General features: G+C 41.4%; 2 protein-coding genes, 1 long non-coding RNA gene, 1 other non-coding gene and 1 pseudogene across 9 annotated transcripts; 3 read left to right on the forward strand and 2 right to left on the reverse strand.

Moving 5' to 3' along the window:
- Positions 1-3247: 3247 nt before the first annotated feature.
- On the forward strand, positions 3248-16198 carry LOC129526913 (uncharacterized). 2 transcript variants are annotated; one of them, XR_010131059.1, is made up of 8 exons: positions 3248-3382; positions 6382-7295; positions 8089-8189; positions 8676-8928; positions 10196-11150; positions 12145-13392; positions 13560-13660; positions 14086-16198. It is a non-coding gene; the product is annotated as an uncharacterized lncRNA (long non-coding RNA). The 2 variants fall into 2 exon arrangements; XR_010131058.1 differs by lacking the exons at positions 3248-3382; positions 6382-7295; positions 8089-8189; positions 8676-8928 and having other exon boundaries at positions 10713-12251; positions 13290-13392; positions 14086-14317.
- A 28555-nt stretch (positions 16199-44753) lies between these two features.
- EFL1 (elongation factor like GTPase 1) lies at positions 44754-174387 on the reverse strand. Of its 3 annotated transcripts, none has more exons than XM_031002416.3 (20): positions 174202-174387; positions 173304-173413; positions 170700-170767; positions 165360-165444; positions 153958-154091; positions 153106-153243; positions 150999-151213; positions 143523-143646; positions 141705-141781; positions 140857-140993; positions 140116-140238; positions 137831-137930; positions 132738-132889; positions 132308-132474; positions 127373-127511; positions 76543-76674; positions 70401-70548; positions 64134-65092; positions 53164-53348; positions 44754-45082 (listed from the first exon to the last, which is right to left on the reverse strand). In XM_031002416.3, exons 2-20 carry the CDS (start codon positions 173392-173394, stop codon positions 44894-44896), a joined length of 3363 nt encoding a protein of 1120 aa, XP_030858276.2. In that variant the 5' UTR covers positions 173395-173413; positions 174202-174387; the 3' UTR covers positions 44754-44893. The 3 variants fall into 3 exon arrangements, with proteins under 3 accessions (XP_030858276.2, XP_063554844.1, XP_055218774.1); XM_063698774.1 differs by lacking the exon at positions 174202-174387 and adding an exon at positions 173574-174057; XM_055362799.2 differs by lacking the exon at positions 44754-45082 and having other exon boundaries at positions 64120-65092.
- LOC115930907 (U1 spliceosomal RNA) lies at positions 86605-86766 on the reverse strand. Its single transcript, XR_004067497.2, has one exon. It is a non-coding gene; the product is annotated as a U1 spliceosomal RNA (small nuclear RNA).
- Positions 174388-174389: 2 nt separating the features above from the next.
- SAXO2 (stabilizer of axonemal microtubules 2) lies at positions 174390-196499 on the forward strand. 3 transcript variants are annotated; one of them, XM_031002070.3, is made up of 4 exons: positions 174390-174519; positions 177146-177325; positions 183177-183376; positions 193703-196499. In XM_031002070.3, the coding sequence occupies exons 1-4, from the start codon at positions 174467-174469 to the stop codon at positions 194644-194646; spliced, it is 1377 nt and encodes a 458-aa protein (XP_030857930.2). In that variant the 5' UTR covers positions 174390-174466; the 3' UTR covers positions 194647-196499. The 3 variants fall into 3 exon arrangements, with proteins under 3 accessions (XP_030857930.2, XP_063554846.1, XP_063554845.1); XM_063698775.1 differs by lacking the exon at positions 174390-174519 and adding an exon at positions 174586-174775; XM_063698776.1 differs by lacking the exons at positions 177146-177325; positions 183177-183376 and having other exon boundaries at positions 174405-174775.
- A 9951-nt stretch (positions 196500-206450) lies between these two features.
- On the forward strand, positions 206451-221550 carry LOC115930793 (A disintegrin and metalloproteinase with thrombospondin motifs 7-like; annotated as a pseudogene).
- Positions 221551-232883: the final 11333 nt, after the last annotated feature.

Consider the following 232883-nt stretch of genomic DNA (forward strand, 5'->3'; position numbering starts at 1 on the left):
TAAAGATCATTTTGTTCAGCCAAGCACCTCCATAGATTCAGATATGCCTGGAGCCAAATTTGGAAGAGAACAGGAGAGATTGGAAGAGAAGAGAGAGGAAAAATCTTGCAAAGTGGCAGAAGGCTGGGAGCTCCACAGATCAAGGGCAGTGAGAAGCCCTCCTGGGACACTGGCTGAAAGGGCTTCTGCAACAGGACTCAAAGTGGTGGCTTTAAGTCGTCTGCGCTCAGTTCCATCACGTGAACTTACTTGGTGGCCCACAACTCATCAGTATACGTTCTGCTGACACGACAGCCCAGGGCATCCCCATTTGCTGGGTTGGGAAGGGAAACAAGGCAAAGAGTTTATTTTGGTGCCTACTGGGGTAGAGATAAAGAAGCAACTGCAGGACACAGAGCAGGAAACAATAATTCAGTAGGTGAATTCACAGAAACTGGCTATTTGGTGAACGGAGATCCCCTGGGGGCCCTCTGGCACATCTTCGGAGAGAGTTGAGCCTTCCGTGTATCCTTCCTGGGAGGGTTTGCGTCGATCGAATAGAGAGCAGAGGCCAGGAGATACCAGCTGATCTGGGCTGGAGGACTCCAACTCAGTGCAAGGGGGACTGGGTCCATGTGGTCAGCATGGCTGGGTATTCTATGTTCATATGGGCCTGTGGCTTCTCTGGAGGAGATAGGAGGCTGGAACTTGCAAATACACAGCTCTCAGAACAGGCCAGGTGTGTTGGCTCACACCTGCAATCCCAGCAGTCTGGGAGGCCGAGGCAGGCAGATCACCTGAGATCAGGAGTTCAAGACCAGCCTGGCAAACATGGTGAAACCATATCTCTACAAAAAATTAGCCACATGTGGTGGCGTGCACCTATAATCCCAGCTACTCTGGAGGCTGAGGTGGGAGAATCGCTTGAACCTGGGAGGCAGAGGTTGCAGTGAGCCAAGATCCCTCTACTGCACTCCGGGCTGGCCGACAGAGTGAGACTCAGTCTCAAAAAAAAAAAAAAAAAATGAAAAGAACAGGCCCTGCACCTAGTAGGTCTTCAGCACACCCTAGTTCCTCTCCCACCATAACTCTGCCTAAAGAATGCACCAGCCTGGGTGGGCCCAGAGAACACGGTGCTGTGCTGTTCCTGTATCTGGGTGCCTGTTTGCTGTTGCTGACAATCAGCTCTCGTGGGTAACAACTGAACACACTATTCACTAATTAACACCCCCCAGAAAACGTCTGTTTTTCTTCTTTCTGGCTGATTTTTGAAAATGGAAATCACTAAGTAGCTAAACTGATCATGTGTGTTGTGTGTGTGTTGTGTGTGTGGTGGCGGGGTGGGGAGTAGGAGAGCAGGGAGGTACCCAAGAACGACTCAATTTAAAATCCCCACCACCACCTGCACCACACTGATAATGGGCACATGATAATGGGCATAGGTTAGGCTTTCAGTAACTGGTGGCTATTGTTGCTGTTGTTAGGAGCCACTGGAGGGTTGGGATGGGAGACGGCAGGGGACAAACGCCAATGCTTCCATGTCGAAAGGTTTATCAGATGGGCAGCAAGAAGGACGGCAGAGAGCTCTGGGAAAGAAGGGGCCCTAGAGAATCAACAGTGGTTCAGAGGGGGTGGCGACAAGTCGAGGGGGTGGCGACAAGTCAAGGAGGTGGAGGAGGATCCAGGGCAGATAGGAGTGAAGATGAGATGGAAATGAGAGAGAGCCATGATTAGCAGACAGGGTCTCCAGGCAGCTGAGAAAGGGAGCATTTGTGCTGTTTGGTGCCAACCACAAAGCACAGGTGTGGTCTTACCAGCTCCCAAAACAGCCCCTCGGGTCAGCACTTGGGTCACACTTCCTGAGGTTCAAAGCCCTTTTCATAGACTCTTCCCCTCCATGTACCTCTCTTTGCCTAATGACTTTTTACACATGTGGCTGCTAAGCCAGCCCCTGTCCTGGCCTGGATGCGGTTGTCAGCATCATGGCAGCGCTCAGGCCCACCAAGGTATTTTCTAGATCCTAGCTCTGTCTTTCTGTATCTCATCCATCCAGCCCTCAGGGAATCTGTGAACTCTGTCCACTGACAGTCAAAGAGCACCTCGTTCTCTGCAATGAGTTATTTTAAAAGTTCCCCCAACTTTCAACTCCCAAGCAAAGAGGAGCCTGCCCTCCCAGGCTCATGTTGCTACTGTTCCCGAGACTGTGTGTTGCTGGGGTCAACTGCTGATACCTGTCAGCTTGGTCCCCCTGCTCTGGGCCCACCTCATTCAATAAAGCTGGCTCCGGCAATCTTTTCCAATAGGGGCTGCAGCTGAGTGCTCTCCACCAACCCAGCAATCAACATCCTCACGACTCTTTCCAGGCCTTTCTTCCCTTTTCCATCCCAAAAATGAAAAGCCCTAATGGATCTTCTGGAAATTTTTTGGCTAGAGAGCTCTGCTTCCCACTTGTCCCCTGCAGAAAAAAAAAAAAAAAAAAAGCAACCCCATTAACCTTTGGGGTCAAATTGTCAGTAAGGAAAGCTCAGGCATTAAAAATACAGTGCTAGTCTCCTCCTGGCTGCAATATGTGATATCTAATATGTATCACGTAGGCCAGGCACGGTGACCATACCTGTAATCCCAGCACTTTGGGAGGCTGAGGCGGGAGGATCACTTGAGGTCAGGAGTTCAAGATCAGCCCAGGCAAAATGGTGAAACCCTGTCTTACTAAAAATACAAAAAAATTAGCCGGGTGTGGTGGCAGGTGCCTGTAATCCCAGCTAATGGGGAGGCTGACACAGGAGAATCGCTTGAACCTGGGAGGTGGAGGCTGCAGTGCACCGAGATGGCACCACTGCACTCCAGCCCAGGCTACAGAGCAAGACTCTGTCTCAGAAAAAAAAAAAAAAACAAAAACAAAAAACTATATATATATATATATATATATGTGTGTGTGTGTGTGTGTGTGTGTGTTTGTGTGTGTGTGTGTGATGGATATGTAGTAATATCAGATATAATATGTAGCATATAATGTATAATACGTAACATATAATATGTAACTGTGTGTGTGTGTGTGCATCCGAGGAACTGGCATATACTAGGTTCTCAACAAATGTAACAAGAGTTATTTTTTAATTCAATCAAATATACTATACCACTTTTCTTTACAATAAAATTTTTCTACAACAAGAGAAATTCCAGCTCCCTGTCAGATCTATTATTATGCACTTTACTCATTGTGAGGAGTTCTTAAGTTCTAATGAGGTAAGGAAGTTCTACTTTAGTGAAAGAATGAAACTTCCTTACTGTTCACTAACCTACATCTCAATTACCTCCCAACATGTTTGCAGCAAGTACCCTGTCGATGGTAGGCAAGAGGAAGGTGTGACCCACAAAGATCAAGGAATCTAAGCCGGCCAAGGTTTGCTTTTTTATAGCTCAACCTTCCCAACATTTAAAAGGAAGGCAAGTGGGGTCTAACCCATAGCCCACGCTGTTGGTCCTGCTCTTTGTTAGAGAATCAGTCTCACGTCCTCAATACCCTCTGTACTTTTCCAAAACCACCACCACCTGAATATATTCTTTTAGAACTTTTCTAACATTGAGCAATGGGGACACTGGGTATTGTCAGTTTTCTTAGATTTCAAAGGAAACTTTCAAGACATTCTCACAAGCGAAAAAGGGGAGGACGTGGAGGAGGTCAATGTGATTTCAATTCCATGGTTAGAAAAATTACGAAAGAGATAAGAACATAAAGGATACAGTTCTGACCATGGAGTGTCCTTCAGTCCTAATGATGGTGATGGAGGGTGGCATGGGAGTGGAATTGTCCATGGAAACACAGAGATTCTCAAGAGCATGGAGTAAGGGGCGGTGCCGGGACATCCAATCCAAGTTGCAATCTATAAACCCGAAGCCTCGAGTCCCCTTTCCTTCAGTACCCAGATGTTCACAGGGATGTAATAGGAATGATTCCATAATCCATGCTGGGAATACTAGGGGAACATGCCCCAACTTCTTTGAAAACCCAAGGAGTGTCAGTCAGCAAGAACGGGTGCCAAAGAGTTGAAGAGAAAGATCCCCTACCCACCTGCCATTCTTCACTTGGGAAGGCCGATCCTGCCAGGAAGGAAGGGAAAGGACCCAGCCGAGTCCTTCTCCTGATCTTGACTCAAAAAATAAATGGAGGTTGGGCACGGAGGCTCACGCCTGTAATCCCAGCACTTTGGGAGGCTGAGGCAGGCAGATCACCTGAGGTCAGGAATTCGAGACCAGCCTGGCTGTCTCTACTAAAAATACAAAAATTAGCTGGGTGTGGTGGTACAAGTCAAAGAAAAAAAGAAATGGGATCTTGGAATCCTGAGTGGGGAGCAAATCTTAAGCTCATGTTGCCTCCAAATTGGTGCTTTGTAATCTGCTTTTGTAGCACGCATCATTGAGAACATCTCCCTATGTCCATAAATGTACGTCTACAACATGATTTTTAATTGTATGAATGTGCCATATTTTATTTAATCATTCTGCTAATACCAGACACAGATTTCCTCCTAATTTTTCACTCTAATATATAGTGCTGCCAAAAGTCTGACAAAAATATCTTTGCCCATTTGTCTGATTAATTCCTTAAAAAAAACTACAAATGGAATTACTAGATAGGCACATTGATAAGACTACATTTAAAAGACCGTATTGCTAAATTTCCCTCCAGAAAAGGCGTAGCGTCTTACAATTGCATCAGTGACATAGGAGAATGCCTGTTCTCCTCACATTCACTGAATGGGACTTGCCATTTAAGATAAAAATGCTTGCCCAAGTTTTTCAAAGTGTATATGCATATGTCCTTTGATATACGAACTGCTCTTTTAGGAAAGTACCCTAAGGAAACATTCATATGAGTTTACAAAGATATATGAACAAAGGCATGTAATGCAACAGTGTGGTGAATAACTAGCCAGTTTCTGCTATAGAGTCCCTTTGGCTACTGGCTAAGAGATATCCCATCTAAATCCTGTTACCTTGTCTTTATCAAGGATAGCACTAGTTTTCCCACTTCTTCATATTAGTATCGTTAGTGTCATTATTATTAGTATGTAGATCTTAATTCTTTTCCTCACCCTCCATATTCAGATACCAAATAGCAATGTTTTCATTGAAATACCACTGGTATGCTTTGCACAGCCCTGCATTCCTGGGGCGGCCACCCTCACAGCCTTTGACCCCAGGCTCCCTTATTCAATCAATCAGACATATCACTGGCAAATCAATCTTTCTTTTTTTTTTTTTTTTTTTTTTTCAGACGGAGTCTCGCTCTTTCGCCCAGGCTGGACTGCAGTGACGCTATCTCGGCTCACTGCAAGCTCCGCCTCCCGGGTTCACGCCATTCTCCTGCCTCAGCCTCCCAAGTAGCTGGGACTACAGGTGCCCGCCACTGCGCCCGGCTAATTTTTTTTTTTTTTTTTTTTGTATTTTTAGTAGAGACGGAGTTTCACTGTGTTAGCCAGGATGGTCTCGATCTCCTGACCTCGTGATCTGCCTGCCTCGGCCTCCCAAAGTGCTGGGATTACAGGCGTGAGCTACCGCACCCGGCTGCAAATCAATCTTTCTTAAAAGCAGCTTGTAACACATCACATCTTGGCTCAAAAACTTTTAGAGATTCCCTATTTTTCACCATATGAAGTCACTGTCCTGGTTCTCCATTAACATTACTCGGCTCTCTCTCCCTAACCCTTCCCCAGCCCTCCTTCCTCAGGCCCCAAGATTAGCATCTAAGAAGCCAGCATCCAATCTGTTAGCAAACAAACCACACCTGTGAACAACCTTGGCTCTCCCTCTCTCCCCGTCTCGTTTCCTCCCACCTCCACTCCTGGCCCTAGCCATTCTGGAAAGACCTGGAATACTTAGAGCATCTGAAGATCTGAAACGCAGGAAGGGAAGGCACTATGAAAAGCAGACATCCAATTCTGGGTGAGGCTTGACCTCCCTATCCTTGGTGCCCAAAGTTATCTTCATCCACTCAGCTTAGTTTCAGATTTCATTTCCTCACTCTGATAGTCCACCCAATTAGAAATTCATGTAGATGGGTCACAAATGTTCTTTTACATGTAAATACTTTCCAGAGGGTTAAGGTATGAAGAACTGAGAATGAAGCTCTTAGCTCAATCAGAGCTGACTTCAAACTCTAAGCAGCTATCCTGTGGACTTGGGGACTGGTGAGGGTACGCTGGGGTGCATGGTGGGCGAAGAGTAAGGTTGCCTTTGCATAGCATGGAAGACCTAAGGGATATGATAGGCTGGGGGAGAGGAAGGGGCCCCCCAAAAGGGGTGGGGGAGGGGAAGGAGCCCCCCAAAAGAAAGAGCATAGAAAGCAAAGCAAAAGGATGCCAAAACTTATTTTGCTTACATCAAAATTTCACTTTACAGGTTAAGCATGAATCGAGGAAAGGAAACAGAAATCCTCTTCCTAGTCCTCTTTCCTCTGTTTTCTCCCCCTGGGTACCAGAATTGCGACAGAGTGGGACGGCTCAGGCAACTGCAGGTCTTGGCCAGTGCTCTTCCTCACCCAGGCCATGCAGCATCAACACAGTCACCGTAGAACTCCTCTTAAGACAAGCAAAGGAACTTTCCAACCCAGTTGAGTGCACTTTTCCCAAGTGTGTGGTAAAAAGTTAAATGACACTTTGTGAAAGGGATCCTTAAGCTACAAAAACTTTTTCCCTCATCACACTAAGCACGTGGTTTTGTCCTTGTAGGTGCAAAAGGGGCTGGAGTCATTTGATGAATTCTGAATGTTGTAAGGCTGCTTTTCTGGAAGGGTAAACAGGGAACCCTTTAGATGCCAAGACCTTTTAGAATAACGACCCCATGAGCAATCTCAGTTTATTTCAGAAGAGGAAACTGAGGTGCAAAGGATTGAAGTAACCTTCCAGAAGGTACACAGCTGGTGAGACAAAGCCTGGGCTGGGTCCCAAGCCTGCCTGACTCCGGACTCCCACACCCCACAGTGATACCAGAATCACCCTGAAAATGGGAAACACGCTGCAGCTGCTGTCCTGATTCCAGCCTCTGACCAGGAGAGCTGGATTGACCAGGAAGCCAATGAAGCTAAGTTTCAGGGCCCCCTGTCTGCCTAAGGCCTCTCCCAAGGCCCTGCACCAAAGTTTCTATTTGTGACTTTGTTTTCTTAGAAAAAACTCCTCAATTATGTGAACCTCAGGCTTCACAAAAACCTGGTGACAAGTAACTCCTTAGAGGACTTGAGTTTTAGAAGGACAAGCTCCAAAAGCATCTCTAGATAGCCTCCAGAACCCTGCTGGTGTGACTCTTTTTGGAACTAGGTACAGAAAACCCCAGGCAGATGGACTGGCCTTTGGGGATTAAGGGAGATGTTCCAGACCAGCTCAAATGATCTCTGGTGCCTGACTTTTGAACATCCAGTTTATAAACACATCCAAAGTGGTTTCTTTCCTGTCTTCATTTGGGACCTTCTGTAGACTCCAAATCCCATTTGCATGACCCAGGCCCATCGATAACCTCCTCCCATTCAGTCCATTCTCTTGTGGGACTAGAAGCCTAAGGGGCATCTCCAGGTCAAGGAAAGGGGGCCGGGGAATGTGTAGAGGGAGGGACAGCAGGAGGAGAGAAAGAAGTGTCTAAAGATCTGGAGTCAGAGATCATCATGTGTTGTGGACATTGGAACAAATTTGGTGTGAAGGAAGCTGAGACTGAGACTGGAGGGGCTGTCTTAGCCCATTTGGGCTGCAATAGCAAAAATGCCATAAACTGGATGGTTAATAAGCAACAGAGATTTCTTTTTTTTTTTTTTTTTGAGACGGAGTATCGCTCTGTTGCCCAGGCTGGAGTGCAGTGGCACCATCTCGGCTCACTTCAAGCTCCGCCTCCCAGGCTCAAGCCATTCTCCTGCCTCAGCCTCCCGAGTAGCTGGGACTACAGGTGCCCATCACCACGCCCAGCTAATATTTTTGTATTTCTAGTAGAGACGGGGTTTCACTGTGTGAGCCAGGATGGTCTCGATCTCCTGACCTCGTGACCCGCCCAGCTCGGCCTCCCAAAGTACTGGGATTGCAGGCACAAGCCACCATGCCCAGCCCAGAAATTTATTTCTTACAGTTCTAAAGGCTGGAAAGTCCAAGACCAAGACACCAGCAGATCCAGTGTCTGGTGAGAGCCCACTCTCTGATTCACAGAAGGCTTCTTACTGTGTTGAAAAGGTAAGTGAGCTTTCTTGGGCCTCTTTGATAAGGGCACTAATCCTATTTGTGAGGGTGGAGTCCTCATGACCTAATTATTTCCCAAAGGCCCTACCTCTTAATACCATCACGTTGGGGTTTAGGATGTCAGCATATGAAATTTTGGGATGTGGGGCGCGGGGGTGGGGGGTCCCAGACAGCAGTCTGGCAGAGGGTAGAATATGAAGGGACTTTTACACCACGTTCAGGGGGGTGTCAACTTTATCCCCCAAAATGAGGAGCAGCTTAAGCAAGGGAATGATATAAAGTAGTCCTCCCTTATCTGTGGTTTCAGTTACCCATGGTTCGCTGAGGTCCAACAATATTCAGTGAAAAATTCCATAAATAAACAACTTATACATTTTGAATTGCATGCCGTTCTTAGTAGTGTGATGAAATCTCACGCCACCCAGCTCCATCCTGCCCGGGATGTGAATCATCCTTTTGTCCATCGTATTCCTGCTGTAGACATGACTCAACCCACCCATCACTTAGCAGCCGTCTGGGTTATCAGATTGACTGTCATAGCGGCACAGTGCTTGTGTTCAAGTAACCCTTATTTTACTTCCTGATGGCCCCAAAGTGCCAAGAGTAGCGATGCTGGTGATTCCGACATGCCAGAAAGAGGCTGCAAAGTGCTTCCTGTAAGCGAAAAGCTGAAAGTTCTCAATGTAATAAGGAAAGAAAAAGAAATCATATGCTGAGGTTGCTAAGATCTATGGTAAGAATGAATCTTCTGTTTGTGAAATCGTGGACAGTGTATTGTTACTTGTTCTGTTTTGGTGTTAGTTGTTGTTGTTACTCTCTTATTGTGCCTAATTTATAAATTAAACTTTATCCTAGGTAGGTTTGTATGTATAGGAAAAAACATGGTGTACGTAGGGTTCAGGACATCCACTGGGGGGTCTTGGAATGTATCCTCTGTGGATAAGGGAAGACTATTGTACTATTTTATTTCTCATTTGAGAAGATCACTCTGGCTACAGAATGGAGACTGTGGTTCAGTAAAGAACGTGGCCATGCCCTGCACCATGATAATGCTGGCCTACATCCAGGCAGAGGCAAGGTGATGGGAAAAGTGGATGGATTGGAGCACACTCTCACCACCGTGACCCCTGGAGTTTTTTGTGTTGAGAGGGATTCCAGGAACCAGTGTGTGGCTGGAGGGTGGCCAGTGGGGGAAGTTCCACCTGTCATCTCTGCCTTCCCCTTCTCCCTTTAACCTGGGTGGCTCTACTTTGATATGTTCTGTGTGTTAGGGTACCACACAAGTTTCTGTTTGAGAAGGAAAAGCCTATTTCTAAAAATAAGTTTGGAAAAACTATTGGTCTGGGGGAATATTCAGGAGATAGATTAGAAAGGACTTGGTGATTGTGGATGAGCAAGGGAGGGGAGGTGGGAAGAATGACAGGGGAGGAAGGGGTGCCACTCATTGAGTGGGGAAATGCTACAGGAGGATCCAGAATGGTGGGGTCGGGAGGGTGATGTGGAGTCAGTTCCAGACTTTTGCCCTGTGGGACCTCCAGTCCTCCAGTAAGTGTTGGAGTACACTGCCTGCTGGGCAAGGGGACCAGAGTCGGGAGAGGCCGTGGGGGGGTGCTGGGGCAGGAGGATCTTGCGTGCCAGGGGGATGTGTAGTGGTAAGCTCCCTCCAGGGCCTCCTGAAGAACTCACATTTGGCCCCCAGGAGGAGTGGCCCTTGGACTCTGGCTACCAGAGGCATCCCAGCCAACTGGGAAACTTCAACAGCTTCAGATGGGTGAGAGAATGTAGTCTCCTTTCCTCTACTACCTCTACCCTCTGTCCTGACCTTGACCACTCAGAGGCAGAGGTGAGCAGAGGAGGAGGGTAAAAGCAGAACATGCCATCTCCTTCCCCTCCCACCTCCTTCCAGCCTAGGCCAGGCAAAGACCAGGGCAAGGAGATGAGCTCTCCGTTAGATTGGAAATAAACACTGAAATCTAGACCAGATATTTTCATACTAACAGGTACTCAGGGAGTTTTGAGATCTTCCAAGATGCCATCGAGGAACTGAAAAGTGCTGTCCAGCTGCAGTGAGGGCTTTTTAAAGGCAGTTCCATGTCTACACCCCACTGAGTTCAGACTGTCCAATGAACCACTGACATTGTTACACATGCGTGTTGTGGACAACTTGAGAAAACACTTGTCTGCAGGAAGATGAAATTAAAATCAAGTGTGATCCTACCACCGAAAGATAAGTGTTACTGATATTTTTTGTTAATAACATTCCAGTTTTTTATGTAGTTTTGGGGTAGCTTATTATTTTCATGTGATTTCAAACTTGGAGAAAGTTTCCAAGATGAGTCCAAGGAGCTCTCATATGTTCCTCACCCAGATCCACCAACTGGCCACATTTTGTCCCATTTGCTTTATTATTCCTTCTACCTCTCTCTCTCTAAAGTATTATTATATGTTAAATATATCTTAATATAATTATAGTTATGTTAAATATATCTTAATATAGTTACAAATAATTATGTTAAATATATCTTAATATAATTATGTTAAATGATGTTATGAATATTAAAAATTATAATTTAAATAATATTCTAATACAGGCAGACATTTAGTTTCTGAACCATTTGGGACCAAGCTGAAAACATCATTTTCCTTTACACCATTTTCCTTCAGTGCCAGAGGGGACCAGAGCAGTGAGAGGTTGTGGGGGGATCCTGGGCCAGGAGCATCCCCATTTCCTGGAATAAGATAGTTCTCTTAAATAACTACAGTACCAACATAGAAATCAGGAAATTTAGCATTGACACTATTAACTAATGCACAGCCCATAAACAAATCATATCAATTGTTCCAATAATTTGTGTTTGTTTGTTTGTTTTGTTTTTTTAGACGGAGTTTCACTCTTGCTGCCCAGGCTGGAGTGCAATGACTCAATCTCAGCTCACTGCAACTTCCACCTCCCAGGTTCAAGTGATTCTCCTGCCTCAGCCTCCCGAGTGGCTGGGATTACAGGCATATGCCACCACGCCTGGCTAATTTTGTATTTTTAGTAGAAACAGGGTTTCTCCATGTTGGTCAGGCTGGTCTCAACCTCCTGACCTCAGGTGATCTGCCCTCCTCGGCCTCCCAAAGTGCTGGGATTACAAGCGTGAGCCACAGCGCCAGGCCCCAATAATGTTCTTTATAGCAATTTTATTTCCTGGCTGAGCATCCAGGCCAGCATCCCCCATTGCATTGACTTTTCAGGCCTCTTTAGTCTCCCTTAATCTGGAATTGTTCCTCAGTCTTTATCTTCCATGACCTCAGCATTTTTAGAGAATATAGTCCAGTGATTTTACAAGATGCCCCTCAACTGGGGGTTGTCTGACATTTCCTCATTATTAGATCCAGGTGTTGCATTTCGGGAATACAAAATCCCCAGAAGTGATGTTGTTTTCTCAGCATGTCATAGCAGGATGCAGATGAAGCGGGCCTGCCCCACCATGGGTGGTGTTAATGTTCACCACTTGGTTAAGGACAGAAATTTTTTTTTTTTTTTTTAGACAGGGTCTCGTTCTGTCGCCCAGGCTGGAGTGAAGTGGTGCAATCATGGCTCACTGCAGCCTCAAACTCCTGGGCTCAAGCAATCCTCCTGCCTCAGCCTCTTGAGTAGCTGGGACCACAGGCACCACACCTGGCTAATTTTGTGTGTGTGTGTAAAGACGGGGTTTCCCTGTATTGCCCAGGCTGGTCTTGAACTCCTGGGCTCAAGTGATCCTCCCACCTAAGCCTCTCGAAGTGCTGGGATTACCAGCATAAGCCACTGTACTCGGCTGAAGGACAGATATTTTTTAAGAAAATTCAGATCACACTGAATATGCTGTTTTATTAACTCCTTTTTCACTTACACTATTATAAAAATTTGGCAGGTTCTAAGTATTCTTATAAAGCGTCATTTTTTTCTTCTTTTTTGAGACAGAGTGTCTCCCAGGCTAGAGTGAAGATTTCAGCTCACTGCAGCCTGGACCTCCTGGGCTCAAGCGAAACTTCTGGCCTCAGGCCCCCTGAGTAGCTGGGACTACAGACGTATGCCACCATGCCCTGCTAATTTTTTGTATAGACAGGGTTTCACCATGTTACTCAGGCTGTAGCATCATTTTAATAGCTGCATAATTTCCATGATGCACACTGTGTTTACTAATTATAACTCCTATTGTTTTGTCAAATTTCAACATTTTGTCAAGTTTTGCTACCATTAACAATGTCGCACAGAACATTTTTATAGATAATTCTTTATGTCCATCAGAGATTATTTCCTAAGGGTAAATTCCTAGAACTGGAATTGGTAGTTAAAGGTTACGCTTTTTTTTTTTTTTTTTTGAGATGAGTCTCGCCCTGTTGCCCAGGCTGGAGTGCAGTGGCACGATCTCAGCTTACTGCAGCCTCCACCTCATGGGTTCAAGCAATTCTTCTGCCTCAGCGTCCCGAGTAGCTGGGACTACAGGTGCCTGCCACCATGCCCAGTTAATTTTTGTATTTTTAGTAGAGATGGGGTTTCACCATATTGGCCAGGTTGGTCTCAAACTCCTGACTTCATGATCCACCCACCTGGGACTCCCAAAGTGCTGGGATTACAGGCGTGAGCCACAGCACCTGGCCCTGGTTATGCATATTTTTAAGGCTAAAAAGTGCCATTAGTAGGGCCCTGCCTCAAAAGCATTTTTCAAATTTCCGCTCCCCATCTTAGTGTGTGCAAGGGCCCATTTTGCCATCTGCCTCCCTCCAACATAGGGTTTGGTCATTTTCCAAAATCTTTTGTTGCTTTAATTTGTGTTTCTTTAATTAGAAAATTTGACTTTTTTTCCATATATTTTGAGCCATTTATGTAACTCCTTTTCTTGAGTTTCCTATTTATATCCTTCGCTTGTCTTCCTGTTGAGTTTTCCTCTTTTGTTAAAACATATGTAGATTTTATGGTTACTACTGTATGAAAACTTTGTAAATTCAGCTGTGAGTTCTTTGCTGACTGAAGAGTTCTGTGCTTTTTGTTTTATTTTGTTTTAATTTCCAAATAGCATTTCCTTTACTGGATTTGTAATTAATTTTTCAAGTTATGTCTTCTAGAAAAAGAGCAGGACCTGGAAGCAGGAGAGTTGAAAGGTCAAGAGCACACGCTTTGGGGTCAGGCAGACCTGCTGCTGAGTCCTGGCTTTGCCGGCAGACTTTGGTAGGGGCGGGGGGCCCACATCACTGGGTCTCCGTTTTCTCATCTGTAAAGTAGGAGATAATAGTAGGGTCCTGGTGAAGACTAAATGAGACACTGTGTGCAAAGGGCCTGCTGCACGGCCCTTAGTCAGCGTTGCTTGCGATGGTTGTTTCATTATTGTCACTCAGTCGCCTGAGGGGACCATTCAGAGAGACTTATCGGCAGGACGTGTACAAAGAGGACAGAAGAGCAGATGCAGCCTCCAAGAATGAGCTGCTGAGGACGACAGGTGGGTTTCTCAGGGAAGCTTGAGGGTGGGTCAGGTCCGTGGCTTGTTGTGCAGTGTCTAACGTTGGCATGCTGCAACGATCCTTCTAGACGATTAGTCACAGGACTGACACTGCTCTCAACCCTGCTAGGCTTGAAGTTAGGGTGTCTGAGTGGATACACAGTTGTCATTTTGATGGGTTCACTTTCTACGCTGCACAGATGACATTGTCCTTTGGCGACATTCAACAGCTTCTTGAGGTTCCTAGACGTAGATCTGCAGCTGTGGACTTGGAGTTTTAACCTAAGTCAATGAGCACTTATGGGCCTCTAAGTGGGGAATGAACTGGGAAAACACTGAACCTAGTGTGCAGCACATAGTAGGTGCTCATCTGCAAGCTACCTCCCTTTCTCCCTCCCTCTCTCCCTCCTCGCCCTCTTCCTCAGGGACGCAGCCAATGACCTGAAAGAGCGTGAGCCAACGTCTGTCCAAGCTCTGGTCCTGCTTCGTGCCTGCCCTGTGATACTGGGCAAGTTGCTCATCCCTGGACTTCTCCTTTCTCCTCCATAAAACACGGCTTTGGGAGCAACTTGCTCTCCAAGGGCCATTCCAACTCTAACATTATAATTTTATCATGTGGGATTTGGCATAATTGGTTATCTCTGAACGCTTACACTTTTTTTTTTTTTTTTTTTTGAGATGGATTCTCGCTCTGTTGCCCAGGCTGGAGTGCAGTGGCGCAATCTCAGCTCACTGCAAGCCCCACCTCCCGGGTTCACGCCATTCTCCTGCCTCAGCTTCCCGAGTAGCTGGGACTACAGGCGCCCTCCACCAGGCCCAGCTAATTTTTTTTTTGTATTTTTAGTAGAGACAGGGTTTCACCATGTTAGCCAGGATGGTCTTGATCTCCTGACCTCGTGATCCGCCCACCTCGGCCTCCCAGAGTGCTGGAACACTTACACTTTTAAGGTATTTGTACACATACACGAAGCAAAACAAGAGGCAGGAGGTGCAAACAGCCCCACGAACAAATGCTCCAGGGCGTTTAGGAGAAACCCCGCACCTTGAACCTCTCTTCTCACCCAACCTGCTTTCCAGACCTTCCTTCCCTCCTGGCTAAACGCCCTGTAGAAGCACTAATGTGTCCATGTGCCTCTGGAAGCCAGGCTTTCCCTGGAAGCACAGCTGTAGTAGCTGACTACTCAGAAGACCCTAACTATGCTGATGTTGATGGAAAGGGCTGAATTCTTTGAAGCCTCATGGTGGAAATTTAAAGAAAATAATGTGAGAGCGTCACAGACAATTGCACGTTCACCACCACAAATGGTGCCATCCCAGAGACAAATATGTAATAGTTCAGAACTTGGGAAAATGGCCCAGGATCGAGCCATGCTAAGAATGGGAGCAATTTGGCTGATACATAGCTGCCCTGTGCTCCAGCAGGGGGAAAAAAAAGGTTCTAATTACCCAGCCGCAATCCTGTATTTAGATGTAAAAGGGAGGAAATAGCTGAGCTCTGTTCTAGTCACAGACATGCCAAACGGGTCAAGAGAAAAGCCTTCTGCCCAGACCACTGCTGAGCCCACGGCTGGCCTGGGCCCAGGCTGCCCAGCCGATGAGCCTCATATGGACCTCCAGAAGGCCACAGCGGCCCCACTTTATCCTCTGCCTATTTTGCCAGGACATCGGCCTCAGACAATTTCCTCCTCAAAGTTTCTTCACTCTCTTTGGTGTTCTGTTTCATGCAAATCTGTTGGGGATGGGAGGAATTAAGGACAGGGAGATCAAATGACAACCCCTGCCTCCTCAGTGATTAAAAAAAATCAGAGCTCATCCGTATGGCAGCGGCATTTCTGACCTGGTCCAGCATTCCTCCCTCACCCTGTGCTTTCTGAAACTCTCATGCATCTTCCGAATGTCACCTGCTGCCATGAGGTCAGCATGGACGAGGGTCAGCGTGGATCTCCGGTTCTACTAGGCTGCCAAAGCAGCAGAGACAAGCTTCAATCCGAAGATATTTACGACCTGACAAATACCCCATCTCAAGAACTTACAGAAACCTCAGCATGGACAGCCTGGAGTGAAAGGATGCTTACTTCCTAGGAAGGGCATTTCTGCTTGGGAGATGCTCAGCTGTGCCTCAGTTTCCCTTAGTCTTCCTCTGAGCTGCAGGTAATTGAGACTGAGAGGCTTTCCACACTTCCCAGAAGGGGCAGACTTGATGGTGCTTCCTATCTCCACGCAAGAGCAACTATTGCAGATCCTCACCTCCGACAGTGCTGATGGAAACACCCACACCTGCTCGCAGCGGGTCTGGGCTTTCCTAGTCAATCATTTTACTTTCAGGGTGTAGAGGTAGGAGAATGAAACAGATTGCACAGCACTGGTGAAAAGAAAAGGAGAAATTCAGGGAGGAGGAATGAGGGATCCTCTTTCTTGTGTGTGGGTGTTAGCTTGCCTCCCAACCACACTGACACTTGCTGTGCCATTGATTTGACTTTTCTCCTATCTTAACAATAACAAATCATTAAAAAATCCGTTTATCAAAATATAAAATGGAAATACATGTGCTTGTGGTATTTTCCCCTTCCCACAGCCTAGCAGAGCAAATCCCATCTCTGGTCACTGTCCCCCTGCCCTTCCTTCCTTGGGAGCTCCTGGGTCTGCCATCTTGGTTCCTGAGCTTCTTCTCTTCTGACAAAACATGATTCTGCTCGGGTTCATGTTATTCTCCTGCCTCAGCCTCCCGAGTAGCTGGGACTACAGGCGCCCGCCACCAGGCCTGGCTAATTTTTGTATTTTTAGTAGAGACGGGATTTCACCGTCTTAGCCAGGATGGTCTGGATCTCCTGACCTCGTGATCCGCCCACCTTGGCCTCCCAAAGTGCTGAGATTACAGGCATGAGCCACCACGCCCGGCCAAGCTGATTTATTAAATACTTAATTGCATTTAGAAAGGAGCAGGAAAATTGTTTATAGGGGAAAAAGAAGAGATTGAGAGTGGGAGTGGGAAGAGAAGGGAGGGAGTGACAGGCCAACCGGAGTTGGGTTCGGAGAGAGTTTCTCTTTTGTGCTGAGGTGAGAAATTGAGAACGAAAGAGAGGCACTGTTTTTTTTTTTTAGATGGAGTCTCGCCCTGTCACCCAGGCTGGAGGAAAGAGAGGCACTTTAAGGTGGCTTTGGGATGTGAGAGTCGTGAAGAGCCACCGTAGTAGGAAAACAGGATGTATGGGTTGTGAACCTCTCCTTCAACAGTCTGTGAGGGTTCTCAGTAAAGATGTGGAAAGAAAACTCAACCCCTGACCAATAACGCTCATCAAAAGCCACCTCCAGAAAAATCTTTAAAATGATCTCCTGGCAACCTCCCATGTCTCTGAATTCCCAGTAGGTTAAGTCCCATCTCAGTCCCTAGAGTATAATAATCTCTTCAAAAGTCACCCACGGCCTTGTGGCATTGGGCTGGGGCTGGGTTGAGTAGGAGGCCTGCTGCCTGCATGCTCCACCAGTTCCTCATGGCCTGGGTAACACATCCAGGAGAGCTGAGCCTCCAGAAAGTGTGTCCTCAGTGAGCTTTGGAACCACTGTTAGGCAGATCAGGAATAAGAGCAACAACAGTAATAATAAAGGGCGCTTATGATGTGCTAGGCATTGGGCTAAAGGCTTTACTCTCAGATCTCAGTCCTTACAAAAGCCTGGAGGCAGGGATATTATCTCCTCTTACAGTGAGGAAATTAGGGCTCAGAGATGTTGAGTGGCTTGTCCAAGTTCACCCAGCTTGTAGATGGTGACGTCAGGATTCAGACATTGAACTCTCTGACTCTAGTTTCCAATTCCTTATTCATTTTGACACAGGAGCACACCCATCCCATATCTGTTTCTTGGTGTGACAGATGAGGAGGCCCAGGCACACGGAGATTAAATCACAGTCCCACGGTTACACAATCAATGATTGGTGGAGATTGGACTAGAACCCCTGCTTCTTGGCAGTTGCAGGAATAGCCTGCGGTCTGAGGGCCCTGAGCACCCGAAGAGAGTGGCCTCCTTTGTAATCCCAGCACTTTGGGAGGCCAAGGAGGGCAGATCACGAGGTCAAGAGATTGAGACCATCCTGGCCAACATGGTGAAACCCTGTCTCTACTAAAAATACAAGAATTAGCTGGGCGCAGTGGCATGCTCCTGTAGTCCCAGCTGCTTGGGAGGCTGAGGCAGGAGAATTGTTTGAACCTGGGAGGTCGAGGTTGCAGTGAGCCGAGCTCACACCACTGCCCTCCAGCCTGGTGACAGAGGGAGACTCTGTCTCAAAAAAAAAAAAAAAAAAGTGACCTCCCTGAGGGGAGAGGAGGCAGGGGCCATTCTCCAAAAGGCGCATCTGTTCTATGACTGCTCTTTATGACCAAGTGGAGATTGTTAGGAGAGCACAGAAAAGAGGCTAGAGGAAGTGAGGAACTCAGAGACAGTAGAGAAAGCAGGCAGAGGATGGAAGCTGTCCTAAGTGATCAGATCCCAACCCAGCCACGCCTGGCCCCTGACTGTTTCAGGACCTGCTGTGAGAGCTCCTGAAGCTGCTGTCCTCAGGAAGTGTCACCTGAACAAATTGGCCACCAGGGAACATTACTGAAAGAGCTTGCCCAAACAGATCAATACTTAATTTCTAATGAGCAATTTTCAATTAGATCCTTGATTTGACTGATGTCTGATCATTCGCCTGTAACCACTGTAGGCCTTTTGCTCCCCTCGGTGGCCAAAATGCAGCCGATGATACAGCCATGATAACCTGAGTGTTCTATCCCATAGTCTCAGCCAAATCGAAAGGCTTAGGGCAGTGGTTCTAAACGCGGGTGAGTTTGCCCTCAAGGGGATGTTCCACAGTGTCTGGGGATATTTTTGTTTGGCACAGCCAAGGGGTGTTACTGGCACACAGCGAGTAGAGTTCAGGGATGCCACCAAACATCCTACAATGCACAGGACAGCCCCACAACAAAGAATTATCACCCCGAAATGTCCACAGTGCTGAGGTTGAGAGGCACTGCCTTAGGGCCTCCTCTGTTTGTCAATCACAGTTACCTCGGTGATCCTCTCCCTGATCGTCTCCAACCGCACGCACTCTTAGAAGCATCCCCGCTCAGGCCACACCCACACTCACATGCTCACATGCACACACACCCCTTCACAGCATTCATCACCTACAATAATGCAGTCTGAACCCTGCAACTGCTTTTGTTTTGTTTTGTTTGTTTTTGAGACGGAGTCTCGCTCTGTCTGTCGCCCAGGCTGGAGTGCAGTGGCGTGATCTCGGCTCCCTGCAAGCTCCGCCTTTCCGATTGACGCCATTCTCCTGCCTCAGCCTCCCGAGTAGCTGGGACTACAGGTGCCCACCACCACGCCCAAGCTAATTATTAGCCCAGGCTAAAAAAATTAACCAGGGTAATTTTTTGTATTTTTAGTAAAGACGGGGTTTCACCGTGTTAGCGAAGACGGTCTCTATCTCCTGACCTCGTGATCCACTCACCTCGGCCTCCCAAAGTGCTGGGATTACAGGCATGAGCCACGGTGTCCAGCCAAACCCTGCAGCTGTTTAAGGCCCTGCAACCCCTGGGCCCACATGCTTTCCAACATTTCCCCCCATTTCACTCCACTCTCTGAACTGCTGTCCCTACCCCGGTGACTCTCAAACTGGAGCATGCAACAGAACCACCAGGAGGATTTGTGAAAAATGCAGGTTGCTGGGCTCCGTCCCCAGAGTTTTTTGATTCGGCGCAATTTGCATTTCTTCAGACGATGCTGAGGCCACTGGTCTGGGGACCAGACTTTCAGAATGGCCATCCCACAATAACTTGCCCTCTTCACCTCTGATCTTGGCCCCCAGCTGCTGCTCCTGCCTAGAGTACCTTTGTGCTCACATCTGAGTTCCATCTTTGGGGTCTGATTCTAGTGCCACCTGCTCCACCAGGTTGTCTCTGATGCCCAAGTGGAAGAAATGTCTCAGCCGCTGCCCTCTCTCAGCACTGCTCACCCCTCTGTAGCCATTCTTTTCTTCTTTCATTGACAATGTATTATTATTATTATTATTATTATTATTATTATTATTTAGAGACAGAGTCTCACTCTGTTTCCCAGGCTGGAGTGCAATGACGCAAGCTCGTCTCACTGCAACCTCTGCCTCCCAGGCTCAAGCCATTCTCCCACCTCAGCCTCCCAAGGAGTTGGGATTACGGGCACGTGCCACCGTGCCTGGCTAATTTTTGTATTTTTAGTAGAGACAGGGTTTTACCATGTTGGCCAGGCTGATCTTGAACTCCTGACCTCAAGTGATCCGCCCGCCTTGGCCTCCCAAAGTGCTGGGATTACAGGCATGAGCCACAGCCCTCAGCCTCACTGACAATTATTTTAAATCATGCTTTACCAATCAGGCACACACACGAGGAGGATCTGGAGAGGGTTTAATGACAGGGACTATTTACAAAGGTGTGGGCAGAATTAAGGGACATTAACCAGGATGACGAAGCACCCCAGAGCTGTTAGAAGTCAAAGCTACCCTGAGGGCTAGGGACAAGAAGGAGCAGGCACTAGAACCAGGAGAGGGTCACCTGACTGGAGCTGTGGCCTTGGGAAAAGAAACACAGAGGTTGCCAGGTGACAGCCTTGCAGGTAGGGAGCTGGGGGAATAACCACCCTGGCCTCGCTCTCCTCCTGCCCTCTGATGTACTGTGGGTGCCTCCCACTGGCTGAGCCCAAGAAAACAGAGGGTAGAGAAACCTCATGATGCTGCCCACACAGGCCAGCCTCCTGGGGCTCAGAGCAGGTAGAGAAGGGCACAGAGAGATCTTGTGGGGCAAACAAGGTGTCTCCAGCGCCCCACCTTCCTCCCTACTACCCAATCCTAGAGCACAGAACCTATGTCAGAATTGCCCCCGAATCCATGACAAGCCCAGGACCTTGTATCATATAACAGATTATTAATAAATATTTGAGGAATGAATCATTTATCATTAGCTGGTGTGCATGTCTGCTGATGAATTTTCAGACATTTTGTGGAATTCGGTCACTCAGAATATTCTAAGAATGTTCCCAGCACCACAGGAAAACCTGCCAGCCAAGGCCCCATGACATGGCTGGGAAAACCAGCTTGTCATATTTCCCAACTCCAAACACCAATTTCTCACTTATCTATCACTTTGTCATTCAAAACAAACAATAGAAAGTAAGGAACAGTGATTTTCTCAGCTTTCAAGTAATCAAAGAAAACACCAAGTAAAGGAATCAACAACAGGGGTATCAATTTTTTATAAGTGAAATATAACCAAACTGAAATGAAAGGGGGAACAGTGACTGCAAAACGTATTTGCAGAAATGATCATGGGTTTACATCCACACAGTTCTTATAAACATGTAAGGAAACAGCTAGAGCTTAGGAGAGAAGTGATCTACTCTGGCACTACTGGCTACCATTTATTGAGCATTTACTAGATGCTGGGAACTGTCTAAGTGCTTTATGTATTTTATCTCAAATCTCACAGCTAGTGTTTGGACTATAAACCATTATCATTTCCACTTTACAGATGTTGAAACTGAAGTACTGGGAAGTTAAGCAAATTGCGCAGGTTCTTCTATCCAGAATTTAAATCCAGATCTGCTTAGGCAAATCCAATTCTCACTAGAAAATAGATAGTTAAGAGTCAAAACACGAATCACCGTAAAAACTCAGATTCAATGACTGTACAAGTGCCATTTTAACCTACAAAATGAGCAAAGCACTTTTTAATAAGTATTATGAGGAACTTCCACTGCTGAGGAGGCACTGGTGAAAGGTGTACTCCCATAGCTGGCGCCATGAAGGATGCTTTCGTATACATGACTCAGAAGCACCTAGGAGTGGCTTCCTCCAAAGGATTGGAGTGAGGGTGGGGTACAGCATCCATCAGCTGACTGGGTTTATCAGAGACAGGATACAGTTCTGTTGAAGACTTGGGACTGTGTGCCTCAGGGTCTAGAGCCCAGACAGAGGGCACTGCCGCATTCAGAGCTGTTTCCTTTCCCAGAAGGCTCGCTTCATCTGCTCCCAAGCCAGGCTTTCACTGACCTGGCCATGGCTGGTCCCAGGGGTGACAGACATTGAGCAGGTGGAGTGAGGTAGCAGGGGTGGAGGAGCCACCTTGAGAGCATTACACCCCACCACAGGCTGGAGAAGTTCCCTGCCAGGAATGCCAGGCACTGCAAGGGGCCTCTAACCTTCCCCAACTGGACTTCTGGAAGCAACACAGGGGCTGAGTACATTCACTCCCTCTCTGTTATCTCCCTGCTTGATGCTGCCTCTTTTTCTTTCTTTCTTTCTTTCTTTCTTTCTTTCTTTCTTTCTTTCTTTCTTTCTTTCTTTCTTTCTTTCTCTTTCTTTCTTTCTTTTTCTTTCTTTTTCTTTCTTTCTCTTTCTTTCTTTCTCTCTCTTTCCTTCCTTCCTTCCTTCCTTTCCTTCCTTCCTTTCCTCCCTCCCTCCCTCCCTCCCTCCCTCTCTCCCTTCCTTCCTTCGTTCCTTCCTTCCTTCCTTTCCTTCTTGCTTTCTTGCTTTTTTGAGATGGAGTCTTGCTCGGTCACCCAGGCTGGAGTGCAGTGGCGCGATCTCAGTTCACTGCAACTTCCCCCTCCCAGGTTCAAGCAATTCTCGTGCCTCAGCCTCCCCAGCAGCTGAGACCATAGGCACGCACCATCACACCTAGCTAATTTTTGTATTTTTTAGTACAGAAGGGGTTTCACCATGTTGGCCAGGCTGGTCTCGAACTCCTGACCTCAAATGATCTGCCCGCCTCAGCCTCCCAAAGTGCTGGAATTACAGGCGTGAGCTACCATGCCAGGCCTGTGTCACCCCTTTATTCAGCAGACTACAGTCCTGTGTTTCAATCCCACCTCTGCCACTTTCACTCTATTTGGTCTCAGGCAGGTCACTTAAACTCTCATCTCCCTCCTCTGCAAACATGAGTACCTGCCTCACAGTTCTTTTTTTTTTTTTTTGAGGTGGAGTCTCGCTATGTCGCCCAGGCTGGAGTGCATGGTACGATCTCAGCTAACTACAACATCCCTCTCCCGGGTTTAACTGATTCTCCTCCTTCAGCCTCCCCAGTAGCTGGGACTACAGGCATGTGCCACCATGCCTGGCTAATTTTTGTATTTTTAGGAGAGACGGGGTTTCACCATGTTGGCCAGGCTGGTCTCAAACTCCTGACCTCAGGTGATCCACCCGCCTTGGCCTCCCAAAGTGCTGGGATTACAGGTGTGAGCCACCGCACCTGGCCCTGCCTCACAGTTCTATCATGAAACAACATACATGAAGTGTATAGCAAGGGCCTAACACATTACAGGGACTTCATAAGTGTGAGTTTCCTCTCCCACCCCGTCCTTATTTTTATCCTGTCAACAAATTAGGGCGAAAGCACCTCAGTAGGTCTTCATTTTATGTGATAAGGCCCACCTTTTTGGGTCTTTAACTTCCCTCACATTTTTCTGATAGGGCCAAGTGGCTGTTGCTGGCAGCTGCTTCCAGCTCATGAAGTCAGCCAGGGACCAGGCAGGGCAGTACGGCAGGGCTCCACCAGAGGGTAGCAGAGAGTTGGGGCTGGGGCTGGGGCTGCGCAGGTGAACCTCAGCGGCAGAAAGGAGGCAGATGTGGCACATGGGCTGGGGGAGATCTCCGGGCTCTATCATTAGAGGCTGAAGGTTTGGGGGTGTGGACTGGTGTCACTCAACTGAGGACCCCAGAGGCAAAGTCTTACATGAGGGCGAGTCTTGAGTTAAACAGGAAGTATTCCAGAGAGTCTAGGAGAAACCTTCTTTAGACAAGGGAATGATCACAATAGCTGCTATTGATTGAACATGTTGCTCTAGTAAGGATATGATCTTGGGGGATCTTAAGTCAGTATATTTTTATCCAGGGTGATGGCTAGTGCCAAGCCTAGTAGACCCCAGCCCTAAAGTTCTTCCAGAATGTAGAGAAGATACCCTAGCAGTCAAGGGGATTGCAGCCTAGGGAAGGGAAGGGAAGGGCATTGAGTAAGAGGAGATTCTTCCAGACGGGAAGGGGAAGTAGAAATCCTGCTATTTCCCTTTGATGGACCATGGAAGGGAGAGGGACAGAGGAGGAGAAGCAATGGCTGAGACACAGGCATCGTGGCTTCCTCAGCCAAAGTCCCAGGATGTGGTGGGGTGGGGTGAGGATGTCTTTTTTTTTTTTTTTTAAAGATGGAGTCTCGCTCTGTCGCCCAGGCTGGAGTGCAGTGGTGCAATCTCCGATCATTGCAAGCTCCGCCTCCTGGGCTCACGCCATTCTCCTGCCTCAGCCTCCCGAGTAGCTGGGTCTACAGGTGCCCGCCACCAAGCCCGGCTAATTTTTTCGTCTTTTTAGTAGAGACAGGGTTTCACCATGTTAGCCAGGATGGTCTCGATCTCCTGACCTTGTGATCCGCCCGCCTCGGCCTCCCAAAGGGTTACGATTACAGGCGTGAGCCACCGCGCCCGGCCTAGGATGTCTTGAGGTGACGTCACCAGTGGAGGGGCTTGTGCATGTCATCTGGGCTGGGACTCTGGGTACAGACCCCCTTGTATGGAGCTGCCATGTTTACACGGAGCAGCCAGAATCAAATGGAGACCCGACCCAGTGGGGTGGAGAGGTCTCGGTTAGAGCTCCACAGCTTTCCCTTGGCATGGAAAGGGCCAGAAGAGCCAGTGGAAGGGACCTGCCATGCTAAGGGGCGAGGTGACCCCATGATGAAGGCCACAGAGTGTTTAACTTAGTAAGGGTCAGGTGGAGGGTGCATCTGAAGCTCAGAAGGCCGAGCAGAGCAGTGAGGAGCTGGGATGGGGCAAGTCGGCAAGGGAAGAAGACAAATTTCAGGTTCATCTCCATACTCCGGGAGAGAAAAGCCAGAAGTAGCCCATGGACCAGGCATCTCTGCCTCTACCTCCTGCACCTTCTCCAGTTCCAGCCACTCCCGTTCCCCCTTCACTGCAGCCACACCAGACTCCAGCCCTCAGTGCTGCCTTGCTGTCTTTGGCCACAGGCCTCTGCACCTCCCTTCTCTCCTCCTGTCACACTCAGCTTCCTAGATCTTCTTGGCTTGGTCGTTTTCCTCTCTCTCATACTCTCTTTTATAATGCTACTCATTTTCTTTGGTTGTAACTTCTGCATTTATCTTTGCAGTTCTTTAACACCTGCTTCCTCGACAAGATTTTAAGCTCCACAGGGGCAGGGGCTGTGCCTGTTTTCTCTTATCATTGTGTGCCCAGCCCCCAGCACAGACACTGGCAAGCTGTAGATCCTCAATCAGTATTTGTTGAATGACTGGATAAATAAGTAGTGGAATAAATGAATGGATGAATGATCTGTGACAGTTTCTTTGCAGGGCAACGAATTCTCCATTCATTTTCAGATATGCGCCTAGCACCGAAGGTTGGGGAGGCCGGAACAGTAATGGTGCAGGCTCCAGCCCTCACAGAAGAGAGCTGGTCTTTTCCCACGTCATGCTTGTTCTGCCTTTACCTCAAAGTTAGGGCAGCATTTACTTTTTCAGATAAAGAAACTGAGGATTTCCAGGGTCTTTGAGTTTTGTTTTTACTTTTCATTATGAACATTTTCAGCATACAGGAAAAGTAAGGAGAACCGTATAATATCCTTTGGAGAGGATGTATTTTAAAATAAATTATCGGCTTGGTGAGGTGGCTTCCGCCTGTAATCCCATCACTTTAGAGGCTGAGGTGGGTAGATTACTTGAGGTCAGAAGTTCGAGACCAGCTTGGCCAACATGGTGAAGTCCCGTCTCTACAAAATTACAAAAAAATTAGCCGGGCTTGCTGGTGCACACCTGTAATCCCAGCTACTTGGGAGGCTGAGGCAGGAGAATTGCTTGCACCTGGGAGGCAGAAGCTGCAGTGAGCCAAGATCACGCCACCGCACTCCAGCCTGGGCAACAGAGTAGGACTCCAACTCAAAATAAATAAATAAAGTAAATTATCATTATTATGACAATTTACCCCCAAATACTTCAATTTGCACCTCTAAAAAATAAGCATACTTCCCTGTTCCACTAAAATACTGTTATCACTCCTAACACAATTAACTGCAATTTTTTTTTTTTTTTTTTTTTTTTTTTTTGGTGACAGAGTCTCACTCTGTCACCCAGGCTGAAGTGCAGTGGTGCGATCTCGTCTCACTGCAACCTCTGCCTCCTGGGTTCAAGCAATTCTTCTGTCTCAGCCTCCTGAGAAGCCAGGACTACAGGCGCGTGCCACCACGTCCAGCTAATTTTTTTTATTTTTAGTAGAGACGGGGTTTCTACTAAACCGTTGTTCCAGGCTGGTCTGGAACTTCTGACCTCAGGTGACCCGCCTGCCTCAGCCTCCCAAAGTGCTGGGGTTACAGGCGTGAGCCACCGCACCCGGTCAATTTTCTTAATATCATCTATCTTGGTTTGTTTGTGCTGCTATAACAAATACCTGAGACTAGGTAATTTATGAAGAACAAACATTTATTTTCTCATAGCTCTGGAGGCTGGGAAGTCCAAGATCAAGGTGCCAGCAGGTTTGTGTCTGGTGAGGGCTGCTGTCTGCTTCCAAGTCCTCCGGAGTGGTGGAACGCTGCATCCTAACACAGCAGAAGGCTGAAGGGCAAAAGGGATAAACTCTCTCCATCAGACTCCTTTATAGGGGCACCTACTCCCATTCATGACTCAACCATCTCCTAAAGGCCACATCTCTTACTACTGTTGCATTGGGGATTATGTTTCAACATCAATTTTAGGGGAGACAAAAACATTCAAACCATAGTATCATCTAATACTCAGGCCCTATTCACATTTCCCCAGTGGTGTCTAAAATGTCTTCTCCAGTTGGTTTCCTGGATGCAGGATCCAATCAACATTCTCACCCAGAGCAGTGCATTTTAAAAACCATCTCAAATGTCTTAATTCAGACCATATGTTTCCCAATGTAGAACACAGAGAGAACCAGACGTCTCCCATTTACACTTCAGCAACCTCAGTCCTTTTTCAAAACTGCCTTGTGCGGTGCGGTGAGTAGGTCCAGGAATGAACGGCCACAAAGCCTAGATATGCAGTGACGCACAGCTCTGCAGACCCTCCAGGCGCCCAAGGCAGCCACACAGAGCAGGCAACATGCAGCCACACTGCAGAGGAGCAGAGAGATGAGCCACAAAGAAAGTATTTTCTCCTTCTACATTTCCGTCTGGGAGACCTCACCACTATTCTAGATGGCGCTGCCCCCAGGCAGGGCCCAAGAGGTAACAGTGTGAGTCCAACCCTTGGAAAGCCATCCACTTGAGGGATAAAGTCCCTTCTCCAATCAGCTTTTAGTCTTCAGGCAGCTCTGCAGGCTCAGCCCTGCCCGGCCTTCTTGCTGGAGGCCTGGGGCCAGGCAGAGAGGGCTGCAGACACAGGCAGGTGCCACCACAATGTTCTGGTGTCGGGGTTGGAGCTGTTCATGACTAGCTGTGCCAGGAAAGTTTTTTGTTTTTTAACTTGATGGAAATGTTGTGGTTTTCACATTGTCTTGGGACAAACAGGAGCTTGGTTTACAGTCCCGAAGTATGTATCTGCTGAATTGTCCTTTAGGTGATTCTCTCGGGTTTCCAAGTTATGCCTTTTCCCCTTGGGCAGCCGAGGGAGCACAGCTTCTCCACTCAGCCCCTCTTTGGTTCGCTTGCCTCCACTGTCAGGAAATTCCACCTTAAGTACCCTAACCCTCTCCCTGTGATGATGGGGTTTGGACAGACTGATGGGCATAGGACTCTTCCCAGTCGCTCTCTGTGCTCCAGAAAAGCTGAAGGCAGCCTGGAAACATATTAAATACCTGCAGGAGCCCCACTCACCAGGTGAGCACAGAGGCGGCCATTCACAAGGCCACGATTCCACTTCTGCCTTGGGCTGTGGTTACCATTAGGCACAGCTCCCCAGCACCTCCATGCCCTTCAGGACAGAGCACCAGGAAGCCTGTGGGAATCAAACAGGATGGGAAAGCCTCTCTGCCCCCTCCTCCTACCCCATTTAGATCCAGATACTTCCTCGTCCCAGGGGGCCTGTCCTGTGCATTGCAGGATGTTTAGTAGCTCCTCAGACTGTACCCACTGGATGCCAGTGTATTTCCAGACATTGCCAAATGTCCCTGGGGGACAAAATCATCACCAGCTGAGTGCTCCTGTTCTGAGTCTTAAACAAAGGACCCATTTGTAAAGCCAGGAAAGTTCCAGGACCACTCACACCAGCTGAGTGGAGCAGTGTGGGGAGAACCTCAAGCCAGGCATTCTCAGTGTCTTGTTCTGTGGAAGGGAAATGCAGAGCAGCTGCCAGGCCAGGTCTGTCTTTAGCCCTCTGCTTCCCTCTATTCACATAGGGGAAGCTGTACCAGAGCCCTGGCTTATGATCTGAAGGAAACAATACTGTCACTGAGATAGGATTGATGGGGCATTTTCCTCCTGCAAGTGCTGATCCATGAATCATTTCCAAGCAAACCACCCATGGCATCCCCATTCCCTCTACTCTCTCCTCCTCCCTTCTTTCTTATATCCTACCACCCCCAGCTGACATCTAGCCTAGGCCTCTAACTCTGTCCACCCCTGGGCTTCACCCCACACTGGACAGCTTCTCTGGCCACAGCTAGAATAGCCATGAGTTGCACCTGCGGGCCCTCCCACCACACTTACTGCTCTGTCACCTCCTTCTCATTTCCCCAGAGGGGCTGCAGTGGGGTGAGAGCCCCGCGTTAGAAAGCCAAAGGGCCTGGGTCTGAATCTGAACTTTACCAATCACCGGGCAGGAAATTCAAGTCATGCATGTAAACCCCTTAGCACAGTGCGCGGCACACAGAGCAGTTCTTACGTGTCAGAATGGGTTTCTCTCCCTCCTCCTTCCCTCTTCATCTATCTGGGATAGTGAGGCAGCCCCTTCCTTAAGGGGCACAGGAAGTACCTGCAGGATTGTGAACCTGGTTATGTCTGCAAATGCCACCCCAAGGCCACTTTCCTCCTCTCCCCAACCATTGCAGGATCCACAGTAGGCTGCATTAGGGCTTCCAGATGCAGCCAAGGATGGAGAGCCTACTCAGGAGGAAGAAGGAGTGAGAATAAAAGGACGTGGGTCTGAGGGGACCAGGGAAAAGACACAGAAGTCAAGAGAAGCGGTTCTTCTGATAAACCCGCTGGAGGAGAAGGGAGATGGTGCTGGTGGCCTTGAGAATCAAGGGCTGAGAACCCAGGCTTGGTAAGTGTGAGCCCCTGAGGAGGAGAAGCCCCTGGAATAGGGGGAGGGGCCACAACACTCCAAGCCTCCCCCATTCACTCCATATCAGGGGTTAGACTGGATGACTCAAAATGGACCATTTTATACACTCTTCCCATCTTCTGTGGGTACAAGAACGGCCTTGGAGGAAGCACTGTTGGGGCTTAGACCATATTCCCTATCCCTTCCAGCATGATGCTGGTGGGTAATACCCTGGGTATCAGAAATGGGGAGCAGTTGATTATTATTCTCACTGAGGTGAAAGTGCAGGATCTCCCAGAGGAGGTCAACATTCTCCAAAGATTAGCCCTCCTTTTGTGCCTTCTTCTTGCCTCTCCCAGTCCCTCCTGCCACCAAACCTGCTTTCCACCTCACTGAGAACATCCCGCCTTCTTGGTTCTCTGGCCTCTCCGGCCCCTCATGGCCTTATGCCTTCCTTGCTACCTGGGCCTCACCAAGCAGCCTAGACTCACTTGCCGCCTCCCGCCCCACACCCTGGCTTCCATGACCACCCTGTCATCTCTGGCCTCACCCTCAGCTCCACCTGCCAAGTGCAACTTATTTAACCTCTCTGTATCTAGTTTCCTCAAATGTAAGGTGAGCACCCACGTCAGACAATTGTCAAGAGGCATTCGAATGATTGGCATATAGTAAATTATTAATTATTTTGGAGTATTGTTAAATGCTTGGTAGAGTGCCTAACGCCTAAGGGCTCAATGCATGGCAGCTGCTATTATTGTGTGAGTTCTCTCATTTGCCAAGAGCTAGAGCAGCCAGGGCTTTTGGAGCCAGCCTTCTGTGTGGACACACAACCCATGGGGAAGACTCTCCTAAGATGACCCGAGAGAATTACAAACTTCTTGTGTTACAGCAAGTAATGCGTTTTCTGGTGTCTTCAACCCCTTCACCTGGCTGCCTCGACCATGGGTGCAGCCAAAATCTTAGAGAACCAAATTAAAAACAGAGTGAATTAAAGGAGGAATAATTACTTTCTACCCCAATTTAAGAAGTTCAACTTTATAGATAAAGATAAGGAGAGAAAAACCAATAGTCAAATAATCAATAATGCTTGCCCCTCTGTGTCTGTGTGTTTTCCAGGTGAGAACAATAATTTGTAATTATAGAAAGATTTGATCAAACATTTTCCTATTTGGTGAAAGATGGCAGCCCCAACATCATAACCTATGGGGAGGCAAAGTCTGAGGCCAAGCTGCATATGGGTGAGGCCTCACCTGGACCACTCTGGATTCCAGCATCCATGCCACCTGCCATGGTTTATGACATCCATTCCTTGGAACATTGGGGAGTAGATTCCAGTTGACCAGTGTTAGGATTGGGCAACTGAGAGGCTCACAATAGCCCTCTTTGATACGAGAACATAAATGATGAGACATCCCAGGTCTCTCTGATGCTAGCTGTGTGAGCAAGTTTATAAACCAATCTGTGCTTTGGTTTTCCCATCTGTCAGAAGAGGTTATCTGGGAGTTAAGGTGACATTTAACAGAGGCAAGCCATGTAAAAAATAAAGTGCTTAGAATGGTATAAGGGCATAGGGTAGGAGCTCAAAAATAATATTTATTATCAGTATTACTAGTCTTATCATAAAAGAGCTGAATTGTAATGTGGCAGAGTAAATACACTTTGTGTGAGACAGGCACATATCTCAGAAAGACTCTATAATATTAGGTAACATCAGCGTGCTCTTTTCATCTCTATCCCCACCAAAACTGTGTGAGGGTATCGGCTCTCTAAGATCTATATTTCTTGTACATGAGTAATGTTAAAATCCAGAGGGAAGGTAACCAAGGGTCACTACGTTTTATTTTTATTTTTTAGATTTTTTTTGAGACGGAGTTTAACTCTTATTGCCCAGGCCCAAGTGCAATGGTGCAATCTCAGCTCACTGCAACCTCTGCCTCCTGGGTTCAAGCGATTCTCCTGCCTCAGCCTCCCGAGTAGCTGGGATTACAGGCACCCACCACTACGCTCGGCTAATTTTCTATTTCCGAGATGGGGTTTTACCATGTTGGCCAGGCTGGTCTCGAACTCCTGACCTCAAGTGATCTGCCTGCCTCTGCCTCCCAAAGTGTTGGGATTACAGGCGTGAGCCACCGTGCCTGGCTGGGTCTCTACATTTAATAAGTGTGTGTGTGTGTGTGTGTGTGTGTGTGTGTATACATATTTTCCCAAAAGTGGTAAGATTTGGAAAGTGTACCATTTGTGTAAGTTGAATTTTGCCAGGCCACACTGTCATGGGGAAACAGAAGGAATCCCATCCCGCTGCCTCCTACCCATCTGCTATTGCATGACCTTTAGTTCTTGGAAAGGGGGCCATGATTTTTGCTCAGTTCTCTCACAGTATCTTAGAGGTGAGTCCCTCAAGGTATAAAAATGGAGCTGTGTTCTCTAGAGCACACGGTGTGTTGAGACCAAGCTGTGCTCTGGGCAGGCATGGAAGAGGTGGCCTCTACTCTCTCTTGGGCTGCCCTTTGTATTAGAGGAAGGAAACTTCACTGTCTCATCTCCCAGGGGCTCAGAGATTTCATAAGACAGCTTTTCAGTGTGTGCTTGCAGCCTGCAACGAGTTCATGGAAGGTTGGGCCAGGAGACAGATCTGAAAGGCAAATCCCAGGTGAGCTCATGAGAATCAGCAAGAGAGATGGCCGGCCTGTCCCATTTCTGACTTGTTAGGTCTGAGGTGGAGCTGAGACTATGCCTTTCTGACCAACTGTCAGGTTATGCTGAGGCTGCTGATCAGGAGACTCCAGCATCTTTGGAGAACCCCTGGCCTAGGACTTTATTATTGCATCAAAGTGTCTGCCTAAGTTCTCTTTCTAGAGAAGACCTTGGGATCTGGGGCACATGCATGCAAGTCACCTTAATTACCCTCATTCTTGCAGATGCAGAGAGCTTGGTGAGGAGTCAGCAGCCAACTAAACTGGCTGCTTGAATCCTACAGCTGGTGACAGTGGAACTGGATATGGTGTGCATGTACGTGATTCTCGGAAACCAGCAAAGGAGATGGTGCGTTCCAGGGAGACGCTGAGGGTGTCACCCAATAGGGATCTACAGCTGTTGATTTTCAGATGTGCTCCACAGACCCCCTAGGGGTTCCATGGACACCACCAGGAGCAGTCGACTACTTTTGGGCCCAGGTTTGAGGGTCGTGAAACAGGGCAATTCCACTTTGACAACTTTTACACTGGAACATCCATGTTAGGTTTCTTCTGGAGAAAGCACTTTGGCTAAGTCAATCAGAATGGCCCGGAACTAGGTAGCCTCCATGTGTGCCTATTTCAGGAAAGAGCAGACATCACTCAGCTTTCCATATGGAAGGGGGTCGAGATGGCTTAAGCCGGCACAGGGGAACGAGGAGGACAGGATCTTGTCTGTGCAGCCAGGCCTCCCGGGAACCTAGGGGAAGAAGAGTCACCAGGCGCCAGTGTTGGGAGTGCAGCATGGCCAAGTTGCTGGGAGGCGAAAGTGAAACGTGTTTAGGGTTAAAGGAGGCCAGAGGACTCAGCAGCAGGAGCTGAGCACACGGCTTCAGTCTAGTGACTTCACAACTCTCTCCACCTCCGCCTCTCCCGGGGGTGCTTCTCTTTTCTCCCCCTTTCTCTCTTCCAACTGGCTAATTATCACTAGACTTCCCCATTCAAATTCCTGGGAAACATGGCCAGGGCCTGTCATCAGCTTTCCTTGGTCTTTTTACTTGTGGCACAATCCTGTGGCTCAGAATTCAACCACTCCCGTGCCAGGAGAACCCTGGGGCTCCCAACCCCAGCAGAGGCTGTAGAGGTGCCACAGATTCCCTTGGAAGGGCAGCAGGTGATATAAGCAACTGGGATGTCCTGTCTGTGAGGCTTCCCAGGCATCGTGACTGACCTGCCTGAAGGCCTGGCTGGCATTGTGCTGGCCTACCTAGGACATTCAACTGTTTGCTTGCCAGGCTCTCAAGGCCTTCTTCCTCTTGATGCAGTTCCAACAATGTCCCTACCTACCACAGCCTATTTCACATGCAGATGCTGGTGCACACACACCCTCAGCCGCTGGTTGGTAGGATCCATAAGTGATGGTGCGGGACTACATTATTATTTTATCTTATATAGTCATGCACCCCATAATGACATTTTGGTCAACAATGAAGTGTACACACAATGGTAGTCCCATGAGATCATAATGGAGCTAAAAAATCCCTATCATCTAGTGATGCCATAGCCATTATAACATCGCAGTCCAACACATTACCTTGTCTATGTTTGGATTCACAAATACTTGCCTTTGTGTTATAATTGCCTACAGTATTCAGTACAGTAACATGTTGTACAGGTTTGTGTCTAGGAGCAATGGGCCTATATAGCAATGGGGCCATATAGCCTAGGGGTACAGCAGGCTATACCATCAAGGTTTGTCTAAGTACGTGCTATGATGTTTGTACAATGATGAAATTGCCTAAGGACGCATTTCTCGGAATGTATCCCCATTATTTAATTTAATTTAATTTAATTTAATTTAATTTAATTTAATTTTAGAGATGGAGTCTCACTCTGTTGCCCAGGCTGGAGTGCAGTGGCGCGATCTCAGCTCACTGCAAGCTCCGCCTCCCGGGTTCGAGCCATTCTCCTGCCTCAGCCTCCTGAGTAGCTGGGACTACAGGCGCCCGCCACAATGCCCGGCTAATTTTTTGTATTTTTAGTAGAGACGGGGTTTCACTGTATTAGCCAGGATGGTCTCGATCTCCTGACCTCGTGATCCACCCTCCTCAGCCTCCCAAAGTGCTGGGATAACAGGCGTGAGCCACCGTGCCTGGCCGTATCCCCATTGTTAAGTGATGCATGACTATATGATTCTGATTACCAAAGTAATATATGTTGGATGTGCAAAAGTAAAACTGTATAGAAAAAAATTATGTAGAAAGAAAAAGTGCTCCTTAATTAAACCCATAGTTGATAAATTCAACAGGTTTGTGAATGTATCTTCAGAGTTTTTCTAGACATTTACTTACTTATTATTTTTCAGAGGTGGGGTCTCACTATGTTGCCCAGGCTAGAGTGCTGTGGCTATTCACAGGTGTGATCATAGGCACACAACCAGCCTCGAACTCCAGGCCTCAGGTGATCCTCCTACCGCAGTCTCCTGAGTAGCTGGGACTGTAGGCATGCACCACTGCACCCAGCTTCTAAGCATTTAACAATGTGTGCATATATTATAAATACATAATAAAAATGAATTCAAACAAAATATAGTTTGTAACTTGGCTTTTTACATTTCAATATATCTTTAAATTCTGTATCATTAAGTAGAGATCTTCCATCTTTCTAATGGCTATTAGTGATCCACTGTTCAAATGTATCATAGTTTAAGCAATTCTCCACTGAGAGAATTCTTCCATTTGGGAGCTATCATACAAAGCCTGGTTTGGATATATCTGTGTTGTGTACATGGTTTTGTAGGAGAGATTGCTAAAAAGATGGCTAGGTTAAAGCGTATGACTATCTTACATTTTAACACATATTACTGAATTGGGCAGGGCCTCTTCCCAACGCTGCTTGTCAGAGTCAGAGAATACAGTTGCCCACAATGTCCAGCTCCTCTCTAGCTCCCTTGATATCATGTCCAGCTGTTAATCCTCACCCTGCTGCTACCTATGGATGGACTCGATGGACATCCATGTAGCCAATGCTACCACCGTATTATAAAAAATAATGACAGTTGGGGGGGGTCTCCTTAGAAGGAGCTACGGATATAGCAAGGAGCCAAATTAAGCTGTTCAGAACTGATGCCAAAACTCCTATCTTATATTTGCTTTGGAAATTGAGATTCCTTTTAATGGTTAAAGTTGCAGGTCTGAAAATATTTTGATCATTAAAAGTGAATCAGACTAAACTTTTCAGGGCACTGCATAGAGCAAATATGAAACCAAGAGCATGATCCCAAATACACTTTCTACAAGCTATTTTAAAATGTTAATTTGTCTCACTAAATCCTAGTAACTGATTTTGAAGAGCCTGGACAGAGTCAGATCTGAGTTAGCAACTGGGCTCAGTGGGGCAAAGACTGCTGGTTAGCTAATAACCATGCTGCCCTTCTCCCCACTAATGAACTCTAAAATGGACATGTTTCCCAACTTACCTTGCCCACCCTAACCTGGGCAGCTAATGGAATGTCAATTAAAGTTGTTGGTGGGGCTTCTGGAAGACTTTACAGAGGGTTGTCTCAGCTGAAGACAACCTTTTTGCCCTTCCTACCCAAAATATGGAAGTAAAGTTGAGGGCTCCAGTCACCACCACAAATCATGAGCAAACTTGAGGATGGACGCCGTCTGTAGGGCAGTGCATCAGAAAGACAGAAAGAACCTGGGTCCCTGATGACTGTGTAGTCAGTCACCCTACCAGTTTTGAACAGCCTCGCCAGATTTCTCTTATGTGAGAGGAACAAACATCTTGCTGAAGACTCGTACTTGGGTTTTTGTCCCATGCAGTCGAACAGAGTTCTAAGTGATATATTTCTCTACTTACTAGGCTGTGTGACCCTAGGAAAGGTAACTCCATCTCTTTGGGCTTCAATTTCTGGAGACTGGGTAATAAACAGCGGCCACTTAGTAGGATGGCTGTGATAAATGAGAGGACATGTACTTAGGGCAGTGGTTCTCCAAGTTGGTCCCACATTAGAGTCACCTGTGGAGCTCTTAATCTCTTGATGCCCAGGCCATACCCAAAAACTCATTAAATCAGAAATTCTGGCAGTAAAATCCAGGCATCAGTGATTTTTAAAGCTCCACAGGTCATTCAAATCTGCAGCCAAATTTGAGCCACACGGGTTTAGGAGACCTCAGGTTGTTTATTGCCGAGGTGCAGGCTTGCTTGGGCTTGCCTGATGGATGGTGGGACAGGACCTAAAAGAGTCTATTTGTTGGGGATTCTGAGGGACCTTCTGGGAGAAACAGATACAATGAGAAGGTGGCAAACAATTGGCTGAGTAACAGAAGGGAGCAATAATTTTGAGTATAGCTGATACTATTTGAATCTGTCCCAAGTTGGGCTGTAAGGACACCTCTCTGGATTCTAATAGAGAGCAAGTACCAAGATGCCAATTCACTCAAAACTCCATAAATCCTTGCAACACAGAGCCCACTGCTTTGAGACTTCACCAATACAATGCAAAGGGGAAAAGACAAAAAAAAAAAAAAAGTCCATTTCCACAGCTCTGGCAGCAGCATGGGATAGCAAAAGCTGGTAGGGACTGGGGTGCAGGTGAGAAATAGTGAAGAAGCCACAGGTTGGGGAGGGGTAGGAGCAGTGGTGCCCCTTTAGAACAGTGCCCAGAGAAAGCAGATTTGATCATGAGCCTATGTGAGACACCCTCGGGAGCCCCCTGAAATATTTGGGAGTGGGAGGAAGGGGCTGGAGGTCCTACATTAACAGGGCCATTAGGCCAGTGATCTTGTCAGACTGGCAAATTCAGGTTACATTTGAGTAGGGCTCCTTGCACATTACTTAGGAAATCTTAACCTTTTCAGAGGAGGAAATTAGCTCTCAAAGAGACAAGCCCAGAGACCAGGAGGTCTCAGACTTGACAGTACTTCTGCCTTCTTCAGAGAAAGAGTTGACCAGTGATCACCACTTTTTCTGTATCAAACTCCATTCCAAATGCTAAATCCTATTAATTTGGAACAACTGGGGGTGGGGTTGGCAGTTAAAAAAATACTTCAAAGCCTCTGAAAACAGCCAAATGAATTCACCTGTAATTGACATTCGCAAAAGTGAAGTTATTTGAATAAAAGAAAATGCCTTTGAAAGAAAAAGTATATGAAATGAAAAGTGTGTATTTTCAATGATCTCACATGAAACACATGACAGAAAAACTCCCCAGCACTGATTTTTCTAGATATTTCCTTAAAAAAAAAAAAAGATAAAAGAAGGGAGGGGGGTATAAAAACTCACAACTAGACAGCTCATAAGGTCACTTTTTTTTTTGAATTAGGGCGAATAAAAAAGGAAACATCTAAATCTGATGTTCAAACAACCTTTTCTGTTTGATTCAATCCTTTCTCCTTAAAAGTACTTTTATAAGTGCCCCAGATCTCCGAGCTGGTAAAGACACTCCGTTCCTCCCTTTCTGGTCCCTACTGGGTTTGAAAGGCAAACAGCTCCTTCCTCTGTCCATCAACATTCTGCCCAGAATGAACACTATATGGAAGCTCTTTAAAAAATTAAATAGACTTTTTTTTTGTGAGTTCTCTCACCTTTAGTTTGAGAATCCCAATCCTAAAATAACCGTGTATAGATTCAGAAAGACTTAAGAATTTCTGTATCTACTTGAAGTGGAAGAAAATTAATTACCCAAATGATGCCTTGCAAATTTTACTTAACATGAGACTCAAGATGAATAGTGTGCATTTTTATCCATAAATCACGAAGTAGTTAAACATTTCAAAAAGGAAATATATTATGTAAATGTCAACTGAAATCTCAGCACTGGTTCTCAGACTGGAGCATGTGTCAGAGTTACTTGGAGGGCTTGTTAAAACACAGCTTGCTGGGCCCACACCCAGAATTTGATTTGGGAGGTCTGAGGTGAAGGCTGAGAATCTGCATGACTCACAGGCTCCCAGATGATGCCGATGTTGCTGGTCAGGGGATCGCACTTTGAGAACCCTGCTTTATAACTTGTCCAGACTACTCAGAATTTTCCCTCAGTAAGCGTGACATACTGGGAGAAGCACTGGAATGGGAGCCAGGAGACCTGTGTTTTTGATGTACTTTTACCTGACTACATGTATATTCGTAGCCTAGTCACTACACGTCTACTAGGATTTGCTGAGCAAGGCACAGAATGGTAGGAAAATCTTTACACTCAAGGGGCTTTCAAATAAGTAGATGGGGTAAGAACCATACACAAATCACTACTACACTTATCAGAACATGTTGGATACCATAAAATAGATAAAAATAATATGGGCTTCAGATAAAGATAAGCTCAAGTTTGGTTAGCCACAGGGAAGGTGACATCCTAATGAGAATGGCACTAGAGACAGATTTTGAAAGATGAAGAGGAGACAGGACAAGGGTGTGGGGACAATGGGGAACCACCAAACATTTTTGGGCAGGCGGGTGGCATGATCAAAGGTGTTATATTGGTCAAGAATCTTCATTACTTGTGATGGACACTCATCTCAAATTGATTAAACAAACAAAAGGGGAACTTATTGTCTCACGAAACTAAAAGTTCAGGGTGGTAAGGTACAGAATTCAGATGCTCAAAACAATGCTATCAGAAATTGGTCCCTCCTCATCTCTCAGCTCTACTTTCCTATGCTAGCTTCCTTCTCTAGTAGGATCATGTCATGTGACAAAGATGGCTGCCAGCAGCCCAGGTGTTTTTACTGACATAGCAGTTTTAATAAAAAACTGTGGTATGGCCAGGTGCAGTGGCTCATGCCTGTAATCCCAGCACTTTGGGAGGCCTAGGCGGGGAGTTCATCTGAGGTCAGGAGTTTGAGACCACCCTGGCCAACATGGTGAAACCCCCTCTTTACTAAAAATACAAAAATGAGCTGGGTGTGGTGGTGGGCGCCTGTAGTCCCAGCTGCTTGGGAGGCTGAGGCAGAAGAATCACTTGAACCCAGGAGGCGGAGTTTGCAATGAGCTGAGATTGCACCATTGCACTCCAGCCTGGATGACAGAGTGAGACTCCTTCTCAAACAAAACAAAAACAAAACAAAAACAAAAAACCAAAACTGTGGTGCTTCTTTCCCACAAGCCCTGAGGCTGACTCTCACTGGACCATCTTGGGTCACATGTCCATTCCATTGATGCCAAGGGACTTGAGTGACTGTCCAAGCCTGGATCACATGCAGGTGTGGTACTGTCAAACCCACGCAAACCTCATGGACTGAGTAGAGATGATAAGACTTCCCGAAAGCAAAGCAGGGTGCTGTTTCCAAAGGGTCTCCCCTCCTGCCTACTGCAAAGGAGAAAACTTAGAGTTACTGTAGATATGAATAACTCAAACCTAGGATCCAACAGGTATCGAGGGGCCCCAATTTAACAAAATGTCCCTCCCACCTCTCAAGTCCTTTGCCAATGGACTTTGTACAACTTGGCATCGGTCCCTTGGAGTCTGGTCTAGGGCAGCTCCCTGGCCCTTGTCCCCCTCTTACAGCCTCTCTTCTCTATAGCAGCAGACGTCCTGCAGGGGGAACTGTTCAGCTTGGGGGTGGGGTGGGCATGTGCGGAGGTGAGCTCCTCTAGACTAGGCTTTGAAAGCCATTACTGATATATCGGTTGCCTCCAAATGTCCAATCAGGCCAGGGCAGGGGCTGTTCATCCACTGTACAGATTTACCCCCTCAGCCTTGAAGCCCACTGTCACCTTCCTAGAAGGCTCTGGTCCTTTCCTGTCCCTGTGGGTGCTGCTCATCAGGTTCCTCCTGCTGGGCTCAATTCACTGGGCACCATGCTGCCTGTGCTGCCCCACGTGGTGGGTGCCCTGGGGGCTGTTCCTGAGTGACTACAGCACCCACACATACTACCTTTCTATGAACTGTTTCCTCTATGGCTTCCTGGCCCTCCTGCTCTTTGAAAGGAGGGAGGGGCCACGGTGGCAGAGGTACTGAAGAGGTGGCAGGGGACTGAAAGTAAACTTTGGCTCTGGCAATGAAGGCAACAGGTGCCTCCAAGAAAGTCAGTGTGGGGAGATGGCTGTGTTGAGTGGCGTGGCTGGATGGGGAAGATGAAGATCAGTGTGTTGGTGAGCCTTTGGACAGACTGGTACTGGGGTCCAGGCTGAATGAAGAGCAAAGAAAATGAAGCCAAAAGGGGATAAAAAGGTGAGAGAAATGGTGGGCTGGCAGTTGTGGGAAGACAGGTGAGAATGGAGCACAGCGGAGTTTAAAGTTTCTAGGTCTGAGGCAAGGTAGCCGTGGGTACCTTGAGTACCAGAGTAGCTTTGGGTGCTGCTGCCGAAGCAGAGGGGAGAGAGGGAGTTGGGGGCAGGGTTGTTTCAGGAACTGGGAATGCCAGGGAGGGCCATGCAGACAAGAAATTGTTTCTTGTTCAACACTTGCTAGGTCAAGCCCACATGGTGCTGCTAAGCACTTCCCAGTAGCTCCTCTTTCAGCTGTCACCAGTAACTGTTGGGGATTCACAAGGAATGAATGAATGAAGGGCAGCCGGCAGCCCTGTGCGTATGTGGACTGGCATGGGGTGGGCGGGCTTATTTGCTTTGTTTTGAGTAGCAGGGCCACTGTCCAAAAGTCAACTGCCTTGGGGTCCTCAGGTAGCCAGTCCCACTTGCTATGCCTTGGGGACAGACAGCTCCTAATCTGACAAGGGCATTGACTACAGTGTAAAATCTGACCTCTGGGAAACGCAATGGAATAGAGTGTAGGCCATCCTCCTTCCCAGACCTAGACTGTTCAAGACCAGCTGGACAGGAAGGCATAAAGAAAAATAGAGTAAATATGCGGTTTGAATTTTTGCCACACTAGATTAACTGATTCTTTAATTGGTCTGAATTCATATACCTTCTTAGTGCATTTGCACTGCCTAATAATTGTAATAAACACAGCAACAACAATTAAATATATTGGGCACCATATACCAGGTACTGTGTCCTAACACAGATTATTTCAGTTACTCCTCCCCACAACCCCTTACATATGGGGAATTATCCCCCACCTTACATATGAGGTTATGTCAGGTTTAAAGAGATTGAGTTGCCCCGTGTTGGCTAGAAGTGACAGAACCCAGGACTCCCTGGCTTCTCAACTCTTGCTTCCTTGTACCTGATCCCATCGCTATACAGTACAACATCAGGGCTTTGTGGCTCAACTGGAATGTTTTCCTCAAAAAGACAACAGAAATAATTCTTTGGAAAAAATTCTACAATTTGAAAATAGTGGAATTTGTAAATTAATAAATAAAAATTCAAGATCATTGATTCTGCAAAAATGTAGAAGCTGCAGCTGAGGTAAAAAGGCATTTAAAACTGCACATTAAAGGTTGATTCTTTCAATGAGATCACAGTGAAATCTGGGACAGGAGAATTAGGGCTGTTACGCCTTTTTGCCATGAACTTGAATCATACAAAATAATCTTAGGCATAGGCAGATCCAAAGACCTGGCAGAGATGTGTAAAACCCACAGGCTAAACGTAATTCCCCAAGCCAAACAATCCCAGCCCTTGAGGGTGGTGAGGGTGAGGTAGACCAAGGGAGGACCTGTGGGGCTGAATCCAATGGCTTGGCTCTCTGGAATTTCCTCAGTAAGGCCAGAAGGCCCAGAGGACCTGTGGCTGGTAAGAAATCCTATCCCCATTATTCACGATCAAGTCTCTGCGCCTCACCTCTGGCCCAGGGATGTCCAAGTTGGTAGGGCCAGGCCCTTTCTAGTGTTTCTGGGGAACCTATATTTCTGTTCCTCCCCCTCACTCCTTCTCGCCCCTCTTCTCTGGTAGGAGCTACCTTGGCTCCCTAAAGGCTACTGCAAATGGCTCTGCTTGTGACCTGAAAGACAGATGTGCTGCAGAGTGGAAAACCTTCCCACTGTTTATTCCTAAAACTAGAAGATGCCCTCTGGGTTGCAGGTTCTGTATACATAAAACAGGATCAAAAGAAGGTCTTAGTGCTTCCATGGTCTGTTTCATGCGTTCAGGCTGACATTCATAACCTTGTTTTTAGAATCTGATCTAAATTATTGTCTTTGGCCAGGTGTGGTGGCTCATGCCCGTAATCTAAGCACTTTGGGAAGCTGAGGTGGGCGGATCACTTGAGCTCAGGCATTTGAGACCAGCCTGGGAAACATGGCAAAACCCTGTCTCTGCAAGTAATATAAAAGTTAGCCGGGCATGGTGGCATACGCCTGTAGTCCCAGCTACTAGGGAGGCTGAGATGAGAGGATCACTTGAGCCTGGGAGGTCGAGGCTGCAGTAAGCTGTGATGGCACCACTGCCCAGACAGAGTGAGACCTTGTCTCAATAAACAAACAAACAAACAAATTCTTGTCTTTATTTAAATGAATTTTTTTTCTAGCTCAGCAAGTGTATAATGTTCTTTGCCTTAATAAGCCTGGGCAACAGAGACCTTGTCTCAATAAATAAATAAATTCTTGTTTTTATTTTAATGAATTTTTTTCTAGCTCAGAAAGTGTATAACGTTCTTTACCTTAATAAGAAAGGAAGAGTTTGACTACTTGACAACAGAAGACCTTCTAATTCCCAGATTTGATCATCTGTTCACCTGAAGGGCTTTGACTCCTGGGACAAGCTCACCATAGCTCTGAGCCTTATTTGGCTGTTCTAAGGTAGAATAAAAGAGATCTTTTACATCCAGGTCCCTATTCTCAGCTCCAAGTACAAAGGTTAACCTAATTTCTGAATTCCATTATTTTTCTAAACTTACTGGTCAATAAAACTGAGTCAGTCCAGATAATGATTTTGTACCCTGGACACTGGTAGCTTTACCTAAGTTCAAGGCACAGAATAGAAATAAAGATGCCCCCAAGTCCTCCTCTACCATAGTGAATATTCAGCATCTACTGATAACTTCTCTGATCCTAGCATGCATCAGGCAATAATCATGGGAATCCTTGTGTGATGCACTACAGCAGAGCTTGCCAAGAGGTATGACGGAATGAAAAATGGGACCGTGGGCTATAAACTTAACTTTCGCCAGGCTCTAATGAATTTCCTTGCCCATTTCATACAACAAGTGTGAGGATCAAATACATATAAAAAGTCCCTTACCTGGAGTTCGAGACCAGCCTGGACAGCATGGTAAAACCCCGTCTCTACTAAAAATACAAAAAATTAGCTGGGCATGGTGGCACGCACCTATAATCCCAGCTACTCAGGAGGCTGAGGCAGAAGAATTGCCCTCTCCGGTGCCAGGCATTCTTCACAAAAGTCCCAATAGAAGGGAATTTCCCTTCCAGTCTGTGGAAAATCTGATACAGGAAAACAGGCTCTTCACAGCCTCCCAATCAGAGGGCAATGGTGATGGTCTCCATGCTGCTTGCAGCTCATCCTCCAGTGGGGGCTGGAGCCCAGGCCCTTCCCAGCCTCTCCTCCCCTCACCCACCGACTCCAGGGATGTCTGGGAAAAGGCATTATGTTGGTGTTGCCTATGCCTGTCCCCTGAGCAGAAGGATAGCTGCCTCTGGACCTCAATACAAATAACTCTCCAGGAGTGAGAGCCGTGGTTTTGTGGCTTCCTCAACCTAGCCTTCCTCACTGTCTCTGAAGCCTATCTATAAATGAGTGTACAAAGCCAGCCCCTCTGTAAGAACAGGAACACTCTCACTTCTACTTGTGGACTGACAACATTTTGCTTGGCTTCTACTGAATTCAACAAACAGAGGCTAGGGTTTGGACATGGCATTGGGCACAGTACAAATGTAGTCTTACTATGCTGTCACGGAAGGGGACAGGGTTTCAATGACTGAGGTCTCGTCATGAATTACACAATAAGGTAGATTACTTAGATGGGAGATTGGCTCTATCCCTTGGTCTGCCTCTTTGTGGCCACTTTCCTGCTCATTATTATCTCCCTCAAACATGGAGAAGGAAGACAGACAATCTATCAACTCGACATGTCACTTCCCCCACACTGGCACATCTGTCAGGGCCCAACAGACTGCAGAAAGAGCAACTTTTTCTCCAACTTTTTCTGGGTTATGCCTCTTTTCTCTATTAAATGCAAAATGTGCTGATCTAAGTATACATTTTATAGCACATCTGGCAGTTTGAATGATGTTATTTACAAATGCTATAAATCGAAGTGCTAGTTTTTCCTATGTTATCAAAGTTTTCAAATAAACCAATAGATGATATAACTCTCCTAAACTAACTCATATATTATTATCTGTTGAAATTAAACAGACAGTGAATTATCCAGTCACATTTTCCCCAAAGTCTAGGCCAATGAGATTTGACCAGCTATGCCAGGGCCCTGAAGATTTAGAGATAAAATGTCTACAACTAGTATTAAAAATGACCTAGTTTATTAAGAAAACCCATTAAAGTATTTCAAAAACAAAGTCTGGTCTGATAATTTTATGCTATGAGAAGGAATCCTTCTTTTAAGTGGCTATAAAAATTATTATGCAACATCAAAAATATAAAATCTATTTTTGTCTGAACTGCATTTGCTCCTTAAATGAAGATCATCCTGAAGGAGGCAACTGAGATTCAGAAAAAATATTTACAATAAAGCCATAACCTCATGCACATTAGCTAAGTAAGGCTAAAAGGAAATAGCAAATAAAATTATAGAAATTTACCTTTTTTTAAAAAAAAAGAAAAAGGTATAGGGATGACTCCCATTAACACTGATTTAAATAGGAATGATAAAATTTATGAGTGGGTGTAAAAGCAGAAGATTTACAGGCTAACTATTGAACATAATACTGTTTTGCTAGACAACACCATAAGATGGATGAGCTGTAACAGTGACTTGGTTTAACTAAAAAGCAGCTGCTCTCTCAAGTATGTGGTCTCTCCAAACAATGTTAAATGCTCTGATTCACTGATTAAATATGAAATGTTTCCACTCCGAAATTCACACATGATGTTTATGTGGAGGATGTACTCAGAATTATGACATTGTGATGACAGGCAGAGACAGTGTGAGCCCCGGAGTGGCCGCTCAGTGCAGAGGAGACTGCCCACTGTGGGTCTGCACATCACCTCCCCACCACCAAGAGGGTAGCCCTGACCACACGTCTTACTGCTGGGGGTTATACACAGGGCAGTCATAAATCATCACTGCAATATTTATAACTTCTTGCCTTGAACCAGAACCAATTAAAAACACACTTGGAAAACATGTTCTCTAACATCCTCTTTAAAATATTTATATGGATCAACTTTATTGAAAGTGAATAAACAGAGATAATGTGGCAAAAAGAAATTTTCCCAATATTAAACCCTTGATGATACTTTTAAATTCACTATAAGGAAAAGAATCCACCAGTAGTAGGTAGCTACTTATTTTTGCTCAGTGTCCTCTGCTTTTCTGCATGCTCCACAATCTTTTCTTCCACATAAAGCCCCTTGCGCTTTCGTACCGCGTTCATGTACTTCCGGGCTTGGTTCTCAGAGTCAGCCTTCTCCCCAAAGTGCAAGTATTCCTCCTCAGTAGTTGGGACCCAGAAGGGGTCACTGGGAATGATCTTGTAAAAGAAGATGACAGAATGTGCAAGGTTAGGCATTTTTAATTTCAAACCTTATTCACTGAGCTCCCCAGTTTATATAGTCTTAGCTAATGAAAAAAAGTTAGGCAATGAACAGCTAAGCTTGCTAGGAATGGTAATAAGTATGAAGAATCAGCAGGGTGTGGTGGCTCACGCCTGTAGTCCTATCACTTTGGGAGCCAAGGCAGGTGGATTGCCTGAGCTCAGAAGTTCGAGACCAGCCTGGACAACATGGTGAAACCCCGTCTCTACTAAAATACAACAACAACAACAACAACAAAAATTAGCTGGGTGGGGCGGCATGTGCCTGTAGTCCCTGCTACTAGGGAGGCTGAGGCAGAAGAATCACTTGAACCCGGGAGGCAGAGGTTGCAGTGAGCTGAGATCATGCCACTGCACTCCAGCCTGGGCGACAGAGTGAGGCTCCAACTTAAAAAGAAAAAAAAAAAGTATGAAGAATCATGGGAGGTGTGAACAAATGGAAGTAGATTCAACAAAACTTGTAACATACATTATTATTCTTTGCTCATAGCGCCAGTTCATAACACTAAGGAAGAAAGAAAACTATTAATTTTTCATAATATAATTTTAAAAAGCTTTCATTTTTGCTAGGATATATCTGAATGTTAATGTCTTTGCCATCAATATTTTGCCTTTGTCCTCAACCTCAACAAAGATCAACATATGTAACTACACTCTTATTATTATTACATATATTTTTTTATTTAAGAGACAGAGTTCTGCTCTGTTGCCCAGGCTGGAGGGCAGTGGTGCAATCATACTCACTGTAGCCTCAATCTCCTGGGCTCAAGTGATCCTCCTCCCTTGACCTCCCAAGCAGCTAGGATTACAGTGCATGCCACCATGCCCAGCTAATTTTTAATTTTTTTTCTGGAGGTGGTGGGTGCATGACATTGTGAATGGGAAAAATGAAGCAAAATGTTTATTTAAAATGTTCAAGTTTGGGGGAGGCCGAGGCAGGTGGATCATCTGAGGTCAGGAGTTTGAGACCAGCCTGACCAACATGGAGAAACCCTGTCTCTACTAAAAATACAAAAAATTAGCCAGGCTTGATGGCGCATGCCTGTAATCCCAGCTACTTGGGAGGCTGAGGCAGGAGAATTTCTTGAACCCAGGAGGTGGAGGTTGTGGTGAGCCGAGATCACACCATTGCACTCCAGCCTGGGCAACAAGAGTGAAACTCTGTCTCAAAAGAAAAAAAAAAGTTCAATTTTATGTTGTATGAATTTCACCTCAGTACATTATTTTTAAAAAGACAGACTTAAAGACATTTCCCTGAATACAGAATACGGCACAGAGAGATGGAGATTAAAAAAAAAGTCTCAAAGGAAAGTCAAGAGCCATCAAGTATGTACAGGGTATATCTAACAGGAGTTCTAAAACCAAAAAACAGAGAACAGGATGAGAGTCTTCAGATGGAAAAACCTCACTGAGTCTGGACCAAGATAATAAAATAATCCACCCCTTGTGACAGTGTTGAAATGCTGGAAATCTGTGGGCACCTGCATCTCCTGAGGCTCGATTCTGACCCACTAGACACTATAGAATGGGAGGTGTGAGCCACAACTGTGCTTCTTGCTCTTGAACAAAGGTTGGAAACAAAGCAGCTGCCTGTGTCCTGGTGCTAAGGCAGGTACAGAGAAAATCAGAGAGAAAAGCCAGATCTAGAGAAGAACATGAATCAGACCAACGAGACGCTTCGCATCAGCAACAGCAGTTGCCGGGACACAATGAAGTCCTTCAGAGTGCTAAGGAGCCTCAGTGTGAGCCTACACGTCTTTATCTAGTTAAATAAACCATTATCGGCGAACCAAAAAAAGCCTCTGTTGGACAGACTTTAAAACATATTACCTCTCATGGACACTCAACAAAAGAACTAGAAATATCCTTTCAAAAAAGAGTCCCCGGAAGGAAAGGGCAGACATAGAAGTGAGAGCAGCCAGGGGGGCACAGAGGCATTATCAGCACTAGAGTAATAATTCTGGTGGGTGACAGCAAGTCTAACGAGTGTCTTGAAGTGGGAGCCCAGTTAAGAGGTTGGGCAACAAGGGGCAGAAAAGGAGACAAGGTCCAGGAATTGGGTGGGGGGGTGGGGTGGTGGGCAGGCAGAGTGGCAGACAAGGGCGAATGGATGGAATTTAGACGAGAAACTGCAGTAAGAAGGAGGAGTGGGGAGGAAGCTCAGTCCTGTGGACTTGGCCATCTGAGGGGGTTCTTCTGGGTCAGAGGGTTTGTGCTATAATTTTGTGGGCACAACAGTCCCAGAGACTCAATTCTGATTCACTAGCCACTGGGCCTAGGATAGCAAGGCTCATTCCAGATCATTCACCAGCAAACAATGTCAACACGATACCAGCAGGGCTGAGTCAGTATGGGCTCAGGGCCTGGGCAGGAGGAAGGGAGGGAAGGTGGCTGCCACTCAAAACAGCCTGACTGGTCAAAAGCCACCCACCCAGGGTGAGGGTAGGTGTAGCTATGTAGGGGGAGCATGAGGGAGCCTGTGGTGATGGAACAATTCTGTATCTTGATTACATAAAGCTACATATATAATACATTTTTATAGCACTACAGACACACAAACTCCTATGAATACACAGAGCAGAAGAAAGGGAGCCTGCATCTTTGATGGTGTCCCTGAGCCATGGTACCAGCCCTACTTGCTTAAACAATTACTATTCGGGCATTATGGTTCTTGCGGCTGAAAACACTCATAATCTATCAACTGATACAGGGTCGTTGTGAAGACTGAAGAAGATATTATATGAAAGTCATATGGTAAAGCACCTGGCATATCCTAGATTTGTCTGGCTCCAAAGCCTGCCCTTTGCCATGTTTGCAGACTGCCATGAAGACTGAGTTTATCCAAACATAAATTGCACAATGGTACTAGCTAAGTCAAGTGCATATATTATAACTGGTGAAACCTGAACAAGTGCTATGGGTGTATCAATGTCAATGTACTGTAAGAGATGTTAACATTGGGGAAGGAGGGGTGAATGGCACATAGGACCTCCTTGTACGTATTTTTTGGTAACTTCCTATGGAAAAAAACTATTGTAATTTTTTTAACAAATTCTTTTTAAGACACCCGGCCACAAGTTATAATTCTCTTTTGTCTGGAGGTAAAATTCTTAACATTCATAAGAAACACAAACTGTTTTCAGAATTGGTTATTCTGCTTTGCTAGTGGGAGGACAGGGTGAGAGGGGTGGTGTCTGTTTCCTCATATGCGAGGAAACAGGCAGAGAGACTGCAATGAGCGAGAAGAACCAAGTGAGTCTGTGTGGAATCAAACCCAGAGAGTGAGGAGTCGGGGGTTGGCACTTCACTGAATCAGGAGCAGGCACTGAGGCCAGAGTGAACGTGGTGTGAGGGTTAACTGCACTGGCTCTGGAGCCAGGCAGTCTCCCTTCAATGCCAGTTCCCTACTCGCTTAGCTGTGCGATCTTGGGCAACTTATTTCGAACCATTTATACCTGGGTTCTTCTATTTGTAAGGATGGAATGTTAAAAGTCCCAATATCATATGACTGTATGAAGACATCTTCACTACTCCTGCCTCTGTGTGGACAGCCTGAAGCCACTTGCCTCAACATACCCAACAAACTCTGAGAACAGGGGAGATGGAGTAACACTCGAGTGCTCGAGGCTGGTTTTGAATTTCCTTAGTGGAGCAAAGACAAGGCTACCCTTTTATGGTTGTCCAGCTTGTGCTCTACAGAAATGCCCCTCCAGGCCACAGAGAGGGGCTTGATATCAAACTGAAGAAAAAGGTGCTTTTTTTTTTTTCCTCACTGCCTCACCCAGAATTCATCGGCCTAGAGTGAGAATGCATTTTTGCAATTCAACAGCCTGAAGGGGATGCCATTTTCTAATCATAAGAAGGCACCCAAGTGCAAACTGTTGCCCTAGGCACTAAGGGAAAAGAAAGCCTAGAAGGAAAAAGCTCTGGGTGCTCCACTTCAATTTTTTGCCCAGTTTTCACGATGATTACTGCTGGCAGGTGGAAAATACCATGTCCAAAATAAGCTTGTTTGGTGCTATTGTAATCACTTCACCCGGTATGAACTTTAGCCCACCCCTCAGGGTAATCTCAGTAATAAGCGATGAATCTTGAGGTTATGCTGACATACATGTACAACAGCACTGGTTGGTAATATTTTTTCTTTCTGTGTCTGTTATTAGCTCCTTTTCTTCCTTTTTCATAGAAGGGTAAAACATAGAAAGAGAAATTATGAGATTGCTGACTTCAAAGGTTTCCTCATGGAAAAATGCCTGTAATTTTATTTTCTCTATTTTTTGAAGCACTTTCTCTCAAAAGCTCTTGATTGTAAATTATATGGTGTGGTAGAATACAAATGAAAAGAAGTGCCTTGGAGTGAGAAGCCATATCTCAACAACTGTGTTATTTCTAAACCTAACTATGGGGGAAAAACCAAGACAGCCAAAATATATCAGATCAATGACATTTAATTATAATGTAGTTTTTAAGATTTCAAAGATTTGAAGCTTTTGGGAACAGGACCATGACAGGTGGCAAGGACATGGCAGAAGGATGGTACAAAACTGGGGCAAAACTTTTCTTGAGAATATTTTTCTCTCAAGTTATTTATTTAAGAGACTTATTTTTAATAACGAGATGTAGCTAAGCCAGAAAGTAATATTTTTTTAAAAAAGTATTACATGTATAAGATCAATTTTAAGATTCTTTTTTTTTAATTTCTAAAGGATAAAGGAGACGGACAACCATCAAGGCTTTCAGGTAACAAAAACTGCCTATTTGGTAAAATCTTGCTGTTTTTATACTAGTTGTCCCTAAATATCCGTTCTCTACCTTTCTTTGGTAATAGATATTTCAGGTAGGCATATAGCCACCTAGAGCCCGAAGGTGGGGGCATACTTTTCCTATAAAGAGCCAGACAGTAAATATCTTAGACTTTGCAGGCCATATATTATTTCTATCATAGCTACTTTACTCTGCTTAAAAGCAGCCATAGAAAATACGTACATGATTGGGTACAGCTGTATTCCAACAAATTTTATTTATCAAAACAGACAATAGGCCATAGACCTAAAGACTACATTTCCTAGCCTCCTTCTTAGGTGGGGCCTTGTTAGATGTGGTCAGATGACTGGTTTTGGGCATTGGCATGAGGGTGAAGTGATGTGTGCAAGATTCAGTTTGTGTCCTTAAAGGGAAGGAGTATATCTTACTCTTCCTCATCCCTATTCTTATTGGTCGGAATGCAGATGTGATGCGGGAGGTAGAACAGCCACTTTGGACAATCAGTGGGAGCTAAGTGTTGAGAAAGGCAGCAAGCTAGAGAGGGCCTGGGCTCCTACCACAGTGAGTCACGTGTCGGCCCTAGTCTGCCTCCTTAGACTCAAAAGAGAAATAATCTCTGCCTTATTTGAGCCACTATATTTTGGGATCCCTTTATTAGAGCAGTCTTACTTGCTTCCTAACTAATATATCTGACAACTAAGAAATGAAGGGAACTTTATACATTTTTCTAAAAAAAAAAAAGCTTTATAAAAATCACTTTTGAGGATAAGACTGTCAAATGATGAGATTTTAAAACAAAAAATTGAATATACAAATTCAAATGAATCATTCTTCCAATAATGATGCCATTACAACAGCTCTGAATGCCTATTTGGGATCTGCATTTACAGACAATCCCAGTGATTACTTAACCTACATCCTCTTTGTTCTGATCAAACATACTATAACCCAGTTTTATGCACAAGTGTTAATCAAGGCCATCTTCATGAGATGGACGACTTCTCATCTCTAAGATATTCAGAAGCATGACTTGTGAATTCTGAAGGCAGTTTGCAGCAACAGTAACGCCAATGAAGAAAGCATTCTTCGTCTCAAGGTCATTAGGTTGAAGTGGACTGAATCTCTCTGGTTCTAAATATCATTTAGCTGTATTGCTCTGTAATCACACATCTGGTCACTAAAACCTGTGGTAGAGGATGCTGTAATGATTTTTTCATTAGAACCATCAGTAATACATTTGCACTACAGACATAGTTCTATTTTTCAGGCACTGCCTTTTAAAACCCATCCCTTATATTTCTTACTTGGTTTGTGTTCGTATGTAAAAGTTGAATGCCAAAAACCAAAACCAAAACTAAAAAGCTAGAATTTTGGATAAATGAGAAATTACTACCCACAAGCACAGGAATTAAAAAATAAATGTTTGGGGGGTACTGTTTTCTACATAATGAAATTCAGCAATATCTCATCAGATATAAGCCAGCAAAGCCATCAAAACACCATTAAGTTTTCAGAGAAATATGCAAAAGTCAAGAAAAGATTCATAGTAAATTACTGTTAAAACCTAGAGTTTGTACTGACCAAAAAAACGTAACCTAAATCATAGCATTAACCTTGGTTCTGTCAAGCATTAAGAACGTGATTTTTTTTTTTTTAAAGGAAAAGCAGACACAGTGGAGTGCTCTGGGCTAGCAACTTCACTTGCATCAATTTAGATGATATGAACTTGCTGAATTAAAATCAAATTTGCCCTGTCCAAGTCAATTTTTCTAAAGTGCCACCCTTCTTTACTTCACTGATTCACTTGATTATAAATTTCATTTTAAAAAGAAAATTCTCCCTCAATTATTCTCATTTTCCATTCTCTTCTAAATTTAAACTCTTCTTAAAGTGTTCTGGAAAAATGGACCCATTAGGCTAAAGAAAGTGAGAAAGATAACAGCTTAGCATTGAAGCTAAATCATGAGTTTTGCTGAAATAGAGTTTAAGAAAAAAAACCCATGGATTATCTGTGTGAAGCCCTGTGCAATGAATGCCACACCGCTGAGAGCAAGCCAAAATGAATGTGGTGTAGACTCAGAGAACGAACCACAAGGAAACAATCTTCGCATCAGCAAGGGCTGGTCAGCCACAATGTCAGGCACTAGGTTAGATATTTGACCTAGAGGTGAAGAAAACTCAGGGAGGGTCCATGATTTGTCCAAATAAATAGAAGAATATTTGAAACCAGGACTCTCTGACTCCAAAGTCAATGGTTCTTCCATTACCTTACAAGCCTCCATGGTAAAAGGGAATAATGTGAAGTTATTTCAATTCCCTGTAAACAATAACAACAAAAACTGCTTTCTTAAGACAATCTTTCTACTTATATCCTTGAGTTTACAATTTGATTCCTGACCTTAGGCTTTTTCTTGAAAAGTAAATTGTTTTTTGCTCATGCCCTGCAGTTTGCTTTTACCAGCCTTTTCTCATGCGGCACCTTCTGATTGAGTGTCCTTCTTCTTAGCTGGTTAACGTCTACTTTTCCTTTACAGATATGTTCAGGATGGCTGGTCTGACCTTACTTTGCCGCTTGTTATTCTTTTTTCTCTAACTTAACAATGTGTTCACAATCTTTCCTTCTCTCCTCAGCAATGTGGATCTGTTAAGTTTTCCTTTCTGATTACAGATAAGGTTTGCCTTTTCACCTACCTTTACCTACACTGACAATGAAGGGTTCTGAGTAGCCATTTCGTTCCATTCTCATTCCACAACACCTGAATGCCACAGAAACCTTGAATCTCCATAATGGGGACTGAAGAATATACAATACATAATAATTTAAAGCTACCCCTTGCAAGAAGTGTAACTGTTCCCCTCTAAATACTGGAGATATTTTTTTTTCCCCTGGAAGAAAATATTCTTAAAATTTCACATTCAAAAGGTCTGTGATTTTCTTTTAAAAATCTAAAACATATATTTGGATGAAAAAAGGATTAAATTTTCAGCATCTTAAATTGTATATCGAATAAAAAGGACAAATGAGAGAGAGGGAGAGTGTGTGGGTGTGTGTGTGTTTATTATAAACCACAGATGATCTCAGGCTCATTCAATCTGGATGAAAAAGCCATTTGCTTTCTCCTGTCCATTTGACTGAGTTGAACCATAGGAAGGCCAAATGGCATGATCTGTGTTGTTTGCTACTCTTGGCCTCCTCTGTAGGGAGTGTATCCATAGATGAGAAGGAAGGAATGAATGGGAACTTGGATTTTTACCTCCCAATGGCTGAATACTAGTTGCGGGCTGGCCAGGCCACTTGTCCTCTTCCTGATTTCATCAGCAAAACCAAAGCTTTCAGCAACAGGCAGCACAGCCTTGATGATGAACATGTCTGTCCCTTCTTTCATTTCTTCTTGAAGTACCCGACCTTCTCTCTTTGACAAGACAGCATAGACTCGACCTGTAAAACCATAAATCTTTTAAAATCATGGATCAGTCATATGGCTTGAGCCACACCAAGACATGATTACCCATATACTCTGTAACAATCCACAAATGATTAAATTTGTTCTCAATAATGTTGATTTACAAAAGCAAGGAACACTTTTTAAGTGTTTATTTAAAAAGCATGAGATTTATAGAAAAATTGGAAACAAAAAAGAACAAAAAGTTAAATCACCCCAAACTACACTGCTCATAGACAAACTCCACAAAACAGCATGAGAAGAAGATTTGTAAAAGGACCTTTCAACGCAGTTTCACCTATAAGCTATCTTTGGGTCTGAAACCCAATGAGATGAGTGACTCGGCTTCATAAATATTAAAATATTTTAATAATTTTGAGACCTTATTGACATGGCAATGATAATTAAGATGGCATAGGCTATTTAGGCTTAGTAGGCAAGCAACTGGCATTTTTATACCAAAAATTAAAACCACACACATAAATATTTGTTCATAGTTTTCTTAAACTGGTAATATTTAAGTGGTATGAGTATTAAGTGTTTTATTCCCCTGAAAACTGATAGGTTTGGAATCTTTAAGGTCTGGTAACAATTTCTAGTGCCACAGCACAAGAATTCCACTAGCAAATTCTCTTGGATGACTCTTTCAATTCGTCTTTAGGCACAATTCTGCCTCACACTCAGGAGGGAAACATCTTCCCCTCTGACTGGTGTTCTGCATGAGTGTCTCTGGGTATGCAATGTATCCTTTCAACTAGTAAGGAGAACAGACCCTGCAAAGAATAGAGATACATTGAAAATCACAGACAATCATGAAGGACTTGCTGTAACCAGCAGATACTCTCTTTAAAGCCTTCTCTTTCACCTGCTGCCTAAAAAATAATTTTAGTTACATAAGTGATCTATTGCATATATTATCCTTAAACATTTACAACACTGCTGCTAAGCAGGGCTAAAGTATCCTTTGACCACCATTGAGTCCTGGACCCTTCTCTCCTAACTGCCAAGGTGATGAGTCTGGAGTGTCTGCTACCCACTTACCTTTATTTATTTATTTTTTAAACTAGAAACTGAGGACACAAAGCCAAAATGTCTGACTTCCAAACTTTTCTCTCTGATTCAGATTTCCCCCTAGTGGCGGTTATTAGGAAGAGAAATAGGGAACAAATGGCAGAAAATCTATTGTGTCACAACGCCTCAAGGAAAAAACCTAAACTAAAATCTCTGATGAGCCTTCACCATGTTTAGGTTTAGCTTAAAAACAAATTAACACTCCATTCGTAATGAAAGGCACCCCCTTTCCTCTTGTCTACTTCCCCAGCTAGCTACTACATTCTCTCCTTCCTTGCTTCCTCACATCTCTTAAACAGGTAGCTTCTCATTTCTTCACTATGTGCTCTTTCTTTAACATCCAGCTCTCCTGGTTGCTTAAGGAAACTGCTTCCTTGAAATTTCACAATAATTTTCATATTCCTAACCTAAATGCTTTTTTTCCCCAATTTTCATTCTCTGTGATTTCTCTGTGGTATTTGAAGCTACTGATTAATGTCTACTCTGCCGACTGTCTCCGATCTTAGTATTATTCTCCTTACACTCCTGGCCTTCTGACCGTCATTCTCTTTATTTCAGTATCTCCTGAACTTCTTCTTATGAGTATTCTTTGAGGCTTCATACTCTTTGAACAAACTCTCCACTCAGCGAGACAACTAATTTATAATTTGTGTGGTTTAAATTAACTAATTTTATGCTTGGGACTCCTAAGGCCATCTCTAAGCCAGGCCTCTCCTTGGATCTCCAATACCACTTTACAATGGATGCCAGGGCATCTCTGCTGTGGAAGCCAACTTCCTTTCAAATTTAACATGTCTAAGAATATACTGTCTACTTCAAAAGGCAACTCCATTCTCCCCATTCCAACTATTTCCCCCTGTCATTCATACCAGAAACCTCATAGTTACAGAATCACACAACAGTGGGGTAAAAGGAAACTTGAGGGTCAAGAAGTTCTACTAAAGTAGCTGTTTAAGCTCTCCTTGTATACTCTAAAACTCATTTTCTCCCAGGGTAGCCCATTCCATCTTTGGATAACTGTAACAGCTGACAATTCTTGAGTCCCAAATATGTGCCCCTGAAGTTTCTGACCATCAGTCCTAGTTTTTATCACATGGGACAAGTTTAATCCCTCTCCCACAAATTACCCTGTAAGCTACTCAAAGACAGCTATCTCATGTTCACTTTTCCAGGCCAATCTTGCTGTGACTAGACCTGTATTTCCTGTTTTATCGTGGCCACTCTCCTACTTGAACTACTATGATTTATTTACATCCCTCTTGGTATTTGGTACCCGGAAATGAAAACAATACTTCAAGTATAGTCTGAAAAGTTCCCAAAACAGCAGAATGATTATTATTTTCATTAGTGATCCCTTTGAGTTATATATTATTTGTCTGAGATATATAGAAATCTTACCATAACACCTAACATGTGTGAACTAGTAATCTTTACTCCCCTATCTCATTCGAAGAAATGTTTTAAGGGCCAGGAGAGCGGTGGCTCATGCCTATAATCCCAGCACTCTGAGAGGCCAAGGCAGGTGGATCACTTGAGGTCAAGAGTTCGAGACCAGCCTGGCCAATATGGTCTCCACATCGCCACTAACACTACAAAAATTAGTTGGGCATAGTGCTGCGTGCCTATAATCCCAGCTACTCCAGAGGCTGAGGCAGGAGAATCGCTTGGAGGAGAACTTGGGAGGTGGCGATTGCAGTGAGCTGAGATGGTGCCAATGCACTCCAACCTGGGCAATAGAGTGAGACTCGGTCTCCAAAACCAAAACAAAACAAAACAAAAAAGAAACGTTTGAAGGTAGTTTATGGAAGTAAATGCAAAACAATAAAACAATAGGGGTAAAAAAGAATGAGGAAAGTGGGGCAAACAGACCACGAATAAGGGGCCAGTGGGGACAAGCTGCCTGACTGCTGCTGCATGGGTCATGCCAGCAGGCTTAGATCAATAATTGTAACTGAAACTGAATATAGTTAACATGTAATTTTGATCCATTCAATTTTAATTCCATGAAAACTATATGTTGATACTGGGGCATAGTTATGGATCACCAAGCATAGGAAAATACTATTATAAAACCTTCCAAACACACTTGGTTCTCATGATAGGTGTGTTCAATGCTTGGATGCATTCAAAGACCCTAAATGTGCCATTGTCATCACTGAGAAATTAACACAGCCATATCAATAAGAATTTCTGATCATGTGGCTCTTGACTGCAAATACTTTCATACCCTTTCCACTGGATATCTGTTCCATCATGATCACTCGTTTGTTCAGTCACTTAAATAAAGATCAGAGTTGGTTGAGTACAGCGGCTCATCACTGTAATACTAGCACTTTGGGAGGCAGAGGTGGGAGGAACGCTTGAGACCAGCCTAGGTAACAAAACAAGACCCTGTCTCTAAAAAAATTTAAAAATTAGCCAGGTGTAGTGGTGTGCAACTGCAGTCCTAGCTACTTGGGGGACTAAGGCAGGAGGATCATCTGAGCTCAGGAGTTGGAGGCTGCAGTGGACTATGATTGTGCCACTGTACTCCAGCCTGGGTGACTGGGCAGGACCCTGTGGGAGGGAGGGATGGAGGCAGGAAGGAAGTGAAAGAAGGGGGTACCAGAGTACCCTACTATATGAAAGGAACCAGGGAAGAGGAATTCATCAAGGAAAAAACCAGCAACAAAAAGGTTAATCAATTAAAACAGTTTTGATCAGTGCTCAACTGTTAATGACTACACTATAAATATCTCAGCCTGTATTCAAGGCAGTAACCCACCCCTTCAGCTTCTCTAACTGCCAGACTCTGGAGTACACAGGGCACAGCCTCTCCAAGCCAAGGTATATCACTCACTGTCCACAGGCAAAACCATTTGAGGTTTTGCCAACTCTAAGCTCAGTTTCTTCAACCTAGAATACTCTTAGTCCAACCCTATATTCAAATCCTTTTCATCATTCAAGGCCCATTCAAAAATTACTTGTTCCATGAAGTCTTCTCTAATACCCAAGCTCAAAAAAGTCTCTACCATTTGGGTGAACATTATCTGTTCTTTTATGGCCCTATGGATTCTCATATATACATTTTCTTCTTCCATAATATTAAGATTAACCTGTACATTCTACAGTCTTGAAAGCTAGAAGTTTGGTGATTAAAGGTATGTTGTTTTTTTCAGAATTTAGGAAAGGGAGTAGTTGTCCACAGCAATGTTTTCTTTAACAGTAAACAATCAGGAAACAATGCAAATTTCCAATTTCAGAATAATAAGTAAACTGTATCATATCCTATTGATAAGTTTACACGCAGAGGTTAAAATGAAAATTATGAATTCTAAGTAGCCAAATGAAAGCATGCCTATAAAATAAATAATAAACCTAAAAAGCAAAATATTACATTATTTCTATCATAAGGTTACAGTTATGCAAAATGTACTATTATGGACAAGGGTTGTAAAAGAAAATGGGAAATAAAGTTGGATTCCAAGGAGAAAGAGCGTTCTTTCACCTTGTGATTTGTTATTGTTGGTAACACTCATGCACTAACTTTAATTAAAAACACACACACAAATAAATTGGTAGGTACTTATTCTTATACACCAGGTCACACTAACCTCTTCCTTTTGTCACAGAGCTATAAGACTGCTGAATCAGGCCAATGTGGTTGACAGGATACAGATGGGCTTCAGTCAAATAGGAGATAAAGCATGCTGCAGACACAGTGGGGAACGTAGGCTGGTTGCTACTATATAGATAGATCAGCTACAAGTTTATAGATAATTGATGTTAACAGGTCAAACCCACTGTGGAAAGTTGTCCTTAGTGAGTCTGCTAGCACCTCTTACTATTATAATCAGTGACTTAAAAAAGAAGGCACAATGATCAAATCCAAAGTTGACATGAAGTTGGCTGGAAACAAATACTGTGACACAGTCAAGATAACTGGGCAAGGACCCCAATTTTTTTTATTTTTTAGATAGAGGGTCTTGTTATGTTCCCACAGCTAGATTTGAATTCCTGGGCTCAAGCGATCTCCTGCCTCAGCCATGCAGCTGGGACTATAGGCATACGCTCGCACGCCTGGCTAGGACTTGAAATGCAAATTGTGTTAAACCAACCAAGTGTCCAGGATTTGAGAGGTCAAGCTGTTGGAGACCAGCCTGGGCAACATGGTGAGACTCCGTCTCCACAAACATTAAAAAGTTAGCAGGGCATGGTGGCATGCCTGTGCTTCCTGGAGGCTGAGGTGGGAGGAGCGCTTTGAGCCTAGGAGGTTGAGGCTGTGGCAGTGAGTCATGTTTGCGCCACTGTACTCCAGCCTGGGTGACAGAGTGAGACCCTGTCTCCAAAACAAAAAAAAAAAAGGAAGGTCATGCTGAACAGCAGTTCCTATAAAACCAACTAGAAATGAGTTTACTTTAGGCTTAATAGTAGTCTTCAATGTGCTATGGTACAAAGAAAGCCAACTTAATACTAAGTTGCTGAATACAAAATTATTCCATCAATCAAAGCCCATTTCAAAGTACCATGACTTTCAAGAGACCTACTGTTTCAAATTTTGCTAATCCCAATTTCTCATAAAGCTTCCCTAGAAAACCATGTTTGTGCACTAAATAATATTGTATTTTACTTTCTAATTATTTTATATAATTAAGCTTTGTCACCTTAAGTTATGTCTCAAAGCAGGAATCATGTTTAACACAGTGTTGGCACATGCAGCTCATTAAATCTTTGTTGAATTGAATTACAAAATGCTGAGGAAATGTAAAAAGAACCCTAAGTATAGAATAAGAAAAGGTTTAAAGGCCAGGCGGGTGGCTCACGCCTGTAATCACAGCACTTTGGGAGGCCGAGGAGGGAGGATCATGAGGTCAGGAGATGGAGACCATCCTGGCCAACAGGGTGAAACCCTGTCTCTGCTAAAAATACAAAAATTAGCTGAGCGTGGTGGTGCGCACCTGTAGTCCCAGCTACTCTGGAAGTTAAGGCGGGAGAACTGCTTGAACCCGGGAAGCAGAGGTTGCAGTGAGCCAGGATCGTGTCACTGTACTCCAGCTGGGCGACAGAGCAAGACTCCATCTCAAAAAAGAAAAAAAAAAAGGAAACAGCGAGGCTGGGCACGGTGGCTCACACCTGTAATACCAGCACTTTGGGAGGCCGAGGCGGGTTGATAACTTGAGGTCGGGAGTTTGAAACCAGCCTGACCAACACGGAGAAACCCCATCTCTACTAAAAATATAAAAATTAGCCGGGCGTGGTGGCACATGCCTCTAATCCCAGCTACTAGGAAGTGTGAGGCAGGAGAATAGCTTGAACCGGGAAGGTGGAGGTTGTGGTGAGCTGAGATTGCACCGTTGCACTCCAGCCTGGGCAACAAGAGTGAAACTCTGTCTCAAAAAAAAAACAAAGTAAACAGTGACACTTATTAAGAATGTTTCTGATACGTTAAAGTACATGTGTTCCAACAATATTGGCATTTATTCCTATGTGTAAAAATAAAAGATTAAAACTATCTCATATACTCCATAAATATACCTACTACATACCTATAAAAATTAAAATTATTTTAAAATAAAAATTTAATAAATAAAAGGGAGAACTACAACAATCACAGCTGTAATTAAAACTCTTAACGAGGCTGGGCACGGTGGCTCATGCCTGTAATCCCAGCACTTTGGGAGGCCGAGCTGGGTGGATTACCTGAGGTCAGGAGTTCAAGACCAGCCTGGCCAACAAGGTGAAACCCCCATCTCTACTAAAAATACAAAAAAACAGCCGGGCGTGGTGGTGGGTGCCTGTAATCCCAGCTACTTGGGAGGCTGAGTCAGGAGAATTGCTTGAACCCCGGGGGGGCGGAGGTTGCAGTGAGCCAAGATCGTGCCATTGCTCTCCAGCCTGGGCAACAAGAGCGAAACTCCATCTCAAAAAACCAAAAAAAAAAAAAAAAAAACCCCAAAAAACTCTTAACTAGTACTGTCTAACAAAAAGAAATATTTTTAAAATGTGAGGTTATTACCAAAGATTTTTTAAAAATGAAGAGCAAAAAAAAAAAGATTAACAGATTAGAAGGAAAAAATACAAAAAGAATTCAATGACAAGCAGGTAAAACCTCAGCAATAATCAAGCTCATTACAGGGAAATTTCATGAGTAAAAAATGATAATAAACCACATCTTTAGAAAAGTGGATTTTAAAAGTATAGAAGGACATTTTCCTGAAATTATTTCCCCAGATAAAATGATTTTGAGATTATTTTCCTACAAAATTTCCCATTTTGACCATATGCAAGTCTATCCATTTATAGGATTTCTTGTTTTAATAATCTATGTAGAAAAAACTAACTTTTAAAAAAAGACTAAGGAAATTCATTTTGCTAAATAAAAAAGACCTGAAATCAACTTGTGCCGATCCTTGGAGAATCAAAACAACAGTCAGCAAAGTCTGAAGTCTTCTCAGAAGATCTCTAAATATCCAGACAGGAAGCAAAAGGCCTTAGGAACACAGAAGTTCTTTTCATTTCTTTCCAATTGAAGGTGTTGATTTAGAAAGAAAAAGGAAAACACAAGTGAACAGCTGACTGCATTGATAGACCCTGGACACTAGAAATTGGTTATCAATATAAAAGAGTCCCTCAAAAGCAAAGAGAAAACAGGCTTCAGAGGACATTCTCCAGTCTAAGCAAGAGGACTTCAAATCAATTCGAGAAAAAAAAAAAAAAAAAAAAGCCAGACTGACTCTAAATGTAACTTCTTTTAAGGCAGTGGATGTGGTAGTTGGTTGGTCTCAGGGGCAAAGTATTAAGAAAGTTGACCAGTGACAATGGTAGAGACTGCATACCAACCCACATACACACAGTTGCCGCACACAGGGTAAATAAATGGGGCTTCATAGAGGGCAGTGAGGCCCAATACAGTGACATTTGTACCTGGGTGAGGAAAGTCAAAATGACCCTTTGCTCCAGAGAGAGAAGGTGACAAAGAACCCTGAGGGTTAAAATATATATTTCTTCCTGGAAAGTGGCAGAACTGACTGATGGCCAAGTGGGGAGTGCCAGGATAAAAATATAAGGATAGGATGACAAATGATATTTTGAGGTATTATCCTAGGGTGGCCTGCTCACATGCCGTGTCCAGGTGGTGATTTTCTAATAGAAATGAGAAAATGAACACAGAGGGGTGACTCAACAGGGGTGACTCAACACTATGCTAGGAATTCAGTCTGATAAACACCAACAGCTGATTCTGGCTTCACGTGTTGTGCTGAAAATTCATCTTCCCAGAAAACAAAGGACAAATGCCACTCCAAATGAATAATGTAGAAGAGATGGCAATCTGGGGAGAAAACAGGTGCTCCCATTATTTTGGGAGGAAATACATGTTCCCATTATCTTGAGAGCACGGATAGGCACAGACCTATGCGGGCCCTGGACTTCAGAAAGGATCATTTTGGCCAGATGTGGTGACTCACGCCTGTAATCCCAGCATTTTGGGAGGCCGAGGCGGGTGGATCACTTGAGGCCAGGAGTTTGAGAGCAGCCTGGCTAAAACAGCAAAACCCCATCTTTACTAAAAATAACAACAACAACAACAAAATTAGCTGGGCGTGGTGGTGCACGCGTGTAATCCCAGCTACTTGGGAGGCTGAGTCAGGAGAATTGCTTGAACCTGGGAGAAGAAGGCTGCAGTGAGCTGAGATTGTGCCACTGCAGTCCAGCTGGGGCAATAGGGGAAAAAAAAAAAAAAAAAAAAGGAAAGATATCGTTTCAAACACATAGAGGGACAGGAAAAAAAATATAACTAACACACACCATAGGTTCTAGGATAACAGACCCTAAAATAAAATTCCTTTGCAGAGTAATGAGAGTCTAAAAGAAATCAATCATGAATGATCTCAATGACAGAAGAAGGAAGAAAGCCCCTCCTCAACCCCTATTTTAAGAGGACATGCACAGTAGAAGGAAGAAGAGGATACCAACTCAGGTGGATCAGTAGCATGTCCAAGATGCTCAAAATCAAAACAAGCTGAGTGTATGTACCAAAGTGAAAGAGTTAAAGACAGTGCAAAGAGCTTTTTCCAATACTGGTTGAATATCTCTTCTCCAAAATGAGTGGGACCAGAAGTGTTTTACATTTTTTATTTTTTTAGATTTTGGCATATTTGTATTATATACTGTTTGAGCATCCCAAATTAAAAAATAAAGGCTGGGCAGGGTGGGATTATGCCTGTAATCCCAGCACTTTGGGAGGCTGAGGCGGGTGGATCACGAGGTCAGGAGTTCGAGACCAACCTGGCCAACATAGTGAAATGCCGTCTCTACTAAAAATATAAAAATTAGCCAGGTGTGGTGGCATGCGCCTGTAGTCCCAGCTATTCGGAAGGCTGAGGTGGGAGAATTGCTTGAACCCAGGAGGTGGAGGTTGCAGTGAGCTGAGACCATGCCATTGCACTCCAGCCTAGGTGACAGAGTGAGAATCCATCTCAAAAAAAAAAAGTTTCAAATTTTAGATGATTTGGGATTTTGGATTTTCAGATTTGGGATACTCAACCTATACTTTCAAAATAAGGAGACCTTCCTAAAAGGAATGTAATTAACCACATATTGACTCAAAGGGCCTCAGGGTTAGAGGAAACTTAATAATTTGTCCGATTCTCTCATCCAGGGCTCAATCCTCCTTTATATTCTCTTCACTACTGAAACAGTTCCATGATCTCGAGAGAATAAGAGAACTACTGTGTGCCAGGTGCTGTTCTGGGCACTGTATTTAAAAAAATTGTGTTATTTTAATCTTCACAATCTGTATGAATTATTATCCCCTTTCTTTACCTGTGTAAACAAACTAAGTCTCAGTGAACTAATACCAGTGAAAAGTCCAAAGAGCTACTAAGTGCCAGGGCTTCATGTCTCCTGGGATCTTAAAGGTTGCTTCTCCCAAAGAGAGAAAAATCAGGAATAGGATTTGATATAATGGTTAGCAGTGAATAAAGCCCCAAATAACTTTCTTTCTCAGAAAGAACCCAGAATTCACAAAAGCCCTTTTGTGTTGTGAGTACAAGAATGTTGCCTTATTCTTTGATCATTTTCAGAACAACTTTGGTTACCCAAACTGATATGCTTATTTGCTTGAGATCAAATATGGCACAGGTTTGGATGGTAACACATATGAGCAGTTTAAACCTCATTCAGCAGACCTCTCATTACAGAAAGGATTCTATTTGTTGCAAAAGAAAAGATCTTTAGTAGTCATGTTTTTCCCCTCTCAAGATTTTAATACTTAAGATATCTGGCTTTCAAAGATCTTAGTTTGTTAGTAAATCAGAAGATGGTACAGCTTCTGCAAAACATACTAAACGAGTTTAAGATTTTTGGGTCTGCCAGGTGCAGTGGCTAACGCCTGTAATCCCAGAACTTTGGGAGGCCAAAGTGGGTGGATCACTTGAACTCAGGAGTTCGAGACCAACCTGGGCAACGTTGCGAAACTCAGTCTCTACAAAAAACACAAAAAAACTTAGCTGCACATGGTGGTGTGTGCCTGTAGTCACAACTACTTGAGAGGCTGAGGTGAGAGGATCGCTTGAGCCTGGTAGGCAGAGGTTGCAGTGAGCCGAGATTGTGCCACTGCACTCCAGCTGGGGCGACAGAATGAGACCCTGTCTCAAAAACAAGATTTTGAGTCTAGGAGACTTCACTGTTATTCAGGGCATTTCTCACTATCTTTACCTTTTCTTCCTTACCGAGAACATCACCAGTGGCCATGATGTCACATGTGTACATAGCTGCCATCAGGCGCTGAGGTTTCACTTGCAGTGCATAGCGACATGCTTCTTTCATGGTAGCAATTAGCTGTCCTGAGAAAGGTCCATAGCAGTCAGTGAGTGGAGATTCTCCTTTCTGTGATGTCCTCTTCTCAAAGGCCTCAGAGCAGCCATCTTGTAGCTCTTGGTTTTCATTTCCACCAGAACAGGTTTCATTTTCCTCCTGTCCCTCTTTTGCCAGATCACTTGCTCCTTGTTCCTCAAATTTACTTAGGTCCCATTTTTCCAGAACAAAACAGACACCCATGAGAGGCTCCTCACACATGGGGCCAGAGAGGGTTGCTAGTTGGAAGCCACTCACAATGCTATTGCCCAAATCTCGGTATCTACTGGCTTCTTTTGAAGCTTTGTCAGCTGGACCTGTCCATACTGAGTTCTGAAAATCTTCACTTTTATTGACTAGTATGTTGGGCCCACATTTTCTTGGGCCAAATGACCAGATTTGGTCAACAATGTTCCTCCATCTTCTCCCTGTTAGGTGTTGCTCCAGTTTTCCTTTGAATTCCCAAATTTTCTCTTGGGTCTTCTGATGAATCATGTGAGTATTTTCGCCCTCATTCAAAGAGGATGTCAACTGCTCCATAGAACGAATCAAATCACTATTTTCTTCCAGAACCTGGGTGACTTCTTCTGGAAGGGGCATGGCTCGAACACTGAGCGTGGCAAGTTTATTGGGAGTTGTTATGGTGATTAGCCCGTCAGAGTCAACTTGGATTCCTTCAGGGATTTTGCTTTGATCTTCTTTCATTTGGTGTATGACTGCAACTTTTTGCTGTTTGCCTATTTCTTCATTGACCATGTCAACTTTTGGGGGTTTTGTGATTGTTTCTCTGAATGGAATAATAGGTTCAGATACACTGATATGAATCTTTGCAAACCTACAGACAAATTCAAGAGAAATAACAGAAGGTTAAAATCAAAATAGCATCAAAGCTCCTGTGTAGAAATTACTACACAGTGGAGATTCTGTAAAAACACAGGAACATAAAAATTATCTTACTATGAAAGATCTGCAATTTACATTATATCACAATTCAAAAACTGCTTTCTTTCTGATTGAAAAGACTACTTCTAATGGGAATATACCTCCAGGGAAATCCTTGCATGTACTGGAATTTCACTCTTTTTTTTTTTTCATTTTCAAGATATATAAACCAGCCATTTAGATAAGAATGTTTTGAGCAGAAAATAAATGTTTTAATATATGAAATATGAATGCTTTAAAACAGTATTTGCCCATCTAAGAGTGTGGAGAAGAAAAGCTCAATGATTAAAACCTAAATAGACATAGAATCACAGAACCTCAGGATAGCTAGTCAAATCTTCACAATGTATTTGGCTTTGATAATGAGGCTTATAGCAAGGCTAGCATGATCCATGAGTTTGTCTAGAGCAGCACTTTCCAAAAGAACTTTCTGCAATGGTGGAAATGTTCTATATGTTTATTGTGATTGCTGAGGCCTTGAAATGTGGCTAGTACAGCTGAATAAATTTTTAATTTTATTTAAATTTAAATAGACACATATAGCTACTAAGCATTTGAAATGCGGCTAGTATGACTGAGGAACTAAATTTTTAATTGTATTTGATTTTAAACAGCTGCATGTGGGTAGAAGCTACTCTTCTGGACATCATAGGTCTTGAGCCCCAGTCTGCCACCAAGTTCAGAAAGCCCCTTTTCCCACATAATATCAAGTTTGATATTGTTGTATATTGTATATTTACAATCTTTTTGTATATTCACAGGATATACAACAAGATGGACCCGACATTGTATGTTTTTAAAGCTACTTTGATATTCAAACCTGACAAAGACAGTATACATACACAAAACTGTAGTTCAATCTTACCTAAGAATTCAGATATAAAATCTAAGATAAAATAACAAAAACTACAGATATGCAGGTGTGTGCATTAAAAAAAAAACTTATTATGTATGAGGCACTGTGTTAAGTGTTTTACATGCAGTATTTCTTTAGTAGGCACTAGTACTATCTAATTTTGTAGAAGAGAAAACCAGATAAGAAAGATTAAGTAACTTCTCCAAATAGTCTGTAAGTGAAGAAGCTAGGATTCAAATTTAGGTCTGACTTCAGAATTCATACTCTCAGTCATTATGCTACACTGAAAAATGAAGTTACTCAGTACATTAAAGGAATAATTTACTACAACACTACGAAGTTTGTATTATAGGTTATATGAAAATTAATTTGTATTAGATCTGTTAAAATAATACCACATTAAAAATGTCAAATAATCTATGTAGCCACTTTTAAATATGCTAAATTGGCATTCAATAAGATTCAATACCTATTCTTGATTTTAAGAAAAAAGCCACTTAAAAATCTTAGGAATACGAAAATATTTCTAAAATTATCATTACATAGAGAAAAATATGCTCATATACTTAGAACACTCAAGAAAATCAACGGCAAAGCTTCTGAAACTACGAGAGAGAACACATCTACAACACTGCCCTCTTATTCCTGTAACATAGTCAAAAGAGCTATGAGCCACTTTAGTCTTTCTAATTCCTGAGGCTCCCAAGAAGTCTCCTGTAGTAATCATTTATATGATTAATTAAAACCACTCCAAGCTGTGGAAGGAAGTGTGTGATGGTTGCCACACTCACAAAGCACCTCAGGACCAAAGGTTCTTTAAGTCCTAGCAATGCAGAGCCTGTGATGACTCTAAAAAAAGTGCGGTAGGCTCAGGCTACATCATGGCAATTTCCTGTGGCTTCCTGCTCTGATTATTACTACCTTGAGATCTGGATGCTAAGAATTCTGACAGTTTCTCTGGCCTGGAGACAATAGATAGTCTCCTTGTCTCCCATTCCTGGACATAATCCATTCCTGAAGATGTGTGTAGAAGTTGAAAAAGATTATATACTACCAAAAGGTAGGCTCTGTCCTATGAGAACTAAACAAATTCTATAACATTATATACATTCTTAATGTAAGCATAATTGCGAAATGTAATAGTCATACAGAACAGTGCACAAAACAAAAATCTACTGATCTATGATAACTTACCTCAAAGTGAACACCCATGTAAACTACATGGTATAGTCAAGAAACAGAACAGTCTTAGCCCTCAGAGGGCCCCAATGCCATTAAGTATGAAGGTAACTGCTATCCTGATTTTTATTGTAATAGCCTCCATATTTTTTAAATCACCTAACCATGTAACCCCTTATACTCCACAGTTCAGTTTGGACTGCACTTCTTTTTGTTCTTTTTTAAAAACAGGGTCTTGCTCTGTCACCCAGGCTGAAGTGCAGTGGTGTGATTATAGTTCACTGCAGCCTCGAGCTCCTGGGCTCAAGCAACCCTCTTGCCTCAGCTTCCTGAGTATCTGGTATTACAGGCATGCACCACCTGCCCGACTAATTTATTTTTATTTTTTTAGAGATGAGGTCTTGCTATGTTACCCAACCTGGTGCACTATGTTTTGAACTTCATATAAATACAAACAAACACTTTTTGGGGGAAGTGAAGTGGCTTCTTCTGCTCAACATTATATTGTGAGATTCACCTATGTTTTACATAGCTGTAGTTTTGTTCACTGAGATCATTCTGTAGAATTCCATTGTATGAATACGCCATTATTTATTTATTTAACCATTTAAATGTTTGAGTTGTTTCCAACTTTTGGCTACTAAAATTTTGTTGCCATGAGGCCAGGTATGGTGGCTCACGTCTGTAATCCTAGCACTTTGGGAGGCCGAGGAGGTTGGATCACTTGAGGTCAAGAGTTTGAGAACAGCCTGGCCAAGATGGTGAAACACCGTCTCTATTAAAAATATAAAAGTTAGCTGGGCGTGGTGGCGTGCACCTGTAGTCCCAGCTACTCAGGAGGCCGAGGCAGGAGAATTGCCTGAGCCCAGGAAGCAGAGGTTTTAGTAAGCTGAGAGGGCACCACTGCATTCCAGCCTGAGCAATGGGAGTGCCTTTTCTCAAAAAAATAAAAATAAATAAATAAATAAACTGTTGCTATGCGTATTCTTGATGCACATTTGCCTAGCTTTGTGTTGTGTATATACAGAGTACAAATGGGAGTAGATTTGCCAAGCCACAGGAAGTGCCTATCTCCCATCTTAGCAGATCATACCAAATCATATTCCAAAATAGTTGTACCAATTGATATCCCCACTAGTTGTGTGGGTGAATTCTTGTTGTTCCACATCTTTGCCACCACTTGATAATATCACTTAAAAATATTTAACCACTCTAGTGGGTATGCAGAAGTATCTCACTTTGATTTTAATTTGCATTCCATCAATTAGTAATAAGTTGAATAGTCTTTCATGTTTATTGGCCTTTGGAAGCCTCTTTTATGAAGTACCTCTTCAAGTCTTTGTACAGTTTTTCTATTGGATTGCTGCTCTTCTCATTTATTTGTAGGAATTCCTTCTATATTGGGGATATAAGTCTGTTGTCTGTTACAAGTGGTATAAAGGTCTTCTCTAACCCTGCGGTCAGCCTCCTTATTATCTTAATAGTGTCTTTTGATGATCAAGCTTTTCCTTTGTCATTAGTGCTCTTAACATGCTATTAAGAAGCTTTTTGCCACCCTGAGGTCTTGAAGATATTCTCTTATACTATCTTCTAAACACTTCATGGTTTTGCCTTTTACATTTTAACCAACAACTCACCTGAAATAAATTTCTGAATACATTATGAGGTAGCGGTCTAGTTTCTGGAATCTGGTAGAAGCTTCTACAAAATCCCACATAAATGCAGCGGCAGTTATTCTATTTTTTTTTGAGACAGAGTCTTGCTCTGTCGCCAGGCTACAGTGCAGTGGTGCGATCTCAGCTCACCACAGTCTCTGCCTCCTGGGTCAAGCAATTCTCCTGCCTCAGCCTCCTGAGTAGCTGCATTACAGGTGCACGCCACCACATCCAGCTAATTTTTGTATTTTTAGTAGAGAGGGAGTTTCACCATGTTGGCCAGGATGGTCTCGATCTCCTGACCTCGTGAACCGCCCGCCCTGGCCTCCCAAAGTGCTGGGATTAGAGGCGTGAGCCACCGTGCCTGGCCAGCAGCAGTTATTCTTATTCTATTATTAGTACCAGGTGTTGTTGTATAGTTACTACTACCACCAATTTTACTGTGGTATAAAGATTAAGTGAGATAAATAGTGCTTAACACAGTGACTGTTATATAATATTTAATATATGATTATATCAATCATTTATAATTATTATTTTACTTATGATTATGATTATAGTCCCAGAAATTTTAAAAACAAAAAGAAGGAAGGCCATTACAGGGCAGTTTATAATTTTTTCTACTAGTAAGCACAGAAATGTATATTAACCATGAATATCTTTCATTTGTCTTCAAGATTGGTGAAATTTTTAGAAAATGATAAACTATGCAAAGTTGGCAAAAGTTTGAGAAGAGGCAAGTTCAAATATTTATTGCTAGTTATAATGTAAATTAGAACAGTCTTTCTTGAGAAAAATATGGATCATAATCCTTAAAAATATGCATACTTTTTGAGCTAGCTATAATACTTCCAGAAGTTTATCTTAACCAAATAATCAGAACTGTGTACATAGATATTTGTGTATATTTGAATATGCATAGAACAGTGCAGATTTATGAATCTGAATGTAATGGTGGTTATTTCTGCATGATAACTGAATGATTCTTTTTCTTCTTCTGCATTTTCCTAATTTCTGCAATAAACATACATTATCTTTGGAACAAAGAAGAAAAATGCCCGTTATAAAAATTTGGGATGCCCATTTTATAATACATATCATCTTTATAGAAAAACATAAAGATTTCCAGAAGGTTTACATTGTAAAGACCACATCAATAAGAGAAGAAGTCTATCCTAATTACATAGCCAACATTTACAAAATAATATTTTGTTTTGTTGTCCTGGTATTTCGTGTGTTTTGTGTACATTCTTAAAGTAAAATACATATACAGAAAAACATTTTATGACTTAAGCTAAAAATGCAAAATTATTCAAGTGTAGGCAGTGAATGCCATTTTTCAGTTATTAAAAAATAAGTCTACGATCAAATAACTGTTCATGTCTGAATTGAGGGCATTTCATTTTTCTCCAAAAATAAGCCACAGTCTAAGTTCAACTGGTTTAGGAAACACTAAAACATCCCATTGATTGAGAGCTATCATTTCTCCATCGCTATCATTTTCACCTAACCTTTCTTTTAAGTCATCCAGGCATCGCTGAAGGTGGACTTCTCCTGCTGTGACTAAAACGTGCTCTCCCGTTTCCTGAATTAAAATCTGGACACAGGGATCAGCCTGGTTTAACAGTTTCATTCCTTTTACGAGCTGAGGCATTTCACCTAGGTTAACAAAACGAAATAGATTAAATATGATATAAGAACTAACACAATTCAAAGACAATGGCTCTGGCTACTGAAGGGAAAATTACATTGAAATAAACTCTTAAAACAACAATTTATTTTTCTTCCAGATAGTGTAGTGATGTGAAGAAAACTACCTTCTAGTAATTTTTTTGTACAGATAGCAAACATGACACATCCGCAAGCTTATCATCAAGACTCCCAAAGCTGATCTATATTACTTCTTCAAATACTCTGCAGATACAAGCTACCATCTTTCTACTTGTGAATTCACCTAAATCTTATAACGAATGTATACATTATATACCTAGAAATGAAACAGAGCATTTCCTCAAACATCACCTATAGAATCAACAAATAAGCAAAAGAAACATTTAATATGATATTCAAGAAACTGTACCAGAGCCTCATATTAAAAATAATTATTTGTGAAACTGCTTGATAGAACTTGGGTTTTAGAATACCCTAACTAGCTACTTTATCTGGTGAGCTAAAGGCATCTTCTGCATTGTGTTCTGCATGTGTTTTTCATATATAATTGCTTTTTCCCTACAGTTCCTGGGAGTTGAGAGTAGGGATGGGGACTGTGACCTACATCTTGGGTTTAGCTGCTTTTTCACCCCGTTTCCACATACTCAACTGCTACTGCTCCCTCAAGGCAGGTCCAAGGAAGTCTCTTGCAGCTGCCTTAGCAGAAACCTTGGTCTTGAAGACGTTTTTATGCAGTCTTGTTTCAATTCTACATTTGAAGAAAAGACTTAGCAATTCCTCAATGCTTGGTTTTCAGCATGTCAAACAAACAAAATCACAGGAACTTTCTGCAATGCAATGATTTTCAACATGCCTTATAAAAGTTGATTAACTGGGAGCAGGAATATTAGAACTTCTATACCTATTTATTTTTGAAATAAAGTTCTAATAATAACTCACATTTCATAGCACTAACAATGTGCCAGACAAGCACTTTACATATATGAGCTCATTAACGATGAGGAGGTATGATTATTGTTCTCATTTTATAGATGAGGAAACAGGTATAGAGAAACTAATAAACTTGTGTTCAAGATCCCAGACTAACTAAGTGGCAGAACCTGGTTTAGAAGCTGGGCAGCCAGCCAGACAGCCCATGCTCTGCGGATGGATGTCAGCACCCTTGTAGGTCAGGTGATCAAAAGCCACATATGGAATGCAAAGAATCCCAAGGGAAGACGGGAAGTAGGATTTCACTGTGTCCAGGGTTGACAGAGGCACCTTCATTTGTTCCTTTTTGGCATACTGTAATTTTTTTTTGTCTAATTAAGTGGATTTACAGATATTATCTAGTGTTAACTAAGCCTTCACAGAATTTTAAACCTGGCTTAAAAGGTTTCCTGCAAAGATATCACTGATAATACTATAATACTAATAACATAAGCACATGGGAATAATAAAAAAAGAAATGGCAAAGCTTTTTGTCAGCTCTCCATCAAACAAATTATAAAGTAAAAACAATGGTTATCACCAAGATGAGATCCCAATAAACATTTCTGAAAAAATATATACACACTTAAATCTGTCTCTTCAAGGTAAAATAAAGGTAACAGTTTAACAATAAGAAAAGTTTGTTTTTTTTTTTTTTTAAAAGAAATTTGAAACATGGAGACATTTTGAAATTAGGTGTTTGAAAATGTTGCCGCTGACAGCTATTTGGTTGCCAAAGATAACATACTTCATGTATAATGTATAAAAACCTCTTACAATTTGGAAGGTGATTTTCTTAACCTGTTCTTAAAATCACCAAATGGATAGTTCAATAAAGATATAAGAATTAACAAACCTTCTAATTAGTGTAAGAAAAATGGACTGCCATCAGGAAAACTAGATGTTCACTATATACATTTTACCAAAACCTTTTAATAATTGGGAAAATGGGATTCTAAAATGGATACCGTGATTTAGTAAAGGAAGCCAACGAATCATTCTTCCCTTTGGACTATGCAACTTTGTGAGGTGCCTTTTCCAGTGATAATGGTCATTAAAATCAAGTGTTTTAACAAATGGAACCTAGAAGCCGACCTTGGAATGGCTATATCACAAAGTGTTCAGGCAAGACCTTCAAAAAGAAGGAAGCATTATTGTGGTAGCCAGCCTCCAAGATGACTCCAATCATCCTTGCCTCCTGATATTCACATTCCTGTGCAGCTCTCTCCAACAGTGAGTCATGGCGGGCCTGTGTGACCAAAAGAACACTGTGGAAAGGATGATGTGTGATTCCCAAGGCTAGTTCACAAAAAGCATTATAGCTTCTGCCTTAGTGTTTTGGAATGCTGGCTGCAGCCAATCACCATGCAGGACACTCAAACAGTCATGTAGAGAGGAACTGAGACTCCCCAGCCAGCACCAACTTGTAAGCCCATGTTTGGAAGTACAGTTAAACCTTCAGATGGCTACCGCCCAAGGTGATGTATGACTACCACTACTTAAGAGACACGATGCTGAACCCTTCCAAATTCCAGACCAAGGGAACTATGAAAAATAAGTGTTGTTTCAAGCCACTACATTCTGAAGCAATATGTTACATAGTATTAGATAACTAAAATAATTATAAGCCACAATCACAAATCAATATTATATATACTTATATGTGCATACTGTAAGTATCTTCATCAAATACAAATAAAATTAGGTATTTGATTTTCATCTTAATTTTTAAATAATTTCTATTTTGTGCTTCATAATGTATATAAAACAGCACAAAAATTCATATATCTATATAAGCATAGGTATCAAAAAAATTTTTTTAACTAATATGGATAAAGGATAAAACAATTCTAGAAACAAATTACTCTGCTCAGATAAACAGGATTTCTTGGATTCCCACAAGTGAAGATCCAGCATTGTCTCTGAGGCAGAGATCTGAATTCTGACCTCACTGCTTCCTAACTGTATGGCCTTGGGCAAATTAATTAACTTCTCTAAGCTTCACTTTCCCTCATGTGAAGATGAGAATAAAAAGAGTATCCTAATAAACAGGGCTTTTGGGAGGATTAAATGAGATAATCAATGTAAAATCCTTAGTACAGTGTGTGGCATACAGCAAGGATCAATTATAATGAAGAAAATAGTGATTGCTTTGGAACATTTGTAGTTCTCTGTGTTGAGTTCGTAGTTGACCTGTGGGCATGAAGTAGAGGGTGGCTGCCATGACATTTTGACCCCCACTTGGGAAATCAGAGAAAGAAAAGTGGAAGAACAAATGCTCACGATTTGCTTCTCCCTGAAAGAAAAGAAGCAAACTGTTGTCTTCTGGATTAATCTAGTTGTCACAATAAAAAAAAAAGAGAGGACATGGGGATACGTGGTCCATTCAAGAAAAACGGTGAATGTGTCCAGTGCCTCTCAGAGGCAGTATTACTGCAAAGTTTTTGAAGAGAGTGAAATATCCCAATAGTCGTCACACATGTAATCTATGAATAAGGGGGTCACTGCCCAAAATAAGGATGAGCATAAGTTACTAGGGCAAAGAGTAAACAGACAATAAATATCCTCTGAAAGCTCATAGGAACAAGGAAGGGAAGTTTCCCCAGATATTCTGAATGTAAAATAACATGCGGACAATGTAAAAACACCAAGAAGGCAAAACAAAGAGTACAAAATTCAGACACTGAAAAATCAAATGGGGTGCTTCAGTAACACAGTCAATAAATGCAAGGTAAATCCAGTAAAAACAATATACTTAAAGGGAAGAAAATAGCAATACTCCTTTTAAAATTATGAAGAAAATTATGTGCCCCTTCTAACCATTTTAGTTTATTTTTTACAAAGTTCAGATAAATTTAATGTAAACACATGAGGAAGTACACTTTGGCCTACAAATTGATAATTCTGAATAATTCTATTTATTAGACTATCTCATTTATGGAAAGGAAAGGAACTTAATCTTACTGTGAATCAGCTATAGGACAGGAAATACACTAGGTACTAGAATCCTTCATCTCATGTAGCCAGTCCTTCAAAGAAGCTGGTTCTTTAGGGTTGGGCTTTTACTTAGCTTCCATAACAGAGACCACAGACTAGCACATAACCATAACAGAGCCTTTTAAAAATTATAAATTTCTATTACTAAAATATCACATCTTAGGCCAGGCACAGTGGCTCACACCTGTAATCCCAGCACTCTAAGAGGCTGAGGTGAGAGGACTGCTTAAGCTCAGGAGTTTAGGACCAGTCTGGGCGACATGGGGAGAACCCATCTACAAATAATAAAAAAAATTAGCTGGGTATGGTGACATATGTCTGTGGTCCCAGCTACTTGGGAGGCTGAGGCAGGAGGATCTCGTGAGCCCAGGAGGTCAAGGCTGCAGTGAATCATGATTGTGACTGAGCCACTGCACTCCAGCCTGGGTGACAGTGAGATCTTATCTCAAAATAAATAAATAAACAAGTAAAATTATGGCTTAAATTATTTTTTCCTATTTTTAAAATGTATGTGCAAATGCAATAGAGAGAAACTAAGTAAGAAAGAGGATACAAATAAATAGTAGAAACATCTAAGAATAAGCTATGGTTGCCAGACTCAAATATCACAACTTAAATAAAACTGAGCTTTCTTGTATGTATTTCTTAGGATTGAACACGGTAGACAGGGGTTAGAGCCAGCCTAGTGAGTAGAATAAAAGAACAAAATCACGAAAGGCCAGGATCTGAACAAGCCTAAAAGAGGAAGCATGTTTTACACAGAATGGGATAAATCCGTGTAGCAACCAAGGCACTGTGTCAGTCCACAGTGACAGCCCACAAAAAATTCCTATCTCGAGGCTGAAGGCAGATGGCTATTTACTAGGGCTGGCCCCAAAGGTCAGAGGTCCAGTCCTCCAAGTATCTGCTCTGGGGATCCAGGGATCCTTAATGGCTAGGGGTATGTCTTAGAACTTGAGACAGCAATGAGTTCAGAAGGCTTAGCTCCAGGGAGAGGAGGGATACATATGTTCAGGAGCAATGAGGCCATTATACACCTCAACAGAAAACTACCATTTTACCATTTGTCCTTTGGTTTCCTTAAGGTATGGTCTGGAGATTCTTCACTGACAATCACTAGCACTGGAATAGCAAAGTCACAGTGATTCAGGATTAGCAATAGTCATGGGACGTGAAATACAAAAGTAAAAAAGGATTGACTAGGCAAATACTATAAGCCAAAGACTAAGGAGTTGTTATTATATGGTCAGGTGTATGTGAATGTCAGGTGGCCAGCAGGAAAGGTGCAGAAAGTGGTTTCTAAACAGACGGGAAATTCTCAGTGTGCAGATAATCTGTCAAACCTAGAGGGAAGAGGCAAATGATGGATTCTGAACTAAGGAGCTTGAGATAAGATTCCAACTAAGAAGAAGTCACATAAAACATGAACTTTGGCCGGGCACGGTAGCTCACGCCTGTAATCCTAGCAGTTTGGGGGCCCGAGGCAGGCAGATGACCTGCGGTCAGGAGTTCAAGACCAGCCTGGCCAACTGGCGAAACCCCGTCTCTACTAAAAATACAAAAATTAGCCAGGTGTGGTGGTGGATGCCGGTAATCCCAGCTATTCAGGAGGCTGAGGCAGGAGAACCCAGGCAGCAGAGGTTGAGTCAAGATCACGCCAGTGCACTCCAGCCTGCGCAACAGAGTGAGACTCCGCCTCAAAAAAATAAATAAATAGATAAATAAACATGAGCTTTGCTAAGCTACAATCCTATGCCAGGGTTATGGGGGATGTAGTGATGACCTTGTCTTTGCCATCAAGAAGATGCAGTCTCCCTGGACAGCAAAGGTACCTGTAACCATGGCATGTTCCTAAGACAGAGGTTAGATGTCCTTTGAAGAGTTGCTTCTACTATAGGCCTCAATGAAAATTCATTATATACTGCTGAAACAAGTCATGAGGAATCAAATACTAAATACATGCATACGCTTTAAAAGTATAATAAACATATGCTTTTAAAAATAAGGTCATCTTACTTGGATGTTTCGGTTCAACAGCAACTCTCACAATAGGAGTGGCTTCGAAGTTGAGTGGTATAAATGGTGGGCAGGATGGCAGGCTACACAGTGTTGCAGATTTCAGCACAAAATCTTGAAGGCCTCCTATTCCTGTAGGAAGAAAAGATCCATACGGTCAATAAGGGATGATAAATTCTGAATTTATGTCAGAAAAACAGCAGCATCAACCCAGTATATGTGTCACAGAGCCAAATGCTTCCAAAATGTTGCAAGAAATGAGGCAGACTTGCACTGTTTTTTTTTTTTTTTTGTACACCTGGATACCATTTGATTGCTGTCAAAATACAGAAATTCTGCCTTTTGTTTCCCACATGTACGAATCCTATTATATCAGATTGGGCTAATGCATAGCTACTTCGACCACAGAAATGATCACTTCCAGATATATTTGTCTGAAAACACTGATTATTTCTAACACTTAGTTGGTTTTTAAAAATATATTAATTTGATGAAGATGGGTCTCTACTGAAATAATCGTCTGCCAAATCCATCTGCATATGAGTAAAGGGAATTTAGAAACTTAAAATGTGATGTTGCTATGTAGTATGTTACCCTAAGCCACCCTCCATACTCCCCCTATTTTAGAAGAGAATCCTAGTCAACCCCTTCCCCCTGCCATACACTCACTTCAGACTTTCGGCTGATGATTGCATGAGACTCTGAAGGTTGCATATTTGTCTTTGAGCAGATGGAAGCAAAAAGAATGTCTTAGAAAGAGTGATAAGGGGCCAGGTGCAGTGGCTCACGCCTGCAATCTCAGCACTTTGGGAGGCCGAGGCCAGTGGATCACGAGGTCAGGAGATTGAGACTATCCTGGCTAACACGGTGAAACCCCGTCTCTACTAAAAATACAAAAAATTAGCCGGGAGTGGTGGCGGGCGCCTGTAGTCCCAGCTACTTGGGAGGCTGAGGCAGGTGAATTGCTTGAACCTGGGAGGCGGGGGATGCAGTGAGCCAAGATCATGCCACTGCACTCCAGTGTGGGCGACAGAGCGAGATTCCACCTCAAAAAAAAAAGAGTGATAAAGAGGCATATTGAATCTCACATCCAGACTATGAGTAGACAACATTTTAGAACAAATTAAGAAACACATACAAAGGGCCAGTGCAGTGGCTCATGCCTGTAATCCCAGCACTTTGGGAAGTCAAGGAGGATCACTTGAGGTCAGGAGTTCAAGACCAGCCTGGGTAACATAGTGAGACTTCTTGCTACAAAAAATTCAGCCAGGCATGGTGGTGCACACCTATCTATAGCCCCAGCTACTTGAGAGGTTGAGGTGGGAGGATCCCTTAAGCACAGGAGTTCAAGACTGGGTGACAGACTGAGACCCCGTCAAAAAGGACTGGAAAGGATAGGACAGGAGAGAGAAAAAGAGAGAGAGTGAGAGAGAGAGAGCGAGAGAAACACACACACACGGGCCATTTTTGTGCTTTTGGGTTGAAGAAAGGAAACAAAGAAAATCACTTTGCTGTCCTTAGTTGACCAATTGATGTAAAGGTACAGGGCGATGGGAGGCCACCGAATCACACATCCAGACTGGCGGAGGGGAACTGAAGCAGAGGCTTCAGGTACACAAACTTGGAGGATAATTTAGAGGTTTCTTGTTGTCTGACTACACAGTATGGAAACCTCCCTCTAACATCCACCTGAACATCTACCCTCTGACATCCACTAGAATTTACCACCTCACTACATTAACAGATAGCTCCAACTTTAAGAAAATCTTCCTTGCAGTATTCTAAAATCTGTCTTTCCCCATCTCCACACATCGTTCTTAGTGTGTGGAACCTCCAAAGGTTCACAGAAAATGTGCTTCTTTCACTTTCACCAACTACCTTTCGGATTTTGAAAGCATTTGTCAGATCCTTTTAACTCTGTTCTGCCTCACATTAAGTATCATTAGCTCCTTTAACTAATCAGCACAGGACATGATTTATAGACCTTTTGTGTGCATGGGATCCTCTTCAGACTAAAGATTCCAGGATGTTAAATTCCTCCTGTGCCTCCAGTGTACTTCTTTGGTCAAAGTCTAAATTTCTTATTATTCTACCTCTTAGCTCAGCACACACAGTAATACCTGGCTATAGCTTCTTGTTTACATCTCCCATTGGTACTATGATGTAACAGATCTGGGTCTAAGTTTCCACTAAGTCTACTAGAAATAACATCTCCCTAGAGGCTAAGGGTTTAGGAAAACCCCATAGTAAATATTCCCTTTCAAACCTCATCCATCCTGCTTCTGACCTCTGACCGGAATGCATTTCCTTCCTGCACACACAGCACATGGTTTCAATGAAAAGATAAATGCTGGTCTTTCCTCTGTATTACCAGGGATGCAGACTGCAGATGGTCAGTATATTTTAAACACTGTCTCTTTGAACTTCTGGTTTACATTTTGCTGTTCCAATTACCGAATCTACTCTTGCTATTTAGATATGCCCAGATTTGCTAACATGATTATAATTCTCCCAGAAACAAAAAGTCAAGACCACAATGTTCATAGCTAAGATTAGAATTTATGGAAAAAGCAATGCTCCAAAGATAGTAAAAACTTCACTACCTGTACTACATGTCAACATTTTTACTTATTTTTAAATACAATTTTAAAATCTAGGAAAGGGAGGACCATTAAGATGATCTAGATGAATCACTATAAAGTGACTTTAAAATTCCTTTTGAGAATTTCTTGATTTGCTATCAATTATTAAATGCACAACTTGTTCTTTACACAAAATACAGTCTGAAGCAACTTTTTGTTTTTAAAAATAACATCAGCAAGTACAATCTTGAAAAAGGACATTATACCCACAATCCCATCATTCTAATATTGCCACTATTTTCATTTTTATATTTCTTTTTCTTCTCTATTGTCACACATAATTTACACTGTTGTAATAACCATAAACTTCTTGTCCTTCTTTTTTCTAATGAAATCATGTGATTTTCATTTCAGTCACTTTAGTGAAAATTATAACAATTAGGGACAAAGAATTTCTTCACAGAAAGCACATTTGCTAAAGCATTTTTCAACTGGAATTGGGGGATGAGAAGTATGTTCCCTCCAGGTAATCATTTCAGAATTCCCAGGGTAGGAAGAGTGATAGCATGGGGGAATAAAATTCAAAATTAGCGTGCCATTGATTTGATTTTAGTCACTATATTTATTTTCACATTTCATGAATTATAGAGGGCACCAGTATTTTTTTATGTTTATCAAAAAAGTACATGTGATTTACAAGAAATAAAAGAGAAAGCAGGTTGAGGAACATGGAGCTAAAGCAATTTACTAGATGCCAAGAATTCTAGTTTTTATAGAAACACCAGTACTTTTGTCTGATTGAAGATAAGTGATCAAACCCAAGCCCTTTATGATCCTGATTTTTCTCTATACAACAAATAAAATTAAATAAATTGGCATGTGAACTCTATGTTCACACAGACTGGAATGACAACTGGGTACATAGGTCCTTGCTAGACTGTATACTATACCCTTCAAATTCCTCATAATCAAAAACCAGTATTTTGTAAAGACTGTTGAGCCAAATTTTTTTTTCTAGGCTGTCCCAAATGTTTCCCTTTAAAAAGAATTTCAGAAACAAATATTAAGGAGAGTATCTTTTATGATATGAGACTGAAAAAAATTGTGTGAGGCTTGAGAGATGAATTCACCTTCTGTTGAAAACTTTTTTACTATTCTTAACAACTCCCTGTTGCACAGGTTTAATCAATCTAGGATGAGGTTACACTGGCAAGCAGGAAGATGGTAAAACCATTAGTGAATACTAACACTGCTTTCTGGGGGCGAGCCTGTTAGCTGTCTGGATAGGGAACAGAATTACCATCTTCAGGCAAATTTGGATTTGTAAAGTGCTCTTTCATTGTACTGTTACAATTTAATTCTAATATTATTAGAATTTTAAAAATTTGTGGGAAAAAACGTTAGAATATGGTCTCTTAATCACCAAAGTTTTATTTCAAACTGACTTTAACATTCTTCACCCAAGAACCATCAACCTGTTCCTGTTAACCTGTTTAAGCTGAATTAATGGATCTCTTTAAACCTTTGCAGTAAATGCAAGTCATATGTCATGAACATCCATACAGCCTCATGCCTGTGAGAGAACATCACTTTGGAAGAGAGATGAGGATTTTTTTTAAGTACAAGCTCCCCAGGTAGTGGGAATCTAGAGAACCCTTAGTTTTGAAAGACCATCTTCTGCTTTAGGCCCCCTTGCATTTGGATACCAAAGCAGCCCATATCCTCTGTTTCCAATTTTATGCCTTGGTTTTGTATCTTTCATCAAAACTCAAGATTCTGCGCTCTTTGACTCAACTACAAAGAATAACAGGGAATCCACACGCTTTATAACTCTTGTCACCCTTTTCCAAGCCTGCTTGGCCAGCATCTCCAAAGCGGATCACTATTGCTTAGCTAAGGTTTTCAGAAGATGGGTCAAGTCTGTCCATCATGCTAAACAAGTCCATTAAATCAACTGCCCTTTAACTTCTTGGTGTTATAGTAGGCCTTAGGGAAAAATCTTGCAACAATGACATCACTATGTCATAAATTTTTTTCTTCTCATAGGAACAGATTGAGCTAATAACAGTTTTTTGTCTGTTTGTTTTTGAGACGGAGTCTCGCCCTGTCGCCCAGACTGGAGTGTTTGTGGCGCAAGGTCAGCTCACTGCAACCTCCGGCTCCTGGGGTTCCAGCAATTCTCCCACCTCAGCCTCCCAAGTAGTTGGGATTACAGGCACTTGCCACCACGCCTGGCTAATTTTTTGGATTTTTAGTAGAGATGGGGTTTCACCATGTTGGCCAGACTGGTCTTGAACTCTTGACTTCAAGTGATCCGCCCTCCTTGGCCTCCCAAAGTGCTGGGATTACAGATGTAATAATAGTTCTTACACATATTACTTCAAGATCTGTGGGCCCTTTTCTCAGAAGAGAAACTACCCAGTAAAATGAGAAGAAAAAGTAACACCTAAAGAATGAAAACACTTTTTTTCCTGGAGATATGCTGGCTTACTATCTTTGTATTTGAGAAGAGGTAGAAACTTGTCCCTCAGTGTCCTGAACAAGTTAAGAGTTTTATAATGTGTCACTGTAAGGTCCCAATTTATGCCCCAAGAAAGGATCCTGAGACAGCCAGACTACCATCATTCAATTAGGAACAGACTGACCCAATGGAGCTTGGTTCTCATCAAGGGAATAACGCGGTTCTCAGTGTGGGGGTCTAGGATTAAAATAGTGAAAGAAATTCCATCTGGGGCTTGGAAACAGAGTAGAATGCCTGAGTGGGGCCTAGTATTTTATCATCTCTTGGTGTGTCCTAACAGGACAAAAAGAATCTACAGAGGATCTACCCAAAAAGGATCTACCCACACTCACAACTGTATCATTTTCTTGGTGAGAATGAAGCTCCATTTGGGTCAGTCTGTTCCTAATAGAATGGTGGTGGTCTGGCTTTCTTATGATCCTTTCTTTGAGCATAAATTGGGATCTTACAGAGGAATTAGAGAGAACTGAGGTAGAGCTGCCAAGTCTTGGTGGTTTTTTAGGAGCTGGGAAGAAGGGACAAGAAGGAAACAAGAATAAAATCCAGATTCCTGGCATGGACAACTAGGCAGATAAATTACTAGTTCAAAGCAGTTGTCTATTCTTCTTTTAGGTTTATAACTTTTATCATTTGTATTAGTTCTTTATGTAATAAACATTTGAACTCTTTCACATTTTTTTTTCTCCAGACTATAGTTTCTCTTTTCATTTTGCTTCTATTTTTTTCTCTACAGTTAACTTTTTGAGCTTTTTCCATTTGGCATCTAAGTTTCAAAGCTCAGGAAGCTGTGCTTTCAAATAATTGATAAACAGTTATTCAACTTTCTGTTAGTCTTTCAATGAGTTCAGTTTTAATGGCAAGGACCAAAATAGGCACTTCATAGATTCCTCAATGAATGAGTGCACATGAGCACAGTTGCGGTCTTCACAGAGTTTAAAATCTGGTGAGGGACAAAGGCAAATACACAGTTAATTACGATACAATGCGACACATCTTATAATAGAAAAAGTATACTTTTTGTTCATGTGAAGACAGAAACCGAAAAGGTTATGGGCCTCCTGGAGAAAATGGCATTCAGGAGTATGGAAATAACCACACAGAGGACATGGGAAGGAGTGATGAGGTGTGGAAATGGCACCACTGGATGTCCAAGTGAGAAATCAAGGTCATTATTGACAGCTGCAGGGTGGAGCACAAGGCACAAGTGAAAAGACTTTTCCATCCCATTCATTTTCTTTTCTTTAGTCAACATGCATTCTTGTTATGTTCAATTTGGAATCCAAGGAACTTGAATGTTATAAAGTTCTAACCTTATGCAATAAATGGAAGTAGTGGCAGTGGTGGTTCTAACAGTCACAGCAGCAGTGGTTTTATTCATAGATTTGTTAATCAAATTTAAGAGCTATTTTGGAGTATGACATAAATTGCATATTTAATTTTTTTTGTATATATTGTTAACTACAAGGAAAGCTGTAATAACTTCTTTATGAGGCATAAATTCATACTCAGGATCAGATCCATTTATGAGTTTTGTATCCTGTCCCATTTACCTAAATTTATATTTTATATAGTAACACATGGTTTTAAGTGATACTTCTTTAACATGTGCTGCATTCCAATTCAAATGACTTAAATAAATGGGGGAAACACACAAGATTCAGTAAGTCAGAAGCACAAAATGCTTAGTATAGTTGAAAACAATGCTGGAAATTTGTTTTAAGACAAAAAGAAAGGGGAAGAGATACGGCTTTACACAACCAGGAAATCATAACTGAATTCCTTCTACCTTTAAAACCTAAATATTTCCAATTAAAATCAGGAAACAGAGTCACTTCTGGATGAAATGGCAACTTCAGCACAGGTATACAAATGGTCCTGATTGAAATGATCAAAGAAACAGAAAACTAAAGAAAAGCTGAATGAGTAGGTGAAACTAGAGGAGGGCACCTTGAACTGTGAGCTATTTCTGTTAGTCGTGGATCAGATTAAAGGAAAATATTAAGGGTCAGTTCATAACTCTCTTCTTGAGCAAGTGGCACAACCTCAGGGGATAAAAATAAATAGGCAGTGTAGTGACAGCAGTCTGTTAGACAACAGATCAATGGGAAAAAATGAAGAGCCCAGAAAAAGACCAACACGTGTGGGAATGTGGAAATGACGAAGGGGCAACAGTGGCAGACAGGTAGGCCTATTCAGTAAACAGCATTGAAACAATTAGCCAATGAAATGAGAAAAATGATATAATTGCATCTGCGTCATACACCATCTAGAAAAAGAAATTTCATGTAGATCAAAGGCCTAAATGTGAAACATAAAACCTGAAAGCACAAATCATATGATACTATAAGACTGAAGATTTGTAAGACTCACTACATTATTTTAAAAACTTCAAAACAAAAGATACCAAACAAATATAGGAACAACAGACGCTGTGGACTACTAGAGAGTGGGGAGGGAGGGTGGATAAAAAACTACCTATCAGGTACTATGCTTACTACCAAAGTGATAGAATCCATACTCCAAACCTCAGCATCATGCAATACTCTCATGTAACAAATCTGCACACATACCTCCTGTATCGAAAATAAAAGTTAAAATTTATACACACACACACACACACACACACCCTGCAAAGATAAAAGCTACAAAGAGATGCTTTCAATGCCGAAAGGGGACAAAAAATTCTAAGTATATGTAAACAACTAGTACGGATCAATGAAAAAAGGCAACCCAATAGGAATCTAGACAAAGAATATAAATAGTCCAAAAAAAGACATTAAAAGAAAAGAAAGCCTCAGTCAAAAAACATTAAAAAAAAAAAGAATCTCATTGATAATAAGGTAAATGCAAATTAAAACCAGATACTATTTCACACCAATACAACTGGTATAAGTCTGAAGAAACCATGTGCTGGCAATTATGTGCAGAAAAAGTAGGTCTTGTGTACTGTAGACAAGAACAAAAATTGTTACAACTATGAGGGAGAATAAGCTGCAATATTCATTAAAGTATGACTAGACTGCGCAACTCACCAATGTGATTTCTAGTTGTATATCCCAGAGCAGTGTTGAGAACAGGCACAATTGTGTACCAACAGCACATCACCCACAGCCATACAACCCCTCTCTAGGTGATTTAGTGAGTGACTGGTGGGAGCGTTTCTGATTGGGGCCTACTACTGGCAGTTAGTGAGCAGGGGCCAGTGCTTTGCATGTGTGAAAATATCTTCCCGTACAAGAATTACCCTCTTTGTACAGCTTTTGAATATTCTGCTGGACAAACCTGTTCATAATAATCTGAGTTTAAATCTAATTCCATTTTAATGACAAAGACTTTTTTGTAGTTTAATATACACCGAATTTTCAGAAATGGAATTACCACGTAAATCAAAGGAAGAATGAACTTGTTCTGAAAACAAGCTGTTCAACATTTTATCGACAGTCACTCATGGCATATGAGTCATCAATACCATATATCTGTATCAAGCTACATCTGTGACTGTCACAGAAACATGGTGACTACAAATATCTGACTTAACTCATGTAGTCAAACTGGAACATTTATATACTAAAATGCATGTTATTTTATTGTAAATCACTTCACTTTTATTTATCCCTTACATTAAAGTATTATACTGATATTTTTGAAATTATGCAGGCAGGCAGATTATTTTATCTTTGAATTTCATTCCTGGGTAGTAAAAGTGATGTCAGAATATTTGTTATGAAAAGAAGGTAGAGTTTGACAGGGTTAAGAAGTACCCCCTAGAAAAACTCATCTATGTGCACAAGGAAAAAAATGTTCAAAGGTATTCATGGTAATGTGTTTGTCACAGCAAAAAATCGAAAGCACCCTTCAATATCCACCAACAGAAGATTGAAAAAATAAATTATAATGAATTCATACAATGGAATCAACATAGGAAAAAAATCTGTAAAACATAAAACAGTACAATAATAGCATGTTACAGAAGGTCATGAACAATATGATACTATTATGCAAAGTTTAAAAATTAAAAAAAAATATATTGCTGACACCTACTGAAATTACAAACAAGTTTTAAAGCATTGGAAGACAAAATTACACAGCAAGTTTCAAGAAGTGGTACTGCTGAGGAATATGGGAGTTATTGATGGAATAAGGGACTTAGATAGCTAACATTTCACCAGGTATAAAGAAAGTTGTACAATTAAAGAAAAACATGAAAATCAGTTGAGTCTGGATGGCAGGTACATGAATGTTCATTATATTATCTATTGTCTGAAATACTTTAAAGTCTTAAAAAGTGAATCATTGTTACAGTCAGCTCCTGGTTTTTATCTTTTTCTTTATTTCTGTAATTTGCAAATATTCTATAATTAACTTGTTTGTAAAAAAGTATATCTTTCCTCTCTTAAAATGTGTGTACTTTAAAATTACAACTTTAAATGCATAAATAAAATATATAAGAAAACATATATATATGCACAGAAAAAAAGAGCTGGAGGATATATTCCAAAATGTCAATAGTGGCTACGTCTGGATAGTGGGGTTAAAGGTCATTTTCATTTTATTTTTTCTATATTTAAACAAATGGTCTCACCAAATGTACTATTTTTATGATGATAAAACAATTTTTTTTTCTTTTTAAAAAATACATTTGGGCCAGGCGCAGTGGCTCACACCTGTAATCCCAGCACTTTGGGAGGCCGAAGCAGGCGTATCACGAGGTCAGGAGATGGAGACCATCCTGGCTAACATGGTGAAACCCTGCCTCTACTAAAAATACAAAAAATTAGCCAGAGGTGGTGGCGGGTGCCTGTAGTCCCAGCTACTTGGGAGGCTGAAGCAGGAGAATGGCGTGAACCCGGGAGGCGGAGTTTGCAGTGAGCCGAGTTGGTGCCACTGCACTCCAGTCTGGGTGACAGAGCGAGACTCCTCTCAAAAAAGGAAAAAAAAAAACCATTTATGTCAGGGGAGAAGGGGAGAGCACGAACACAGTTCTCTCTACCACAAAGTATGCAGTCGAGCTTCCCACATTTGGGGAAATCGCAGGGGTCAGCACACCTGGAGTGTACTGAATAAGCCTCGCCCTGGGAAACCAACTTTGTGATCTTGGTATCTCCCCTACCAAGTAAGTATCTATGATGATTAAAAAAAAATGTTTAAAAATAACCAGAAGTTAAAAAAAGCCTTTTTGTTATTTCTGTGCCTTGAATGCTCACATTGTTTGAATTACCACAGGGCAATGAACCTGGGATTATACTGTAAATGGATTACATTTGCATTAATCAATTTAGACCCTAGAAACTGAAACTGTGGTCTCATCTCTGGATTGCCAGACTTGGATTTCATGGTGCCTGGTGTCCACAGAGGGAGTCTTGGATTCCTATCTGATAGGGAACTGGAATGTTTCTTGAGGTTAACCAAGGTCCTGAGAGTGAGGAGTCTTAGCCTTCAGTTTAAGAAGGCTGTGTTGAACCTTAGTCCCACTGTCAAACCCTAATCTCCAGATCTACTCACAGGCCACCGTGGAATTATATGTGGGCCTGCATCACCCGATGCCACTCCTGTGTCCTTTACCATTTGCAATGATCACTTTTCCAAAGGTTAATATTTTCTACAAAGTCAATTCAGGAATTATGGAATTTGGAGGGTCCTGTAGAATCTTACACTCTAGTACACTATGATTTCCTTGAGCGCAGGCTCTGAACAGTTGCTGAAAGAATATGTCATATGTCTTCTGTGCTTTTTAGATTTATTTCATTAAGTGTCTAGTAATGAGTAATATTTATAAACTCATGCTGTGCACCACAGGGGAGACAGAGATGAAGACAGAAATCCCACATTCTATTTTCTCACATTTTCTTATTGTAAGTGCTCCTGAAGCATTTTTACAGTGCAGTCACATTATTACTGAGTATTTATTCCAATCCCAAGCTTCAAAAGCTTGGGATTTTTGAGACTATTGCCCTACGTCTGCATCTTGATGTGGCACAGGTACTGACTGTGACACTGATACAGCTTACTTGAAGTAACAATATTAGGTAAAAGTAAAAATATCAGAATGTTAACTAATTTTTAAGCAAATACAGATCATTTCAAGTCAAGCCAGTTATCTTTTCCAGGGCACGCATTACTTCCTGGTGAGAAGCAGCACAAGAACAGAAGCAGTTCTGTTATTGTGGACTGAAAAAATACAACCTTCCCATTTTCTTTCTTACTTAGTAGATCAATGAAATAACCAGAGCTACAGGTTGAATTTTTGGTATTAATACCATTTTCAATATGAATGGGGTTTTATACTACAGTAGTTATGGGTTTTAATTTTATGTTATAAAAACACAGTATTGGCCGGGTGCAGTGGCTCACGCATGTAATCCCAGCACTTTGGGAGTCATGAGTTAAAAGACCAGCCTGGCCAACACGGCAAAACCCCATCTCTACTAAAAATACAAAAATTAGCCGGCAAGGTGGCAGGCACCTGTAATCCCAGCTACTCGGAAGGCTGAGGTGGGAGAATTGCTTGAACCCAGGAGGTTCAAGACCTGGGCAACAGAGCAAGACTACATCTTAAAAACTGAATTTTGAAGATTACTTAGAAATAAAGTAGAACATGTAATTCAATATAAATAGGATGATATAAAAATAGAATAATAATAACTAAAATACAAACTGTAGGAATGCTAGTATTGAGATTACAAGTAATCTTTTAAAACTAAAAAATTATAATTTTTACTAGGAAAAGTTATTAGACACAAGCTACTATAATTTTTGAATTAAAGAGCTGCCATTATTGAAGATGTAAACTACACAAACTGATATATGGCAATGGTGACACTGCAGTACAGTGGGGATGTGATAATGGTTTTAAGTCAACCAGATACCTGATTGAAAAAAATAATTGACATTGACCCCCACCTGACATCTGTTACAAAAACCAATGTCAGACGGATTGCAGATCTAAATACAATAAGTAAAACAAAAAAAAAGCTTATGGAATAACAACATAGAATATCACCATGACTTTGGAATAAGCAGATTTCTTAAAGAAGACACAAAAAGCATTAGTCGTAAAAGAAAAAATTGAAAAATATTAGATGATATTAAAACTAAGAACTTCCGTTTATCAAGAGACATCATTAGATGGCAGAAAGATAACTCACAAAGGAGAAAATATTTGCAATTCATATACCCATCCAGGGACTTTTATGCAGAATATATAAAGAATGCCTATAAATCAATACAAAAAAGGCAGAGAATCTATAAGTGAGTAAAGACTTAACAGGCATCCCACAAATCAGTAAACAACAATGGTCAATATATAAATGAAAAGGACCTTTCACTTCTCCAGTCACCAGCAAAATCTACGTAATATACTACCCCATACACACAAAAATGAATCGAATGAAAGCAAAAACAAGTATGGACAAAGATATAGAGCAACTGGAACTTTCAGATACCCCTGGTGGAAACATAAAGTGGTACATTGACTAAGCTTGAGCATATGCCTACTCTATGACCCAGCAATTTCTCTTCCATCAGAAAGCAGACATATTAACCAAAAGACATGTATAAGAATATTCAAAGTGACAATATTCATAATAGTCAAATACTGGAAATTACTTAAATATCCACCAACAGAAGAGTGGATAAATAAACTGGTAGTCACACAACACAGTAACATGAATGAGCAAATCACAACCATGTGCCATGACATGGATGAACCTCATAAAGAGAATGCTAAATGAAAAATGCCCAACGCAAGGGCACATTCTATATATAAAGCTTAAAATCAGGTAAATCTAATAGGGTGAAGGGGTGCGGTAGCAGTAATTCGATAGGAGCTTGGCTTCTGGGATGTTTGTAAGGTTCTGTTTCTGGGTCTGGGTACTAGTTACACTGGCATATGTTCAGTTTATGAAAATTCATCAAGCTGTGCATTTAAGATTTGCATACTTTTCTATGTGCATCTTATGCATCAATAAGTTTACTTAAAATGTTATTTGACACAAATAACATGGGTATTTTAAGTGTTTCTGAGTCTTTTAGAGATGCCAATAACTGCAACTAATAAAAATAAACCATTTCAGAACCTTTAAAGAAGAACTGGCAGCAAAGGGGAGAGCACATGGTTCGTCTCCTTGTATCTTTTTTCTCCACATCCTCTAATGACTAATAAAATGTGGCTTTCATTGCGAAGTCTTTACAATGATTCTCCTGGCCAGGTCTGTCCTCAACCAAATCACTTCCTTATTCAAGTGTATGTAAACAGCCTCCTCCTGGCTGCATACTTCTGTCTACCCTCTGGCTCCTGACATTGTGGTTCACATGAAGTTTGGTCTTTTAAATACTCACTGGAAGATGCTCAAAAAGGCTCAGAAAACTGTTCCTCGATTTTGGTCTGCTTCATTTTTTGGGAAAGCAAAACAATTCCCAGCACCACATGCTTCTCTACTGCTGCCTTTATTTATTTATTAAAAAACATCCAACACACTACCCAAAGAATTTTCAAGTGTCTCCTTCCACTTTTACCATCTACCACTGCCAAAATCTAACCACTAGCAGAGTAAAATAATCTCAGCTCACATCATGGGAAATATTTCTTTGGCTCTGAGAAAACCAGAGAGAAAGTGCTGCAAAATGTAGGTTAGGAAAATAATGTGAAAGTTATTTCAAGTTGATGATTTCCACAGTATGGAATGTGATGGTCTTGCATATGTGACTCTCTGAATGAAGACCCCAAAAATATTGTGAGGTAAGATTATCATTTTTAATTGGCCCCAAATAGAAGAGTCATAAGGGATTTTCAGGGGAAGCCCCTTTACTCTATCAGGGGTACTCAGGTGTGTTTTCTCAATAAGCGTTCTTTAGATTTATCAGCAACAAACTAAAGAGTTCCACTGTAATACAAAGCTAACATGCTGATAGAGCATCTCTGAAGAAGCTTTCACAAGACAGACTAATGTAAACAATTTTTTCAAGGCTTCCCAGCCTATGACTACCAGTGAAGTCTGATTAATAATAACCACCAAATCACACTGGCTCTCTGTCCCCACCAGTTCATACGGGGCCTTATTTGGAATGTGTCTATCAACTAATCTGGGCATCCTAGTGGAAATTCCTCATGGGCCCAAGACCTCACACTTGCCATAGATACATGAACACTAGGGTTGTCAGGGTGCCCAAACTCTGCAGTAGTTTCTGGAGTAGTGGAAATGCTCCTTCCTTGTGCTTCACTCTCTTAGAGGGAAAAAGGCATTGTGGTGACCCAACGTCTTACAGAGATCAGTTCTTCAGGTTTTACTCTTGCCTTCCAAAGGTCTCAATCAGGGTAGCAATAGGGCTAGGCCAAAAGGCAAATCAAGTGACAGGCAGCACATCATTCCTCCCTCTTGAGACTAAGGCTTGACTACTGGATTACCCTGTCATGCCTGGTTTCTTCTCCCTTAGAAGGAATTTCATTCCAGGAGGTACCCCAATCACTTTCAAGAGCTCATTCTACCAATTCTCTGGACATGCCCCTCCTCTCAACCCTAGAAAATAACACAGTCTATACTGAAGCTAATCCTTGGTACTTAACTATTTGCATTACTATTCTCCATAAAGAAAATGGGCTTAGCATGGTGGCTCACACCTGTAATCCCAGAACTTTGGGAGGCTGAGGAAGGAGGCCCAGGAGTTCAAGACCAGCCTGGGAAACATAGCAAGACTCTGTCTCAAAACAAATAAAAAATAAAAAAATAAAAATTAGCCAGGCATGGTGGCACGCGCCTGTAGTCCCAGCTACTTAGGAGGCTGAGGCAGGAGGATTACTTGAGCCCAGAAGTTCGAGGTTACAGTAAACTATGATCGTGCCACTGCAATCTAGCCAGGGCAACAGAGTGAGACCCTCTCTCTAAATAAACAAATTAAATAAATAAAAAAAAGAATGGCTCATTGGATTTGGCTTAGGTAGCAGAAGAGGTGGCAATACTTCCTAGTATACTCAGGTAATGAGAAAAGCCTTCAGGGAGATATGGAAGCAGTCAGGTCTCCAGACCCAGTACCTCATCAGGTAAACAAAATCATCTCTAAAATGGTCCGTTTTAGTTAACATGAATTTTTTTTTAAAGCTTTGCAAGCAAGTTTTATAGTTTGCTTGTAAAATAGCACTGTCTCTGATTGATTTTAAAGACAGAATGACAAAAATGTAAACCCCAACTTAGATTGCACCTACTTTACTAATGAGGAATCTGAGGGTAGCATGGGGAAAGGCTCATCCCAGACAATCCCTGGCAGTTCTGGAGAGAGCCCAGTTTTCCTGACTTCTAGACCACAGCTTTTTTTCCTCTGTGCCATGTTTCCTCAGTATCTCCCAGATAAGAAGGCTATATTTTCTAAGGCTAAGTCATAATATATCCTCTCCTTTCCACAATCATTGAAATCTCCTTCACAGTGGCCCTCCCTCCCTCCACTGAAAGAAAAGTAAAAATGCCAAATGTGGCTGGTAGAGAAGGAAAAGGGAGTTGGACTAACTGGTGGGGACAAAGAGGCAGGGGTCCACCCTCACTTCTATATGGCTGGGTATGCACAGAAATGGGGCGGGGGCGGGGACATCAAGGTGGAGAGGGTGAAACGATAATTCCAAAGAGACCAGTATCTAAACCCTGAATCGGATTTACAGAAGAGCAAAAGTGCTGGGCAAATAAATACTAGGTCCCTGGTCTACAAATATCTCCCTACAGGTAAAACTGGCTTAAAATTAACATTGACTGGAACCCTGAAAGGAAAAGTGAGGGACTAAGTACCTTGACAATCTAAATAGAATCAGGCAAGGAAACTGTGAGACAGTACTAACTCTATTCTATCCCAGCTTCCACACCTCTACTGATCACACTTAGGAAGACCTCAGGTGTTGCTTCAGCACCTCCAGCTATGCTATCTTCTTTTCTCTAATCTCTTAACTCTTTCCCATCCCCACTCCCCAACTCCTACTCACTATGGCCTTACTGTCTCTCTACTCAGATACTCACCAGAATTGCTATGCTTGGCATCTAGCAGATCCTCCACAGATATTTGTTGAATGAGTGAACCCAATTTGTGTTACATATTGGTTAAAATGAAGCAGTAACTGAGATTAAACTGGCAAAAAAACAAAAAACAAAAAAAAACAAAAAAAAAAAACCAGCCAACCACCACCACAACAAAATATAGTGATTATCACTGAAACACTGCCTCAAACAGGAAAAACAATGACCATGGCAATAGGCTAATTATCCATTAAAAGGGACTAGTTTTAGAAAAACATAAAATTTATTCAGCCATGAGAAATCATATGGTCAATCTGAATGTGACAACAAATTCTATGATCCAGTAGCAAAAAATACTAAGATATATTTTGATTTTTATAAAAAGTAAAGTAGAATAAAATAACATTAATCATATAAGATCCTTCCCTCTCCCCTTTTAACATAAAAAGCTATACTTCTTGATATACTTGGTAAGAAGATATACATGGTATACGGGTAATTTTTCTTTCTTTTTTTTTTTTAAGACAGGCTGGAGTACAGTGGTGCAATCATGGCTTACTGCAGCCCCTACCTTCCCAGGCTCAGGGGGGCCCTCTCACCTCAGCCTCCTCAGTAGCTGGCACTACAAGCTCAGGCTACTATGCCTGGTTAATTTTTGTATTTTTTGTAAAGAAGGGATTTCACCATGTTATCCAGGCTGGTCTCGAACTTCTGGGCTCAAGCAATCCGTCTGCCTCGGCCTCCTGAAGTGCTGGGATTACAGGTGTGAGCCACCGCTCCTGGCCTAAATTTTTTTTTAATTGACCAATTATCAAGAATATCAGCTAGATTCTTAAAAAGTCTTTCATAAAAAATATAGAATGGATAAAATGGTATCCCAAGTTACTTTAAGCTCTAAATACCTAGGGTCTTATGAGTCTATTAGCAAATTTCCCTTTCATTTATATATGGCACCTTCTGTAACTCAATATATGGTTTTTCCTAAATATAACTGACTGTGACAAAATGCTCTCCAGATGACCAATAAGATTGAAGTTAATTTATATTTCTGCATTTTGCATATCCAGGAAAATAATTTTTAAAGCTTCTGAAAATCATTTCAAACTTTGTGACTATACATGACATGGGATGGACAGAAAAATATCTGTTACCTGATATACATTCACTATCCTCAGTAACAACAGAGAAAAACACAACCATGTAAACACAGAGCTCTAGAAGTGGAAGGAGCTTGACAGTTTACTTGCTTTAAAACAACTTGCCTGCAATGTGGAATCTCTTTCATAATATCCCCAAGAGAAGATGGTCACTCTTCATTGGGAAAGTATGACAGCATACTTCCCTGATGAAAAGCATGAATTCTAATTTATGTGTGTGCATGTGTGTGTGTGTGTGTGTATATATATATGTATATGAATTCACTTATTCATCATGAACATCTCCTGCATAACAAGCTCTCTGGTAGGCCAATGAACGTGACACTGCGCCTCTATCCCTCAGGCTCTTCCCGGTTTTCCTGTGTTACATTCAAATCACATTCCTTATTATAACACCACTGCTTCTAGTTTTACTTTCTGGAATAACACAAGCCTTTAAATTCTTGAAAGCTGGCTATCACATCTTCCCAAATACTTCTTTTTTCATAACCTCCCGCCCTCTAAAAAAGTTCCCTCCATGCTCCATGTACAAAATTAATGAAGCATTGCATTTAGTTCAAAAAATCAGCCGTGGCTGGGCGCCGTGGCTCACGCCTGTAATCCCAGCACTTACGGAGGCTGAGGCAGGCAGATCATGAGGTCAGGAGTTTGAGGCCAGCCTGGTCAACATAGCAAAAACCCATTTTTACTAAAAATACAAAAATTAGCCAGCTGTGGTGGCACACACCTGCAGTCCCAGCTGTCAGGAGGCTGAGGCACAAGAATCACTTGAACCCAGGAGGCAGAGGTTGTAGCGAGCTGAGATCATGCCACTGCACTCTCCAGCCTAGGCGAAAGAGCAAGATTCTGTCTCAAAGAATAAACAAACAAACAACCAATTGCACAAACAGATATATTTCTAGGCAGCTATTTGTATGGGAAAAGGTCTTCAGTTTGTGATTGACAATAGGTTTGGTGTGAGCTAATAGTCTGAAGTAGCTGCTAACTCAATCTTAGGTTTTCTTTCATGAAGCACAGGGACAGTTTATAAAGTAACAGGTTCCTTTAATGGTCACCTATATCTGAAGTATTATTCCGTTAGGAAGGACAGGCTGGGCCAAAGAGGATGGCAAGATGCCTGTAAATCATATCTTATAGGCCGGGCACGGTGGCTCACGCCTGTAATCCCAGCACTTTGGGAGGCCGAGGCGGGTGGATCACAAGGTCAGGAGATCGAGACCATCCTGGCTAACATGGTGAAACCCCGTCTCTACTAAAAAATACAAAAAAATTACCCGGGCGTGGTGGTGGGCGCCTGTAGTCCCAGCTACTCGGGAGGCTGAGGCAGGAGAATGGCATGAACCTGGGAGGCAGAGCTTGCAGTGAGCCGAGATCACGCCACTGTACTCCAGCCTGGGCGACAGAGCCAGACTCCATCTCAAAAAAAAAAAAAAAATCATATTTTACAGGTATGAAGGACATGGAGCCAAAATGTGGTATGAAGTCAGAACAGTCAGCCAGTGAAGGCACCAGCGTACAAACAATCAGGAGGAAAATTAGGCATCCAACCTTATGCCAGCGTTGGAGCTGCTCTGGTACTGGGGCATTTTTAGAGGGTCTGAGGTGGAAAGACAACAAGGAAGTCTGCAGGTGAAAAAGCCCAGCAAGGAGGAAGGGGAACTGGGAGGTGACAGCCCACCTGATACCGAGGTTTGCTGAGAAGGAGATGGCAAAACCAGGGATTTGTCCAGAGAATTTTACCACAGAAGCCCTCTGGCTATATACGCAGTGGCAAAAAGTACCAATGTCTCAAATGTAGGGAGAAAGAAAAGTTGATAATCATATAATAATTTTGTCCTTAAAGTAAACTTTGTGTTCTTGAGTAACTCAAACAAAGCATTGCATATTTCAGGGTACATCTGCTTAATCTTCAAACACATGAGATAAAAATAAACTTGGCAGCAAAGTTTGTTTTTTAGCAGGCAGCTTTCTCACTCCCTCCTTTGGGATGTTAATCTCCTTATTTTGGGGGGAAATCCTTGCCTCCTCCAGATCTGGTTTCACGACACCACTTAGGGGCATCTTTCAGAATTAATAATCACTGGCCCAATTGTCCTTGCTCCGCTGAATATGTCACACTACTGCTCCACAGACAGCAACAGGGGCCAGCTGAGAACAGGTTTGGTGATAACTTGCACCACCCTCCCTAAATCTGATGGAAGGAGCTGGGAGAAATGTAATAATAAAGGTTCTAAAGATGGTCTAGCAAAATGTATTCTGTAGCTCTGAGGCACTGAATATTTAGCCATTTTGAATATTATCACTGGATTTACAATAGGCCCTTGTGTTCTCTGTTTGTGAATAGGGTCAGTTGGCAGCTAGTTAAGTTTCTTAGGAAGTTATTGAAGCCAGCATTAAAATAAAACCAAGCACAGGATTCCCTAAAAACTGCAAAGCACTGGGAAGTCTGCCTAGAACAATATCAGGTCATCTTACAAGACCAAGAGCAGAATACTTGAGCAGTATGTATTAGTAATAGAGGGCTCACCTTTCAACAGTGGCTAGAACTGGTCATGCCTTCAGGCCTGTGTCCATGGTTTTGGTTTACTTTCTACGGGGCTTCAGAACTCTGGGACCTCAGAGGTGGGTAAAGATGTGAATCAGGCTAGATAGTGGCTAAGAAAAGTGACCTAGTCTTACTAGCTGTCACTATAATCAGTGGTTAATAATTATTTTTAGCCAAAATATTTCATCATCTTTGAATCTGTTAGAAAAGTCATTATAAATGTCTATCTTTGAAAGGTCCAACTGCTATATTACTGTGCAAAAGATCTGTAGTTGAGATACATAAGATTCTGGACAGTAAACAATAGTCCTGGTAGCCAAAGGAAAACTGCAGAAGCATGAGGTAAGTAATAAAGCAAGTTCAAACCATGACCGGCAGCACACATTTACAGCAACCTCAGAGAGTGATTTAGAAGCATTAATTACCTCCAGGAAAGGTATTATAACAATGGAAAAGACAAAATCCTGCAATCAGGTTGACCTGTGAACCATAAGCTCAGTTGCCTGGTGGAAGTAGCGTTAATTACCACAGTGAGTCCTCTCCCTGAGGAGGAGAAGGAACCTGTTCCTTCTACTACCGCATAAGTCACATTTCACATTAAAGCAGCACCCACCTGTCACATTTCACATTAAAGCAGCACCCACCTGTACCTTCCCAGCAGGACCAACCACAAAAGTAAACTAAAAGCATAGTCTAAAATGAGATGAAGAGCAAACTGCCCAAGTTAGCATAGATATTTGCCCTACTAAATGGTTTTCTCTGGCATTTCATGTTCATGTTATTTTGGGAATTTTCCCCCCACATTTGGAAAAGAAGTGGAAGCTAAGTAAACTGTAAGGAAGAAGATGAAACTTTCAACTCCCAAATTCCTCACAGTTTGACAGATAAGGGATTATTGGATGAAACAGAGTGAAACAATCTACTATACGGTGAAAACAAGTGCAATCATAAAAACAAAGAAATGTGGAGTTTCATTATTTGAGGATTTAGAGACAAGAACAACTTAGAGTAGTGTGAATAGTAAGTCCATTGTTTAGCTAATAAATAGGAGACCTTCATTTCCCCAGACTGTGCTAACACGAAGCAAATGTTTTAGTGAAGGAAAAGGAAAGAAATCTATTTTTATATCCCCTGCTACAATGGATTTTGTCTGTTAGAGACAAAGTTAAGTTCTGACTATTTACAAATGAACTCACACATACATATTACCCCAACTCAGAAGACATGCAAATCCTTAAGAATGTTTCATGTGTGGCTGTGTGTGTGTGTGTGTGTGTGTGTGTGTGTGTTCCTCAATTCACAGAGTTAAAACACTGGGTCACCTACTTTCAAAACTAACAAATTAAAGTTAAAATTGTATCTCTACTCCATACCATAAACAAGATAAAAATCTAGATGGATTAAAAAGTGACACATATGTATAACTATTAAATAAAATTAAAATGCATATCTTTATAAATGAAAAAGTAAAAAAGAAAAAAGCCAAAAACCCAAAAACAAAAAATCCAACTTGTAAATACTTTAAAGACATTCAGAAAAAAATTTTAAAAAATTAGAACTTTTCCCATAAATTTGTACTTTTAAGGCAAAAAATCAAATAAACGAAGTTAAAAAGCAAGTCAAAAATGGAAGAGAATTATCAGAACAAAGATGAATAGCTTCCTATAAAAAGCTTTTACCAATAAATCAGAAAATGAATACCACAATTTAAAAACACAGCCAAAGAATACAGACAATTAAAAAAAATACAAGTGGCCAACTTACATATAAGGTAGTGTTCAACCTCTTTAATAGTAAAAGCAAATTTAAACTAAAACTCGATACCTTTAGTTACTGACATATTCAGGACTCTACTGTTGAAAGAGTTTTGTAACATTTTTTCCCTAGAAAATCAAGGGGCATATTTGCATATGGAAATTAATTAGCCTTGAAAAGTATACAGTATTTTCTTACAATTTAAAATCTCTACGTTTATTACTTCATTCCCACTCATTCCTAACTTGCTTGCTTTCCCCTTTCCTCAGTGAGACATTTAACTATTGTACTCATCTTTTTAAATACATCTGCTATTTACTTATCAATTCTAGGGAATTTTGTTGTATAAAATTTAATTTTTGCTTTTTTCTTTACTAGTATCTTCTTTTTTTTGTAAGGGGGGACTTGTCATTCTTTTTCTGATTACCTCAGTGGAATGAATAGTTGCTTGTTTTTTTCTTACTAAATAATAAAAGCAAAGGCTAGCTTTTTATACTCAGAGTTTTGGAATCACATCTAAAGGCTTTGATATGTTGAATTCTGACTTTTGTCAATGTTTAAATCCACATAGGCATGCTCCTTTCCATCTTTAATTAATATCTATAAAATGCAAGGGGTAAGGTCAAAAAGCAATAGGGGGGAAAGGTCATTAACATAACACAAAAATCTTCTAGCCTAAAGTACTATATTGTCTGGCTCTTTAGCAAAGCCCAACCTAAAAAGCACATCTCTTAACCATATAAAACGGCAAAAGAATGGATGCTCTGGCAGTTAAACAATCTCTCACAAACTGAATCGTTTCCAAATACCAGGTGTTCCAGTTTCACTGTGTTTTGATATTGTCAGAAAGGCTAGCCACTTTTTTTTTGCTCCATTTAAGCATTCATTGCCTTTATTTTTAATATAATTAACTCGATTATAAATTTATGTGATTTAATCTTTAATAATGGCCAAGTTTAACAATTGGTTAACAAATTTCCTGAAAATTTAGCAATCTGCTCTTATGAGCCGACAGTTTTCCTTTTCCATTTCCAGACCTGAGTGTTCTATTCCACCCTTTTGGAGGTTCTAGTCCCACATGACTCAGTGTTGGTCTTGTTCCTGTATCTGTTTCTAGTCTAGAACCTTCATAGTACTTGAGTCCTCTTTGATGATCGAGGCTTGTTTTGCTCTAAATTGCAGGTCCCCTGGAACTGACATCTCAGCACCTCAATAATTCAGGCGCTTGTTAGGTAGCCTTTTGAGCACTCCCTCACTGGAACCTCAGCCTGTAGTGATTTTAGACTAATTTCTAGAGGTATGTTGTTTGTCATTTCCTTGAACTCTGAGTAGACATTACCATGCCCTTTGGATATTTTGTTATACCTTCTTACGGAAGCTATTTTTATCCATTTTTAAGAGTAATTGCAAAAATGTTCTTTATTATACATCATCTTACAAAGGAAGTTTGCAGGGGATGATAAGCACTAGTGCTACTGTAGTGCTTTCCTACAGAGGCGGCACTTGTCAATGAGCAAAGAGGCCAACATTGTGACATATACCTGGAGCTTCAGTTTCACTTCTTTCTAATAGCGAAAACAAATATTGTAAAATAGGCGTAATTTATCCTTAAGCTGTTTGGTTAAAGTGAAATGCAAATGTTTTAAACCAAAGGATTGCTCTACTCTGTAACTGCAAATTTAATTTCTACTTTGCTCTAAGAGTGACTTAGGAGATTGTATTTTAATATCTAGCTGGTTAGAATTATTTTGAACAATTTTTTATCTTTAAGTTTGAGTTTTAGTTTATTTTGGTCAGAAAATAATAGCTTGTGCAGATTATATTTTGGAGATTTTATTAAAACTTTTCTTGTGACCTAGTAAATTCAATTTTTAAATTTAATTTCTACTTAGAGTACAAAATTTTATATCTACCTGTTAAACGAAGCTTATTGTTTGTATTATTTAAATATTCTATTTCCATATTTATCCTCTACCTAATTTACATGTCAAATTCTGGAAGGCATGTCCAAGTCTTCTAATACAATTTCTATTCTGTAAATTCTAATTTTTATTTTAATGTTTTGCTTTATATGCACAGTATCTAAAATGTCTAGAGGAGGGAATATTTGTTAAATTTTTATATTTTACTCTTTTTTACCTACTTAATCTACTTTGACTTAATCTCAGTCATATTATTCTATCATTATTCTTTGGAGCAATATACACTGAGATTTTGTCCTGTATTTCACGGTAATAACTATAATAGTGAAAAAAACAGCCCTGTGTTTCCAGACTTTTAGGATACTCTGTATTTCAGTGCTACCTTACTTGGGACATAAAGACTTATGACCATTATAATTTTAGTTCCAACTGAATTTTTCTTTAATAAAATATAACTCTTTGTCCTGTTGCATGCTTTTCCTCTTGAAATTTCCTCTACCTAACACTAAATTTGTATCTTTATCTTTACAAAATTGTTTACTTTAAACAATTGTTGTCTTTATCTTTTATTTTCAAACTTTGAACTGCTTTATTTCACATGGTTCCTGCAAACAGCATGATTCTCTTGAGTTTCTTGGAGTGCCCAATATAAGCATCATTGTCTTTTAATTAAGTTGTTAAGTTCCTTCACATTTACTGTGGTAATATATTTGGTCTTGGGTCTAGCCTACTTCCATTTTCTTATCTTTTTTCCTCTTAGTTTTTTGTTATGTTTTGTTTTACCAAATGAAGTTTTCTTCATTCCTTTCTAGAAATCTTCACTTAATTGGAAATTACATATCTTATTTCTCTCTCTGACTAGTGAGTGCCTTAAAGAAAATCTAAATCTATCTGTCTCTACCTGTATCAAGAACAATGCTATACCTGCTGCTTCCTCGTGGGGAAAAGTTAAAAATTCAATGTGTTTTAAGTTAACTTTTCTTTTACCTTACAACCCTACTCTATCTACTTTCCAGGTCTTGTTAAAACAAAGATTCTACATTCAGATTTTTTAAAACAATGTGCCTCTTCCCTTTCAACAATTATTTTTAAAAAGACCTAAGCTTGAGAAACTATATAAACACTTAGTTGGCTTAACCTGTTCACATTAATAGTTTTGTTGTTCTCTATTCTTTCCTCTATGTTGTTTCACATTATAATTCATTCCTTGGTTAGCTGCAGTACTATTTTAAGCAGTTCTTTGTTAAAAGGAAAGGTATATCAATGGTAAAGTTTGTGAGATTTTGCAATGTTAGAGAACGTGTTTATGCTTTTTTTTTTTTTTTGCTCATGCATCCAATCATTCTACAAATACAGTCATGCATCGCTTAACAACAGGAACACATTCTGAGAAATGCATCCTTAAGCAATTTAATCACTCTGTGAACACAGAGTATACTTACACACAAATTTAGATGGTACAGCCTACTACACACCTAGGCCAACATGGTGCGTAATGCTCCTAGGCTACAAACCTATACGCCGTGTTACTGTACTGAGTACTACACACAACTGTAAGACAATGGTAAGTATTTCTGTATCTAAACACAGAAAAGGTTCAGTAAAAATAGGGTATGATAATCTTATGGGACCACCATCATATACGTAATCCTTCACTGAATGAAACACTGTTATGCAATGCATGACTGTATTTACTGAGTAAGTATCATATGCTAAATGTTTTTCTAGATACAAGAGGTACAGTAGGGAACAGCAGATAAAAATCCCTACCCATATGGAGCTTACATTCTAAGAGCCTAGAAGATTAGACAATTCATGAATCACGTTTTTTCCTCTCAAATTCTGCAGCCAAGAAGAGATGCTTGATGTTGACTTCATTTTCTTTTCTTTAACTATTATTTTTTAAACTGGGCATCCTGCTTCAAACCATCTGGATGTTCTAGAATATTTTCTTTAGTCTTCAAATTCATATTTTTCTCTGGATTATTTCAAGGTCTAGGTTAAGGGTCTTCTTTCTCCCAATGTCTCCCCTGTACTCCAACTATGCCTGTTAGTAAGGGTGTTCTTTCAATGAGAGCCCAAGTCCTTAAAAATTCTCTCTTATTATTCTTCCTAGTATAAACACACACACACACATATACATTAGTATATACATTTATTTATATTGAATTATCTGTATCTATTTTTCATGTTTCCAGTCTTTTCACTTAAAATTTTCACTGGGCTGAGCACAGTGGCTCACGCCTGTAATCCCAGCACTTTGGTAGGCTGAGGTGGGCAGATCACCTGTGGTCGGGAGTTTGAGACCAGCCTGGCCAACATGGTGAAACCCCGTCTCTACTAAAAATACAAACATTAGGCGGAGGGGGATGGTGTGTGCCTGTAGTCCCAGCTACTTGGGAGGCTGAGGTATGAGAACCACTTGAACCCTGGAGGCGGAGGTTGCAGTGAGCCAAGATCACGCACTCCAGCCTGGGCAACAGAGTGAGACTCTGCCTTTAAAAAAAAAAAAAAAAATTCATGTTACTTTCCTTTGAGTTCTATCAGAATTTCTTTAGATTTCTTCTCACTCACTAATTCAGGTTTCTTCAGTATTGAATCTGTTCCTCACTGCTTTGTTTTAAAATTCTGTAACCATGTTTTTAATTTCCACTAACTTTTTCTGTTCTCAGTTCATTTGTTTTTCTTATCTGCTCTGATTTTAATCAATGCAATGCCCTCTTAATTTTACTTTGAGTAATAACTCATTTTTCTCAGTTTTCTCCTATTTTGTACAAGAAGTCTGTTTCAGACAGGAATATCACTTTTGTTGGTCAAATTGGTCTTTACTTTTGAATGCTACATCTTTCTATATATCCATGGATTCTTCTATGTTCATTCCAAGAGAGGGAAGTATCCATGTTTGTTTTGTGAGTCATAAAGAGTTGTGCCAGATAGTGTGTAAGTGTTCAAATCGGTGGTCTCCATAAAAAAAGGAGGATAGATTTTAGTTTTATTATAAATTTATTTGCCATGTTAGTGATCCAATAATTTGCATAAAATAGTAAGGGGCTGGCAAGTAGAATCACAATAAGGGATTTTACTTCTGTTCCAAATATATATTCCAGGTCTTGAGTAAACTAAGTGATAATACTGATTAATAGGAGCATCTATTATACATGTGTTATGTATGTGTATTATCCATAGATATATAATACATGTATATCTGGATTTATTATATGTGTATATATACAGATACATACGTATGTATGCAAATTAACTTTAATATCTACAAAACACTTAAAAATGGATATTAGATCACAAGTACAACCTCAACAATGCCACCAAAATATATATACTGCGCAGGTATTATTTTATTCTCCAACTTTCCTTGATTTTGGTTTTTCCATCTTATTGGCATCCCTACTGTAATAAAAAAAGGGGGGGGAGTTTATTTTGTCAAGTAATTGCTTAAAATTCCTTTCCATCTCCTCAGATATTTAAAGAAAACTCACAGTTTTCTTTTTTTTTTTTTTTTGAGACGGAGTCTCGCTCTGTCGCCCAGGCTGGAGTGCAGTGGCGCGATCTCGGCTCACTGCAAGCTCCGCCTCCCGGGTTCACGCTATTCTCCTGCCTCAGCCTCCCGCGTAGCTGAAACTCACAGTTTTCTTTGTCCCATATTTTCTCCTTGGCTACTTCCCTACTTTTCCCTACAAATACGATGCATTATTCATATTGCAGTAAGTTACACCCATTCACTGTAAAAAAGAAGAATACAACACACCCTGAAATCTTTGGGGCTACTAATTTCTAAAAAGGTTACTTCAAGCAGTAAAGTTTTCTTTTATAAAAAAGAAAGTTTAAAGTTTCATCACTCAAATGTAGCTTATCTAAAACACCTGGAAATGATTTCAAAGTTTCAAAGTCACTATTCTGATAGGTATTACTTCCAACCTAACCATTACTGGCCTTTGAAATATAGAAGCTAAAAGCAGACTGCACAGATCAAATACTATAGATAAAAGCATTTTGAAAAGCATACGGTACTATGAAAACATAAGGTGGTAGTATTAAAAATGGATTTGGACATGAAATCCCAAACTCATTCATTTCAGTGATGCCTTAGTGCTTGGATGAGGGCAGAAAATAGTGAGACTTTCATCCAGATCCAGTTCAGCATCTTACTGGGATCATTTCAGGCCAGTCAGCTTTAATCAAATTACATTCCATCCATACATGATTAGAAACAAACTGAGGTTTTGGTCAAGTGCCACAGTTTTTCACTCAGGGCCATCATGCTCACTTTCTTGGAAGACACTTGGAAATTATGTGATCAAATCTGAAAGTAACTTTTCAAGAGGTGTGTGTGGTCTTTCTGACAAAGAAGAGCTTTATATTTGCGACTGAGTTAAAATCTCTGGCTGTAACTAATTAGTTAGTGATAAAATAACAACAATGAACATGGAATACAAGCTAGAAGAAATCTTAGACTCTAAAACACATGTTAACAGAGTGAAATTTATAATATCTGCTATTATATCTCGTCTATCTAATATAGCCAAGAATATGGAAGAAAAAAATTGTTAAAGATAACACCTAGTAGGAATTTTTAAAAAACATTTGCTGAGACAAAGAAGGCTGGGCATACTATATGTAAAAGTAAAATTACAGGCCAGGCGCGGTGGCTCATGCCTGTAATCCCAGCACTTTGGAGGCCGAGGTGGGCAGATCATTTGAGGTCAGGAGTTCAAGACAAGCCTGCCAACATGGCAAAACCTCATCTCTACTAAAAATACAAGAATTAGCCAGATGTGGTGATGGGTGCTTGTAATCCCAGCTACTCGGGAGGCTGAGGCAAGAGAATTGCTTGAACCCGGGAGGCAGAGGTTGCAGTGAGCCGAGATCGCCCCACTTGCACTCCAGCCTGGGTGACAAGAGTGAAATTCCGTCTCAAAAAAAAAAAAAAAAAGAGTAAAAATACAGTAAGTAAAATGAGGTGTTTTGAAAACGTATGGAACCTACCGAAATAATTAAAATATAAGCAGAGGGAGCAGATTTAGCAGTGACAAAAATTAGAATTATTCATGGATAACCAATTCTTAGTAATTATTCAGTCATAGCTCACTGCTTTATGCTTAACCAAGTGCTTTAATAAACATTACATTATTTGGGTTTCACAACACCATGAGGTGGAAAGCCCTTGTGAACTTATAAAGAGAATAGCAACAGTAATGAATTTGAAATACAACAAAAGAGAATGTGAGAAATTGCCCAGGGACAGAGATTATACACACTCATAGCACAGTGGCTCTTGACACCACGTAAGCAAGAGCTCAATACATATCTGTTGAACTGCACCAAACTGATAATACATTCAATACCACTTTTACTAAAAAAATAAAGAAAGAAAGAAAGAGGTAGGAAAAAAAGTACAAAAGCACCTGTGAGAGGGGAGCACTACAGGAAAAACTATGGAAGGCTATAAGGTGATTTGTGATCAACGGTTATGTCAGAGAAGTGGTGGCAAAGATGAGGAGACTGTTATTTTGACACTTCTTTATTGTCTGGATTTTCACAATAAGCATATATAACTTTTGAAATTCAAATGAGTGAAACCAAAATAAAAATGTGCCAGCTAAATTTGTTAACAAAGAATAGGTATTGCTTTTAAAACAAAAAAATTCAAATTTTGTTTTTTTTAAAAATGAAAGCTAAAACACCCTAGGATTTTGCTATAGTTTGTGACTACTGGATCCTGAAAATGGAACGGTTAACTTAATGATCAAATATACTTGACAGAGATCTTGGTGGAGAAAGAAATTTGGATTCCATTAATACATATTGAGCACCACCATCAGGTATTAGACACTGTATTAAGCAGCTATGCAGTAACTTAGGACTTAGAAAGTACCTGAACTCAATTCATGCACATCCTTCCTTATCTATAACCAATTATATCCCCTTCCAGCTTTACAGATAAGAAACCCCTATACTTTGAACACAAAGTCAAAGATAACTATTTTCTAGTTATCGAAGGCTTCTATTCATGAGAGTCCATGGCATTATTACATTTAAGAAGAGTTAACTTGTCTTTATTTTGCCTAAGCTTGGAGGCACTTAGCTAGAGTAAAATTTGGCAAAACAAAAAGATGACTCATTTTGTCAGGCACTGTAAACTGCCTATCAGAGGACAAGGTGTATTTTGCAACAAATTCTGAAAAAGGTCATTCTTCCCTCCTCTGGCTCGTAAGTGATTGACTGTTAGGGACTACACCTAGCTTTCTATTATATGTCTCCTTTAAATTAAGAGGACAAATCTATTATTTGGAAATGCACATGGCTCAATCAATTGAATGTGCTTACAAAAATCTTCAACCTCTTTCAAGAACTCTTTACATGCCGTGCAAACTATTGTTGCATTTGGGCTCTCCCACCCAACTCGCCGCCTTCACTCTCCCCATTCTGGAAAACAGTGCTGTCGCTAACACGGTGAGCAGCCACAGTGGCTGAACCAGGCTACTCTCTGTCTGTCTTTGCTTGGCACTGGAAAATTCCTTTGTCTTTATACTTAGCAGTAGTGTAATCTTAGAGAAAGAACTTTAATTGAAGAAGACTTTACTGAAAACCCACTTGGGAGTCCCTAGGTGAGTTTAAAACAGATCATTGAAATCTTTTCCACAGTTGGGTTTGGTCAGTAGTGCCATTGGGCGGACTGGATCTTCAGCCCAAGCACAATCCGAGTTCCTTTATCGGGAGGTATCTATACCATTCTAGACTAGACCAAATTTCGCTCTTCATTTTGATAAAACCAAACTGCTTCCTAAGATTCATTCCATAAATATTTCTTGAGTATTTTGTTCAAAGCAGATTACTAAATACTGCCAGAGACACAAAAATGAATCCGGCGCCATCCTCAAAGAACTTATAATGTCTAAGTCTTAAATTGGTAGGACACAAAGGAGAACATTTCAGTACTGACTTACATTTAAAGAATGATCTGAAAAACACAAAAAGCAGCTACTAATAGAAATAAAATAGGATATACCTTCCAAAACATGAGAATCTAAAAATGCAGAAAAGTATAGTCAAAAATGCACTTACAGAATTATTAAAATCAAAGCATAAAATAATCAAGGACAGAATATATCAGTGATAATAAGGGTGACCACATAGAACTCATCATCCGAGCTACGATTTTAAACAGTGAAAGGCGACACTATTAATAACTTCTCCAAGATGACAGGCATAAACAGGATGTCCTCAGCAACCCATGTTGTGAGGCCTCCCTAGTTATGAAAATAAATAGCTTGCTTTACTCAAAAAGAGAGATGAAGTTAGTGGGTTCAAATGCTCAGCTTCTTCTCTACTTTTCCACAAAATCTAGTAGTCAATGTTTTCGGAATCTTGTAATCAATGAGGCAAAGAAAACAAAATAGGATACACAAAAAGATTCTATGATGAATACAAAGAACAAAACTATGGATCTGCTATATTTTAAAATAAATTTAAACTTGGTAATGATTTGTGACCTTGGGAAATAATGTATTTTTATATCACGTAGCGTTCAATATCAATACATTCAAATTATTGTTATAATTTTACTAATAAACTGTCACTTTCTACCTGTTTGGGCTTTTCTTAAAGACAATTTTATATTTTAGCACAGGTTTAACAAACTTTGTTTCAGTTATAAATTTGTCTAATCTCATAAGGGGAAAATTTTCAAATGTATTATACAAAAAACTCTGGATGTATCTCAATTATGTAGAAATCAGACTTTAATGAGCCAAACTCAAATCCAGAAAACACTCAAAGTTACTCTGAGGAGTGAAGATATTTAGAAAGACCTAAGTTAAGACTAATGTTCTATTACCCACAAACTCTTAGAGCTGTGTTTTCAGGCTGTGAACGGTGCTAGTGTATCTCATGTCTGGGCAGATTAATATATCTACTAATGAAAAACACACACCCAACCTCGTTGCCTACTCCAAGTTCTACGCCTCTAAACTGATGTAGGCCCTTGGAAGAAATTAATTATTGGGGAACACAGTGAACATGAGAATCAACGAAGATGTACACAAGCTGGTGGCCACATCCTAGAAACTCAAGTTTCCTAATAAGCTGGACCTCCAGTCTCTCTTTGTGATTTGCTGTCCCTCAAGTTTCCCATATGTAACCTAGAAGCTAAACACCAACAAACTAATGAGTAACTGTAAGAATATCTCCTAGAACTTCCACAGACTCCATTTTCCTCCTGCTCAAACTTCTATTCCATTTCTGTGCTCAGAAGCAGCACCTGGGAGGGGAGCACACAGTCATTCATTTATTCATTCCCACCCACACTTGAACATGCATCCTAGTAAAGTGCACCCAGGCTCAACGTCAGAGATATGCCCGAAGAATGAGGACCCTTGCCCCAGGAGCTCCGAGACACTAACTGAAAACACAAACAATGTAAAGAAATCAATGTTCTAAGGGAGATCTATTAAAAGAAGTATAGGAACTCAAAGGAAGGAAAGAGCCAGATGTATCTGTCTGACGCAGTTGGGGAAGGCTTCCGAGAGGCGGTGACATTCAGCTGGCAATGAAGGGAGAAAGAACACTTGAGGAGAAGAGACAGCGTGTACCGAGACACAGAGGCATGAAAATCGTGGTATATTCAGGAGTGCTGAGAACTAAAGCATAGGGAGGTCAGAAGAAGCAGACAGTGAAGGGTCTCTTTCCAAGCTGAGCAGAACTGACGAATCCTCACTGTCAGCTTCTCTCTTCCTTTTGAGGAGCCCAGCTATTTCTCTGCCTGTCCTTTCCAGTGGTTTTGCCCCTAACAAAGGGAAAGACCCGGGTTCTAGATCAACTCTCAAACTATCACCTGCCCAAGCTTGGAGGAGACCTAGCCTCTCTGTGAGTCTCAGATTATTTATAGGAGAAAGGGCCTACAGAACCTATGAAACTCAAGGGTTCTATATGCAGAGTATCAAAAATCATTAGAGCATATTTTCATTTTTAATAATCATAGTAAGTGAGAAGAATCAGTAACAGTGTTTCAAATAATCTCAGCTATACAACTACACAGAAAATAAAATTATAGCTAATAAGTAATGGCTGGGATAGTGTAATTTGCTGAGCAAGTCAAAATCCTTTCAGTTTTTTAATATGCAAAATGAAGAGAAATTTACCACTAAAGTTTGTTTCAAGGCTTAAGTAAGAAAACAAACAAAACTGACTCAGTGAACACCTGGCATGCAGTTGGTACTAAATAAACGTTGGTTAAATCTAATTTGATATATCTTTCAAGTGTATTAATAATTGTGGCTTCGGCCAGGAGCGGTGGCTCACGCCTGTAATCCCAGCACTTTGGGAGGCCAAGCCGGGCGGATCACGAGGTCAGGAGTTCGAGACCAGCCTGGCCAACATAGTGAAACCCTGTCTCTACTAAAAATACAAAAATTAGCCGGGCATGGTGGTGGGTGCCTATAATCCCAGCTACTCAGAAGGCTGAGGCAGGAGAATCGTTTCAACCCAGGAGTCAGAGATTGCAGTGAGCTGAGATTGCACCATTGCACTCCAGCTTGGGCGACAGAGCGAAACTCCAACTTAAAAAAAAAAAAAAAAAATTGTGGCATCACTGTTAGTATCAGTTAACAAAATATATGCAAATACAGTGAAACTGATTATGTAAACTGTTTAGAAAGTGAAAATTTACTATTGTCATTTTAGAAAATTGAAGGCTTGTGGTTTTGAAGAAAAACAACTATTATACAATAAATCTACTAATTGCTCATTTTGTTTAGAGCTAAAAAAAAATGTTCCTCTTTCCCTTCCACCCCTATTCCCAGGGGACAGAAAATTTACCTTTGATTTCCAAGCACATCTGATTTCTTCCAGTCATTATAGAGTCAAATAATAAGACAAATTCAGATACAACAGTGAAGGAATAACAACTTTTACTTCAATTCTACACTTGAATCAATAGACTCAAATCCTTAGAAATATGATCATCAATGCAATTATGTGCTGAACTGCTAAATTAACAGTCATCTGGGAAACATAAAACAAAACTAGTGACAATGTGCTTCTAATTGCATGGGGGTTCAGGATATTAGTGATATTTTATATTCTGCTTCATTGTTCACTAAACAGCATATATTTTCATAATAACGCTTTTTTCCAACTAGAAACAACCAAAGGTGTCATAACTCAATTTCCAAGATGAAGAGAAAACAAAAATAGAGAAAATAAATACAGTTGAAACAATGCCTTTAGTAGTTGGAAGAGGGGTAGGAGGGGCAAGAGAATGAAAAAAAGGGCCAAAATAAATTTAAATGACTGCTTTGAAGTCATTCTTCAGGTTGAAACAGCAGGCTAAATCAATTTCAACTCCTCTATATTAATGATTCAGTCATCTCTAAGCCTCCAATAATAAAAAGTGCCTGCCTGCCTGCCTGCCTGCCTACCTGCTGCCTGCCCTCCCTGCCAACCTGCCTGCCTGCCATGTGTAAGACTCTGGGCTAGGCAGGGGGACATAGTCTATAACCTACACTGAGGAGGCCTGGGTTGTGTTAACGCAACTGTAGCACAGTAAAGCACAAAATCTACTCAGCATTCATATGCTGTCAACCCTAAGGCCCTTTATAAACAGTTACAGGCTACACGTTTTACACATGGGCACTGGTGTGGACAGAGCACAGGCTCATGCACGCGCTGACATTGAAATTGCACTCTGTTTCTCTGTGATTTGATGAAAATCTGTGGGAAAGGCTGCCCCCTTGTGTTCATCTCAGTGCAGTTGTGACCCTGCTAGAGCTGGAACATTGCAGATGCCTTTTACCATCATCCCATGATGGCTTCAGAGAGGGGACTTCAGCCTGCTCAATCTCTACCCAAAATCAAGGCCAGTGTAAACGAGAAAGTGCCAATGCTTCTGAGCTCGTTCAAGTCCAAGAAAGCCATTCTGGACCTCTCCCGAGGCACAGCCAAGTGAGCTAGTCCTCATGGATCCAATCAGGATAACTATTTTGTTTTGTTTAAAAAACAAAAAACTCCTGCTTATGAGAAGAGATCTTTGGAAGGATGGAATTCCTCTATGTCAAATGGCCTCTGGACCTCTGGCTGTCTGAATGTCACTTAAAGCAATCCACAGATAGAGAAGAGGGCACAGAGGGTACTGAAAACAGCAACATAACTAAGAAATACAGGAAAACCCCAGACATGGACAGTGGAAAAGGTGAGGAAGGGTCCTGGAAAACCAACTAGGAGAGAAAGGAAGGCCATAGAGATTCATCTACTTCAACTTTCTTCTATGCAGATTCATTTTCAGGTCTGGAAATTCCCACAAAGTGGCCAACTTGCCAGAGGTCCCACTGGTAAAATCCAGTGCTGCTGCTCCTACCAGAGGATGCCTTATTTACCAGTTTGCGATCAAAACTGTGAAGCACCTACAAACAATTTGGAAGACTAAGCACCCAGTATGAGAAACCTAACCTAGTGATCAATATAGAACCAAACATATAGTAAGCACAAAATAAATGTGAGTAAATGATTAGGATATAAAATTAAGCCAATAAAGATTTCACTTTTCAGAGGAAAAAATAGTTCACTGCATTAAAAAAAAACAAAACCTGCTTTTTTTCTTTTTAAAAATCTTTGGATCCTGAGAAAGGAAGGCTTATGAAAGACACCTTATATTCCTTCCTCCCTCTCTCACATCCTTCCACCTCCAAATCCCAAGTCCAAAAACAGGTAAAATTAGGGAGAGGCTATGTCAATGCAGGAAAAGGTCTTATCCAGAAGCCAAAAACTTTGAAAAATGGAACTAGATTAAAGGCCACCCAGGTATATTAGAATTAATTTATGACACTAAGATAGCAGTTGGTTGCTCCAGAAGTTGAGAAAGAGAGAGAGATCCTGGGCTTCACAAATATCCGAGAGTAAGAAGGCCAAGGGCATAAGTCTTTGTCTCAGGGAAGACCCTCAGGCAAAAGTAGTTCTGGCTGCTGCCTTCTGGCTCAATTGGAGACAGCTAGGACTGTGGCCCGCAAAATAAGACCTTGTATGAAAATGGAAAAGGCTGCTCCCTCAAAAGAGACTAGTGCTGGGATAATTTTAACTGTTTCAAATCATTTATTTGGTAATAATAAAGAAACCAGAACAACATAATGCTGGGTTTAAGCTGCAGTCCCAGCTTTAGCTCCCTAGTGAACTTATTTAAATTCACACACATGAATTTACTTCTTACTATGTATGCATGTATTATGCATAGACAGAAGTCCGGGGGAATACACCGATAACACCTGTAGGAATCAGCCCTAGGAAGGCAACTTGCTTAGCTTTTTCTATATAATTACCTTTACAGTAAAAGAGTGGTCATAATTTACTTCTGTAAATAAGATGTCTTAACATAGACATTTAATGTATTGCAGGAGATAAAATCATTTCAAGTTTATATAGAATAAATGTTTAAAAATAGCCCCCAATTATTAAAGCTAAAAGTGACAGAACCAGATTCAAAAATGAATTATTGATACCCTCAAAATCAAACAATACAGGCTGGCAAATACATCAGAATAGAAAACAGCATCCAGAAACAAACTACAGTTGTATGGGAAACGTGGTAGTGAAACAGCGGGGAAGGAAGCAGGGGCAGGGGCAAGTTTATTTGATATACTGTCCTGGCACAACACCTATGCATCGGGAAAAAAATAAACCTGAATACCCAGCTTATGCGTTACCTGGGTCATGCCCTAGAAAGGCTTAGCCAGGCACATGAGAGTTATAGAACGTAAAACATTCAAAGAAAAACGCAAGGAAGAGTACAAATGCCAAAATAAATGGTAGAAAATAAGAGAATTTTTTTAAAAAAGAGGGAAAGCAGTAGTGGAGCTTAAGTCTATACAGCACACCTATGAGAATACTATACAAAATAACAACTTTAGGCAGAGGCAATTGAGTCTTGCCTTCCCTTGGGAGCAACCTTAGCTCAGGAGACTGGAAACCGGCTCCAAGCAGCTTCTGGGGGATAATATTGGCTTTACAAAAGCCTGGGACAATGTTCTCCCCTCCTGTTGACTGGACCATGGCACAGAGAAAAGAACAGAAAGATACTCAGAATATTTCTGCTTCTCTTAACATCAAACGGCCTCGCCTTTTTCAGTCCAGGACATACCTGGGAGCCTCCCAGAACACAGTGAGGGCAGGAAGAACCAGTTAGTTTCAGTGTACTATCCGAGCTAAACAAAAAATCCCCAGTGATAACATCATCTTGGCTCTGGGAGTTGAATAATCTTAACACATTAAAACATCACTACCCTGATATTCTTTAATAAGAAATGTTCAGACCAAGAAAGTATTTTGCTTTCACCTAAAATTCCAGTAGATTTATACTGAAAAGCCAATGTGTTCACTTCTAAAGAAATATTTCTATACTTTCTATCTCCCTTATGTACTTGAGATTTTTTTTTTTAAGACAGTGTTCCACTCTGTCACCCAGGCCAGGGTGCAGTGGCACGATCACAGCTCACTGTAGCTCCAACCTCTTGGGCTCAAGCAGTCTTCCACCTGGGTAGCTGAGACTACATGCAAGTGCCACCATGCCTGTTTTTTTATTTTTCTATTGTTTGTAGAAACGGGGTCTCACTATGTTGCCAAGGCTGCCTGAGAATATTTTAAACTTTGAAGAAAATAAATGATGAACACTAAATAGCTTCTGGCTGCTCATGTATTCCCTCGCCTAAGCGTATTAAGTGATTAATTGATTCATGCATTCAATCAATATACATTGAACACTCAAGAGATCTTCACCAGGAATAATTAAGTGTGAAGACTTGGGAGGCCCAGTCCTTAGGGAATTTGCAGTTAGTCCTCTCCAAATCAGGAGGTCTGGGTGTTAGGAAGGTAAAAGCTCTGTGCTCATCTACAAAGGAGAGGGGGACTTTCTTCCCCAAGCAAAGATAACTAACTCTCCTCACTCCATGTATAAAACCAGAAAAAGGCCAAGTGTTTTTTAAAAGACCATAATATATTGTGTTCCAGGGAAGAATCTACGTGCTTTCAACCCCTACTGCTCTTAACATAATTCTGGAGGTTCAATTGAGGATTTTCCTTGTAAACGATATCTTAAAAGAATAAATATATCCTTTTATTTTAATAAAACAAATTATACTGCAATTGTGTGGGCTGCTTTGTATTTGTGAACCATTATTTTGTCAGAATATCATTTTAGAAGAACATATGCCCATTTTTATAGTTAATAAATTCTTGCAAAAAAAAAAAAAAGAACTCAAACTTTCACTCTGAATCTACGCCACACAGCTAATGGCTTTGTTGATCAGGCATATGGCTTGTCAGAGAAGAATCTGGGACAATATGGTTACTACTGTTTCCTTCTCCACTTTGTCTGTAAGCTTGTATTAATACATATGCTTCTCAGTAGAAAACTCTCTCCCTCCTCCTACTTTAAGCCACAGGTTCTGCATCAGCCACTCCTCCTTCTTCAAAATGTCTACTTGCGGAGTCACACTCCAGCCCGAATCTGGAGTGGGGCTCCAACATCAATGTTGACAATTCAGGAGTTTTAAGGATTCACTCCTTTTGCCTTGGTTCTCAGAAAAACTAATTCCCTCTATCACCTCTGCTATTTCAAACTTCCTCTTAAAAGCTATCAAAAAGTTTTGAATCTTTGCAACACTGAATAAGAATGGAGAGGGAAATTCAGAGTTTCAGCAACAGACAGTGAATCTGATTTCTTTTCTACATATATTGCTGGACGACATCTTTCAGATCAACTTCACTAGAACAAAAGAGTACTTTTCCCCCAGAAAAGTACTCTTTTCCTATTTTTTTTAGTAGCCTACTTGAATTCTTTGGATTAAAAAAAATTGCATTTAAATAAATGACATTTTTTAAAAGGGGAAAGCATTCTTTAATCTTCATAATTAAGTGCTTCACTTATCATTTTCTTTCTTTATGTGTGACTTTGGAGGTCTATTTGTTAATTATAATATTTCCCAAGGAAATCAGTGATAACAATGATGTTGCTTAATTGACATTTTGCTTTTTGATATTTTTTTGAAATGAAATAATGTGCATCATCCCACAGGATCTTCAGAGCTGCCTTCCATGATCCTCAGCTCACAAATAAGAAACCAAGGATCGGTGAGGCAGAAGAGAGGATCAGACAGGTTGAAGAGAGGATCAGAGAGGTTGAAGAGAAGATCAGAGAGATTGAAGAGAGGATCAGAGAGGCCTGTTGCCCAGGGCTACAAGGCTAAAAAGTTAGCTGAACTAGAATTTTAACCCAAAATATTCTATTTCCAAATTAAACACTTTTTACCTCTCTACTCAATTATATGGGATAAATTCTACAAGACACCACCAACAAACTCAAGGAAAGATATTAATAGTGTTCCCTAATTTTTTTTTTTTTTTTTGAGACGGAGTCTTGCTCTGTCGTCCAGGCTGAAGTACAATGGTGCGATCTCAGTTCACTGTAACCTCCGCCTCCCGGTTTCAAGCGATTCTCCCGCCTCAGCCTCCCGAGTAGCTGGGGTTACAGGCATGTTCCACCACACCTGGCTAATTTTTGCATTTTTAGTAGAAATGAGGTTTCACCATGTTGGCCAGGCTGGTCTCTTAACTCCTGACCTTGTGATCCACCCACCTCAGTCTCCCATAATGCTGGGATTACAGGTGTGACCCACCACGCCCAGACTGTTCCCTAATTTTTTGAAGAAAAAACTCGTTAATATTTAAGATATAAAAACAGGTAAAAGAAAACTAAAACAGACAATATAGGTCCACTACTCATCTTAAGAAACAGACCTTAACTAATACTTGTGTATTTCTCCTCAGTCATGTCCTCTCTCAAGATAACCATTAACTTGTACTTACTGTTTATTTCTCTGTGCATTTATTTATTTTTTATTACATATATATCTGTTCTTAAACAATATATGGCATGTACATGTTTTGTTTTTTGGGTTTTTTTTGAGACGGAGTCTCGCTCTGTTGCCCAGGCTGGAGTGCAGTGGCGTGTGGCACGATCTTGGCTCACTGCAACCTCTGCCTTCCGGGTTCAAGCAATTCTCTGCCTCAGCCTCCGGAGTAGGTGGGATTATAGGTGCCCACCACCACGCCCGGCAAATTTTTGTATTTTTAGTAGAGACAGGGTTTCATCATGTTGGCCAGGCTGGTCTTGAACTCCCAACCTCGTGATCCACTCACTCCCCCTTGGCCTCCCAAAGCGCTGGGATTAGAGGCGTGAGCCACTGTGCCTGGCCACGTTTTTAACCTTTATATAAGTGGTCTGCAACTTGCTTGTTTTTAAAATTAATTCTATTTGTGAGACTGACTGAAGTTGATACATATAATGTACTTCATTCATTTTCACGAATGTATAATATTCCATTGTGCACCATAATCTACTTATCTATTCTTCTGCCAATGGATATTTAGGGTGCGTCCCTTTTTCTGCTTTCATAAACAGTGCTACTATAAATATCCTTGTACTTGTCTCTTTAAGAGTGTACTTAAAGCTCCTCTAAGATACACACCTAGAAGTGGGATTGCTACACCCTGTTGTCAAGTATTTTTTAAAGTGGTTGTATCAATTTACAACAACAGTTTACAAATGTTTGAACTGCTCCATATCTGTAACACAGAACACTGTCAGATTTTAACATTTTTGTCATTTTAATGGTTATGAAAGGACATCTCACCGAGATTTTAAAATGGATTTCCTTGATTACTTCACATCTAATGTCTGCCACATGTCATGTTTCAGGTCATACTAGAAACATGTTTCTCTATCCAGTATCACCTTTCTCCTAATCATATACTTTACATTTTCTGGAAAGACCGAAAGACCTGCCAAGTCTTTATAATAACTGCCACTACTCAAAATTCATACTTACTGTTATAACTGAAAATCACCTTTCCCCCAAGCTATCTTCATAGTCTTTAAAAAATACCTTTCCTTTTGGAAATTTAAAAATAAAATCTACTTAACCAATTTACCCCTGTCTTACAACTTGCACTCCAATCAGACTGTATAAATTTATGGACGTAAGAGAGTATATTTCCACCTTCTTCAAAGCCCTTTTGACAATCACTTGCTGTTCTGTTGGAAAAAATCAAATCTGAACTTATCAACCAAAAGACTATTGTGTGAACCATCAAGGATATCTTCCTAACCTGCATGAAACCATATAAATGTCAAATTATTTCTCCATTCTGTCATGTGCCAAAAATACTAAGAATAGAGGTCAAATGTCTCACTATCTGTTCCTTGAGCATGACCTTTGCTTGGCCCATTACCACCCACCTACTCTTTCCTGCTTCCTATATCTGACATTTGACCTGCTAGTGTCTTATTAGTTTAGCTAAATTCCAGGCTCTGGCCTCTCTGGCCTGCCCAGTGTTGGCATGACAACTATGCTGATAAATACTCAACTCACGAAGTATGTTTCCAGCATATCTTTGGAAGAGAATATGATCTGCAGTCTATTCATTATTATGTGCAAGTTCTAAATACAATTGTTCACTTTTTCAACTACTGTACCTGAAATAGGATCAATAGGGCCAAAACCACAGATGGAAATGAAGAAATTGCAACAAGCCTATCAGCTGAGTTTGCAGGAGGTGGCTCTATGGCAGGGGAGACTGTCCCCTCTTTCCCAACAAGAAGCAAGAGGACCTAATGCTTGAGAGAAGATGGTCTCACGAGCATTTCCTCCAAGCTTGTAACTAGGGAAGCCCCAAATCATGAATAGCCTATAGTTCCTCTGGCACTTTACTCAAGACAGTCTTATATTTCAATGTCTGTGTAATGCTCCCTGGACTCCCCATCTCCACTTCTTCCCAGAACCTCATTACCGTCCAATTTAGTCAAGGTATAATCTAATGATTTGCTAGCAAATGCTCGTTGTGGCTTTTCCATGCATCTACCAGTTTTCAGAATCTTATTCTGTCCAAAACCTTCCTTCTTAACAGATGGCTATGTTTTCTACATTGTTGAGTTGGAAGAGACTATAAACCTTGTATTATTGATCATTTAAGTTTTTCATTGCATCTTTTATCTTTCCTCTTTTCCTACCTATTTTCCACTGATACAAGTATAATCAAACTCCAGTAAATACACACACACACACTCCTTTGACTCAACTATTCCTTCAAACTGTTAACCCATTTTGCTCCTTTCTTTAACTGACAAATTTCAACAAAAACTGTTCCAATTATCTCTTATTTCATCTTCCCTAATTATCTGGCCTCTACATTGTTAAATGTCATTTAAGAGTAAAAGAGGAATATACTCTTTGAAGATGGAGGGGAAGAAAATTCCCATCAAATAATCCTTTGTTCTTATACAATATCTATGGCAGCAATGGGCTTATTAGTAGATAAACAGTTATTAGATTATGAAGCTGTATTAATCTATGTATTCAAAAGAACTTATATAGTCATTGCCAGTTACTTCAGACAGTGAAAATGAGAATTAACAGACACATCTTAAGTTGTAAAATAAGCATTTTATCAACCTGTATGCTAACAATCTGATCTGGGTGATAGACAAGGGGACTCCCACCTTCCCACAGCGTGCTCAGCAGCTTCAAGAGCTAAAGAAACCAGTGGCTTGTCACATCTGTAAAAGGCAACTGTAATCCACTAGTTGCAAAGCATTGAATTAGAGTACACATAAAAATATGATAAAGAGAATATAGCATATCAAATAAAAGAAATTCATTCCAAATTATACTAAGATTCAGACCATAAATGATTTCCTTTGAGAAAAAAACAAACCAAATCTAAATTAGAAAATTAAAATATAAAGTCATCTATGATAAGCAGGAACCAAGACTTAAAGATGATACATAATATATTAGAAGAATTGTAGTATATAAAGAATGGGTTATTTAAGGGCAGAAGGAAAGATACAATGTAACAAGTCATCAATAAGACATCAAGAGAAAAGAAAAAAACTCAAGTAATATGGAAACAAAGAGATTAAATAACTACAGATACAGAAGTAAATATCCCATCTTCATAAATATTATTATGGGATCAAGGAAAGCTACTTAATCTTTGTGTCAATTTTCCCATCTGTGAAATGTATGTATCTCATTTGGCAGGGAATAAAGAAGATAATCACTTCCAAATATTTAGTATAATTTCTAGCACATAGTAAGCTCTAACTGATGTTAATTATTGTCATGAATATAATCAGTATTAATACTGGTCTCCATTACAAATAAACTGGATAGTCAATCTGATTATCTATGAGCATAAAGTACCAAAACTGACATAAGAAACAGTAAAAAGAACCTGAAAGGGACAATAACAATTAACAACTAACCAAATACAGCTGACTTCATGGGTGCTAATATCCAAAATTTTAGGGACCAGAAAATTGCTATGCTATTTAAACAGACTAGAGAACAATAAAAACCATCCCCTAATTTGTGATTTGTTTCATGCACCTAATATAATGCTGATATCAAAACTCCACAAATACAAATATACACAAAAAACTACAGACCAAACTTACAAATATAAACGTTTTACTAAACTACTGACAAACTGAATTCACTGCTCAATAATATACTTGAAATACACTCATCTAATACTGTATTCCAGAAATAAAAACTGGTTTAATATTAGGAAATGTGTTAATATGATTCATGGCATAAGAGGATCCAAAATAAAACCCTCGTATGTGTCACCTGAAAAATGTAGAAAAGACCATTTGATAAATCTCATTATCTACCCACATTTTAAAAATTAACCTAGTAAACAGAAAAAGGAGGATACTTCCTTTTCATTATAAAAACTAACCCTAATCTCAAGGTAACATATATATATATTTATGTGTGTGTGTGTGTGTGTGTGTGTGTATGTGTGTATATATATATATATACACACACACACACACATATATAACATATATAGATAACATGTATATATAAATTCCTCTAACTTAACAAATGAAACAAAGATTCTTATTGCACCACTATTTAACACTGTTCTGAAAGTTGCAGCAAATGCATTTAAACGAAGGCAGGGAAAGCTATATTCAAAGAAGGGATTGTCTCCAAGAGAAAAATATACAGGTTAAAAAACAGTATAGGAAGTATGATTTTTAAATTAAAAAATTCTACTGAACTGTGTACTTTTTAAAATAGTTCAGATGGTAAATTTTATGTTGTGTTTTCTTACCACAATTTTAAAAAATATGCACATATATGGACAGAAAAAGACTGATGGTTACCCCTATAGTAAGCAATAACTCTTATTTAGCTTATCTGCATTTTCAAAGTTGAGAATAATTGATTGATTGATTTTTTTTTTTTTTTTTTTGGAGAAGGAGTTTCGCTCTTGTCGCCCAGGCTGGAGTGCAATGGTGCGGGCTCGGCTCACTGCAACCTCTGCCTCCCCCGGGTTCAAGGGATTCTCCTGCCTCAGCCTCCTGAGGAGCTGGGATTACAGGCACCCGCCACACACCCAGCTAATTTTCTATTTCCAGTAGAGATGGGGTTTCACCATGTTGGCCAGGCTGGTTTTGAACTCCTGACCTCAGGTGATCTGCCTGCCTCTGCCTCCCAAAGTGCTGGGATTACAGGCGTGAGCCATGGCACACAGCCTTATCTGCATTTTCAAACGGACCAATATGATGGTTTACACTATACTGAAAGTCATCTTTTAAAAAGAACTTTAAAACATTAACTATATATAAAACTATATTAAAATAAAAAGACAAATTTTATAATAAAGAAATCGAACAAGAAAACACAAATATACAGAACTGAAAATGAGAAAGATAAAGTTTACCAGATAGAATCAAGTATTTTATGCACCAAGCCCAGTTAGTTTTACAAGTGAACTATTTCAAAACTTTTGAAGAAAAGGTAATTCTTACATCATATACACATTTCTCAAGAGCAGCACTATACAATACAGCAACCGCTAGCCATACATAGTTATTAAGCACTTGAAATATGGCTAGCGCAACTGATGGGTAAACTTTTAATGTTATTTGAATTCAATCTATTTAAATTTAAGTAAGTGAATGTACCTAGTGGCTACCAAATGGAGAGTGCAGCTGTAGAGGGTAAAAAAACGAAAGCTTCCCATTTTAGTATTATGATACCAAGAAAATAATGGCCATTTTAACTTATAATGCAAGAAAAGTCCGGATAAAATGCTAGTACGTTGAACCTAATAGGGGTTGAAAAGAATACGCAATGATCGAGTGTTGTTTTTTTTACGTAGGAATTCAAAGACGCCTTAATAATCAGGAAATTAAATATAATTCATGACATCAATTACAGCAAGGAGAAAAACTCTATAACTTTGTCTTCAGATGCTAAGAATGCATCAATAAAATTCAATATCCATTCCCGATTATTAAAAAAAAAATACTTTCCCAGCACGATAAATAAGAGACACCATGAATCAACAGGCATCAGCAAACCTGAAACTAAAACACCAGAAGCATTCCCATTAAAGTCTGGAAGGAACTAGACAAAATAGCAACTGTAATTATTATTATGTACCATATCCTTATAAGCAATATGAAAATAAAAAGAAACATGACACATAACTATTAGGAAAAAAGAGAATAAAATCATTACTATCTGTAAAAGAAAAGCCATTAAAATCAGTTGAAACTCTTAAAACTAAGAAATGACTATTAGGTTTTCACTCATTAAAATAGATCATCTTCAAATGGAAATGCTGATAATAAAGTACATTTAAAAGAAATTCACTAGTAAGTGAATTTAAAACATTATAAAAGTATCACAAAGTCTTAAGAACCAAATTCTACTGAGCTTTCCCTTGAAATAAATTAAATCAAATTTGCTAGTAAAACCCTTCAAAGGTTTCTGACGCCTAGGTTACCCCACATGACTAAGGATTCACACACAGACACACACACACACACACATACAATTATCAACACTGACTTCCTATTGACCCAGCAACCAACCATGGCAGAACTAAAACCAGTTCAGAAAAAGGCTAATTAATATTTATTTTCCTCATGTTGTGAAAAGAAGAACATCATGTTTCCTCTCAGAATATGTCCTTGAACTTTTAAAGATTTAACCATATGGAAGAGATCTAAAGGAGTATATGAAAAGGCTAAAGATTTGGAATCCTAATTCAATTTCCCCTCACATTTTAATAGGAGCCTGCAGCAAATATTTATTTTTAGAGATATTCTCAGTAGGGAAAAGAACAAAAGGCTATTGTGTGCTAAACATGGTGAGGTCTCTCTGGTCCCATCTATACCAACTTTATAAACATCAGGTTAGAATTAAATAACTTTAAACTTTAAATCAACTATTTCCAGACCACAAAATCTATTCTACACTTATCGGCACACATAAGTTCTCTAAGTGACTTATAGCTGAGTTCAAATGTGAAATCTGCATTTTTCAAGTGCCAATAGAAGAACTTTCCTTTGGACTTTGACTGAATAATGCTGAATTGTCCAAGAATGCCATGTAATGTTTTCATTTCCTTTTCCAACAAAAATTTTCATCTGCACTTGATAAATTTACTGACTCCGTATCATTTATGATGAAAAGCATATGGGTACCAATCATATTGGTCTCCACTATTTTCTTATTAAATAGGAATTACAACTTTTTCTCAAAGTTTAACAGAAGTAAAAAAAGATGAAGTTTACAGGTGTGCCCTGATCACTATGAACATCTCTTTATATGTGTCCTGTCATGAGTCTGTTAAAACGCAAAAGGAAACAAGAAATTATCTACAATTAGCAATGTGGTCATTTTAAAACATATCCACAAATACTTTGACATGCCTCCCATCAAAAGGCAGAGTCAGTTCCCTCCCTTTGAACATGGGCCAGCTGCAGTGACTCACTTCTAATAAACAGAATGTGGCAGAAGTGGGGCTGAAGGCTTTGAAGGCTAGGTCATAAAAGGTGATATACCTTCCTCCTGGCTCTCCCTGTTGGGTCGCTTACCCATAAAACTTAGCCACCATGCTGTAAGGAAGCCAAGCAGCCATATGGAAAGGCCTTAGTTCTACTCCCAAACAAGGTTCCTTCCAGACAACAACTGGCATCAGCCTCCAGACACGTGCTTGAAATAGCCTCCATATGACTTTAGCCCCCAGGCTTTGGGCCATCTCAATAGACACCACGTGGGGCCAGGTGCAGTGGCTCATGCCTGTAATCCCAGCACTTTGAGGGGCAGAAGCGGGCAAATCACCTGAGGTCAGGAGTTCAAGAGCAGCCTGGCCAACATGGTGAAACCCCATCTCTACTAAAAATACAAAAATTAGCCTGGCTTGGTGGTGGTTGCCTGTAATCCCAGCTACTCGTGAGGCTGAACCTGGAGAATCGTTTGAACCCAGGAGACAGAGGTTTCAGTGAGCTAAGATTGCACCATTGCACTCCAGCCTGGGCGACAAGAGGGAAACTCCATTCCAAAAAAAAATAGACACCACGTGGAAGAGACAAGCTATTCCCACCAAACCATGCCAGAATGGCAGATGCTTGAAAAAATAAGAACCATCTTTATTTTAAGCCACTAGGCTTTGAGTGTTAATTATTATGCAACAACAGGTAATTGGAACATATAGATTATTTCAGCCCAATGCAGCCATCTTATTCTTTCCATTTCAAAACTACCTGAGAAGACAAATCTGTTTCAAAGAAGAAAAAAAAAAATGTTGACATTCCTGGTCTCAGTCAACTCACCCTAGAAAGCCAAAAGCTGGAATCCCAGCATTTATTACCTGTAGCTGCCAGCTAGCCTTCTCTTGGGCAGTTTTCTTCTCACTCCTTAATATACCAGACTCTCGGCTGGGCGCGGTGGCTCATGTCTGTAATCCCAGCACGTTGGGAGGCCGAGGCAGGCAGATCACGAGGTCAGGAGTTCAAGACCAGCCTGGCCAACCTGGTGAAACCCCATCTCTACTAAAAATACAAAAAATTAGGTGGGCATGGTGGCGCATGCCTGTAGTCTCAGCTACTCAGGAGGCTTAGGCAGAAGAATCACTTGAACCTGGGAGGCGGAGGTTACAGTGAGCCGAGATTGTGCCAATGTACTCCAGCCAGGGTGACAGAGTGAGACTCTGTCTCAAAAAAAAAGAAAAAAAAAAAAAATCTATATATATACACACACACACACACACACACACACAGACACACACACACAGACACACACACAGACACACACACACACAGACACACACACAGACACACACACACACACACACACACACACACACACACACACACACACACACACACACACTAGACTCTCTGGCCTCTTCTGTCCTGTCTTAAACTTATTCCTAGCTTTGAAAAGTTGCTTTTATTAAACACCCTGGCTTATGAGACTGCTGCTACTGCTAACATACGCTACACATTTTTAATCAAGGAACAAGTAAAATTTGCCTAAAAAGGTAATTCCATGACTTTGAGGCAGGTAACCAGTTCAAGATGTTTTAATGAAGCCATTAAAATGGGTTATCAATCAACCCGAATAATCATATCAAAACATTTACTCTTCCTCCTAATAAACACTAGGGAGAGAAATATCCTAATTATTCAAATAAGGTTTTTCTTTAAGAAACACAGCCTAAATGTTAAAAGCTAGAAGCAATCTTGAAGATAATCTAGTTTAGAACTTTTTTTAAGCCACTGGGAAACTGACAAAATCCAGGGAAGATCTTCATGACTTAAGTAAAAAATGTCTACCTCACTCCATCTCCACCTAGGATGTCAACCTGCCATCATATAATGACAATTTGAAACTTCAATTCTGTTTGTATTTTACCAAAAAAATTACAAATACAATTTTGTTAGTATTTTATAGCTACAGCAATAAAATGTACTCCATGCAATGTTATTTAATGTTTTATCTTTAAAGTTTAGGATTATGACAAATCCCAGTTAGGATAAACAAAAGTATCCCTGGGAATCCATAGTCTTCTTATAAAAAATTAAAAGTGGCTGTTCTATTTCTATCATAAGAAGTATTAGTAATCATTGCCCTAGTCCAAATCATTTGGGAAAACAAGCCCAGCAAGGTTACATAACTGGCCTGAGGCCATAAAACTAATTAGTGGCAATACTATGGCCAGAATTTTGGTATACTCATGCTTTCTAGTCATGCAGGGGACTCAATCAGATTTCAATTAATAAAAGAAAAACAATTACTATATGTTTCAATTCAAACAGCCCCATCAAAGTGGCTGGCTGCATTTCAGTTCCTTCAATGTTACACTCAAAATCCTTCTGGTAGACTATCTTTCTCTTTAATATAAAGAAAACAGAACCTTAATGGAGGCACCTCAGGCATCACCAGGTGAATGGAAGGCGAATGCAGCCAAGAGTGTGGACTGGCTATTCAAAAGCCATTCACAACCCCAATATCTTTTGCCTTAACTACAGAGGCTGGAAGAGTAAAACACTCAATCCCAGGCCTCCCTGGCAGCTAGAGAGGATATATGACAAAATTACAAAAATGAGAATATATACAGAAGTCACTAGAGAGGCATTTCTTTCCAAATAAAAGCATTAATCCTGTTAGAAGGTCTTGACCCTTGTGCTCTCTTCCTGCGAGGAATGTGGGTATGATTCTCAGAGATATAAGGCCATCTTGCTTCTACGGGGACAAAAGCCACATGCTGAGCCACTGGCTCCCTGATGACACAGAAGAGTCATGACACCAGCCCTGGACTGTCCACCCTTGGGCTTTCTACTGAGTGAAGTTTAAGACTATGCAGTTGGTTTTCTGGTTACTTGCAGCTAAATACAATCTTAACTCTTACAGGAAATAAATCTGGCTTTTCCTCTTCAATCCATTTTTTCCCGAAGTGGTTGGTTGTCCATCAGGCTTAGTCTTATATAAGTAAATTTGGTAAACAAAGATTTAGTCACCTTCATCCTTACCCCATGTTGTGCTACCATCTCACTTTTTTAAAAGGTCAATAAAAGACATCAAGGTATATCTCTTCTCCAAGAATAAATGAAAAATTTTAGCTTATAGTAGGTTTGTCTCCCCGTACCATATGGCAGAGCCAACGCTGCCTTGGAAAGCAGAAGAGAGAGAAATGGTATCTCTCCTTATACACCACTTAACCTCAGTCCTGGAAAGCATCTAGAAATTCAGCAACAGAAAGAAAACCAGAAACGAATGCATGCCACAGTCTCATCCTCTACTAGGGAAAGAACACAAACACCAGGCCTTAATTAGAGAAGATCGTATAAAAACCATTCGCTCAGCAGAATACCTTTTCTTTCCCTTGAGCATCATGCTGGAGATCTTATACCTCATGTTCCATTTAATCTGAGCAATACAGTAATCTCAAGGAAGGCTTATGAACAAAAGTAGGGTGTTTTCCATTCTTCCAATGTCCTTTCTGATAAAGCTGGCTGTGGCAGCTTAATAAGATGTATCAATTGTTAAGGTTAAATGGCATTTTCCAAAGGGATGGAAGAAAACAGGTAACACTGATGAGAAGCTAAGCATTCTACAAATTTCATGCCAGAAAATTAAATAAAGAAAAGAATATATCTCTGTAGGTGAATAGCAACATGCTTTGGCAAATTTTTGGGATTCAAGTTTATAAAATCCAGACAAACCATTAGCTATTCTGGACCAACAGACTAGGCCTTTTTTAAAAAAGTTAAACCTTTTTCTAAAAAGCGGAGAATTCCCAAACCAAGCAATCACTCAATAAATAGCTCTATAGCTGACAATGACCCTAAGGGTTCAGAATCTAACAGTACAATGGGATACAGTATTCTACAATACACTCTGGATCCAAGAGAAATTTCTTAATCTGAGTCTTTAGGGTTGCACTAGGAAACTCAAAAAGTGAATTCTGCACATGGGGGACAGAAGTCAAACAAGTGATAACATTAAGGAGATGAAGAGTAATATTTACAGATATAAACTACAATCAACTAATCTTAGCAAAGCAATATTCAAAGGATAAAAGCACGGGAAAAAAGCAATGAGTTTAAATAGACCTTTACATCAGAATAGTTTCTGACAATTTAGAACCTAATCTGTAGAACCAGAAATGCCTTAGTCATCTAGATTGACTTTATGTGAACAGGAATTTCCCCTCTCACTCTGAAATAAATGGAACTCCAGCTTAGGCTAGAGCATTTACAAATTACTTAAGCAATACATTTTTAAAACAGAGCTACTATAATTTACAGCAAGAAACTGATCTCCATGTTAGTTACTCCAATGTACTAAGTTAAAGATACCAGAAAAAAAAATTATCAAACTAAAGAATAAAGTCATTCCCTTCAAAAATTTCACTAAATTTTCAGTGACATGTTAGATAATCTCCTAGAATGGAGTAAGGATAAAATAAACAGCATCACCCTACCTAGCACATTTCCTGGAGGTACCTCCTCTAGATATTCCAGTTCCCTTCCCATCAGAAGATACAGGTTTTCCAGAGCACAGTATGCCATGTGGGGGACTTGGGGGAGGCCATCTGGTGAAGCTGAGAAGCCTAATGGTACCTGGGCAAAGAAAAATGATTGAAGACAAGTTAGGAGGCATTTGGAAGCATTAATTGGTATTTGTAAAGTTATTTTTATTCATCAGTAAGATATGTTATAGCAACATTTCATGTAAACCTGAAATATGAACATTTGAAATGGTGTGATAAAATATGCCTCACTTTATGAATAAAATTTGAAATACTGAAACTTCTCAAATACTAAAAAATTGTCTATATTCCCATTTAATCATAAGCTCTATGGCTAAGTAACATAAATTCTGTTGTGACCTGGTATTGTCACTTTAGCTGATCCTCATAGTCCCTTGTTATTTATGTGAACCACGTCATACACCAGTTCTGGTGACTACTGTGCTATTATTTGAACACTCATTATTACTATTATCCTTTCAAGTTGTTTTACTCTTATTTATAATGTTCTTCAAGTAGTCAACAAGGGCTGGTGCTAGTGCCAAGTAACATATAAAAATAACTTTGGAAGGGTAGTTAGATGTGATAAAAATCCCAAAAAAAAAAAGGCCTAACTGCTATTATATGCTATATTGTTCATATGGAAGAGCATGCTGTGATATATTAGGAACACTAATACATTTACAGCAAAAATATACAAGTACAAGTACATTAGATTTATTAGCTTCCCGTATATCATATTTATTCTTATGGAACTATTGTCTCAAATGATTCAAATTTTGCATTGTGTGAAGTCTTCAGAAATATATCCACCATATAAATGCAAGTATCCAGAAGGCATTTCAATTAACCAACCAACCAATCTTTGGTGCTCATAGGCCTGGGGTGCTGCCCTAATGCTATGAAGAGAAAAAATGGCTGAGATACAACATAAACAAAGATGATTAACATCAAAAGCATAGGGTGACCAACAAAAAGGTAGTATAGGCAAGTAAATTCATAAAGGTTCAGAGGAAGGAGAGGCCCCTGTGCTAGGGTAGACTCTAGAAATTTCATGAAAATGATGACCTTTCAGGCACATGTTACATCTAAATGTATGTGTTCTGATAAAATGACAACTCTCAAAGTAGCTCTAAAGATGGGCTGGAGAGATAGAAAAATTATAAGAACTGAATAGAAAGAAATGGAATTATCTACACAATATGACCGTCCACTTAAAACAAGCTACGGATAAATTATAATTAGTGAGACAGCTTAGCAAGGTGGCAAAAATGCAAGATCAATATACAAAAGTTAATTATACTTCTATAATTAGGAATAGAAAATGCATAAATAGAATAAATAGCAATAAATAGAAAATATGTGTATTTAAAATGATTTTCAGAATAGCAACAAAATCTAACAAGTGATCAAAACTCTTTATAAATAAAACTATAAAACTTCATGAAAAACATTTAAAATGACCTAAATAAATAGATAAATAAACCTAATACATTAATGGATGGAAAGATGCTGTATTATAAAATGCTGATTCATGCCAAATAGGTGTATGGACATAAAGTAATTCCAATCGAAGCCTCAACAGGGCTTTTCATAGAAGCTGACAAGCTGACCATAAACTTGATATATAGGAGCAAATAGGAACAAACAAGACACTAACAAACAAAAACACGGTAAAGGGATTTGGTCTTTTTGATGTCAAAACATTTAAAAATGAAGATAGCACTGAATAGAGATAGTTAGACACAACCAGAAAAAAATAAAATTAGTCCAGAAACAGACCTATGTACATAGGTAATAATCTGATTTCTGACAGAGTGGACAAAGCTAATCAGTGGATAAAGATGGACTATTCAATAATGTTGGAACAGCTGGACATTTAAATGAGGAAAAAATGAACCTGGATGCCTTCTTTGCAAACAATGAATTAAATATTTAAACATGAAAGGTAAAATATTAAAATTTAGAAGAAAACATAAGAGAGTTTTGTGACTTCAATATAGACTTAATTTCAATTTTCTTAAGATACAAAAAGCAAAACCCATAAAATAATGATAATTCGAGTACATTTACATTAATAACTTCTGCCTATTAAAAGGTACCAAATGGAAAGTAAAAACAAGTTCTACACTGGAGAAGAAATTTGCAAAATTCAAAACTGACAAGGAATTAGTATCCAGAATATACAAAGGACATCTGAAAAGCAGTATTTAAAACAATAAAGTACCATAATAGAAAAACAGGGAAATGACTCCAAGAACTATTAATATCTTCACGAGAACACAAGATTGACCAATAAACACATTAAAAGAGTTATAAGGAAAATGTAAACTAAAACTGCAAAATACCGTAATATACCCATCAGACTGGCACAAATCAAAAGCCTAACAAAACCAAATTTTGGTGAGCATGTGGAACAACTGTAACTGTTAAACACTCCTATTGGGAGTGTAAATCAGAACTACTTTGGACAATAAATTGGAATTATCTTGTTAAGCAAGAGATTACCAAGGCAACTCCACTATAGGTATATTCCCTAGAATTTCTTGTAAAAGTGCATAAGGAGATGTATACAAAAATAATCAAGGTACCATTGATTAGATTTGAAAAAAAAAAAAAACACTAAAACAGCAAATATATAGTGACCAAAACACTGTATAAATAAAATGTACATTTAAGTAAACGAATCCTATGCCACACTGAACAATAAACGAGCTACGGGAATAGGCATTAACATAGATTAATCTCACAAAGTTAAAAAAAAAAAAAGGCAGGTTGTAGAATAACTACAATGAAATTCCATTTATACAAAGTTTCAAAAGCATGCAAATGTGACAATATTCTTTAGAAATACGTACACAGGTGGTAAAACTATAAAGAAAAGCAAGAGAAGGATGTGGCAGACAGACTAAAGGTGCCCCTCCCATGATGCCTGCTTCCCAGTGTTCACACCTTTGTTTAGAAACCTCCTTCCCGAGTGTGAGTGGGACCTGTGACTTGCTTCTTCTAACAAACGGAATATGGCAAAAGTGATGAGATGTCACACTGTGATTCTATACCATCATACAGGACTCTGTCTTGCTAGGAGATTCCTTCTACTCTCTTATATGGCTTGATGAAGAGGGCCTCCAAGTTGGGAAGGTCCATATGACAAGAAACTGTAGGTGGCCTCTAGGAGCTGAGGGCAGCCAAAGGCCAGAAAAAATCTGGGACTCTTAGTACTGCAGGTGCAAATATATGAATTCTATCAACAACCTTTAGTGAGCTTGGAAGCAGGTTCTTCATCAGTCAGTCCTCCAGATGAGAATGCACCCTGGCCAACATTCTGATTGTGGCTTTGTGAGACCCTAAGGAGAAGATGCGGCTAAGCCATGTCTGGTTTTCCAACCCACAGAAACTGTGGATGACAAAATGTGTAATGTTTCAAGCTGCTACATTTGTTGTAATCTGTAATATGCAGTAGCAGAAAACTAACACAAAGGATGAACACAAATTCTGGGTAGGGGTTACTTTGAAGGTAGGTCTGAAATATTTCAGGTTTTTTTTTTAAGCAGTTGGAATTAGGTTTTATGGCGCTCTGGTTACTGAAATAAGAAGCCATTTGAGCTGTCAATTTATTGTATCATTCCTGCTTAAGACATGAGACACATAAGCAACTGATTTCAACCTGTAGTAAAGACACATTATGCAGAGATAAAGTGGATTGTTCATGGAATTTGTAATGCCAAATAAATCAATGTTTCACTAAATAACAATTTCTTGCTCACTTACCTTCACAAAAAAGGAAAAAATTAACTGATACTTGACCCTTACTGATAAACAGCAAACTATCAAGCCAAGATAATCACAGATTACGTAGATGTATAAAAAAATCATAGATGAGTTTTTATACATATTGTATCACTTTCAGACTCCCATAAAACATAACCCTATACACACCAAGTGCTGCGATCTTTCTTGCTAAATTAGAACATGCCATAGCTCAACAAGGACTGCTTCACTGCCACGCAGCACTGCACTCTCCAAGGATTAAACTGCTAAAACTCATGGAATAAGCATTCAAGGCAAAGAAAAACTGATGGCAGAGACTTACTTCAACTGCTACCTCCTTCTCTCTCACTTGTAGCCAAGTACCACAGCTTCCCTGGTTTATCTACACACAGGCTGCTTCCTGCACAGAGAGGAGCATGTGTTTTTGTGCTCATGATGCTCCACGGTGCCAGCTGACAATTTCCTAGCTTACTGCTTTGTGCTGATCCAGACTGGCTACTTGGACCTCTGGCACTGTCTTCATCCTATGACCTCTATTATTTAATTATGATATAATTACATTGTATATATCTTGCTTACTTCCAAAAATGTTCTGAGACATCTCTAGCCTGTGATCTCTGTTTTGCCCCTTGGCTCAGGCATTTTTAGATGCTACCTGTTCACCTACTTACAGACCCTCCTGTCCAGACTCAGGGTCTGTGTGTCATGCAACTCCTGCCTATCCCCTGCTCACTGCCCACACCTTTGGCCTAAGCCAGCTAGTTTTTGGATCTTCCTATTTCTCAAAGATTGGCCATTGCCCTGGCTCCAGCATGACATCTGCTCTTATCAGTTCTTTTCTCTAACCACAAGGTGACTCTTGCCTAGAAGAGAAAAGCCTTATAATTAAATAAGGCCTGAAAATTTGGTCCACATATTGGTTTCCTAAATGCTACTAATTGAGACATATATGACAAATGTTATCAAAGCAACACAAAAGGATACACAGTCACTCAAGTGTGCCTTTCCAGAGACAAACTAAATCTACCAACAAGATAATCACCAGTCCCAACAAAATGTGAAAAGATATCAGACCCTCGAGAAATAATATATAAATATTTTACTTTCAATTCTTACCCTTCGTAAAAACTCAAGAGGACTGTATTTGGGCCCCAAGACAAAAATTTTCTTTCCTCTTCGAGCCACACCACTGAACACCCGAGCAAATGCAATAAAAGACTCTTGGTTGTTTTCTTCCTGGAGCACAGGTTTAGGGGTCATACTTTCCACTTGTTGCTCGTCACCTGACAGAAACAAAAAGATAATTAGTGCCAAGAATGCCCTCTTAATTCAAGAACTGTCTGAAATATAGAAGGAGGAGTGAATATGACATCTTTGGTCAAGTTTCAGAAAAAAAAAAGAAAACAAAACAAAACACCAAGAATGGAAAGAATATTGATAAAAACTACAATTAAAGCTTAAAAAGCTCAAGAACTAAAGGATGAGTGTCCCAAGTTAAGCAAAAAGGCAAATACTTTGCAACAGAGCCTACTTAGGAAAGCTATACCTCTTGGCTCGTCTCCTTTTGGACATGTTTCAATGGCACTCCCATCTTGGGTGGGCTCCAAGGGTGCCTGTCCCTGTGCTGCTGCAAGCTTCTCTGCATGCCTTTGTCTTGCACGCTCATGTCTCTGAGCAATTTCTTCTTGAGTGAGAGGCCTACAGGATATCACAAATATGTTGTCATCTCTCAGTTCATCCAAGTAGGCAAACAGCAAGCATTGACATGGCTGGGTAAGATGAAGATTGAATGTCCCAGCTCCATTCCAGGCAGTTTTGTCCAAGTCCTCTCCCTGTCTGTAGCAATAAGAGAGGGCCTATCAGCCTCTCTCTAATAATGCTGTGTCCCAACTATTCTGAGCTTATGAACTGACATGCAAGAGCCCAAGTCCCCATCTGGAGCAATGTACAATAGTATGGAACCTTTCTCAGATACCTATATTCCTTCTGGAAAAGGCAAAGAACAGGAAGAAGGAAGGGAAACAGTGACAGATACTAGGGTTTGGAACAACTCTGGCAGGGAAACAAGCATAAGGCCTCAATAACTGGGGTTCAAGAGGAAGGGTTCAAGGTCAGGATGAGTACTGGCAATTCATCAGGACTAGAAGGTCAAACTGAAATATCAGCCACTGTGTTAGACCTAAGAAGTACCATCACAGAAAAGGCAGTGTGTGGGTGTGTATGTGTGGTTTTCCATGGGGGTGAGAATGAGGAGGGGTGGGGGAGGTAATTAAGCTCTTTTTCCTAAAGAACTACCCTCATGTCTGTCAGGACACAGAGAAGGTATTTAGAGTTTTAATACTAAAAAGGTGTTGACAAAACGGGAATACTAAGTTGAATACAAATTCTGTTTGGGAGTTTGGGTTTGGAAGGTAGAAACCAGGCAGGTAGACTGTTTCCTAGGACTTGGCTCCCTTCCCACGTAGAGGTCCTTATGAACCTACCTGCATGCTCAACCCCAACACATGAACAAGACCAAACCCTGTCCTAAGGCTGATAGAATAACAGCATCTTCTGCCCTATACTCTGGGAAATGAACATCAAAGCACTCAGGCTAGTTCTCTGGTCCTAACTTTATGCTCCAGCTCTGGAAGCTGGACAACTCTTCATGGTCCCAACACTTTGTGCCTCTCTCCCGTGTTGTCCATCACCTTTGATATTATGATTCCTGCTTTATTTGCCAATCTCAGACTTCACACCTAACTGATAACCTTCATCCCCACTTTGCCATGCCATATTCCCCTCCTCTCTCTGTAAGCACTGGAAGCCATGCAGGTAGCCATTCTGCCTACTTGTCTTCCAAATGGCCACAGACCCTTAGGGCTCCTGATGCAAAGTGGCCTAACTCCTTCTACCTTTCTATTTCATGTAAGCTAACCTGGAAGGTGACTGCTTAAATCATTGACTGTCCACTGCTATACTCTTCAGATATCTGCCTGCTGGACAAGACTTCTCTAGTCCTAGTATCCAGGACTAGACACTACTTCTGCCTTCCTTAGCACCTGTCCCTCAAAATCAATGAGTTTAGTTCCAAGAGTAGGCCCTTCCACTCACACCCACTCTGCTGCAGGTCACTGGGCTGTGCAATAGAATACAAAAATATGAGAAACAATCCTTGAGCCTGGCTTGGTCAGGTGTCTCGTTAGGCAATCAAAACTGCTGGCACTAGGGGGCCACACTACCACTGCAAGAGACAAGCTCCTCATTATAGGAAGCTCTAAATGTCAGAACTTTCAAATACAGAATGAACTCTGCTTCCTCACAATTTCTAGCCATGGCCGCAGTTCTCTCCTCTGGAGCAACATCTAACAAATCTACTTCCCTCTCCTTTCCTTTGAATCACCAGCATTCATGCCTTCCCTGCCTCCCTTCTTTTCCCCAGGCTGAGCATTCTAGCTGTTCCTTCAACCAATCCTTTGACAACTTTCCTTGTTTCTAGACTTTTGCTAAAAACTCATAAGAATATCTGAAAAGTGTGAATTAAAATATAAATACAGAACACATTTTTATTATTAGAGTAGGAAGGAAAAAATACCAGAGGTACCTGCTAGCATCTAAAGAGAAATGGTCTCTTCCAACAGGTTTATCACTATGATCCAGAGACTGTTAATCACTTTACATATATTATAGCACATAATTTATCACAACAATTAAATGAAGTAGATATCATATTCCTATTCTACATATAAGAAAAGGGAGACTGAAAACTTAAGTAACTCGACCCAAAGTCACACAGATATTAAATGGAGGAGCCATAATTCAAATCCAGATCTGTATGGCTCTAAAGTCTATGCTCATTATCACCAGGTTATGTCTTTCCTTCAAGAGGAATTAAAGATAAAATTGTCATCTTATGTAAATGTGATTTCACTTTAGTTTTAGTGAAAAAAGAAGTGTATTTGTTCACCTTGCAGATTAAATCCTCATCTGCCTAAGTTCATGAAGTGATCTGGAATAATCAGCATGTACAGTCATTAAGTAAGCATCAACTGTATAGATGCCTGCTGTCTATCTATGTATCTATCCATCCATCCAGTTAACAACTACTGTGTGCCACGCATTGCTGTGGGCACTGGGAATGATGGTAGAGGGGAACAAAGCAGATAGTAATTAGCAAGGATGTGTAAAAAGTACCCACTGTGTATCCAGCATTTGTTGAGAACAAAGAAATTTAATTACAAGAAAATGGGGCCCCACTAGTGAGGAAACAGCTGTGAGTGTTAAGTTATTTAGGCTATAGTTAAACTAACCATGGATGTTACTTCCTGAAGGGGCAATAGTTACTAATACTGAGATGAAGGAGACCAGAGGTGAGAATGTTGGTCGAAGATTCAAATGTCAGGTTGGAAGGTGAATTTGAAGAAGCAAAGAAAAGAGGCAAGAACACAAGAACAGAGGAGAAAGTCCTGTAACAGTCCCACACTTCATTTACAACCACAGCGGCACTGTTGAGCAGTGAGTAAAGGTCAGTGTCTTCACTAAGTTAGGGAAAAATTATTTTAGGCTTTGTGGGCGCCGAATCCTGTTTCCTGCCTTACTTTTCTCCCTGGCACATATCACTAATACATTGTACTCTATACTAAAGGAAAATAATACTCTGCTATTCCTGGCTTGTATGTCTAATACAATGGAGATGAAAATGCTATCAAACCAACTTCCAATGGTACATTTTCCCAAATTTAAAAAATAAAACTTAAATGAAAAAAAAAATCAGCTAGAAGATGGAAAAGAACAAAGTAATGGTGATGACCTTGCCCAGGTATACCTGAAAACACTATATTATTATGTAACAATTATTGAACCTGATATACTGGTTAAAAAACAATGACAAAAATAAAATCAGTAAAAAAAACTTCATGGAATAGAATGGATTGCACTATCAGAAATATACTAAAATCAGAAAAGCATATGATGAATTATTAAGAAAAATGCTTAAAGAAAATGTAATTAATAGTAGAGGCATAGTAATACTATTATTCATCAGCAAGAAACGGAGGATGGGTAGAGCTAGGAATTTTAAATGATATAAATACATGTATTTCAAATCTTAACAGCAAGTTTTCCAATTATCTGATATTCCCTATGATTCTACCAGAATCTCTCAGATACTCCCAATGGCCAAAAAACATCCAATATCCTAAACTTGTTACTACAAGAAATTGTTACTACATGTAGCACTGAAATATTATCTGGGAGTAGCCTAGATACATAATTAGACATTCATTCATTCCATTATTCACTCACTTACTTACTCAGTTAGCCACTCATTCACCCATTCACTGACCTGTTATTCCCCCATTTGGATACTCACTCATTCATTCTTCATTTACTCACCCATCTATTCCTTTACTTATCCCCACGGCAAAAATTATTGAATACACTTAATGTCCAAATCACTAGGGAAGTACTAAAAAACAAAGTATAACCTTTCCCCTGAAGGACAAACAGAATTTTATCAGAGGAACAGAAGCCTTCTCAGATGGAGGAACAGCACAAGTACAGATAGGACATTTGTTCAGACACTAGTATATTAGAGAAACAGAAATAAAAATCTAGTCGAAACATGGTTTGGGGTCAGGTCACGGTGGGTCGGAAATGCCACTAAGACAGGTCAAGTTTATTTCACGGGCTGATGATCTGACCTTCAGTCACTCACATATCATTTTCATGATTTCTGCTATATCTGCATATTATTATTTAATACTTATTTAAATGCACAAACATTTTTAACTCAATAAAACTTTAAAATCTCATCATGGTAAAGGCTTTATCACTTGACATACACAGGCAATACACACAAATACACATTAAAATAAATATGACAACTAACTAAATTAAAACTTGTTTCCCTAAGTACCACTGAAATCATCGCCAACACTTTACACTTGAATCAAAACTGCTCAAGACAGTGAGAATCATTAAGGGTTTTTGAGCAAGAGACATATCTTCATAGCTGAGTCTTATAAAGATCACTCTAAAGAAAGAATGGCAAGTGGATCAGTGGAACTAAAGATGGGGCAGGAGAACCAGCTAGGAGGTTGCTGCAACAATATCCACAAGAGATGATCAGAATCTAAACTAGCGGGGGAAGCAGCAGAGACAGAAGGAGGGGAACACACATAAAAAACAGGAAATGTAGAAGAGACAGATTCCCCAAGACTCTGGAACTTGAGGAATATCCCTCTCCTACACCCATCACATCTGTGCACACATAATACACACAAGGAAGCAGAGATCCTCATACATTCATAATCTCTACTGAGGTAGACAGAATTAGATGAGACAAGGCAGGCTTAGATTAGAACTTGCCTGACATGTTTAATAAAAGTTAATTGTTGCTACTACTGCTAACATACTCTTCAAACTTATATCACTTCAATTCAATATCCCAGAGCTGATTTCAACAGCTTTCTCCTACAGAGGTATCACAAAAGGATACACTACTGTATAAATTGTATGTTACCCTGGGGGTTGGCTTGATATGAATTCTGGGTTGAGGAGGAAAAGCATTATCCATGCCCCCCCTACCCACAGCCCAACTGCATCCCACCAAACATACACCATATTCCTAGCCCAGCCCAACTTTCCCCTTTCCCTTACCTTGGCTTATTCTGAGGCATGGCCTTAGCATCAACTGCAAACATTTTGGAAACAAATATAATAACTGGAGCAGTGTCCTCACTTCCACATTTCATAAAAGCTAAACAAATAGGAAGTAAAAATGTCACTATTTTTCCCATTATTAAAAAAAAAACAGATTTTTCTGGAAAACAATTAAAATGTTTAGAACATGGATGGCATCATCGAAATACACCAGAAGTCCATAACTTTTTCCAACTATGATAAAAATTTTAATTAGAAAAGGGTAAGATTGCTAGGAAAGAATAGCAGAGCAAGAGCAAACAGTTGGCAGAAATAAGAAAAGAAAAGCAAGTAAATTTGACAGGGTGAGGGATCTCATATGAAAGCTAAAGCTATGCAATGAGGTTAACCACCTACCATAAGCACTAATACATTTTTCACTGTATCAAGTATAGAAAATAGAACTGAGGAATGTTACCAAAGGCCAACAATCAACAAGGTAGCTTGTTAATAAGATACATAAAAATCAATAGCTTTCCCAATCCCCCACAATAACAAGTTAGAAAATAAAATGGACAAAAATACTGTATTATGATATTAACAAATTCTTAGAAATAAATTAAGATTCAATACTATTAAGATACCAATTCTCCCTAAATACACAAATTTTAATGCAATTTCATATTAACATATGAACATTTTCCTTAACCTATACTGGAGGTAAAAAAACATTGATTAATGAATTTTTTAAAACAATTCCATCACCTCACATTAAAATAATTTGTATACAAAGAATTCAACAGTAAAATATAAACAAGAAAAAAGAAAACTACAGGAAGTAAGAATCAAACATGTATCAGAAGTCTTGCCAGTGGAAGCTTTGAATGAGGAACAGAATGACATGCCCTGATTTATATCTTAAGAGGATCACTCTGTTTTGTCTGCAATAGTTGAGAAAACACTAACAGGAATCAAGAGCAGAAGCAGGGATACTAGTTGTTTCGTTGTTGTTGTTGTTGTTTGTTTGTTTGTTTTTTCAGATGGAGTCTTGTTCCGTCACCCAGGCTGGAGTGCAGTGGCATTATCTCGGCTCACTGCAACCTCCGCCTCCCAGGTTCAAGCGATCCCCTGCCTCAGCCTCCCGAGTAGCAGGGACTACAAGCGTGTATCACCACGCCCAGTTAATTTTTGTATTTTTAGTAGAGACGGAGTTTCACCATGTTGGCCAGGAAGTGAAAACACTGGGAAATAGTTGAATTCTGTATTTCAAAGGAAGAATAAACAGGATTTGCTGATGGACTGGATGTTGGAGTGTGAGATAAATATAAGGGCCATAGATGACTCCAAGGTTTTTGGACTGAGTAAATGAAAAGACTGAGGTCCCCCTAACTGAGATGGGAATGACTAGGTGAGCAGGCTTGGGGATAAGATAAAAAGTCCAGTTGGGGATATGTTCAGTTGAGATGCTTCTTCGACAACACAGTGTAGAGGGAGTTCTAGATATCAGTCCAGAGTCCAGAAAACAGACATGCTCTGAAGACACATAATTGTGGGAATTATGAGTATGTAGCTGTCATTTAAAGTCTTGAGATTGGGTACAATTATCAAAAGAGGGACTACAGGTAAAATAGATGAGGATCAAAGACTTGAACCTTGCTTGAGGCACCCCAAAGTTAAAAAGCCAGGGAGATGAGGAGGAATCACAAAAAGAGATTATTAAGGATAAGCAGCCAGGGAGACACGAAGAAAAGCAGAAGCAAGGGAACGGAAGCAATGGAAGCCTAGAAGTCAAGGCAAGAAAGTGTTTCAAGGAGGAGTGATCAACTGCGTCAAATGCTAGTGACAGATCTAGTCCTATGAAGACTGAAAACTGGCCATTAGATTTAATGAACCAAAAGTCAACAGGGATGCCAAGAATAACAGTGTAGTGGTTTGGGGGCAGGGTTACAAAACCAATAGAACTGGAGGAAAAGAATTAGAGATAAGAAAATACATGGAGACAAATTTCATGGAACCTACGAAGCCCACAATGGGAGCTTCTTTTCTCATGAGGAGTATGTGTACAAGAAGTCACTGGTCTCACCCTACTGGCTGAGCAAAATGGCTGTAACAAGAAAATCTTTGGGGTGAGGGTGGGAGGCAAAACTGGTGAAATGGTCATTTGTGAAACTGTTCATCTGTGGAAGTGGACATTTGGCAAATTGGCCATTTAGCAAACTAGCATTCAGCAAACTGGTCTACAGCAGCCTGGATGGAGGACAGTCAATGACATGGTATATTCCAACAGGTCCATCTTTCCTCACCTGCTTTCAGTGCTTGAGTTTCTGGTGGAAGAGAGTCAAAAGTTTGTGATCCTGTGCACATCAGTCTCTCCACTCTCTCGGCTGTAATATCAAGGGGACTAGGAAGTTTCTGACACACCATAGCTGAAGTCTGTTGTTAAGGACTCAAAACCTTGAGCCAGTGCCTCCCACCAAGGCGAAGATTCACTGTATGCACTAAATATTGAGGTAACAAAGTCTGTCCATACAGAAAATGCCTGTGCTATAAGGCAACCCTGCTTTATGCATCACATCTCAAAACATGTATACAATTTCAGGGAGTTCACAAACTCCTTAAAGCTCAGAAAGGATCCTCATGACAGATACTTTAACACTGAGGCCCACGGAACAAATGAGAACAGAGCTTAGCAGGTTGGCTACAGGTGACCTTGAAATGAAACAGTTATCTAACACAAACATCTAAATCATCTACTTATATTTGAATCTTAGTGTAAACATTTTTATTTTTATAGATTACTAAACAAACACAAAACGAATAGTCTTCCTAAAGAAGTTCACTATTAGTAATGTTAACACAAATTAGTATTAGTGTATTAATTATCAAAGTATTTGATACAGTTTCATGGTAGAACACTAAATAAGCAGAGAAGACTTATTTTGGATTGAATGTTATTTCCAGACAATTTCTTGGTTGCCATAATGCATTGCTTTTTCTAGCTTTATCAAAACTATTTCATTAAAAACCATTAGAATAAAGGATACCAAGAACAGCATGGGATATGGGTAGCCACTGACTGCAAATGGCGTTGATCTGAACTTTAGGGTCTGAATGTCGTGCCTCCCGGGCTCCAATTTTTAATCCTAAAGAAGTCACTATTTTATCAATTTTGTCTTTGTCCCTGTGGTAAACACAAGATTGGAGAGGGGAAATGTCATATGCAGATATAAGCAGGCAGTGGAACCCAATATTATTTGGCATATTTTTACCCTAATGTGTTACTTTTTCAAAAAAAGCTAAAAATGATTGAAGGGAATCCTGCTGCCACACAAGGGTCCTCCCCAACCTCTACTCTTACACTTTCAAGTGAATCCTTCTTTAAGATTTCCCAGGAAGTACTTCTCCACAATCTCCTCAAGCAAGCTATATCAAGTGGTAAAGCAGTCTTACAAATAAGTGCTAACAAGTCATTACTCCATCTCAGGAATAACTTAGAAAGCAAATTTACTAAAGCAAACTTATACCAGAAAAGTTATTTCTCAACTTCCCCATTAATGATCCTAGCTATCAAGCACCTTTTCTACTTTAATAACTATTTTTTAAACGTGGATTTGCATAAACAAAGACCCAATGTTTCTTTCTATCCTTTCATCTCTTCTCCTCAGCACTCTATAAAATATTGCTATCCTGTCCCTCCAACATCACCCTTTAGCTGGGTTACATAGACTTCTTTAAATTGCTTCCAAGCCCTGTAATCAACTCATCTGTAGAAGCTCTGTTCATTTTCTCAGAAAATCTCAGCTTTCTGAAATATGACTCATCAAACTGGAAAGTGAGACAAATTATACTGCCTAAAGATGCCTAAAGGTAAACAATGTTATAAGAGTCTTACTTTTTCAAAACAGCATCATACAAACTCCATATATTTTCCAGGATCAACTGTACAAATAAAGGTTTCTTTCCTTTGGCCTGTACAAAAGAACATATGGGCTTAAGTTCCTGAACATTTAATAGGCATTTATATATTCCTTCTTGACATGCTTTTATTATCAATATGTTTCATTTCTACTTGAAAATATTTATTCAAAAATAAGGTAGATGAAAGTAGTTATAAGAATGCACTAAACAGCCAATAATCCACAATCAATAATAATCCACTGTTCTTTCCTCTGGGAACCATAGACTTTACAAGTGATATGACCATTCGTGGGTCATATTACCATGGCTGCCATCAAACAAATACACACAGCACACAAGTCAAGAGCTAAAACTTCACTCTGCACATGCGGGCTCTTTCCATGGACTTCAGTCTAAAATTATGTTAGAAGAAACATAAAGCATTCTTAAACATATTTCTAAAGGTTCACAAGGATAGGAAAATTTTGAAAACCCAAAAAACCCCATCATTACTCTTAACAAACTATGCAAAAAGTTAATAGCAAGAGCACATTGAGGGGTATACTCTCCCATATACATGAGATGGGATATATTAATAAATTGATACCTCCTTTCTGAAGAACTACTGGCAACAGTATTAAGAAATTAAAAGTCATTGGCTTAGAATGCTCAGTTTAAAAAAAAAGCATCATGAAGACATAAAACTTATGCACAAAGATGTCTATCATAACTCTACAATATCAAAACATTTGAAAAAAACTATGTCCAATCTTAAGAGAATGATTCATAAATGATAGTGCTCTCACAAAATAAAATAACAGGTGCTTACTGAATTATTTCATAGAATCATCATAACTATCCTATGAGATAAGTGCTATTATCTCAATTTTACAGATGAAATAACTGAGATAAAAGTCATAGAGCCAATAAGTGGTGGAGCCAAAATTCAAACACAGAGTCAACTCTCAAGGCATGCTCTTTCCCACTTAGCTATATTCACTCCCTTTAAAATATATTGTTTATAAAAAAGCTTTTAATGGCAAGGGAAGATGTTCATGATATGACAAAAGCAAAAGGGCAGCTACGTTGTATAAACAGCATATCTCAACTGAGGGATGTATATATCTATGTAAAAAGAATGAAAGAAATTACCAACATCTAGCAGTGCTGGCTTCGATTTCTTTGTTTACTGTGGCTTTATACTTGTGAATATTTTCTCAAAGCAATGTATATGATTTTCAATGAGAATAAATTTATGAAATCATGGTTTTTACATTAAAAACATAAAGCTCCAAGAAAAGTATCCTTTGAGGGTATACGACAGCATTCCTACACCACCTCTATCTATAGAAGAAGGGGTTTCAGGGAGCACCCACCTCTCCCAATCTACACTGCACGATGACCAGCATGCCGTGAGATAAGGCCTCAGCTGAGACTAGAAGGACAGTGTGAACCATACAGGGATGTCTAGAAGAGACATCTCTTTATGGTGACAGAGACAAACAAATGCACAGCACAAAATGTGTGTCTTCAGGTGCCCAAGATCTAAGATTTTTGGTCTTCTGAAAAAAAAGAAAAGAAAGAAAAGAAAAGGCAGTTCTTTGCTCACTATACTTAAAAGGACTAAGAATTCTGTATGAATAACACCTGTATATGGACTTGTAAGCCTTTCCCAATTATATACAGTAAAAAATCCCTCATGAACTCACCTGCATAAATTAAGGCTGAATTACATTTATTAAAGATATTACAGTATAGGTTTTCATAGGGCAAGAATATGACCAACAATCAAAAGGGACATATAACACATTACCTGATCACCCTTCATGATCTTTTTAGCCTTCATATTTATATAGTAATCTCCCCACAAGGTTTTCACAAGAACTTCCTTTTTGATGCCAATTTTTTGACTGTAGATTCTGGCGAAGTGCTCAATTCTGAAAGAAGACCAAATGTTCATGTTATTAATAACAACGATTATTGATTTCTGTGACAGGTACTGTTCAAATTTCTTTACACGTGTATTACTAAACTTAATCCAGTATCCTACAAAATTTCCTCATTTTACAGAAAAGGGTAATGAAGCAGAGATATCACACAGGGAACAAGTGAGGTGGGGATTTAAATCCAAGCGGTCTGGCTCCAAAGCCCATGTTCAGGTCTATACTAATATGAATTGTACTACATGCTATAGCTTTCTTTCTTAATTTTGCAGGTGTAAAACAAGATAAAATTAGGAACAAGAAAATGCAAGCTCCAGCTGCCTGTCGCAACTATGCCAACAATAAAATTTTATTTCAGCTACTCACTGCTGTTAAGTGACAGTTGCTCACAAATGAAAGAAATTCTTGAGCCACAACCTGCCAAAACAAGATTTTTATTATCCTAGATTAATGGTAAACATACACACACTGACTTAACTTGCATCAGCCCACAGAGAAAAACCACTTACCACCGTGGTCTCCAGTCACAGGAAGACAGTCAATCAACAACTAAGGGTCCTATATATAGCATCTGCATTGTCTGGATAAAGGACCTAAAAAATACCTTTTCTTTAGAGAACAATCTAGTTTAAGGTTTGAGATTAGAATTTTCAAAGTACCAGCATCTTAAAAGATGCCTGCTCAGGAAAAAAAAAAAAGGATATCCCCAGTTTTTTTCCACACCATACTGAAAGCCCAACCTAATGCAATCGCACAAGAAAAGGAAATAAAGGGTATACTGATTAGAAAAGAAGAAATAAAACTATCTTTGTTCGCACGTGACTCTTTAATCACTCTTCCACAAATGAAGACAAGGTGAAAAGCTGAAATCCACTGGTAGAGTTCCTATGCCTCAGAAAGAAAGCAGGCTCTGCCTTGCTGCCTCCTCTGTGGATCCCTAAAAAGAGTCAGGCCTCCTCCTGGCTTCCTGTGTTTCAGCACACCCAGAACGGCACACAGAGCCTTACTTCCAGATGTTAAGTCAGGATACCCTTATCTCTGTGGCTTTTCATTTATCAATACCCAGTTTTGCTAGGCAGGCTGCAACCTGCCATGCAGATTTGCAAATCCAATTCAGGACCTACAGGCAGGTCCAAGGTCTACACATGGAAGGAAACAATAGGAGGCAACCACTGTGGACTGACTTCCCAGGCATTCTCCAACCTAACCTTAGAAGGGAGCCCTATTCGTTAGTAGTGATGCTCCCTGGGGCTTCAATAATACAGCTGAAGCTTTGCTCTCCATATTGGCGACTTGGGTCTATTCTTAGATGGTTAAAACCAGAGATAATGACTGAGCGATGAATACATGAAACCTGTGACATTTTCTTTCTTTTAAATTTGAATTATTTTTTCACCTGATATAGGACCAATTTTTGTATATCCTTCACTGACACTTAAATTTTGACTTTAATTATTCTATTCATATGGTTCATGTTCCTGTCTACTAACCTGTGAAAATCGCCCCCAAACCATGTGCCTACAGAGTTCTACTTATAGTTCTATTTTTGTCTCATGCACTTTGTTGTTATGATAATTGATAGTTAATCTCTTCACTAGTAAATGTGTCAATTATCTATATGAAAATGATCCTTATGCCATAATTCATTTACCATAAATCCTATTTTATTGTTAATATTGCCAAACCTCTCTTTTCATTCACAATTGGTTGACATAATCTGAGCTAAAGCTTTGGTATTTAGCCTCTGTCCATTATGCTTTATGTTTATCTCTTTTATGTAGCAAACTTATGGATTTATTTTTTTAATAAAATTTCCTTTCTAAAAAATATCTCCTTAGTAGGGGATTTCATACATTTATTGGCATAGTCACTTATTGGTACAACTGTTTTGATCAGTTAGATTTCTGATGTGGTTTCTATTCTTCCAGGATTTTTTTTTAAATGTTGATTTGTGTTACCCAGACTGTACTATACATTATTTTATCTTTTATAATGACATGTCAGATAAATATCCTGCTGTTAATTCTGAAAGTGGTAAACTTAAAGATTTTTATAAATAAACACTCTAAAACCTCTATCAAAATCATAAATTATAGTAAGACATTTGCCCATTTGCTTAGGCTAGGGTCTTCTAGTCCACCATATCAAATATTCACACGTGTACACATACGGGTACACAAATCTTTCAAAAATCTTGTTGCTTATCCTTTTCATTCTTTTTTATCCCGTAGTTACCACAAAATTTGCTTAACATCAACCCATTCCACATTACTGCTAATGCTTTTATTTATTTTTGTCATTAATTAGTTACAATTTTTAAACACTGACAATTTCTAGCACTTCTCCATTCTTGAATTCTATTTTAATTCATTTCCTCTACAGAGTAACTGCAAACAAGATTCTAAGAGACCTGCAGAAAGATTTATATTCCAAGACTACTTATCTATTCGTTGCCTATCTTCCTGAATGACAACTCAGTCAAGTATGAAATTACTGAGCCACACACCCTTTTGCCCTCCAAGCTACCCAGTGGATTAATGTTAACTACAGAATTCTAATACTCGGTTACACAAAGACAAGTAAATCTATTACAAAGGGCTTTTCATTTATCTTCTCTCCTGTCCCTCTTCTATAAGGTTGAGGACTCAGTTCTATGTATCTAAAACAAGAACTTAGATTCTTGATGCTACCCATCCAAGTCAATGTGCTTCTGCTTTTCAGAGCAGACTCTCCCAGATTAACATCAATTAACAGGACAGATTTAGGGAGAAGACCTAGGTTCAGCCTCTAGTCACACTTCTTAATCCTTTCCCACTGCAGAGTTTATAGAACCATCTTGCAAATTCTGGAATGTGCTCATTTTCCACCTTTTGTGACACATGCAGCTGTCAACTTGGCCTATTCACTGACATTTTAGAGGAAAATGGGAAGGAAAAAGTCTCTGGTGCTTTCATTTCCACCACTACTTTCCCATAAATTCACATATCAACTTGTTGAGAACAGACAATAGCCAATCTCTAAATCTGACCTTGTCTAATACAGGGGAACATTCATTTATTGGCTGATAGTATCTAAAAATGTCAAAAGTAAGGGCTATGTAAATTACCCTTATTCTATCCATTCACCTTTCTCCCTATTCCCTGTCCTTCCACAATAAACTTCCCCCAATTTGTGTGATTTAGACTAAAATTAGCATAAAACATTGAATTACTTATGAGAATCACTGTAAGAAAGGGACAAGCCTCCCATCTTGTGGCTTATTAGCAGAATGCTCACAAATCAGGAAATCAACAAGTATGACCCTATTATACGACTGAATGAATCACTGTGAATGAATCTGAAGAAAGTCTTGAAATCATCTTCGCCCAATATTCTTGTTTTTTCAGATAAGTAAACTGTGGCCTAGAAAGGTGATAATGACAACCCATCAACCATATATGAAAAGTACAAATTCTCAGCAGGTTCACAATTTCTATTTTCATCATATATGCATTACTTCAATTTATTTAGCTCTAGTATCATCTTTCGGGCATCAAATGGACTAAGATATCTACAATTTATTACAAACAGAAAATTATGATATTATATTACACTGCTCTGCCTAAGACAAAATCTGGTCAAAGGGAAATTGGAGAACAAGTTCCTGTAAAAAGGAAAATACATTTTAAAAAATGGAGCCAGAGATTTGTTAGGCTACTCCCAAGCCTTGCATTCTAGTCAGCTCCTGATCCTTTCTTTCCAATTCTAAGTCATACTGATATAAATTTCATGAAGAGACTCTGTTTTCTCCTAGTGCATCATTTCTAGTTCTATGATCCCTGCAAATTACATGCAATATCAAGCCCACAACTAAAGTTAACTACAGTTATGGTCCCACTATTATTTATCCAAACCACAGACATTTTTCTCAAAGTAATAATCTTTTAACTACATTTGGATTTTTTGATTCCACAAGTCAGAAACTGTTGTAGTTTAAAAAATGTGATCAATTACCTACTCCATTCTGAAATCCAATGTCACTGTTAACATGGCCTCAGCATGTGCAAATTCGGGAGAGGCAATAAGAAGAAATAAGGATCCTTATACCGCATAGGGAAGACCCCAGAGAAGAAACATGTCAAGAAAACACAGGCTTCAGACTCAGGCAGACTTTAATCTTAATATCAACTCTGCCTATTAGCAGCTGAGTGATGTTGAACAAAAGTTACTTAATGTTCTTGAGACTTAGATAATAAATAGTAATATCTGTTTCAAAGGAGTGTTGTCAGAATTTGGTGAAATAATTTAAATAAAGTGACTAACTCAATATTTAGCATATGTACATCCTCAATAAAGCTAGACTAACTTTTGCTACTGTTGGTATCAAAGTTGATATACATATATTTGTTCATCTATGTATAAATAACTTTAAGAAGATAAACAAAAAACTGACACGAAATAAACTGAGCTAAGGAATAAGGTGGGATCCTTTTGTGGTATACATTTGAATTTACTCAAGAATAAAGTTAAAGTTAAAAATCAATTGTATATAAAATCTATAAAGAAATGCAAGACTGGCTCAATATTCAAAAACATCAATCAATGTAATATACCATATTAACAAGCTAAAGAAGAAAAATCATACAAATATATTAATTAATACAGAAAAGGTATGTGACAAAAGTTGACACATTCATAATAATGACATTCAGAAAAATAAGAATATTAGCGGACTTCCTCAACTTGATAAAGGACATCTAAAAACAGCCTGCAGCCCTAACATTATTTCTAATGGTGAAAGGCTTAATGCTTTCCTCCTAAGACCGAGAACAAGGCAAGGATGCCCACTCTCATCAATGTCAGTCATACAGTGCTGGAAATTCTAGCCGGTGCAATCAGCAAAACAGAAAACAGCATGCAGATAGAAAAGGAAAAAAATACAACAACCCCTATTTGCAGACATGATTGTCTTGTAGCAAATTCCAAAATATCTACAAAGAACTGCAAGTGAGTTCAGCGAGGTGACAATATACAAGATCAACATACAAAAATTAATTGTATTTCTATATACTAGATGAATGTGTCAACACCAAAATTAAAAATATCATTTATAATCATTCAGAAAAATGAAAAATTAAGTGTAAATCTAACTCAACATGTACAGCACTTGTATGCTGAAAACTACAAAATGCTCATAAAAGAATTTTTAAAAATTTTAAATAAAAGGAGAGGCATAGTGTTCACGGAATAGAAAAAATTCAACATAGCAAAGATGTCAAAATTCTCCCCAAATTAACAGGTTTACCAAGCAATTTCCATCAAAATCCTAGCAAAATGTTTTTGCAGATATAGGTAAGATTACTATAAAATTTACATGGAAAGGCAAAGGCCTTGAACAGCAAAAGTAATTTTGAAAAATAAAAATAATGTGGACAGAAATAATCTACCTGATTTCAAGACTTATTATGCAGCTACACTAATCAAAATTATGTGGTACTGTTGGAAAGACAGACACATAGATTAAAGGAACAGAACAAAACACTCAGAAACAGACCCACACAAGTATGTCCAAGTGATTTTGAAAAAGGCACAAAAGCAATTCTATGGAGAAGAGATAACCTTTTCAACAAAGGGTTCTAGAGTAAATGGAAATCCAAAGGCCCTCTCCTCCCACCAAAAGAAAACCTCAACCCAAGCCTCACACTTTATACAAAAATTAACTCAAAATGGGTCACGGATTAAATGTAAAAAGTAAAACTAAAACTTATAGAAAAAAATGAGAGACAATCTTTAGGATCTAGAGCTAGGCAAAGAGTTCTTCAACTTGACTCTAAAATCAAGATCCATAAAAAGAAAAAATGATAAACGAAACTTCAGCCAAATTAAAAACTTTGTGGACTTTGATGGCTGGGAAGAGTGGCTCGTGCCTGTAATCCCAGCACTTTGGGAGGCCAAGGCGGATCACTTGAGGTCAGGAGTTTGAGACCAGCCTGGACAACATGGTGAAACCTGGTCTCTACTAAAAGAAACACAAAAATTAGCTGCGAGTGGTGGTGCACACCTGTAGTCCCAGCTACTCAGGAGGCTGAGGCAGGAGAATCGCTTGAACCTGGGAGGCGGAGGTTGCAGTGAGCCAAGATTGCGTCACTGCACTCCAGCCTGGGCAACAGGGAAAGACTCTGTCTCAAAAAACAAAACAAAACAAAACAAACAAACAAAACAAAAAACAAAAAATAAACTTTGCTCACTTTGAAAGACACTGTTACAGGATATGAAGTCAAACTATATAGACTGGGAGAAAATATTTGCAAAGCACATATGAGACAAAGGACTACTGTTTAGAATAGAAAAAACTCTCAAAATTCAGGAGTACGAAGAAAACACATTAAGAAAATGGGAAAGGATGTGAAAAGACTTTTCACCCAAGAGGACCTACAGATGACAAATCAGCACATGAAAAGATGTTCAAGGTAAACCAGCTGTTAGGAAAACGCAAATTAAAACCACAATATCATATTAGTACACACCCAACAGAACTGCTAAAATGAAAACGGTGACAACACCAAACGTGAACATTTGGAGAAACTGGATCACTCACGCATGCATTGCTGGTGAGAATATAAAATGGTACAGTCCGTCTGGAAACAGTTTGGTAGTTTCTTTAAAAACTAAACATACACTATCATATGACCCAGCAACTGCACTCCCAGGCATTTATTCCAGAGAAATGAAACTTATGTTCACACAAAAACCTACACACGAATGTTTATAGCAGCTTTACTGATAATGGCCCAAAAAGGAAAAAAAAAAAAAAAAACACCAGATGTCCTTTAATGGGTGAATAGTTAAACTGGGGTACATCCACACCATGGAATACTACTGAGCAACAGAAAGGAACCAACTACAGTATTAATGCATGCAATAACTTGGATAAGTCTCTAGAGAATCATGCTAAGTGAAAAAAGTCAATCTAAAAAATATTACATATTTTTTGGTTCCATTTCTATAACACCCTTACAATGAGAAATTTGGAGATAAATGGTTGTCAAGGGTTAAAAAGCATTTGAGGGTGGGAAGGAAGTAGCTGTGGCAATATAAGGGCAACGTGAGGGAGCCTTGTGGTGATAGAAATGTTTTGTATATGGATGGCAAATGGCAAAGTCCTGCTTGGTTATTGTACTACAGTCCTACAAGATGTTATCATGGATAGGAGGCAGTTACTGGGTAAAGGGCACCAGAGAACTCTCTGTATTATCTCTTACAACTATAGGTGAATCTATAATTATATCAAAATAAAAGTTTCACTAAAAAAAATCAACCGCATATAAAACCTGCAAAGAGATTTAATCAGATGCAAACAGACTTACCCAAAGCCCCACCCATCTATTGCACTGGTAAACACCACATTTCCCTGTTCTGGAGAGAAGTAAAGGTGAGAATCATCTGTGTCCTCCAAGCCAGTGCTCCAGTCATATACTTGCTCTCCTTGTTCAGAATTTGGATTCACTTGGGATTCAGTCTCCCTCTCTGCTCTTTCTTCTAGGACTTTAGAAGTAAAAAGAGTTCCTGTAAGCGCATTAATCTAGGAGAGATGGTGAAATGGAAGAGCGTCATTCAGCTGCTTAGCATGCTCACGGCAGGAGAAACACTGTTTAACCTGTGTTAGGGCTAGAATCATCAGTCAGTTTGGGCTCATTAAGCACACACGAATGGAGGTGACATTCACAATCAGTGAATAACTTAGATGTATCCATCCTTCCTAACTCAGCATAACTAAATTATAAGGTTTTCAGAAGGTTATTTTGTGATTATTATTATTAGTTTAATGTAAATGTTAATGTGTCATATCCTTAATTTGTTTTTCAGTACTGAAGCCTAGTATCACAAAGTACTCATGATTTCCAACCCCACAATCCTAGTTTGTAACCTTAGTCCACTGCCTTGCCCATCTCTCACATCGGTTGTCTGAAATGTGCACTACTCTCTTCAGGCCCTCTTCCCAACTCCTAATCCTCAACTACTTTCACTCCCAAATAGGCAGTAATCTTATGTCCTACCTCAGAAAGAAAATGGAACCTATTACTCAGATTTCCTTCAAGTGCCCCACATCCCAATCTACAAGCTCACTTACGTCTGCAAATACCACTGACCTTCCTCCTGCCAATGCAGGGCAGGAGTTATTTTACCTGTTCCTAATGTTTTTCTTTTTTTTGAGGCAGTCTCGCTCTGTCGCCCAGGCTGGAGTGCAGTGGCATGATCGTGGCTCACCACACGCTCTGCCTCCCGGGTTCACATCATTCTCCTGCCTTAGCCTCCCCAGTAGCTGGGACTACAGGGGCCTGCTACCACACCCGGCTAATTTTTTTTTTTTTTTTGTAGAGACAGGGTTTCACCTTGCTCGACAGGATGGTCTCAATCTCCTGACCTCGTGATCCACCCGCCTCAGCCTCCCAAAGTGCTGGGATTACAGGTGTAAGCCAGCACGCCCGGCCTACCTCTTCCTATTTCTACAACGAATGATATCCATCCATCATTCTTTTTCACTATTCTACTTTTATTGTTTCCTGCCTTTAGCAAATAAATATACTCAAGTTGCCCTCATCAACAGCTTTCCACTGTGTTGAGGAAGACATTTCAAACTCTCATGCATGGCATATCAGGTTCACTGACATCTAAATCCTATATCCTTTTTCCCATCTCTTGTAACTGTTGAAAATGATCTAATTCTTCAGCTAAAAAACAATTTGCAGTTCCTTAAATGAAACACTGTACTGTGCTTTTTCTTGCCTTTATGACTTTGCCCATCTTATTCCTTCTCTTTTGAATGTCCTTTTCCTGTCTACCTGGAAAACACCTACTTTACTTCCATCTCAAGGCTTCCATTTTAAGACTTCTAACTCATTCTTCCCTCTTGACCCAGACTGGGTTAGATGGCCCTTATCTATGTTGTTATATCAAACCCAGGACTTATCTCATTGTTCTCCAAATATCTCTTTGTCTCTCCTACTATACTGTGAGCTCCTTGAAAATAGGGATTCTGACCTGTCCATCTTATATTCACAATCCCTAGTGCACAATGGACATTTGATAATTCATTTATTCAACATATATCTATGAAATATTTGCTGAATAAATAAATGAATGAATGCTTGGGTAAAATTTCCTGTAACGACAGGTAATAAAATACTACAGACAGGTAATAAAATCCTAATATGGCTTCACTTTGGAACCAAGATACAGTTTTAAACAAGAGAGCCTATTGTCCAAGCTTTATATGATGGGTGATTCCAAGAGATGGAAGAGACTACTGAGAACATGCTTTTTCTATTGCCTCTCTTGTAGAATAACAGCAACATGTATGAATCTGAAGTGGAAAAGTTCACTTTTCTGTAGCAATGGCTCATACCCAGCTCAGTAACTTCCTTACAACTCTTCTTCGTGGCTAAATTTTTTAAATACCAAAAATTAAAATACCTGTTCTAAAATATTCTTGAGGTGAGAATAGGCCTCTTGTGGGGTGAATTTCAGTTCCACTATCAAGCGATCAATCTTATTAATCACTAAAACCGGACGGATGTTTTCAAGCCAAGCTTGTCGCAGAACTGCCTGTGTCTGATAAAAACAGAAAGAAAAATGTAAAACTCATGATTTGAAATAATTAGAGCACATTAGAAAATCCTGATTAATAACCACTCTAGACTATGCCAGTCAGACAAAGGTATTCACTAGGCATTCACAAACTATGTATACAGCGGACTAGCAAAGAGCTACACGTAAGAAATCATTGTTGCCTTTATGCAACTGACAGTTAAGAAGGATAAATAAGGCCGGGCATGGTGGGTCACACCTGTATCTCAGCACTCTGGGAGGCTGATGCAGGTGGATCGCTTGAGGCCAGGAGTTCAAGACTAGCCTGGCCAACATGGCGAAATCCCGTCTGTACTAAAAGTACAGAAATTAGCCAGGCATGGTGGCACATGCCTGTAATCCCAGTTACTCTGGAGGTTGAGGCATGAAAATCACTTGAACCCAGGAGGCGGAGGTTGCAGTAAGCCAAGATCACGCCACTGCACTAAAGCCTGGGTGACAGAGCAAGACTCTGTCTCAAAACAAACAAAAACAAAAACAAAGTATGTTAAATTAAAGTCATCATCTCCAAGATCCCTTCAGAACTCTGGCGATTTAACTCCTTCACAGACTGGAACGTTACCAAATGTGAAATATAAAACCAATGTTGTGATTGTCAGTGAAATGCCTAAAGTCAGTCAGTTCCCCCTCTTTCCTCACCCTTAACCATTTAAGTATTTTCTCATCACAATCCATTACCTGTGGACAGACTCCTTCCACAGCATCTACCACGATGATGCATCCATCACAAATGCGAACAGCGGTTGATACTTCTGAGGAAAAGTCCACGTGTCCTGGAGAGTCTATCAGATTAATCAGGTACTCCTCATTACCTAAAATACAATTTGTAAACACACATTTTCAGTTGTCCAGGTACACAATGTTCTTCCTCAGGCGTTCTAGAATAAGAAAGCTGAAAGCTTCTACGAAAAAACTGAACAAAGCTAAAGGAGTTGAAAGCTCAATCCAGAGCTACCATTCCAACTTTTCCCACTGATGGGACTACTGATTCCAAATAGCATCTATATAAAATGTTAAAGGACTTTATTATTCTAATAGTTACCACTTAAGAGCTTAGTGGGAGCCAGCCACTATGATACTCACTTTTAATGTGCTAATCACATATTATTGAATCCTTACAATATCCCTATGAGATACATATTACTATTCTCCTTTTACAGGTTAGGAAATTGAAACTGAAAGAAATCAATGCCTAAGGGCCTGACAGTAAGAGCTGTTCAAAGGGCCAACAAAGCAGTTGGCCAAGTTCTTCCCTACAATTTGTCAAAGAGCAGTGTATGAATCTGCTCAATCAAGATTTAGACTCAATTCTTCAAAAACTTAAGGAGCAGTTACTATGTGCCAAGCAGTGTGCTATGTGCTCTCCCATTAATATCTCCTTCAATAGTCTCAACAGACAAATGTATTAAACTTATAGTAGGGTGATGGCACATCCTGAGTTGTCTGGTTTTAGCACTGAAATTCCTACATCCTATCAAAGCCCTTAGTCCCAGGCAAACATGAAAAAAAAAGATCATCTTAGGTTATAGAGAGTTATCATTAAACATAACTTAGTATACCACGCAGAAAATTAGTTAATACTTTAGAATTCTGTACTCATTCCCCATTATTGATAAATTTGATATAATTCTCTTTTAAAGGCAGAATAACTATTAGAATGCTCATATACTTTACTTTTGCTCCTCCCCTTAACTCAGTGTTTATCAACTTGAATGTGCTCAAGAATGACTACAGGGTTGAGTATCCTTTATCTGAAATCCAAAATGCTCCAATGAGCATTTTCTTTATGTGCCATGTTGGTATTTGAAGAGTTTTGAATTTTGGAGCATTTCAGATTTTGGATTTTCAGATTTGGGATGCTCAACCTGCAATTTATGGGCCATTTAAAGGATTTTCTCCCAATATAATTTTAATGACTTTGCTTGTGCCCTAGGTGATACTGATGATAAACACCACCACAACAATAACCACAACCAGCGCTTAACATCTGTGGACTGCCTATTCATGGCTGGCATTGTTCTAAGCATAATACATAAAGCATAATTATCTAATGTTTACTTACAACAATCCCCTATAGTAGTTACAACTATTAGCCCAATTTTATATAGCAGGTAACTAAGGCACAGAAAAGTTAAGTATTTTTCTCAAGGACATCCAGCTAGAATCCAATTCTGAGGTTGACTAAGATCACACAATTCAAAATGATAGAGCATAAGTTCAAATCCACTTAACTCCAAAGACCATACCTCTAACCACTACACTCAGAAGGCAGTAACTCTCACCTCACATGCCAAGATTCCACTGCTAATGAATTCCTAAAACACTGGGTGAAGCATTCCCAAGTGTACTGAGGCTCAGTGGGAAAGACTGCCATCAGTTAGCAACAGACTGCCTTCTTCAGTACCACTCCTCCCCGCTGCCTCCTGGTCTTTTCATGCAAACTGCTTTATGAGGAACCATTGCTCTGCTGAAACCACCAGAGAAGGCTCCAACCAGAGAAGACCACGGAGATCTCCAGTGAAAATCCAAGAAGTCAAATAACCAGAGCCCTGGAGCAATGGCCCACTGGACCTCAATCGAGCCTTTCACTGGCAGATCTCACACCAGTTCTCCTAGTCAACATTTTCGGTAAGTATCATGATCTCAACCAAGTACACCAGAGAAAAAGGAGCATGTCTAGTAGTGGTCTAGGGTCCTATCACACAAAATTAAAGCTGTGAGATTCTTAGAATCACTCAGCATTTTCTCAGCCTAAGCCTTTATTCCATAGAAAAACATGCTAACGCCCTCAAAAGGTAAGAGACTGACCCAAGGTCCCAAAAGAAGCAAGCCAGAAATACACCCAGGGCTATCTAACCCTCTTAGTCACTTCTCGGGTCTTAGATTCCTTCATACTTTGCAACTGGGGAAACAATCCTTGCCTGTTCATTTGGCTAAACTCCAGACTTTAGAGTGGGAGAACTTCAAGTGCTTTCCCATCCTTTGTGATATGACTGGGACCTGATACTGAAGTTTCAGAGACTGGGTCTCCAGTCAAGTTCTTTACAGAGTCTAAAAATGCACTCGTACAGACATTTCAGGCTTCCTATACAACAGTGCTCTTACCTTTTATTGGAGTTAGACCTTTTAGGGAATACTCAGAAAAACGAATACCGATCTACCTATCTATGCTCCCTTAATTACGCATCCATTTCCAGATTCTTTGAAATTCATTCAGGAAGGGCAGGTTCAGATCTAGAGAGGAACTGAAAGCTAGAGATACACCAAGTGTTTCCACCTGAAAATCTACATCCTAAAAAATAAGTGTCTGATCAAATAATATAGCTGAGAAATAAACAGCCAGCCTTGGAGCTCACATCACACTTACATATTAAAGGTTCAGAGAAGCCCTGTAAGAGAAGTTTGTCCAATTCTGTTTAACCTGGAGTTTCTCAAATGTATTTAATGGTGAGAAGGAGGAAATGCCATGGTCAGTTACACAGCTGACAAAGGCTTGGCTCAGCTCTGAGCCAGGCCTCTCAATTCCTCTTTCAATGCCTTTTTCATCTTAACCCTTTCCAAACAACGTTAACCTAAATTTCAAAGGTTGGGGAAAGAAGTCCCATACCCATTAGAGAAAAAAAGTCCCCAAGCACAGCTCTTCTGCTGTGACTTCAGCCACATTATGGCTCTTTAAAAAATGCCATTTACCACTTTTGTGTGTGTGTGATCAAAGTAAAAAATACATAAAAGCAGTTATAGGGGTTTACCATGCTAGATATTATTGTTATTGCCAGTATTAATTATTTAAAAAGTAGAGAATGCATAACACTTTTCAGGAGACAAAATTTTTTAAGCATGCTAAATGATCTTTCCGATTTGTAACAAAGTCCTGAAGCTATGTGTTGAATTAATCCCTGCAATAGCATTCAGGGTCAGAAACTTTTGCTGCTTTACTTCCCAGGCATTCCAAACTAAACGGCTTCATTTCAAGGCACAGATCTAATCAGTCAAGCAACAATCCAATCTTTTCATGTTCCAGGGGGCTGAAAAAAAAGTTGGAAGACCTGAAGTTAATTATGGGAGATATCTTCCAGACAATTTCTGCTGCTAATAGGGAGTTATGGGAAAAGAATTGCTCTCTTGCCCATGGTTTTAAAGTGCCATGGATAATTGTCTCACAGAAGGTGCACATTTGTCACTAGGACCTGCCAAAACATCTCTGTATTCAGTAAAACTTCATGTAAGGAGTTTAGTGTCCAACTTCCAAAACACTGGAAATGCTCACTAAAGCATACATAGAAAGCTGATGAGAGAAAACTTTCCATAAAATAAAAAAGAAAAACTGAAGTTATGGAAGAAGATCTGAACCTCCTGAAAGTGTCCTTTATGTGTCAGTGTATGGTAGACTATTTTGCCTGACAACAAAAATAACAGAAATATAGGCAGAACCTCAGTTATCTGAAGACATGTTCCTAAATTCCTTATGTATGAACTTATAACAATTATATACATAAATTGTACCCCAACTATATATAAAGTAACCACAAGTCTCCCTCCACAGGAAATACCACTTTTTTTTGTTTTTTGTTTTTTTTAGAGACAGGGTCTCACTGAAACATTCAGGCTGGATGCAGTGGCACAATCATAGCTCACTGCAGCCTCAAATTCCTGGGCTCAAGCGATCCTCCTGCCTCAGCCTCCCAAGTAGCAGGGACTGCAGGCACACAAGGGTAATTTTTATTTTTTGTAGAGATGGGGTTTCACTGTGTTGCCGTGGCAGGTCTCAAACTCCTGTCCCTAAGTGATCCTTCTGCCTCAGTCTCCCAAAGTGCTGGGATTACAGATGTGAGCCACCGCACCTGGTTTCCTTTTATATCTTAAATCACTATTATCCTTTTATATTTTAAATCAATGTATAACATTATAAGTTATAAATCAACTAATACGGCTTATTATTTGACAGAACTGTAAAGCACAATTGTAAAGCTGACACAGGTAACAGGGTAACTATCTTTATGAGAAGCCTGCCACAAGGAGAGGTGAAGGGTGGTTGACTCTGATGGTATGTGTCAAAACTGAGATGGGGTCAGGTACAGTGGCTCATACCTATAATCCAAATGCTTTGGAAGGCCAAAACAGGAGGATCACTTGAGCCAAGACCAGCCTGGACAACATGGTGAGACCATCATCTCTACAAAAAAATTTAAAAAATTAGCCAGGCATGGTGGCACATGCCTGTAGTATTAGCTACTCGGGAGGCTGAGGCAGGAGGACTGCTTGAGCCTAGGAGTTCTGGGCTGCAGTGAGCTATGATCACCACTGCACTCCAGCCTGGGTGATAGAACAAGACTCCTACCTTTAGAAAAAAAAAGTGACACGGGTTAGAAAAGAAAGAGGGAAAAATGATCTAGAAACAACTATGAATAGCAAACTGATTAAGTTTTCTTTTGCTGCACAAACCCGACCTGAAGACCTCTCCAGACCTTCCTCCAACATGAAACTAGACCACGTACAGACCACTTCTGATTACATTTGGCCTCACCCGCTTTTGGTTTTTCTCAGTATGATGCCAGTCCACATCTGCCACCCAGTACTGTGGCCACACCCTGAACTCTGACATCACTGAGAATTTCTCCACCTTTGAAGGCCTGCTGCGTAGATAGTAAATCTAATAATTACACATCCACATTGTCTTGATTCCTTTGATCATTGGCAGTTTTGCTTGGAAGGGTGTAAGAACCAGAATAAGAAACGCTGGAGTAAAAAAAAGGTTGATGTTTACTTCTTATAATCTCTCTATGCTTAGCATCACCCTGGAGAGAAGGTCATAGATCAAGGACCAATTTCACACTGCTAATGCATGTCATTACTGTAAGGTGCTAGTCTCATTATCAGAGTAATTGAGAGAGTAATTGTAGGATAACTTTGACTAAGAAGGGGGAAGAGGGAAAATGCAGAGGAATGTGGGGCTGAAAGAAGGTTTTATGTATTTTTTAAGACAAGAAAGACAAGAAAGACTTGAGCATGCTTAAAAGCTGATGGATACAAGCCAGTACAGAGGGAGAGGTGGAAGATACTGAAGAAAAGATAATTAAGTCCAGAGCACAGGTTTTTGCCAGTGACAGGAGGCAAGCAAAAAATGCCCATACCATTACGTTTTGAGATACAGTGGCAAGCAGGTGAGAATTCTTCTCTTTTCTGTGAAATAGAAGGTAAGAATGTCTGCTGAGATTGTGGAGGAGGGGATGACAGGTAGGCTGAAAGAGACCAGAAGGTTTAAAATAGGTATTGGGAAGAATGAGCAAGACCTAACAGTGAGAGATGGGAAATCTGCCAGCAGTCTGGAGGACCACTTGAGAACCTAGCCCAAATGCAAGGATGAAGACGTGTAGAGAATTAGCTTTATCAAAGGTTAAAGTTTTGCTGGGAAAAATATGACAGAAGGTCAAGAACCAAAGAGACTGAAGACGCTGGCAAGACTGTCAGTGAAATGACAAATCTGGGCTGTATGAGGCAGGAAGTGAATGAAGAAAGAGGCTGTTGGGAGTCAAAAAAAACTAGAGAACATTATGAAGTCAAAGAATGGGTACCTCATTAGTCAGGTGAAAGAAAGAGCTGGGAGAATCAAAGATTGTAGAGAAGGAAGTATTTCAGTTTGAAAGGTCGAAGATGGATAGCTCAAGGTGATGCTAAAATCCAGAAAGTATTCATGACAACAGGTAGGTGAAACGCAGAATCAATGTTGTTGAGAGGATAAGCTGTTGAAGAAGCCATTCTCAGGGATGGTGAAAAGCCACCTAGAAGATTCAGGTAAAAAGAACAATTATGAGTCCGGGTGCCAAATTCACTAATGAACAGGAACCATCACCAGGAGCTGACAATGACTGGAAAGGTGAATAATTGGATGGTCTGAGTCTTGAAAGAAGAAGTTTGAAAACAAGGGTAGAAGAATTAACTTTTGTAATCAGATCTGGGAACAAAAAGAATGGCAATCCCATATCCTAACCCAGAGACACGTGGAACATGAATGAAAGAGTAGCATTCACTTGGAAAAGGTACAAGGCAGGCAATGTCATCAGAAGACAGCCAGGCAGAAGGGGGAAACGTCAATAAAAAGACATTGAGGATGTAGCGATGTTTGTTTCCCTTGGAATGTTTTCACAGTAAGTTTTGGTAAGGAGGGGAATAATGGGAGATTGAAAGAGGGTGTCAGAATCACAGAGAAACATGGGGAAGAGACTATAAGAGAGGCCAGATCATGTGGCTTGCATCGTGGGCAGTGACTGAAGACCACAGGGATGTAGGCAGTGTTGGCCACAAGACGTCCACAGCAATCCCTAGTGGAAAGGAGATACTCAAGCCTCAGGAGGAATTAGTTGTGGCCTGACTTCCAAGAGACTAATGGTCCAAGTGAATAGGCTGGAAATGTGGGTTCTAGGACTACTACCACATGATAGAAATTACTCTGTCCTTGGGAAAGTGTCTTCACCTCTCTGAACTCCATTTTTGCATATGTGTAAAATCAGAGTAATACCCATCACAGAGTTGCTGTGAAGATTAAACAAAATCAGGCATACGGGACACCTAGCTCAGAAGTGAACTATCGTGTACCTAGTTTCTTAGGCCTGGCATCAACTGAATACTTCACAAAGTAAAGCATTCATTGTCTGACAAGAACAAAATCTACCCTTCAGTCAAATGAGGGGTAATGGAACTCTTCCCTCCCAGCCTCATTCTGGAAAGAATAAGGCAAGTCAGGACCATGGGTAAATGTTCACACAGCCAGAAGGAAAGGGAAGCTACTGCCTCTGAATAAGAGATGACTTTCTGCTACATGCTGGCCTTGTCTGTAATTAGATGGCATGAGTCAGTGTCTCCATGGCCTAGTCTTTGGAGTATAAAACCAGAGAGCCACAGAGCTGAAATCAACACATGCGTAAATCCTCCTTCTGCCCACAACCACTAACCCTAACAGAGGTATTTACAAAGTGATCAACTTGCATATGGACCTCTTTGCAGAAGGCTGCTATATCCTTGGTCTCCCTGTTTGGAGGACATCCTCACTGCATATGGCTGACTCTTGGGTGAATCCCAAGTGTACCACTGAACCAGGCTATTAGCTAGACTATATGCCTAAGGTTACTAACTAAAAGCTCATAAGCTAAAGCCCACTGCAGTGTTTTCCATATGGTGTTTTACAATTTTTAAATAAGTTGGCAGCATTTTGATACTTGGAAGATTTTACCGAAAATCCTGATGCCAACTTTTCTTGAAAAAAAAAAAAATCACTCAAACTGCCTCACTTATGCAGAGGTGTCAACACCATGTCAGGAACTAATAATATTGTACTTAATAATCACATCTGACAGGTGTTAGAATAAGTAAGCTATTTGGGGGGAGAAATAAAGTTAGATAGTTACCTCACAGTGTGTGCATACACATACAACTTGCATTAAATATAAAAATTGAAAATATAAAATAACTGGTGGTGAACTGAGAGTGATTTTTATTTCATTTTTGTGTTTTACTGTATATTCTATAACACACACTAAATTTTCTATACTAAATATAACCTTGGGCCAGGTGTGGTGGCTCACAACTGTAATACCAAAACTTCAGGAAATAGGTAGAAGGTTTGAATCCAGGAGGTTGAGACCAGTCTGGGCAACATAGCAAGATCCCATCTCTACAAAACATTTGAAATATATATATAAATAAATATATAAATTGAAATATACATACATATATACTATATATGCAATATACATAATATATATATTGCATATAAACTTGTAAATTTATTTAAAATATTTTAGAAGATGAATTAGATAAAAACTTCAAAAGTTCAGCAACAGCAATATTTGCTCAGATATAAAAAATGGCTATACAGTAGAAACGACTGCAGTATTCCTTTTGATGAATTTCAAATTATTTAACCCATGTGAATCTATTTCTCTCTTCTGTATCTGGATTCTAGGCTAAAGGATTCAAAGGCATTACATCCCCTTAGGATATTTTACAGAACGTATATTGTTAGGAATACTTCCTAACTCTTGAGATGACAAGATAAATGTATGGTATCCTTGTAGGTGGGACACAAAGAGAGGTAAGAAACAGGCAAATAACAAGATTTAATAATATGATCCCAATATTTGTAGCAAATTTTGGTCACAAACGTCAAGATAATAGAGGTTCCATTTTCTCAAAGAAAAATTAGGTTCCTGGAAAATGCTGAGATAGTGTATGACCTTGATGGTTTTCAACACCACTTCTATAATGTGCAGGATTTATCTGTTTACTTTAAACTAGAATAAGACCCTATATTTCAACCCAAATAAATATTTGAAAATACTCTTGAAAGCTCGGTAAATTAAGAGTCAGAACCACAGAAAGGGCTTAACTTGCATTTAGTACACAGATTCTCAAATAAGAGGGCATTCGAAGTGGGTGAGAAGGAGGGGAAGGCATGGTATAAATAAAAGTCACCTGTGGAGTTTCTTCAATCATCAGGTTTCCCTCTTTTTCTCCCATCTAGGTTCCCCTTCAGACGTCCCACCTTCAGAACAGGAAATACCCCATTCTGGAGAATCAGTACTAAGATACAGATAAAAACATATCTCATCTCTCAGGTGCTCTGAGAGGATATGTCCCAGTCAACATTCCTAACTTCTATCCCCATAAGGCTCTGCACTGTCAAGTGTGCTGACTGCTCAGCCCCAATTCCCTTCTAGGCAGTAATCCCATGCTCACAAGAAACACGTTTGACACTTTGTGACTCCACTCCAATCACCACTGATTGGATTAGGAGGTGACTAACCAACCCAAGCGCAGCCAATCCATAGGTGCAACCTCTGTGATGGGCTGGCATGAAAAGATAAGCAGAGCCGCATCCTGCTCTTGAGCCTGTGTGCCCAGAAACACAAGACATTGAAGCAGTAGGCAACAGAAATAAGGTGAAAACAGACAGGATAACAGGGTAAGAAGTCAGGGCAAGGTGAATGTACAAAGATGAAGACATGACAGTAGGCAAAAGCTATGAGACAGAGAAAAGACATACAGGATAATAGTGGAGATACAGACACCCAAATCCAAGGACAACAGTGGAGTTCCAGAGGAAGGATCCATAAACTTTTACTGCTGTGGTCTCTAGAGCTATCTTGGATCCAGAATGAAAATCTGGCTCCAATTTTTATGAGACATCACTCCAATAAGACTCCTGTTTTTCCGTTTTCATGAATATTATTTCTAATATCATTTCACACATATGCTTTCAATAATCTATCCCACCCCAACCTAAGCTAGCTTAAGTCTCTGGTCTATGCAATCAACAAAGCATACCTGGCTGGGCGCGGTGGCTCCCGACTGTAATCCCAGCACTTTGGGACGCCGAGGCGGGCGGATCACCTGAGGTCAGGAGTTCAAGACCAGCCTGGCCAACATGGTGAAACCCCGCCTCTACTAAAAATACAAAAATTAGCCGGGCACAGTGGCATGCATCTGCAATCCCAACTTCCCAGGAGGCTGAGGCAGGAGAATCTCTGGAATCCGGGAGGCAGAGGCTGCAGTGAGCTGAGATCATGCCACTGCACTCCAGCCTGGGTGACAGAGCAAGACTCCGTCTCAAAAAATAAAAAAGAAAGCGTACCTAAAACAATCTGATCTGTGAGCAACCAAGGTCAAGGTCACAGAGCTCGATAAAATAGAGTTCAGACCATTCAATTCCCAGGGTCCTATAGCAAATTCTCCTACAATACTACACCAGAAAGACAAATGTGAATTGGAACAGGTGAATTTTATGGTATATAAATTAAACCTTAATAAAGTGGTTAAAGGACTCAGGGGAGGGGGACTAGAGACAAAGTATAGAGCAGAACAACTACAACTGACACCAGAGGAATCTTCAAATAAAAACAGACTAATAATCTGAGTAAGGAAGAAGGCAGCCTTCAAATCTCTTGAAGTCTATAAAACGAGATAAGAAATCAATAGACCCTTAACCTCATTCTCTGGATCACAGGATGAGAATATAACCTTTAAAATGTGAGAAGTGGTTTAAAAAAAAATGAAGCGTTAAACATTAAACATCGAGAATTCATGTGCCTAAGAGCTTCAAAACTGGTTTGGTACAACAGCCATGCCCCACACAGTACATCTTTTGGTGGCAGTGCCAAAGATATGACACTTGTGAAGGATGAACCACATGTAAGTCCATTAGGGAAATAAAATTTATCTTTATTATTTTCTTCTAATTACAAAAATATACACTTTGTGTAAAATTTTCACATACTACAAAAATAAATATTTTGAAAAGTGCAAGTTTTCCATAATCATAGCCCCTGCAGAGAGCTACTGTTAAGGGTTTGGTAAGTATCCTTCCAGACACCTTTATTTGCATACATAATATATTTTTATTACCTAAACACATTCATATCTTACAAAAATACTCTGCAATTTGTTTTCTGTCTCTTAACATACCATTCTTCCCTATACAATGACATACATATTAAACATTTGTTTTAACAGCTGCACAGTATTTCACTGCTTGGATGTATCAGTTTATTGAACCATTCTATTGACATTCAGGTTGTTGGTATTTTTTTCACGAATACAAACTTTTTAGTGAATATCAGTGACATGCATCTCATATACTTACATGAATATTTCTGTCAGATAAATTCCTAGAAGTGTTACTATCAAAGTAGCATCCTCATTTGAGGACAGTAAGCTGGTACTGATCACGGCAGTCTACCTTTAATCTACTCCAAATCTAACATGCAGGCCAGGCCATGAGGCAGAATAGTAAGGCTGAACCAGCTAAAGTCCTAGGGCTCCTGACTTTCCTTGTGAAGGAATCCATATAATCACCTGGTGGAGGGGGCAGGTGTGAATTGCCAGTTCTTCCGCCCTCAAACCAGTCAGAGGTTTCCATCTGCATCCAAGCCTGGACAGCCTGACTCTGACAACAGGTCATGTGGAGAGGCCAGAATAAAATATGTGGAATATAAGCAAAGAAACTGAGGCATGCAATTAATTCAGAAAGACAGAGGAGGACATGAAAGATGCAAAGCTGTGTTTCTTTAAAACACAGACTGATTTACCTGCTGCATAATGTAGGGAAATGGCACTGGATTTCATAGTGATCCCTCGGATCTGTTCATCTTCTCTGCTGTCCATGTACCTTAACTGGAAAAATGCAACATACGCATCTTCACTTCCCAAAGAATTAAAATGTAACATTAAAATTTGCTAATTTAGATTTTTGTTTTAAATACTTATATTTTATTTTTTATTTTTATTTATTTTTGTAGAGACAGTCTTACTATGTTGCCCACACTAGTCTTGAACTTCTAGCCTCAAGTGATCCTCCCACCTTGGCCTCCCAAAGTGCTGAGATTACAGGTGTGAACCACCATGCCCAGCCAATACTTAAATTTTAACCTATATAGAGCCTTTTTTTTTTTTTTTTTTTTTTGAGACAGAGTCTTATTCTGTTGCCCGGGCTGGAATGCAGTGGCACAATCTCGGCTCACTGCAAACTCTACTTCCCAGGTTCAAGTGATTCTCTTGCCTCAGGCCTCCCAAATAGCTGAGATTACAGGCATGTGCTAACACGCCTGGCTAATTTTTGTATTTTTAGTAGAGACAGGGTTTCGCCATGTTGGCCAGGCTGGTCTTGAGCTCCTGACCTCAGGTGATCCACCCACCTCAGTCTCCCAAAGTGCTGGCATTACGGGCATGAGCTACCACGCCTAGCCCTCTCTTTTTTTTTTTAAGATGATGGGTGTCTGGAGAAGTGAAGTTGATTGAGGGGAAGGGAACATGACAAATTGAAAAACATAACCACCAGGAACCATAAATGTATTCAAATACTGCATACCCTCCCCAGAGTGTTGCTCATCCAAATATCAGCCATGAATGATGGGGCAGGTCAAGAACAACTTACAGACAGTAGCATTTGAGGGAATTCTTTCTAAACATCAATAACATAGCCATTCTTTTCCTATTTATAAGCTGTTTGACAAATTCTGAGCAGAGACTGAAACAGAGGTCTCTAGAAGCAAGAGAAGTCTTTATTCCTTTCCCAAATTAATAGATTTTGAATACATCTTTTTAAAAAAAAGAATACAGTAGAAAATATTTGTAATATGACCATTTAGTTGATGACTTTCATAACACTGTAATACCCACCAATGAGTGTCTACATCTCATTTTCTAGGCCTTGCAGTGCATCAGTACTGACAGTGGTTGTGTTTAAATAAAGATCCCATCCCTTTCCAACTCCTTAGCCCTAAGCACCAGACTAACCTCCTCCTCCTTTCTCCAGAATGATTTTCCCTTACCCTTCCTCCATTCTCTCCACTGTCAAACTTTTGAAAAATTCTTAACCTTTCTATTTACTCCTTTCTTTCATTCAAAAGCACCAAGAATTATCTGTTGATATGAACTGCCATATTTATTCATCCATATTAATTCTGAAATTTTCAGAAAAGCTTCCATTTCCACAGCTCTGGCAAAATCAAAGTCCTAAAAGCTATCAATGACCTCTGGCGAAACGCAATAATCATTCTCAATCCTCATTTTTCTTGATTCCAGTGCAGCATGACAGTTACCCTTTGTGTGCATGTGTGTTACATGCATATGTGAAATTCTTCCAAGAGTCTGAAACCTCTTAATTTACCTCCATCTCTCCTTAGATCCCATTGCTGGTTTCCCTTCACCTCTCCAACCTCTCAGTCAGTCCTTCCTTCAGAAAGTCTCAGTCCCTTGTCAGTCTTCTATAATGTATGTTTTTAAGCACTGAATTGGTATGAAACATGTGTAATACATAAATAACAACACAATGAACCCCTGTGTATGCACCATCCCATTTCAAAAGGAAAAAAAAATGTTTGTTACTTTTGAAGTACCCTGTGCCCCTGGCTTACAGGTAACCACTATCTTGAATTTGATCTTGATCATTTCCTTATTTTCTTTATAATTTTTAAAAATGAGTGTGTCACTAAGCAATATATCATGCAGAGTGGCAAGTTTTAAGCCTTCTATAAGAATCATACTTAATATATTATACTGTCACTTTTTCTCTGCTCAATATTGTTTTCCTGAGATTCAGCCATATTGACGTAATTTATTCATTTTTATTACTGTAGGACTCCACCTCACAAATCTACCAGACCCATTCGTCCATTGTAGAGAATGAAGGAAGGGTAAGGGAAAATCATTCTGGAGAAAGGAGGAGGAGGTTAGTCTGGTGCTTAGGGCTAAGGATTTGGAAAAGGATGGGATCTTTATTTAAATGAAACCACTGTCAGTACTGATGCACTTCAAGGTCTAGAGAATGAGATGTAGACCCTCACTGGTGGGTACTGATGGACATGGAGACTGATTCCAGTTTTTTGTAACTATTACTGAGTTGATATGAACAGTTGTGGGTCTCTTGTACACTCCCTACCAGTAGAATTTCTGAGTTATTAAATCTGCACATCCTCAACCTAACTATCCACCAGGCCGGAGTGCAGTTGCTGTCACAGCTCTTTGCAGCCTCAAACTCCTGGGTTTATGCAACTGTCCTGCCTAGCTTCCCAAGTAGCTGGGATTACAGGCATGAGCCACCATGCCCGGCACAGGTACATTTATTATGCTATTTAAATGGTTTACGTTTTTAAATTACTGTATATTACCTATTTATTGCTCACGTATACTTCTTTTCAACAGTTTTCGTATCCTGAAACCTGCCAAATTGTTACTAATATCCTAGCAATTTATCTACATTTTTGTTTTATTCCTTTCCAAAATTCATACTTTTTATTTTTCTTTCCAGCTTTATCACTGCAACTGGAACCTCCAGTACAATCTAAAGTAGAAGCTATAACACAATGAGCAGAAGGGTGTGATAGCCATTCTTGCCTTATTCCTGGCTATGAATAGAGAAGTTTTAACACTTCATCATTAAGTTCAATCTTCATTGTAGGTTTTTTATAAATATCCCACATCAGATTACAGAGGTTCTCTTCTGTAACTACATTGCAAAGAGGTTTTATCACAATAGATGTTGAATTTTACTACATGTCTTTATATCTGTTGACATGATCATGATTTTCTTCCTTTAATCCATTAATATAGTGAAATTACATGTTAAACCAATCTTGAATTCCTTGGGATAAACTCGATTTGGATATGAATAATCATCTTTTTATACTATGCTGAATTCTGTTTGTTAATGAGGATGATAATTTTTGCATCCATAATCATAAGGTTGGTATATAATTCTCCTGTACTGTACTATCCTTAACAGACTTTTGGTATCAAAGTTATGCTATCTTCATATGATTTGGAGAATACTGCCGATTGTTGGGTTTTTCTCTGCTATATTTTGAAATGGTTTAAGTAGGACTGAAATTATTCTTTGAATGTTTGGCAGAACTAGAGAGTTAAACCATCTGGGTCTTTACTTTATGGAAAGATTTTTGTCAGCCAATTCAATTTCTTAAATGACTATAGAATAATTCAAGTTTCCTATTTCTTCTTGACTCCATTTTAGTAAGTTATGTTTTCCAGACATTTTTCCATTTTAGCACTTTTAAGTTTTAAGTTTACTGGCACAGAGTTGTTCATTATATCCTATTATTACCTTATTAACTTCTGCAGCATTTTTCTTTCTGGGTATCACTTATTTCTGCCTCCTCTCTTTTCTTCTTGATCATCTTGCTGGTGTTTTGTCAGTTGTGTTACTCTTCTTTAAAGTCATTCATTCAAAAATATTTATTTATATATACTATGCTTTGTATATGTCCAAAGTACAGTGAGCCACATTGGGAACATTAGCAGGTCAAAAGTGTCAAATGTTCCTCAACAATGTCAATGAAAAACAAAAAAGTTTCCTAGTCAAGATAATCAAAAATTGTCTATATTGCTAGTAATTGTTTAAATTAATAACTTTATATTTTTAGAGCACCTTTAAGTTTACAGAAAAATTGACTGAAGGTTCCCACATACTCTCTCCTCCCACCCACACAGTTTCCCATATTATATCTATCTTGTATTAGCATATGGTGTGATACCTTTGTTACAACTGATGAACCAATATTGATGCATTATGATTAATTAAAGTCCATAGTTTACATTAGGGTTCACTGTTTGTATTTGTTAGCTGGGTTAATCTTTTCCAAAAACAAACTTCTGGCTTCACTGATCCTTTCTATAAAATGTCTGTTTACTACTTCATTAATTTATGCTTTACTATTTCCTTTCATCTACTTACTTCAGTTTCGTACTTTCTCTAAATTCTCAAGTGGGGAAAATATAAGCATTTCATTATTTCACTCAACCTAGTTTTCTTCAGCCTCCTCTAGATAGTATCTTGGGCCAGCTTCCCTCCCAACCCACACATCAATTCCCAAATCGATCTTCAAGTCTATTCGGTCTACCCTGTGGATTCAATTTTGCTTCTCCATCTCCTCTTCTCTCTATTCTCTGTCACCTCATAAACCCTATTGATCATATCCTAAATTCATTATGGAAACGAATATATCTTTATTTTTCTACTGCCAAGTAAATTATTCCAAGCCCTTTCAACTCATAGCTACAAATAAAGACCTCTTTAATTTTATTTCCTCAAATGCTATTTTCAGGCTAGGTGTGGTGACTCACACCTGTAATTCCAGCACTTTGGGAAGTCAAGGCGGGAGGATTGCTTGAGCCCAGGAGTTCAAGATCAGCCTAGGGAACATGGCAAAACCCTGTCTCTACAAAAAATTAGCCAGGTGTGGTGGTGTGCACCTGTAGTCCCAGGTACCCAGGAGGCTGAGGTGGGAGGATCACCTGAGCCCAACAGGGCGAGGTTGCAGTGAGCCGTGCATGATCACACCACTGCACTCTAGCCTGGGCAACAGAGTGAGATCCTGTCTCAAAAACAAAAACCAAAAAACCCACTATTTTCATCACAATCCTCAGGCACAAGCAGCTTTCCTTTGATACTTAGGTTAACTTTTAAGGTCTTCTATAATCTTATTCTCCCTGCCAGTGTGTTTTCTCTGTCACTAGTCTCTAGGCAAACGCTCCACTCAAATAAAGCACAACACACAAATTAGCCTTTATCCGTCTTATTTCCCACTACCTGGTAGCTTTTCTGTCTTCTCCTCAAACCACTCAACTCATTCACCTACAAAGAATCTCCTTCGCTGTGAAATCTTCCACAATGGTGTATCATTTGCTTGCTGCAAAAACTCACTTTTACACTTAGGATAAAGCAATACAAAGCAATACAGAAGTAACTATTTTTCTCCTCAGCAATCTTATCTTGCAAAATGGATTGGCAGCTTTTAGACGCAAGAACTATATTTTATACCCTTTTGGATCGCTAAAGAACACAGAAAATGGTTCATCACATTGTTGATAGCTAATACTGAAATGCAACAAGTATTTATAAAATAATAACATACCTTGCCTGCTAGGCGGCTGGAGATGATTCCATTGCTAGATATAAGACAGTCAGCCAGAGTAGTTTTTCCTGTTAAAATAAAATAGCAACATCAATTCAAATCTATATCTTTTTTAAAAGGGGTCATGGATCATACCTATAGATTTAAAATCTGGTCATAAGAATTGGTTTAGCAAAGATTTTCTATTTACCTATGCTAGGTGACAAAAGAGATTTATTAGGCTTTTGAACAGAATATCATCTGGAAGGACACAGATGCTAGCACTCTATAATGCTGTAATCTTATCTCCAACCCTGTGGATCTAATCAACCTCATCTGAAAAGTTGTCAAGTAACTTTAGAGAACATACTCTTTTGCCATATTTCCCCATGCATGGCCTCAGCTGGAATTTGCTAAACTGTCTTAAGAAAATACTTACTTATCAAAGAAATTCAGGAACTTTATCCATATCTCTTACTGTTTGTAATACAGCATGTGGAGGGCATAAACTATACTGTAACAACCAATGAAACCTAGTATCCAAATCTAAACCTAGGAATCTACTTTAAAGCAAAAGAATCTTCGAATATATTTATAGTTACTTTTATTAAACAGACTACATACAACTAAAGTCTATGAAATTTTATGTGATATAAACAGGTGATTCTGTGTAAAGAATGTCAGGGGTATGCATAATTACTACAACTGGGTTGGAGTAAGCAAAGGAGGGTTTTTTTCCTTCAAGACAAGTCTTTATTGCACTTTAGGAACTTCAGCAAAGCTATGGAATCTCTGTATCGTTCAAACCAGAGACCACTGAGTAGGAGAACTGAAGATATTTAACACTGCTATCTGTCTGCAATGTAAATATGTATTAGCATATAATCCTAGAGCATCACTTTCCTGCTACCCAATAAAGCTGAATTTATTCTAAGTACACCAAGTATATACCTCCCTAGAAAATAATTATCAAGCAAGCAGGAACTTTGCTTTATTCACAGCGGTATCCCTAGGACCAGAACAACGCTTGTCATATAGAAGACCTTCAGAAAATACTTGTTGAATGGATGAATCCCAGGTTTTTTAGGAGAGTAGCAGCTTAACATAATTTTAAACAATACATTAAAGCAATTTGTTACACCCCACTAACTTTCCACTTGATTAAATTCATAAAGAAAAAAAAACCCTTTTATCAGCCTTCACATTCTCAAAATGTGAGCAGTAAAATTATAAAAACTCATGGAGGCAGGGGTTACTCACTGGATTTGTACTAAAACTCATTCTCAGCTGGCTTCACTTGTAAAGTGATCCACTATCTGTCTTTCTGTCAGTTTCCATACTCACATCACTTCAGCTCTTCTATCAATGACAACAGCCACCTAACCTCTGACTTTGGATCCATCCTAAGCATGTCTACCAGTCTAATCTTTCTCATGTTTTATTTGATTACATCATTCCTGCTCCATGTTTTCCCCCAAAGGCTCCCTACTGCCTAATAGTAGACATTAATGATCGTTTTCATGGTGAAGCGTTTACCTTCCCTCTCATTATTATCACATTTAATCCTATAGCCTATAAAGCAGGTATAGTTTTCATCCTGTTTTACAGATGCTGTATATTGAAGCTCAAAAAGGCAAGGTATGTAACTTGAAAATGGAGATCTGAACTTAGGTTGTCTAACTCCAGAGCTGGAGCACTCAACTCTTATCCCAGTTCCTAGCTGGCATGAGCAGCTCTATGAGATATGACTCAGCCTGCTTCTTCACCTCGCCAACTAGTCCTTCATCTTCAGGATGGTAAATATGTTTTATTTCATATGCCCATCCCAATCACTTTGCTGTGGTTACCTAAACTACCAAGAGGTTTGAAATCAAGAGGAGGCTTAGCATGAAGGAGAGCTATGGGGTTACAGCAGTAACTGTCAGAAGAACATACCATGGGTTAGCTATCTCTGCCTTTCCCATATACTGGGCTTTGACCACATATATTTCCCTCTCCCCTTGATGACACATTCCCACCTGTAATGATTATCTCCATTGTCATCTTGAGCCCCCTTCAAGTGTCATCTCTAATATTAATTATGTTGTGAGGTCTTTTCCTAACCCCTCACTTCCTAATCCTCTAGTTCTCCCAACCTTAGAGTCTACTTTTTTCTCTTGTTTGTCTCATTTTGCTCTGCTCCCCCTTAAAACCTCCCCTGGGCTAGTGCCCTACTCATAAATCTCCACCTTCAGACATACTAAGCAAAATATCTTGAACTTAACAGACGTTTGATAAATATCTGATGAATTAAATAGGATCACATACCACAGACTCTAAGCACATTATGTCAAGACTACAGACATTTTATATGTAAAGCCATTTCAAAAACAAAAAATTCAAGTTCTGCTTTAAAAAACAACATGACATAATATATAGAAGAATGCTACTCACTAGGTAACCGTGTTCATTTCAAATGCTTTATAGCAAAGCAGGCTTCCCTAACATCACAGAAAACTTTTAAAGAAAGAAGACTTGCTTCTTAGCAAACACCACTCTCAGCTGCCCACAGCTTCACTCCACTGAGACATACAGAGACACACCTCCCTTATTTATCAAAATAAGCCATTTAAAAAGTATTCTTACCATGGTCAACATGAGCCAAAACACAAATATTCCTGATGTTGGCAGTGTTTTTCTGGAGTTGAATCATCTTATCCAAACTGTTGAGCACCATGATTACTTATTTCCTGTGACTAAAAATTAAATATGTATTACAAATGGCCCAGAGGCTAAAGGTCGGGGCAAAAGAAAAAAATAATAATAAACGCTGGGAGGTGGCAAGGTTTCTCAAACCCCTATGAGATAGACCACCAAGGCCTAAGTCCAGTTCGAGCACTAAAGTCAGTATCCTACCACGATTACACTTAAGGAGTTTGCTCATCCTTCCGGATCCAAAGGCTGCGATGAATCACGCAGCTCGAGGGGACTGAGTGCACAGTGACACCAGTAACCCTGCCGGTGGAGGAGTACTCGAGTAAACATCTTCAGGCCAATGACCACGTACAGGAAGGGTAGCATCCAGGAGGGAGAGAAAATGCTGAAGAAGATGCTCCCTTTCTCTCTTCAGTCTTCCCTCAAGTCCCTCATTCTGACATTCTCGCTCGTCCTCGCGCGAGGTCAAATACCTAGCTTTATTCCTGCCCATGGAGTCCCAACAAAGTTTTGGGTCACGTGCTTATTATCCAAGCAGGTGCACTGCCGGTCTTTCATTCCTTTCTAAATAAAAAGGAAAAACCTCTACACTACATGCCCTTCATTTCTGCAGGGTCCCAGATTCGTTCTCTTTGAGGATCCTGGGTCCACACAGACAGGCGACCGCCCCGGCCCCAGACGGGAAGCGACACTCCGGGGACCGAAGCTCCCAGCCCGCGCTCGGCCCCAGCCCCTGTTCCCGCCTCAGAGCCGCAGCGAGCGGGTTCCTCCGGCACCGCCCAGAGGCTGGCCGAGGAGGTTCCAGCCCCCAGCGCCAGCCCACACTCACCGGCTGCAGCAGCCCCACCAGCCCCGCTCCTTCTCTCGGGTCGCAAACCACCGAGAGCTTCCGAAAGTCCGAGAGCTCTGCGGGTCCGACACGCCCGCGCGCCAGGGGGCGGGGCCGGTGGACGCTCGACCTTTCACCCGCACGTCTCTGACGCCGCCGGAAGCCGGCGCCGAGTCTGTCACCGGGCATCCCTCTGTTGCCTTGACTACGGCGGGCGCTGTGGGAGTGGAGAAGCTGCAAGTGCTGAGGCGCGGTGGAGGAAAGCATGGGAGCCAAGAGTATGAGGAGCTGGTGTCTGTGTCAGATTTGTAGCTGCGGGTAAGAAACGGCTGGTGTAGCGGCGGGCCCGGGCTTGGGAGCCGACCTAGGGCCTAGGTGCACGGAGCCGGCTCCTCGGGAACCCTGAGAGTGGCCGTCCCCCGGAGATGAAGGGACGAGGGCGCAGCGACATCCCCACTTATCCCGCTCCGCGAATACTCGCTCCTCACCCGCCTGCTACCCGGGGGTAAAACGTTTGTTCGTAGCCCCTGAGACTCCCAATCAAGGATGCAAAGTAAAATGCCACCCGGGCCAGGTAAGTAATATATGTGAAGCCGCGACGGGATATAAGACTGGTGAGTAGTGGGATGTGATCCGACTGGGAGAGTGCATTTCCACCCCATCATCCCCCACCACGAAGATGAGAAAGAACAGTGCTCAAGGCCCTGAGTCTGCAACCCATATCACATTTTCTTTCATCTGCACCTTTCTATCCTCCCAGCCAGACCATATTCCGATTCCCGTCCAGGCAGCAGTTCTTTGGGATCCGCCTGACTGAAAAGTCAGTAAGTAGTCCCTACCCTGAAATATAGAATCCAACTGTGAGTCCTGCCTAACAACCTTCCATCACCTGTAAACACAGTCCTCTCCTTCCTCAGCTTCACTATTGACCCAGGGATTAGATCATTATTTGCTAAGTAAATATGAACGTTGTCAATCCCTGGTGTATTTGTAATCCTCTTCAAAGAAAACACCTACATGTTGATGGAAAGCAGTTTTTTTAATAGTCTCATAATAAACACCGTTCATAATTATATATAGATTAAAATATCAACAAATTAACTTTGGGTGTATGAATCCTCAGACTGGTGTGCAGGAGAAAATTTTTACTTTTCTCCTAATTTATATTCAACGCAAGTTCCTTTCTCATTCAACTGTAAGGAAATTCAGTCTTCATTATGTTGAGGGCCACCATTGGAATGGTGTGATTTTACTTCTTGTTTGTTTTTGGCTGTGGTTGTTAGTTTTGTCTTTTTAAGGGTTTATTTTTATTTTTTGACAATGCAATAAATACACAAGAGGTATCATAAAAGTCTAAGCAAAAATATCTATAATATTGTAAAACGCCTTCATAATTCTATCTTCCACAGATAACAAATGTTCTTTAAGACTTGTTTTACATATGCATTGATTTTTTTTGTTGTTGTTTTTTTTGAGACAGAGTCTGGCTCTCTTGCCAGGCTGGAGTGCAGTGGCGCAATCTCGGCTCACTGCAATCTCCGCCTCCCGGGTTCAAGCAATTCTGCCTCAGCCTCTCGAGTAGCTGGGATTACAGGCTCGCGCGACCACACCCAGCTAATTTTTGTATTTTTAATAGAGACGGGGTTTCACCATGTTGGCCTCCATCTCCTGACCTCATGATCTGCCTGCCTCGGCTTCCCAAAGTGCTGGGATTATAGGCGTGAGCCACTGCGCCTGGCCTGCATTGATTTTTTTTTTTTTAACAAAAAAACAGAATATTCTGAGCATACTATTCTACAGTCCGGTTTTTTACTATTTACAGTCTCACCAACTTCCAATGATCATGCATAAAGACCACTCTCATTCTCTTAAATAACTGTATACTATTAGCTTATATGATATATTGGTCAAGGTTCTTAGTTGTGGATAACGTAATCTCCTCTGGTTAGTCTAGGCAAAAAGGAATTTATTAAGGAGTATATATATAGTTCACTTGGAAGAACTTAAGAAATCATTTTCAAAATAAGCTTCCACAAAGATACCACAGACCAGGACTGACAAGGGAGCCACTGCCTCTGCCATAATCAGAAAATTGCAACAGAGCTGTAGAGTCCAGAATCACTCGTCTCTTCCAAGGTCAAGAAGCTGCCAAGTTAGGAAACCAGCTTGCAAATCAAGATGCTGCCTAACAACTTCTAGCTCCAATCTCTTGTTGCCTCTATTATGTTCTATGCAAGCAAAATAAATGTTGTGCCTTGACTCTCTCCTTATGTAGCTCTCTTCTGAATCAAAGTATCATGTGAATACACGTAGTAGGTGAAACCTAAATTGTATGTGTAACCTTTCTGCAAGAGCATGGGAAATTCCCTATTAGCTTTTCAGCTTCTATAGTGTAAGAAGACACTAAATTGTTATGAGACACTTAATTGCTGTGCTTCCACCACATAGGGATAGACCATTATTTATTGATTGTTTTTGTAAACACCATTACAGAGGAAACAGTTTTGGGGGTTTTTTTTGTTTTTATTTTTTTGAGACAGAGCCTTGTTCTGTCACCCAGGCTGGAGTGCAGTGGCAGGATCTTGGCTCACTGCAAGCTCCGCCTCCCAGGTTCACGCCATTTCCCTGCCTCAGCCTCCTGAGTAGCTGGGACTACAGGGTACCCGCCACCACGCCTGGCTAATTTTTTTGTATTTTTAGTAGAGACGGGGTTTCACCGTGTTAGTCAGGATGGTCTCGATCTCCTGACTTTGGGATCCGCCTGCCTTGGCCTCCTAAAGTGCTGAGATTACAGGCGTGAGCCACTGCGCCCGGCCCAGTTTTTGGTTTTTTTAGTAAAGCTCTAGAATTTAGAAATTGTGAGTTTATTAGAGGTCTCTGATTAAAATGCAGTTATAACACAAAATTTTTTTAAGGTTAATCTTTCAGTTTATTTTTTGCACAGGCGACATCATTGTCCACGTGGAACCACAAGGATTTATGAAAATTCTGGGGTGTTTTGCCCTACAACTGAATATTTGGAAAAATATGCTATGTATGACAATGTTCTTCCACCTCAGAGTCTTAAACCCAAGCAAGAAATTCGAGCATGCCATGGTAAAATGGAAGGAGTAACTACATTTAAGTAAATATTTAGTAACTATTTGCTTTACTTATTTTTCTCTCAACTCTTCTGGTGTCAATAAAGTTTTCTAGCTATTTAAATTGAACTGTTCAGTTGATTCAAGTTGAACCAATCTAATAGTCAAGAGACTAGTTAAGTCACAACTTGAAAAAAAAAACAGAAAAATGAGAATTAAGTTAGGTTGACAAAGTGTGAGAAGAAAAAAGGGATATAAAAAGTTCTATTTTTTTTAACTTCTTAAAATATCTCATATTTATCTACTTTTCACTGTCACCACCACCTAGAGTAGGGTGTCTAATCTTTTGGCTTCCCTGGGCCACATTGGAAGAAGAATTGTCTTGGGCCACACATAAAATACAATAACACCAACCATAGCTGATGAGCTAAACAAAAAAAAAAAAAAATCACAAAAAAATCTCATAATGTTTTAAGAAAGTTTACAAATTTGTATTGGGCCTCATTCGAAGCTGTCCTGGGCCGCATGCAGCCCATAGGCCGCAGGTTGGACAAGCCTGACCTAGAGGAATGCAGTCGCTTTCTAAGTATAATATCTGAATCTACTCTAGTTTTTGCAGTTTGATCTGTTTTCAATACTTCAGCCTGCCCAAATAATTTTAAAATGCAAACCAAACCCTATCACTTCTCTGCTTAAGATACTCTTAAACTTTCCCATTATCTTTAATATAAACCAGAATCCTTACCAAAATCATGTAGAAGCATGGTTTGCTCACTATTTACTTCTCTAATTCATTTTCACTGTAGCGTCCTTTTCACTCTTTTATGCTCCATTCCATGGGCCATTTTTCATTTCCTTGAAAGTGCCAGGTTTCCCTTGTCTCAGAGTCTTCCAAGATACTGTTTTCCCTACCTGTAGTTTTCCTTCCCTCTCCTAGCTAATGCTCATTCAATCTGTAGATCTCAACTAAATTATCACTTGAAAAAGCCTTCTCTGAGACTTTTCAGATTAGGTAAAATTCTTCTATGTAAGCTCCCAAAGCACCTTCCTGTTATTTATCATTAGATTAGTTTCAGTGTTTCATGAAAGCAGGAACTAAGTCTATTGTTATCTCAGCATTCTATTTTTAGAAAACGAATACAATGCCTACTAGCACATACTAGGTACCCAATATTTGTTCAGTGAGTGATGAACAAAAATCCTCTTAAGTCTATACTTTTCATTTGGACTTACCTTTTTTGATCTCTGTATTTTTGTCAGTTAGGTGGATTAAGTATTATATTTACTCATTATTTTATTTAAACTGTTAATGTATGTACTATATTCAAGGTACAATCTTAGTGTTAAGTATAAAAATGTCAAGTTTGTGAACCCCAAATATCTGAGATAGGTCTCAGTTAATTTAGAAAGTTTATTTTGCCAAGGTTGAGGGTGCATGCCGGTGACACAGCCTCAGGAGGTCCCAATAATATGTACCCAAGGTGGTCAGAGCACAGTTTGGTTTTATACATTTTAGGGACACACACATCAGTCAACATATATGTAAGATGAATATTGGTTCTTCCGGAAAGGCGGGACAACTGGAAGCAGGGAGGGAGCTTGCAGGTCATATGTAGATAAGAGACAAATAGTTGCATTCTTTTGAGTTTCTGATGAGCCTCTCCAAAGGAAGCAATCAGATATGCATTTATCTCAGTGAGCAGAGTGGTGACTTTGAATAGAATGGGAGACAGGTTTGCCCTAAGCATTTCCCAGCTTCACTTTTCCCCTTAGCTTAGTGATTTTGGGACCCCAAGATTTATCTTCCTTTCACAAGTTGAAGTTCCTGCTTTCAGGGAACTCAGACATCATATTTCTATAATTTAGGGTTTTAAAAATGCTCTGTAATAGCTTTAGATTTTGGTGTTAGTTATTTTCATTTCAGATGCAGCTCATTCTTATATAGCAAAGGTGGAGACTTTCCAACTTTTAGTCTAATATTTATATTTTTAACATTTCAGGCATTCCTTGCAGTAATAATATTTTGGTGACTCTAGTTACTAGTGTAGGGGTATGGCTCTTCCATAGATGGAAGATTTTACTTAGTCCTCAGATTTTGGTATGCAGTAGTGCCATCTAGAAGTGTTAAAATTGCAGACTCCAGAGTTCTATCTAAAAGAGCCAGTAGATAATAGAGTGGGTCTCAGGAAACTGCATTTTTAACGAGCATTGGTGGTGATTCTGTTGCCACTGATTCAGTGCAGCAGGTCAGGCACTGGACTGCTTAATGAGGATGACATGGAACATAAAACAGAGAAGGTCTTTGCTTTACTGTTGTTTATAGTCTGTGGGAAAGTCCAGAAATAAAAATATCAGCTAAATAACTAAGATAATTATGGATTATGATAAATGAGATGAAGAAATTGAATAACTGGTTGAGATTGATTAAATGGGAATGGTTGTTCTTTTTTCTTCACTTTAATTAATATTTTTTTCTTGATGCCTTAATGGTTCATATTAAAGATTCGAAATAAATTTTACAATATTTGTGTTTATTGAACAAAGATTTTGTTTTTAACCAGTTCTAAATGTAGAAATTGAGAAAATTTAACCTGCCATATCTTTCTTTTAAAAGGCTTTCCAATTCTGGATTTCCCCTGTTGACTTATTCAAGTAAGCCTTAATAATTTAAAAAAAAAAACAAAACAAGAAATGTCCCAAAGGTCCATATATGCCAGTAAAACTAAAATATTCGTTTATTAAAGTGTCATCTCTTCACTTAGTAAGACATTGGATCTTTTCTTTATATTTTCACTGGGAAACTAGCAGTATTTCTAAGAGTCATAATCTAGGAGCTTGAAACTCTTGCTTGACTCTCTCACGTTGGCTGTGTTGACTAGGCAGTAGAAAGTGGATTTATCTGTACAAACAAAGAAGCATTCTGTACCTTTGTATAGTACAGGAAGTGACTGTGTAAAGAGGTGTCTGAACTTGTACAAGATTTTGGATCCTTTATAGCAGTACAGTTGTAGCTCACTTAGATGACTGCCAGAGTTGGCAGGAAGCCTGCCCTGAACGAGTAGGATTCTAGACACATCAAATGTTTCAGGATATATCAGATGAATAAGACTGCATTCACCCTCTACTACTACTCCATAGAAAGCTGCTTTGGGTTTGGAGGCATACTTTCTGACACTTAAATAGTCTAACCAGAGAAACTGGGACTTCTGAGCTTACTCTTTGCTTTTCCGTTCCTGATTCTCTCACTTCCTGACTGCATTTTAGCCTATTCCCCTCTAGTTCGTATTTGGGAAGAGCAAAGAACAACTCAGATGTCTTGACAAGCAGAGGTATGTGATTTCTACTACTGTTCATCCATTAAATAAAAAATTATTAAGCATTTATTAAGCATCAAGCACTATACTAGTCACCTGATATACAGTGGTGAACAAAAGCAGTCATGATCTCTGTGCTGACGGATATTACAATCTATTAGAAATGGCAATCAAAACATTACTCAAAATAACTCTAAAACTGCAACAGTGATAAAATCTGTGAAGGACAGGCACAGGTACCTTGACAACCAGACCAACAGTTTGACTTTATCAGGGGAATGAGAAAAATGAGTCAAAACCTGAAGGATGTTAAATTAACTGGATTAAGAGGGGGAAGGAAATGCATTCCAAGTAGAGAGAGAGAGTAGCTTGTAGCAGGAAGGAGCATGGGAAGGAGAAAATTATCAAAGAAAGCCAGCTGGAGCAGAGAAAGCAAGAGGAAGCACAGTGAGAGTTGAGGCTAGTGAGGAAGGCCAGGCAGAGCCTTTAAACCATGTTCCATGTTGTCTATGTCCTACAGTAATAAGAAGCCATGAAGGTTTTTCTGTTTTGTTTTTTTGGTGGAGGGTGGAGGGTGGACTTAGGGAGGAAGAAAGGTAAGGAAGAGGCTAGGGAGATGAGGGCAAGAATGACTTGATCAGATTTACATGAGAAAGAATTACTTCAGGTGCCATGTGGAGAAAAGACTGGAGGGAGAACTAGAGTGGATGTGGGTAAATGAGTTTCGAAAGTTATTAAAGTGATTCAAATGAGCTGTTGCAAAAACTTTGTATATTATGGTGGTGGCAGATGTGGAGAAAAATGGTTAGATTTGAGAGATATTTATGAGGCAAAATTGACAGTAGTTGATGATGGACTAGATAGGGGAGAGAATTGAGGTATAAAGGGTGAGTCCTAGATTTCTGACTATGCGTCTGAAAGGATGGTGATAGTGTTCACTTAAATAGAGAAAAAGCAAAAAGGACCACATTTATTGAGGGGAAATAGCGAGTTGATTTGGGACATATTAAGTGTTGAGTTGCCATCGAATCCAATGGCATTGAATCCAAGAGACCATCGTAGATACTGGTATGAAGCTCACAGAAGAGGTCTAAGCTGAGATGTAAATTTGAGGGTTATTTCGATCTAGGTAGTAATCTAAGTTGTGGGAGTAGAAGAGTTATCCTCAGGAGTGAACAGTGGATGAGAAGAAGAATGTGTAGGTAGGTCCAAGTCTTGAGGAACGCTAACATGTATTTAATGACTGAGTAGAGGTAGATGAAGCTGCATAGGAGACTGGAAAGAAATAATCAGGAAGTCGGGAAGAGAAAGTTTCCTAGAAACAGACAGTGTGGACAATAATGTCAATTACTGTTGGAGAGGTCAGGTAAGATGAGGACTAAAAATGTTCGATGAATTTAATCACATGGAAGACATTGTGAACTTTAGAGCTGTATTAGGGAAGTGGCAGTGCTGGAAACCAGACTGAAATGGATTGAAGCGGGTGAGAAAACAGTTAGTTAGTCTAAGAAGTTATGTTGTGAATAGAAGAATTCAGTGAGGGTTTTGGGTTTCTTTGGGGAACTTACAGACATACGCAGCAAGTATTGGTTAATACAAGATAGTTTAATCACAAAATGAGTCACGTGTCAATAGAGTCCAGAAGAAAAAAGCAATCCCTGAAGTCTTGGGGTAGTAATAGTGGTGGCTACCATATTGATCTTACTATGTACGAAGCAGTCTTCAAAGCATGTGTGTATATCCTTAAAACAACTCTGTGAGATAGAAGATATTATTGTTTCATTTTATATATAAAGAAACTGGGGCATAAACAGGTTAATGAAGTTATCCAAGGTCCTGCAGCTAGTAAATGACAGAACCAGGATTTGGACCTAGGTGGCCTGATCAGTCTAAGTTTGTGGTCTTCTCCATTCCTCAGTTTTTACCTCAGTGTCTGCAGTACTACCTCTGTCACATAATGTTACATAGTGCCCAGGTTGGCTGCATTACCATCTGGCATCCATCCATGACAAGGACTTCTGGGAGATCCAAAGATTAGGAACACTCACATCTATAATCTGAATGTGATTTATGTCTAAAGACCAGAGTTACTAATCATTTAACAATAAGCAAGAAAACAGCATGAATTCAAAAAGAAGAAAGTATGCCAAAATAGTTTGCCAGAGACTGTAAGTAAGATGAATAAGGACTTTGACAAAGTGGACTCAGGGGTAATATATTTTTTAAACTTTTCAGGTTTAGTAAATTTTACCTGAAATTTCCTTCCAGGTTAGAAAAAAAATCAATTACTTGAGCATATTATTTACTGAAGATCCAATTAACTGAGATCTATTGTAATGATGTTTTAAAAACTAGGATTTTTGATATATTTACTTTTCTCAAGATATTTAGTCACTGGATAGGACCTTATAAGAAATTCAGTTACTTCTTTCAAGTAGTTTATCAACTATTACCATTTTAATATCTTCTCAGACTTTTCCAGTAAAAAAAAAAAAAAAAGCCTTGACATTTTCCATACTTCATTGAAATAATTAGAAATAAAAGAACTTGTGAGGCTATGTTTCAAATTTATATATTTCAGGTCGGATTATTGTCCTTATGAAATAGTTAAACAGCCTCGCCATGTGCCAGAAGAATATAAACCAAAACAAGGGAAGATTGATCTTGGTACTACCTACAAACGGGATTTTAATTCGTATAAAGTGCAGCCTGTGGCAATAGTCCGGCCTTTGGAGAGACAAGTTAAAAAAGGAAAATTGGACACTGTCCCAACCTATAGAGGTAACTTGCTGTTTCATACATGAAGGAGCCAAAAAACTAAAACTCACTTCCAGCTTTAACATCTAATATCAAATTATAACTTTGGTGTGCTGCCAAACTTAGCCTCCATGGCTTAGGAAAGAACATTTCTCTCTTTGGCAAAATAGTATTGTATAGTAACAAAAGAAAATAGGCCATTTGTCTGATTGAGTGGTAAAAGACCCACATTCCCATCCAAATTCATCTACTTTGTTAGTTTTCTGTCTCAAAACATGAAAAACAAAGGATGCCATTAAACAAGCATTATGTCACATTTGTCACTTCATGTCACATTTAGTTGGCATTGTTCTTTTCTTCCCATCCTAGAAAAAGTTGAAACTCTACCGAGACTATTGGGATCTTTGAGGTCAAATAAATAGCAATGCTTTTCTCCATTCAAGTCCTGAACCAACTCATAAAGCAGAAGAGTTGCCAGATGGAGAAGCAAAATACTGCTTTTACACTGATAAAAGACAAAGTAGAGAATGAACTTTTCATCTGTAAGCAGACGCTTCCTGATACTGAACCTCAGAATTAGATAGGCTTATCTACCCCATGATAGACAGTGTTAGACTACCACATAGGGGTCCTGCTCCTCTAAGAATTCCGGGATGGTGGAAGGGTGAGAATACTTTCTCTTTGCAGGCAACTGACTTAGAGGAGTACAAGTTGGGCCATGTATGCTTTTCTTTCCAAAAACCTGTTTTTTTTTTGTTGTTGTTTTTGGTTTTTTTTTGTGACAGAGTCTCGTTCTGTTACCCAGGCTGGAGTGCAGTGGCACGATCTTGGCCCACTGCAACCTCCACCTCCTGGGTTAAAGCAATTCTCCCACCTCAGCCTCCAAAGTAGCTGGGATTACAGGTGCACACCACCACGCCCAGCTAATTTTTTTATTTTTAGTAGAGATGGGGTTTCACCATGTTGGCCAGGCTGGTCACGAACTCCTGACCTCAAGTGATCCACACACCTCAGCCTCCCAAAGTGCTAAGATCAAAGGCGTGAGCCACCACGCGTGGCCCAAAAACCTGATTTTAAGATACTCTAGTACTTTTGAGGAATGGGGTCTTTGTTTTTTAAACACAGGCTGTTTTTTTTTTTTCAAGATGGAGTCCCACTCTGTTGCCCAGGCTGGAGTATAGTGGCGCAATCTTGGCTCACTGCAACCTCTGTCTCCTGGGTTCAAGCAAGTCTCCTGCCTCAGCCTCCTGAGTAGCTGGGATTACAGGCACCCGCCACCATGCCTGGCTAATTTTTGTACTTTTAGTAGAGATGGGGTTTCACCATGTTGGCCAGGCTGGTCTCAAACTCCTGACCTCAAGTGATGCACCCACCTCAGCCTCCCAAACTGCTGGGATTACAGATGTGAGCCCCTGCGCCTGGCCTAAAAATAGGCTATTTTAGGCCTATTTTGATTTTGATTTATGATAGTAGATATTACTTTTATATCTTTTTATTAATAATGTAATTACATATATAGGATTACATTTTTCCATTGGTTATGTAAAATAGCTGAATGGATATGTCCTAATATAAAACACTTGTAAGAGTGATACCATCAATAATCAAAGTAATGATTCATACTTTATTTAGGTAATAGTTAAATGCCTATTTTATCTTTAAATTTCACGCCTACCCAGTCAACGAGTAAGTAAAGTGCAGGATATCAATATACTTTCATCTATCAGCCTACCTATTAGGGAGGTCAAGAAAATGTTTTTTCTGTTTTTTAAATCTTTGAGCACATAACATACTACACAAAGAACAAATTGTGAAGACTATGTGAATGGTGAAGAAGTATATTATAATTAAATGTAGCATAGAGTAATTGCTGATAAATAGATTGATATGCGTAGGAGAAAATGTACTGTGCCAAATTTGGCATAAATAATAATTGATGAAAATGAATTTGTTCTTTTTTTGTTTGTTTTTTGAGATTGAGTCTTGCTCTGTCACCCAGGCTAGAGTGTAGTGGCATGATCTCAGCTCAGTGCAACCTCCGCCTCCCGGGTTCAAGTAATTCTCCTGCCTCAGCCTCCTGAGTAGCTAGGATTACAGGTGTGAGCCACCACGCCTGGCTAATTTTTGTATTTTTAGTAGAGACAGAGTTTCACCATGTTGGTCAGGCTGATCTCGAACTCCTGACCTTGTGATTCGCCCGCCTTGGCCTCCCAAAGTGCTGGGATTACAGGCATGAGCCACTATATTTGGTCTCTTATACAATCACAGTAAGATTTTCTTTTTTTCTACAAGATCCATAAGAAAAATACCAGTAATACTGTTGTCCCCGACGCTGGGAACATGTACACACAATACACGCACACACTTATACCAACACTACTAGCTTTCCATGAGCTGGGTTTCCTGTAGATTCTGATACTTCCACTCCTATGGTTATAGTTCAAGGATAAGGAATTTTGAGTTCCTCTGGCATTCTCACTACTGAACTTTCTTAGTCAACAAAGGTGATATTTTGTATTTCAGATTTTCAGGCATGAGACAACAAAAACACTAAGAGCCAAGGTTGTACTTCCACACTCTGTATGAATGTGCTGCAGGTTTTGTAGATAACCTATTTAAAAACAATTCTACAGCTGAAGAGAAGCCACAATGGGAAGATACTCTCACTGTCCTCCTTTGGGAGGCCAAGGCGGGTGAATCACAAGGTCAGGAGTTTGAGACCAGCCTGGCCAACATGGCGAAACCCCATCTCTACTAAAAATACAAAACATTAGCTAGGCATGATGATGGGTGCCTGTAATCCCAGCTACTGAGGAGGCTGAGGCAGGAGAATATCTTGAACCTGGGAGGTGGAGTTGCAGTGAGCCAAGATTGCACCACTGCACTCCAGTCTGGGCAACAGTGCGTGACTCTGTCTCAAAAAAAAAAAAAAGTATTTGAAATAAATAAAAATAGAGACACAACATACCAAAACTTCTGGGATGTGGCAAAAGCAGGGTTAAGAGGAAAGTTTATAATGCTAAATGCCTACATCAAAAAGATAGAAATATCTCAAATTAACAACCTAACATTGCAACCAAAAGTACTAGCAAAATAAGAACAAACTAAACCCAAAGCTAGCAGAAGAAATAATTAAAATCAGAGCAGAACTGAATGAAACTGAGACCCTCAAAACCATGCAAAGGATCAATGAAGCAAAAAGTTCATTTTTTGAAAAGATAAGATTGATAGACCACTAGCTAGATTAACAAAAAAAGACATCCAAATAAGCACTATCAAAAATCACAAAAGTGACATCACAATTGATCCCACAGAAATACAGAAGATCCTCAGAGAATATTATGAACTTCTCTATGTACAGAAATTAGAAAGTCTAGAGGAAATGGATAAATTCGGAAACACAAATTCCCAAGATGGAACTAGGAAGAAACAGAAATCCTGAACAGATCAATAATGAGTAAGGAAATTGAATCAGTAGTAAGAAACCAATCAACCAAAAAAAAAAAAAAAAAAATGCCCCAGACCAAATGGGTTCACAGCTGAATTCTACCAGACATAGAAAGAACAGCTGGTACCAATCCTAGTGAAAGTATTCCAAAAATTGAGGAAGAAGGACTCCTCCCTGACTCATTCTGTGAAACTAGTATGATCCTGATAACCAAAATCTGACAAAAACACAAAAAGAAAAAGAAAACTACAGACCATGGTCCCTGAACACAGATGCAAAAATCCTCAAAAAATACTAGCACACTAAATCCAGCAGCACATCAAAAAGTTAATTCACCACAGTCAAGTGGGTTTTATTCCTGGTATGCAAGGATGGTCCAACATATGCAAATCAATAAATGTGATTCACCACATAAACAGAGTTAAAAACAAAAATCATATGATCATCTCAGTAGATGCAGAAAAAGCATTTAATAAAATCCAACATCACTTCATGATAAAAACTCTCAACAAACTAGGCATTGAAGGAACATAACTCAAAATAGTAAGAGCCATCTATGACAAACCCACAGCCAACATCATACTGAATGGACAAAAAACCGGAAGCATTCCCTTTGAGAACTGGAACAAGACAAGGATGCCCACTCTTATCACTCATATTTAACATAGTATTGGAAGTGCTAGCCAGAGCAATCAAGCAAGAGAAAGAAAAGGCATCCAAATAGGAAAAAAGGAAGTCGAATTATGTCTCTTCGCTGACAATGTAATTTATACATGGGAAACCCTAAAGATTCTGCCAAAAGACTCCTGGACCTAATAAATGACTTCAGCAAAGTCTCAGCATACAAAATCAATGCACAAAAATCAGTAGCACTTCTATACACCAATAATCTTCAAGCTGAGAATCAAATCAAGAACACAATCCCATTTATAATAGCCATACACACTCACAGTACCTGGGCGTACATCTAATGAAGGAGGTGAAAGATCTCTACATGGAGAAGGAAACCATAGACTACACAAATGGAAAAGCATTCTATGATCATGGATAGGAAGATTCAATATCATTAAAATGTCATACTACACAAAGCAATCTGCACATTACCAATATCATTTTTTTGCAGAATTAGAGAAAAACTATTCTAAAATTTATATGGAACCCAAAAAGAGCCTGAATAGCCAAGGCAATCCTAAACAAAAAGAATAAAACCAGAGGCATTACATCTCCTGACTTCAAACTATACTACAAAGTTACAGTAAACAAAACAGCATGGTACTGGTACAAAAATAGACACATAGACCAATGGAACAGAATGGAGACCCCTGAAATTAAGCCAGACACCTAGAACCACCTGATTGTCCACAAAATTGGCAAAAATAAACAGTGGGGAAATTGTTTATCCCTATTCCATAAAGGAGGCTGGAAAAACTGGCTAACCATACACAGAAGGATGAAACCATATGCAGAAGGTGCAAGAAGGATCTAGAATTTTAAAGCCAGCAAATCTGAAAACTGTATATCTAGTAAAAATAGCCTTTAAAAATTAAAGCAAATTAACAATGTTTTCAGACAAAAAAAGAAAAAGCTGAGATACTTTCTACAAAAAGCATTAAAGGAAATTCTTCAGTTAAAAGGAAACTTATTCCAGATAGAAGCATGAAATGCAGGAAGGGATGAAGCACACAGAAAGGGTACATATGTGGGTAAATATAAAAGAATATTGACAAAGTCAAAATTACTATATTATGTTTTTACACAAATATAAAAGTAAATTATGTTAGAACAGTAGTACAAAGGCTAGAGGATTTAAATAGAATTAAATTGCTTACAGGTTCTTCCATGCTAGAAGTGGTAAAAATATCCATTTAAATTGGAGCCAGAAAAATCTCATAATAAGTCAAAAATTCATTTTTATTTTTAAAATATAGAAAGTTAAAATAGTAAAGTGGGATAATACAAATGCCATTTATTAATACAAAAGAAGGCAAGAAATAAGGGGTATGGGAACAAAGAAGGGAAAAATCAAAAGCAAATAGCAATACAATCAACTTAAGCCCAGCTAGATCATTATATTAAGTGTAAATGAACAAAATATTGTGATTAAAATTCAAAGATTGATTTTTCACACATTAAAAAGATATTATTTTTAAAAATATGCCAATAATTTACAACTTACATAAAATGGATAAATTTTTTGAAAAATACAATTTACCAAAAGTAACCCAAGAAGAAATAAAAAAGTCAAAATAGCCCTATATCTATAAAGGAAATTGAATTTGTAGAATTGAAGGTGTAATTTTAAACCTCACCATAAAGAAATCCAGAATATTCAGATTCTGTGTAGGATGCAGAAGGCTAGAAAGATTATGTTGCCAACATAACAATAAGAAAAAGCCAGATAATCTACAAAATCATAAATGTTTATGAATCCTTTAGAAAGCTGAGATCACAGGTTAACCAATTAGCCTGACATCTGAGGAGAAACAACTTCCACCCAGTTGAGACAGGAGGCAAGCACTGTTTCACCCAAAGCAGGGCATGGAATGAAGACTAGCTGTTACACAAGTGAATAAAATAATTCATTACATCTTTAATTGCTAAAGACTTGAGTATGAGCTACTGCGAGAGTATAGAAGCTCTGAGAACTTCAGACACTAAAGGGAGAGTTCAAAACCACTCACAGACTCTTCCCTATGGATGTTCACTGTGTGATCATGAGAAAGATTGGGAGAAAGGCTGGAGACCACAGAAAGTTTCCTTCATAGTGCGGGCATGGAGAGAAAAATGGTTGTTTTTGCAAAAGAAAAAAAAAAGCAGGAAGCTCCATTTGAATGCCTCTAACCTACAGAGCAAAAGCATTAATCCACTGCAGGAAAGGCACCACTCTGACAACCCCAAGGAATAGGTGAAGATGTATTGCAACTTGATGAAAGACAAAGGAAAAACAAGAAGAAGAAGCAAAATAAAACCAAACCTTGAACATGAAGAAAGAACAGGAAACTGTCTTGGGACCAACAATTAGAGACCTACTACATCAAGTGAAGGGGCAGGTGCTCTGAGAGAGCCCTGCTTCTGAGACCCAGGGGCACAGGGCCTGCCTAAGATTGAAGCTGGACTGGGACAACAGAGGAACCACCACACACCCGCTTTCCATTTCTCAAACACAAGATCCTAAACTTCAAATATACAAAGCAGCAAGAATTTATAGTACTAACATAAGAAATGTGAAAATATGCATTTGTAGTTGGAGACTTCAACACTGTCTCTAAGTAATCTATAGAACGTAGACAGGAAATGAATAAGGATATAAAGACCTGAACGACACTATCAACAATGTTGTCCAAATTGACATTTGTAAAGCACTTCTGTCAACAATAACAGAATATACATTCTTTTCAAGTGCACATGAAAGCTTCATCCAGATAAACTATATTCAGAGTCATAAAAAAACCGTAACAAATATAAAAGACTTGCAGTCGTGCAATGTGTGTTTTTGATCATAACAGAATTAAATTAGACATCAATAATAGAAAAAAATGTGGAAAATCTCCAAATATTTGGAAATTAAACAGCAAAATCCTAAATAACTAATGGCTTTAAGCAAAAGTAACAAAAGAAATTAGAAAATATTTTGAATTTAATGAAAATGAAAATATAGTACATCAAAATCTGAGAGATGCATCTAAAGCAATGCTTTGCAGAAAACTTATAGCATTTAAGGTTCATATTAGAAAAGAAAGTCTTAAATCAATAGTCTAAACCTTCATTGCATGAAACTAGAAGAATAAGAGCAAATTAAATCCAAAGCAAAGCAGAAGGAAATAAATGAGGATAACAGCAGCAATCAATAAATTTGAAAACAGAAAAATAATAGAAAAAATGAAACCAAAAATTGGTTCTATTAAAAGATAATGAAGTTAATAAACGAAAAGAGAGAAGACACCAATTACAAATATCAAGAATGAAAGAGAATAGACCTTATAGACGTTTATTTTACATTGTGGCCTCTTCTTTTTTCTTTTTCTTATTTTTGACAATTGTATCAGGTTACCATTCATTCCATATTTGCTTCAAGAAGGAAGACATTAATATTTAGAAAGTAATATCAACAGTATTTGAAAACCACTTGAAAAGGAGAGAAGGAAATGATGGAGAGAAAGTCAATTAAACAAAACCTTAGCCTGAGATGCCAAATTCATAATAGAAACTTCGTTGATATGTTATTTTCTGGGAAATGTGAGTCTGAGTGAGATAATTAATTGGGGCATGCTAAGTTTTCATTTATCTGAGGGACATCCAAATAAAGATGTCTAGTAGGTGGATAAATATGTGAGTTGGTGTTTGAAGGGAGGTCTGAAGTAGGGGTTCAAGTTTGGGAGTCACCACCTTACAGGTAGTATTAAAACCATGGGAGTAGATTGGTGATATGTAGATTGAAAAAGCTGAGGCCGAGGATGATGTCCCCTTACTTTCTAAAAGTAGTTTCCAATTCCTCGGTACCACAAGACACCACAGGGAGCAGTCCCAAGTACCAGGAAAAAGAACTAGCATAAGCAACTCAAGACTTTTGTCCTCAAAGAAGAACCTAGAACAGCTCACTATATTAAAATGGGGTTGGAGCTGTGTATACAAATAGTGGGCAAGTGCATGCAGGCACTTCTTGGACTTAAACCTGTTCAGAAGAGAATAAACTTTCTAACCAGATTTTAGTGGCTAGACATAAAAAGTGAGCTGAGGAAACATCTAACAAGGGCGATAGCGGAGCTGCCACATAACCAAACTGTATTGTTAGACATGGACAGCATTGTTTTCTTGTTTTTCCATAAGTATCATAAAACACTAAAAACAGATGATAAAGATTATGATGTTTTAAAGATGCTGCTAGAATGTTATCAAATATTCCATAACAGATAATAAATATTCCAGGCATATGAGCATAGGCATATTTATAGGGAGAAAATCAATTTTCTGCAATTATGTAGAATTTACATTCATACTATTGTATGCTATCACATCCGTCTCTCAGTGTCCAAATTCTTGCTTCCATTTTGAAAACCAAAGCTGGTTTGGTGAGGGAGAAATATTCTCTTCTGTTTACTCTCTTATAATGAAAATCTTTTTTCTCTTGTGTGGTAGCAAGAATTCTCCCTATATGATTGTGTGGAACTATAAACCTTCAATAACATCTATGATTCCTTTTAGCTAGTGAAAAATAGTGTTATACTTTTATACTGTAGTTTGCAAAGAAGAGAGATTCCCTCATGGTACCTCAAGAAAAAAAAAAAGACTCTGGTAAAGCTTCATGTGAACTGAAAATGGAAAGCTATCAGGTGCCCAGGGAGCTTGAAGGAAGAGCTTTTCCCTTCATCTCTGCAATAAGCTACATGATTTCTCTCTCAGCATCTTCACTTCCCTTCACTCATCTGCTCTGATTGCCACTTTACTAACTGGCCACCTCTGCCTAGTTATCATTTCTGTTTCTTTACAGGTCTGTTTTGAATGTAACTTCAGCTTTCCATAGCTCTTAGCTCGACCTCCTGGCATCCTTTTCAATTCTCCCATTTCTATCTCACTGATTATTTTCAATTTTAGGTTTACAAGAATAACAATGCTTGATCTAGCTCATCTTTTCTGTCAGTTTGTCTTAAAGGTCTCTGCTGGCCTAAAGGTCACCTATTCTTGAGTCAGGTACACTCTGTCATCCAGACATCAGTAACTTAATCATTTAGTCCAATACTTGGCCATTTTGGCAGAAATGGATACGCATTTTTTCTCTTCAAAGAAGATATCCACATAATAAGTTTTCAAAGAAGTTTGACCTTTCCTGTAAATATTGCATAGACTTTAGTCCAGATTTTAGTACATTATCCTGTGTAATAAATTTCTATATTTTATAAATTAACTTTTGGTATTTAGAAATACATATTTTGGGGTGAAGTCAATTCTATGGTATTTCCTAGCTTACTATCTTCCTCATGGAGAAATAGAAAACACAAATAATCCTTAGTTGAAATATAAACATTTCAGTTTTAGTGAAGTGTACCATTACCAACTTGTAATGGTGTTACAAGTCATTATTCTGTATACACCAGAGTGACCCAAAATGCTCCACAGTCTAGGTAAACTGCAGGAAGTAAGCTTAAGGTTATTTAACTTCCAAACCCCAGATCTCTGCTCTGATGGTCACTTGAAATTCTACAATTTCAAACACCTCTGAAGACATTCAGTTAAGGCCTCTGGCCTCTAGATGGCCCTCTATCTTTTGGGAATGCCTTAAAGTCCATTTCATGAGGGAAAGTTGAAGCCAGTGATCTTTCTGGGATAGCACAAGTTACCCTGTATCTTTGCTCAAGGAATTCTTTCTGTAGGCTTCCTAGAGTATACCAGAATTAAAATTTTCTCCCCTTTGATGAGTCTCTCCAAAGCAAGGAGTAATACCTGTATTACTTTTGCCCACACATGAAGGGCACTTGATTTTATTTCAAGCCCTGGATTTTAGACGTACCTTAGCATTTTGTGAGTTGTAATTAAAATCCCAACCTCTTCCTAGGAATACAACCATAATCTCCTAAACTCTGTCCTCACCTACAACACAGTCCTTTTGGCTTTCAAGAACTATCCACAATCAGGCTCAGATGTGCTTTTCCTTTGTTATGTAATCAGATGAATGTGAAAGTGGAAAGTTACATGTATTAAAGTGAGGAGATGGGTAGAGGAAGGTGGAAATGAAGAAAAAGAACGAATCTGAAAGGAATCAGAGAAACTGTATTCTGATACTATTGTTTAGATTTCTAAAGGAAATGGAAAGATGTTTGGCAATGAGAGAAGTCAGTTATGATTTTTAGAAGATGGTTGTTTTCTAAAGCATTTAAAAATGTTTTTGCTTTGTTTTAATTTTCAAGACGATTATAGAGCTTGGGACCTTCATAAAAGTGAACTTTATAAGCCAGAACAAACTTACCACCCCCCTACTGTGAAATTTGGAAATTCAACTACATTTCAGGATGACTTTGTTCCTCAGGACATAAAGCCTAGGCAAAGCTTTAAACCCTCCTCTGTGGTCAAACGTTCTACAGCCCCTTTTAATGGTATTACAAGTCATCGCCTTGATTATATACCTCATCAGCTTGAACTCAAGTTTGAAAGGCCAAAAGAAGTTTACAAACCAACTGACCAACGCTTTGAGGATCTCACAACTCACCGGTGTGACTTTCAGGGTCTCATTGGTGAAACTGCAAAACTCTGCAGACCTGTACACACCAGAGTGACCCCGAATGCTCGGTTTGAAGGAAGCACTGAATTCCGTGAAAGTTTTCAACCATGGGAAATCCCACCACCTGAGGTCAAGAAAGTACCAGAGTATGTGCCTCCTACAGGTAGCATGCTGTTAAACAGCACAAGCCATCTTGACTATGTTCCATATCAGGCCAACTGTGTTGTTCCCATCAGGCCAATTTCTCAAAAAAGAAGTAAAAATTTTCCTTTCCAAGGAAAAAGCATCATGAAAGAAGATTTTCCAGCATGGGAAAGTTGTCGTCAAGGACTTATTAAGAAGCAGCAGCAGATTCCCAACCCATCTGGAAAATTTGGTGGTTTGAGCACTTTCAGATCTCACTATGTGCCACATGAATTGATCCCAACAGAGAGTTGCAAACCTTTAAATATTGCTTTAAAGAGTTCCGTTCCATTTGATGATGTAACCATGTACTCTGTAGAGTACACACCGAAAAGACAGGAAACTTGCCCAGCTAGCTATCCCTCTCCTCCAGGTTATATTTTTGACAATACAAATTCCCAAGGTCATAAATTCTTCCGCAAGATTATTCCCACAGTGAAGGCCTTCTAATAACCAAAATGTGCTTAAAAGGAAGGTACTAGCAAGTTGTTGTTTTTCCAAGAGAAAACTCAATTTTTATAGTTAAAAAATTTATGATATAATAAATCATTTTTTATATTTTTAAATAAGAAAATTGGAAAATATATTATAAGAAATCAGAATCTTAAAACCATTTTTTATTGATATTTTAATCAAGATTGTTCTTTAATGTGCATTTCAGAAGGCTGAATAATATACATTCCCATGTGAACTATTTTAGTATTCAACATACTGCTTAGTAGCTTGTCCCCAGTCTATTATCATTTGTAATTCTGTTTATAATTATGGCAATTGTATGGTTATTCACATACCAGTTGTCATTTATCAAGCACATCAGGATTATCTAGAACAACATTGAAAATGATACATGGATTCCTCTTCCAAGGCAACAGGATTCATTTTACTTAGACTTCACGGCATCTACATAGCATCCACTGAATCAAGTTTTGGTTGGTGGTATACAGACTGCTGCACTGCTCCTCACCATGTTCAAGTTAGCAAGAGGCACTGTGGTGTGGCAAGGAAAGGCTCTCTGTGCTGGGAATCGAAGGACTTGAGTTCAAGTTCTGACTAATAATTATTATTATTTTTAGAGACAGGGTCTCACTGTCACCCGTGCTGGAGTCCAGTGGCATAATCACAGCTTACTGCAGCCTCAGCCTCCTGAGCTCAAGTGATCCTCCTGCCTCAGCCTCCCAAATAGCTGGGACTACAAGGGTGTGCCACCACACCTGGCTATTTTTTTTAAACATACTTTGTAGAGACAGGTTCTTGCTGTATTGGTCAGGCTGTTCAATCTATTGGCCAGGCTGCTATTGAATCCCGCCTTGGCTTCCCAAAGCACTGGGATTACAGGCATGAGCCACTATACCCAACCTGAATTTAAGTTCTAATAATATAGATTTCTATTTGTACTACCTTAGGCAGTGACTCATATCTCTGAGCCTCAGTGTCTTTATTTGTAAAATGATATCTGTTCTCAAAAAGAGTTTGTTTTGAGCATCAGACTGTATGGTACATTTTAATCCTTAAAGTACTAATGTAGAGGATTTTTTTAAAAAATTGCTCAATCTCTTTTTGTACTTGTCTTCTCCTTTTCAAATTAGGATAATTACTTACTCAATGCTCATTTTCTGGCCTGTAGCAAGGATTGTAAAATAACCTAATTTGCTTTGAGCTTATGAGTAGTATGTACTTCTGAGAGGAGTCTTGTCCTTTAAAACTTCATGAGCACCTGAGAAATTCTTAACAGAGAATGGAAAGCTTGGAATGGGGTAAATGCAGTGGTTTGAATAACAGTATTTGCAGAAAGGAAAAAGTATTATTTGCTAGGGTAGTTTTAGGAAGACTGACAGCTCTGAAGAAATCTTTAGGGTAAATGTAGGTAATTTTGCACCTAATTGCCAGGCCAAGTCACTGTTTAGAGGAAGAACCAGCCCCAGCAGGGGGCATAATCACCTGGTTCACCTCTTCCGGTGTGAAGATAAGTGCTAAGGAAAAGAATGATGCCAGTAAGTATAGTAGAAACACTCTATTGCATTTATAAATGCTAAAAATTTCCGAATGAATTAAACTCTTATTGGGTGGTTTCTTTTTTTAAAAAAATTAAATAATTGCATTATGGGAGAATATGATTTATTTTAGCATAAAGTGAATTTTAGTCTTTTATGGCTTCAGAATTATTTCAAAATATACTTTATTGAAAATCAATATTTGGTTATTTTAATTGTTCAAAAGTAATTTGTTCTTATTTACATTTATTAGTAAAAGTATGGTGTGTGAAACTATATTTCCATGCAACATAATAAAATCAATAAAAGGAATGGATTTTCAAGAAATCATTTCTTTACCTAATTTTTTTTAAGAGAGCATTTTAATAAAGTCCTGTCTAGGTTAACCTATACATAAGTAGATGTTCTTACTTTTTAAATACAAAACAATGTAATCAGAATTAAAAAGAAGGGAATGCTACAGCACTCTGTCATCCCATCCCATATTCCAATGCTGGATATTCAAATCACTCTGTAATTTAATAGGGGTGGTCTCCTCCCTGGACAAAGGTCACCCTTAATAAGACATCTACTAGAGTTTCCAGAGGCAATTTGCCATGGGATAAGGATTGAAGATGAATAATGGCGTTTCCCCATAACCTAACACTCAGTATAACAGGTGTGAAAATAGAGATTGAAACAGAGAACAATGTAAGACATTCAGCCTAGGAGTTCAGGAAAGTTTGCTTTAGGGAGAGGATAGACAGGTGAGCTGAGTCTTGGAAGATAAGTAGCAAATTGCCAGATCAAGAAAAATGGGAAGGTGGGAACAACATAAAAATAGGTACAGAGGGACCCTCTATCTCTGTGAAAGAGTTAAAGGGACTTCCAAGCTATGTTGGTGGAAAGCTAGCAATCCCTGAGTCATTCTCCTGTTAGGCCTCCTTGAAATACTATGTGGAAACACACACAAAAAACATTTTAACAGGGCTGGAAACTAGTAATATTACTTAGCAATCTGCCAGATTCTAGAAGGAATTTCCACTATGCTAAACTTGGATAAATCTAATGAAGAAAGGAGGAAAAATTTAGAGAGAAAAGTCAGTAGGTTTCTACTCCAGTCCCATCCCATTTCCACCCTATCTCTCTGGAAACCCTTGTTGTGTAAAATAAGACCACGGACTGAAATTAGAAATAAAGGCTTTATGATTTATAAAAACTGCACAGACAATGTAAGGAGTGAACCCTAACCTACACTATGGACTTTGAGTGATAATGTGTCCATGTAAGTTCCTCAACTATAACAAATGTACCACTCTGGCTGGGTGTGTTGATAGTGAGGGAGGCTGTGCATGTGTGTGGGAGGAGGGGCGTATGGGAACTCTATATTTTCCACTCAGTTTTGCTGTGAACCTAAAACTGCTCTAAAAAAATAAAGTCTAGGCCGGGTGCAGTGGCTCACACCTGTAATCCCAGCACTTTGGGAGGCCGAGGCGGGCGGATCATGAGGTCAGGAGATCGAGGCCATCCTGGCCAACATGGCAAAACCCCATCCTCTACTAAAAATACAAAAAAAATTAGCCGAGTGTGGTGGCAGGCACCTGTAGTCCCAGCTACTCGGGAGGCTGAGGCAGAATGGCATGAACCCGGGAGGCAGAGCTTGCAGTGAGCCGAGATCGCACCACTGCACTCCAGCCTGGGCAACAGAGCGAGACTCCGTCTCAAGAAAAATAAAAATAAAATAAAATAAAGTCTATTTTGAAAGTTTTCTTAAAAGCCCTTCAAGGCAGGAGGGAGGTGTTCACTCAGAGGCTGGGAAACCCACATCCCAGCTTCTGAATATCTCACGTTTGCAGGCTTGCCTTTATACAAAACTATAATCTAAGGCCTTCTCTGAGAATCGCTGTGTGAGAAGATCCTCATAATAGGAAGCAGAGGGGAGACCTCTGAAAGTTCAACAGAGTTGAGGAAGTGAACCTTGCAATCATGAATGAGTAACTTCAAAAACGCTGTTTAAAAACATGCTGATAACATGCTTTTGAAAGGGTTGTGGTGTCCAGTGAAACATCAGGACTCTTTCATTTTGTTAAGGCTTTCGCTTTTTTTCCCTGTCATTCAATGCTCTTTTGCATGCAAGTGCAGATTTTCACCCTGTATCACAGACACAGGACTTTCATCAATACTATCCCTCCCCAGCCTTCTCATAAACACAGCACACAGCTTGATAGATGCTCTCTAGGGTGGCCAGGGGTACTTCCCCATCCCATCCAATATCTGTGTTAAGACTTCTTTTTCTTTTCTTTTTTTTTTTGTTTCTTTGTTTTTTTTGTTTGAGACGGAGTCTTGCTGTGTCACCCAGGCTGGAGTGCAGTGGTGCGATCTCAGCTCACTGCGACCTCTGCCTCTCAGGTTCAAGCAATTCTCCTGCCTCAGCCCCCCAAGTCCCTGGGACTACAAGTGCATGCCACCACGCCTCACTAATTTTTGTACTGTTAGTAGAGATGGGGTTTTGCCATGTTGGCCAGGCTGGTCTAGAACTCCTGGCCTCAAGCAGTCCACCTGCCTCGGCCTCCCAAAGTGCTGGGATTACAGGCGCGAGCCACCACACCTGGCCAAGACTTCTTTAATTGTAGCCATCATGGAACTATAATGACTAAGAAGGAAATGTGGCTGGGAGGTGCTTACAGACAGTAAGCAAGCAATAGGAAAACCAAACCAAACCACAAAAACATAGGTAAAAGTTCTAAACAGATACTTCACCAAAAAAGATATACAGATAGTGCATTAATTTGCTAAGACTACTATGAAAAGTACACAAACAGGGTGGCTTAAACAATAGAAATGTATTTATCTGTCAGTTCCAGAGACCATAGATCCCAAGATCAAGGTGTTGGCAGGGCTGGTTGTTCTTTGGCTTGTAGAGCTCTGCCTTTATCTTCACACAGCGTCCTCCCTGTGTGCATGCAAATTCCCCTTTTCAAATTTCCCCTTTTTATAAGGACATCAGTCACATTGTATGAAGGCCCATGCAGATAACCTCACCTTAACTTGATCTTTTGCAACGACTCCATTTTCCAATAAGATTCTAGTCATAGACACAATTCAACCCAGAAAAGATGGCGAAGAAGCACATGAAAAGATGCTTAACATCAAGCTATTATGGAAGTTCAAATTAAAAACTGAACTAAGATACCACTACATACCTACTAAAAAGGCTTAAAAAAAAATACCACCACACACATAAACCTGATAATACCACGTATTAGCAAGGGTCTGGGACAACTGGAACACTCACACATTGTTCATTAGAATGCAAAACGGTATGGCTACTTTGGAAATCAGTTTGACAGTTTCTTATAAACATGCATATATCATATAACCCAGCAAACTCACCTCTAGGTGTTCATCAAAGAGAAGTAAAAATGTAGGTTTATGCAAAAATGTGTATATGAATGTTTATAGAACTTTATCTATAGTCATCCCAAACAGGAAACAACCCAGATGTCTTTCAACTGGTAAATGAGTGAACATCTATCCATATATAAAGCCAGTTCAAGGAACAAACAACATTTTGTTGTTTCAACATTTGTTGATTCACCCAACAGCATGCATAAAACTTAAATGTATTTTAGTAAGTGAAAAAAGCTAGACCCAAAAGACTACATGTTATATGATTCAAGTTATATAAATTTCTGGAAAAGGCAAAACTATAGGGACAGAAAATAGTAAATGATTGCTAGGGGTGGGGGTAGGAGCAATTGACTACAAAGAAGCAGGACAAAAGAATGTGGGGTGGAGTGGAACTAAGATATTGGTAGTTGAATGGAATACTATGCAGCCATAAAAAATGATGAGTTCATGTCCTTTGTAGGGACATGGAAGAAGCTGGAAACCATCATTCTCACCAAACTATTGCAAGGACAAAAAAACAAACAACCAAATACCGCATGTTCTCACTCACAGGTGGGAATTGAACAATGAGAACACATGGACACAGGAAGGGGAACATCACACACCGGGGCCTGTTGTGGGGTGGGGGGAGGGGGAAGGGATAGCATTAGGAGATATACCTAATGTTAAATGACGAGTTAATGGGTGCAGCACACCAACATGGCACATGTATACATATGTAACAAACCTGCATGTTGTGCACATGTACCCTAAAACTTAAAGTATAATAATAAAAAAGTAAATAAATAAATAAAGTAACAAAAAAAAGAAATTGGTGGTTGATACACAACTCTGTATTTGTCAAAACCATTAGAATCCAATGAGTTAATTTCACAGCATGTAAATTATAAAAACTGTCTCCCAGGATGTGGCATTGAGAAGAAAGGAGATTACCTAAGTAACTTCGGACAAGTGTTCAGATTGGATACTATAAAGCTAAAGACAAAAATGATTGTATATAAACACTGTACTCCAGTTTGTAATTTTTTCTCTGACAGACTTATGTGTTATCAATTCTAAACTATGAGTATAATAAGGTTGAACTGAAAAAATATAGTGTAAATAATGACAGCCAGGCTTCTATCAGAGAAATAAGTTACAAATAAGAAAAAGATGCAGATAGCACTATTCACAATAGCAAAGATATGGAATCAACCCAAATGCCCATCGATGATAGACTGGATAAAGAAAATGTCATACATATATACCAAGGAATACTACACAGCCATAAAAAGGAATGAGATCATGTTCTTTTCAGGGACATGGATGGAGCTGGAAGCCATTATCCTCAGTAAACTAATGCAGGAACATAAACTAAATACTACATGTTCTTACTCATAAGTGGGAGCTGAAAGATGAAAACACATGGACACAGGGAGGGGAACAACACTTACTGGGGCCTGTCAGGGGAGGGTGGCGGGGGAGAGGATTAGGGAAAAGAGCTAATGCATGCTGGGCTTAATAATTAGGTGATGAGTCGATAGGTGCAGCAAACCACCATGGCACACGTTTACTTATGTAACAAACCTGCACATTCTGCATATGTACCCTGGAACTTAAAATAAAAAGTTGCAGATTATAATGAACTCTGTGGTGCTGAAATAGTGTCCAGGGTTTCAGTATGAATTCATAGATACACAAAAAAATAGATGTGTGTGTGTGTGCATTCACAGGTTAGTATATATGCTCTGTATATATGGGCAGTTTAATCGGAGATGGAAATTGTAAGAAAGAACCAAAAAGAAATGCTATAGATTAAAAACACTGTAACAAAAATGAAGAATGCCTTCAACAGGCTTATTAGTAAACTGGATTCTGCTGAGGAAAGACATCTCTGAGCTTGAGAATATCTCATGGAAATCACCAAAACTGAAAAGCAGAAAAAGATGGAAAAAAATACAGAGTATGCAAGAACTGTGAGACAACTGCAAAAGATGTAACATACATGTGATGGGAATTCCAGAAGCAGAAGAGAAAGAAACAGGAGAAATATTTGAAACAATAATGACTGAGAATTTCTCTCAATGTGAGACATCAAACCACAGATCCAGGAAGCTCAGAAAACATCAAGCAGGATAAATGCCCACAGAAAAACTGCATCTAGCCACCTAAGTTACAAACTATGAAAAAAAAAATCAAAAGATGAAGAGAAAATTCTGGAGGAACCCAGAGGGAAAAAAAAACACACCTTACCTACAGAGAAGTCAAGATAAGAATTACATCCAACTTCTCAGAAATCATATAAGCAAGAGGAGACTGGAGTGAAATATTTAAAGTGTTGAGAGAGGGGGAAAAAAACTCCACCACCAACCTAGAATTCTATATTCTGTGAAATTACTCTTCATAAGTGAAGGAGAAATAAACACTTTCTCATACAAAAATTGAGGGAATTAGTTGCCAGTAAACATGCCTTGAAAGAAATGTTAAAGAAAAGTTCCTTGGGAAGAAGGAAAATGATACACGTCAGTAACTTGGATGTATATCAAGAAAGGAAGAACACTGGAATAAGTTACTATAAAATGAAAATTTTATTCTTCTTAATTTATCTAATAGATCAATTCAGATCAAACTGATCAATAGATCAAACATCATTTGTTCAAAATAATAATTAGCAATAATATATTTGATTATGTATATATTTTTTGTATATAAATGATGTGTATGTTTGTATATAAGTGAAATGAATGATAATGATACAAGGGACAGGAGGGAAGAATTAGGACAATTTTGTTATTATAAGATACACTACCTGTGAAGCAGTAGAGTGTTATTTAAAAGTGCACTTAAACTAGTTGTAAACGTATTGCAAATCCTAGGGAAAACAGTACAAAAAGAAGTATAACTGATGGATATGCTAAGAAGGGAAAGAAAATGGAATCATGAAATGCTCAATTAAAGCCACAAAAGATGGAAACAGAGTGGAAGTCAAAAATAGAAACAAAAACAAGGACAACAGATAGAACACAGTAACAAATATGGTAGATATTAATCTTACTATATTGATATAATAATCACTGAATGTCAATGGTCAATCACCAATTAAAAGAGAGAAATTGTCAGAGTGGATCAAAAACAAAACCCAACTATACACTATATGTTGCCTACAATAAACTCACTTTAAATATAAAGATACATATAGATTAAAAGTAAATAAACAGAGGAAAAACATACCATGCTAACACTAATCAAAAGAAAGCAGGAATAGCTATATGAATTTCAGACAGAGCAGCTTCAAAGCAAGGAAATTTAGCAAGGATAAAGAAGGGCATTACAGAATGACAAGGGGAATCCATTCTCCAAGAAGACATAACAATCATTAATGTGTATGTGCTAACAACAGAGAATCAAACACCCTGAGGTAAAAACTGATAGAAGTGTAGGAAACATAGATGGATCCACTATCATAGCAGGAGACTTCAACACGTCTCTATCAGAAATGGACAGATTCAGCAGGCAGAACATCAACAAGGACTTAACAAGGCCATGAATTAACTGGATATAATTGATGTCTATAGACAACTTCATCCCACAATAGCAGATTACAATTCTTCTCAAGCTTACATGGAACATTCATCAAGATAGACCACATTCTGGGCCATAAAACACACTTTAACACATTTAAAATCATAGAAATCATACAATGTCTGCTTTTATGCCACAGTGGAATTAAATTATAAATCAATAACAGAAAGGTAACAGGAAAATCCCAAAATATGTGGAAATTAAACAACTTTCTTTCTTTCTCTTTCTTTCTTTCCTTCCTTCCTTCATCCCTTCTTTCCTTCCTTTCCCTTCCCCTTCCCCTTCCTTCCTTCCTTCTTCCATCCTTCCTTCTCTCTCTCTCTTTCTCTCTCTCTTTCTTTCTCTCTCTTTCTTGTGGGATACAGTAAAAACAGTGCTATGGGGAAATGTAAGGCATTGAATACATATATTAGAAAAGAAGACAGATCTTAAATCAGGATTCTAAGTTTACACCTGAAGAAAATAGAAAAGAAGGGCAAATTAAATCCGAAGTAGGTCAGGTGCTGTGGCTCACACTTGTAATCCCAGCACTTTGGGAGGCCGAGGTAGGTGGATCACGTGAGGTCAGGAGTTCAAGAGAAGCCTGGCCAACATGGGGAAACCCAGTCTCTACTAAAAATACAAAAATTAGTTGGGCGTGGTGGCTCGCACCTGTAATCCCAGCTACTTGGGAGGCTGAGGCAGAATTGCTTGAACCCAGCAGCCAGAGGTTGCAGTGAGCCAAGATCGCGCCATTGCATTCCAGCCTGGGTGACAAGAATGAAACTCTCTCTCAAAACAAAAACAAAAACAAACAAACAAAAACAAAAACAAACAAACAAAAACAAAAACAAGTCTTGGAGTTGTAGCTTCCGTGAACTGTGATCCTTGAGAAAGTTAGGAAATACCCCACTGGGAGTGAACCTAGGAAGTAGTTCTTCCCTATCTCTGTTATTTTCATCTCCTTGACCTGGGCTCCCCTCCTTATGTTTTCTGGCCTGGATTCTCCAAGCAGATGAGGAAACTGAAACTCACAAATATGCAGTGACTCAGATTATACAACTATTAAATGGCCCACTTGGGCCTGCCCTGGGTCTTGTTACTTTCAAAGCCCACGCTCTTGACAGTGCATTATTTTGTCCATCCATTGTCTCCCATTTTACAAAACACATGCCTGGGCCAAGATTAAACTTCTTGTTGCCCATTCTTACTTCTGGCTTTTCCCCACTTCTCTGAGGGTTTACCACACAGTGCCCCTACCACCAAGAGGCCCTCCTTGTCTTCACTGTTGAATTAACATATGTTAAGGGACATCTCAAATGCATCCTCCTTGATGAAACTTTTCTTCATTCCAATGCATTCATAAGGTGCCATCCCTTCCCCTTGCTTGGACCTTGTCAGCACTGTGCCAGAGTGGGGGTCTTGGGTCTACCACACCCATTTTTCTGCTTTGTTTTCTGTTTTTTTGTGGGGGTCAGAGTCTCGCTCTGTCATCCAGGCTGGAGTACAATGGCACAGTCTCTGCTCACTGCAACCTCCACCTCCTAGGCTCCAGTGATCCTCCAACTTCAGCCTCCAGAGTAGCTGAAACTACAGGCATACACCACCGCGCCTGGCTAATTTTTGTATTTTTTGTAGAGATGGGATTTCACCATGTTGCACAGGCTGGTCTGGAACTCCTGAGCTCAAGCAATCTGCCCTCCTCGGTCTTCCAAAGTGCTGCGATTACAGGTGTGAGCCACTACGTCCAGCCATTTCTCCATTTGAAGGCAAGGATGGTGTCTTATCCACTGTCCTGGACTTTGGAGCACCTAGTGCCCCCTCACAGTTAGTAGCCAAGGGTCACATACCGAATGCCATGGACTAGGCAGGTAACATAAATGAGCAAACGAGGTGGGTAGGGAGACAGATTTTTCCTGAAACATGGGGCTTCTTGGCCCATCTCTTGTTTTCCCACTTTTGTTAGAGACTCAGTTCTTTACTGAGTGAAAGGAAACACAAGCATGATGGGAAAGGGAGCCTACTTGCAGCCACAGTGCTGGGAATGAATAGGGAGTGGTGGGGACTGAGGACCGGGGAGCATAGGCCCTTCCTAAAGGGAACTCACTGCTCCACCCCAGCCGCTTCTGCCAGGGAGCAATTTAAGCCTGACATGGATGGATGATAAGACTTTTCAAGAAAAGCTGAAAATTGAGATTTTTGTACAAGATCATGTGATTCTTAAACATTGGCAATTGACTAAAACATTTTTCAATATTTGTGTCAGCCAAAACAAACCAAAAAATCAATAACTGATCAACACAAGCAAATCTGCACGCTGTGGTTGAGGAGTTGTAGTCCCATATGCCCTTATTAGGATGTCAGAGCAAGAAGTCACCTTAAATCATCCAGTCCGGTGGTTTCTGAATGCCAGCCTCTGAACTGGCTAGATCAGAATCCCTGGGAAGGTCTAGAAAAACACAGAAAATACACATTCTAGAGCCCCCAGAGCCCTGGATCTGTGGAGCTAGAATCTCTGGGCTGGGTCCTGGGCATCTGCAGTTTTTCAGAGCTCTCCACATACTGCTGATGACCAGCCAGGTTCACTCCCAGTGGGGGATTTCCTAACTTTCCTGAGGATCACAGTTCCCGGAGGTTCTTGGTAAAAACAGCTTCCTAGTCCCTAGTCCTAGTTTCCTGGAAATGCTGGTATAGTGAGTCTGGGATGGGGCCTGGGAATTTGTTTTTAAGAAACTCATCTGTGAGATCTGGAAAATCCTTGCACTGGTGGCCCGTTGAGGCTCAATGATGAGGAAGACTTGCTCAGAGCCACACAGCACGTTGCCCTAGCCCATCCAACCTCCTGACTCTCAGAGAAAGCTCTTTGAGGCCGGCACTGCTGGGGCGGTTGTGAGCAGTGGGAGATGCTCTCAGCAGGGGCACAGCACTGACGTGTGCAGGGCACTCTACATGCAGTTTGGCAGAGGACAGACTGGAGGGCGGGTTTGGTTTCCGCAGCCTGCTGGGATGGAGCTTTGGGCTGGGCAGCAGCAGAAGGAATCCTGGTGGGATGTCAGCAGGGCACTCAGGCATTCATGTGAGCCCGTGGAGTCTATTGTCGTGAACAGCCAGGATCCTGGGAGCTGGGTATAAACCCAATCGAGAAACTCCAGATTGCCAAGTTCCCTAACTGTGCTCTTTAGAGCCTGGGAACTGCAGAGAGGGAAAAGGGTGGGAAAAGCATGGATGCCGGGGCTTCCCCAACCCCCGGCACATGAGATTTCTCTTGAGACTAGACCTGGTGGCCAAAGAGATTTGAGAAACGTGATCTAATTCAACTCTTTCACATTAACGATGGGGAAACTGAGGCCCAGTAAGGGATGGACTGTTCAGAATATAGAGCAATGTTACTGAAGAGACTGAAACCATTTGGGGGACTTGAGTCCCAGTCTCAGCACTGCCACTCTCACTGTCACTGTGTGGCTCTAGGCCAATCTCTCCACCTCTCTGAGCCTCCCTTTGCTCTCTCACCTAGGAAGCAGTCTGGACACCCTACTGCAGGTGTCCTAACCTGGGGTCCACAGCCTAAGGGACCATGAACTCAGGGGATCCATGAGCTTGAATGGGAAAATATTACATATTTACTTTTTGTAACCTCTCAATGAAATTTAGTATTTCCCTCAATTATGAATATTATTAGCAAATCCCAACAGCACCTGTGATTTTGTTACCAATAGAACAAACCAAATATTTTTCTATCTCATTACAGTTGTTGCATGTATCTTGAAATAAGGTTTACGTTCATCACTACTTCAAAATTTCCGTAGTTGCTGGGCATAGTGGCTCACGCCTATAACCCCAGCACTTTTGGAGGCTGAGGTGAGTGGATCACTTGAGGCCTGGAGTTCAAGACCAGCCTTTCCAACATGGCAACACCCCATCTCTACTAAAAATACAAAAACTTGCTGGGTGTGGTGGTACGTGCCTGTAATCCCAGCTACTTGCGAGGCTAAGGGACAAGAATTGCTTGAACCTGGGAGGCAGGGGTTGCGGTGAGCCAAGATTGAGCTACTGTACTCCAGCCTGGGTGACAGAGAGAGACTCTGTCTCAAAAAAAAACACAAAAAACCATAGTTGTTTAATTTGCCAGAAAATCTTGTTTAAAGTATAATTCCACACCCTACTTTTTAAATTATTTTTGTTTTGTTATGTTTTGTTTTTGAGATAATGTCTCACTCTATCACCTAGGCTGGAGTGCAGTGGCATCATCATGGCTCACTGCAGCCTCGACCTCCTGGGCTCAAGAGAGCCTCCCACCTCAACATTCCAAGTAGCTGGGACTACAGGTGTGCATCATCATGCCTGGCTAATTTTGTATGTGTGTGTGTGTGTGTGTGTGTGTGTCTGTGTAGCGACAAGGTCCCATTATGTTGCCCAGTTGGTCTTGAACTCCTAGGCTCAAGTGATCCTCCCCCCTTGTTCTCCCAAAGTTCTGGGATTACAAGTATGAACAACCATGCCTGGTCTTAAATTATTTTGATAACTGTATTTCAATATAATCAATTTCCTTGGTACTCCTGTGCATTTATTTTATTTATTTTATTTATTTTTTATGGCAGGGTCTCACTCTGTCACCCAGGCTGGAGTGCAGTGATGCGATCTCGGCTCACTACAACCTCCACCTCCCAGGTTCAAGCGATTCTCCTGCCTCGGTCTCCTGAGTAGCTGGGATTACAGGCGTGTGCCACCACGCCTGGCTAATTTTTGTGTTTTTAGTAGAGACGGGGTTTCACCATGTTGGCCAAGCTGGTCTCAAACTCCTGACCTCAAGTGATTCGCCTGCCTCGGCCTCCCAAAGTGCTAAGATTACAGGCGTGAGCCACCGTGCCCAACCACTCTTACATATTTTATTTTATGCATTTCAAAATATTGTTCTGAGAAGGAGTTTGTGGCAAAAAAAGGATAAGAATCCAGGCCTTATTGGGAAATCCAAGAGGACAGAGCAACAGAGAGGGGTTTTTAAACTGCAAGGGCCTGAGCAGAGGTCTGCCAATTTTTTCCATCCCTGGAACCTTTCTTTAAATGAATTCTTCCATGTAAAAGAAAGAAACCAGAGCCACTCTGTTGAAGTGGCAGTTAGGGGCCAGGCAGCCCCACTGGGGTGGTCTTTCTGTGTCTCCCCATTCCAGGAGGCCTGGAGACACTTGCAGAATGCTCACGCACCTGAGAGCACATTTTTAAATCCATCAGGCTAATAATAATCATAACAATCATAATTGCCATCATATTCAACCAGTGGCTCAGGCACTGCTAAATGTGGAGTAGCTCACCTGGTTTAATCCTCACAACAGCATCAAGAGTGTAAGTGCTGTGGTTATCCACATTCTACAGAGTCATTCAACAAATACCAAAAAAGGACTAAGTTCTGGGCACTTCCTCTGACACTTAAATCTTCAACAAAGAATATAAAGGGCCAAGTGTCGTGGCTCACACCTGTAATCCCAGCACTTTAGGAGGCTGAGGTGGGAGGATTGCTTGAGGCCAGGAGTTCAAGACCAGCCTGGGCAACATAGCAAGACTCCCATCTCCACAAAAAAAAAAAAAAAAAAAAATTATCCAGGACCAGCTGCAGTGGCTCACACCTGTAATCCCAGCACTTTGGGAGGCCGAGGTAGAAGGATCACTTGAGCCCAGGAGTTTGTTTGAGACCAGCCTGGGCAACATAGTGAGACCCCATCTCTATTTTAAAAAAACTAAAAATAAAAACATATTAGCCAAGTGTGGTGGCACCCACCTGTAGTCCCAGTCCCTCCCTACTTGGGAGGCTGAGATGGGAGGATGGCTCGAGCTCAGGAGTTGGAGGCTGCAGAGACCTATGATTGCACACCTGCACTCCTGTCTGGGCGACAGACCAAGACCCCGTTTCCAAAAAAGCTGGGGGCAAAGAATATAAAGATTTTTGCCTTCCTAGACTACATTGGGAGGGGAGGGAGAAAACAAATAAATAGAAAAAATAATGAAAATGCTAAGTGATATGGTATGTCAGAAGTGCTATGGGGAAAAATAAAGCAAGGAAGAGAGATACAGAGAGCCAGGGAGTTGCAATTTTAAAATAAAGTCATTATAGGAGGCCTCATTGAGAAGGAGACATTTGAGCAAGAACTCAAAAGTGAGTGGTTTAGCCACGTGGAAAACAGAGAGAAGAGTGTTGCAGGTGTAGGGAACAGCAATGCAAAATCCTGAAGCAGGAGCATGTCTGGCCTGTGGAGGAACTGCAAGGAGGCCAGTGGGCGGAGTGGAGGGAACTAAGAAGGTGTAGCTGGAAATGAGATTGGACAGGTCACCTTGCCTAGCGTCTCATACAGGCCAGAACTTTGTCTTTTGCTCCAGTGAGATGGGCGCCATTGCAGGATTTTGAGCAGAGAAGGACCATGATCAGGCTGGTTTTGAATGACTCTGGCTGCTATATTGAAAACATGAGGGGAGGGGCACCTGGGGTAGGCAATAGTGGAAACAGGGAGACCTGTTAAGAAGTTACCGCAGCAATCCAGGCTGGGCGCAGTGGCTCACGCCTGTAATTCCAGCACTTTGGGAGGCCGAGGCCAGCATATCCCCTGAGCTCAGGAATCTGAGACCAGCCTGGCTAACATGGTGAAATCCTGTGTCCACTAAAAATACAAAAATTAGCTGGGCGTGGTGGTGCGTGCTTCTAGTCCCAGCTACTCCTGAGGTGGGAGAATCGCTCAAACCCAGGAGGCGGAGGTTCCAGTGGGCCGAGATCGCGCCACGCACTCTAGCCTGGGCGACAGAGCGAGACTATCTCAAAACAACCAACCAAAAAACCCAAAATACAAACAACAACAACAAAAGGAGTTACTGCAACAATCCAGATGGAGAAACTGAGGCACGGAAAGATGAAATAGCAGAGTTAGTAGATAGCCCTGCGAGGATTTGAATCCAGATACTCTGACTCCAGCAGCCCCCTCTTGGCCGCTCCCCTCTGGTCCCTGGCCACCAGCAAGGACCCGGGTCTGCCCCGGGCCTAAGGCCTTTGTGGTTCCCTCCCTGCAGGACGTGTAACCGAGGGCCGGGCGGCACCGGATATCGTGCACCAGGTTCGCGTGGACGCTGGGGGGTCCTTCCTGTCCTGTGAGCTGCGGCCCCGCGCACTGCGCAAGCGGGATGTGTCTGCGCCCCGAACGTCCCCGCCTTCTACCAGCTGCAATACCGCAGGCGCGAGCTGCGCTTCAACCTGACCGCCAATCAGCACCTGCTGGCGCCCGGCTTTGTGAGCGAGATGCCGCGGCGCGGCGGCCTGGGTCGCGCGCACATCCGGGCCCACACCCCCGCCTGCCACCTGCTTGGCGAGGTGCAGGACTCCGAGCTCGAGGGTGGCCTGGCGGCCATCAGCGCCTGCGACGGCCTGGTGAGTGTGCTGGGACATGTATACTTGGGGCAGTCTCGGGTGGTGGGATGTGGAGATTGGCTCTAGCCTTGCCACGCACTTGTCTGGTGGCTTTGCCCAGTGCACTTTTTCTCTGCCAGCCTCTGTATTCACGCCTGTAAAGTGGGAGTGACAACGCAGGCCTCGTTCATCTCTAGGACAACAGTTCTCAAAGTTTAATGTGAAAGCCGGGTGGTGGTGCACCTGTAGTCCCAGCTATTTGGGAGGCTGAGGCTAAAGGATCACTTGAGCCCAGGAGTTAAAGGATGTAGGACGTAGGGTGTGATCATGGCGCTTAGCTGGAGACACAGCCAGACCCCAGGCACTAAAAAAAAAAAAAGAAAGAAAGAGAAAAGAAAAGAAAAGTTTAATATGAGCTCAAATCACCTGCAGGCCCTGTTTAAACAGAATTTTTGCAGGGTAGGTCTGGAATGGCGCCCAAACACTTGGATTTCTGAAAACGTCTCAGGTAATATTGAAGATGCAGGTCCAGAGATCCCATTTTGAGAACCTCTGTCTGACTGGACTAAGTAACTGAAAAAGCAGTTGACTTCTCTTCCTTGGGGCATCAGTTATGACTGTTCCTTCACAGGTCCCTTTAGGCTGCTTTTCTCCAGGAAAGCCACCCCTCACCCTGTAGCCATTCTGCAGGGTGTGATGAGGAACCCCTTTCAGCCCCTCTGCTCGGATCAGAGCTCCGGGAAAAGCAGGCCTCAGCTTCCTGGTTTCGACTGGCTGAAGGGTGGTGCTGGCTACTGCAGCCCTAATTGCTCCCTGATTGGGTGCTGATTAGAGCAGCTTCCACTCCAGGCAGAGTAGGGCGCCTTTCTGTTCGTGTTCAGGTGACCAGCCCCACTCTCCTAGCTCTGGAGGGTGGGGGTTTGGGAGGAGTAGGGGATGTGTGCACACTCTCAGCGTCCACTGTTCCCAGGAGGCCCTCAGCTTAGATTGCTCAGGCAAAAACCATGGGCTGTGGCCGCACAGGGCCTAATGACAGGGCAGCCCACAATGCAAGCTGCACAACGTCTGGACCTTTGAAGGCCCATCTGCCCTGCACAGTATTCCCATTTATGGAGCCTGTGCCTGTCCCTTAATGTACAATTGATCTTGTTGAGCCTGTGCCACAGCTGTGCACATGGGGCATCATTCCCATTTCACAGATGAGGAAACGGGCCCAGAGGGGAGCTTGCCCAGGGTCACCTAGTCATTCAATGAGTGGTGGGCGGGAGGGGGGGACTTCGCATTCATACCCAGGTCTCCAGACCCAAGAGCTGATGCACTCTCCAGCCCTCCCTCCAGGCCCCCTGGTCCTGTGTGACCCAAGGGGCAGAATTGGTGCCTATGAGGGGAAGTCCGAGGGACGTAAAACCTTCTTTCCTGTTGGAGCCCTGAGCTTCCTCAGGAGGTAGTGGGCATCAAAGATGCTTCCCGGGGCCCCTCCCCTCCCTGGACTCTGAATGTTGGTGGACATGTCCAAGACACTCCTGCCAGCTTCCCTTCTCTGGTTAGCCCTGGGCCCAGAGAACAGGGTGTCCTAGTGGCCGTGGGCATCTTCGCCACTCGGGTGTGGGTGTGGATGCTTTTGGAGTGATTCATTGCCTTAGGAAGATAGAGGGAAGGTCAGAAGCCCTGGCCAGCTGGGAGGGAGCACAGTGCTGGAAATGGCTGGCCTGCAGAGAAGACGCAGAATAGCTTGTAGGCCTGGGCACAAGCTGCCCTGCTCAGGACGGCTGTCTGGGACTTTGGAAGACACCATTTTGTCAGATTTGGATGCAGACCCGTTTTCCTCTCCTAATGGGGTGGGTGTGTGGGGCAGCATCCCCAGGGGCGGAGGCTTCTGAGCTCCACTTTGAAGGTTTGGCTGTGTGTGAAATGGCAGAGAAGGGCTTTCCAGATGGAGGCTACAGAGTGAGCGAAGGCCCAGCAGGCGGAAAGTGCAGGGTGTCTGTGGGCAGTCACAGATGATGTGGGCAGTGGGGGCTCAGCTGAGCAGGATGGGCCTCTGGGACGTGCAGGAAGAGCAGCTGAGGGCCAGCCCTCCCTGTGTGACCCTGGTGCTTCTTCCCTAGAAAGGTGTGTTCCTGCTCTCCAACAAGGACTACTTCATTCAGCCCCTGGACGGTGCCCCAGCCTGGCCCAGCCATGCCCAGCCCCATGTGGTGTACAAGCATCCGGCCCCGGAGAGGCTGGCACAGCGGGGTGATTCCAGTGCTCCAAGTACCTGTGGGGTGCAAGGTATGCTCTTCTGCTCCCAGTTCTCAGGCAGGTGCTAGGCCTGGGGACATGAAGGGGCCTTTCTAGAAGCCCCTCGTAACATGCCCATGCTCGGTGTCCCTTAGACCAGAGGATACAGACAGACAGACGGATACATCACTATAGCCTGTGCCCTTAATTGTGCCACAAGACTGTGTCCTCTGCCTTTCAGGCCTGTCCCAGTCAGTCCCCTAGACTGACTTCCCTCGCTCCATCTCACCTACTTCTCCCACCTTGGGGCTCAGCCTCCCTCTTGCTCCCTCCCCACCAAGCCTATGGCACCTGGCTCTGCCAGCCATTCTCCCTCCAGTGTCCAGACCAGGTGAGCCATGCCCAGCTCCAACAGGGCCATTAGCCAGGAACCTCCCTCCCCATGCCACCCCGCTCCCACCCTAGAATAACTAACCTCTATTATTGGGACCTGGAGTGTGGTACCCAGTGCCTCCTCTGCAGAGCAGCAGTAGTGCCAGCCAGTCCAGGTGAGGAGCTGCCTGCTAAGGGTTGCTGGGGTTTGGGGAATGCTTGGCTAGCAAGCCAATCTCAGGCTGCCCACAGCTCTGGTACTGCATTTGCTGGAGCACATATCCACAGAGGCATGCTTCTTGGCCTCATTTTCCCCAGCTTCATAGATGTGCTTCCTCTTCTGATCTGGAGCAGCCTGGGTCAGGGGAGCAGGCTCACTAGGGCAAGCTGGGCTGGGTCTTGGCCAGCCTCCCCAGGCTGGGGTTTAGAGGGTGGGTCAGGGGTCAGTGTTGAGATGCACTAAGCCCCCAGGGTGGGAGGAAGTGACACGGGGAGATAGGGGACCAGTAGCCAGCTTTGTCAGGCCCAGGAGTTCCCCTCCCATGGACACAGTACTTTACTGCATTTATATCCACCATTTCATTTACCCTTTGAGGTGCCCCCATGAGGCAGATCAACTTATTCCTATTTTTAGTCAGGGAATCTCAAGATCAAAGAAGGAAAGTGGTCAGGCAGAGCCACACAGCACAGGTTTGGGGCAGAGCCAGGAGGGGAATTCAGGCCCCTCACCTCTGATCCCTGTGTGGTTCCCAGTGCCCCAGAGAACTCGCTGAGGAGAAGCCCTGGAGACGTGTGCCCTGGGCCAGGATGGGCCAGAAGGATGGGAACAGATGTTCCCTCAGGATCAGATGTTTATTTAAGACTGACTTGTTGAGAGCCATCGCTCTACCTGGGATAAGGTGATGGATGTGGAAGAGCATGATTCTGCATGTGGGGACTCTGTCTCATTGTAGCATTTCCCAAGGAATATTTCAGGGAGTGTGTTCCAAAAAATGCCAGTAGTGCACTGTGAAAAAAAAAGATGCTGCTGTTGAATAAGTTTGGCCACACAGGGTTAAAAAAAGTAAAACGGGCCAGGCATGGTGGTGCAAACCTGTAGTCCCAGCTACTTGAGGGGCTGAGGTGGGAGGATTGCTTGAGCCCAGGAGGTCGAGGCTGCAGAGGCTGCAGTGAGCTGAGATCATGCAACCGCACTCCATATGGATGACAAAGTGAGACACTGTCTCGGGAAAAAAAAAAAAAAAGAGGTAAAACAGACTTCGTTACTACAGGACTTCTCAGAGCCCTCAAAGTAAATATTCATTGAGAATCCCCAACAGAATAGGCAGGCAGCATTCCCCAAATTTAGGAAATAAGCAGGGGCTTTGAAGCAGTGGAACCTGGGTTCTGAGCCCAGCTTCACCCTCTCTTTGAGCTTCAGTTACTTTATTTGTAAAACGAGGATAATTGTGCCTACCTCAGAAGTAAGATTAAATGAGATAATGCATGCTAAGTCCCCCGCACAGGGACTGTACATGTTAGGCTCGATCAAGGTTGGCTGTGGCTATTTTTTTGGCTGCTGCAGTATCTGACCCACAGCCACCTTCAGGACAGCCTCATCTTTCTTTACCAACGCCACCTACAGACCCCAATTTATCAGCATTCTCCCTGTGCTAGACTCAGACCTGAGTCCTAGAGCTTGGGTGGGTTTGTCCCAAGGATAGCAAGACAGGTCCCTTTTCACCCTATTTTCTTTCTTTTTTTTTTTTTTTTTTTTTTTTTTTTTTTGAGATGGAGTCTCACTCTGTCCCCCAGGTCGGAGTGCAGTGGCGTGATCTCGGCTCACTGCAACCTCCGCCTTCTGGTACAAGCGATTTTCCTGCTTCAGCCTCCTGAGCAGCTGGGACTACAGGTGCATGCCACCACACTCAGCTAATTTTTTTGTATTTTTAGTAGAGATGGGGTTTCTCCATGTTAACCAGGCTGGTCTCGAACTCCTGACCTCGTGATTTGCCCACCTCAGCCTCCCAAAGTGCCGAGATTACAGGTATGAGCCACCGTGCTCAGCCAGTTTCACCCCATTTTCACCCCCAATTCTGTTCTTACTCTCTGAGGCCACAAGCCCTTTTCGAGGGGCTCTTGTCACACTTTCAGCTCACCAGGAGCCTGTGGTTATCTGTAACCTCCAGATCTTACCTTCACAAACACTGCACACCTCTGGCATGCTCTCCAGGCCTGCAGCAGAACAGGGCTGGGCTTCCCTGGATATCATTTATCCAGTTGAAACACCCCACATTGACCTTGGGCCATTAACCAATGTTACTTGGTTGAGTTGATCACCCAATTAAGACCCTGCCTCCCTCCAACATCTCCCAATGCCTGTATTACCCCCATAGCTCCTGGGAGACAGTGAGGTTATATATGCTGAGGGAAGGCCTTTGTGGTGGCACTAAGCTGCCCCTAGCCCTGACTCAGAATATAGCTTGGGTCAGTCCTCAGGCAGGCCGAGCAGACCCTCAGGGGCTTCTGGTCCTCTGGAGCCACTTTGCTGGGGACTGATACCAAGCTTACCTGTCTGTGGTCTAGGAAAGATTTGTGGTCTGGGAAGGGGCGTCGGAGGCCTCTTGTCCTCTCTAGGTTCTGCTGCTGCCACATTGGGGCAGTGCGTGTGAGGTGTGGGGACACTCATGCATTGGTGCATGTGCATTGCCTGTCCGCTGTGCAGCCTGTGTGCACCCATGTGAGCATCCCTGTGTGTGAGCACGGGTGTGCATTGCCCTGGGTGGGTGGGTGGCTTGGGGTGGGCATTGGCTGCTTGTATCCTTCATCCTGGTGACAGCCTGACCCCCTCATCTCGGGCAGGTGGCTGGCCTGTTTCACGACCCCAGCATTGGGAACCCCATCCACATGACCATTGTGCTCCTGGTCCTTCTGGAAGATGAGGAGGTGGGCGGTCATGTGGTCCCACGCTGCCTGGCAATGGCTTCGGCTGCCAGAGCCCTCCTGCCCCATGACCTGTGCTGCTCTGTATGGAAGGGCACAGTGAAGGCCTCCTTGGACTGGACTGTGTCTCCTGCCACTCTCTGGTTCCTGACTGACCCTCTCTCAGGTCCCAGGTCCCCTGCAGGAGGTTCCTACAGGAGGGGTGGTCAGGCCGGAAGCTGGACTGGTGTCTGCGGGCCTCCCACTGCCCTGCTGGGCCTCTGTCTCCTGCCTTTGTATGGGGGAGAATTGGGCCTGACCTTCTTGGAACTCAGGGGAGGCATGAGCAGTCACTCTCTCTGCCCCCAGGAGGACCTAAAGATCATGCACTATGCAGACAACACCCTGAAGAGCTTCTGCAAGTGGCAGAAAAGCATCAACATGAAGGGGGACGCCCACCCCCTGCAGCATGACACTGCCATCCTGCTCATCAGGTACCGCAGCTGCAGGAAGGTGGGAGCCTGCATCTCAGGGAGGTGCTTCCCAGCCCTAGGGAAGAAGCCCTGGTGGAGGAGGGGGCCGTGCTGTCAGGGAGCCCCATTTTGAGGAGAGTTTGCGCACCTTTGGCCCAAGGCTGGATTCTGTCCGCACTTGGGGAGGTCTTTTTATTTTGAAATAATTGTGGATTCTTACACTGTTGTCAAAAATAATAGAGAGAGGGCCTGTATAGCCTTCATCCATTTCCCCCGGTGGTAACATCTTGCATGACTACAGCACAGTATCCCAATCAGGAAACTGACACTGATACCATCCACAGACTTACTCAGGTCTCATCGGTTCCACATGTACTTCCGTGTGTGTGTGTGTGTGTGTGTGTGTGTGTGTGTGTGTGTGTGTATTCAGTTCTGTGCAGTTTCATCACTGTGGGTTCACCTACCCACCCCCACAGTCTAGATACAGATCTGTCCCATCAGAAGGATGTCTCGTGCTACCCGTTTATAGTCACAGCCACCTTCCTCCCTACTGCCCTAACCTCCAGCAACTGCTGATCTGTCCAGAGGCAGTTATTTTCCCTCTGCTGGACTCTGGCAGCTTCTGTCAGTGCCCCTGCTGGATAGTAACCAAAATTATTCTGTGCAGGTCTGTGTTCCTGAGGGCCAAAGAGATGCCCAGTGGCTTGTGTGTGAATGAGAATACCTCCTTCCCAAGTGGCCACTGTGCTGGCCTCATGTCACAGAATGGTGGGAAGGACATCCTTTTCACTTGGGATCAACTGGAGGTGACCCTTCCCTGGCCTTAACTCAGGTGGGCCTGGCACTGGCCAGGTTAGCCTGAAGGCCGCTTCTCTGCCTGTGCAGGAAGGACCTGTGTGCAGCCATGAACCGGCCCTGTGAGACCCTGGGCTTGTCCCATGTGGTGGGCATGTGCCAGCCGCACCATAGCTGCAACATCAAGGAGGACATGGGCCTGCCGCTGACCTTCACTGTGATGGCCCCTGCAAGCTCACTGGCCTCAAGAACAGTCTTGAGCACAGGTACCGTGCCTGCCCCCATTGCTACACTGAGAGTCGAGATTCACCCTCCCAGCCTGAGAGCACTGGGTATCCAGCCTGTGGGTCACAAAGTCCAGGGGAAAGGAAGCTCTCTGGAGAAGAAGCCCCGACTGTCTGGCCATGTGCTGCCCCTGCACTGTGCCCTCCCCACAACCAGCCTTCCCTGTTAAACAGGAGAGAGTCCTGCCTGGGCATCTCTGGGGCTGGCCTGGAGGGAGTCTTATTTAAAGGGGAGTTGTGATGGGCCGGAAAGTCATTGTAGGTCTTTGGCTGTCCCTCCCCATTGCCCTCAGTGCTGTATTTTTTACTCTCGATCCCTGTCCCTGTTCCTGTTTGCTCTGTGGCCTGGGCCAGTGCCTGCCCTCTCTGGGCCTCTGTGTGCTTCCCATAGATTGAGGGGTTTGGATTCAGTGATGTCAAGGCTCCCTCCATCTGACACCGCTGCCTAAGGCTCCTGTCTTCACAGGCCTCCAGCCACCTGTGCCCTGGCTGTTGAGCTGGCGAATATGGCAGCATCTTAGATTGTCTAGAAAGCCATCAAAGGCAGGCTCCCAGAGGGTTCTGTGGGTCAAAGCTGTTGGGGTCATCCATTCAGATGTCTGGGTTTTGTGGGTGATGGCCGTGCCTGTAGGACCTTGAAGCTGCTTATGGCGCAGAAAGAACAGCCTGCTGCAGTACTACAATTTCCTGGCTGTGTTACCCTGGCTAGTTCCTTAGACTCTCTGAGCCTTCCTGAGGGTAATAATGAGAACTGAGTGAGACTGTGTTTCTGAAAGTGCTTAGCATGGCCCCGGCACATAGTAGATGCTCAGGAAATAATTTTTCTCATGTCCTTCCCAAGGATGGTCTCTGGAGACCTTTCTGTGATACAGCAGCTCAGATGCCTTAACTCAAGTGCACAGCCTTGGGACAAGGACCTGTGAGTGGGAACCGCTGTCAGACTGTTCTTGAGGCCAGTGAGCTTGCAGGGGCCATCACGGGCCCACATCTGTGCCACCTGATTTACCATTGCTGGCCAGTCCCCGGGCTGGAGCAGGGCTGCTCTGGGTCCCTGGCCCTCATTTCAGGCTCAGGCCGGAGTAGGAGCCCTTGGGATACTAGCTGTCATACCCTCATTTTACATTAAAGAAACTGAGGCTCAGCGAGAGAATGTGACTTTCTCAAGGCTGTGGCCATTGAGTGGCACAACCAGCCCTGGGAACTAGGACTATGCACCTTGTGGTTCTCCAGGGTAGGGCAGGCTAGAAGCCTCCCGCCGGCTTACCCGCCCTTGGGGCCTGTGCTCTCACACAGTTTTGGCATTCAGCATGATGGAAGCAGCAATGACTGTGAGCCCATTGGAAACAGCCTTTCATCATGTTTCCACAGCTCCCGTACGACGCCGCTCCCCTCACCTGGTCCCGCTGCAGCTGCCAGTACATCACCAGGTTCCTTGAGTAAGTCCCTCCCCTAGCCCTGAGCCCCCACGCCTTGATCCATGAGATCAAGGTCTAATGGGGGAGATGCAGACAGTCACACTGCAGGGTCGGGGTAGAGGGAAGCAGAGGGGCAAGGTCTTGATCCATGAGGTCAAGGTCTACTAGGAAAGATGCAGACAGTCATACTGCAGGGCCGTGGTAGAGGGAAGCAGAGGGGCATCTGGCAAAAATGTGCTGGCGTCCCAAATGTCCTCCTGGAAGGGACACCTGAGCTTGAACTTGGAGAAGAAGCGAGAATTCACACATGTGCAGAAGGGAGAAGAATGGCGTTCCTGGTAGAGGAAGCCTGAGAAAGGCCTGCAGCGGTAAAGGAGTGGGAGAGATTTCAGGGAACGGCAGAACCGTAAAGGAGTGGGAGAGCTTTCAGGGAACGGCAGAACCCTGAGCGAGGCTATGGGAGCCAAGGCTGCGTAGGAAATGAGGCTGGAGGAGGCGAGGGCCAGCCACAGTGTCCAGTGAGAGGCAGGAAGAAGGGGCCACTAAGGGAACTGAAATACGAAGCTTTCTCCTTTTTTTCATGTTCTCTTCACTTGTTCTGATGTTCTTGTTGTTGTTGTTTGTTTGTTTTTTGAGACAGAGTCTCGCTCTATTGCCCAGGCTGGAGTGCGATGGTGCAATCTCGGCTCACTGCAACCTCTGCCTCCCAGGTTCAAGCGATTCTCCTGCCTCAGACTCCTGAGTAGCTGGAACTACAGGCATGCGCCACAATGCCTGGTTAATTTTTATATTTTTAGTAGAGACGGGGTTTTGCCATGTTGGCCAGACTGGTCTTGAACTCCTGACCTCAGGTGATCTGCCCACCTCGGCCTCCCAGAGTGCTGGAATTACAAGCGTGAGCCACCATGCCCAGCCTGTTCTGCTGGTTTTGTTTTGCTTTGTTTTGCTTTTTAATTTGCTATTTAATGTTGTTCTAAGTAAGAAAAAGTTTTACATTTAAATTATTAGCATAAATTTTACCATTCATCTTTATTTTGTGCAGTGCCAGTTTTAAATGCAAATGTAAGAGTACAGTTGACCCAGAACAACTTGGGGGTCAGGGGTGCTGACCTCTGTGCAACTGAAAATCCATGTATAACTTTGACTCGCCCAAAACTACTAATAGCCTACTGTTGACTGGAAGCCTTACTGATAACATAAACAGTTAATACATATTTTGTATGTTATATATAATATATACTATATTCTTACAATAAAGTAAGCTAGAGAAAAGCAAATGTTATTGAAATCATAAGGAAGAGGAAATACGTTCACTGTTAATTAAGTGGAAGTGGATCATCATAAAGATCTCCATCCTCATCCTCTTCAGGTTGAGTACGCTGAGGAGGGAGGAGAAAGGCAGGGAGTGATCTTCTTGTCTTGGGGTGGCAGAGGTGGAAAAAAATCCACACATAAGTGGACCCCGTTGTTCAAAAGTCAGCTGTATTAACTTGTATGCAGGGTAACCAAAATTACACAATTCGTCTTTTGTAGCTGATATTTACTAGATGATGAGATAGAATAAAACTATCTCAACTGGTTTGATCTCACTCCTTGATATGTGCACATTCTACCCAGGCTCTCTACCTTTTCTTACTGATGAAGATGGAAAGACTGAAAGGAGAAGGAACTATGGGGTTCTCTTTCCTCCCATGTCTTCATTTTCTGCATAGCAGTTGGCTAATACAGGGGTGTTAACATGGGTAAGAGAGGATGATGGGGCTTCTTGGTCACTGTCTTCTTTCTGCATTTGAAGTAATGGTTCAAATGGAAAATGCAGCCTCTGGGCCTGTCAGTGCCCCCCTGTCCCTTACTCAGTTGTTGACATAACATGTTTATCTTCTAATTGCTTTGAGTCTCACCGAACTCCTACACATTATAGATTCTGACATGGACCAAAGTAAATGTTAGATGCAAGTGGGGCAGCAAGGAATGGTGGACACAGACACTGCCTGTGTCTCCTCTGTTCAGACACAGGCTTCTTTGTCCCATCAGACCTTGCTTACTGGCCAGGCGCAGTGGCTCACGCCTGTAATCCCAGCACTTTGTGAGGCCGAGGTGGGTGGATCACTTGAGGTCAGGAGTTCGAGACCAGCCTGGCCAACATGGTGAAACCCCGTGTCTACTAAAAATACAAAAATTAGCTGGGTGTGGTGGTGGGTGACTGTAATCCCAGCAACTCAGGAGGCTGAGGCAGGAGAATCACTTGAACCCGGGAGGCGGAGGTTGCAGTGAGCCGAGATTGCACCACTGCACTCCAGCCTGGGTGACAGAGTGAGACTCCGTCTCAAAAATAATAATAATAATAATAAAATAAATAGACCTCCCTTACAAGGCACAAGGTCAAAGATATGAAGAATTCAAGATGGCGGGCCGGGCACAGTGGCTCATGCCTGTAATACCATTTCTTTGGGAGGCCAAGGTGGGTGGATCACCTGAGGTCAGGAGTTTTAGACCAGCCTGGCCAACATGGTGAAACCCCCTCTCTACTAAAAATATAAAATATTAGCTGGGTGTGGTGGCGGACGCCTGTAATCCCATCTACTCAGGAGCCTGAGGCAGGAGAATTGCTTGAACCCGGGAGGTGGAGGCTGCAGTGAGCCAAGATTGAGCTGCTGCACTCCAGCCTGGGCAACAAGAGCAAAAATACTCTGTCTCAAAAAAAAAAAAGAATAGAAGATGGCAACAGCAGAGCATTGTATACCTGCCCCACTTCTCCCCACCCTCCATTGCTTTTTGCTAGGCAAACTACCTTCAAACTTAACACTTTTAGCTCTTTCTTGTATTTACTTTCCTATTTCTGAAAAGCACTGCTAGACTCTCATTTACTGATTTTCCAGTTTAGATATTATCTAGAAGGTTGGGATTTAGCACCCTTGCATCACTTCCTATACATACATTTGTCCCCTCACCTTTCATCCCAATTTAGTGTTAACATACTTGGATTAAGTCCATATTCTGCATTTTCATTATTATGGCTGTAAATCTTGATGGCTGAACTAAGTGTTGTAATAAGATGGCGTTTCTTTTTTTTTATTTATTTTTTATTTTGAGAGAGTCTCATTCTGTTGCCCTGGCTGGAGTACAGTGGTGCAATCTCGGCTCACTGCAGCCTCCACCTCCCAGGTTCAAGCTATTCTCATGCCTCTGCCTCCCAAGTAGCTGGGATTAGAGGCACCTGCCACCACGCCCAGCATATGTTTGTATTTTTAGTAGAGGCGGGGGTTCTGTGTTGGCCAGGTTGGTCTCAAACTCCTGACCTCAAGTGATTCGCCACCTTAGCCTCCCAAAGTGCTAGGATTACAGGCATGAGCCACTGTGCCCCATCTAGATGGCATTTCTTTGTAAGAACAAGCTTTATTTGCTTGGTTTTCATTGCTTCTCCAGGCCTTCCAGATCCTTTAACAGTTTTATAAGATGTCTCTTAATCCAGTTTTCCCAAAGGTAATCTCTACCAGATAATCCAGCCGTTCCCTTCTTTCTTGGACCCTCCTCCCAACTTCCCTCTGTCCTCCAGTTTAGGCTGGATGCTTTCTATGCCTGCCCCAAAATATTCATGGAGGGTCCTGTTTCTCGGATCCCATGCTACTTTTTTTTATGGGGAGGTACCTTTTTTTTTTTTAATTTGTTTTGGTGGAGCACATCCTCAAGTAGCTTTCTGAGAAAGAGTGCATGGAGGTAAATGGTTTGCCTGTCTCAAACTGTCTTTATTCTTCCCTCACATCTGATTGATATTTTGATTTGATATCAACTTCTGGGTTGGAAGTGACTCTTCCTCAGAATGTTGAAGGCATTTTTCTGTTGTCTTCTAGTTTCCAACATTGCTCTGAAGAGGTCCCATACCATTTGGATTTGAATGTGACCTTTTAAAAAATCTGGAAGCTTTTAGGACTCTCTCTCTCTTTTTGGTGATTTTAAATTTTAAATATATGCCTTGGTCTATTTTAATTTGAGGGAGCACTCATTGGACTGTTTTAATCTAGAAATTTGTGCCCTTCAGTGATTGAACTGTTGGCATATTATTGATTTGATAACTTTCTTACATTTTCTCTTTCTGGAACCCTTAATATTCAGCTATTCTCTCACTTTCTTATTTTTAAACATTTTACACTTCTTCATCTCTTTCTCTTTTCTTTTCTATCTTCCCTCTCTCCCTTCTCTCTCTTTTACTCCCGTCCTCTCTCCCTCCCTCCCTCCTTCCCTCCTCCCTCCCTCCCTCCCTTCCTTCCTTCCTTCCCTCCTTCCTTCCTTCCTTCCTTTTGAGTCTCACTTTGTTGCCCAGGCTGGAGTGCAGTGCCACAATCATGGCTCACTGCAGCCTCGAGCTCCCAGGCACAAATGATCCTCCTGCCTCAGCATCCCAAGTAGCTGGGACTACAGGTGTATGCCACCACACTCAGCTAATTTTTTAATTTTTCTGTAGAGATGGGGTTTTGCCATGTTGCTTAGGCTGGACTTGAACTCCTGGAATCCTCCCTCAGTCTCCCACAGTTCTGGGATTACAAGCGTTAGCCACCGTGCCTAGCCATCTCTATTTTCTAGGAGGTATCTGATTCATCTTTACTTTACAATCCCTCTATTAAATTTTTGATTTTTTTCATTGTACTTTTAATTTCTTGAACTTTCTCACTCACTAAATACACATTGCATGTCTCATATCTGAAATACTTGGGACCAGAAGTGTTTTAGATTTTGGATTTTTTTTTAAATTATTTTGGAGTATTTCCATTATACTTACCAGTTCAGAATCCCCAGTCTGAAAGTCCAAAATCTGAAGTGCTCCAAAGAGAATTTCCTCTGAGCATCATGTTAGTGCCCAAAAGTTTTGGATTTTGGAGCATTTGGATTTTGGGACTGGAGATGCTCAACCTGTGCACCTTTTGATCGTATTCCTGTTTTGTGGGTACAGTGTGTTCTCTTATCTCTGTGAGGTTATTACTTACACGGATTTGACTTTTTTCTTCTGTTCCCTGAAATGTTTTTATTTCCTTTGGGTTATTTAAAAAAATATATTTGTTTCATGTTAACAGTTTTCTTGGCCAGGCATGGTGGCTCACGCCTGTAATTCCAGCACTTTGGGAGGCCAAGGCAGGCAGATCTCTTGAGGTCAGGAGTTCAAGACCAGCCTGGCCAACATGGTGAAATCCTGTCTCTACTAAAAAAAATACAAAAAATTAGCTGGGCATGGTGGCTCATGCCTGTAATTGCAGCTACTCAGGAGGCTGAGGCAGGAGAATCGCTTGAACCCGGGAGGGAAAGGCTGCAGTGAACCAAGATTCCGCCACTGTACTCCAGCCTGGGCAAAAGAGAGAGACTCTGTCTCAAAGAAAAGTTTTCTTAAAATGCATTGGCTGTATTTCATATATAGCAAGGAGATGTAGAGACACTAATTGGGCAGTTTGTGGACTTGGGCAGGACTTTTCCAAGTCACTGCTGAAGGACTGGTTCAGATGGGGCTATTTTGGGGAGATCCTCTAATGTCACTATCTGAGGTCATTTTTCTGAGTGATTCAGTTTCCTGAGAGGAATCCTCTCGACTTTTCCTGGGAGAGTGTATGTCTGGCTGCAGCATTCCAGCATCCAAGTGGGAAAGGGGCTTGGCGTGTTTCTTACCCTTCAATGTGTAGACTTTTGCTTGTCCCCTTTTCTCTGTAGGTCCTTCTGCCTTGGGCCTTCATGTATGTCCACCGTTCCTGGGCCAGAGCCTCCTGGTTCACCCTCTCCAGGGAGTGATCCCTGGCCCTCTGCTGGGTGGCAGGTGGCCGTCACTTGGCTACTCAGGGTTGGGGAGGGGATCTAGGGTCTGATCAGTTCTTACAGACTTTCAGCCCTACTGTCTTCAGCCCTCCTGGCTGTAAGGCCCTGAGGAGTTCCTGCAAACTCAGTTCCTGAGCCTTTCCGGGCTTCTGCTTCTGCGTGGTTCCCCCCTGCAGGAATCTGACTCTCAGCTTTCATCACTCTAGCAAGTCAGCTACTGCCTGGCCATCTGCTTCCCAGCTTCCAGAATCTTGTTGACATCCTTCATTACTCATCATCACCCCTTATGGATTTATGCCTTGTTTATTTCCTCTACTGTCATTATAGTGGAGTCTTGGAAGGAAGCAGCAATAAATCTGTCTGCTCAATGTGCCATGTTTTTCTAGAAGTCCACTCACTGTGGGGTTTAAGCAGGGATGTGACCAGGTCCATTAGGGATGTAAGAGCAAGGATACTGGCCTCCAGTGGAAGAGGGATTACTGGGGTGGGGGGTGGGATTGGAAGCAGAGAAGAGTTTTGTTTGGTGGTTAAGAACCTAGACTGGCCTGTCCAAGAGGGTTGACCTGAAGAACTCTAAGAACCTTTCCGGGCTGGCAGGTGCTTTATGGGACCTTGGGGAGAGGTCACAGCATTTCACCAGTGTCAACTTGGACCTGGGTGGGGAGGAGGGGAGGCCCTGGTCCCTGGTTTCCTCAAAGCCAGCATTTCTACAGGGAGAGAGGCAGGCTAGGTAACATGTGGGGTCCTTCACTTCACCCCATGGACACCCCATGCAGTGACTCCATGACCAGATCCCAGGGGTGGCCAGGGGAGCGGGCCCACATGTCTCTCCTGTCAGTGGTGGGCAGCTCTTTGCAGTCTTGAGGTGAGAGTGAAGCTTCTGACCGGAGTCACCTACTGTCTGCTTTGACCTCTTGTGGGACTGCCCAGCCCTGCTATAGTTAGCTTAAGGAGGGGCGTGGAGGGGAAGGGCTGATGGTTTTGGGGATCCGGGTGTGTCGACAGTGCAGAGAACCTGGCAGTCAGCCTGCCAGAGGAAGGAAGGGCTGGCTGACGGCCACCTTGAGTTTCTGACTCCCAAGACAGCACCTCGGCCTGATTCTGGCAGTGGATTCTGTGAGGGTCACCTCATGCTCCCAACTTCTCCCACACATCCAGGGTGGGCTGAGAGGTTGTTGTGGCTTCAGCTGCCCAGCAGCAGGCCTGCAGGAGCCACATGTGCAGCGAGTTAGCACTGGGGCAGCCAGGAAACAAAAGGGCTCGGCTGCAGCCCAGGGACTGTTGGTGCTGGGATGAGGCGCATTGGACCCCTCAGCCCCTGGGTCAGAGGGACCCCCTGGCTGGGATGGGTGAGCCCCCAGTCTACCTCCTCGAGCCATGGAATGATGGCGGGAAGGAGGGAGCCCAGGGCCAGCTGACCCCACCACCCCCCGCTGACACTCTGCCCCGGGTGCAGGCCCAGGGAGGCTCAGGGAGCCCCAAGCCGCAGGAGAACTTGGGACACTCCTTTCTCCCTGACAGGCCTCGCTGCCATGGTTTTGAACTTGTATGTAGGGTGAAGTATTTGAGGCCAGGCTCGCGGTTGAATGGGAGGAGCCCTGCACTGGGGGTAGCCCAGTGAGTAGACACAGCCTGGTGCAGGCAGCCTGGGCTGGCTCCAGATCCTGGCCATCACGTCCCTCTTGCGCGACCCGGGACAAGTGACATATGGGCCCTGAGTGCATGAGGGGAGATGATGGTAGAGTCTGCCCAGGATGTTGTGAGGAGCAAATGAGAGGGTATGCCCCCAGCACCCGGGACCAGCCTGGCACGTGGTCATCTTGGGCACTAGGACTGCATCCAGCAGCTGCTCATCTGCCAACGCCCATGTTAGAGGATCTGTTTCCAGCCAGCATGGGCAGTCTGAGTGATTCCAGGAGGATTCCAGGGTTCTCAGTAGAAGTCTGGTCACCTTGGCTTTCTTCTCCGCAGCTCTGGGCAGAGTCAGGGGCCTGTCACTGGTCAGGGGACTTAGGAGACCACACAGACCACCCACCCCACCCTGGGTCTCCCAGCTGCCAGGCCCCCTCCTCTGAAATCTGGGCTTCGGGATTCCATGGTCTGATCCACCCTCCCAGCCTCTCTCCACACCTGTCTTCAGCACTCTTGGCCCTGTTTCCTGACCCTTTCGTGTTCTCCCAGCCTCTCCACATCTCGGAGTGTCTCTTTCTCTCCCTGCTGGACTCCAGGATCCATCACCTTTGCCCTTCTTCCCTGTGCGACCCCCTGCCTGTCCCAATCAGGACTGTATGCTCATCCCAGCCATCTGGCCTGGCACCACCTACCCTGAGTCCACCCAGACTGGAGAACTGGAGGGATTTTGCCTCCCCATCTCCCCTGCCTGGCTAGAGGCCCCAGGTCTCATGGGTCCTGCCTCCTTCCATGCTTCTGCCCAAGTCGTGGCTGCCTGGGTCATCCCCAGCCCCGCATGTCTGCATGGCTCAATTCTCCCCAGCCACTGCTGCCCCCCAGAGGGCCCCAAACCTTCCTCCAGGACAGCAATGAGCTGTGGGCGGGCTGGTCAGCATGCCAGGGCACTCCTGCTGCTAAGCCGTTGTAGTGGCTGCCTAAGGTCCAGCAGGTAGAGCAGGCTGGTCACTGGTCCCAGAAGCAATAGCATGCCTGAGGGCTGTACAGAGTGAGGCAGGGGCAGAAGCAGGTGCCAGCCAGGCCTGGGCCGCCCTCCCCAGGGCCCCGGACTCCATGCTCGCTGCCTCGTGGTGGTCTGGGCAGCCTTGTCTTCGCCACACCGCAGCAGCAGGAGCGTGTGGTGGACACAGATGGCACCTGCTCGTGTCTGCCAGTTTCCCCACCACCGCTGCCAGGGAATGCCAGCTGGAGGAAGGCAGGAGTAGATAGGGTATGACAGAGGCTGGAGGCCAGCCCTGTTGGGGAGTGGGGGAAACAGGGGACAGGCACGGATGCCCTAGGCTCTCTCCCAGGGGAGGGGCCGCTTTCCAGACCTTGCCCTTCCACAGATGACCCGAGGTCTCTGCCTGGGTGGGGCCGTCGGAGGCTCTGTTGTGTCAACTGTGATGTGATGTTCTGGCAGCCTGTTTCCTGAGGAGATAGTCTGTGAGGCCTGGCCTACCCGCTGGGACACGCTGAGTGAGACGCAGGGCTGAACTGGCCCAGAGCACAGTGGGGAGAGGACTCTTGTTATATAATAGATAACGACATGGCTTGCTTGAGCAGATCCTGTGAATTTCTCCAGAGCCACCATATTACTCCCACACACTCCCACACTGCTTCTCTCCTCTACATGCACCTAAATGGTGTGCTTTTTAGGGGGACGGGGATGGGCAGGACTAGCTGAATAATGTGTGGGACCCATTGCAAAATGAAGTGTGTGGGGGCCCTTTGTTCACCAATGATTAATAATTTGAGGGAGGGCGCCATGGCTCACGCCTATAATCCCTGCACTTTGGGAGGCTGAGGTGGGAGGATTGCTTGAGGCCAGGAGTTTGAGACCAGCCTGGACAACATAGTGAGACCTCATGTCTATTTTTTTAAAAAATTTGGCTGGGCACGGTGGCTCACGGCTGTAATCCTAGCACTCTGGGAGGCTGAGGCGGGTGGATCACCTGAGGTCAGGAGTTCAAGACCAGCTTGACCAGTATGATGATACCCCGTCTCTACTAAAAATACAAAAATTAGCTGGGCGTGATGGCACACATGCCTGTTATCCCAGCTACTCAGGAGGCTGAGGCAGGAGAATCGCTTGACATGGGAGGCACAGGTTACAGAGAACCAAGATCACACCACTGCACTCCAGCATGGGTCACAGAGCGCGACCTCTGTCTTAAAAAAAAAAAATCAAAATGGTGACCTCAGAGCATTAAACCAAGAGTGAGACCCTTGTAGACACAGGCCCTGTGACTGCAGAGGTTTCACACTCACGAAGCCAGCCCTTAGGGTACGAACAGATACCCCCCAGAACACTACCTATTAAGAACTTCGGACAAGAAACCTCCTTGCTGTCGTAGAAACCAACAGTGCAGTCATGTGGCTGTGAAGGTGGAAGACGGGGAATCCCAAAGGCCTTGGTTTCATCATCACAGAAAACCTCATCAGGAAGGTCAAGCTGTCGGGACTGTGAGAGTGCTAGTGGCATCTGGGTCCATGTTGCTGAGTTCATCTTGACCTTCCTGTATTTTGGGTAGGTGAACCCCTAAGCACCTAAGTACCTACCTCTGCTAAGCTCAATGAAATTGGATTTCTGACATTTAAAAATATAGCAGTGTTGAGAATCTTGGACTTTATCCAGTAAGTGGGAGAGGATTTGACTCCCTTGCCTGGTGGGAAGCAGGGTGGAGTCAAGAGGAGAGGGCATGTGGGGTGAGCATTGGGGACAGAGCCATTTGTTGGAAGATAAGTCTGAGACTGTGGCAGTTAATAAGGTCATTTTGAGAAAGGGAGTCCATACTGAGGTGTTAATCCAGGGCTCCAGCTGAACTACAAAAACCAAGGTCTGGAGGGAGATGGATACAGGTGCACACCTGAACTCTGGAGGTAGAGCGAGGGTCCTCCCGGGGTTTTACTCCTTTACTATTCTGGCCCCAGAGGTGCTGCTCCCTCTAAACTTACAGTTTTCCCTTAAGGGTGGTCACTTGGTCCCTCCCTTATCTAAAAAAGGCTGGAACATTCAAGAACACTTTACTAAAGGCTTGGAAGTAACAAGAGAAATAAAGATAAGGGTGCCCATGAATCTGGAGATGACCGAGAGGCCTTTATCTGGAGATGGCTGGACCCCCCTTTTCTAGGAGCAGAGAGGGGATCCAGGGAGTTCTCCTTTTTAGTCTCTCAGCTTCTGGTGGCCTCTCTCTCTTTCATTTCCCCTCATCCCTTCTGGAGCTGAGGGGGTGAAGGGGATAAAATACCTTTAGATCAAGCAATTCCACTTTTAGTTCATCCTACAGAAAAAGTTACATTCAAGGATGTTCACTGTAGCTGTAATATTGTAATAGCTGTGCGTGTGCAAGTGTGTGTGTGTGTGTGTGTAATATATTTTATGTAGAAACAGGTCTGGAAGCATACAGTCCAAACTGTTAACAATGGTTACCTCTACGGAAGGAAGGGAGGGGGGAAGGAAGAGAGACTTTCCTTTGCCTCTGTATACTTTATATACTTCTGCTTACTTCAGACTTTTTTTTTTTTTTTTACCATTTTTCCAGTATGTATTCATGTGTATAATTATCAAATGTGTAATTTAAAAATAATGAAACTTAAAAATCATATTATACAAAATTTTGAAAGTTCGAGGAAAGAACATGAAGTCAGATACCATAGATTTGTAGGGCTGTTAATCCCCATGGTAATTTCATTTTTTCCACCAGTTTTCAGCAGTCTGGGGGCAGGACTGGAGGAAGGTGATGTTAAATGGACCCGGGAGAAGGCAGCTAAGGCACAGGGGCTCAGTTGTTGTTCTAGGCATTTGACATCAGTGAGCCCATTTACTCTCTGAGGTAGATAGTAGTCCTAGATTTACAGTGGAGGACAGTGGCTGGGAGAGATGAAGTCAGGAGCTCGAGGTCTAATTGACGGCAGAGCTGGGATTCAGACCTCAGGGTGTGGAGCTCTGCCACTTGTGGCTGCCTCCAGCATGGTTCAGTGGGGGAAGGCAAAGAAAGGAAGACAAAGAACTGGGTGCAGGTGGCACAGTCTTTGAATGGCTGACCCCTGGGTGGAGACGGAGATCAAGCCAGGAGGGAGAACTGGCTGTACAGAGGCTCAGGTTTACTAGAAGAGGTGTGGAAGCAGAGTAGGTTTGGATTTTAGACAGGCAAAGCTGTGAGGGACCCGGCATCTGCATGCCTTTAATGAACTGGTGAGGGGTGCCATGAGGGCTAAGGAGTCTCCTGGGAATGGACTGACCTATAACCCACAAATCTGTGCCAGTCACAGGGGTAGGAGGGAGGCTGGGCCTAGGTCCTTTGGTTTATCTCCTTTCCTAGCCCCATTGACCTCATGCTCGAGTCCTGGAGTAAGAACTGAAGCAGACATTCAGCTACAAGTCTGAGTCTTGTGGAAGTCAAGCAGTTCGGGCTGGGGGTCCCTACACCTGGGCAAAATGGATTGGGGCAGCTGGTGAAGCGTGTTCCACTTTGTGCCATGGAATAGTGACGCTGAACATGGCTGGTGTGGTGGAGGCAGCCTACCTTCCAGCAGTACTGGGATTGTTCATGAGCCCTCTAGACACCTGGTAGGGATAGGATTCTTTGCAGGGGCCTGGGAGTCCTGGGTGACTTTGTGGGTGGCACACGCCAGTGAGGTTTGGGTTACTTCTGTCAGTGTGACCCATTTTCTGTCCACTGTCACAGGGTACAGAAGTGTTCAGGGACCTCAAGGTGCAGGTTAGAGCCAGGGGAGAAGGGGTGGGGTGGAATTGATGTTAGGTGGTTGGAGCTGAGAGGAAGGGCCTGTGACTTCCTGGAGTGTCCCAGGCTGAGGTTCTGGGTATGGGGAAAAGTGGGCTGAGACTCCAGAAGCAGGCAGATGACTCCTATTTTTCCTATCTGCTTCTGCATCATTCATAGCCCCAGGTCTCTAAGTCTAGGGTCCCAAAATTGCAGAGCTGGAAATTAGTTACAGCTTTCCGGGAACAGAGAGGGTAAGTGACCAGCTCAGGAGAGCACAAGGCAGTCCGGGCAGTCAGCAAGGTGTGGGGCGGTGCACACGGGGCTTTTCAGGCCAGCTGATCCCCCAGCCCTAGTCCCCAACTCCTTCATTTAGTGCATGGCCCAAAGACTAACAAGGAAGGCGGGACGCCGAGGTCCTGCCTAGGAGGGGAGGGCCGAGAGGACTAGAGCTGCTTGGAGCCCCAGAAGCGGCAAGGTCAGCGCCGGGAGTCGTCAAGGCCGTACTTCTCTGCAGGGCGGGGAGGAGAGGTCGCGCTTTAAACTTCCATGAACTCTGGTGGTTCCAAGCATTTTCTCCATGAAGTATCCTTTATTTACAGAGTTCCAGATTCTACCTGGAAAAAAGACCTCTTAAAATTGCAGAGCAAAGGCAGAAAAAAATTATACGATTTAGGCGGAATAAAGAGTGATGTTTAAAAATCTTTTCCTTTGTTTTTTAAGACATCTTCACCAAGCCAGTAGTACTTTTATAAGGCAGAGAGGCATAAATATTAATATTGCTTAATGGGCTTAAACTTGGTAATAGAGCCACGTGCCAGTGGTTCGGGGCAGTTTCGCCAGTAACGTGCTCTCGGGTTACCCTGCTCGGGCCGGAGATCGAGGCTCCGGGGACCCGGCACCTGAACCTGTGCTGCAGTCCCAGCGCGACAGCAGGGACTCCAGCCCGCAGCACGCCTCCGGGTCTTTACAGTAGCCGGGCCGAGGCGGGAGCGGCTGCCTCTCAGGGTCGCTCCAGGGCCGCGCTAGGAAAGGTGTGGACGGTCGGAGAGGACAGGAAGGAGCCAACTGCACCGCGCCAGGGTCTCCGCAAACTGGGAGCCCAGGGAGGGCGGGAAGACTGGCGGGGGTCCGAGGCAGCCCGCTACAGGATACGTGATGGACGCCCAGAGACACCGCCCTCCAGCTGGTGGGGGAGGAGCCCCAGCCACCAAGAAGTTAAGTGACTGGCCCAAGTTCACACAGCAAGCTAGTGGCTGTATGCGTGTCCGGGGTCCTCATGGGCCCCAGGCCTGCAATGCGTACGCCCCTTCCCCTGGCTCTGCCTTTGGGGTCTCGGACGCCCGACTAGCACTTTGGTTAAAATGAGAGGAGGACGGGCGCCTGCAGCCTGCCCGGTGCTGTAGCTTTGCGGCCGCCCCGGCGCCTGTGTAATCCGAGGCGTGGCGCGCCAGGTTTTGGCGTGCGAGGGAGCGCACGTGGACTGCGGCTTCTCGCGGACGCCCAGGTCCCACCCACCCGGGACCCGGCGCGCGGCGCCCTAGTTTGACTTTCACTACCCCCCAAAGGAGGTCTTTCCACCGGCCTCTTTTCTGGGTAACAGCTCCAAGGCTCACACTTGGTGACCCCACCCAGGTCACGTAGCCGCTAAGTTACGGAGCCGGAATTCGAAGTTGGCGGTCGGGCTTCTGGTGGCCTCGGGAGGGAGGTGGCTGTGTGTCCCTGGGC

Source organism: Gorilla gorilla, chromosome 16, assembly GCF_029281585.2.
Source record: "Gorilla gorilla gorilla isolate KB3781 chromosome 16, NHGRI_mGorGor1-v2.1_pri, whole genome shotgun sequence".
Taxonomy (NCBI): Eukaryota; Metazoa; Chordata; class Mammalia; order Primates; family Hominidae; genus Gorilla; species Gorilla gorilla.

Bases quoted from the DNA above. Each gene is read 5' to 3' on its own strand.
- EFL1 (XM_031002416.3), bottom strand. From the start codon at position 173,394: ATGGTGCTCAACAGTTTGGATAAGATGATTCAACTCCAGAAAAACACT. The intron at 154,092-165,359 runs GTAAATCAGTCT...ATTGTATTTTAG, and splicing joins TTCCCTACATTATGCAGCAG to GTAATGAGGAGTACCTGATT. The intron at 132,890-137,830 runs GTAAGGGAAAGG...GATATCCTGTAG, and splicing joins ATGCCTCAGAATAAGCCAAG to GCCTCTCACTCAAGAAGAAA.
- SAXO2 (XM_031002070.3), top strand. From the start codon at position 174,467: ATGGGAGCCAAGAGTATGAGGAGCTGGTGTCTGTGTCAGATTTGTAGC. The intron at 174,520-177,145 runs GTAAGAAACGGC...TTTTTTGCACAG, and splicing joins TGTCAGATTTGTAGCTGCGG to GCGACATCATTGTCCACGTG. The intron at 183,377-193,702 runs GTAACTTGCTGT...TTAATTTTCAAG, and splicing joins CACTGTCCCAACCTATAGAG to ACGATTATAGAGCTTGGGAC.